At 38.8% G+C, this 288,358-nt stretch overlaps 1 protein-coding gene, 2 long non-coding RNA genes and 1 pseudogene across 3 annotated transcripts; 2 read left to right on the top strand and 2 right to left on the bottom strand.

Moving 5' to 3' along the window:
• Positions 1 to 27,587: 27,587 nt before the first annotated feature.
• LOC135231541 (uncharacterized) lies at positions 27,588 to 48,180 on the bottom strand. Its single transcript, XR_010322291.1, has 2 exons — positions 43,025 to 48,180; positions 27,588 to 42,882 (listed from the first exon to the last, which is right to left on the bottom strand). It is a non-coding gene; the product is annotated as an uncharacterized LOC135231541 (long non-coding RNA).
• LOC111749440 (uncharacterized) lies at positions 30,298 to 39,940 on the top strand. Its single transcript, XR_002784578.2, has 2 exons — positions 30,298 to 35,710; positions 36,411 to 39,940. It is a non-coding gene; the product is annotated as an uncharacterized LOC111749440 (long non-coding RNA).
• Positions 48,181 to 72,977: 24,797 nt separating the features above from the next.
• On the bottom strand, positions 72,978 to 261,561 carry OLA1 (Obg like ATPase 1). The gene is made up of 11 exons (XM_003406217.3): positions 261,423 to 261,561; positions 259,972 to 260,072; positions 231,905 to 232,048; positions 230,743 to 230,870; positions 153,007 to 153,182; positions 130,217 to 130,297; positions 129,819 to 129,916; positions 79,771 to 79,911; positions 78,985 to 79,081; positions 76,786 to 76,908; positions 72,978 to 73,495 (listed from the first exon to the last, which is right to left on the bottom strand). The coding sequence occupies exons 2-11, from the start codon at positions 260,070 to 260,072 to the stop codon at positions 73,394 to 73,396; spliced, it is 1,191 nt and encodes a 396-aa protein (XP_003406265.1). The 5' UTR covers positions 261,423 to 261,561; the 3' UTR covers positions 72,978 to 73,393.
• LOC135231560 (mitochondrial inner membrane protease subunit 1-like) lies at positions 165,346 to 225,895 on the top strand (annotated as a pseudogene).
• Positions 261,562 to 288,358: the final 26,797 nt, after the last annotated feature.

Here is a 288,358-nt window from a genome sequence, read left to right as displayed (position 1 = left end):
TAATTTTTCTTTAAGCATCTACAAGGTTTTGCATTACTATCAAAATATTTTTGGAGATTCTGTAATTTTTCTCCTTTTCCCTTGCCTTCTTATTTCTGGCAAGGCCTAAACCCCAAAATATCTTTCCTCTGGGATACTGAAATATCCCAAAGCAGCTGCCAGAGATATAGCTACTCAAAGATTTGGGACAGATTTCCAAAGAAGGCCACTTGCAATTTCACTCCTTTGAGTCAAAAGGAGTTAACCTTCTGAGTTGTTCAAAGAACAGGTGTGCGGGTGTTTTTAATCTTCTTGGATTCTCTAATCTTCTTTCTTGATTCTATCTGTTTCACTTCCCTGTCTTCCCTCCTTTTGTCTTTGCCCCACCCCTGCTCTGGGTTTTATTTTAGAAGTAAAGAAAAAAAATCAACCCACCACTCCCCCTCCCCCTGGTGCTTTGAAGTTGTATTTCTCCTCTGCTGAGTTTCAGGATCCCATCTCCCAGACTTGGAACAAGCTGGAGGGCGTGTCTGGTAGTTAAAGAGAGGAAGAATGAGGTCTCTACCAACAGGCACAACTGCTTGACCAGCCCAAGACGGAAGAGACTTCTCGCAAAGTAGTTAGCCCCTGTTATGCAACACAGAAGGTTTTTCTCTGTGTTCACGCCCAGGCTCCTCCTCTTCACATTGGTGGTTCTCGGTCTTGATTGCGTCTCAGAATCGGTTGGGAAATGTTAAAGAATACCTTAGTCCGGGTCAGTTGAACTGAGTCCCTGGACCTGGGTGTCCCTATTCTATTGTGCAGCGGGGTTAAAAGCCACTGGTTTTGAATCCGCTCGCTGGTGGAAGTTATCCAACCCTGAGCTTACTCTCTTCCTTCTAAATTCACCCCAGGAGATTCCTCTGCCAGTTCTCACACCAGATATTTCTGGGAGTCAGGAAATAAAGGAAGGAGACTCAGGGAATGCAGTTTAGTTTTAGAAGCCAAGAGGATTGACAAGAGGAGATGCTGAGGCAACGCGGGGGGCGGCTAGCGTTTATGGGTCTCCCTCCACTCTCCTGGGCAAGAGGACTGCGCACAGCTGTTGGACATAAAGCCATCTCTTCTTAGAGGGCCTGATATTCCTACAACTTGTGGGGTGATATACTTTAAGTGGACCGATGCTCACTCTTTCAGCCAAACTTCTGAGAATGGGCTGCTGGGGTGGGTTGTTGTTGAGTGCCTTGGAGTCCATTCTGACTAATGGCGACCCCATAGGACAAAGTAGAACTGTTCAACAGGGTTTCCAAGGCTATAATCTTTTCGGGAGGCAGATTGCCAGGTCTTTTCTCCCGTGGAGCCTCTGGTGAGTTCAAACCACAGACCTTTTGGTTAGCGGCCCAGCGCTTAACCACTGTGCCATCACGGAGCCTTGCGGGGTAGGGGGGAGTGGTTGGGGGTGGGAGGAGAGAGGAAATAACTACTGGAGACTCTGGGGAGAAGAGCACAGTTCCAGCCAGGAAAGTACAATTTAAAAATTAAGCAAGAGCTATACTGAAAGGTTTAGATTCCAATACCAAATATGATTTCACTTGCAGATCAGAGCTTGAGAAGCACGCAGCTGCTGCTGTGATGAGACACAGTACATTTCTACTTATATGAAGTCCCCAGACTGCTGGCCCCAGGGGAAAAGAGGTCATGAAGCCTCAAGCCACCACAGCCCTTGTGAACCCTCAACCTGCTCACCTCACAGGAAAGAATATGGAGGACCCTCCTTGAAGCCCAGAGCTCAAACCGACTCTGTACACCTCCTTGTTGCTCAAGCAACTGGTGGGCACCATTGAACACTTCTGGGCGGGTGACTCTGCTGGGACAGGGGACTGCTCCTGCTTTTTAGCTTTTGCTCAAGGATTCTTGGCTATTTGCCTGCCTTCCTCTGGCACATTGTTTACTGCTGATGTTATACTCTTGGCTTCTTCTGCCGAGTTCTTCCTGCCTCACCCGTCTTTCTTTCTCTCTCTCCCCAGATGTCTCAGAGTTTATGTGGGTAAGCATTTCTTGCAGCCTATTAAAGAGACTTTCAAACTCAGGCCTTGCCCTGCGGCCCTCGGAGTCCATCATATCTAGGCGGTGTGTAGAGGGGAGAACAGGACACTGGGACTACTTTGCATTCTCTGAGTTGCTAGATGGCCCTGGGTTTCCCCTGGCACATTTCTCTGAATTATGGGCATCCAAAAACGAGTTTTTTTTTTTTTTTTTTAAAAACGAAGTCCTTGCTCTCAGAAACAACTGTGAAAAGTCTCCTTAGCAGAATTATTGCAGATGTGAAGGATGGGTTCATTCCAGCTATGAAGAGTCCAAGGGTTTTACATTGCCTTATGCAATTAAAACCCTCCGCATTCACAGAACCTTGGCGGTTCCAATTTAATGACGTTCCATTCCAGGAATTTTTTTTTTCTTTTTTTTTTTCCCCCAAAAGGATTTCAAGTAAAGACAAAATGTGTGTGAATAATCTCTCTTTCAGACAATGAAGTGCCAGGACTCCGGCTTTATTGTGCCCCTCCCCCACAAACCAGCGCGTGTCAGCCTGTGCTGCTCACCCATGCTCCTGACTCAACACATCCAGCCCAACACCCCGGGGCCTGGGAGCATCCCTTCCTAAAGCAGCAGCATAATCTTGGCAAAATGTGCACTTTTCAACTTTAAGAAAACTTTTGAAAACGAAATGAGTCCCTGTCACCTATTGCATTTGCACACTGATCCAGTAGTCAGACCGGGCAGGATGTGTGCGAAATACCGAATGTGATACATTTTAACAATTCTCAGAGTGATCAGAAACCAAGGAAAGGGAGTTAGAATGCCCTGAAGGCAGACCCACCCGTGGGAGGAGCCACAGAGAACACCCTGCCTGGAACAGGCATTCCTGCTGCAGGGGTTTCTTGCCATTTTCATTTTTAGAAACCAGAAAAACATGAAATGTGAAAAGGGCTCCAGTTCTAACCATCCCATGCAGGCCTGGCCACAGGCAAAAGGAGGCAGTGGGCCAGAAGGGCAAGGTCAGGCTTCCGGCCCTTTCTGCCCCTGTTAAAGTCAAGCACCCAGCCAGGGACACCCTACTCCTTCAGCCCGGAGTCGTCGGCTAAAGCAGCTCAGGGGCACATGCATTCCAGAAATCTTTGTGTACAGGACAGAAGAGCAGAAAAACCAGAGAAATATGTCAAGGAGTCAATATAATAATCACCATGATAGTAATAATAACAAAAATAATCATGGCTATTAGGATTTTTGTCCTAAGTCTGCTACTAACAGGCTTTGTGACCTTGGGCAAGTCATTTAACCTCTCTCTTCAGCTGTAAAATGGAGATAATTATCTACCCTGCCTTTTTCCCAGGGTTTTTGTAAGAATATGAGATCATAAGTAAACTATAAAATTAATTCGTAACCTATTGAGAATATTCATTCTTTTTAGGACTCCTTAACACCGTGTGTTGTAACATCAAATAGGTATTTAAAAACTGATACACCTAAATATTATACCTAGTAGACAATATTTGAGTTAAATAGATGGCTAAATATGCAGGCTTTTGGTGGATGTGTCTGTCATATTGAATTTTTCTTACGATATTCCAAATTGTTACTAAAACAAAACCAAGGCTGTAATCTTTACAGAGGAGCCCTGGTGGTGTGGTAGTTAAGCGCTCAGCTGGTAACCAAACGTCGGCAGTTCAAATCCACCAACTGCTCCTTGGAAACCCTATGGGGCAGTTCTACTCTGTCCTATAGGGTCGATATGAGTCGGAATCGACTGGATTGCAACAGGTTTGGCTTTTTTTTTTTAGATCTTTACAGAAGCAGACTGCCATATCTTTCTTCCGAGGAGCAGCTGGTGGGTTTGAATCACCCTACCCTTCAGTTAGCAGCTGAGCGCTTAATCACTACACCACCAGGGCTCCTTATGTAAATAACCTTGTTGCACAAAATCAATCCTTAACACGGTATGGCATTTGTTAAAGTGGGCTTCTACCTAGCAATGTGATTTAGCTTTGAGGGTCCCTAAGGGGTGCTCTGCACAACTCTTAGTGGGTGGAGCAAGTCTTCAGCCAGACCACATAAAAATTATATATATTCTTATTGAATATAGTTATCTCTATGATTTGTGAGTAGGGTGCTGAATGAATTCAGAAAACATTTCCCTCCAGCTCCAGCTGGCAAAATGTCAAGATTGAAAAATACATTTTCTGGTTCTCCTTCTTGCCCCAGTTGGGATGGATGACCCTAATTCTCACCACCCCATTTCCTCAAGCCATTAGCTGTGATTGAATCTCTGCTCATCCCAATGAGCCTCACACAGACGATTTTAATGCACAGCAGCACCCGTAATAGAGAGAACAATGTTGTGAAACTTCAAATTTACTTTTAATTCTATCTTTGACAGACCAAATTGAAGCCATGGGTTATCTTTGCTATGGCCACTTAACTGCTAGCTGGAAATTCAGGCACCTGCCAGTTTGTGAAAGTTTCCCTCCCTTACTAGCAACAGATCAGATAGAGGCATCTCCATTCCTATCTTGATGGCTTTCAGTCCACAGAACGGGTTCTTCTTTCTGGGAGGTGATATAGAAAAGACAGCCAGAAGCCAGTGTTCCTGAGGAAATGAGGGTCCAATAGGAGAGGGACGATGAGACAGCCAAGTGTCCTCTTACTGTGTGCGTACATTCACTGATGGTTTGTTAAGAATTGCTGAGTTCAGAGGAAGGAAGGGGTTTCATGAAACAAACAAAAAACATTACAAGAAATACTCATTCTTGAGTGGCCAGGAATCATTTATCCTTTTTTTTTTTCAATTGTGCTTTCGGTGAAAGTTTACAGTTCAAGTTACTTTCTCATTAAAAAATTTATACACGAATTGTTCTGTGACATTGGATGCAATCCCCGCAATGTGATGGCACGCTCCCCCTTCCCACCCCAGGTTCCCTGTGTCCATTCATCCACTTCCTGTCTCTTCCTGCCTTCTGGTCCTGCTTTTGGACAGGAGCTGCCCATCTGATCTCACATATATGATTGGACTAAGAAGTGTGTTCCTCATCTGTGTTATTTTTTTGTTTTATAGGCCTGTCTAATTTTTGTCTGAAAAGTAGGCTTCGGGAGTGGTTTCAGTTCTGGGTTAGCAGAGTGTCTAGGGGCCATAGTTTCAGAGGTCACTCCAGTCTCTGTCAGACAAGGAAGTCTGGCCTTTTTTCATGAATTTGAATTCTGTTCTACGTTTTTTTCCCACTCTGTCTGGGACTGTCTGTTGTGATCCCTGTCAGAGCCGTAGCCGAGCACCAACTAGTTCTTCTGGTCTCAGGCTGGTAGAGTCTCTGGTTCATGTGGTCTTTTAGTCCTTTGGGCTAATATTTTCCGTGTTTTTTGTTTTTTTCTTTGGTCGACATCATTTATTCAGAGAAGAAAAAATAATAACAGCAACATCACCACTGATTTTGAATTTCTCTTCATCCTCACAAGGAACCTATGAGTAACTATGATCCTCATTTTTTAGATGAGGTAACGGAGGCTTAGAATGGCTGGATAAGTTGCCCAACATTTCACAGGTATTTGGGCCAAAGCAAAAATTCCAACCCAGATTTATCTGATTTCCTAGCTCTGCTCTCAACCATTGCATTCGTCTGCCTTCCATTGCCCGGAGGAATCAGTCAGGGAAACCTTTGAGAAGGTGAGATTTAAACTGGTTCTTAAAGACAGTGTATAATTTCTATTGCCTTGGATTGAGGAAAGAGAGAGGGCATAATCCCGTTTGCCAAATTTGTATCCCCAGGACCAAAAATGCTGCCTAGTACATAGTACAAATTTGATGAATGGATGGGTGAATGAGAAACAGTATAAACAAAGGCTTGGAAATGGGTACAAGCATGGAGATCAAGGCTGGGAAGGGGCAAGTAAGAAAGTGGAAAGGGGAAGAACAGCAAAGATCACATTGGAGCAGAGTGTTCATTCTGACATAGAGTAGGAGCTGAGGTCGTCTAAACCAGGTGGGACAATTTGATGGGAGGCTTAGAATTCCAGGTTTAGAATTCTGTCTAGAACCCAGACAAGAATGGGCAAGAGGAACCTCGACATTAATCCACTAAATTGGAGAAATTTGGATTTAGTTCTACAAATTATAGGATTGATTCCTAAAGAGGGGTCCGATGAGGTGAAAGTCATGATTTGTGAAGACTAACCTGTCTCTGTTGTGCAGAAAGGGCTGGAGGCGGGAGGACTAGAGACAGTGAGATCAGTGAGGACTGCATCAATCAGGCAGGAACACCGGGGAACAGCTGTGGGAAGGCCTGTGGGCTCTGACTGGTGATCCAGGCCTTAGTTAAATAGATAAGAGAGCTGAGCATCCCATCAGGTCTGAATCGTTTACACCAAGCAGAGGACCACAGGGAAACACACAACAGCACCCGGATATAGAGTTGCTTTGAAAATACTCAGTCCAGCCTCACTGTACCAACAACTGCTTTTAAAAATCTTTAGCCGCCAGACCAAAAGAATTAGCTACTGGTCTGAGAAAGTGGTTGTAAGTACTTTAAATGATCTTTGTTGTCATGAGAGAATCAAACTTACATGGGTCCTCTTGATAATAAGAGTCGTGAACCATAGGAAGCTATTACTAAAGAAACTTCTCTAGCCAGATGGCAACCTTGTTGAGAACAAGGGCAGGGCCTTTTCCTTCGGGGGAAGTCCCACAGTGGGTTCAGCACTGGGTACACAGAAATGAGTGCTTTACAAATACACGCCAACTTGCCTTTCTACTAAGAGAGCTTTCTCCTTCTGTCCTTCACAGAGTTGACACTGGTAAGTGTTCACATAGTGACTGAAGTTCCAAACATTTGTGAGCTAACATCAATACTTTGGCTAAACTTTGATCACATACTCCCACAGAAGTTTTTCCTTCAAGAAACGCACCTTGGAGTTCTTAGATGTTGGTAGTAGTCTATGAACAGAAAGGATTTGAAGCTGCAAATATATAGATGCCCATTCAATCATTCCACAAATATTTACTGTGTGCCTACTATAAACCAGGCACTGTTCACGGTACTAAAGATTCAGTGAACAGCACAAGACAGTCCTGCCTTTGCTGAGGTTGTCCTCTAGTAGAGGGAGACAGTTTTAATAAGCAATAAACCTAATAAATAATAAGTAAATTATATTATAGATTGGAAAGTGACCATTGCTATGGAGAAAAGAAATAGTGTGGGGCTGGGGGAGGTATCATGATTTTAAATAAAGTGGTCAAAGTAGGTCTCATTGAGAAGATGACATTTGTTCAGAGACCTGAAGGAGATAATTGTCTGTGCTGCCCCTTACTTATAATACTTATATTTAAAGCCTTCCTTAAAACATCAAGCCTAAGATAAAAACGAAGCATCAACTAATATCTGATATAAGCAGACTTGGGGACTTATGAAACTAATCAGGCCCATATTTTGTACATTTGCTTTTAATAACAAAAACAATCAGAAAATTTCATTTCCTGAAGCAGAATGTGTTAAAATACTGTAAAAATGGCATGGCAGGGGTGTCTGACCTCCTAGTCTAACTTCACAAGGAGGAAGGAGAATCAAGATCAACAGCCGAAGGCCAATTCCTATGAGGCAGAAGTCAGACATGCCTCCTCTCTCTGCCATCTTTACCAATTCTTACACCAACCGCCCCTCCCAAACCACTCTCTATTTCTCTGCTGAATTCATCAGTTCGTTGCAATGGCCACACAGTACTCACAGACAATATTCACGATTATGGGGTTTATTAGGGAAGCGGTTATGATTCAGGTTCAGGAGTGTTCAGGATACAATTCTTGGATCAGGACAGCCTCTTCTCAGCCTCATCCGCAGGCAGGTCTCTCTCTGGCCCTCAGTCCCTCAGTCTGGCCTCTGCCCTGCTCGGGCAAGAGCTACAAAGCTCTTTTAGCTCTGCTGATAAGTACCCAGAGGCACGCCACTCCACCAGTAAGCTTCGGCCTGAGGGTGCTCAGCTCTAGCTCCATGGGCTGGCAAACCTAGCTCCACCAAATGCTGGAGGCACTGTACTCCACCAGCGAGCCTCCTGCTGAAGGTACCCAACCTTCTCACTGCATGGGCTGAGAAACCCAGCACACTGTCACCCGCTGGTCTCCCACCTCTATGGGCACAGTTTCTCTGCTCTGGCCTCTCGCCATCTTTGGTGTTACAGCTCTTTCTTTCAGTCTCCTGATTCCAGGAGCTTCTCTGTGGAAAGGACATGCCCTACTCCTGGCTCTTCTTTCTTGGTGGTGGTGAGATCTTCCCTTCCTACCTCTGGGATGGCTCATTTTAAGCCCAGCAAAATGGCAAAATTTACCAATGTCCTCATTAAGTCCCACCCCTGCAAGGGTGCCATTACCATGTTTACATTACTAGCAAGCTATCCAATCCTCCTGGTGGGCCACAAGCACCTCATTTGCATAGCCCCACCCAGTCATTTGGTGGGGGTCACAAACACTATGGCTAGAAGGGCCATATCATAAGTAATTCACTGCACCACAAATACTATCTCCAAAATCCTTGTTGTATAACAAAGCTCCCCTTGTTAAAACTCTGGCTCTACTTGTCAGGGCCACTCTCAAGTAGCATTCTCTCTTAGAAGACTGCAATGACAACTGCTCCCTTACCGAGATTAAAAACAGAATCCAGATTTTTGTAGGGGGTAATTAATAACCAAAGCAAGTCTTATCATTTATTCAGTGGTATATGAATAAGTTATGAACCTTCCCTTTGCCAGGGAAACAATTAGCTATCCCATCAGGCTTTGTTTCCCACTTGGTACTATATTTATGGCTTTTTATGGGGGAAAAAGCAAACTGGGAATTATGAGTTGGATAAATCTGATATTTGCCTAACTGATGACAATTCAAGTTTAAGTGCATATTGTTAGAACTGTAATCTCTGTTCCAGATTCTAAACTGATTTAACAATGCTTATTTCCAAGAGTTTCAGATTCCAACTGTCTCCCAAATACAGAAAATTATCTTACTGGTCAGCCGGTCTGAAGTTTGATCTTGAACAGAACCAGTTTAGAGAAAGTTCCCACAGAGAATATTCAAGAAGATTCCCAAAATACAACAAGTGCTGAAAATTAGAAAGTTCACAACATGTTTCTGTTACATGGATTATAATTGGATTTGTGAGTGGCGTCCATTGCTGCTGAGTGGCTCTGCTCAGAGACTCATCCCCAACACCACCTCCATGTGTCTACCCTCTGCCTTCATTCCTCTGGCTGTTCATGTATCTTCACCTCTGCCTTTGCCCAACGCTGCTCAGGCTTTCCCCAATTCCAAGCTGCCAACACAAGACCAGAGTATGGGACTGAAACACTTTTCAGCACTCGTGTGAAAGGAACTTAACTTCTGCTTTTGGGTAATTTACTGACAGTTCCTCTATTTCTTTTTCTTTCATTAAGCAATTCTACCTGCACAGAGAAATGTAACCAGCAAGTGACTTTTTTTTTTTTACCAAGTCATAAAAGCTATAATAATAAATGAAACTATACCAGACATTTACATAACCTGCTCCATGCTCACCTGACACATCTGGCAATGTGTTGTGAGCCTTTTCAGAGGGGAAGTAACAGAGAATGTAAGTGACAAAAACTGTCTCTATGGAATGGAGAAAAAGAAGCATGATTTAATTGTGATTTAAACTGTCAAGAAATACTTCCTGGGTGCTCCATCCCTGGGGCAGGGACTGGAAGGCAGGAGGGAACAGGAAATCTGGTAATAGGGAACCCAGGGTTGAGAAGAGAGAGTGTTGACATGCCGTGTGTGGGGTTGTTAACCAATGTCATACAACGATGTGTGTACTAACTGTTTGATGAGAAACTAGTTTGTTCTGTAAACCTTCACCTAAAGTTCAATTAAAAAAAAAAGAAAAGAAATACTTCCTGCTTCAAGCAAAAATATTTCAGTGATCACATCAGGTATTGAAATATCAGGTTAATGTTGAATACACCTCTTTATTTTCTCCATCTCTAGCCAAATGTTCAATTCCAATGATTGATCTAGAACTAATATATTCTGCTAAAGCATGGCAAGAAAATGGATGCTTTCTTCTACTCAACATATAAACGCTTTGCTTTTTGACCCATCCATTCTCAAGGCTCCATTCACAACTTTCTGTATCCACCAACCAACACCATAGCTTACTGTAACTTTGCCTAACCCCTGATCTTCTAGATGAATTAACTGTGACAAGACGAAGTGATTTGCCCAAGATGCAAGCACAGGTGTCAACTCCAGAACTAAAAACGCAGACCTCCTGACTCCCAGGCCAGTGTTCTTTTGCCCAAGTTTACATAAGTAATTAACAAAAGATGAAATAATTTTCCCAGCTTCCTAGCTTCCAACAACGCCCAGCTTCCCCACTTTCTCTCACCTCCCTCAGCACACTCAGCCTGTACCTCACACTCAGGGAGAATGTCACAGCTGTAGCACACATTTGTATCCAGCACCTCTTCTCTGTCACTGGGTTGAGCGCCACCTGTTTTATGTAGGGCTGATATTCAAAATATTTAACAACTTGAACATAGAACTACCATGTTGTTACTGTTGTTAGTTGCCATCAAGCTAACTCCAACTCATGGCGACCCCGTCTGTGTCAGAATAGAACTGTACTCCATAGGGTTTTCAAGGCTGTGGCCTTTTGGAAGCAGATGGCCAAGCCTGTCTTCCAAGCTGTCTCTTAGTAGGTTCAAACCACCAACCTTTCAGCTAGTAGTTGAGCGCTTAACCGTTTGGATCACCCAGGGACTTCTAGAACAGGGTAGAACTGTCCCTTAGTGTTAAAACTACTATAATATGACCCAGCAGTTCCACTCCTAGGTATATACCCAAGAGACTTGAAAGCAGCAACATGAACACGTGTACACTAATGTTCATTGCAGCACTATTTACAATAGCCAAAAGGTGGAAACAACCTAAATGTCCATCAGCAGGTGAATGGATAAGCAAAATGTGGTGAATACATATGATGGAAAATTTACCGAGCCATAAAGAGAAACAAAGTCCTGATACATGTCACAACATGGATGAACTTTGAAAACATTATGCTGAGTGAAGAAAGTCAATCACAAAAAGACAAATATTGTATGATCCCACTTACATAAAATATCTAAAATAGGCAAATGTGTACAGACCAAAGTTTATTAGTGGTTACCAGGGGCAGGAAGAAGTGGGTAAGGAGGAGTCGTTATTTAGGAAGCCATACCTGTTTATGGTGATGGAAAACTTGGCAAAGGATACTGGCGATGGTTGAACAACATAATAAATGTAATTGGTGTCACTGAACTGTACATGTAAAAAATGTAGAATTGGCAAATGTTGTGTAATATATATTTTTTTACCCCAAAAAGTATTTAACAACTATATGGCCTCTGCACTGACCAGTTGGAAAGGATACTGGTTTACTGCTGAATTAAAGCCCCAGAGCCTTCCTCCCCTCCATGTCCCAGTAGCAACAGGTTAGTTGGTACAGTGTTGGGAGGTCAGAGGGATTCCAGGGCAGCCCTGCTTAGAGACAGCTTCTGAAGAGAAAGTTAGAAACGGCCTAGTCTTCTGTAATTTGTGTACCATGTGTACAATGTTTCTGTTTTATTATTCATTCAACCAGTGTAAGTACGTATAATGTGCAGAACCTTATGGAAACACAGAGGTCATCAGACACACCCTCATGTCCTATCTTAATCCTGGTAGAAGAGATAAGAAAGGAGCATCAATTGTTAGGATAGAAACTGAAAGGTGGTTTGTGTTTAAAGATAGGTCAAGAAAAATGGTTATGGCAGTTGAAAAAAAGGAGGGATTTTTTCTGGTTGTAGATCATAAAGGAATCCTGGTGGCACAGTGCTTAAGTGCCCAGCTGCTAATTGAAGAGAAAGGTCGGTGGTTCGAATCCACTAGCTGCTCCATGGGAGAAAGATGTGGCAGTCTGCTTCTGTAAAGATTTACAGCCTTGGAAACTCTATGGGGCATTTCCACTCTGTAGTATAGGGTTGCTATAAGTTGAAATTGTCTCGACGGCAATGGGTTTAGCTTGGTGAATCACAGAAAGATTCCTGGAGGGAACATTTCAGCTATGGTTCTTGAAGGGTGGGGAGGATTTGGTAAGGAGGAACTAAAACAGCTGCAGGAAGAACATAAAAGGCACATACAGATGGGAGAGTATAGAGTGGAGAAAGATTCTACCTTAAAAATACCTCCTGCATCCAACCACCTCTCGTTATCTCTGCTGCTACCACCCTATTGCCATTTCTTATCTGGATTTCTGCAGTTACCTCCTCACAGGTCTCCCTGGGTTGGCTGGACTTCATGGTGCATGAGATCCCCGGGGGCACATGCACAAGGATCAGCATGGCTGGGTATGGCAGATGAGGTAAGGGAGGAGTCCACAAGGACCTAGCACTCCTGAGCCAGTGCTGATTGGGGTTGAAGGGTGCTCTCTGGGAGCCCTCTCATTCTCAGACGGGCCAGGCACCAGAGGGTTCTGACCATCCTAGAGAACAAGCAAGCATTTGCCAAGTGGCCTAAGGGATTACATGCATTTTTCCAGGTTTTGGGGGTCCAGGGAAGAATGGGCAATTGAATGCTGCCCTTGGAATTGCTGTCTGGGAACAGGAGGTATTCTCAGCTTGCTTGGAGGCAGCCCACCACCAAGTCTGGCTCTAGTACAGTCCAGATGCTGAGCCAGGAGGGAATACATGGCAATGGGATGTGGGTGCTCCCTAGTTCCTAGCACTGACTCAAAATGAGGCTGGAGTACTAAAGGGAGGGCTGGTTAAAGGCATATCAAAAAAAGGAGTAGACAGAGAACACTGAGAGAAGGAAGACATTTGAGAAGAATGATTGAATGATTCTGAGTTGGCTGTAGACAAAATTGGGAAATAGATAAAAAATTGCTTTCACTATCTCCATATAGTATGTAGGGATCTCTCATAACTTTAGTTCAATAACAGAAACTAACAATGTGGTGGAGTCCCTGGGTGATACAAATGTTTAAGTATTTGACTACTAGCTGAAAGGTTGGCGGTTCAAATCCACCCAGAAGCACCTCAGAAGACAGGCCTGGCAATCTGCTTCTAAAATGTCACTGCCCTGAAAACTGTATGGAGCGGTTCTACTCCAAGGGGTTGCCATGACTCAGAATCAACTCGATGGTAACTAACAACAACAGCATCAACATGGTAAGTAGAAAGAGCATAGGCTCTGGAGTTCCAAGCCCCTTCCTTGCACAATCCTATTTACCTAGAAATGACGTATTGGTAGGAAGGGCTCACAGATTCAAAATGAAGTCTAGGAAAAGGGAAGTTAGTAATAATTTGTTGATGTTTCCCTATGTAAGGCAAGAAAGGTGGTGCTCTGTTCTCCATGACTGGTAGAGTCTTAAACAGAAATATCTGTAGAGCAGACACAGACAGGATAACCAGCCTCACTTGCCTGAGTGCTGTATTCCCTGAGAACAGTCAACTCCCTCTGTTCTTAACCTAACACCCACCCATCTGCCTTCTGATCTGCAGTCTGGATTCCTGAGTAGACTTGTGCTAGAGCATCCTGTATACATAACAGGCCCTGGTTTTCAAACAAAGCCTATCTCCTATTGCATTGTTCTTGAAACTGGGATCTTTAATAATATTCTCAGAGGTCCATAAATCCTTTAGAAGTATCTTTTAACTTTTATTGTGTTTTTATTTTAATGATAATATAAAAATTTTAACACCAGCATTATCTTTATACAGAGTATTGTCACATAAAATATCAACACCCAGGTTGGATTTGTATTTGTGACTGACTGTTTTGGTCAACCAGTCATCTAAAATCTGATAATGTAAGTTTGAGTGCAATGTTTTTCAAACCAGGATGTATTCAAGAGTCTACAAATTTCATGTCCTTTTATCAGTGATCTGACCAGCTGGTTTATATATCAGATTTATAAGTTTGGCTACGATGAATTGACCCTTTTGAATCTAATCACTCTGAATGAAGGTGCCCAGTAGTTATTGGATTTGTAAAGCTGAGGAATAGATCTATGGTATCTGTACCAATATATTGTCAATCAGTGAAGCAGCCGGTCAGATGGTCTCCTCTGGCAAAACTCTATTCTCTAGTATGTGATGAATGGATTGTGATTAGTTTTTAACCAGGCAAACTAATCTAGGATTTTAACTGAAAGACTTTTCTGATCCTGGGTAAATTGCTTAATTTCAGCTTTCTTTGTAAATATAGGCCATAATACTATTACCTACCTTACAGGGATGTTGTGCTAATATCCTGACATGCCAATAATTTCAGGCTTTCTGCCATGCTGGATCAGTCTGGCCCAACTCCTGACACGGTGCTCTAAGGGGTTTGCAGTTTGCTAAGAGACCAATTCAATGAGATGGAACCAACCTGAGAAAGAATAAAGGGCTGGGAAAGCTGTCCTTGAGGCCTATAGACTAGCTCTGGTAGGGCTGTGAGCAGATTCTGCAGGCAAATTGTTCATCTGAGGACTTCTCAAAGAGTACGGATCAGGGAGGCTGTAAGCATGCTTTTGGATACAATAATAGAAAATAACAAAAGAGATTTATTGACCTGTGTAACTGAAAGTACAGAGGTAGGTCAGGCTTCAGCTTGACCAGTGGCTCAGCACTGCCTTCAGGACCAGTTTCTTTCTGTCACTCTGCCCCACCAAACACAGAGTTGGCTCCATCCTCAGGCTGGCTCTCCTGGTAGGATGTCAAGAATGTGGGGGCCACATGCATCCTCCTTTTTGGGTGCTTTTCCTCAGCATTCCAAGCAAGATTTCCAAGAATTATTCTGATTAGAGTCTTCTTTAACTTCTCTCTTCTCCCATATTCCACATCCAATCTGTCAGAAAATTGCATCAGATTTACCTTCAAAATATATCCTATTACTGCTCTGACAGGAATAACAATAGAGGATCCCGGACAGAACCGGAGAAAAATGTAGAACAAAATTCTAACTCACAAAAAAAGACCAGACTTATTGACCTCAGACTGGAGAAACCCTGAGAGTGTGTACCCCAGATACCCTTTTAGCTCAGTACTGAAGTCACTCCTGAGGTTCACCCTTCAGCCAAAGATTAGACAGGCCCATAAAACAAAATGAGACTAAAGGGGCACCTCAGCCCAGGGGCAAGGACGAGAAGGTAGGAGGGGACAGGAAAGCTGGTGATAGGGAATCCAAGGTCAAGAAGAGGAAGTGTTGACATGTTGTGGGGTTGTTAACCAACGTCATAAAACAACTGTTTAATGAGAAGCTAGATGTTCTGTAAACCTTCATCTAAAGTACAACAACAAAGGAAAAAAAAATATATATATATATATATCCTGCATCCACATCTCTGCTGCTACCGCTCTGTTGCCAGCCATTATCATTTCTTGTTGCCTCCTAACTGGTCTCCCTGCTTCTACTCCTGTCTTCCCTACAATAGACTGAGTGATACTTTAAAAATATGAGTCAGATCATGTCACTGCTTGAAATCTTCCTATGACTCCCCATCTCACTCAGAGTAAAAGCAATGCCCTTGCAATGCCCTATAAGGCCTGGCATCATCTGGCCACCTGTAACTTGTCTGATCTCAGCTCCTGCCACTCCCTCCCTCTCTCACTCCACTCCAGCCACATTGTTCTTCTGTTTCTGGAAACACGCCAGGTATGCTCCAGGCTCTGATTGGGATTTTATACTGGCAGTTACCTCTGCCTGAAACATTCTTCTTCCAGATAGTCTTCACTCAAATGTCACTTTGTCAGTAAAGCCTACCTATAAGACCTCATTGAAAATTGCAACGCCCCTAGCACTCCGCACTCAGGATTAACCTACCCTGCTTATTTTTTCCATAGTACTGATCACCTTCTAAACCAGAAGCCCCAAACCCATTGCTGTCTTATCAGTTCTAACTCATAGTGACCCTATAGGGCAGAGTAGAACTGCCTCATAGGATTTCCAAGGCAATAAATCTTTACGGAAGTAGACTGCCATGTCTTTCTCCCATGGAGTGGCTGGTGGGTTAGAACCACCAACCCTTCAGTTAGCAGCTGAGTGCTTTAACCACTGTGCCACCAGGGCTCCTGAGCACCTTCTAGTACATTTATTTATTGATGGTTCCCTCACAGTTAGAATGTAAGGGATTTTTGTCTGTTTGTTTTACTGAGGTATTCCCAAACCCTAGAATAATACCTGGCTCATAGCACGTGCTCAAAAACTTTTGTTAAATGCATGAATGAATTGGGCTATCTCAGGACACTCATTCAACTTCTGGACTCTTAGGGCAGCAAAAATACCTAGATCCTAAACGTGGGAGTATTACCCAAGTGGGACCAAGCTAGGTGTCTCCAGAGCTCACAATTTAGATTATGCTGTAAGAAAGAAAGAGTGAGAATCAATAGATTAACGTCACCTGTGGTGCCCATTTTAAATGATTATTCTTGTATCCCACTATAGACTTACATAGCAAAATCTCTGGGGCAGGGTAATAAGTCTGCATTAAAAACAAACAAACAAACAGCCACCCTCAGCGATTCTTCTACTCACTAAAATAGAGAAGCACAGTGCTATGGATTGAATTGTGTTCCCCCAATATATGTGTTGTAAATCCTAACCCCTATAACTGTGGAGGAAACCCTGGTGGCGTAGTGGTTAAGTACTATGGCTGCTAACCAAGAGGTCAGCAGTTCGAATCCGCCAGGCGCTCCTTGGAAACTCTATCGGGCAGTTCTACTCTGTCGTATAGGGTCGCTATGAGTCGGAATCTACTCGACGGCAGTGGGTTTTGGTTTTATACCTGTGGAGGAAACCCTGGTGGCACAGTGGTTAAAAGCTTGGCTGCTAACAAAAAAGGCCGGCAGTTCAAATCTACCAGGTGCTCCTCGGAAACTCCATGGGGAAGTTCTACTCTGTCCTATAGGGTCGCTATGAGTCTGAACACACTGGACAGCAACAGATTTGGTTTTTTGTTTTTAAATGCCTGTGGATGTAATCTCATCTGCAAATAGGGTTTTCTTTGTTATGTTAATGAGGCCATGTTAGTGTAGTGTCGGATGTATTGTAAGCCAATCACTCTTGAGATAGGAAAAGAGCAGATTAGGCACAGAAGCAAGGAAGCACAGATGGGGGAAGATAGACGCCATGCCACATGAAGATCAACAAGGAATGGAAGAATAGCTGAAAAGAGAAAAAGACGTTCCCCTAGAGCTGTCAGGGAGAATAAGCCTTCTATAGAGCTGGTGCCCTAAATTTGAACTTCTGGCCTCCTGAACTGTGAGAAAATAAATTTCTGTTCATTAAAGCCACCCACCTGTGGCATTTGTGTTACAGCAGCACTGAGAAACTAAGACACACAGTCTGGGCACTGTGTGTAAATGCCAAGGAGCAGCACAGGTGTACTGTGAGATATAACTAAGGGAGCTGACATAAGACAAATGGTATTAACACATCAGAAGAAAACATGTATAAACAGAAGAAAGATCTTGGATCAGGGAAAGGAAACTCAAAGACCAAAATGTGGGGAATGTTTTTCCAGTATTGTCCAAGGACAAAGAACTAGATCTAAGGATTACAAATAGTTTGGTCATCAGATGGTTATGAGACAGCTCATCAAGCTCCACAGTATGAAACAATCCCCAAGACCATCCATTTTTCTTTTGTGATTTAGAGATCACCAAACAATTTTTGGGTTATTAGTATGGTTCCCCAGCACCCAGGATTTAGAAGTGAGGGTCTGGAGAACATACATGAGTCTTTTGGTCACTGGAGATGAATATTCCCTACTGTGAGTCTCGGTGAGTCTGGCTTGCTTGAATCAGTCCCTAAGAGCCTTGTCCCCTCTGGTTGCACTGAGGGGACAATTAATCCCCTTGTACTATCTGTAGAAAAGATATAATCAAATGACCTTAAAATGGCTCATTAGGGTTGGTTAAACACGTAACGAACTCTGTGGGCCTTTAGCATTGACTCTAAGCTTGAGAGCTTTGGATTCAGGCCAGGTTTCTTTAAAACTCAGACTACTACAGTCGAAACTTCAGTGCAATGAGATTTTCAAACCCCTGTGGTTGACCCAGAAATTTGATCCAACTAAATTTTAATACAGTAGAAGCTCTCTTAATGGAACACTGCTTAACCAATTCACTCGATTAACTGACACTTCTATTTCTCTCTAGCACCCACTGATACCAGGGTGTACTGAACGTAGGAGGCTACTCTTTAACACAATACTTTTCAAACTGCAGGTCTTCAAATCAATTTACTGGGTTGAAATAAATACACTGGGTTATAATCAGCATTTTAAAAGTGAAACAGTACAAAATAGCTGAGTTGTATGCTCAAATCAGTTATTTGTTCTAAAACTTGTTCACTACATAAAATAATGAAGTATGAGTACAAACAAACAAAAAAGACTGAAAACTAAGTTGAATACTTTGAAAAGACTCTGTGATGGCAAAATCAAAAAAACCCAAACCCATTGCCATCGAGTCGATTCCGACTCATAGTGACCCTATAGGACAGGGTAGAACTGCCCCGTAGAGTTTCCAAGGAGCACCTGCAGGGTTTGAACTGCTGACCTTTAGGGTAGCAGCCGTAGCACTTAACCACTACGTCACCAGGGTTTCCCTCTGACGGCAGGCCACTAAAAATTAAACAATAAAAACTGCTGTCAAATTAGTCGAAGGCAGGAAAACTGTAAAAGATTTTTTTTTAATTATAAAATGCAAAAGAACTCTGCACTCATTGCTTTACAAGTGTCTTTAAGCTCTCCACTATAAATAAAAAAAAGTCTGGAAATCATAAACCCAATGTATCAAAACCAAAAATCCACTGCTGTTGAGTTGATTCTGACTCATAGCAAACCTACAGGACAGAGTAGAAGGGCCCCATAGAGTTTCCAAGGCTGTAAATCTTTATGGAAGCAGACAGCCACATCTTTCTACTGAGGAGCAGCTGGTGGGCTCAAACTGCTGACCTTTGGTTAGCAGCCAAGCCCTTTAACCACTTTGCCACCAGGGCTCCCAGTGTATCAAGGGCGGGGTTAAGGCAAGAAAAACAATGGGTAATTTCAATCAGAGGACACACACACTGAGCCAGACATAAAAAGATTGGGGAATGAATATAAACTATATGCTATAAGTAAAAATAAAAAGTTTAAGGTATATGTGTTTCATAAGTTTTTAATCATACGTGATAAAAGGACTAATATATATTTTTAAAAGTGTGGTCAGTCTTTGGAATATGATGGAATAGAATCTGAACAATATACATAAACTCATTGCACTTTTCATCTAAGGCAGGAATCAAGAAGCATACCCTTAATGTATCGGAGAATGTAATTAGACGGCTAGGGTATAACAATATGATTAGGGCGAAGGACAGAAAAAAATTTTTAAAAGTCTCACCTTAAGAAGGACTGACCATAACAGAGTTTATAAGGAAAATGTCCTACTTTGGTAAGTAGCATCTAGGGTCTTAAAAGCCTGTAAGCGGCCATATAGGACACTCCATTGGTCTCACCCCTTTGGGAGCAAGGAAGAATGAAGAAAACAAAAGACACAAAGGAAAGATTAGTCCAAAGGACTAATGAACCACATCTACCACGGCCTCCACCAGACTGAGTCTACTACAAGAAGATGGTGCCAGGCTACCACCACTGCCGCTCTGACAGGGATCACAATAGAGGGTTGTAGACAGAGCTGGACAAAAACACAGAACAAAATTCTAATTCAAAAAGACAAACCAGCCTTGCTGGTCTGACAAAGGCGGGAGAAACCCTGAGAGTATGGACCGCATACAACCTTTCAGCTCAGTAATGAGGCCACTCCTGAGGTTCACCCTTAAGCCAAAGATTGAACGGGCCCATGGAACAAAACAAGACTGTAGAGGTGCACCAGCCCTGGGGCTGGGACTGGAAAGTAGGAGGTAACAGGAAAGCTGGTAATAGGGGACCCAGGGTTGAGAAGGGAGAGTGCTGACATGCCGTGGGGTTGTTAACCAATGTCATACAACAATGTGTGTACTAACTGTTTAATGAGAAACTAGTTTGTTCTGTAAGCCTTCATCTAAAGTTCAATTTAAAAAAATAAAGGAAAAAGGACTTCCCACGTACAAACTAAAGATTCCTGATCAGCCCAGATGACTACTTTTTTATGAAGCTTATCTTGCCTCTTCTTTCTCCCTTCTCCTGTCCTAGTAGAACTGACTACTTCGTACTCCATTGAATGCTGTATGTCTGTCTATCCAGGGATCTATCAAAGCCCCCTAGATAATTCTCCGTTAAGTCTATTTTACATATGAGTATCCATTCAACTCCTGAAAGATAAAGACCAGGTCTTGCTTGCTATTCCTAGCACCAGCATGAGGCCTGTCACTTGGTGGGTGCTTAGTAATTTTTGTTGAATTTTGCACAGCTGGAATTGACTCAACGGCAGTAGGTCTTTTTGGGTTTGCACAGATAAATCAATGTGCTGCCTTAATATTCCATGAAAAATGAAAGGTAACTTCTGGTTGAACTGACTTGTAAACTCAAAAAAATAATTTTAGTTATATAAGCAGAAGGGTGCTGGTATAGCTTGGAGTCTAAAAAGAAAATCAGTGGAAAAGTGAAAGTTCATTAGACTGTTACAACTTGCTTGAGATAACTATTAAAACCACAAAGTTCACTTTGCCTTGATTCTGGATTTAGTATGAACCCCTCTGATTTTGGTTCCCTCCCTGGGATTCTGGTAAGGTGTCTATACAATTTTTTAGGATGCTCAGAACTTCCAACTCTAGGGCAATGAGACTGCATATCAGAACACTGGGCTTCCCTGGGGACCATATGACTTTTTGAACTCGGACAAGTTGTCCCCCTTTCATGTAGCCCTGATCCTTTGCCGGACCACTCGCTGGAGGTTTGCTGAGGGGTTCCTTAACTGGGCATGTTCACACCTGGGCACAGGCTCGCATTCACATGGACCTTCGGCCAGTAGAGAGTGAGCCCCCCGCCCCAAGTTACCAATTTAGGGCCCACAGAATTGAAGGCCCCATTTTCAGAACCGGGAGCCCCTTGGAGGAGTTGGCTGAAGAATCTGGCATCAACCGCACTGACTCCCTGACCATCAGTCTCCCGCCTTCAGTTCTGAGCCAAAACCGAGATACACTCTTGGCCACTGCTTACTGCAGAAAGCACAGCTTGGCCATACTCGGTGGTCTTATATCTACTCTCCAGAGGCAAGCACAAATCTGAACTGGATTCAGTAGACTGGAGCGCCTTCCTCAGCCAGCCCCTCCTTCGGCCCTTTCAGGTCTGACTTCCGTTTACCTCCCCGGACCAAGAACGCCTGGGCTCCGTCCCCCCAACTCCACCCCGGCCCAGGTTCGCCTGCCTCTGCCCACCCCCACGCCGGCACGGACAGCGCGGGAAACGAAAGTTGACGCTGCCCTTCAACGTTAGAATCTACCACCCAGCCCCTGCTGTGTGACTTCCGAGAGCGCCGGCCCACCTGCCTAGCGCCGGCCCACCTGCCTGGCGCCGGTTCTAGGCGGTAAGTGCCTGTTATGGCAAAGGCCTGCGGACGGCGGGGGGCTGGTCGGACTCCGCCCACAGCACCGCCCGGCCCCGCCCCTCGGGGCTCGGGGGCCAAAGGCCGTCCGCCTGCGCACACACACACACACAGAGGCACACACACAGACAAGCACGCACACACACAGAGACACACAGACAAGCACGCACACACACATAGGCACACACACAGACAGGCACACACACAGACAAGCACGCACACACACAGACACACAGACAAGCACGCACACACGCATAGACAGGCACACACACACACAGACAAGCGCGCGCGCACACACACACACACACAAACACACACACACACCCCTCCGTCCAGGTTTTTCTCCTCCCCCTCTCGTTTCCCCTTCTTCCTTTCTCCCAGCCCACCTTTCAGTCCTCTTCACTCGGTCTTCTCGCTTCTCACCCATCTCTACTCCTGTCACTCCCTCCCTCTTCCGCCCACTCCCTCTGTGCCCCTGGCCTCCTCCCCTCCGCCCCCCATCCTCCCACCCCGCGCCCGGTTGCAGGGGCCATCCGCCAAGAGTTGAAGGACTGTTTTGTTTTCCTTAAGTGCTACGGCTGCTAACTAAGAGTTTGGTGGGTAGTTCGAATCCACCAGGCGTTCCTTGGAAACTTTATGGGGCGGTTCTACTCTGTCCTATAAGGTCGCTATGAGTCAGAATTGACCGTAATGTTTTTTTCTTTTTTTTCGTTCTGTTAGAGAGCTGAGAGCTGTGGAAACTCGAGGCTGTAACAGTGCTGCCCGCATGGTGTCCCGGCTCTTCCGGACCCAGAATCTGTAAAAGCTAAGCAAATGGCACTCACCAAGCAGATTAAAAGCGTAGAAGAGGAGGCTTTTTGGACAAATGAAACTTTTCATGCGACTGTGTCCTACAGCACAGGGTGAATGAGAGGCAAGATTACAGTTCCTCCTTGTAGAGCAAATGGACACAGACGGGGCCTGTGGCCCTGAGTACGGTGGAGAGTGGGAAAGATTTGGGTGAAGGAGCAAAAGGCCCAGATCAGACATAGCTGGCCTGTGTCCTTGAGTCTCTTCTAGGAAATCTGAGCCGGCTGCTGTGCCCTCCAGGTGTGAGAAGCATCTTAAGCGCCTTCCCCGGTGGTCTTCAACGCCTCATTAGAGAACAGTGGAGCAGGTATTTAAGGTTGGAGTAGGAGATTAAGATCCCGAATCATAGGAATTTAGAGCCAATTCTTATTTGACTAAAGAGCTAAATAACATTTTCAAGAAACAAATCCGTTGGAGGCAGGAGGACTAGTTTAAATCTCAGCATTGCCTTGAGCAAATTACGGAAGCTCTTTGAACCCATTTCTTCAACTATAACCCACCCACTGTGTTCAAGCGGATTCCGGCTCATAATGAAGCGGATTCCGGCTCATAGCGACCCTATGTTGTTATTGACAGGTGCCCTCCCGTGGGTTTCGACTCATAGCGACCCTATGTACAACAGAGCGAAAAACTGCATGGTCTGCGCCATTCTCACAGTTCTTATGCTTGAGCCCATTGTTGCAGCCACTGGGTCAGCCCATCTTGTTGATGGTCTTCCACTTTTTCACTGACTCTAGCTAGCAAGCATGATGTCCTTCTCTAGGGACTGATCCCTCCTGATAACATGTCCAAAATATGTGAGACGAAATCTCACCATCCTTGTTTCTAAAGAGCATTCTGGTTGTACTTTTTCAAAGACAGATTTGTTCATTCTTTTGGTAGTCCAAGGTATATTCAATATTCTTCACCAACACCATAATTCAAAGACGTCAATTCTTCTTAGGTCTTCCTTATTCATTATCCAGCTTTTGCATGCATACGAGGCAAGTGAAAACACCGCGGCTTGGGTCAGGTGCACCTTAGTCTTCGAGGCGACATCTTTGCTTTTTAAAGGACAGAGTAAAATTGCCCCATAGGTTTTCCAAGGCTGTAGTCTTTACGGACGGACATAAACTGCCATGGAGCAGGTGGTGGGTTCCAACTGTCTACCTTTTGGTTAGCAGTTAAGTGCTTTAACCACTGTGTCACCAGGGCTCCGTACTCCTTCCTACAGTCCTAATATTAGAGTTGTTCCTCCTCCTAACAGCAATCTCAACAAGGCTTATTTTGGTAGTTCTCAGCCCTGAGTGTCACCTTCACCTGGAGACAGCTTAAAAAACCCAGATGCTTGGATCCCACCCCCAGGGATTTAGATTGGATTGTTCCAGGGTGGAATCCCCAAGTGATTCTATTGTGTACACCAGATCTTTTCATTAGTTATTTCTTGCTGCCAGTGAGGTCATCTTATTTTGGAGAAAACTGTCTTCAGAACAGAGAGCTGCTTTTATCCTCTAGGCCCTTGTCCTTTGATCTGTTCTTGTTCCCAGACAGGTCATAGAGGATTTTTCCTTGTAGAGCAGGGAGTTCCTACCCAGCCATTGGCCTGAGGTCAACTGACATTTCTCAATGTCTTCAGAGCCCTCTGGTTCCATAGAAGTTGTTGGTTAAAATGAGGTAAAATTGGGTATTCACGTTTTTCAAAAGTGAGTTTATTGAAAGAAACATTAAATAAAGAATAACCCATATGTTTTGTGGATAAGGCAATATCCTGAAGGTTGTTCACAAATGACTGCAGTTGGGGGAACATTTATCCCATGAACATCTCAAGCCAGCTTCACTGAGGGTGCCGTGAGGATGAGAGGATGAGATGAGTGAGAAGAAGGGGAAGGGAATCCTAGCTGGACCTCCTGGAGTCCTTCCCTCAGGTTGCTACATCTCTACACTCTTCCCTGAGTGTAGCTTTGGCTGCATTTTAATAGTAAGAAAATCCCAACTGAAGGCCAGTTCTTGATGAGAAAACTAATTGGGTTTTCAGTAGGAGGGAAGTTTTCATGACACTCTGTCTTACGGTTAAGACAAGGCAGGAATCACCTTTGGATGTTTGGCTCTGTGCACAGAGGAGAGGGGCACAACCATCACTCTGCAGCAATAAATTGCCGATTTAATTATCTACTAATGTCCTGCAAGGAAACCCTGGTGGCGTAGTGGTTAAGTGCTACAGCTGCTAACCAAAGGGTCGGCAGTTCGAATCCGCCAGGCACTTCTTGGAAACTCTGTGGGGCAGTTCTACTCCGTCCTTTTGGGTTACTATTGAGTCAGAATCGACTTGATGGCACTGGGTTTGGTTTTTTTTTAATGTCCTGCAAACAGTAAGTCATTTGATATTTTCTTCAAGAAAACATCTCCAAATTGCCAACAGTCTCCCCTGAGTCCTACTTATTATAACTCTGTTGCTTGCATTTCTTTTTTTCCACAAAATGGGTCCCAGCGTTGGCTGGTCATAGTTATCATTTTTTAATGGCCAAATTTGATGGATTTACAAAGAGTTTCCCCAAAGCCGATGGCCATTTGGGCCTCATGTATCAGTGCGAGACAAATGTGAATTGAGTAATTCCATCTCAGCCATTTGTCAACACCTCAGAGGAGGAAATGTCAGCGGCACAGGATGGTGATCAAACTAGTGTGAGTTTGAGTTTGGCTGTTCTCCTTTCCTCTGTGGATTACAACTGCATGGTGTTACCCATCTACTAACTTCAAATTTCATAATTTTTTAGAAATCTAAGTGGTTTAATTTTTCCGCCATAATGCTTGGCCTACCAGTCAAAGGTAGCATAACACCAAAGGAGCCAAAGATTTAGTTAGCCTTTGACAATAATAATTACAATAGTCATATAAAGCCAAAAACCAAACCCAGTGCCGTCAAGCCGATTCCGACTTGTAGTGACCCTATAGGACAGAGTAGAACTGCCCCATAGAGTCTCCAAGGAGCACCTGGCGGATTCGAACTGCCGACCCTTTGGTTAGCAGCTGTAGTGCTTAATCACTACGCAACCAGGGTTTCCAGTAGTCATATAGCTAACACTTAAGTGCTTACTATGTGCTAGGTCCTGTTCTGAGTGCTTTACATATACTGACTCATGTATCTTCCAACAACTCTATGAGATAGGTATTGTTATTATCCCCATTTTACAGATGAGAAACTGAGACACAGTTTTACTAAGGTCACGTAGCTAGGCAGTCTGCCTCCATGTCTGGATTCCATGACCTTAAGAACAATCACCACCACCAAAAACAGCAGCATCTTAATTGTTATCAACAAATACCTGTTGAATCCTTATGACAGGCACGTGAACTGCTTCACATGTGTTTTCTCATTTAATTCTCGGAACAACCCCATAAAGAAGTGTGATTATTATTCCCCATTTTACAGAGAACACAGAGGCTTAGAGAGGATAACTAGCCCAGAGTAGCATTATTACTAAGTTCCGGGGAGGGCCAGTGAATCTGTCTGACACTTTAACACTGTGAGAGTTGCCTTTAAGGAAAGGATTCTGACAGGGCAGCAGACCCTAAGCTAAGTGGACCCTCCCTCAGGCCACTAGCCTATCAGCAGGAGAATTAAAAATGCCCTGGGAGGCTCCCTGGAGTAAAGGTAAATACTAGGGCTGGGGCAGGGAAAATACAAGGTGAGTCTGGGCCTCTTATAGTGATGGAAAGTAAGGAAGTGCTCAAACGGAACCAAACAAAAAGGATGAGAATATGCCAGAGGACATAGGAGCCATCCTGAAAGAGCTCCCAATGGCCAAGCTGGAACAATTTGTGCAACATCGATCAATTTTGTTCATTCTAATGTTGTTGTTGTTAGGTGCCGTCGAGTATATTTGGACTCTTAGTGACCCATAGGGTTTCCTAGGTTGTGGTGGCACAGTGGTTAAGAGCTCGGCTGGTAACCAAAATGTCGGCAGTTCGAATCCACCAGTCGTTCTTTGGAAACCCCATGGGGCAGTTCTACTCTGTCCTATAGGGTCACTATGAGTCAGAATCTACTCCATGGCAACGGGTTTGATTTGGTTTAATCTTTACCAAAACAGATCACCAGGCAATACCCTGCTCTGGGGTGACTCTTGGGGTCAGTGATCTTGAGGAACACTTAATGCTAAACCAGAACTGACTATAAACGTAACCTCTGACATTAGGATCTTGCAGTGCATTAGGACTGTCATGCTGGAAACATTATGTTTAATACGACGCAGCCTGTATTGTACTGAGTCCTGTTTAGAAACCTAGGTGGGTAGCCCATCATTTATAACTGGGAGACTCCAAGCAAGTTACGTAAGAGCTTGGTGCTTCAGCTTCTTGATTTAAAAAATCAGACAAATAATGCCAATAGTAGGTAGCCCATCTCCTACAGAGCCTATGGGGTGGGTTTGAACCACCAACCTCTTGGTTAGCTGCTGAGCACTTTATTATTTTGTCTTATTAGTGCACCATAGTTTATTTAAACATTCTGGTATTGATTTGTAATTTTTTTTTTTTTTTAACTATGACAAATCTCATTGCTATTGAAAGTCCTAGTTCCTTATAACAGTATCCAGCCATACCCTAGACCTCCCACCCCCAGTACCACCCTAGCCTCAGCCTGTCAACACAGCTTGGGTGATTAGTCTTATAGGTGGTTAGATTTGAGACTGAGAAGGATGCTTTCAGTGCTGGGCATTTCTGATTTCACCTCCAGATACATTTGCCATTCTTCCCTTCTAAGAACTGCCACTTAAGACACAAGATATTCCACATAATTCCCTGAATATGGCTGCAACTTTAAAACATGCATGCTGGTTTATTCTTTTCCCTTTGTCTAGACTACATTTAGCCTTATCTTTATAAGTTAGGTTCTCACATGACAATTTCCACACAAATTGTTCAGTGACATCAGTTATATTTATCACAATGTGTCAACATTCTCTTTGTGTTCTATTTGTTCCCTTTCCAGTACTCTAGTTTCCCCACCCCTTTATTTTCTCACCTTTGCCTTTGAGTAATTGTTGACCTTTTGGTCTTATATTGATGGTTTTCAAGTAGGGCACTGCACTTACAGGTAATATCCTTTATTTTGTGTGTCACTTGGCTATTTTACTAAAAGGTAATCTGAGGGGATAGGCATGGTTCTAGGTTTCAAGAGTGTCTCAGGGCAATAGTCTCAGGGAGTCCTCTGTTCTCTACTGTTCCAGTTTGCCTGGCTTTTTTTTTTTTTTAATGAGAATTTGAGTTCTTCCCCATGTTTTTCTTCCATTCTTTTCAGGACCACTGTTGTGACCCTGGTCAGAATGGTCAGTGGTGGTAGTTCTTCTGGCCTCAGACTAGATGAGGTTGCGATTCGTGTAGACTTGTGTCTTCTCTGTGCTTTTGGTTACCTTCTTACTGTTTTGCTCCTAGCAAGTAGAGACCTGTAGCTGTGTCTTAGATGGCTGCTCGAAAACTTTTAAGACCCCAGACGCTACTTACTTCATTAGGATGCAGATCATGATTTTTGTGAACTATGGGATGTTATGCCAATTGACTGAGTTGTCCCATAAGCCTGTGGTCCTACACTTTCAAACCCAGAAAACCTATCTTGGAAGGTGTTTGGTTACTATGTCTGAGGAATCTCTCTATTGGAGTCTTCAATGGATATATGTGCCTGCACCCACATATTTGTATTTACACATACCTATTTTTTTTTTATAGATACTTCTATCTGTTCTCACCTGTGCATATACCTGTACCTACCCATATACCAATTTGCATATACCCTAGCCTTATCTTTGCTTGTTAAAACCCAACCCATTCTTTGAGATTGAGCCCAAATGACACACCAGAGGTAAAACTTTTCTTTATCGCTTCAGCTAAAAAAAAAGATTCCTCCCTATCTACTCCTTTATCACTTAATTTATGCCAGTCACACGACTCTTACCTTATACTACCCTATATTGGATATTTTTGTATTTTACATTCCTTACTAGATTTTAAGCATATTGTGGAGAGGCATTGTATCTTATTTCATGTTGAATTATCAGTACCTAGTACAGAAAAAAAAAAAATTTTTTTTTTTTTTTTTTAGTACAGTGCCTAACACATAATAAGGAACTCTGTAGATATTTATTACCCGGTAAAATTGCCCCACCTGATGGTGGGAGCGAGGTTTCTCGCTGTTGGAATGGGAGGCTACAGACAAGCAAGGGGAGAAGGCTAGAATAATCCATATGGTAATGGATTAGAATTGGGGATGTCAGTAGGAACTCATGTTTAGATTAATAGTGATACAAATGATTATATACGTAGAAATATTTATAGATATGTGAATATACATGGCTTAGCATGCTGTTGTTTTTGTCTTATGGTATCCAGTGATTCTGACTCCTGTATATGTTTTCTTTCCGTCAAGCTGAGAGAGTCTAGAAGCAACAACACCCCAGTAACAACAAGCATAACTAATGTCCAGATTTTGGTTTCTAATATCATTCACCAGTAAAAGGGCTCCTTGGAGAAATGTCTTCTTCTAGGTCTGGGGCAGGAATATACACAATGAGCCTGGAGCACTTTATTGTGGCAGAAAGTAAGGAAATACAGGGAGAAATATCCCACAATGATGGGGGTATGTCAGAGGGACAAAAGAGCCAACTGAAAGAGCTCCCAGTGGCCAAAACTGGGGCAATTTGAGCAATATAATTGAGTAGAATTGGATTATAACCCAAAGTGTTAAGTAAGTATTCATAAGTCCATATGATGTAAATTATTGAATGAATAAATGGAGAAAAGTCTCTCCTATAGAATTCCAAATAATTTATGTAGATACTCCGCCCTTATACTCTGCTACACGTAGTACCTTCCTTCTACAGACCACTGCATAGAAAGGGTTTTTTTTTTAAAAAAGTAACTTTACAGTGGAGAAACACGTCAAATACCACCTCGTCCAGATGATACTACAGAACTTTATAACATGCATGCTAGTTCATTCTTTTCCCTTTTCCTAGAATACATCTAGTCTTAACCTTTACTAGTTGATAGTATGTACCCTTGGCATGGTGTGATGAAAATGGCACTTTACCTCTGTAGTCTTCCTCCCCAAAACTCATAACCCCAGTCTAATCACGAGAAAAACATCAGACAAATTCCAATAGAGGGACATTCTATCATATAATCAGAACTCCTCAAAATTGTCAAGGTCATCAAAAACAAAACAAAACAAAGTATCAGAAACTGTCACAGACAAGAGGAGTCGAAGGAGACATGATGACTAAAATGTGATGTGGTCCCAGATGGGATCCTGGAACAGAAAAAGACATTAGGTTCAAACTAAGGAAATCTGGATAAAGGATGGACTTTAGTTAACAATAATGTAACAATAATGTCAATATTGGTTTGTTAGTTGTAACAAATGTACCATGCTAATTAGTGTAAGACATTAATAATAGGGGAGACTAGATGCCAGGTATATGGGAACTCTATATTTCTGTGAAATTCAAACTTCTTAAAAAATAAAGCCTATTTAAAATTAAAAATAAAAACTTGCCCTACCTGTACTCCTGAGGTAACCAGACCACGGAGACTAACTTAGGGGTAAGCAGAGCTACACTGGTTTGGCTCCAAGAGACTTGTGAGGGTGTCCAGAGAGAAAGAGGAGGTGACACGTGGCAGGAGAGTCACAGAGACAGAGGGGGAGCTGGGCATGGGTGAGGGGACACCATTAGTCGTAGCAAAACAGGAGAAGGGTGGAGTGGGAAGGCAAATGAAAGAGAAAAATTTGTTTTACTTGGCTGCCCTCCCCTCCAGTTCCCCTGCCCTGTGCTTCTTGTCCCTGTTTTCCTGTTTTTTATCCAGCTGTATCTTCCTCCTAGCATCTATTGCCTTCTAATATACTGTATAATTATGCTAGATACTTCCCACCCCCACCCCATTCACTCTCCTCTCTTTTCAACCTTGCTCTGGGCCCCAGGGGACTGAGCTGTAGGGCTTACATCAACAGACTCCTGGCCTCTGGCTTCCTTGGCAGGAGCTCTGAGAGGGGAAGAGATTGGGGTCAGAGTAAATACTTAGGATCCTTCCCCCCAGTTTACCCTGTGTAGGCCATGTCTCTCAGGCAGAAGCCACAGCTCCTGTCCGGCAACCCCCTCCCTGCAGATCTTCTCACTGGGTTTTGGTAATTGCCCCCTTATTATGCTCCTTCAGAGTCTCTGGGTGGTTAATATGGTTAACGTGTTTGGCTGCTAACAGAAATGTTGGAAGTTTGAGTCCTTTCAAGAGCATCTAGGAAGAAAGCCCTGGCAGTTTACTTCCAAAAATCAGCCATTGAAAACCCCACTGAGTGCAGTTCTACTCTGACACACATGAAGTCACCATGAGTTGGAGCCAAGTCCATGGCAACTGGTTACTGCTTTCATGCCCCATCATGCTTAGGAGTGGGTAATGGTTCTCCACAGCAGGAAACCCTGAGACACTGCACCATCCTTGCTGGTTTCCCTGAACTCGGCCCACATCTTGGTAAATCCTCCCTTTATGAAACTCTTCTCAGTTACCCAGTTAGGTGTGCCATCTGTTTCCTGCCAGGACTGAGACTGATAGAAATATTTACTTACTCACCATGTTTATTGTCTATTGTTTATCTTCTCCTTTAGAATGTAAGTTCCATGAGGGCAGATATTTTGTATGTTTTCTTCAATGCTGCAGCACGCAATTAATATTTGTTGAATAAATAAGTCAATATTCATTTTATTTGTACTAATATGGTAACCAAAAAAACAACCTGGGACCCTGGCGGCGCAGTAGTTGAGAGCTGCAGCATGCTATGGCTGCTAACCAAAAGGTTGGCAGTTCAAATCCACCAGCCACTCCTTGGAAACCCTATGGGGGCAGTTCTACTCTGTCCTATAGGGTCGCTATGAGCGGGAACTGACAGCAATGAGTTTGGTTTTTTTAATATGGTAACGACTAGCTGCATGTAGCTATTGAGCACTTGAAATGAGGCTAGTGTGATTGAAGACTGGAATTTTTAACTTTATAAAACTTTAACTAATTTTAATTTAAATAGTCACATGTGGTAAGTGGCTACAGTGCAGGGGCAAGGGGATTTCCGGGGCTTAAGCAATTCTCTAGCTACTAAAGTCCACTCTGCCCCAAGAGGGGTTAAGAGAGTTGCTCAAGGCTGAGGCAGCAAAAACAATGTTTTTGGCTGTTCCCCTTGCCCTGGGGAACTGTGATGCTGGTCTTTCTGGCATTCTCTCTAGGCAGGCACACTGGGGAATGTATGCCTTCCTTTTATACATTTACATCTTAATTTCCCTGCAAACTTTCTGTTTCTTGGATAACAGAGTTACAATGTGCTCAGTTAGAAACGTGGACCAGGCCCTTAAAAACTTGTAAAAGCTTATGAGAGAGCTCTGGCCCCTAGCCAAGGGAGTCTCCAGCTGCTGACTGACCCTGCCTGGAAAGTCAACTTGGGAGATATGCAAATGTCCTAATCCTCTTCCAAACTGCTCTAAGTAGGATTTATCCAGTGACCTGTAAAACCAAATTAGTAAAGCGACACTTTAATTCCAGCTTGTTAGAGAGCTTCTAAAATTGTTGAGAAAGCCAACACAGCAAATTCTGTGCTGGGGGGCTGAGAAATGCATCCTTATTTTCAAAAGTAAAATGTCCTCACTTTTTGATGGTTTCTCTTGCTCACATTAATTCCACACACACAAGACATATCCTAAGTCTTGCACAGGATTCCCCGGCGAAGGTGGGAAGCAATTTTTGAGAAAAACAGAAATATGGTGGCCCGGAGAGGTCAAGTGATTTTCATCAGGTTCTGCAAAGTCCCGGGCCAGCTCTGGTCTCCTGACTCTAGTACAGAGAACATTTGCACTGTTCTTATTACTTACCCCAGGAGCTGGCTTATTGCACAATATCAGGAAATCGTTCATATGAAAGCCTGGCCCACAGAGCATACATGTTCTGTTTTTTATTCTGCCGCTTTTTTATAAAGTGTGTTTCCCTTTCCCATAATGTCATCTGGAAGCAATTCCTCCCAACAGCTGGATTTGCTTTTACAATTGGTAAACATGTAAAATGGAAGGCAGAGGAAGATGCAGCGACTCACCAGAGCAGGCTTTTTTCCCACCCGCTTTGCTCATGTTCTGAGGCTTATCTTGGGTCTCTGCATAAGCCTCATCAAAACTGAGAATGTCTTCAAACATCCTCACATTGCATTCCCTCCTTCAGAAGGTCAACGTGTCTTTGGGGGAGAAATTTTCTGAATATTTTGCAGATAGAACTGATCAGATATACACCAGATTGCCAGCTGCCAAGATGTTGTGCTCCATGTGGAGGCCAACAGCCTCTTCCCAAAGTTCTGCTGCTCTCAGTACAGTCAGAACTCAAGGGACTGGCGGGAAGCCTCTCGGAGTGAAGCCTTCGCAGCACGACTGCCACCAAAGCTAGTAAAGAGAGGATAAGAACCCCCAGGGCACTAACTGGGTCATCGAGAAAGATGCACACTCCCCAAACGCACTCCGTGAAGGACAGGCAGGCCTTCCTCAGGAACAAGTATTCACAAACAGAAATGCTGGCCAGCCCTCTGGAGTGGCCAAGGCCAAAGCACAGCTGTCTTCTGGCTGTTGGCTCACACAGTCTCCACTCGTCTCCAGGGGCTATGAAGGCCCCTCCTCTAGGTTAGTTCCGGGCTCTTGTGTTTCTGGAATCAAGAGGTTCAGGGGCACAGTTGAAGCTGGAATACAGTACCAGGGAGAGGAGTCAGCCTCTAGGCACTCCCCCTCCCACGTAAGAAATGCTGCTCTTTTGATTAAAGTTTCTAATATGGCGAAATCAGCCCAGCACGTGGCTCAGCGCTCGGAGGGAGCGTGGGAGTATGTCAGTGAACAGACGGCCCCAGGAAGATGTAGGAGAAGGGCATATGCCACCCGGCGCAGCTGCCTCGATGATCACAATGTGGTGTGGGCCAGGCTGGGGTGGGGGACGGGGAGGGGGCGCACTTTCTTCCAAGCATCACCAGCCTTCTGGGTAGCCAGGACCCCACTCTCCGTGTCCTGGGCCTTTGACTGAACAGTTCTCCAGGCATTTATGGGTGTCCCTCCCACAGGACAAACAAAAGGAAACTTGCCTGCTGCTGTTAGAGGACCCCAAAGAAGGCGACTCCCACAGCTCCACAGCACTAGCCACAGATGTGCTTCCTCAAATGGAGCCCACTTGCCTGAGCCCAGAGGAAGTGGAGTGCTCTCTCTCTGGGTTCTGCTTCTATCCTGCGGTCTCTCTTCTCTCACTCTCCCCCAGCCTGGTGTATGCTTCACCTTGTCTGGGACCAGGGGGTAGAAACTGCATCATATGTCTTTCCAAATTTCATGGTCTCACCCCTGGAATTTTGAAAATCCACAAGTCCTGGTTGCATGCTGCAGTTCATTCCTTCAAGCCCTAGTGACTCTGGTCTCGCTGCCAGGGCTGTTCAAGTGAGGCCTCTGAGCACACCTGGAGAGATTCATTAATGCTTCTGACAGGGGGAGGGTGGGTTAGAGGAACCCATTGGTGGTGGTGGTGGTGGTGGCGGCAGTGGCGGTGGTTAGTTGCGTTAAGTCGGTTCCTGCTGGTAGGAACACTGCCCGGTCCTGTGCCTTCCTCGCGATCATTGTAATGCTGGTTAATACTTCAAAATGATCCTCTAGGTTAAAGAAACTGAAGAGACACACAACCAAATGCAGTGTATGGACCTTATCTGAATTCAAACAAACTAACTGGAAAAACACATTTTTGGATAATGAGGATAATCAGGAAGATTTTAATTTTGACTGATATTATAAAATATTAAAGAATTATTGTTAATTTTGATATATGTGATGTGGTGCTATAGTTATGTATGAAAATGCCATCTTTCAAAGGTGATATTGAGGTATTTAGGGGTGACATATGATGGCTAGGATTTGTTTTAAGATACTTTGGAAAAAAATGACAGAAATATAATGTATTAGTGGTTAAATCCAGATGATGGGTGTATGGAATTCTTTATATTATTTTCTGTACTTTTATGTTTGAAAATTTCGTAATAAAATAAAAAAATAATTTTTTTTTTTTAAGATGCTATTCCATCACAGAAACTCACAGGGGAGAACCAAATATACACCCACTTACCGGCCTCAATGTTGACTGAATTCTGTTCTTAACCCTTCTGATGGTCAGACCCAGGGGTCAGTTATGGGATACAGGAGGGAGGTGACAGAGAGGGATCAGTCAAAGATGATACCTAGAAGCTTTGACCAGGGGTCGTGGTACCACCCTCAGCTCATTTGCCTGGCAAGGAGAGAGAAGGGAGCTTCTCTCCTAGAATGAAGGCAGCCTTCTGCTCCCCAGCTTGCGCTGGCTGTCTGGGCTATGGTTTCCTCCTGGGCATGCTGCATTGCTGCCTGAGCAGAGGCCACTGCATGAGGGAAAGTAGGACACAGACCATATGCCACTACTAAATGAAGTTCCTGTTATTAAAACTTTGGAATTCTCTTGCTGCCCTTAGCCACCAAGCTTCTACACACCCTCCTCAGGGTGCTGGCCATCATCTTCCACTGGCTTAATCACAGACTTGTGTTAGGGAATAACCCTACGCCAGGCCTATGCTAGGCACTCGGTGCAGACGTGGGCAGGCCCAGGAGGGTCCTTTAGTTAAGGGTGATCGTGTAATTTGGGAGCTGGTAAGAGTGATGGTTGAACAGCATGATAACATAATGACAATGATAACATAATGTCAAGGCAACGAAGAAGACCTCTTGTTAGAAGAGTTAAAGCAGGGACTGGCATACACATGTCGTCTTCCCAGCAATGGCTACCTTCTCTTTATAGCTTGATCTACCATCTTTAGCCTTGACCTGATTTGGGGAGATTCTTTACTTCAGGATAAGATTCTTTGCTATTTTCTTACCTCCTTTCTTTGGTCTGTGACATAGGCTTTCCTAGAGAATCATTTTTTTCCCTTCTGCATTTGTGATGGTTAATTTTATGTGTCACCTTGGCTAGGCTATGATTCTCAGTGGTTTGAAAAGGTGGTCTGGTTGCTGTTCTAGAATATAACTTAATGCAATGCAATGTAATGACCTTCCATGATGCGATCGATGTGATCAACCAGTTGAAAAGGGAGTTTCTTTGGGGGTGTGGTCTGCCTGTAGAATATAAATGGATATTTTGGCAGAGCTTACTCTCTTTTGACAGGGCCCCCTTCTCCTTGCCTGACCTATGGATCTTGGGATGTAAGCTTGCAGAAGTCTCTGGCCTGCCACCTGACTATGGATTTTGAAACTGCCAGTCCCAGAACTACAGGAACCAATTCATTGAAGTAAATCTCTCTTTTCTCTCTATGTGTATGTATGTTTCATTGGTTTTACTACTCTAGAGAACCAAAACTAAGAAAGCATTGAAACTTGCTAAGTATTCTATTTTCTTTTATGTCCCTGAGCCTGAAGGGCTGGGCCATGTCTTGGTCCCTTCTTGGTACTGACCATAACACTTAGCCCTTCTAAGTGAGAAGAAGGTATTCCTATGCAGAGGCAGTGCCTATTTTTTTTTTTTTTTTAAACCTGTCTGAGCTATCACCACAGAAAAGACGGCCTACAGAGAGCTGAAAAATAAATATAAAAATCCTAATTACACCTTAACTGTCAGACTCAGTATTTGATGTTTCTCTAGAATTTTAGGAAACCTTGGTGGTGTAGTGGTTAAGTGCTACAGCTGCTAACCAAAAGGTCAGCAGTTCGAATCCAGCAGGAGCTCCTTGGAAACTCTATGGGGCAGTTCTACTCTGTCCTATAGGGTTGCTATGAGTCAGAATCAACTCGACAGCAACAGGTTTTTTTTTTAATAGGATTTTAAATAGGTTCTTAATTTTACCTTTTTCTTCCTAAAGCTTTCCACCTTTGTCTCAATTAAAAGTTTATAAGAACTCTAGTTTTTTTTTTTTTAGGTCTTACCAATAGTATCTCAGTTTCATTTTTTTATTTTCTGCTCCTAATATATTTTTTTTAATATTGAATAATAAGGGCGCCAACACTGCAGAACAGAGAAGAAGGGTGACATTGCACAAAGGGAGACCCACTGCAGTGACATCATGCAAGAGCTCAAATGCTTTATTTGCCAGTGGGGTCATGAAAAGTCTAAAATCAGGCTACAAAAAGTGATTGAAAAAGGCCAATGTAAACCAGAACACGATTAAAGAGAATGCTGACACCTTGTGAAAAGTGTAACTAATGTCACTGAATAATTGTGTAGAAATTGTCAAATGGGAACCTAATTTGCTGTGTAAACTTTCACCAAAAACATAATAAAATATTATTAAAAAAAAAGAAAGAGTTACTGTAGAAGGTGTGAGAGTGTAATTTTTCAAAAGCCAAATACACAAAAGTTGAAAATGTTGTCACATCCCAATTAGAATGTAAGCACGTTAGGGGCAGGAGTGTTGTCCTTTTTGTATATTGCTGTATCCCAGAACCTAGAGCAGGGTCTGGCACATGGTGGGTGCTCATTGCTTCCTGAATGCATAAACTGCCTATGCATTGGAATTCTTGTAGCCACGTGTCACATTCTATCATGTATTAGCATTAATTGCATTTTATTTGAGACTGAAAGTTTCTTGAAAGCAGAAATAAACCTTCTTTCTCATGTGCCTCAATCATAGCTGAGATCCAATAAATGTATATCGAACAGATAGAAATACATTCTAGTTGGAACCAATGATGATGAAATAATTTTAAAACAAAGTCCTAATTAGGTCACGAGAAAAGCCACGGTCCATGCTGTGGAAGTAGATGATTGTGAGAGAGCCCAGAAGTTTTAAGCTCTTGTCTAAAGTACTGTATGGCAAGGAAATAAATTTCCTGCCCCAGAAATCTGGAGAAAGAATTCTCTTGTGGATTTAAGTCTCAGAAAAAAAAGAGCCAAGCAAGGAGGCAGAGAAAGGAAGGTCTTTTCCAGGGCCTATAGATTAAGGGTATTTAGATACCACTTAAGAAAGGAACCAGACGCCAGCCAGGTTTGTGCTTTGGTTTAACCATGTTCCCTGCAAAACTTGCTAATGGGAAGATCAGAAGATCTGACGATCATTACTGAAGACGATTCAGAAAAATTAGCACCTACTCCCTGGTTGAATGGAGAACAAGCCCAGTCTTTTTTTGGTGTCAACCTCTACTGAAATGTGCTGTTGTCAAATCAAAAAGGGGACAGATCTAGAATTTTATAACTCTGATGAAAGTGAAATAAAAGGAAATCTGTATCATTTTAATCAAAGCTTGTGCTACCTGAGTCGGCTCCCTGTCTTGTCCCTTGGCCTTGGTGATCTTGTGTGCTGGAGGTTAAGGGTTTGTTAAAGAAGAGGGGTTTTGATTAAGTGTCACATTTAGCGTGATGTGACACGCTCTTTATCATTGTAAGGGAAGATTGTGGGCCAGGGGAGCTTTATAGCTAGTTCCCAATATAAATTAGGAGTCTTGGGGAATTAGGTGCTTTGCAGTTGGCCTTGATCTTTCAAGGACCCAATGAATGTGTGTATGTGAGAGTGTGCGCGTGTGTGTGTACGCGCGCGCGCATGCCTTTGGAGAGGTGGCAGAAAAGACAATTTCCAGGTTCCTGTGCTAATGGGCTGGTTACCCCTATTGGAGTTTGACTTGCAATTGTAACATAAGGTTCCCATTCTAAATTTGCCTGTGTTCTTGATGTACCAGGCAAAGGTCTCCATGCCTTTTACTCCTTTGGAATTTCAGTGATGCTAAGGGAAATCTCAAAGCATTCATTCATCCCTCCTGGGGGTCACTGCGTGAATTTGAGGGTAGAGAAGCAAGAGGAAGGCTTCCAAGTGCCAAACACCATTTCTAACTGGAGGCCATGGGGAATGCCTGCCCTGACTTCACCTAGAGAAAGGAGTGCAGGCAGAGCCAGAGCCTCCTCCCTCCAAATCTAAGAGTCTGATTATGGCCTCATTTGCAGCGGTGGGAGCACAGAGAGAACAGGGGCACAGAAGAGCCCTGGGGTGCTCAAGCAGAAGGCAAAGATGGGGGCAGGGATCATGGAAAACACCCTGGAAGGGCCACTCCCACCCAACAGGCACCCCACCCCCAGATTAATCTTCCAAAAATATCACTTGCATCAAGTTCCTCTTCTGTTCAAAACTCTTCAATAACCTTTCCTCCCCTCCTATTGCCCACAAAAGACAACCTGAACTCTCTGCCCCGGCATTCATTGACACACAGCATCTGGCCCCTGCCAAATCCATCTATTCACCACCCCCAAATGACTTTTTCCTATCCTTAAGCATTTGTTCATGCTGCTGCCCTGCTTAGAATTCCTTCCCTGTTTCTCTCTCCCATGGAAAGGCTATTCATCTTCCAAGGGGTGGCTGAAGCCCTTCTTCATGAAGGAGTCCCAACCCACTTGAGATAACTTGTTTTATTTATTCCAAAAGTAGGAACTGAGAACCTACGAAGTGCCCAGCCCCGTACTGTTCTAGGTACCTAGGATCGATTAGAGAACAAAATAGATAAAGATGCCTGCCTTCAAGTAGCTTATATTACAGTGGGGGATTTCTGACAGTAAACATTAAATATAATACACAAGTAAATTAGAGTGTGTTAGTAGTTGATAGTTGCTATGGACAAAAGAACAAAATAGGTCAGGGAAAGGGAGATCAGGAGATTCCGAGGTCTGGGGGAAAGGAGCAAGTTCAGTATTAATAAAGACGGTCAGTATTAATTGAGATGATGTAAGACTTAAGAAGGGTGAGGAAGTTAGCCAAGTAGATAACTGGGGGAAGAAAGTTCTAGGCAGAGGAAACATCTAGAGCAAGGCCTCAGGCAGAAGCGTGCCTGTTTTGTTCAAGCTGATACAAAGAGGTTATTGTGGGTAGAGGGGAGTGAGCTGAGCGAGAGGGTTCAGAGTAGAAAAGGTAGGCAGAGGTGATGGGGTTTCTGTAGGACTGGTACTTTGAACTCTGAGCAAGACAGGAGCCATTGCAGGGTGTGAGCAGAGGAGGGACATGACTGGTGGACTGGGCAACATATTTCACAACTACTCCTGGAGTGCTTTGAGAACTTCATGAAGTTTCATTTTCGGTAACTTCATGAATTGCTTGTGAAGAGTTCCATATCTCGTATTTCCTGAGTTTAAATCTTGCCTTCACCAGATACAGAAATGTTACCTCGGGTAATCCAGTAAACACTGATGAAACATCTATTTTCACAGTGCCCAGTTCTAGAGAAATACAGATGAATAAGACATGTCAGCTGGCCTTAGGGAATTCACAGTCTGAGACTCATTTATAGAAAGAATCATGCCAGCTATATCTCAGAGATGTTTGAAGACTAGATTGCTTCATGTAGTGAAAACATCTAGCATATCTTTCTCAGATTGGAATAGAGCTTTTTTTAAAATAACCAAGTAGGTATTTATACCGGTTAAGATACTCTTGATTACATGAAATAGAAAAACCCATTCAGATTGGTTTAAACAGTAAGAGGAATTTGTCGGCTCATCTCTCTGCAATGTCCAAAGGTAGTTTCAGACAGGATTTGATCCAGCAACAGCTCAGCAATGGAACCAACCATCTAGTTGCACTCTGCCTTCCTCTCTATCAGTTGAATCCTAAAGCTGACTTTCCTGGTTTAAAGGTCTGCCAGCATGTCCTGAGATGTAGCTTTCCTGTTCAAATCTAGTAGGAGAGAAGCTCTTTGTTCCAGAATTACCAGCATAAATCTGAGCATCTCTCTAATGGGAGTGCCTTGGGTCACATATGCCCAATACAGGACAGGTTTCCCTAAAGAGCGCTCAGGAAGCAATGCAAGATGCCAAACAGGGGCTGACCTGAGTAAATTTGGATTTTGGAACTTGGCAAAGGGAGAGATGAGAGGTCTTTCAATTGGCTATTTTGTTGCCTCAGGAAAGAAATAAGATGGCTTGCTTATAAAATCTCCAGGCCTAGCCACTCTTCCTTGGACAACCCAGCCCACCTTGAAATAGGATTAAATGCACACCTATCCACATTAAACATAATTATATCGCTGTTTCTGAGAGATCTTTTATGATTTTGCTTTTTTAAAAATTATTCAGCTGCAAAAATGATCGGCTACGATTTCTCTCAAAGCCATGAATAATCAGAAACTCTTTTCCATGAGACAAGTCTAACCTATAAGTTGTTTTCAAATGTAATACAGTTTTTATAATAAAAATATTATAAAATACAGTTTTTATAATATAAATTAACAATTAAAGGAGTTAAATATAATTTACATCTTTTTAGTCATTGAAATAAAAATGTGTTAATTTTAAATTTTGCATGTTTCTTGGCATATTTTGGAACCAATGCTTTCTCCCCCCCCCCCCCCATTTCAAGGGACCTTGAGAAGTTTGTACCACTGGTGCTGAGCTTAAGGGAACTTACTGGATAACTGGGCCATCACAACCGAGCCTGCATTAGTGAGGATGGAGAGGACAGATTGGATTAAAGAGAAGTTTAGGAGGTAGAATTGATAGGACTTGGTGAAAGATCAAAAGTTATGTAGAGGGAGGGCTCCGGGTGACTTCTGGTTTTCTAGTTTAAGAGGCTGGGTGGCTGGTGGAGCCATTTCCCAGTACAGACGTAATGACAGAGAACTAAATTGAGGGGGACGGGAAAAGTTTTGTTTGGGGCGCAGGAACTCAAAGGCACCTGAAAGATTCCCAAGTGGAATCCAGGAGACTGTTAGATGTATGGATTGATATATGGGCTTGGGGATAAGAAGAGATCTAGGCTGACAGATATTGAATACACCTCACTTCAATATGCTCTCCCTGAGAGGTGACAGTTTTCAATGAGCCCTGCAGAAACAAGGAAGAAGGGGTAGTCAGCTTGCTCCTAAATCATACTGGTTCCATTCAGCCCCAAATGGTGACATTAGGCCCCAAAGCATAGACCACGAAAGGCATAGGGGACCTGGGACCACCAGAAGGCAGCTCCTTCTGAAACTGAACCAGGAAGGCACTTCTGATGTTCATGAACAAGACTGACTCTAAAAATTCTATCCTTTACAGGCTCTTTAAGAAATTTAGAAAATTCATGGGGAAGTACATTTAAAAAAGATCACCAGTAGTTATGTCATCCAAACACAAACATTCTTCACTTTTTTATCTTCTGCTGAGTCTTAATCTATGTAGGGTTGCCCCCTTCTTTATTTTATTTTTTTAAATGTAGTTGTAATCATGTCTACAATTTCATACACTACTTTTCCTACTTACTCTATTCTTCTGTCATTACTCAGTTTAGTTTATGGTAATGAGTGTGTAAAATGTCATCATGTGGATTTATCAAAGTTTACTTAACTGTTGTCCTATAGTTGCCCATTTATATTGCTTTCAGCATTTTGCTGTTATAATTTTTGCTATCATAAATAATATTATATATATATATAATATATGTATTGCCAACTTACTCCCCAAAGAAGGCTGTGTTTAATATACATTGTGACCAGCAATATGTGAAAATTTCAGCTCCACGATGGTTTCACCAGCACTGGCTATTATCACTAAAGCAAATTATTATCATTATTTATTTACTTTTGCTAATTTAATAGGTAGAACAAGGCGAGCTTATTTTTTAATTTCAACTTATAGTGAAGATTATCATGCATTCAGAAAAGTATCTAAATCATAAGTGAATAAAAAAATAGCTCCATGAATTTCACAAAGTGAACACCCCCTGAATAACCAGCACCAGATGAAGAAACAGACCACCACCAGAACCCAGAAGCCCCTGTCATGCCCCTTTCCGCTCACCTCCACTCCACCCAAATGTATGTGTAACACAGAGGCATCAGAAGTCCTCTAACTTCAGGAGAAGAGAGGAGAACCACCATCAGCCCAAAGCTGATTCCTGCAAGTAGTCAGACATACCTCCACTCTCCAAACTTTTTGCTAATTCTGACACCGGCTGTCCCTCCCACAGCACTCTCTACTTCTCTGCTAGGCTTGATATTTCATTGCAATGGCCACACGGGACTCACAGACCATACTCACAATTATGTGGTTTAGTAGGTAAGTAACAGGCTACAATGCAGAATTGGGATCAACTTGGAAGCAATAGGAACAACTCAGAATACAGTTTTTCAGTCAGAACAGCTTCCAACAAAGACAGCTCTCAGCTTCTTCTCCGCCGTGCCCGCAGGCAGGCCTTAGTCTCAGGTTCTGCCACTAGGCCCTGCTTGGGCAAGTGTTATAGCTCTTTGGCTCCCCTGTCAAGTGCCCGGAGGCACCCTACTCCACCAGCAAGCTTTTTGCCCAAAGGTGCTCAGCTCTCTCCCTCTGTGGGTCAGTGAGCCCACTGCAGCCGTCTTGTGCCGTCTTCTGCCATCTCCAGTGTTACAGATCTCTCTCTTTCCTAGATCTAGGAGGTTCTCAGCACAGTGATCCCAATCCAAAGGATAAGCTTTGCCCCCGATTCTTCTTGATGGTAGTGAGGTCCCCCTCAGCCTCTGTGGGATTTGCCTCTTTAACCTATAGGGAAGGCAAAGCTGACCAATCCTGTAGGTAGGCCACATCCACCTAGTTTGCACAGGAATCAACCAATCCCCCGTAAGAATTTTACGCACTTTATTTGCACAGTAAACTATCCAGTCCCTGTAAGAGTTTTACGCACCTTATTTGCATTGTAAACTGTCCAATCCCTTTGCAAGATTGTGGCCTAGCAAATCATCTTGGCAGAATTACAAACCCAGGGTCAGAAAGGCCATATACAAAGAGAAACTCATTGCACTGGAGTATCACTATCCTGACTTCTCACACCATAGATTTGTTTTGGAAAGTGACATTGCTGTAATTTTTATTTTCTTGATTGCTAATGGAGTTAACTATTTTTCTACACATTAGTCCATGAGTTGTAGTTCCTCTTTTGTGAATTGTGTTTTCAAGTTCTTTGTCCAGGAAATGGTTGGTTTTTGGGCAATCTCCTAATGTGAGAAATTGCCTAATATTGGACTATAGTCATCATGACATTGTTCAGAAATGGAGAAGAGTGTGTGTCTGTGTGAGTATGTGTGCACGCACCCATGTCCCCATCCCGACACTGCTCCTTTACTTGTTTATGCTCCTTGACTGCAAAGCAAGATGGTGGGCACCTTTCTAGGCAACACCTGGCAGGGGTAACTTTTTAGTGACTGAATTGAGCCTATTAGATTCTGCTGTTCTTTCAGTGTCTATAAGAATTACAGAAATAGGTCACGGAACCTTTTCAGAAGTAGGACTGACACATTTGGGGAAAGCATTTTTTTTCTACTGAAATAGCATACAGTACAAGATGAAATGATCTCTAGAGAGTAAATGAATTTAGACATTTGCATTAAAAATAAATATACTTAAGGATAATAACTTGCAGAAAATAGTGTTTTTTATAAGAAAAAATTTTCCATTTTAGTTTTTTTTTCCATTTTAGTTTTAATGTGGTTTTTTTCTGAAGTACAAGCAACAGTAACCGCTGCCCAGCAACACCTGGTAACAGCTTTTGATGGAATGAGAAGGGCCACATCATTGATCACGGTCAGGATTTGTTCTTTCACTAAAGCCAACGTCTTCTGTCTCCCTGGGTTTGCTTTCTCCCCTCTGGTTATCATATAGCCTGTCTGCTCACTCTGGGAAAGTTATCCATGGCTATGTGACAGGCAGGGGCAAGGTTATCTCACTACCTGCAAGCTGCTCATTTCAGCTCTTAAAAGGACTTGACTGGTTTGTAGCAGGCCAGGCTCAGCTCTTTGCCCAGGAGCTCTCTGGGGCCCCCAGGTCTGCTCTGTGGGAGGCCCTTTTCAGCCTGTTCCTCAGACATCAACAGGAAGCTCTCCCTGGCTGTTGCACCCAGCTTCTCCTCAAATACATGCCCTAACATGCTGCCTTGAGAAGCTCCAAGAACCTCAGGGACAGGTGCTTGTATCTTCTCAAGGGATCCCCAAGGAACTGCTGGACTGCTTGGGCAACACGTCCATGCCTGGTCTGCTGGTCAGGAAAGCAGGGCCCTGGGTTACTGCAGGGGAGACCCTTGGACTTAGCCCCAAGAATGGAGGGAACAGGCACATGAGGTGCTTGGTCAGTCCCAGGAGTCGTGGGTGAATGGGGGAGCAAGGGGAAAATGCAGAGCCCATAAAGGGCCTTTGCCCTGAAGGTACTGGGGAGAGCAGAAACCTGTGTTTTAGGAGGATCTGAAGGTAGGGAGGAATCCCTGGGTGGCACAAACTATTAAGCGCTCAACTATTAACAGAAAGATTGATGGTTCACTCACTCAGGTGCCTCAGAATAAAGGCCTTGTGATCTGCTTCTGGAGGATCACAGCCTTAAAAGCCCTATGGAGCACATTTCTGTTCTATAATACATGAGATTGTCATGAATGGAATTCGACTCTATGGTGACTGGTTTTGTTTGTTTGCTTTTTGGTTTTGGAGACAGGGAGAAAAGTATAGGGCTGTTAGAAGGTGAGAGGCGATGAGGTTCTGAACTGAGCAGTGACTGTGGGGGGTGAGGAGCAGGAGTGGAGAGAGGAATAGATGTGAGAGACTTTTCAGAAGTGGAACACACAGGATTTGACAGCTTAGACATTGGCACTGAAGGAGACAGAAGAGTCAAAGATGCTGACAAGAACACACTACCTTTTATGCTGCACACATCCATTCAACAAGCCTGTGTAGAGGGCCCACCATGTCGGGTACTGTTATAGGCGCTGGGAATAAGGTCGAGATGAAGAGGCAAGGTCTTGCCCAAGGATGTTTTTATTCTGTTGGGGGATGGGGGCCAGGAAGACAACCAACAGGTAAACCAATAAAAAGATGATTTCTCATGGTAATAAGTGCTATGGGAAGATAATCACGCTGGGGGTGAACTTTTCTGAGGAGATGACATTCGAGCCGACATTTGAGACCAGAGAAGAGTCAGGGCAAGAACATACTAGGAAAATGAAAGACACTCTGCAAAAAGCCCTAAGGTAGGAATGCCCTTGGCACAATTGAGAAACAGAAAGAAGACCACTATGACGTGAGAAAAAGAGTTTTGCAAGACTAATTGTTTTCTGATCTATTTGCTGAGCTGCTGCTGGAGCCATACTTCCTTAGTTTCATCTTTAATTTCTAGGCACTACAAGCCCTTCCCACATCTCATTTCTTCTTCTCTTCATACCAGCTAACCTTAGACAGCAAGAAGTGACCATAGCAGCCATAAGACCCTGGTGCCCAGGCCCAGGCCCAGGTCCATCTAATAGTCAGAGAGGGGCTAGAACCAGTTCGGTTCTTTCAGGAGCCAAGTGGGGAGGGGACTCTGGGCCACCCTTGCTCCTTCATCTAAGATTGTGATTTGTAACCACTTTTGAACCTCAAATCACTTTAGCAATCTGATATAAGCAAAAGACCTGTTGCCGTGGAGTAGATTCCGACTCATAGCGACCCCATGTGTTACAGAGTAGAACTGCTCCATTGGGTTTCCTGGGCCGTCATCTTTACTGAAGCAGATTGCAAGGCCTTTCTTTCGTGGCACCGCTGGGTGGGTCGGAACCTCCAACCCTTGTATTGGTAGTCAAATGCAAACCACTTGCGGCATCCAGGGGCCTTGCAATCTGATATGAACTGTGGAAAATACATACATATGTAATTTTGTACACAATTTCAGAGGATTTGGTGACCTGTATAAAAGCTCTCAGAGGTCCCCTCCTAGGTTCTCTACTTTGTTGTTAGTTGCCATTAAATCGATTTCAACTTACAGCGATTCCATGTGTGCAGAGTAGAACTGCTTCATAGGGGTTTTTGTTTTGTTTTGTTTTTAATAATATTTTACTGAGTTTTTGGTGAAAGTTTCCACAACAGATTAGGTTCCCACTTAGCAATTTCCACACAAACTGTTTGGTGACATTAATCACATTTTTCACAATGTGTCACCATTCTCTTTAATTGTGTTCTGGTTGTTCCGTTTCAGGGACTCTAGTTTCCCTGCCCTCTTGTTTTCTCATCTTTGCTTTAGAGTAAATGTTGACCTTTTGGCTTCATACAGATGGTTTTTTAGTAGAGCATGGCACTTATGGATAATATTCTTTATTTTGTGTTCCAATCCATTATTTCACTAAAAGGTGACCTGATGGGATAGTTTCAGTTCAAGGTTTAAGGAGTATCTCGGGATGATAGTCTCAGGGAGTCTTCTGGTCTCGACTGGTCCAGTTAGCCTGGTTCCACAGGGTTTTCAAGGCTGCAACCTTTCAGAAGCAGATCACCAGGCCTGTCTTCTGAGGCACCTCTGGGTAGATTCAAACCACCAACCTTTCTGTTAGTAGTTGAGCTCTTAACCAGAGACTCCTTTGTGTCTCTACTTAGGCAGTCTTTTTTAAATTAGCCCATTTTCTTATTAAGGCTGTGTCCCTTCCACAAAAAAGAGGGTACATGGAAAAACTACCTTATAAACAACCAGTCTATAAATACATATTCTTATGACTATTATATTTTCCAAAGAGATACAGCCCATATAAAATAAAACATAATCATAATAATGGTTAAAAAAAAAACAAATTTGTACAGTGTCTTCTATTTTGCAGCACATATTTTTATTTATTACACCATTTATTCCATTGATATCCTTGACACATAGGCAGGGAAGGTATTGTCCCATTTCACTTACGATGAGACAGAGGAATAGAAGGGTAAGTGGCACACCCGCAATAATGGCCAGTTGACAGCAGCATTGGGTCAGGATGGCCATCACCCCCAGGCCCAGGCTCCCGAAGAAGTGCAAATCAGGGCAGTGGCCATCTTGGCTTTTCTTGACTTCTCTCCCCAGTGCCTGGAGACCCTGCAAAGGCAATATTTGCACACACATCCCCTCAGCCTACATCAGCCTCCTGGTGAGAAACAGAGACGCAGGGTTGTGATATTTTCTAACACATGAAAAGAAGCACAGAGCCTGCCTACAGAAGTCCAGGTTTTATGGATGGACAGGCACTTCACACTAGGGCTTCCTCTTGGCCAATTAAACCTAACTAGTCATTTCCTTTTTCATCAGAAGGCTTACAGCATTTCCTCCTACAATCCCAAAGAAATGAACCTGAGGGGATGCCACCTAGTGGCCAGACCATAAGGATGGCAGTTCGTTTTCCCTACAACACCCCAGCCCCACTCCATGGAGCCATTCAAAACTTGGACTTTGGGAAAATTGGACCCATACCTCTTATCACTGACCAGAATAAACTCCAAATAGATCAAAAATTTAAGTGTAAAAAATGAAACCACACATGTATTAGAAGAAAACATGGGGAGATTTATTTATAACCTGGGTGTAGAGAAAGTCCTTAAACTCCAGAAGCAAGCCAAGGGTAGCTCTGAGTACCTGCTTCTCCAGCTAAGAGGGATATGGGACAGCTTTCTCCCCCATGTGGTACCAACTCTCCAATGAGACCTAAGTGACCGTCCCCATCTAGGACTCCTTGGGACAGGAAACTCCTGGAAGGGAAACAGATGAAAATGGATTGGACTGGTTGGGCCCCTTGCCCCACCATCTTCTTGGAAGAAGAGAAAAGAGGTCACTTTACTTGTACCTCACAAAAGGGAGATACCGAAGACATCAAGGATATTGTTGGGTGCTAAAATCATTGGGTGCAAGAATTAGAGCAGAGTATTCCCAGGATCTCGGAGGTAATAAATGACTCATTAATTACAAAAGGGAAAAATTACCTTTACAATGAAGAAATCTGGTAAACCATATGTATTAGTTATCTATTGCTGTGTAACAAATAACCCTGAAAGTTAATGGCTTAAAATAACAAGTATTTGTTATCTCACAGTTTCTGTGGATCAGGAATCCAAGGGCAGCTTAGTTGGGTGCCCCTGGCAGAATATCTCTCAAGAGGCTGCAATCAAGGCATCAAGCCACATGAGCTGCTTCCAACATTGCTCATGTGGCTGTTGCCAGGCCTCAGGGGATTCGCTTGCAAGATCACTCTGGGCCTCCATAGGAATGGTTCGCAAGAGGGCAGGTGGCTTCCCCCAAAGCAAGTGATCCAAGAGAAGATGAAAGAGAGCTTCCAAAATGAAAGCCGCTGTTTTTTTATAACCTAATATCAGAAGTTACATTCCATCATTTCTGCTGTATTCCATTTTTTAGAAGAGTCGATAAATCCAGCCCACGTTCAAGGGGAGGAGGCACGTGAGAGTGCAAATACCAGGAGGTAGAGATTACTGGGGGGCACCCTAGAGGCTGACCAACACACTAAGTAATAAACAGAGTAACATCACCAGGAATGGGACAAACTGACATTATGTGCCTCCTGATACAACGCAAAGGAAATACACAATGTCACTTATATAGTAGCCTTGAAAGCAAAAATGAGGAAACAAATGACAAATCCAGAATGTAGGATATTCTACAAGAAAATTAGTCTGGGTTTTTAAAAATGTCAACATCATGAAAAACGAACAAAAAAATTTGAACCGTTTTAGATTATAGGACACTGAAGAGACATAACTCAATAAAATCAGCGATCCTCAATTGGATCTGGATCAAAAAACAAAAACAGCTATAAAGGACATTCCTGAAACAATTAGGGAATTTTAATTTAAACTATTAAAAAAAAAAAATTTGCCATAGAGTTGACCCTGATTCACTATGACCCCATGTGTATCAGAGTAGAACTGTGCTCCATGAGGCAGGCAGGCTTTCTTTCTCTCTTTCTTTCTTGTACTGTAAAAATATATGTGACACAACATCTGCCAATTAACATTTTTTGGGTATACAATTCAGTGATATCAATTACATTAATCATGTTGTGCAACCATCACCCAAGATCATTGCGGAATTTCCTATCACCATAACAAAAACTCACTGCTTCCTAAACAATGGCTTCCCCCCGTCCCCCCTCCCCCCCAGCTGTCACAGGGTTTTCAACGGCTGATTTTTCAGAAGTAGATTATAAAGCACCTCTGGGTGGACTCAAACCGCCAACCTTTTGGTTAGCAGCAAGCCTCTTAACTGTTAGCTCCACCCAGGGACTCCATAAACTACCAAAAAAAACCCAAATCTGTTGCTCTTGAGTTGATTCCACCTCATAGCAACCCTATATGACAGAGTAGAACTGCCCCATAAGGTATCCAATGAGTGACTGGTGGATTTGAACTGCTAACCGTTTGGTTAGCAGCCGAACTCTACCACTACGCCACCAGGACTCCTAACCAAACCAAACCAAACCCAGTGCCGTCAAGTCGATTCCGACTCATAGCGACCCTATAGGACAGCGTAGAACTGCCCCGTAGAGTTTTCCAAGGAGCACCTGGCAGATTTGAACTGCCAACGTTTTGGTTAGCAGCCGTAGCACTTAACCACTACGCCACCAGGGTTTCCAACCAGGGCTCCTAATATTCATTAACTATATGTTAGCTATGTATTTATACGTTAAATTTGTCGGGTGATACTGCTATTGTAATTAAAGAGAACTCCTTTTCCTAAAAGAAACATGCTGAAATTATTAAAGGGTTAAATGTCATGATATCTGCGAGTTATTTTCAAGTAGTTTGGAAAAACAAAAACAAAAAACTCAGCAAATTACAACTACATAAGTGTGTATACATATATTTGCAAATGTGGCAAAATGTTAACAATTGTAAATCTAGGTGAAGGGATAAATGCATGTTTGTTGTCCTGCTCTTTCACCTTTTCTCTACTATGAAATTTTTCAAATAAAAGATTGCGGAAGTTGAGGAGTGGTGGCTCAGTGAAGATCTCCACAAGGAAGACCTTTGGTATTTGTGGGACAGTCCTGAAGATTCCAGGGAACCCATAAATGGTCTCATAGTGATGCTCAGTGTACATGCTGGGGATTCTCTGAGCCAGTCCTGACTCCATCTTGTAGGGTAAAAAAGCTCCTAACTTGGGGGGCCAGACAGACCTGGATTCTAATCCTGGCTCTGACCCTTCCTGGCTGTGTGACTTTGTGCAAGTTACCTTCAGTTTCCTCATCTGTAAAATGAGAGCGATCATGCCTATCCTACAGGGCTGTTGTAATGTGTCATAATGTGTCCTGCTCTCCCAAACCCACCTTCTAAAACCCCAAATCATTCATTCATTCAATAACCATTTATTGCGTTTATTGATATTTCCTGCATTGGGCAGAGAATAGAAATATGAATCAAGTTTATTCAGGGAACTCATGATCACATGGGGGAAATACAGTGCAGTAAATGCTAAAAGGTAAGTGCTGGGTGTTATGGGAGCACAGGGTCAGGGTGGGGCAAGGAGATGTCCCAGGAGGTTTCAAAGAGTCTATGCAGTGGGCAGAATCTGGAATGGTGAGCTTGGTCACCTACAGGGGTGACAAAGAAGGACAGTGACCTGCACTAAGGGCCATCAGGAGCAAAGGAGAGGAAAGGAGGCCAGGCAGTTCAAGGGTCATGAAGGTGGCTGGACTCAGGGGAAGAGAAGTTGGCAGAGTGGACAGGGTCAGGTCTGGAGATGGGTTGGGGGCCACATGAGCAGTATGGGCCTGGTTTAGGGTAAGGGGTGCACTTCCAAAGATCATTTGTAACTGATCACAGCAGGCCTTGATATTAGCCTCAGAAAATATAGTCAGTGGAGTGCAGCTATATTACACTGGTTTTAAAAACAATTGAACTGATAAGTAAGTAGAAGGAAGCTAGTCTCTGGGTGGTATAGCTAACATGCTCAGTTGCTAACTGAAAGGAGCTTTGAATCCACCCAGGGACATCTCAGCAGAAAGGCCTGTTGACCTGCTTCAGAAAAATCAGCCATTGAAAACCCTGTGGAGCACAGTTCTGCTCTGACACACATGGGGTCGCCATGAGTTGGAATCAACTCTATGGCAAATGGTTTACTGGATGAACACCTAGCATTTTTCCTTTCTCCCTTCTTCCAGCCAGCCTCCCAGAATGGGAGAAGAGGGGCTGGGGTACCAGGCTTGGCAAAAAGACAGGGGGCCATCAGGCTTGCCTCCGAGAAGGGAGATATTGATTGCAAAAAAGTAAAGCTTGTCTGTCACCCATTGCCACCATCTCCTCGCCCAGACTCTGTTCCAAGCACCTGGAACCCCTACCACCACCCCAGACTACAAAAACTACCCTTTCTAAGTCACACATTTCTGTAACGCATTAACTTTCTTTTTACCACAAGTATAAATTGCTTTTGTAACAACAACAACAAAAAGACTAAAAAAAGAGATAACTGTCCAAGTACCCACCTCCCTCATTCTAGGTTTATCTTCCTAAACAGATAAGTTTCTTCCTGGTTTTAGTTCCTCTATAGCCCTTCCATACAGCCCTTCTATTCTCTAAGTCTTCTGCCTTGACCCCAATCTTAGATTGTCAGGAATTAAGAAAGACACCACAGTTGCCTGGTCCTGAACTCTCCCTGGTGGAAGACCGACCCCACGCCAGAACTCCCTGCCTCCCGAGCCCCACGGGCACCTGGGGCTCGGCTGCTGACAGGTGCCAGGCCAGGGACGCTCAGCCCCCGCCTGCCCGGCGCGCACGCAGAAGGCCGCCTCTTGCCTAATTCCAAATCTTTTTTCTAAGAACAAAAACTATGTACAAATGAATATTTCCATCTTTATTTCAAATTCTAGGTTTCAACTGCAATATTAATACTACTCCACAGTGTAATTTACTTGTAATAATATATCATTATTTCCATTTTACAGTCCTTTTTTTTTTTTTTTTCTTAAAGTAGTGAAGCAAATGTTTAAAACAGCACAAATCGCAGCCCCACAAATCTCCATTCAGGCTCGGAATTTGTGCTCTCCTTTCAGAATTGCACATAATTGAAAACAATGAAAACCCCCAATGTGCTAAATACTCTAGTCATTAAAGCATTTTTTTTTTTTTTAACTTGAGAATAAAAGACCGGGCTTGTGGTTTTGTTATTATTATTTATTTATTTCGAGGAACCCCAAACAAGCTCGCTTCTCATTTCCAGACTGACATCTGCTGGGGACGTGCGGCTGAAAGGTTTGCTCAGCGGGTCCGCAGCCGGCTGCCACTCCTTGGCCCGGGAGCGGCCGAGCCACGCCAGCCAGGCCCGCACCACCTAGCCGCGCGGCGGGGCCTCTGCGCAAGGCCCCTCTCCCCACAGCTAGCAGCCAGGTTGAGCAACCGGTCCGCGGAGTCCTCCCATTTGAGTTAGGCCCCCAAAATGGCACTGGCTTGGCACAGGGTCTCCAGTGTGGGTGGCTCAGGCGAGGGGCAGATGGCCGGGCAAGAGTCTGGGGGTGAAAGCAGGCGCACTGGTAGGATGGGTGTCCCCAGCGAGTCCATTGCTCAACCACAACCAGTGCTGCCGACCAGGGCAGAGGCTCGTCAGAGGCAAGCCCAGCTTGTTTTCTCCAGGGTGTCTCCATGCGTGTCTTTCCTATTTTCTGTATTGGTTCCTTGGCCTTTGGAGAACAGCTGCCTGCTAAGGCAGCCTGGGCATCGGGTCCTCCAGAGGAGGGTCTCCGTCAGTGGCAGATTAGATCCCATTTCCACTGTCTTCACGTTTAAGGACTAGGAGCCAAGCTCCTTTCCAGCCTAGAACGAGGGCCTTTCTCTTTCATAGTTGTTGGGAAGCCACTGTCTGGCTGGGATTTAAACTGTGGGGCGAGGGCGTGAGGGGGTGGGGACATGCAAAGGCTTGGAGAGGATAACCAGCACGCAGGGGCAATCTCTGTTTGCGCCCCGCCCTCTCTGCTGGCCTCGTCCACTAGGGTAGGGTAGGGGGACGATTCCCTTCCAGGGCCCCGCCTTGGACTTGCACCCTAGGGCAAATATCCCCCTATAAAGCCCCCTCACTACGTCTCTGGACATGAGGGTGTTCCTTTCCTCTCTTTCCTGGGGTGTCCTCTAGCTCTAAAAAGCCAGTTGCCATCAAGTGGACTCCAACTCATGGCGACCCCATGCGTGTCTGAGTAGAACTGTGCTCCCTAGGGTTTTCAACGGCTGATTTTTCGGAAGTAGATCGCTGGGCCCACAGCCCTTTGTACTGTAATCTGTATTTACAATTTTGGCCTCTCCCTCTGAACTCAGCAGAAAGAAATGTGCCGGATCACATTCATCTTTCATTTAGCATAGCAGCCGCTCCTGTTTGCGTCAGCCCCCCCAGCTTTAGGGCCTCTATTACTATCTGCAAAAGAATGGCATCCAAACCTGTGTCTCTGGCGCTGAGCTCTGGACTCCCCGTTCCAGTCCCGTGCAGGACGCGTCCCGTAAGATGCCCTTGGCCCCTTCAAAGTCAGCATCCTGCCACAGCCAGCCAGGTCCCCTTGCACACTCTCCTACACACCCAGCCCTGCCTGAGCAGCTTGAGAACGCCTGGATTCCTGCCACTCCCAACCCTCCCTCCAGGGCAACTCAGGACCCTCCTGCATCTATCCGTTTCTCCCCATCGGCCTCACCACCCTGACCAGCAACCCTTTCCGCCTTTGCTCTCCAACCTTTCCTCTGTCGGACCAAACTGCTCTCCTGTCACCCCCTGACAAATCCCTCTAAGGCACCCCAGGCCCACTGAAACACCTTTAGTGAAACCCCATTGCCCACCGAAGCTCAGAGGCAGCCAGGGTCTGAGAAAGCAGGAACTCTGCGCTGAGGAGAGAGTCCCCGAGAAGATTTTAGGCCAGAAGAGGAGGAAGCGTTAAAAAATTAAATCACTGAATTTTAGAAAATGATTCTGCTTCCTATTCTTTCAGTTCTCAAACCCAAGGAGAAAGTCTGGTTTGGTTCTAGTTGGCTTTTTTTTTTCCAATAAACTTTTAATTTTAGAATAGTAAAAAAATTTTTTTTTTTTTTTTTTTTTAGATTTACAGAAAAGTTGAAAGAGGGTCACATGGAGTTCCAGTATACTCCATAGGAGCTTCTCGCAGTGTTACCGTTGCTAGTGAAGGCTTTGAACGATTCTTTTAGGCTTGTGAATCCCGTTTTCAGCAATGACAGTGGGGAGGGTGTGCTGGATGCTAACAAATTTGCTTGTTTGCAATAAATTTATGTTATTTTCTGTTACCTCCTCTTTCCAACAAGAGATACTACTCATCCATGTTCTAAAATCCAAAAAGCTCTGAAAAAAATGAAAGTTTTTTTAGTAAGTTTGAAGCCAATGCTCATTTGAGGATAGCTATATAGTCATTTTTTTTTTTTTTTCTTATCCTACCTGATGTAAATGGTTCTACAATTCTCTGCAGAAATATTCATTGGCTCTTTTGCCCTCTGGGGGTGTTAAGTAGTGCAGTATTCACTATATCACCTTTTAAAAATCAGAAAAAAATTCTGAATTCGAAAACACAGCTAGCCCTGAAAGATTTCCACTTCAGGTTGTGATAAAAGTTTCTTATCCAGATAAATTTAAGTAAAACGAGCAAGAAAGAAAAACACTAACTACATTATAAGTACAGATGATGTGCAGAAACTGATCTATATTTTTAGATTTCTCTTTCTTTTTTCTACCTTTAATTCTATTGCTAGAGATCCTTCTTTAAAAAAAAAAAAACATTTTCCTTTAAAAAAAAAAAAAAACACTGCAAACAAAAACAAAATGAAGGCTCTGTATTGCCTTCAGGATCCAGTTCAAACTCCTCAGCTGGTGTTCTTCTGCGCTCTAGCCCACTCACACAGCCGCACAGCCACGACTTGTCCTCCCGGCGCTCCAGGTTTGCCCATGCCTCCTGGCCTTTGCACGTCCTGATCCTTCTCCTTGAAATACCACCCTCCCTCTTTTTTTTCCCTGGCAAACTCCTGGCACTTCTTCCAAACTCAGCTCAGATGTCACCAGGACCCCAGACATGACTTATTCACCTCTGAGGAGGTTCAGCCCAAGGACCTGGAAGCCCTTGTACCCTTCTGCTTCCCAGTACTTGATCATTTCCTCTTTGGAAGCTTCCTGCTCAGCCCTAGTCTAGTGGGGCCTCCTTACCACCCTTTATACTATAATCGGTATGTAAAATTTTGGCGTTTCCCTCCGAGCTCAGCAGAAAGAAATGTGCCTGATCACAATCGTCTTTCGTTTAGCACCATGCATGTGCAAGGTCTGAACCAAAGAAGCTTGGTAAACATGAGATGGATAAATGATGACGTAAATGGATGGATGGATGGAAAGGAATGGACACATTATTGCCCGTAGAATTTCTCACCCATTTGAAATACCATGACTAAAGCAGGATGAAAAATAACACTGTCCAGATAACAGTCTTCTGACCGGACGTGCGGAGACTGAAGAAGGAATGAAAGAAAACAACGCTTCATGTTGCGTGGAACCCTATGTATGCATTCCTAATAAAATAATGTTGCAGTCACACCCATCCCTTACTGTCCTCATTTGAGGTGGGGAGCTGGGAAGGGAACAGCTGGCACTCATGATACAGTTAAAATACATTAAATGGCATTGGAAAAGTTTGATGATATAACATTTATAAGTGAATCACGAGGCAAGATTCTCAATGACAGCGAACAGCTGCCACGAGTGAGCAGGCGTTGAAAGGTGCCTGGCTACAGGATTCCTGGTATTATGATCACCACACTTCAGCATTCACAAAGTAGCTCTTTATGGAAAAAGCACATAGATGACCAAGTAATGATCCAAGATAGAAAGTCTGTGTTTCAATGACGACAGAAGGATGAAATGTCGTTGGCATTCAGTTTCTTGGAATACTATCCCCTTTACTTTTTTTTTTTCCTTCTAAATTTCGCAGTAGAAGTATAACATATTCATTAATGTGTAAAGTTTTAAAGGTAAAATGTCTAATTATAGGCTATGAGGAAATTATTTTGCCGGAGAGTACAGAACAGCCCAGGAGTCTGGGACTGGTATGCTCAGGCACAGCTGTTTAATTTATATCTCACCTATACCCAGTAGAAATAATTAAACAAACAAACAAACCCACTGCTGTAGAGTCGATTCTGACTCATAGGACCTTATATGGCAGAGTAGAACTGCCCCATAGGGTTTCCAAGGAACAACTGGATTCAAACTGCCAACCTTTTGGGAACAAATGGATTCAGACTGCCAAGCTTTTGGTTAGTAGCCACAGAGCTTAACCAATGTGCCACCCAGGGCTCCAGCCACCCTATTAAAAAGCACTTGCTAATTTTTTTTTTAATTTGTTTTTATTTTATTGTACTTTAAATGAAGGTTTACAGAACAAACCAGTTTCTCATCAAGGAGTTAGTACACACATTGTTGTATGACATTGGTTAACAACCTCACCACATGTCAACACTCTCCCTTCTCAATCCTGAGTTCCCTATCACTGGCTTTCCTGTTCCCTCCTGCCTTCCAGCACTTGGTAATTTGTTGACTTTTTTTTTTTTTTTATCCAGGATCTGTTATTGTATTTGCCATCAATATAATGCTACACAAAATCAGCAATTTAGAAATGGCTTACTATTAAATCATCCCCTTTTAACTGGGTTTTACTTTATTTTACTCTGGTGGAATCTTCACAAGGAACCCTGGTGGTGCAGTGGTTAAAGTGTTCGTCTGCAAAGCGAAAGGTCTGTGGTTGGAACCCACCAGCAGCTCCGAGGGAGAAAGATGTGGCAGTGTAAAGATTTAAAGCCTTGGAAACCCTGTGGGGCTGTTCTACTCTGTCCTATAGAGTCACTATGAACCAGAATCGACTTGTCGGCAGTGGGTTTTTGGTGGGTTTGGAGTGTTCACATAAACCATTTTGATGTCACTTCTAAATCAGTGCATTAATTTTCCAAGGAACTTTAAGATGCTTTCAAAGTCTTACTATCACAGCGGGGATCAGGATCCTTTTTAAAAGTGACATCAGTCCCCTCAGAAAGCAGTACCTGTGGAAACGTTAAGTGCAACAGCCGAAATGATACAATCTTGAAAGAAAATTTTCAGAGGCTCACCAGGAACAGCAAACCCCAGTCTGGCCTCAGGCACTATAGGTTACCTGGGATTCCCCTGGTCCTACACACACCCCTTTTGCACCTACCCTGTAGGAGGGCGGACAGCACTTCCTCTGGAACGGACCACCTGTCACCAGACTTTGAGCCCTGAGCCTGGGTGGGCCTGTGGCTCCCCTAGTCCCCCAGCTGTCTGTCAATAGGCCACTTGGGAAGCCATTTGCAGAGTTTCTCAAACCGTGCTCCACAAAACTGTTCCAAAGTCAAATAAGTGTGAGGGAATGAAAGGCAATTTCAGATATTTGACTCATTCCCCCTCTTTCCCAATTTCACACCTTCTATCCCCATTTTTTTTTTTTTATCCGCATTTAAGCTTACAGGGGCACAATGCTCACTGCCTTAGGCGAGGCTTCTGGTAGGACTGAAAACAAAAACAACCAGCCTTTCTGGCTTTTGTTACTCAAACCCTAAGTCCTGAAATAAATCCATCTGATTCTCCACACAGACTGTACAGGAGAGGGATTTACTGAAGCCAGCAAAGACTCTGGGAGCCCTACTGGCACAGTGGTTAAACGCTAGGCTGCTAACTGAAAGGTCTGCAGTTTCAACCCACCAGTGGCTCCGTGGGAGAAAGATGTGACAGTCGGTTTCCTACACTGTCCTACCGGGTCACTATGAGTCAGAATCAACCTGATGGCAACTGATTTGGTTTAGAAAGAATCTGGGAGGAGGCCAAGAAGGAAAGGAGAAGGACAGGAAGAGCAGAGGGGAAGGAGAGAGGAGAGAAGGGGAGAAGGAGGAAGGAAAAGGGGAGACGGGAAAGGATGGAGGAATCTAGAACAGCAGTGGGGGAGGGGACAGTAACTCTACCGTGGTTCAGCAGAGCCCAGCCTTTAAGCAGAGCCCAAGGAAGTGGCAAAGATGAAACGGTGGGCAAGGGGAGTGATGATGGTATGGAATGCTGGCTAGGAAAGTATCCTGCTATCTTTTCATTCCAAGATATTGGTTTCAAAATGGTATTGGGATGCTTGCTTAAATCAAATAGAAAGTTAAAACATTTAAGTAAGCAGTTTGTAGAAAATGTTCTATCAAGTACATGTATAAATATATATTTAAAAAGATGCTCAACCTCACCAATCGTTAAAGAAGGCAATCTAAACTACAAAGAGATGCGATTTTTAAAAACCTATCAGATTGGTCGAAATTATTACCAGAGTTTGATAATACTCAGTTATTGGAAGGAAGGAGACTCAGGCATACGGTCGGCTAGGCTTGGGAATGTGAATTCGTACTGTTAACCTGACTATATACTAGGCCCAAGATGGACTCACCTGTCATCCCACGTCAGCAAACCGAAATCTAACTAAGTTTCTATTTCCTGTACATGCCTGACCTTCCCAGAAGCCCAAACCTAAGTCAGCTGATCCCCAATTGCCCAGAAGAAAACGCCCACCACCGATCCAAAATTGCCCAGTATAACTTCCATGTTTCTGTTGCCTATAAACCCTCCTGCTCTGTACCACTCTTTCCAGCTCTTTTAGAAAGTAGGCTGCCCAATTCCTGAATTGCTAATTAAAGCTGATGAGTTTGTACAAAATTTAAACCTCGTTGAAATTTTAACAGTACAAACATCTTAGCAATTTGACACCGTTTAAAAAAAAAAATTTTTTTTTTTTTTTTAGTAAAACGTTAAGCGCACATACCCTTTCACCTCCCACAGGACTGTCAGCTTGTCGTACTGGGGTGGCTTGCGTGTTGCTGTGATAGTGGTAGCTATGCCACAGGTAGTTCAAATACCAGCACGGTCACCCATGGTGGACAGTTTTCAGCTGAGCATCCGGACTAAGACAGACTACTTAGATCCACAATCAACGTCCACGGAAGTGGCAGTCAAGAAATCAAGCGATGTATTGCATTGGGCAAATCTGAAGCAAAAGACCTCTTCAAAGTGTTAAAAAGCAAAGATGTCACTTTGAGGATTAAGGTACGCCGGATGCAAACCATGGTGTTTTCAACTGCCTCATACATATGTGAAAGCTTGACAATGAATAGAGAAGACTAAAGAAGATTTCATGCCTCTGAATTATGGTGTTGGTGAAGAATATTGACTATACCATGGACTGCCAGAAGAATGAATAAATCTGTCTTGGAAGACAGATTGCTCCTTAGAAGCTAGGATGGTGAGACTTTGTCTCATGTACTTTGGACAAGTTATCAGATCGGGCCAGTCCCTGGAGAAGGACATCATGCTTGGTAAATTGGAGGGTAAGTGGAAAAGAGGAACAACCTCAATGAGATGGATTGACACAGTAGCTGCAACAATGGGCTCAAGCATAACAACAATTGTGAGGAAGGCATGGGACCATGCAGTATTTCCTTCTGTTGTACAGAGGGCTGTTGTGAGTTGGAATCTACTGATGGCACCAAACAACAACAACAACAACCCTTTCACCCAGCAATTCCATTCCTAGGAATTTATCCTAGATGTGAATGCGTCAGTACAAGCACAAAGGTATTCATTGCAGCCTTGTTGGAAATAATGGAAAAAGGACAATTATCAAGGTACACAAGAGAAAGGGCTGGCTAAAGTGATAACAAAGCCGGGTAGTGCTTATTTTGTGCCAGCGCTGTTCTAAGAGCTCTACGTATATGAAATTAGGTGAACCCACAAGCACCACAGATACAGCTCTCTTCTCATGAAGGTGCACCTGTACAACCAGACATCATTCAGCGAGCTCACAGCATGAAACAGTAGTGACAGAAGCAAGTTGCTGAGCAGCCTACAAGGCACGACCTCATTTGTGATGATATAATAAAAAAAGTGTGTGTGCATGCTTACATTTGTGCAGAACATGTTTGGAGAAATAAGCCAGAGAGAAAGAGTTTACAGCAGGAACTTCTGAAAGAATTGGGACTGGTAAAGCCAGGGAACAAAGGAGAACTTTCCATGGTTTACTTAATACCTTTTTTTGATTTTTTTTTTTTTACAGTGCACATGTATGTATACTTTTACAGTTAAAACCTGGGGTAGCTATGTGGTTAGTTGTTTTTGCACATGCTTCGTGGCATATGGTGCAATTTCAGAGTAGTGTTTTTATGTAAGAGAATTGGTCTGCACTGAAACTCTGATCATCAGACTTTGAAATCCCTTCTCCAAGGACCTGGGTTCAAGAGGGTGCTATCCTCACTGTCTGGCATGGGGCCTAGGCTCATACTTGTTGGTTGAATTTAACTGAACAAGTTCTTACACTACCAGTTTTTGTTCCAGTGCTGCAGGAGATAAATTATTCACTTTGCTTAATGCAATCAGTGCTCTACCTGGAATCTGAAAATATGTTCAATAAACCACTTCCAGAAATGTTCATCATCTGCAAATTCTGCATTGGTGGAATTTACTGAAAGTACTTCTGTCCTGACTTGGTCAGTGCTCCTTTGTCACCTTCTCCTCTTCTCTCCCCTCCTCAATTCATTTAGTTAAGCAAATAAGCTCAGTTTACTGTCAAATAGGAGTCCCTGGTGGTACAGTTAATGTGTTCTGCTGCTAACCTAAAGGTTGGAGGTTCGAGTCCACACAGAGGCACCTTAGAAGAAGGCCTGGTGATCTACTTCCAAAAAAACCAGCCATTGAAAACTCTGTGGAGCACAGGTCTACTCTGACACACAGGGGATCATCATGAGTCAGAAGAGACGACTCAGTGGCTACTGCCACGGATATTGCCAAATAACTTGGCCACCTACAATAAAAACTAAAATCTAGAATGAAGGAAAAGCTGTGCTTATTTCATTTAGGCTTGTTGCCTGGTTTATTTAGGCTCTGAGCAAGTGTTAGTTTAACTGTTTTCGCTTATTACGAAACGTCCAGCGATTTCCTGAAGGTGTTTTTAACCCAAACACCTTAACTGTACTCTCAGGCAAAGATATGACAAGCAGAAAATCTGGTCAACTGGAGATGAACGCGTGATCATTGATTCTATAAATCTCCACCGTCCTGTCTTCTGCCAGTTTGACCCAGCAGTCCCCAAATGAGGCTTGGCCATATTCCCACATTTTCAGGGACACATGGTGTAAAGGTAGGAATGGATTGGAAAGGAGAAAAACTGTGATAAAAATATTAAATACAGAACAAATTTAAGCCTGTAATTTTAAAAATGGGTTAAGTGCTGCAGTTAAGGCAAGTAAGGTTAACAAATGCCAAGCCATAATGAATAAGGAATATTTGAGGTTTTAATAATGCAGGTGAGCTTTGGCAGCAATGAAAGAACAAGGTGACTGCCTCAGGCAGTAGGAGAGGTGTTTATGGCTGGTTTCCAATAACTGCCAAAGGCTGACCCAATTAAGAACTCAAATTCTGAACTAAAAAGGTAAAAACATTTTAAAGAGAAAACTCAAAAACAGCTATTTAAGGAACACTGACATTCACTTTTCTATAGGTCAGTTATTGAAAAATGATCTTATTTATAACATTCTTCTTAACCAAAGCACACTACAGAACCAAAGGAATTAAAATACTTTGCTTTTTTAAGGCCCTTGGCTATTTAACAGTATTTAATAAGCTATTAAGGAACCATGGCTTAACAGTCAAGCAGGGAGACAGGGAATTGCTTTCGTTGAGCCAGGATGAAGAGTGTTGGTCACAAATGCTCTTGAACACAGTAAGTTCTGTCAAGTCAGGTGTATCTGGAGGCTTTCAGCTGCAGGTAACAGAATACTCAACTAAAAGTGGCTTAAATAATAAGGGCATTTAATTTTCACACAAAACAAGACGTTTGGAGGGAAGCTGTTCCAGGACTGGTTGACAGCAGTGTACGGGCTGCTTCTCTGCCCATCTCTTGGCTTTCTCCTTCCATAACGCCAAGCATCAAGACCTCACAGCTGGGAGGAAAAGGAGAGTGACTGTCTCTTCTGTCTCCCTCTTTTTATCAGGGAGAAAAATCTTGCCCCAAAGCTCTGCCCGCCCCCTCGCCATTTCACCTCCTTACATTTCACTAGCCAGAACTGGGTCATCCGTCTATCCCTATCACTCGCAAAGGAGAAGGTGTTATTATAGGATGCATTTAGACCAATAACGATTCATCTCCTGGAGCTGGGCACACTGTCACTCTCTGTTGAACAAACCTGGGGTTTTGTCAGCAAGGAAAAGGGGTGGTGGATGATAAAAAGATAATGGGTAAATAATCAACAGAGTATGTGACATTCGGAGGCAATAGCAGGGGACAGGTAAGATATTGATACCAATGCCTGAGTTGGCCATCACCATTAAAAGGGAACATAAGGAGAAAATACATTGTTCATTTGTTAGATTGTTTTAATTGGGTAAAGATCTGGTCAAACCAGACATCTTCATAAGAATTAAGTAATGGGATAGGCTTCTTCCTGGGAAATAAAAAAACTTGGCTAAGTTGGTTCCTTCCACATACACTCCTTCTTTCAATCCGTTTTCAAATAGAAAAGGAATGATGTCTAGGAATCCCTGGAATTCACCACAAAATGACACAATACAATAAGCCAAACAGCCTAAATCACTTACACACAAAATTTGACCAAAGCAAATAAGCTTGCTCTCACACTGTGATCAGAAGAGCAGCCAACTGGAGGCTTTGTTGGAAGCAAAGAGAGCACTGAATCCCAGAGACGAGGGCCCTCAGGGGGCAGAGAGATACTAGTAAACAGGGTTAGTTAATCCACTCAGACAGGAGCCTCAAAGTTCAAGATGTGCCCTCTTGTCTGCACTTTCATAGGATTTCAAAGGATTGAAATGAAGGGCTATGACTGTACGCCTCATTTTTCCCCCCCTATTTATATCACTGATATCAACAGCATGGTTGCTATACTTTACTGAGAGGAAACTTTTTAGAAGAAATGTACTTGCCCTAAACAGAAACTGCTCAGATTCGGCAGACCTCACAAGAGCGAGAACTGAGGAGTCTCAGCCGCAAAAACAGAAAGATAAAAGCGCGTTGGTACTACTATGACTTAGTCTCCCTCCGGCCCCTCTATAGTGAGCCAGAAATGAGTATTCATCAAACCTGTTTTACACTCAGCCTCAACTGAAAACACAACCACTTTGAGCAAAATGTCTTTTCATGTGTTCGAATCAGATCAGAATAAGGGTTCAGCCACACGTACCTACTATTTCAAATGTGGCTACTTTAAATTGAGAGGCGCTGTAAGTGTAAAATGCATTCCAGATACTGAACTTAGTGAGAGGAAAGAATCTAAAATATCTTATTAATATTTTGTGTTGATCACATGTTAAAATGATAAAAACTTGGATATACTGGATATATTTATAATAAAAAAATTCATTACTAAAATGAATTTTAGTCATTTTTTAAAATGTGGATGCTTAATTTTTAAAAGTTACATATGTGGCTCTATTATATTTTTATTGGCCGATGTGTCCCCAGGCAGTACTGTGCACCCATGGTAGTTCTCCGGCCTCTGACACGTCCCCTGGTCCCCAGATCTCTGCTCCATCTCTGCTGGCACTTGAGCGGGCACGTTTGCTTGTTCCTCCTCGGTGTCTGTCGTAACTGGGAGGACTGGGCACAATGGCAGATGGGTCAAGATGCCAGGTGACCTTCAAAAACATAAATCAGATTGTATGACTCTTGTTTAAGTAAAGGCTTCTAATGGCTACCCATTGGAGTTAGCGTGAAATCCAAGTTCGTTGTCATGCGTGCGAGTCCTTGCATAATCTAGAAGCGGACTCCTTTACTCATTACACTTGAGCTACCCCAGCCTCCTCTCTGTCCCGACAGGCTCCTTTCTGCCTCACAGCCTCTGCATCTGCTGTTCCCTGCCTGGAGTGCTGGTAGTCCACCTGTTCCGATGGCTGGATCCTCTTCATTCCTCAAGTCTTGGCTTAAATGAATAAATGAAAGCTGTCTCAAGACATTATGTAATTCTGGATGCATTTTTACATTGTCTTCAAGTCGTTAATTCTTTACATGAAAAAAAATTTCGTAAGTATAGGATGATCTCATTTATGTAAAAATACATGTAGATGTGCACATACATGTAAATACACAGGTAACTATTTGGAAAGATATGGATCAGTTAACTGAGGTTACCTCCAGGACCACACTATACATATTTGTTCTGCAACTTTTTCATAAAGCAATATGAGTAAGAAATCTTTTTTGTGTCAGCTCATATAGACGTATTTTATTCTTTTTAATGGCTGGCTGGTATTCTTTTGTATAGAGGTACTAGAATTCATTTCACCATTTTCCTATATTGATGGATATTTAAATTGTTTCCAATTGTTTTTACTATTACAATTGAATCTTATTACAGCTGATAACGATTTCCATCTTTGGATCATAGAAAATAATTTACCTTCTCATCTACGGAAACTGGTCTTTTATCATAGTCTCTAAAATAATACAATCTGTTCAGTTGTGAAATGTGGCCATCTGTAGTATTAACAAATTTTTTATATGCAGTTTATATGTTGATATCACCTCTAACTCATATCTTTAAAATTTTAAAGTACATAAGCATTTTAAGGAGACTCAATACGTCTAGCAATGGCATGCATATTAAAAAAAAAAAGTTTTTTTTTTACCACCATTTGAGATGCACTTTTTTCCTTTTTTAAAAACTGAAGTATAATTTATATACAGTAGAATGCACAAACCTTGATTATATAGCTTGATGAAATTTTTACTTGTGAATACATCTGAGTAACTGCTACCTAGACAGAAAAATACATTTCCGATACCTTGGCAGGCTGAGGGACAGCACCTTTTCATTGAGTAGGACACTTTCTAAGTTTTTTTTTTTTTTTTCCAATTTCCACAATTCTCATTTCTTTAGGGTAAATAGTCCTTTATGATTCCTGTGGTACTAACTGATACTAACCTGGAGAATAGACAGTGAGGTGAATAGAGGAATCATGAGGGTCCTGTTTTAGTCTTTTCTCATCTCTACTCATCCCTAACCAGGTTATTATTATCATTTTTAGAAACTTTCACAGATATTCTAGACTGGGTCAAAGGGGGAAATTGTGGGTTGCTGAAACGTTTCAAGTTTATTTGATCCAGGCTGACAGGGATTTTCATACTACCCTCTACCAAACTTGTTTAGATTTATTAAAACCAATATGGGTCATTCAATGCAAATCATGCTATAGTGTATTGATTTTTAAATTAAAGACAAAAAATGTTTTTTTTTTTTGGTGGGGGAAATAAACTGAGCTGTTCTATGTTGGTTAATGAATTTAATTTCTCTGTGTCTTTATAAGAAAAGCAATGAGTTGAGTAGAATTTTATTGGCTAAGCTGAAAGTGTAATCGCGATTTTCTGAGAAAATTAATTCCAGCTTCCAGATAACTAGTTTATAAATTTTTGGAATATAGTTTGTTACTTTATGACTCATCATTTCACTAGCATTATTTAATCTAGTTGTGGGATCTCAGATATGCCCCTTAATCCTTCTGATCCTCACTAATTTCTGATTTACAGAATAGATGAGTCCGAAAACTCAATGATTTACATGAACTCCTGGCATGATGTTAGCAAAACGTCACATTTATCATTCTATCCAGCAGTTTTCTCTTCCAGAATATTCTTTAACAACATTAAAAAATTCATATTTCTTCTCAAGATAGGTATTTAAGTAACCATAGGAAAACATGCTTCATATTTTTCTTGTGTGTAGTACCCAAGGATTGGGTCTGTTAATAGTGCTTATTTTAGGTGATATTGAAAGAAATTATATAGGAATTGACATTTACTGATTTTCTATTATGTATCTGGAATGCTCCTCAGTTTTTATTACTAGGCCATTTAACCCATACATTTGTATTATCTTCATTATACATATGAAGATTCTAAGGCTGGACAAGTCAATAGTACAAGGTGCTACCTAAGTGGTGGAAGTGGAATCTGAACCCAGATCTGATTACAAAGCCTTCTCTACCCTATAACGCTGTGTTAATAACACAAATCAGAAGTTATGAACTTCACTTAAGGTACAGTGGAGACAAATATGCTGCAACAGAAATATAGTAGCTAAAAGTACACTGAAGTTTATTTCTCTCTCATGTTCCAGTCTGAAGGCCAGGAGCCAGGTTTTGGGTAGCTCTGATCACCCGTCATTCTGCGATGCAGGTCTGTGCCATCCCTTATGCCTTAGGGTGTTATCCTTGCCTGCATTAAGTAAGAGTTCTCTGGAAAGAATGGTGCATGATGGGAGCACACACCCAAGGTTTTAGGGCCTGTATCTAGAAGCAGTCCCATCACTCATTCATATTCCAGTGATGAGCACTTAGTCACTGGGCCGACACCTGGTTGCAAGGAAGGCTGGGAAATAATCTATAGCTGAATAGCCAAGTACTCAGCTATACTCTATTATCATGAAGAAGAATGCATTCTGTAGACAACTTGCATACCCCCATACATCATTTTCTTGGAGTAAAATCAATGTAGAAAGGACAAATAATAATCTGCAAATAATCTCCTTCAAAAGATAGTTTACAGTTATGATTCTGAATAGACTGTTTTGTAAATCTGCAAGGACTGGAAAACATGATTGAAATATAATTAATTGAGGATGGACCTGTTCCTGGTACTCTAAGACAACCAAGATGGTTTATTTCCCAAGAAAAATGGTGATTTGCATGGAGAACAGAAAAAGGCATCAAAGGATAGGACTTATCACTATTTGTCTGTCTTTCCCATATTCCTGTGGCAAGAGAATGCATCAACTTTATTGGATGGGCTCTCTGGGCCTTCAAGTGCAGGCCACAAACACAGCCATCTCATGGAGGTTTCTTCCCTTGAGGCAGATACAGAAATGGTCTCCTGCAGTGGCATCAAAATAAGCCATTCCCTGGTTTGGGAAGCATAAATTCAGGGTAAAAGAAAGAATTGAATCTGAGAACCCTGACTCATGTGACTTGAGTTTCTGTAAAAATGACTCGGGAGCGGTGTCTGACCTTCTCTAACTTCACAAGGGGAGGGAGGATCAAGATCAACAGCCCAAGCCTGATTCCTATGAGGCAGAGATCAAGCTTGTGTCCTCTCTCTGCCATCTTTACCAATTCTGACACCAACTGTCCCTCCCACAGCACTCTCTAATTCTCTGCTGGGTTGATAATTCATTGCAATGGCAACATAGAACTCAGAGACAATAGTCACAATTATGGGGTTTATTAGGGAAGTAGCAGTTACAATTCAGGCACGGGAACACTCAGGATACAGTTCTTCCATCAGGGCAGCCTCTTCCCAGCTGTGCTCACAGGCATGCCTCTCCCTGGCCCTTGGCCTCTACCCAAAGGCACTTAGCTTTCCCTCTCTTTGGGCCAGGAGGCCCACCACGCTGTCTCCTGCTGTCGGGTCTCTGCCACCTCTTCTCACTGCCTTCAGTGTTACAGTGCTCTCTGTCTCCTGGTTCCAGGAGCTCCTCAGCACAGGGATCCTGGGTCCAAAGGATGTGCTGGCTCCTGGATGTTATTTGATGGTGGTGGGATCTTCTCTTTCTTGCCTCTGGGGTAGCTCATTTCAAGCCCAGAGGGGTGGCAAAACTAATCAACCCCTTTGGCGGGCCAGGATTACCCTATGACACAGTCCCACCCAATCACTTGGAAGTTATAAGACCATTGCAAGAAAGACCACACAAAAACGATCCATCGCACTGCAGTTCTTTTCATGTTGCATTGAAAAGTCTGTTGCGAGTACCAGAGCTGGGAAGACTGTGAGGCTGAATAGGCAAATTCCCCTATTAGGTCCTATTCTGTTGTTAGGTGTTGTTAACTTTGACTCATAGCGTCCCATGTGACAAGAGCAGAACTGCCCTATAGGGCTATTGGCTGTAATTTTTACCGGAGGAGATCACTAGGCCTGGGTGGGTTCAAACTGCCAACCTTTCAGTTAGCAGCTGAGTGCTTAACCATTGTGCCACCAGGTCTCCTTATCTTCCATTCTTATGTGTCCTTAATTATCTGTGTCCACCTTTTCACTGTGACCCTACAGAGGCAGGACTAATAATTGCTTTGTTGATCAATTAGAACTATTCTAAGCTGGAGGCATCCACTAGTGGTTCCGTGAGTGATGAGTGATTTCTTGGAGATTCATGTTTCTCTCTTCTAATTTTACTCTCACCAAACAACTTTCTGTTCTATGATTTTGTCTCTTGAGTGGAACAGGCACTAGAAAAACACTCCAAACACAAGTTTTAAGAATTGCTAACATTTAATAATTAGACAAATCCAAAAGCTAAGAAGTTTTCTGAATACAACCAAACACTTCAAGGGACAGAGTAGCAGGGGCTGGGGTCTGGGGACCAGGGTTTCAGGGAACATCTAAGTCAGTTGGTATAACAAAGTGTATTAAGAAAATGTTCAGCATCCCACTTTGGTGAGTGGTGTCTGGGGTCTTAAAAGCTGGCAAGTGGCATCTAAGATGCATCAGTTGGTCTCAACCCACCTGGAACAAAGGAGAATGAAGAACGCCAAAGACACAAGAAAAGTATGAGTCCAAGAGAAAGAAAGGACCACATAAACCAGAGACTCCATCAGCCTGAGACCAGAAGAACTAGATGGTGCCCAGCTACCACTAATAACTGCCCTGACAGGGAACACAACAGAGTAGTCCTGATGGAGCAGGAGAAAAGTAGGATGCAGACCTTAAATTCTAGTAAAAAGACCAGACTTAATGGCCATGGCCCTCGGACTCTCTATTAGCCCCAAACTAAAACCATTCCTGAAGCCAACTCTTCGGACAAAGATCAGACTGGATTATAAGACATAAAATAATACTTGGGAGGGGTGTGCTTCTTAGCGCAAGTAGATACATAAGACTATGTGGGCAGCTCCTGTCTGGAGGTGAGAAGACAGAGGAGGACAGGAGCTGGTTGAATGGACACTGGAAATACAGGGTGGAGAAGAGTGTGCTGTCACAATGCAGGGAGAGCAACTAGGGTCATATAACGACGTGTGTATAAGTTTTTGTATTAGAAACTGACGAATTGTAAACTTTCACTTAAAGCATAATAAAAAAATAATTGCTAACTGTTATTTAGCACTTACATGCTAAGCAGTTTTTTAGCATTTTACATATATAAATTCATTTTGAGTCTGGCAGTACGCCGGCCACATTGAATAAACAAGTGGCTGTGCCAAGAGGCCACGCCTACCATTTTCAGCAACATATCTAACTCCCAGCGGAAGCTATCCCCTTATTAGGCAAAACAGGAACTAACCTCTGCAATTAGAGCATCTCCTTATTTAGGTGTACTTCCGGTTCCCACTCAGTTAAAGAAAACAAGAGACTGGGGTCTACAGTCCAGCTAAAACCGGTCTTGGATCAGAGCTCAGGCCCTCCTGAACTGCGCAATACTGATGACCTTGCTCCTCAGACGTCTTATTGACGTCAGACACCGAAAAACACGCCCCGTCTATGCCCTGGATGTGGGCAAAATGCCATCTTTATGGTCCCCTGTGAGACTGGACAGGCGTGTAAGACCGGACCGCTGGAGAATGCCCTCTCATGTCAAACCAATCAGCAAGCTGGCCCTACCCTGGGGTGCTCCTGGGACCCCCCAGACCCGATTTACTTTATCCATATAAACCCCTCGGGCTATTGTTTGGGGAGACACCTTGGCAACCCAAGCACCGGTGCGCTCCTTTACTTGGCCAACTAAATAAAGCTTCTTTCGCTTTCATTCGCTCTCTCAGTGAGTCTTAACAGCTGCGCTGAAAAAAGGCCTTGGAGTGTCAGGTGACAATTTAATCCTCACAAACAACCCCATGAGGGAGGTGCTGTTATTCCCATTTTACAGAAGAGGAAATAGCCTCAGAGTGGTTAAGTAATTTGCCTACAGAAGGTCACACAAGTAACAAAAAAACCCAGTGCCTGGAGTCAATTGACTCATAGCGACCCTATAGGACAGAGTAGAACTGCCCCACAGAGTTTCCAAGGAGCGCCTGGTGGATTCGAACTGCCGACCCTTTGATTAGCAGCTGTAGCACTTAACCACTAAGCACACAAGTAGGAGGTGGTAAAAGTCTGAATTCAAAGTCTGGAGCCTCCTGACTCCTGAGTATGGGCCTTAACCATCATGTTATTTATATGTCAGGAACATCTACTGTAAATGAACAACTTGGCATTCTAGTTTACAAATTAGATTCTTAGACGTCTGGACAGTGTTACACACACACACATAGCAGCAGCTGAGGTGAAAAAGTCAAGAACCTGGATGGGCAGAGCCAAGGACCAGATCAGACCTTTGGCTTGACAGGTCTGTGAACTGCCTCCTGGCTGGTCAAGTGAGTTCCTTCTTTCTTATGTTTTTACATTGCAACACAGGCTCTTCATTGGGATACTAATTTACCAATGACTCAGGATATTCACAGACTTTGAAGGAAATTTGGGAACTGTCAATTTTTATGAGAGGTCCCAAACTGGTTAGAAGGAGACAAAAAAGTCACTCAAAAGTCAAACCTACACCTTTAATTTCATCATATTTTTACAAACTTAAAATAAGTTGAGATCAATTTTCCCAGCTAAGGCAACTTGCCATTAGAAACAATATTTCTGAAGTCTCTGGCAAAATAAAAAGAGCATGGCATTAAGTGAATTTAAGACTAATCAGAAAAATATAAGAGGCAGGAAAAGAAGGGATTTTCTCTCTTTCAATGAGAAGAGCCAGGGTTTTTACAAAGTAGTGTGTATATACGTGTATATGTGTATACACACACACATGCAAATTTATATACAAATAAATAATTCTTTGTATGTATTTATACAAAGAATATAAATATAACACAAGCAGACAACTAGAGGGAAAACAATCTGGAATTCTAATGAAGGAAAGGTGATTAATCCTGAGAAAGAATACTTATTCCACAAATGGAGCTGGCAAATTTTAAGAGAACAGACATTTCACTCCTAACTAAGGTAATGATGGACGAAAAGTATTTGTGCTTCTTTGGGAGATCTGGTTCTGATCTGAGCCATGCCAAAAGGGCAAGGTATGATGGTAATGTGATAGAACTAAACTAAATGCTATCACAAACTTTTTTTCACTCTTTCGGTAATCATCAAATCTCTTTTAACTACAGAATTAGGTACAAAAATGACATTTACATATAATCTTAAAAATACACTCTATCAATATTAAAGGAGAAAACATTAAGATATAGGCATATTACCTGTATATATGTGAAAGTTCTTAGAATCCTCAGCTTTTGTAGAAATAGCCTCAATACAATTTTGTACATGTATATAGAATGCTGCAGAACTTCTAACCAAATTAAGTATTTTTAACATTTAATTTTAGCCCCTAAAGAATGCAGTTACCTCAAAATTAACTTCTCTCCTTTATTAATGGTTCTGTTCTGCAACATGCAATTATCACATTAGAAGTTAAAGTAAAATTACACAGTCGTAAGGGCTTTTAATGAGATTTCAAACTTTTCTTCTTTAAGAAGTCTATGCAATATCTCAAAGCCAAGCTATCTGATTTCCTCTTATACTGCTGAAATCCCCTAACAATCCACTTATCTATACATTATTCCAATACAGAAACACAACAAGAATTTTTCTCAGTAAACTCAGTCAACTCTACCTATCTCTGAGCTTCATCTATGATTTACTTGGCTCTTTTTTAACTTTTGAGTTAGTTTTATCCTTATTTCTCTGCTGCAGTTTACTCATTTCTTATGCTAGCAAAAGATCACTTGATTTCAGACTCAAGAAGACCATACTCACTACAGAGCTTCCAAATTCATTTACTGCTCAACTGAATCCTCTTAAATATCCTTTTCCATGCACAGACAAATGCTTAAAATCACCCCTTTTATTGCCTTTGGTGCTACATTAGGTAACTTTCAACAGTAAGTTTTTGTGTTTCTTTAATACTTCCTCATCTTCAATGTAAACTGAATATGACAAAGTAATACAGCAGAGGTGGGCCTAAGTGTGAATCTGTATTCCACTGAAACGGTCCTATAGCCACAGAGGGGCACAAAAGGGCTGTGGACTGGGACAAGTGAGGTCTTGCAGGGCTGTTCACATGGGAGAGAAGGGTGGGCACAGGGATGAGAATGAGAGAACTCTAAGACTATCATACAAGAAGGCTAAGTGGCAAATGGTCTCCAAATAGCTAGCTTGTCATTATTGTTTCTTTTAAAAATTTCTGCTACGATTAGAAAAAGTACTTAATTATACACACTACAATTTCAACTGGCCCAAAATATTTCAATAACAAGTTATCAAGGAAGCTTTAAAAATTTTAAGTCTAATCTTTTTAGTGATTTCAGAGTTAGTGTGTGAGATTTTTGTACCAACTATTGATTGAAACAAAAATATAACCGATGAGACATGAATGGGTCAATTGCCACAATTTAATCATTTCAAAAGAAGAATTAAAAATGAACACTCTCTTCGATATGGTCAGAACAACATCAACAAACCAAAAGTCCCTTAATTTTTGGAGCAGAATTTCTTCCTCGAATTTTTTTCTTTTTGGTCATAGTCACCTATGTTATATCCTTCATAACATCACTGCTATCATCTTTCAATAAATGTCCATCTACAAATTAATTAATTTTGAGACAAATCCCTGGTACACTATTCTTCTGATTCCCATGAAAGACTCACTTTTAAGATACAATTGCAGCTGCCCCACACTGCCAGTTACTGTTTCATACACACGCCTTAAAATTCTGTAATCAGCAACCACCAGGTGCCGTATCGCATTCAGCACACCACAGTCAGTCAATACAGACATCCCCAAACACACCAAGGCTGGTTTTGTCAAATGTTTTATTGAGTGTAGACATCTGGAGTACTGTAAAACATGCATTATCTGTAGATTCAAAAAGGGGCAAGCCACATTGTCCTCACTGTCAAATGTGTCAGGCTTGGCATACATGATGGAGATTAATGAAGTATCATGAGAGTAATATGGTTCCTAAAAGCTTCTACAATTTGGAGTAGGGTCTTAATCACGTGAAAAGGAAAGCTGTTCACATTGAGTGAACTTGCATTTCATTGGAGGTACACGGTATTTTAATTTTAAAACAAATAAAAATAATTTTGTTTGTAGAAGATTCCCATCCCCCAACTTTTATTTGTCCCTCTAGTTTTCAGAAAATTTACTTAAAAAAAAAAAAAAAGATAAGCCTTTTGGAAACTGTGTGTTTATCTGAGCAATAACAAAATTCATTTCTTCTTCGGTTGCTGAGGCGTATTGAATTTGAAGAAGATAATATCTCCATCTTCAACGATATAATTTCTGCCTTGTTGTCTGTACTTTCCAGCAGCCTGCAAACAGGAAATATGGAGAAAATGGTTATTATTTTACAACTAAATACATAAGGTAAATGGTAGGAGCAGATGCAGAAAGTATTATACTTCTTGGGCTACATTAAAAATAAAAAAGAAAGCAAAATATAGGAAGGCATAGGAACTCAAAACCAGACTTGAAGAGAAACGAAAAGTGTTCCTGATTTGGGTAGAACTAGACTTTACATACATACATAATCATAATGTATTCTCCACTAAACTCTTGGTACATAAATGTAATTATACCAATATCATTAAGTTTCATTACACGCTGTTTATGGTACATTTCTGATGTGTCTGCAAACATCCAGCAAGTCACTGTAACAAAACAGATCAAACCAGGCAGAAAAAGATTATCTAACTAGTTTAAAGCTGCTTTATTTGCTTAAATTCTTTGGTGACACTGGTGATGGCAAAAACATAGTTTGCTATGAGGAAAACTATTACCAATTATAGTGTGCAGATTCTGAACTATTTCTTTTTAGAGTTTTTTATGTAGTCTTGACAATGACCATACACCATGGTGTGTACTAGAATTCATCGTGAAGAAGTTTACTAATGGCCCAAGTTACCAGCAGAATCTAACAGGTTGAAATTGTAGATTTTTTTTTTTCACTTGTAAATTAGCAGGCAAAGCAACTGATTCCACCTGCTGGTATGTAGAGCTCCAGATGTGCACTGTGCTGATAATTCTAATACAAACAAGCCGCAGCTCCAGAAACCCAGATTGACCCTGTGCACAGCACACATACTCTACTCTAAGCAGATAGGCTATTTAGCTCCCACCCGGTAACACCACACACACCCAACCTGGTGCCACATGGTCCCATCGCTGGCTACTCAAAAATGAGGACTTGAGGATCGATCTTTTGGAATAAGTTCACGTAAATATTTTTCTTCTGTTAGAATTTATTGAGAACATGAAAACTTTGCCCAATAAGATTAGTACTTCTCTTTGAAGATACTGACAAGAATGTGCTAAGTAAAATTATACTAACCAGTAAGGGAAACACTAACAAAGATCATGCATCCTAAGTTAAAATCAGTGAACAAGATCACAGAGCCCTAGTGATTTCTACACTACGTATTATCTAGACTTCATATACAATGAAGCTGATTTTAAAAAAGTCAACGTACCTAAACATTCTATAAGGCATATGTATATTTTTTTCACACGATTTTTGTAAAGAAATGGAATGTATTGAAGGCCATGTACTATTTATTTCTAGAATTAAGCCCACTGTTAAAAACTATATAGTAATCTAAATCAAATACATATTGACATGACATATTAATGTAAGTTTATATACTTTGTTACCACTCAAGTTTACTATTAATTAAAAGTGACAGTGTTCCTTTAAATTCTCGAGAGACCATTTAATCCATTTCCACTGCTATCAGAAACACTGGTTGAAAAAAAAATCAATACCCATTTGTGAATCTTGAGTATGTATTAAACAAGACACGTCTAACCAGTTCATTTGCACTTGAAAGCAGCCATCTGTAGAAGGCAGCTTTGCCTAAGCAGATATGATTGCTAATAATGTGATATCCCTGTAGACTACAAAGCCCACACAGAGCTATTCAGTATATAGTTCACAGCACTGGCATTAAATTAGCTATGCTGCACTGGTGTTAGAAATATACACACATACATACACACATACACAGTCTTGCTCTCAAACCTAAACTACTTGATGATAATATGTAAGGAAATATTTGCTGAATAAAGAAGCATAAGGCAATTCATAAATGCTTTATTTTACTTGGAGTTCAAATTTTGAAATGCTCGTTCTGGAGGTTAAAAACCACGTAAAATACTTAATAGTATTCTAGGCTGAAAAGCCAGAGGTTAACCTTTTGCGATTTATAGTATAAAAGCTCCCAGTTAGTGTTAAATATTTCTATAAGCAGGAGAAATTATTTTACTGTATAGTATAAGGTTTCTCTGTATTATTAAAGGAGTATTCACAATTTATATATATCTTTCACATTTATTAAAACAAACATCCATTAAGGACTGGTAAAACCATGTGAGAGTATAAAAAAAAAGAAGCATCTGATTTCTGAATTCTATTAGCAGAAAATATTCCCATTTTTATCATCCTTACTCTAAAATACATATATATGCCAATATGACGCATCAAGTTGAAAAATAACCTTAGATTTTTCAAGTGTAATTAGTATAACTAATTAAAGTTCACTCTGAATTTCTGCATACCTATCTATCAATACAGATGAAACCATTGAAAAATTAATGACTTTGTTTAACTGTAAAGTAACTTCTTTCTCTTTTTAAAAAACATAATGGCTCTCATTCCACACTAAACCAATTACACCAAGATTTCTTCCCTCCTCTTCCTGGGGCTCCAAGAGTCCTATTAGAGTCCTGCTGTTCAGTATGATCTTTCCAACGACACCAGTGAGAATAACTAAACCCGAAATAAACTTTTTTGCATTCCTTTCAAATTATGAAAGAATAAAGGCAAGGGTACACTCTTTAAATTCTTCAACATTTTCTATGGTAGTTTCCCAATATCAAATTAAATTAAAGATAAAGAAGCCTTCCTACAATGTCAGTTTAATCAACTGTCCTATCTGCCCACTAGAGATGACATAAGCATTATGTTTCTCTAAGTAAAAACTCAGTCAAGCAAAATTAATTTTGCAACAAAATCAAAATCATTTATTACTACTGTATCATGTTGCTTCACTATTGGTGGCTGCAAATCAAATTATACTTATTAGCTAAAATAAAGCACAATTTTGGACCTGCCCTCTAGTGTCGAGAAAGCAAATCAAATTACTAAGGATCTTAAAAAAAAAAGTATAACAGTAATCATGAAGTTTCAACAAGACAGGTTTTATTTAACTAGTTCTGTCCCTTTCCTTGAATTAATCCTAATCATATACTTCTACTTCAGATATTTAAAGTAAGTATAATTTTTCATTAGCCGTAAGTGAACAGAAATTCTTTGAACTTATTTATAGTTAGTTGCCGTTTGTTGTTTGGTTTGTTATAGTTACTTAAAACTGGTTTTCAGTTATAGAAAAAATGCACATTACTGATAACAATTTACACATTTTTTCGATTATCTAAAAACGTGAATATCTACAGCTTTTCAATCGGTTAACAGTAACACTAAACTCCTGATAATTTTACTATTTTAGACTACACGGCTTAAAGGACAATTGCCATTTGTTTTTATCCTAAGTATCCTCCTATCAGTGGAAAACTGTAAAATACGAAATAGAAAATGATTCCTTACCTTCACCGCATTTTCAGAACCTTCTTCTTTAAAATCTTCGTATTTCATTACTTCAGCCATAATGAATCCCTTTTCAAAATCTGTGTGAATCTTTCCTGCAGCCTGAGGAGCCTTCGTCCCTTTCTTTGAAGCGAAAGACCAGAGAGAACTAATTGCATTTAAGATGACTGATTCTAAGTGTAGAGAGTCCCTTCTCTGATCTATAGTTGGGCTCACCTTAACTTTAGTTTTAGTATCTGTTAAAATGTCAGGTGTACAATTAGTACATTTTCAACACGGAGGCATTATCTGTGTCACAGATAAATCAATAGATATTAAAGAAACACAGCCTTGTTTTTCCTAACAGTCATCTACAGCTTTATTGATTTAGATGCAGTGGTCTGGTTTTGGTGTAGTTTTCATTTCAATTTTCTATTCTCCACAGCAGAAAAAACAATAATAGTAAAGATTTTAAAGCAACTTTCAAGCTGAATTATCAAAGGTTTTAAAAAGATGAAAAGCCCTCAAAATTTCAGCTCATCTAGCACATAAAAATCAATACATAAAGGGACTTTTTTTTTTTAAGCATTTCCAACAAGTAATATAATCTATGTTCTGCAAATCATTTTTACATTCTCACAAAAATAAAATTCAAATAAAAAATTTCCCAAACACATTGCATAATACACCTTTCCTCTAACCATCAGGAAAGAAAATTCAGGTTGATACAGAAAGAAAAATGTCTTGTAATTATCCCATATGTTAAATTACAAGGACATACATTCCAGACATAAGAAACCATGGAAAAAAATCTGATAAATAATGGTGACTTAAAGGCTGCTTAATAAAGCATGTTCAAGTGATAAAAAGTCTAACACTATAAAGCACAGTTTTTACAATAAAAGATGTATTGGGTTAATATGGCTACTCACTGATGCTTACCTGACTAAATATCTTAGCACATTAAATCATGGATACTTACAATCAGTCTTAAGATAAACCAGCTTTCACATTTTCAAGCCTAAGAGCATGTCATCTTTCCTGCCGCATATATGTAAGTTGGGAAGTTTTAAGGTTTTAAAATATGTCTTTAAAATGTATAGTAAAAAATAAACTCTGGCAATTTCTTTACCAACTCGGATTTGCTCTGACATTATAAGTCTATATAAAAGGACCTTGGTTAGAAGTCAATTAAACCTTTTCTTTTTTTTTTTTTTTTACAAAGGGGAGAGGAGATAAAAGAAAAGTGAAGCTCACATTCACACAACACATTTAACATTATGTTGAGCTGCCTCCGTATTTCTATCCATTCTAAATCAAAATAAATGTAACAGAATAAATTACAGTAGTCACTGAAAACAGAAATCAAAGCAGCACTAAAATGTATTATGTAGTACATATTTAAAAAGCCTAATAAAAGACTGAATAAGACACTGAGTATTTCTAAAAGTTCTGGCATTATTGTTCTCTAACACACTATTTAGGACTACATATATTTCAAAATATATTTTAATAGTTACTACCATATTACAGCATATTTACATTTAAAAGCAACCCATTATAGTTCAGTTTCTATTGTCCTCTGGGGATAAATTAGTCATTCTCTCTGATCATAATCAGTCAATATTTAAAATACATATCACATTCTTAAGAAACAAGATTGAATATACAACACTGTAAAAAATAAATACTACTGCTATGAATTCAAATAGAAAAGCATGAATTATTACACATTGAGTTTAGCTTTTTGAGCCCAACTGTGCATCTATGAAGAGCATAATGATGTCATATTGCTTTTATTGCTGAAAATGTAATCCGAGCAAAGCAAAGGAGGAAAGAACCACCCGCAACCCAAACAAACTTAGCGAATACAAAATGAAAAGCAACATCAATTTCACTGCAGACAAACCCAGTCACACAGATTAAGCAAGCACAATACTGGTGCGTCTTATCTCTGACCACAGGAGGAGGGTAGACAGATTCTACAGGATGAAGAAATTCAGACTATGTAATAGGCAGAATCAATTGTTACCTGCCTCAATCAATGCCGCTCCACTTTCACTGTTCAGCAGCTCACAAATAATTAAAGTTATCCTGGACAAAAACCTCATCTGTAATGACTAGCTAACCGCCACCATGACAAACTTCAAAGTCAGTGATATCAATCTGAATTCAATAGTGTGGAACTGGATATAGCTGATGAATAAGTATGAATCTTACCCTGATGGTCCATGCACGCACTTCATCTGGGCCTGCAGTGAAAAAGTATTCTAGTTGGAGTGCTGCAAACCCAGCCTTAATGATCTTTGGCAAAGCGCTGGAATAAAATGAAACAAATTCACTTGACATACAACTTGATTGTGCTAGAGATGGGTATAGAGCTAAAATTACTCATTTCGAGAAGAAATGTTAAAAATATCGGTAAGTGCCACAATCTTTTATAATACACTGGAAGAGACCAGAAAGCATATGACTATTTCTAAAAACAGCCCTTCTAAAAGGTTTTAATTGTGTTAGTCTGAAGATATCATTTTGAATTGTTTACTACCAAAAAAAAAAAGAAAAAAAAAATAGATCTGCCCATGCTATGACTATTTTTGTCCAGTATTAATTATTTCCAGGACATGGGTCATAGAAGCAAAATTATTTGAAATTCAATGTTTAAACAATATATTATTGCTACTCAGAAAAAATTATGGCAACTGATTCACCCTTTCCCCTCCCCCTCCAAACATGACGAAAGAGTTTTGGCGATCATTCCTTCTCAAAAATATACATAACTAATACCTATGTTATAATTAAAACACTGTACAGAGATGACAGATGACAGTTAAAAACTTAATTTAAAATAAATCTTTTCACTCTGTCTCATGGTAAAGAAAGGAGAAGATTCCCTCTTTATAATGGTAATTACTCTGTCATTTATTATTCTATCAGCGCAAGCAATTAAATTACTGCAAGGAAATAGTTGATAATAAAGTGTGGGGAAAATGAATGCTAATTAACCTTTGTGTCATGTTCGCTTCCAGATACTTCTGTCTCTCCTCAGCACTCAATTCTTGCAACTTGAGTTCCAAGGCGCCACTAAAAGGAATGACCAAGGCACCTGGGTCATACTTGTCCACCCACTCTTTAATTTTTATCAACCTGTAGACAAAAAAGGGCACAACATTATCTTGTAGTTGCATGCATGACTGTACCACATTCATTATTATCAAGTAGCACATACATATTCATAAGAATTGCACGGTTTTATGATGCCATCTTTTTGTGTATAGCTTTCCAAGGTCAAGGCATTAACAGGCAGCAATTGCTTCAGGTATTCGCCATAATATTTTACTGCAATCCAGTTTTACTGTAGCACGTTATAAGAACTATTATACAAATATTTTAAAACTGTCTTATTTACACTTAATTTTTTCAGCATTAACACCTGTGCCCTTGAATAAAACCTCAATTTTATGATTTCTTATTCTTTTCCTTACTTTACAAAGTTAATTTTTAAAGGGAAAAATAAAATTCTGTTTGCAAAGTAATCACACCTAAAAGAGCCAGCTAATTTTGAAGAGTCCTTGGCAAACAAATAATTTGTTTCACAAGATGCCTGGTTCAGTTCCTTCTTGGACTAATAGAACTTAAAGCTGTCTTTGGTTTGGAGGGAAATTTTTACTACCCAAAGCAATCACGTCCAGAAACTCAGATTTACAAATCTAGCTGATTGTGTCCACACTGTTCTTGTGAACCTGAATTTTGTAAGGATCATGAATGATTAGAACTGCAGAGGAAATAAATTCCTTTAATCACAAAGGGGAAACCCTGGTGGCTTGGAGGTTAAGTGCTAGGGCTGCTAACCAAAGCATCAGCAGTTGGAATCTACCAGGTGCTCCTCGTGGGGGAAGTTCTATTCTATCCTATAGGGTTGCTATGAATCAGAATCGACTGGACAGCAACAGGTTTGTTTTGTTTTGTTTTTAAATCACAAAGGGTTTGGAAAGCCAAATCAGTTAGGAAATTGATACTAGTTGTTACCTGAAAAGACAGTATTGGGTGACTTTTTTTTTTTTCTTCCAAAGCATAAAGTATTATGGCAAAGTAGTAATTAAAACACAAATGAAAAGTTTAAGTGTAGTGAACAGACTAACCAGGTTCCAATCCTACCACTGTACTAGCTTTTTATTCCTGGGCAGCTTATTGAAATTTTCTAAACCTCCGTTTTCTCATCTGTAAAAACAGAGATAATAGTACATATTGTATTGTAAAGAACCTGGAAAAATAATGCCTGGCAAAATAGTAAGCCAACAACAGTAGTTATTACTACTAATTTTCATTCTCAGTATATATTCTTATGATTCTGGAACTGCGTTTAGTATAGGATTGACTACGGATTCCACAGAAATTTATACTTAAAAATGTAATACGTATCACAGTCTTACAGTTTCACTTTTTTCCCATATTTAAGCCAAGGTTTTAGTAATTATTATTGCAAAAAGCTGCCATAGAAATCCTTTAAATAATCAATATGAATGTTACTTTAGGGGAAAAGAAAAACAAGAACTAAGCCATAAACTCATCAACATTCACCTATAAAGAAAATGGCAGGTAATCAGAGGATTTAGGATGAGGTAAAGAAAAGTTCATACAACAGTTGATACATGTTTGCTATAAAAGGATGCCATATTTCTTACGTATTAACATGTTATTGGTGGTTTTTTATCTTCAAAATAATGTATTTTTTCCCTTTTGGTCACACCCTAAAAAAAAAAAAAGTGGGCCAAACCCTAAGATTCATTTTGGAATAAAGTATGCGGCCTTTAAAATATGAAATCCAACCAGATATCTTCATATCCAAAATTATGATGGGCAGGTAAAGAAAAAAGGCAAAATTTAAATGGTATTTATGCCTACAATAACACTATGGAATTCTATGGAATTCTAAGTTACTTCATAGGCTTCCGCTATTTAAATAAAAGTTTTTATTAAAATGTCATTATCAATGGTTTGGCAACATACTTTTATTATACAAGTCAGGATCAAATATGTCATTTTAAAAAAGCAGATCACATACCAAAACAGATTCAATGAAAGTATAATAAAACAAGCCCACGTAAAAGGATACTATAAAAATATCATACACATTTTGTTTCATGAATATGGTCAACATAACTAATAAACTAGAACTGTTATGAAACAAGTTAAGAAATAATTACTTTGGCTAAACATGAATTCAGAATAGCAATAGTTGTATCCTGTCCTTTTAGCAGGCTTTCCTACCGAGTCCTCAGAGGGACTGTTTGCATTCCTCAGGTGTTCCACTGTACAATTCAGATGAATAAAGACTGACAAATCACTCCTCTACCACCAGTGTGAGACTCTGATCTGGTGAATACACCATTGTACCTTAACTATAATTGGCAAAAAACCTGACAGTGTAGAGCATCACAAGCTTAATAACAAAGGAGAATATCTCAAAGTGTTGACAGATGATCTTCATAATGCAGAAGCAGAGCTGGTACATTTTAGCAATAAATGAGCACTGAGGTCTAGAGGTCTGTAAAGTGACTGACATCAGACCTGCTACAGCCAGCCTCACTCAAAGAAAAAGGTACCGTAGCACTCTCCATCAAGTAAGTTAGGCTCTTTGCCTGCAAGCTTCACTTTTGTGACTTTCACTGTCATAGATGAAAAGTGAGTTAGGTTCTTTGGCTGTCTGCTTTACTTTTGTGACTTTGACTATCAAACAAAAGTGGGAAATGTCCAAAAGCAATTTTTAATTACACATTTGAAATAAGCCTTGAGTAATTAAAAACTATGACTCGATTTCAAGATTACAGACTGAAATATATATAATATTTCTGTTAGGTCTGATGGTTACAATAGTGTGATAATGAGGCCAAGATCACAAGTTTGAACCCCACAGGGACCAGTTACCTTTGGCAGAAAAATGTCTATTCTATTGCCACAAACCATACCCCAAACTATAGCTAGTCATCTCAAAAAAAAAAAAAGCGAGTGGCCATCTAAGATGCATCAATTGGTCCCAATCCACCTGGAGCAAAGGAGAATGAAGAACACCAAAGACACAAGGAAAATATTAGCCCAAGAGACAAAAGGGGCCACAAAAACCAGAGACTTCATCAGCCTGAGACCAGAAGAACTAGATGGTCCCTGTCTGCGACCAATGACCACCCTGACAGGGAACAGAAACACAACAGATAGTCCGTGACAGCGCAGGAGAAAGTGGGGTGCAGAACTCAAATTCTCATAAAAAGCCCAGACTTAATGTTCTGACTGAGACTGGAGGAACCCCAGGAGACATGGCCCCCGGACTCTCTGTTAACGCAGAGCTAAAACTATTCCCAAAGCCAACTCTTCAAAGAATAGACTGGACTATAAGACATAAAATGATACTTGTGAAGAGTGTGCTTCCTAGTTCAAGTATATACATGAGACTAAATGGGCAGCTCCTGTCTGGAGGTGAGATGAGAAAGCAGAAAGGAATAGGAGTTGGTTGAACAGACATGGGAAATCTGGGGTGGAAAGGAGATGTGCGGTCACATTATAGGGATAGCAATTACGGTCACATAACAATGTGTGGATAAATTTTTGTATGAGAAACTAACTTGAGCTGTAAACTTTCAAGCACAGTTAAAAAAAAAATTGGCTTAAAAAAAAAGTATGCTACTAGCACATTAAAAAACCAAACCAAACCCAGTGCCATCGAGTCAATTCTGACACATAGCGACCCTATGGGACAGAGCAGAACTGTCCCATGGGGTTTCCAAGGGGCGGCTGGTGGATTTGAACTGTCAATGTTTTGGCTAGCGGCTGTGGCACTTAACCACTACACCACCAGGGCTTCCGTGGCACATTAGGGATATGGAAAATTAAAGTTGAACTCAATATCAGAAAAACAATTTCAGGCACATTCTGTAAAAGTAACAGAATATTAATCTCCAAATATAAATGTTAGCAAATGTCTAAAGAAAACTATCCAGTTGTTACTGACCATAATAATAATAATGAGGATGTTATTTACAAAATATCAAATTATAAGGAGGGGGGAAGAAACACTAAAGTCAATGACTCTCAAAGAGTTAAATTATATAAAGACTTTCACGGTATTCATTTTGCGAATTTATATGAACAGATTATTGCTAGGGGCTCCTTCCTTCTCTTGATAAGGAGACGGAGGCCCTTTTGATTTCCCCAAAGTCTTATGAGTGACAACTGGAGAGAACTGCCATTAGTTGTCTCCCTGACAGAGATCCCACAAGCCAGGATATAAAGCAGGGACAATCAGTTTTAAAACTGGTGCTTTGAGATACATTGGCCGGCTGTGATCTGTTAGCTAGTATCTTTGGTGGATGAGATTTTTAATATTAAACAGTCCCAGTATTAAATTTCCAAAAGTTCACATCTCAAGTTTACATTTAATTTTATGATAATCTGACCTTCTTAGCCAGTCTGAAATTCCTGATTCCATAATTTGATTTTCACAGGATTAGTTTATATTGTTTATCTTTTCCCAGTTACTAATTTTATTTCTAAACATTCTATTTGTTTCTTTAAATCTCCCTGATCTTATGTGGTGATGTTTTACTCCTGTTTAATAGATTCTTTGTCCCTTTCAGCATTTTAAACAGATTAATTTAAGAGTTTATTTCAGACTGATCAATTTGTCACCTGCTAACGGACGACTTCTCTCATGGTAATTGGGTCCCGTGTATGTGTTGTATTTTTTCTGTGTGGTCATTTTGGCAGTAGCAGTTATCTTCTAAGAGAGTTCTTCGGTCCCCTCAGTTACTGAGGCAGCTCTATGGTTAGTTTTGTGGTTGGTTCTTCTCGGGAGAGACTGACAGAGTGTCCCAGGCTCTGGGTCAGTTTATATGATTCTTGGTTTAGGTTTTCTCAGCAGGCTACATGTAACGCAAATTAAGGCTCTGTGGTGTGGTTAATTACTACTGTGTGTGGCCTTTCTGGAAACCCTGGTGGTGTAGTGCTTAAGTGCTACAGCTGCTAACCAAAGGGTTAGCAGAATCTGCCAGGTGCTCCTTGGAAACTCTCATGGGGCAGTTCTACTCTGTCCTACAGGGTCACTATGAGTTGGAATCGACCCAGCGGCACTGGGTTTGGTTTTTGGTTTTGGTGGGTTTTCTAGCCGTGGTCTTGTAACTCCCACCCAGGTGATTGTGTGATAAGGTAATTGTGGCCTACCAAGCGGATTGGTCAGTTTTGTCTTAAAAGACAGCCAATTCCAGAGCACGGAGGAGGATCCTACCATCACCAAGGAAGAATAATCAGGAGCATGAAGAGTGCGTCCTTTGGACCTGAGATCCCTATACTAAGAAGCTCCTGGAAGCAGGAGAGAAAGAGAGAGCAAGCTATAACCCTGAAGATGATGAAAACCAGAAGCAGGAGAGACCCGGCAGGAGGTGACACGGAGGTGGGCTTCCTGGCTCAGAGAGAAAGCTGAGTGCTTTTGGGGAGAGCCCTAGTGCCAGGGAGAGCTGTGTCTGAGCAGGATTGGGAAGAGGCTGTTCTAACGGAAGAACTGTATCCTGAGCTTTCCTGAGCCTGAATTGTAACTGCTACTTCCCTAATAAACCCCAAAATCGTGAGTATGGTCTGTTAGTTCTCTGTGGCCACTGTAATGAATTATCAAACCCAGCAGAGAAGTAGAGAATGCTGTGCGAGGGACGGCTGGTGTCAGAGTTGGTAAAAATGGCAGAGAAAAGAGGCGTGTCTGACCTCCACCTCATAGGAATCAGCCTTGAGTCTCCTTTCCCCTTGTGAAGTCAGAGATCAGACACTGCCCCCAAAGCCATTTTTACAGGTTCCCTATTTCTTATAGGGAGCCCTGGTGGCGCAGTAGTTAAGAGCTCGGCTGCTAATCAAAAGGTCGGTACTTTGAATCCACCAGCTGCTCCTTGGAAACCCTATGGGGCAGTTCTACTCTGTCCTATAGGTTGGCTATGAGTTGGAGTCAACTCAATGGCAGTGAACTTCTTAAAGTGCAGGCCCAGTTTCTAATTTTCTGAGAATAACAGCTTCCTCCCTTATCTGGAGGAGGGGCGAGTACTTTTCTAGTACCTGATGATGAAACATAGCTTTTTTCTAGGCTTTATGAGTGAGCCTAGTTCCAACACCTGTTGTGCTAGGCATATAGCCTTGACTTATTCCTATATGGGCAATAAGACCTCTAAGCCATGTATATTTTCTTGAAGGCTATACGATGCACTGTCATTTTCATTCCACTGTCAACTGAATTTTCTGTTTTTGGCACCTGCTGCGTGTTCAAAAAATACCACACCACCACCCTTTTCAAGTTATTTTATCTGGTATTTCTGTATTTTAGGAGAAAGAAAAGAGCTTTCTATATTGGCTCAGTCTACCATCTTAACTGGAACCTCTCCACACTAGTTAAAGCTATTTTATTGTGTTCTAGCGCAATAGCTTTCAAACTTTTATTGACCACCACTCACAGTAAGAAATAGATTTTACACTATGACCCAAACATATGGAACACAGACAAATTTTCACACACATATCCATCTGAAAAAGGTTTCGCATAACAATACTCACCTTTATAATGGGAAATGGAACAATCCCAACAGTGCTATTTGATATTTTGCATAAAATCAAAAAAATTTTACAACTTAATAAATCTTTGAAATAGTTTTCTCTAGCATGATTTCATATGAATTTTAACTTTTTTTAAATCTCACGCCTTTCAACTACCCCAGCCATTCAAGTTATATTTTCTAAAAATTATTAAAAGGTGGCTCAATCTAGCATGGAAGTCCAGTTATATTACCATTTAAGCTATCTTTGTTGAACATTAGATGCTCTCAAATCTGCAGCTAACTCTACTTTATCACATCAAAGTTAATTTAAAATCTTTAAAAATATTAAATATGGGATCAAAGACCTAAATATAAAATCTAAAATGATAAAGATAGTGGAAGAAAAAATAGGGACAACACTAGGAGCCCTAATACATGGCATAAACAGTATACGAAACATTACTAACAATGCATAAACACCAGAAGAGAAACTAGATAACTGTGAGCTCCTAAAAATCAAACACCTATGCTCATCCAAAGACTTCACCAAAAGAGTAAAAAGATTACCCACAGACTGGGAAAAAGTTTTTAGTTATGACATTTCTGATCAGCATCTGATCTCTAAAATCTACTTGATACTGCAAAAACTCAACCACAAAAAGACAAATAACCCAATTGAAAAATGGGCAAGGGATATGAACAGGCACTTCACTGAAGAAGAGATTCAGGTAGTTAACAGATACATGAGGAAATGCTCAAGATCATTAGCCATTAGAGAAATGCAAATCAGAACTACAATGCGATTCCATCTCCCTCCAATAAGACTGGCATTAATCCAAAAAACACAAAATAATATATGTTGGAGAGGTTGTGGAGAGACTGAATCACTTATACACTGCTGGTGGGAAAGTAAAGTGCCACAACCACTTTGGAAATCAATTTGGCACTTCCTTAAAAAGCTAAATGATCCAGCAATCCTACTTCTTGGAATATACCCTAGAGAAATACGAGCATTTACATGAACAGATATATGCACGTTCATATTCACTGCAGCACTGTTTACAGTAGCAAAAAGATGGAAGCAACCAAGATGCCCATCAACAGATGAATGGATAAATAAATTATGGTGTATTCACACAATGGAATACTACCCATCGATAAACAACAATGATGAATCTGTGAAACATTTCATAACACGGAAGGAATCTGGAAGGCATTATGCTGAGTGAAATCAGTCGGTTGCAGAATGACAAATATTGTATGAGAAACCACTATTATGAGAATTCAAGAAATAGTTTAGACAGAGAAGAAAATACTCTTTGATGGTTATGAGAGTGGGAAGGGAAGAAGGGAGAGGGATATTCACTAATAAGATGGTACACAAGAAATATTTTAGGTGAAGGGAAAGACAACACACAATGCAGGAGAGGTCAGCACAACTGGACTAAACCAAAAGCAAAGAAGTTTCCTGAATAAAATGAACACTTAGAAGGCCAGCATTGCAGGGGTAGGGGTTTGAGGACCATGGTTTCAGGGGACACATAGGTCAACTGGCATAATAAAATCTATTAAGAAAACATTCTGCATCCCACTTTGGAGAGTGGTGTCTGGGGTCTTAAACTCTAGCAAGTGGCCATCTAAGACGCATCAGTTGGTCTCAACCCACCTGGAGCAAAGGAGAATGAAGAACACCAAAGACACAAGGTAATTATGAGCCCAAGAGACAGAAAGGGCCACATGAACCATAGACTACATCAGCCTGAGACCAGACGAACTAGATGGTGCCTGGCTACCACCAATGACTGCCCTGACAGGGAACACAACAGAGAATTACTGAAGGGGCAGAAGAGCAGTGGGATGCAGACCTCAAATTCTCATAAAAAGATCAGACTTAATGGTCTGAGACTAGAAGGACCCCAGAGGTCATGGTCCCCAGACCTTTTGTTAGCCCAAGACAGGAACCATTCCCAAAGCTAAGTCTTCAGATAGGGATTGGACTGGACTATAAGACAGAAAATGATACTGGTGAGGAGTGAGCTTTTTGGATCAAGTAGACACAAGAGACAATGTGTGCAGCTCCTGTCTGGAGGGGAGATGAGAAGGCAGAGGTGGACAGAAGCTGGCTGAATGGACATAGAAATACAGGGTGGAGAGAAGGAGTGTGCTGTCTCATTAGGGGGAGAAAAACTAGGAGTATATAGCAAGGTGTATATAAATTTTTGTATGAGACTGACTTGATTTGTAAACTTCCACTTAAAGCACAATGAAAATTAAAAAAAAAAAAAAAAAAAAGATACATGGTATTGCTAGACCCTTAACACACAACTTGCATAGTTCCCTGTGTGAGCTAATGTCTTCACTTTTTTTTTTTAAATCAGTGGTGACATTTTGCTTCTGACTATATAACTGGTAGCAAGAACTGTATGTCAATATTCATAAAATGATGTAGCTTACACAAAGGAGGCCCCAGAGCTGTGACTTAATGTCACCCAGTCAAGCTGTTGATGGTAGGGATGTACCACTGATCCAGGTTGTTGTTGTTGTTAGGTGCCTTCGAGTCAGTTCCAACTCATAGCAACCCTATGTACCACAGAATGAAACACTGCCCAGTCCTGCGCCATGCTCACAATTGTTATGCTTGAGCCCACTGTTGCAGCCACTGTGTCAATCCATCTTGTTGAGGGTCTTCCTCTTTTCCACTGACCTTGTATTTCATGGATTGAATTATGCTCCCCAAAAAGGTGTGTATCAACTTGGTTAGGCCATGTGTGGTTGTCCTCCATTTTGTGATTTAATTTTATGTTAATGGGATTAGGGACACAAACAATATACAAACTAAAATATATACCATAAATAATATTCTTTCACGGTAAAAAAATCTAGAAAATCCAAATTCCTAACTTCGAAATTCTTTGATTATTAAAATACATCTCAAATTTTGTGTTATTTCTTCTTCTAAACATTCTCTGAATGAGAGTTATTAAGAAAGTCAGTGGGAAGAAAAGAGGGAGAAAGAAGAAACAGCAAGAAAGTAAACTCTAGGCTAACTGACTAGTACCTGGAAATGCAATCCTTCTTCTCAAAGAGATCCCCTCTTCGATGTAGAAAAGAGACTCAAGTTTCAGTGTTCTTGCCTGACTTACATCCTGGTGTTGTATAGAACAAAAAATCACAACTTTGCTACTCAAAGTGTGGTCTCTGGGCCAATAGCACTACATTACTGAGGAGCTTGGTAGAAATGAAGAATCTTAGCCCCATCGCAGATCAGAATCTGCATTTTAACAAGATCCCCCAGTAATTCATACCATATTAAACTTTCAGGAGCACTGCATATGAAACTTTTCAGAAGGACTTTGAAAATAAAATCATATTAACTAAACACATGAAAATCTGAAATGACTATGCAGACCAACTGATAATTAAGCAGATGTTGACTGCGTAATGGATTGAATTGTGTCCCCCGCAAAAATGTATGTATTAACTTGGTTAGGCCATGATTCCCAGTGTTCTGTGGTTGTCTTCCATTCTGTGATTGTAATTTTATGTTAAGAGGATTAGGGTGGGATTGTAACTCCACCCTTACTCAGGTCACCTCCCTGATCCAATGTAAAGGGAGTTTCTGTGGGATGTGGCCTGTACCACCTTTTACCTCTCAAGAGATAAAACGGAAGCAAGCAGAGAGTTGGGGACCTCTTACCACCAAGAAAGCAGCACCAGGAGCAAAGCATGTCCTTTGGACCTGAGGTTCCTGTGCTGAGATGTTCCCAGACCAAGAGAAGATGGGTGACAAGGACTTTCCCCTAGAGCTGACAGAGAGAGAAAGCCTTCCTCTGGAGCTGATGTCTTGACTTTGGACTTCTGGCCTACTAGACTGTAAGAAAATAAATTTCTCTTTGTTAAAGCCATCCACCTGTGGTATTTCTGTTATAGCAGCACTAGATGACTAACACAACTACCTATACCACTGGTACAGAAGAGGGAGAAAAGATAGAAAAATTGCTGCTTACACTTCCCAGGTTCAAAACTCAAAGAAGAAAGTCACCAGACTTTCAGGAAATGTAAGCGAAATGTTTGCTCTGAATCAATCCCCTACAATGTCAAAAAAGAAGTTTCAGGAAAAATAATGATGAACTAGTTTAGGCAGAATTACTACCATCAACAGTTTCTTACTTTATGCCTCTAAAAAAAACCAAACCAAATCCACTATCACTGAGTCAATTTTGACTCATAGAGACCCTATAGGCTAAGAAGCTTCAATTCTTGGAAATCATTACTAACTTACTACAAGTTAGCTTTGCAGTGTAGATTCAGAATATAAGAACTGATTCCAGCAGAGAGGATTTTGTGAAATCTGAATTTATATCAAGTGAAAGAAATACTGCCATGAAATGTTTCCTATGAAGACCTCATAGAGCCACTGTCTGAAAAACCCCATTCATTTTGAAGTCACTATAATAAAGCAGCATGTATACACACACATGCCATATACATATATATATATACGTATAATTAATTCTGGAGAAATGCGCATTCAGGCAGCAAATAGAAATCGGACTTCAGGCCTTTTGTCTCAAGGATCAACAAGCTTTCTGACTCTAGTGATAACTGGTCGCCTATGAGGAAACTAGATCAAGAGGCGGTTGTTCGGACAGAACAAGGGGATACTGATTGGTTTAAAGTCAGGAAAGCTGTGCGTCAGGGTTGTATCCTTTCACCATACCTATTCAAGCTGTATGCTGAGCAAAAATCCGAGAAGCTGGACTATATGAAGAAGAAGAGGGCATCAAGATTGGACGAAGATTCATTAACAACCTGCATTATGCAGGTGACACAACCTTGCTTGCTGAAAAGTGAAGAGGACTTGAAGCACTTACTAATGAAGATCAAAGACCACAGCCTTCAGTATGGATTGCACCTCAACATAAAGAAAACAAAAATCCTCACAACTGGACCAATGAGCAACATCATGATAATCGGAGAAAAGATTGAAGTTGTCAAGGATTTCATTTTACTTGGATCCATGATCAACAGCCATGGAAGCAGCAGTCAAGAAATCTAAAGATGCATTGCATTAGGTAAATCTGCTGCAAAGGATCTCTTCAAAGTGTTGAAGAGCAAAGATGTCACCCTGAAGACTAAGGTGCGCCTGACCCAAGCCATGGTATTTTCAGTCGCATCATATGCATGTGAAAGCTGGACAATGAATAAGGAAGACCGAAGAAGAACTGACGCCTTTGAATTGTGGTGTTGGCAAAGAATATCGAATATACCACGGACTGCCAAAAGGATGAACAAATCTGTTTTAGAAGTACAGCCAGAATGCTCCTTAGAGGCAAGGATGGCAACACTGCATCTTACATACTTTGGACATGTTGTCAGGAGGGATAAATCCCTGGAGGACATCATGTTTTGCAGAGTACAGGGTCAGTGGAAAAGAAGAAGACCCGCAACGAGGTGGACTGACACAGCGGCTGCAACAATGAGTTCAAACATAACAACGATTGTATGGATGGCTCAGGACCGGGCAGTGTTTTGTTTTGTTGTGCATAGGGTCGCTATGAGTCGGAACTGACTCGAGGGCACCTAACAACAACAACAATGAGGAAACTGAAATAATAGTTGTTTAACAGGCAGGCATCCCTAAACTCAAATCAGAAAAGCTGGAACATACTTATCCCAACACTTTGGGCTCACTATTATGCTGGGATGTCTTTAAGCCTCTGTATGCTTAAAAAAAGACTGTGAGGCCAATGGCTGCCCTGACAGGGAACACAACAGAGCCCACGACAAAGTGGAAGAAAAGTGGGGTGCAGAACTCAAATTCTAGTAAAAAGATCAGACTTAGTGGTCTGACTGAGACTGGGGGGACCCCAGAGGACATGGCCCTGGACTCTCTCTTAGCCCAAAACTAAAACCATTCCTGAAGCCACTCTTCAGACAAAAATTAGACTGGACTATAAGATATAAGATGATACTGGTGAGAAGTGTGCTTCTTAGCTCAAGTAGACACATGAGTACGTGGGCAGCTCCTATCTGGAGATGAGATAGCAGAAAGGGACAGGAGCTGGTTGAATTGGCACAGGAAATACAAGGTGGAGAGGAGGAATGTGATGTCACATTACAGGGAGAGCAACTAGGGTCATATAACAACGTGTGTAAGTTTTTGTATGAGAAACTAACTTGCAGTGTAAACCTTCACTTAAACCACAATAAGAAAAAAAAAAAGTGAGGATGGTGCAGGGCTGGGCAGTGTTTCATTCTGTTGTACATAGGGTTGCTGTGAGTCAACAGCACCGACTCAACAGCACCTAACAACAGAATGCTTAAAAAAAAAATAATACTGCAATTTATATTTGAGGAACATGTAAGAACTGTATGGAAATATGTTATATATTCGGCAAAAAGGGTCCATTTAAAAAAGTTCTTTGCAATGAAGAAACAGGAAGAATTATCATGGTAAATCCTAATTAGTTTGATTCAACCACAGTTATCCCATTTTCCAGAGGGCAACTGGTTTGGAGTGAGCATGTGAACCAGTTGCGGTCAGTGGGGCCAATGGACATAAGGGGAAGAAGCCTGGTGGGGGGCTTCAGGGGAAGGTTCTAAAAGATTCACCTGTTTCTTAAAAAGAGAAAGGAGGAGAGTCTCTGCTGCTGTTATCCCTGGAACTCTAGCAGCCATCTTGTGACCATGAGAATGACAGTGGGAAAACCCTTGCCCTTGGTAATATCACAGGAGCACTGAATTAACCAACTCTGCGATAAGCTACCTTGGATCTTGTTATTATGTTTTGGGATCGTCTCTGTTATCTGTAGTGGAAAGCACTCTGATACGGATAATGACCACATTTTGGGGTTATCCCCTTGACTGATCTAATTCCACTTTGTTCTTTAAGGCACCAGCTCTTCCAGAAAGCTTTCCCTGAGCTCCCAAAATGTGGTTAGGCATATAATGAGTTGACATGACCATGACATTCTACCCTACAACTTAAATTGCTTATTTTCTTGTTTCTCTCCTCTCACGGTAGTGAAAACTTCTTAAGGTCAGGGACTTTGTCTTTGTTACTGCTTTATCTATAGAACCCTCCTAACACAGTGCCTGGCCCATAGTGGATGCTCAAATATTTTCTGTGTGGGTAACAGCATAGAAAGAGCTTTAGCTACCAACTAGCTGAGTGACTCCAGGCAGGTTATTTAACTTGTCTTGGCTTTAATTTTTCTCACCTGCAAACTGGTTATAGTCATTGTTTTCAATCTGCCCTGGGTTCCCTAAAGGAGCTCCCAAGGTGCTAGGAGGAAAAACGGTGGGAAGAGGAAGGAACAGTGAAATTTTGGACCCTCTACTTTTTTTTTTTTAATTGTGCTTTAGGTGAAAGTTTACCAAGCAAATTAGCTTCCTATGCAATAATTTATACAGTGTTCCATGACACTGGTTGCAATCTCCATAATGTGTTAGCATTTCCCTCCTTTCCACCCTGAGTTCTCAGTTCCCATTCTTCTGGTTTTCCTGCCCCTTCCTGCCTTCTCATCTTTGCTTTTGGGTAAATGTTCCCCTTCCCTCACGGATGCCATTATTTTATAGGCCTGATATTTGGCTAAAAGGAGATCACCAGGAATGGCTTCAGATCTAAGAACGGTGACTAAGGACCATGGCCTCAGGGGTTTCCCCAGTCTCTATTCTATTAGACCAGTAAGTTTGGTCTTTTTTATGAATTTGGATTGTGTTCTACATTTGTCTTACCCTCTGTCCAGGACCCTCTGTTTTGATCCTGGTCAGAGGGATAGGTAGTGGTCGCCAGGCACCATCTAGTTCTTCTTGTCTGAAGCTAGTGGAGGCTGTGGTTCATGTTGGCCATTTATCCTTTGGACTAGTTGCTTCCTTGAGTCTTTTGTTTTCTTCACTCTTCTTTGCTCCGGATGGGAAAAGACAAATAGTTGTATCTTAGATGGCCACTCACAAGCTTTTAAGACCCTAGACACTACTCACCACAGTGGATGTAGAGCACTGACTTTATGAGCTACGTTATGCCAATTGTCTCAGGTACCCCCCGAAAACATGGTCTCCAGCCCTCAAGCTCAGCTACTCAGTCCGGTGAAGTGTTTGGTTATGTCTAAGAAGTTTCTCTGACTGTGCTCCTTGTGGGCTGTATTGTATATATGATTACACATGCAGCACATACAAACGTATGTAGAAATATCCACAACTTAGACTATACATGCACATGTATGTACCCCCATATGACTTCCCATACTTATTCAGCATATGTATCTGCTGATGGATCCACTCGCATCGTTATTACTGTTATTGTAGGGTTGTATATGCTGTAGTATTTATTCTTTTATTAGTATTTATGTCTTTTATTCTTGAATACCTCTGTGTTTTTCTTTGCCTTGGTCATGTTGTGCTGACTTCCCCAATATTGTGTACTGCCTTTCCCTTCATCAAAGTTAACATGTGTCTCCTATCTAGTTGGCGGTTTTCCCTCTCCTCCCCTCCCATCCCTGGTAACCATCAAAGAATGTTAACTTTCTGTATGTAAACATTTTTTTAACTCCTTTTAATAGTGGTCTTATACAACATTTATCCTATTGTGATTGACTTGTTTCACTCAACAGAATGTCCTCCAGATTCATCCATGTTACGAGGTATTTCACAGATAACTCATTATTCTTTATCACTGCATAGTATTCCATTGTGTGTATGTACCACACTTTTTTTATCCATTCATCCATTGCTACTGTGAATAATGCTGCAGTGAACACAGGTGTGCATATGTCTATTCTTATCACGGCTCTTATTTCTCTAGGTTATATAGTGAGGAGTGGGACTGCTGGATCATATGCTATTTCTATTTCTAGCTTTTTAAGGAAGTGCCATACCATTTTCCATAGTGGTTGCACCATTTTACATTCCCACCAGCAGTGTATAAGCGTTTTAGTCTACCCATAACCCTGCCAGCATTTGTTGTTGTTGTTTTTAAATTAGTGTCACTGATGTCAAGGTGAGATGGTATCTCATTGTAGTTTAAATCTGCATCTCTCTTATGGCTAATGATCATGAGCATTTCTCAAACACAGCAACAATTGTGAAGATGGCACAGGGCCCCGTAGTGTCTTGCTCTGTTGCACATAAGGTTGCTATGAGTCTGAACTGACTAGATGGCACCTAACAACAACATGAAGTATTATGAAGGAGCCCTGGCAACACAGTGGTTAAAGCATTTGGCTGCTAACGAAAGGTCAGCGGTTCAAACCTACCAGCTGCTCTGAGGGGAAAAGATGTAGCAGTTTGCTTCGGTAAAGATTTACAGCCTTGGAAACCCTACAGGGCAGTTCTACTCTGTCCTATAGGGTTGCTATAAATCAGAGCTGACTCAACAGCAATGGTTTTCTTTGGATTTGGTACCATGGTAATGCAAGATGTTAACACAGTAGGCTGACCAACCATCCTGGGTTTGCCTGGTCAGCCGAACATTAGGAGAGACTGGGTTAGAGGTAAATGAGTCAGAACTGACTCAACGGCACCTAACAGTCTTGTTGATTCTTTCGAATGTTTTATTTATTTCTGCTCTAATCTTTATTATTCCCTTTCTTCTGGTGGCCATGGGCTTATTTTGCTGCTCCTTTTCTATTTGCTTGAGTTGTAGGGTTAGGATATTGATTTTGGCCCTTTCTTCTTTTTTGATGTTTGTTTATTGCTCTAAGCTGACCTCTGAGCACTTCCTTTGCTGTGTCCCCAAAGGTTCTGGTATGCTGTGCTTTCATTTTCGTTTCATTCTATGAGTTTTTTTTTTTTTCATTTTTAATTTTTTCTATGACCCTAGTGATTTTTAAGCAAGGTGTTATTCAGTTTCCATGTATTTGATTTTTTCCTTGTTCTTCCTGTTAATGATTTCTAATTTTATTGCACTGTGATCAGAGAATATGCTTTATATTATTTTGATATTTTTTAATTTATTGGGGCTTGCTTTGTGGTCTAAAATACGGTCTATTCTGGAGAATGATCCAAGTGCGCTGGAGAAGAATATGTACTGTGCTGCTCTTCGGTGGACTGCTCTGTATGTCTGTTGGCTCTAGTTGGCTGATTGCACTGTTTAGGTCTTCTGTATCTTTGTTGAATTTCTTTCTTGTTCTGTCCTTCATCAAAAGTTACGTGTTAAAGTCTCCTACCACTACTGTGGAATTGTCTATTTTTTCTTTTCAATGCTGTTAGGGTTTGTTTTATGTATTTTGGAGCTCTGTTGTTAGGTGTGTAAATATTTATTATGGTTATGTCCTTTTGGTGGATTGACTCTTCAATCATTATGTAGTGCCTTTCCTTGTCTCTTATGCTGGATTTTGCCTTAAAGTCTATTTTATCAGAGATTAATACTGCCACTCCTGCTCTTTTTTGGTTACTGCTTACATGATACATTTTTTCCATCCTTTGATTTCCAGCTTATTTTGATCTTTGTGTCTAAGGTGTGTCTCTTGTAGGTAACATAGCTGGTGGGTCATATTTTTTGTTTGTCTGTTTTGTCTTTTTAATGGATAAACTTTTATTTTTTAATCCAGTTTCAATGGAACCAGGGGGTCTGTACTGTTCTTCCCTTACATTTAGAAGAAGCTAAGTTGCCATGCTACATTTTAAGAAAGCTTTGAAAAGGAAACATATTACATAGGACCCCTGCCTAACATAAGTGACATATCATCAAATACTGCATACTTGAAAGGACTGTAAGTTATTTAAGAGTTTAGAAAATTTGATTCTTAAATAATTTACAGTCTTTTTAAGTATGATTTTTTTTTTTTTTTAAATCCATTCTGCCACTCTCCTTGACTGGTACATTTAAACCATTTATATTCAGTGCAATTATTGATAGGTATGAAGTTACTGACGTCATTTTGTTTTGTTTTTGGTGGTGTTGACGGTTTCTTTGTTCGGCTTACGTCTGTCCCAAGTTTTCTTTGTTTATGGATTTTCATTTCCTTCATTGTTGCCGATTTTGTTTTTACTGAGTCTTTATGATTTTCTTCATTTTTATTTTAGTGAGTCGGTTTATTAGTTTTCTCTCTGGCTACCCTGAAATTTACCTTTATCTTCCTAAGTTTAAAACAGTCTGTTATATCTTATTATTGCCTTTACTTACTCTTGTGAAATTTCTGTACTACACTACTGATACCCCCTTTTTGTTCTGAAGCTGTCATCACTTACAGATTGATGTCTCTGGTTCCCTGTTTTCAGTCTTGCAGCTTTCTTTTGTTTTTGAGAATTATTTATCTGGGTTGGTATCTGCATGATACTATCACGTGTCTTGATATCAGGCTGTTGCCTGATATCGGTTCTCTGTCCGAAGGTCTCCCTTTAACATTTCTGGTAATGTTGGTTTGGTTTTTACAATATTCCCTTAATTTCTGTTCATCTTGGAATGTCCTAGTTTTGCAATTGTATTTGAGAGACAGTTTCGCTGGATATGTAATTCTTTGTTGACAATTCTTTTCTTTCAGGGCTTTATATACATAGTCCTGGTGGTACAGTAGTTAAGAGGCAGGCTGCTAACCAAAAGGAAAAGGTTGGCAATTTGAATCCACCAGCCACTCCTTGGAAACCCCATGGGTCAGTTCTACTTTATCCTATAGGGTCACTATGAGTCAGGATTGACTTGACGGCAACAGGTTTTTTTTTTTTTAATCTCACTGTCTTCTTTGCCAGCATGGTTTCTGCCAAGAAATCGGAGCTCACTCTTATTGGTTCCCTTTGTAGGTGAGTGTTGGTTTTTCCCACACTGCTCCCAGGATTTTTTTCTTTGTCTTCTGTTTTGGAAAGTTTGGTTATGATGTCTTGGTGACTTTCTTTTGGGTTCTATTTTGTACGGGGTTCACTGAGTTTCTTCAATGGATATCTTCTCTTCTTTCATGATATTAGAGAAGTTTTCTGCCAGCAAATCTTCAAAAACTGATATATTTTTTTTTCTCTTCCTGACCTGGAATTTCAATCACATGTAAATTAAAAACCAAACCCGTTGCCATCGAGTTGATTCCGACTCATAGTGACCCTATAGGACAGAGTAGAACTAACTGCCCCACAGGGTTCCAAGGAGCAGTCGATAGATTTGAACTGCTGACCTTGTGATTGGCAGCCATAGTTCTTAACCACTGTGCCACCAGGGCTCTATTCCTCTTGTGTTCCACATAACTCTTAGGTTTTCTTCATTCTTTTTTTCTGACTGTTCCTCAAACAAATTAGTGTCAAGGGAATTGTCCTCTATTCCATTCCAGTGACCCCACCTGCCTGAGGGAAGTGGAAGAAAGTGTGCTCCTGCACCCCCACTCCCCCACCACATCTGCCACCCTGCCCACTCGGTGAATGCCATCACCCGCCCCCATGCTACTGGACTGACGACAGCCAGGGCTAATGCCCGCCCAGCCTGTCCTTAGCCATCCCTCATAACCAGCAAACAGAGACCCAAGCCCACACTGCCAGCTGCTGCCCCACCCATCCGGACTAGCAACCAGCCTAGCACTTCTGCCCGCCCACCTGGATACATCACAGCAAAACTAAAAAAAAACTCCCGTCACAGCAAACATATTAGCAATCAATAAATGTAACAACACTTCAATGCCTTGAAGACAACAGAAAATATCAAATCACATAAAGAAATAGGACAAGCTGCCTCAAGCAAGTAATCAAAGGGCCAGAAAACCTTCCTGAGGAAGAAATGGTTATGGAACTACCTGATAAGGAATTCAAAAAACTTATATATAGGATCCTCCAAGAGATAAAGAGAGCAAGGAAAACACAGATAAAAATCAAGGAGAACACAGATAAAACTCTAAAAGAACTTAGGAACATAACACAAGAACAAAATGACAAAATAGACAATTAGAAACCATACAAAAATAGCAACTAGAAATTCAGAAGATTAACTATAAAATTTCAGAAATAGATAACTCAGTGGAGGACACAGGAGTAGAATTAAATCAATGGACCTTTGTATTTCAACCAGAGCTGCTTCATTTTTATATGTTGGACTTCTGCATAAATTTCATCCAAAGAAAGGGCACATATGCTGCAATGCATGCTCCAACTCCCTGTGTATACTAACTCACTCTTATTCTCAGCATCCTTCCTTCTATCTCTTCCAGGACACCAAAGGTAATCTTTTGACTTTCTTTATCACCATGAAGAGTCTGGACACGGAAGTCCTATTGCTGATACCATTTACACTCTTAGAAAATTGTATCTGTGACACCAAGATTTGTGGCTCTCCTTATACATCTGTATGTTGATTATAGGCAGGGCTTCGAACTGGTTCATCCTGGTTTGAACTCCATCACTTGGGGGTCTTGTTAAAATGCAGACTCTGATTCAGTATATCTGGGGGTGGAAATGCAAATTCTCAGGAGGAATTCAAAGCCCTGATTATAGACCACCCTAGCCTGGTGTTTTCCTCTTTGTACATTTGGAAATTGTTAAGTCTGATATGGTTCTGGTATCCAGAATATGTGAAGAACTCTTACACGTTAACAATACAAATAACCCAATTTAAAAATGGGCACAGGATTTGCATACACACATTTCTACAAAGAAGATATACAATTGGCAGTAAGCACATAAAAAGATACTCAATATCATTAGTCATTAACCAGTTGCTGTCAGTCAATTCTGAAATCATGGCCACCCCACGTGTTGCAGAGTAAGCAATGCTCCATAGGGTTTTCAAGGCTGTAACCTTTCTGAAGCAGACTGCCAAGCCTTTCTTCTGAGGTGCCCCAGGTGGGTTCAAACTGCCAATCTTTCAACAGTAGCCAAAAAGGGAAACAACTCAAATAGATATTGATACTAATACTGATAAATGGATAAACAAAATTTGATATAGCCATACAATGGAACATTACTTAGTCATAAAAAGGAATGAACTGATACATGCTATGACATGGATGAACCTTAATAATATGCTTCAAAGCCATACACAAAAGGCCACATATTATATTATTACATTTATATGAAATGCTCTCAAGAGACAAATCCAGAGACAGAAAGCAGATTAGTTGTTGCCAGGGGGTGGGGTGGGGTGGGGTGGGGGAGGGTGGGAGAAGGTGAAGAGTGACTCACTAGGTATGGGATTTCTTTTTTGGAATGATGAAAATTTTCTGAAATTAGACAGTGGTGATGGTGACACAACTTGATGACTATACTAAATTTATACATTTTAAAAGGTGAAATTTTATGGCATGTGAATTATGTTTAAAAACAAAACAAAACCCAAAACTAATGTAAAGATAAAAAATAAAAATGCCAACATTCCATACACTATGCCCTTATAATGTCTGACCTTCCTGTGGAGACAGCTGTGGAGACAGTATGAGCCAACAGAAAAAGCAGAGATCTTAGTGTAGGCAATCATCATTCACATTCCAGCTCCACTACTTACTAGCTATAAGATCCTGGGAAAGCCATTTAAACTTCCTGAGCATCAGTTTTATCATCTCTAACAAAAAGTAATAATAATACCGACCCTTACAGGTTGATGTTAGGATTAAAGTGCCTAGAACACAGGCCTTGCAAAGGTTAGTCTCCAATCTTAGCTTTCTACTAGAAGTGAGTGGGTCATTCTTAATAGTTATTATAGAGTGAAAAATACCGTTAAGACTGCCTGCTAGTAAAGAATGGGAGCTCTTTTTAAAAATCAGGTCTCTATTTCTGGGAAGAAGTGTTTTCTAACTGAATCTTTATAGATAGGGAGTTAACTGGAAGGGAAAGAATTCAAGCACAATGACTATAAAACTACAATTTGGCAATTACATGTAGAAGCATTATGCTAGACCTTGGGGATGCAACTTTGAAAAAGGGGTGCGGCGGGGCGGGGGGGGGGAGGGACAAATAATTCTAAGAGCCAGGATTTTGGGGAAAAGAAATCAATACATTTAATAGTCTTTTCAGTCATACACTCAAAACATTTTTTTCAGGTTAATGAAGCTATCCTACGGCAAGTGGAAGAGGATTTTGTTCATGATAGAGCTGAAATTTTGCGGAGCCAGTAAGAAACCCCCCAAAGAAAGATAAACACGGGTGTGTGTGTCAGAACTCGTTTGCACAGACATCCTTTCCCAAACAGATCTTTCTTCCTGAAGTTGTTCTTAATTCAACCTCTGGAGAATGCTTCCATATTCTAACAAAGCAGTCTGTTCCTTCATGATTCCATTTATCCAAATCCTCTCACTATTTACCCTGTGGGATACATGTGAAATTTCATAAAGGAGTGGACATCGGAGGACACAAAGCCAAGGCAAGTGTAAAAAGGAGAAAAGCCACTTTTTTTTTTTTTTTTTTTAACTTTGGACGATAATGAGAAAAGGGATTTCAGGGCAAAGAAGAGACAAAAAGCACTGAAAAAGAGAAGTGGGTATCCCTTACCCAAACTTCAGTAGTTGCAAACAGTTACATGCCAACCAGTCCTATTAACATATGTTTTCAGATGAACTAAATGGAACCACATTCAATGAGAAATTAAGTGGCTTGAAAAAACACTCTATTATCCTTTTCCCTATCAGTGGTGTGCAATCTGTGGCAAAATCATAGCTGCTTCTGAAAGACTTACTCTGCTATAGGAATGTTTATTTTAACACAAGTTGATTTGCAACATCTTATACAAAGTGCCAACTGGCTTAATGGAATTTTTTGATACAAGAAAAGAAATAATTGGAAAACATGTGGGAGTAGAATCATATCTACCAAAATTTGTAGTTGGTTTCATTGGTTGTTACTTTGTCCAAGCAATCAACAAGCTAGAGGCCATGTTTTGCTGCAAAGCCACTGTATGCAAAATGGACTTTCATAAACAAAATACAAAAGCTCATTTACTTTAATTAAAGGGATCCTATAATTCAAGGACCCCAAAAGATAACACCTTTGCAAAGAATATGGTTACAGAACACTAGGGTCAGACACAGGAGGGATCCTAGCTACCTATGGAACCTTTTCTAAAAAGTCTCAGTTTTCTCAACTGTAAATGAATATAATAATAGTTTCTGCCTCACAAGGCTGTTGTGAAGATACAGTAAGAAAGAATATATAAAATGTTTAGCATGGCATCTGATTCAAGGTAAGTCTTCAATGTACATTAGCTACAATTAATATTATTTATGAAGTGAAGAAATCCTAAAGTCTTTTCTGAACACTTTGATGTTCAGACCATGATTTCTTATTAAACAGAATTGTGTTGTTATTCACCTGTAACGTGGCTGTTACGTTTAGCTGAGAAGGCAGGTCTAAGCACTAACCATTTCAAAACTTATGTAAAGGCATTTCTTTTCCCCCTTATACTGTTCTGTCTGTTGTATAGAAAATGAGCTCATTAAAATCAGTGCTGAGTGATATTCTTACAGCTTCTAAAAAGGGCCAAAAAAAAAAAACAAAACTATTTAGGGTTGAAATATCAAACCAGAAATAGATTTGAGGTAAATCAGTAGGAAGCATATTTATTCTACTATATTATAAACTAATATTACTCAAAATAGCCATTCTAGGAGCCACTTGTTATTTGGCAATGTGTCTGAAGAGTGGCTTGTCATACCCACTTTCCCTGGCTAGATACAGAAACAAAACCGAAGCGCCATTTATTCCTTTGTTCCCACTCCCAGTGCAAAGGTTTCTCTCCACCATCCTGACTCAATGCCTAATACACTTATCTGCTGCTTTCAAATAAATTAATTCGCTTGAAAAGAAATTGCCAAAAAAAATTTATTAATGACATATTAGAATTAAATGGATATTCTTGAGTGGTTTTTCTTACTTTACTATAAGATTTCTAGTTTTAGTATACATCAGAATCATCATTATAAATGAAAAATCAAGTACTATGCAATTGACTTAAGCCCATTTTAAATTTTATTCCCAGTAGAGGCACAGAACAGGTTTCCAGCTTCTAAAAATTATTCTCATTATTAATCAATTAATCAATAAATGTACCTTGTCTTTCCATTGTAATGACAACAAAAAAAAATCAAATATACTATTTTCTACTTATTAATTTAGTAAAGATTAAAACAATACCACCACCCAGTGTTAGCTGGGGTTAAGGAAAACGTACACTGTTTTCAATGGCTACATGGATGTTCACCATACTTTTAAAAATGTCAATAACCTAAATATAAAACACTGGGGTACCTGGATAAATTAAATACAGTAAAGTGGTATAATAACATATGTAATTAGAAATCATATTATAAAACACATGGATTCATGGTGCATTGAGAATATTCATTCACACAAGAAGTATATATTATGTGTCAAGCATTGTGCTAGCTAGGGGCTGGGTCTGTAGGAATAAAAACACATTGCCCTCGTCTACAGTGAGCTTATCAAGTCTGCCTCTTGATCTTTCTAGGTATTTTATATGTGTATTTACACACATCTGATAGGAAATATGAAGTATTTTTAAAGCATTATTTTTTATTGAACTATAATTAAACAATAAAATGCACAGATCTTAGATGTTTAATTTGATGACTTCTGAAATTTTAAAATACCCATGTAACCACCTCTCCAAAAAAGACATAGAACATTTCCATTTTCCCAAAAAGTTCCGTTACGCTCTTTCCACCTCAATACCTGCTGTGTATTTTACTGGTGAGGTGTTTGTATTCTATAGTACGAATACACCACAATTGGTTTATCTGCTCTGCTACTGACAGACAATTGAGTTATTCCCAGTGAGGCTACTATGAATAAGGCTGCTGTAAATATTTTTGTGTAACAAAAACATGTGTAACATATAAACATTTTACTGCCTTTTTTTTTAGGTGAGATAATACTGAAAGTTGGAATTACTAGATCTCAGGGACAATGTATACTTAACTTAGAAGAAACCACCAGTCTTCCAAAATGGTTGTTGTCATTTTACATTCTTATAAGCAATGCACGACAGTTTTGGCAACTTCTACTTTTTTGTCCACATTCAGTGTTGTTAATTATTTTGATTTTAGCCATTCTAATAAATACGAAATGGTATCTCATTGTAGTTTTAATTTGCCTTTCCCTGATACCTAAAGATGCTGAATATCTTTTCATGTTTATTGAAATATCTTCTTTTGTGAAGTGTATGTTCAAGTTCTTTGCCCATTTAAGAAACTGGGTTGTTAGTTTTCATATTGTTCATTTGCAGGAATTTAAAAAATATAAAAATATATACTGGATACAAGTTCTTTGTTGCGAATATATTTTCCTAGTCTGTGGCTAGGCTATTCATTTTCTTCATGGTGTCTGTAGATAAGCATACGTATTTAATTATGACAAAGTCAATTTTTTTTCTTTTATGGTTAGTACTTTTTGTGTCCCATCCAAGAGATCTTTGCCTACCCCAAGGTTGTGCAGACACTCTTCTATGTTTCAATGAAGAATCGTGTACAGAGGAAAATGTTTAAGGCAAATTAGGAAGCCCTACAGATGAAAAGGAACTACAGAGTCAAAGATGATAAGCCAGGAGGCTGCTGTTGTTCTTAGGTGCCGCTGAGTCAATTTCAACTCACAGCGACCCCATGTGACAGAGTACAACTGCCCCATAGGGTTTTCTAGGCTGTAATCTTTACAGGAGCAGATCACAGGTCATTCTTCTGTGGACCCGATGGGTGGGTTCAAACCATCAACCGAAAGACTCCTTAGAAGGCTGTTATTTAACCCACAAAGCAACGAGGTTTTATTTTTAGCTGATAAGCAGTGTGACTGAAGAAGAAAGGATGAAGAAGGGCCAGATTTAGAAGAAAAAAAAGAAACAACTTGGTGATTAACTGAATATGGTGTATGAAAAAAGGTACATTAAAATGATTTGAGCTTAAATGATTCAGAGAATGGTGAAAGTAGATTCCACTGTGGGTGGGAATATAGGAAATAAGGAGATGACTTTTATACATACTAGTTTAATGTGATAATGGAATATCCAAGTGGAGAGTTCTTGCTGACAGACAGAAATAATCAAACTTGAGAAGGGCTAAGAGGAGGACCTAAAGCTGCAGATTTGAAAATCAGCACAGATATCCACGCACCAGCAGCATCAGCATCATCTGGGAACTTGGTGGAAATGACAATCCTCAGGTCTCATCCCAGACCTACTTAATCAAAATGGAGGTGGGGCCCAGCAATGTGTGTTTTATTAAACCCTCCAGGTGATTCTGATACACACTGAAGTTTGAGATCTACCAGTATATAGGTTATAGAGTTGAAGGGATAAGCTCAAGGGGCGAGTGAAAAAAGAGTCACTCAATTACGGATCCCGAGGGAAGAGTCATGGCAGAGATCGAGAAAACCTGTGAAGGGGAAGAGAATGTTATCAAGTTTCTAAGCTAAGTTTATTTTGAGAGACAGAGAAAGAGAGAACAGGTAGTATGGAAGTCTTCTTTCATCCATTACAGACCTTTCTTCCCAAAAAACTACAGGGGTTATATATTTTTTGAAGCATATTATCTGTGATATATTTTCCAGAACAGCTTTCCTTTAAATAAGAGAAATGCAAACAAAGTAATAAAATATTCCTATATTATGACGTTTCTTTTAAAGGGGAAGGAGACATTGACAGGCATTTTACATATATAATTTCCTTGAATACTTAAAATAATGCTTTGGGATAGATATTACTTGTCTACACAGTGATGGACACAGGATTCAAAAACCCCCTTGGCTCCAAAGTCCCTGCTTTTTCCACTATACTAAGTTGCCATCTATTTTTAAAAACTTAAGTTGTGGCTGAGCTATATTTTTCAAATGATATTTATTCTTTATATGTACACAGAAGATGGCTGAACTTTTCTGGTGTTAAGTGACAATGAATATATACATATATAACTGGTTCAAGGAGAAAGGAGAGAAATGGGCTGTAGTGTGAGAGGCAAATGAGTCAAAGTAAGTTATTATTATTTTAAAGCTTGGAGAAAAAAAGTATTAGGGGAGGAAAAACTGATGATGCAGGAGAGATGCAGGGAAAAGCTGCTAGAGCACATCCTTCAGTAGCTGAATGGGGATATAATCACGTACAAAAGTGGAGAGCCACCGCTGGCAAAGGGCATAGACCAGGGGTCAGCAGCATATTTTGGCTGTACCTCTTTCTGTATGGTCAGGAAAGAAAGAATGACTTTTACATTTTCTGAGTGATCACAAAAAAACCAAAAGAATAAAATTTTGTGACACATGAAAATTATATGAAATTCAAATTTCAGTGGCCATGATAACATTTTATGCCCCTTCGTTTACGTATTGTCTATGCCTGCTTTCACACTACAACAGCAAAGTTGAATCCTCAAAGCTGAAAATATTTACTATCTGATCCTTTACAGAAAATGTCTGCTGACCCCTGGCACAGATAGTTCATAGGTCTGTGCTCTAAACCCTAGATGTATCTAACGAGAACAGTGACTATAAATGGTCTAGACATTTCTATTAATGAACACTAAAAGTCAGTGTTGAAACTTAGTGGATAAATTCAACTGGTTTCATCCATCCAGCCATTCAACCAACAATACTTAGTGGAAATATAAAACAAACAAGACCTGTGTGGTCCTTGTTCTCATGGAATTTAAATTCTTATGAGACAGAAAGACAAGAAACAAATAATCAAGTTTATATAGCTTTTCGTAAGTGCTCTGAAGGAAATAAACAAGATGTTGTGATAGAGAACAAAAAGAAGTCTGGGGGATTACTTTAGACGAGGTAGTCCAGCAAGGAGTGTCTGAAGGCCACAAGGAGCCAACTTTGGTAAGAGAAATGGGTGTGGGTGAACAGGCTACAGACAATGAAATGTTCTTCAATTTCCACAGATATAAAAACAGATCAGGATGGAGAAATTTATACACTGTGAATAGCACATGCATGGAACACTTTCCCTGATGAATTCTCCAATGGTATTTTTACTACAAAGTACACACAGTGTAATTATATAATGGGTCCAAATGGTTCAGGAACAAAATACAAATTAAAACAAAACAAACAAACACTGTATAATTACTTAATTACCCTAGAGATAAGAATAGTTTCAGGAAACTATTTCCGCCTATCAGGTACATACAGTAACTTTTTTCTTTTAAATGGGGAAAAACATTCCATACAATGTAAGTTTTACAGGATACTAGCAAATGTAAACATGACAGGTAGGCACTTCTTAATTACTTAAAATAAAATTAAGCTTTTCCTACTTTAATCTACAAATACATCACAACAATTAAATATCAAAAATGATCTTAAAAGGATAAACAGTATTAGAAACCACAGAATGTTCTTTGGTTGTAATTCACACATAGCTAATTTGGTATAACATACCAGTTGAATAGTGACAAATAATAAATTATGAACTTTGGGAAAGAGTTGGTGTCATTTTGGTTCTTAACTCTAAATTTGTTTTTTGGCATATACCAACGTAACTATTTAAAATACAACTTGTCCAGACTGTGGGTTGGCTATGCTGTTTGTTCCATGTCTTAAATAATTCTTTCATTATCTTATTTCTAGGGTTTAATAACATTCTACTTAAAATTTAAGCAGGTTGAAACAGTTCAAAATAAAACGTTCAGTAATCTTTTCAGATGTTTATAAAACAATTATGTAATTTTAGTTTACTTCTCCTTATGAAAAACAATAAAACATAGGCTTTTAAACCATTTGAAAAGCCAGACACAGGTCTAAAGAAATGTAAGGTACAATTCAATGTAATGATTCATAGTGTCTCTAATAGAAAGATTCAGCATTTCTCAATCGAGACCTTTATTCCTTCTCTGAATAAATGATGCCTGAAATTTTTATTCTTGTTCTAATGGAATTTCAATGGCCTTCACTGCAAATCTACTGGAAATTTTTGCATATTAAGTGGAAAAAATTAAATGATGTTAACCACATTTTAATGTGATTAAGCCTGACAGGGTCATTATTTCTGCTAATCACTCAGTTTAAAAAGCTCAAACAAAACTTTATAACAGACAAGGTTTTTAATTTTCTGTATCTCTTGTTGGGGGGGAAAAAAAACTATAGAAGAATGGAATACTATCTCTCTATGTACAGTCCCTGACAAAAACCAATGAGTAGTTCTACAATTTGCAGATGGGTTTCATTATACTTAATCTGGTGATGTAAAAACAAAAATGCAAAACAATCTTATACTGCACATGCTCCTCTGGTTTCTTTCCTTTTAAACACAAGAGGGTAAGGGAATATACTTTGTAGAAATTGAGTTCTGTGTTTCCTATTTGCTGCTAAATGGAAACAAATACAGTTTTTTCTTTAGATCTTACAGCAAACTAAAAACAGAATTAATGCATAATACTGCCTCAAGCAATTCTTCGATGTTCTGTTTTTTACATTAATCTATGACAAGCAACTATGAATATTTCAAATATATCAGGGTAAACTAGAAATTTTCACTGATAAAAATCTCCAAAAAAGGATAACACTAATTGCTGTTAGAAGAATAAGGATTCTAACGATTAGCAGTATTTAGGGGTAATTTGTCTTTGTAACCCATACTGTCTTCTGATAAGAAATTTACTTTGTTTCACTGGTAAATCTCTACTAGAAGCTTAATATTAATTACTTAAGATTGCAGGTATATTTGATATAATTTTGGTGCTCTATTTGCAAAGAATTGTTTTTTTAAAGCAAACCATTATAATCTTGAAGCAAAAATCAGTAGGAACCTAGTCAAAAAGTCTTAACCAGCATCTTCTCTAATTTTCTGAACATTTCAATACTTCCCCAAAAAAGACAATCTAGGTACATAATACAACTATATACGAATGAATCAAACAAATACGTCTCCAGCTCTTTTTGTAGGCTGTCAACTACTTTACCAATACTGGTTGTTGAAAATTATCTCTATTTCTAGTTATTAAAACAATAATTTCTAAACATGACTTGAGAACTGTAACTCGACTTTGACATATGACTATTCCTAATCTAGTAGTTATAGTTTTTACAGAGACAAAAATAAGCTTTAAGACAAATGTGAGAAGAAAATGATTTTTTCAAAAGAAACACACACCTGAAGTTCAGGGAGCCTAATTCATATTGATTCACCCCAATCTTATAAATTTAAACCAAATTCAACGACTAAAAACAAAGACTTCTTACATAAAAAAATTAAGTAAATATTTTTTACACTGTAGTTTTCTAAGGCTGTATGAAACGATGATCATTGCAAACAACAGTCTAACAATTACAAAACTTAAGCTACAGATGCAATACCTTTATCCAAAGAGTGATCATCCTTTTCATGGTAAATTACTCAATTGCGTGCAAATAAGTAAATGAGTTTACCTCAATGATCACAATCTGAGCAGCTAACAAAAGCAGAGCACCTGGTCATAAACAAATCCTTTGAAATGCAATTTAGTACTAAAGTTTGAGAAATTGCTTTTCCACTTGCATATTAAAAATCATAACCAAACTACTTTTCAGCAACAAGCTCAGCCTTTTGTGAAAAGAAATTACAGCCTGTAGTAGATGATATAAATATCAAGAAGAGAAGTTCAATATTAATGCTGCATTGTACACACAGTCTTTGGATGTCTGTAGAAAGAAGAATTAATATCGTTGAGCTTTTTTTTAAATTTTAGTGTGATGCTATGCACTGGTGCATCAACTAATAACCCTCCAGAATTTCTGTGCTCATCTAAAAAGAGTCCCTGCTGAATGTTCTAATGCATCTTATTGTGAATCTTCAGCAAATAAAACTTCATGTATGAGCTCATGATGTGCTTTGCTGCCGGAAAGTCACAGACTCTGTGGGAAGCTCTTTATCTTCCCAGCAGTCAGTTCTCTGAGAACATCAGTGCAGCTACTGTAGTTACCTATAGATTACTTGTATTTTCTCACATCTGGGTCCAGCAATCTAAACCATGATGATAAAGGGTCATTAGGTTTTGAGTGAGGAAGGGGATGGACTAGACAATTTGCTCTGATAAGCTCCTTGTTGGGAGCTCCAGTTTAGAACGTGAAATGTCGGATATGTACAGTTTTACACTAAAAGGAAAAAGGAATTTCACTTTTCTGCAATAACAATGAAAAAATGATGTGGTTGTGTAATGTCTCACAATAGCCTATTGATTCACATCTTATTTGGGGAATTTATAATTAAAAGTATTTAAGAGAAATAATTTTCTATTTGTAAAATGGACATCCACGCTCTATTAGCTACAAGGAATTCAGGTACAATTACTAAGATAACTGCTGTTTGGAGCCAGGCAAAGCAATTTCCCGCAGTGGGACTTACAGTTCAATTTACCAGTTGGGCAAACATTTTGTGCTCTGTAGTGGCCTAGAGAGTTAAAAGCTATAGGTAACATTTGAGCAGTGTTATACTTGGAGAAAGTTTCTTTGACTCAAATAGGTGGTTTAGATTTCAAAGTAAAGATAGTATTCTAAAAACATCCCCCCAAATTAACATTATATAATTTTAAAAACTAACACAAAATACAGTCGTAACAGAAACCCCAAATGACCTCTTGTCCCCCCAAAGTAAAAAGCCTCATAATTTGGAATTCAACACTGTAGTTTATTTTCACATTTATGTTAGGTCCCAAGTCATTCTGATACTTAATCACATTTTCCCAGTAATCAGCTGATAGTGTATGTTATATTCTGATTATAGAATGGGAATACTAGTTAATTTCAAATAGCTTAGTATAATTGTGTTGTTACAGAAACATTAAAAAGAAAAAAATTTCTTTTTTTGCAACCTTCAGATATTATGTGGCACACCATACAGATAGGATAAAAAGAAGTATTTTAGTTAGTGAAAACCAGAAAGGCTTAAAAAATGCTCTCTAAATTTGCATTGATAATTTACCTCTTTATTTAGGAATGTTTATTCTAATGCAGTATTATGTCTTTTTAAATTATCCACCTACCTTCTTCCAAAAGAAAATTTAAGAGGCAAGAGTGACTGTAACAAGTAAAATATTGCCCTGCCTCAAGGAACTATACCAAAATAGTAAAAGTATGTGAATAAAAGCATGTAATATTTTAAAATGAAACATCAAGTAGTGATTTGTTTTTTTGAGAAATAGTTTTAAAATGATATTCATTTAGAATGTCTGAAGGCTTTCCAATGTTGCTAGAGAAGAATAAAAATACTAATATTCAAAGTTGTTTGCTAGCACTAAACACAAGCAAGCAATGTTTTCCAACAGATTAAAGATAAAGTAAGCATTTTAAAACTCCTGATCTTCCTTTCAAATACATGAATTGTTCAAAATTCTTTTACGGAAGTCTGTAAAATGGAAAATATGCCACTGTAACCAATGTAGAGACATATCTTAAAATGATCGTAAAATGTAACATTTTGGTAACTAACATTAACATCCTACAGCAACATGAGATCACAAATCCATAATAATTTTTCATACACCAGCCCTGTAAACCTAAATCATTTCTGAAGACCTGAATGTGTCAAGAACTTTGACAATTATGACTGGAGCCAGGAAAGTGTAGCAGTGCAGAATTTCTTATGAATTTCTCTAGTTACTTTTTATAAATGCTGTCTTGGATGACAGCTTAATGTGTACCACATGCAATATTTATTCTTCTTCAGTGTCAGACTGTCTAGCCATCCAAGGGAATACAAAGAATGTCACTTATTAGGATAAAAGCACAAGGAAGGTAATCAAGGACATATGTAACATCAGCCAATCATGCCCTATTTCAACATCTTATTCCATTCATAACAGTTCAACAATTATTTGCTTACTGATAACTTGCTTTCAGGCTGTTTGTGTTCACCATAATGGTGGTTTGCATTTATTTTGCTCTTTAGAATTGGACACTTGCTGTGCTATACGTGTTTGTCAAAACTTTATATCTTCTGTCAGAAATGGCTTAGCATATCAAATAATTTCTATTTGTCAGGAACTACTAATACAGCAATCAGTAACCCTTGATGTCAACAGGGCACTGAAATAACTATAAAGCAGCAAATGCTCAACTATTAAATACTTCATAGCAAAAAATTCTATAAGTGATACATAGTAAGAAAGCAGCTATTATTAACTAACCCACATTCACATACCTCCCCCTGCATATGGCAAAGAATGATAGGCACTGTTTTTCTTTTGTTTCAGTTTTCCAAGATTATGAAAGTAACAGAATTTTCCAATCTAATCTGATGGTCTTCAAACCATATAGCCAAAATGAACAAGTGATAGCAGGTAAGAGAAAGTATATTAAAACACATACCTGGTCACCCATACAAATTTCACATAATAATAGATTTAAAATAATGTCCCATAACATACCATGATCAGGAACTGTGCAACTGCAGAAACATAATTACTTAATCATACTTAATCAGAAAACTTGAGCCAGATATGCCTTTAACAATGTATTCTGGTAACATTTAAGATCACTGACTAATTTCAAGAGGGCCAGACAAGTAAAATGTTTAACTCAGAACGTTTAGCTGTTTTCTGAAAGGAAACAAATGGCTGATTCTCTCTCTCTCTTGGTCTTTTTTTCCCCTCTTCTGTCTTTGTCTCGGATTTGGCCTGAAGTAGATGTTAAGTTCTATGATGTAAGAAATATGCCAAATAAAATATTCTACATAATTTCTCAAAATAAGTCTCAGGAAAAACAACTTTTTAAAAATAGAAGCATTATCACAGATTTTTTTCCAGTCTGTACCTAAGAACCATCCTGTAAACCACTGATGTTCTTAGTTATATGGCTAAGTATTAAAATGCAGATGCTGATTTTAAAAACAAGCATATAGGATTGGGGAAAAATTTCCAGTTGGAGAGATGTAAGGACACTAGTCTTAATTAATGAAAAGAGAAACAGATTTTCTAAATGGTGCTATTCCTAGGACACTAGTCTTAATTAATGACAAGAGAAACAGGTTTTCTACATAATGCTATTCCTTTTGAAAGTCTTGACCATCCACAAAATAAGTAAAATCTCCAAATCTGAAGTCTGGGACTCACATTTCTAAACAAATTTCTAATTAGGTCCCCAATCAAAAACATTTTCGGGGGGCTGGGAGAAGGGGAGAGGAAACAAAAATGTAATGAAAAGCAGGGAAAATGCATACACAGTGGCCTGACCCTTGTAAATATCAGAAGACAGAACATTATAATATTATAAAAAACAAAAAGAACATGTATATTTAGGAGAAATGGAAGAAAGTAGCTATTCTTTACTTCTTGAGAATTAAAAGGTTAAAATGTTTTAAGAACAACTTCATATGGAAGGGAAAGAGGCCCCAGATATGTAAACCATTACCGGAAAAGAAGAACAAAGTGGGAGACCTCGCTCTACCTGATTTTAGAACCTATTATACTGCCAAAGTAGTCAAAACAGCCTGGTACTGGTACAGGAACAGATACAAAGACCAATGGAACAGAACTGAGAATCCAGACATAAATTTATCCACATATGAGTAGCTGATATTTGACAAAGGCCTCAAATCAGTTAAATGGGGAAAAGACAGTCTGTTTAACAAATGGTGCTGGCATAACTGGATATCCATCTGTAAAAAAAAGAAACACGACCCATACCTCACACCATGCACAAAAATGAACTCAAAATGGATCAAAGACCTAAATATAAAATCTAAAACGATAAAGATCGTGGAAGAAAAAATAAGGACACTGTTAGGAGCCCTAATAAATACATGGCATAAACAATATACAAAACATTATTAAGAATGCAGAAGAAAAACTAGATAACTGGGAGCTCCTAAAAATCAAACACCTATGCTATCCAAACACTTCACCAAAAGAGTAAAAAGATTACCTACGGATTGGGAAAAAGTTTTTAGTTATGACATTTCCGGTCAGTGCCTGATCTCTACAATCTACTTCATACTGCAAAAACTCAACTACAAAGAGACAAATAATCCAATTAAAAAATGGCCAAAGGATATGAACAGGCACTTCACTAAAGAAGACATTCCAGTAGCTAACAGACACAGGAAGAAATGCTCACGATCATCAGCCATTAAAACCAGTGGGAAATGCAAATCAAAACTACAATGAGATTCCATCTCACTGGAACAAGGCTGGAATTAATCCAAAAAACACAAAATAATAAATGTTGGAGAAGTTGTAGAGAGGCTGGAACACTTAGACACTGCTAGTGGGAATGTAAAATGGTACAACCACTTTGGAAATTGATTTGGCGCTTCCTCAAAAACCTAGAAATAGAACTACCATATGATCCAGCAATCCCACTCCTTGGAATCTATCCTAGAGAAATAAGAGCCTCTACACGAACAGATATATGCCCACCCATGTTCACTGCAGCACTGCTTACAATAGCAAAAAGATGGAAGCAGCCAAGGTGCCCATTGACGGATGAATGGATAAATTATGGTACATTCGCACACTGGAATATTACGCATCCATAAACAACAATGATGAATCTGTGAAACATTTCATAACATGGAGGAATCTGGAAGGCATTATGCTGAGTGAAATTAGTCGGTTGCAGAAGGACAAATATTGTATGAGAAACCACTACTATGAGAATTCAAGAAATAGTTTAAACAGAGAAGAAAATACTCTTTGATGGTTATGAGAGTGGGAAGGGAAGAAGGGAGAGGGATATTCACTAAATAAGATAAAAAAAAAATTTTTTTTTTTTTAGTAGACAAGAAATATTTTAGGTGAAGGGAAAGACAACACACAATGCAGGAGAGGTCAGCACAACTGGACTAAACCAAAAGCAAAGAAGTATCCTGAATAAACTGAACACTTAGAAGGCCAGCATAGCAGGGGTAGGGGGTTTGAGGACCATGGTTTCAGGGGACACATAGGTCAATTGGCATAATAAAATCTATTCAGAAAACATTCTGCATCCTACTTTGAAGAGTGGCATCTGGGGTCTTAAACGCTAACAAGTGGCCATCTAAAATGCATCAATTGGTCTCAACCCACCAGAAGCAAAGGAGAATGAAGAACACTAAGGACGCAAGGTAATTATGAGCCCAAGAGACAGAAAGGGCCACATAAACCATAGACTACATCAGCCTGAGACCAGAAGAACTAGATAGTGCCCGGCTACAACCAATGACTGCCCTGATAGGAAACACAACAGAGAACCCCTGAGGGAACCGGAGAGCAGTGGGATGCAGACCCCAAATTCTCGTAAAAAGACGAGACTTAATGGTCTGACTGAGACCAGAGGGATTCTGGACATCATGGCTCCCAGACCTTCTGTTAGCCCAAGACAGGAACCATTCTCAAAGCCAACTCTTCAGACAGGGATTGGACCAGACAATGGGATAGGAAAAGGCGCTGGTGAAGAACAAGCTTCTTGGATCAAGTGTTGGCATCTCCTATCTGAAGGGGAGATGAGGGGGTAGAGGAAGTCAGAAGCTGGCAGAATGGACACGCAAAGAGAGAGTGGAGGGAAGGAATGGGCTGTCTCATTAAGGGGAGAGCAATTAGGAGTATATAGCAAGGTGTATATAAATTTTTGTATGAAGAGACCGACTTAATTTGTAAACTTTCACTTAAAGCACAATAAAAATTTAAAAAAATGTTTTAAATACTTCTTTCAGCTCAAATTCATGAGAAAAAGTATATATTTTATTGCATTTATAGCATGCTTTTCATGCAACAAAAAGTGCATAAAGAATTTTCTGTGTTGGTTGCATCCTAGCGATGATTACACAAAAACCCATACTTGCTGGAGAACAAACATATTTGCAATGTTTTATATAAGCAGGACTCAAGACAGTTAAGAGAATTTATTGAATAATTATAATTGCCAGGCACTAATTAACTATAGATCTATCTGTGCATACTCAAGCCGCAATGGCGGTTCAGTGATAGAATTCTCATCTTCGATATTTGGGTTGACTCCCACCCAATGCGTCTCATGTGCAGCCACCACCTGTCCCTCAGTGGAGGCTTGTGTGTGCTATGATGCTAAACAGGTTTCAGAGGAGATTCCAGACTAAGGCAGACTAGGAAAAAAGGCCTGGCCACCCCCCTTGTGAAAATCTACCAATGAAAACCTATGGATCACAAGGGTCTGATCTGCAACCAACTATGGGGATAGTGTAGGACCAGGCAGCGTTTCATTAAGCTGTGCATGGGGTATCCATGAATGACTGTATGGCAGCTAACAACAACATTTACACATACACATTTCTCATACAATTAGGAGAATTAAATAAAACTATATTTCAACCCAAATGGCTTTATTTCTATCACAGGATAATTTTACTTAATATATGTAAAATACTTTATTTAATTCTCATAATTTTATAAGAAAAGTATTACTTGACAGGTAAGGAAACCAAAGGCTATAAGGAAACCAAAGCTATAATCAGGATTTTTTACTTTACTTCTCTCAGCCTTAGACTCTGTTCAATAAACCTGCCTCCCAAGATTGTGATGAGGATTAAACAAAATAAAAAAACATATTTAAATGCTCCAAATCAAGCCCAGCATATAACGGGCATTCAACAAATGGTAGTCATTCTTTCTGATCTGAATGTATATGTTCATATATGTCCAGTGACCAGATGCCATCCAGTCAGCTCTAACTATGACCCCATGTGTTGCAGAGACTAGCACTACACTCCAGAAAGTTTTCAATGGCTGCAATCTTTCAGAAGTAAATCGCTAGGCCTTTCTTCCAAGGAGCCTCTGGGTGAGTTCAAACTCCCAAACTTCAGTTTAGGTAGCCAACTGCTTAACCAATTGTGCTATCCAAGGATTCCACAGCGATACATATGTATATGTATGCATGTATATAAAATATTCTTTTCATTACATTGGTACACATTGATGAAATATTTAACCAGAAAACCATATAAATAACCCATTTGTACTTCAGCTAATAAAGGAGACCCCCCCCCCCACCCCGCCACATACACTTCTCCCAAAGTAGCTCTCAAAACCAAATCCAGGTTACTGAAAATGGAAGGAAATAGAACAAATTACTGGGTGGTTAAAAAGAAAGAAACAAAACAACCAAGTGGTTAAAGGAAGTTCTTATCTTGAAAAAATGATTGATAACATGTATCTTCTATGTAAAAATACATAAACTATTTTAACTGTTGTCCCTGCAATGGGCTATTAAATTAGTACAAGTTTGGAAAATAATTTTCAGAGTTAAGTTCACGAAAATAAAGATACAATACTAAATACAATTTTTATATTACTTTTAGTTGGAATTCTCTAATAAGGTTATAGTGACATTTTAGTCTTAAATTTTATAGTGCACGAACTGTTTAACAACAACAAAACCATATCTAAATGAAATTTATGGTGATAGGAAACGTGGCTAGTATTTGGCGTATTTCTCAGTCCTTGCCTACCTTTTACGTATCAACAATGTCCCAACGGTGAGACAGTAAAGAATATGAGCTCTGGAGATAGATATACTACTTAGGTTCAAATCTTAGCATTACTAACTGGCTATGTAACCTTGGCCAAGTTCCTTAATGTCTCCATATTGCTTTCCCTTCGTTAAAATGAGCATAATATGGTACCTACTTTTTAAGGAAGTCGGGAGTCATAAACGCAACTGGCATATAATTGTTAACTGTTGACTAAAGATGACTACTGATAACACATCAACGATTTAGGTATTCAGAATTGTCTGCTATTGTTCTATTTCATGATATTCTCTCATTTGCCTGTTCATTTACACAGCAACTCTCTCATGCTGGCAGTAAAGAATTATTCTTGGCAGGCTACTAAAAAACAAAAAACCTGATTTGTGTTTGTAATTGTCTTCTGGGGTCTATTTTGTAGTACTACTTTAAACTTGGCAGCTTGATACAATTTTTAGTTTTGGTTTCAACAAGGGCCAGGGTACACGCTGTTTTCTTTACCAGAATTTACGTATAAGGTATAATCTTAAAAATGGATGTTAAAGTGGGTGCTAAAATATATTGCTGTTGTCTCTTAATGGTAAGACACATAACACATAGTTAATAAAATTATGAGGCAAGGCAAAAAGAGCAGCAGCAAAAGCCTATCCTAAGGAAAGTATACATTTATCTTGAGAACTGCTTCTTTTTATTAACTAAAGCTCTAAACAATTTGATGGAGATAAAATTTTCTGAGCTAAAAGGTAGAAAGATGCTAAATTTACTGAGCAATATTTTCAAAGATTTCTGGAGATTCATGAATATACTTTATACTGTTCCCTGGCCATCAGTCATCGAATGTGAAACTGGCACATTCACGTCAAGCCTCTACAAGAACTCATGCACGTTCTGTATCACTCCACCTCTCTCTGTACAGTTGGCATGATAATACCTATGTTTCATAAATACAAAATTTTAATATAAGTTTCATCTATTCTTCTATTAACTGTTCACCAATTTCTAAGCTCAGAAGAGTTCCTGCTACATAGCAGGAGCTCAATAATGAATGATGGTTTGCTGTATGTATCTTTTGGCTTGGTATAGGAAACACTAAGTCAGTGTCATTAAATGAGCGGGAGGGGAGGGAGACAGAGGCAGGACAAAGGAAAAATGGAACAATTTAAAAAGTAACAATTTTAAATATAAATTATGAATGAAAAGTACTAGTGAACTTCATGATTCAAATAATTGTCCTTTGGGAAAAATCTTTTAAGACATCATGAAAAGAAGCTAAAAACGACTACTAATGGCCAGATACTATTAGATATTTTTCCTTTTAAATTTCAAAATGGACTAAACTCAAAGATGTTTCCCACAGACCACACTGCTCTTTTTAAAGAATTTCTAAGGGAAATGCTAACTATTACCCAGGGATATTGATGATTATCCCTGTTTTTATCGATTTTGAGGGTGGCACAGGGCTGGACAGTGTTTCGTTCTCTTGTACATACAGTTGCTATGAGTTAGAACCAACTTGATGGCACCTACCACCACCACCACCCCTCGATTTTAATGACTAACATTTAGAGTACTGAAAAGGCACCTCTGAGTATTTACTAATGAAAACACAAATCTTATTTCTCTCTGCTAGCTTAATCTATTTCTAAAATAAAATGCAAAACTCTTAATCCAACAATGAAAATGTTTCATTTTAGTAAAAATTCAGACGAGGATAATATAGTATAATGACAGCCATCTTGGGGTCTGTCTGAGGGTCAACTGAAGCAATGTAAGTTGAAACACTGTAAAGTTGTAGACAAATGTAGGTTGTTATTCTTTGTTGATAAAGTTCAATCTATTTCTCTGAGGTCATACACATTGAGAGATTTTTAAACAGTGCTTGATGAATGGTAATGTGGGCCAATAAAGCTACTAGTCAAGCATGAAAAAGGAAAGATAAAATTTAAATAAATGTGACATAACTGGAAATATTACTTTAAAGGTTGCTTAAAACACCAATCGAAAATATTTCTGGAGTATAAGGAAATCAACTAGAACAAACTAGAAAATAAATGATGGTCTTTCAAAAAAATTTTTTTACTATACTTTACTTTAAAAGAATTTTTTTAATTGTACTTTAGATGAACGTTTACAGAACTAACTAGTTTCTCATTAAACAGTCAGTATACACATTGTTCTGTGACAGTGGTTAGCAACCCCCATGACATCTCAACATTCTCCCTTCTCAACTTTGGGTTCCCTATTACCAGCTTTCCTGTCCCCTCCTGCCTTCTGGTCCTTGCCTCTAGGCTGGTGCACCCCTTTAGTCTTGTTTTGTTTTATGGGCCTGTCCAATCTTTGGTTGAAGGGTGAACCTCACAAGTGACTCCATTACTGAGCAGAAGGGGTATCCGGGAGCCGTACTCTCAGGGTTTCTCCAGTTTCTGTCCGGCCAGCAAGTCTGGTCTTCCTTTCGGAGTCAGAATTTTGTTCTACATTTTTCTTCAGCTCTGTCCGGGACCCACTATGGTGATCCCTGTCAGAGCAGTCAGTGGTGGTAGCCACTGGACTAGTTGTATTGGACTCAGTCTGGTGGAGGCCATGGTAGATGTGGTCCATTAGTCCTCTGGACCAATCTTTCCGTTGTAACTTTAGTTTTCGTTTTTCTTCCTTGCTCCCAAAGGGGTGAGACCAGTGGAGTATCTTTGATGGCCACTCACGGGCTTTTAAGACCCCAGGTGCTACTTACCAAAGTAGAATGTAGAACATTTTCTTTATAAACTGTGTTATGCCAACTGAGCTAGTTGTTCCCTGAGACCATAGTCCCCCCAGGCCTCAGCTCAGTGATTCAGTCACTCAGGATGTGTCTGAGGAGCTTGCATGACCTTGCTTTGTACAAGCTGTGGTGGTTTCCTCAGTATTGTGTACTATCTTACCCTTCACCAAAGTTAAACCCATCAAGTTAATTCGGGTTCATGGCGACCCTATAGGACAGAGTAGAACTTCCCCATAGAGTTTCCAAGGAGCACCTGGTGGATCTGAACTGCTGACCTTCGGTTAGCTGCCGTAGCTCTTAACCACTATGCCACCAGGGTTTCCTCACCAAAGTTACCACTTATCTATTGTCTATTTAGTGTTTTTCCATAAATGATTGTTATTTTGAAAACCCCAAATTAATATCTATTTAAATACAATGTATCTGAATAAGAATATGTAAATTATCTTCAAGGGGTTGTCTCCACATTTTATTCTTTTTAAATGCTTCATCACACTCAGAATAAAATCTGAGGGCCTCACCTGAACTCTACACAAACTGGCCTGCCTCCCTCTCTAATCTTTTTCTGTAACCCGTTTCCTCATTTACTCCATCCAGTCACCTCAGAACCTTTGCACTTCCTGTCCCCTCTCCTGCCCTATGCAATCCCTCGTTTCATAAAGGCTTTTCCTGATCACCCTAACTGAAACAGAATCCCCTTACCTGATGTAGGTCTCTCTGGGTGGTACAAGTGGTTTATGCATAGATTCTGTTCCCTAACCCATATAATGAAAAGAAAAAGCAAGGGAACACATCCAGAAGATGCATACAGAAAACCAAAGAAGTTCCTTTTCTATTACTGTTTTTTTTTTTTTTTTAATAATTCTTACTGTGCTTTAAGTGAATATTGTGTTCTTTTTGAGCTATGATAGTGAACATTCTGGATGAACTGTCTTCTACTACATGAGAAGGCTAAATAATTTGCCCCAAGATTAAAAGCTAGTTAGCAGCAAATAAGGATCACGACACCAATATTTCAAATTCTAAAGTAGTAGTCTTCTTAATACAGGTAGACCCCTGACCTACGATGTATTCAAATTATGACAAACTGTACTTTACAATCGTCTGGATTTTTTTTTTTTTTTGGTACATCTTATCATTAGTAATATGTACTACAAAGTTGCAGTGTAGAATTTCAACCCCTAAAGACAGATAAAGATTGGATTTAAAAAGGTATTGATAATAAAAGGCAATAATAATAAAAACTTAAAAGTATTTGACTTACGTCAGAAATGATTTATGACAGAGCTATCAGAACAGAACTCCATCGTAAGCTGGGGACTAACCTATACACCAAACTTCCTGATATATATAGTCCCTAATGTACAAATAGAACATATTCTCAATGTTTTCTTAAAATTCATTTTCCTTAAAGAAACAGTGTTGTAAGTGGTACCTAGCATTCCATTCTGCTGTTGTTCTTGGGTGCCACTGAGTCAATTCCAACTCTTAACTCTGTGTGACAGAGTAGAACTGCCCCATAGGGTTTTCTTGGCTGTGATCTTTTTTTTTATTATTATTATTTTATTTTTATTGTGTTTTAAGTGAAAGTTTACAAATCAAGTCAGTCTCTAATACAAACCCTTATATATACCTTGCTATATACTCGTAGTTGCTCTCCCCCTAATGAGACAGCACATTTTTTCTCTCCACCCTGTTTCCATGTCCATTCAGCCAACTTCTGTCTCCCTCGACCTTCACATCTCCCCTCCAGACAGTAGCTGCCCAGATAGTCTCATGTGTCTACTTGATCCAAGAAGCCCACTCCTCACCAGTATCATTTTCTATGTTGTTGTCCAGTCCAATCCCGGTCTGACGAGTTAGCTTCGGGAATGGTTCCTGTCTTGAGCTAACAGAAGGTCTGGGGACCATGACCTCCGGAATCCCCCTGGTCTCAGTCAGACCATTAAGTCTGGTCTTTTTATGAGAATTTGAAGTCTGCAACCCACTGCTCTCCTGCTCCCTCAGGGGTTCTCTGTTGTGCTCCCTGTCATGGCAGTTATTGGTTGAAGTTGGGCACCATCTAGTTCTTCTGGTCTCAGGCTGATGTAGTCTCTGGTTTATGTGGCCCATTCTGACTCTTGGGCTCACACTTACCTTGTGTCTCTGGTGTTCTTCACTCTCCTTTGCTCCAGGTGGGTTGACATTAATTGGTGCATCTTAGATGGCCGTTCGCTAACATTTAAGACCCAGACACCACTCTCCAAAATGGGATGCAGAATGCTTTCTTAATAGTTTGTATTATGCCAATTGACCTAGATGTCCCCTGAAACCATGGTCCCCAAACCCCTGCCACACTGCCCTGTGAAGCGTTCGGTTTATTCAGGTAACTTCTTTGCTTTTGGTATAGACCAGTTGTGCTGACCTCTCCTGTATTGTGTGTTGTCCATCCCTTCACCTAAATTATTCTTGTCTACTATCTAATTAGTGAATACTCCTCTCCCTTCCTCTCTCCCTCCCCACTCTCATAACCATCAAAGAATTTTCTTCTCTGCTTAGACTATTCCCTGAGTTCTTATAATAGCAGTCTTATACAATATTTGTCCTTTTGCAACTGACTAATTTCACTCAGCATAATGCCGTCCAGGTTCCTCCATGTGATGAAATGTTTCACAGATTCATCATTCTTCTTTATGGATGCACAGTATTCCATTGTGTGAATATACCATGATTTATTTATCCATTCATCCATTGATGGGCACCTTGGTTGCTTGCACCTTTTTGCTATCGTAAACAGTGCTGCAATGAACATGGGTGTGCACGTATCTGTTCACATGATGGCTCTTATTTCTCTAGGATATATTCCAAGGAGTGGGATTGCTGGATCGTGTTGTAGTTCTATTTCTAACTTCTTGAGGAAGTGCCAAATCGATTTCCAAAGTGGTTGTACCATTTTACATTCCCACCAGCAAAGTCTAAGTGTTCCAGTCTCTCCACAACCTCTCCAACATTTATTACTCTGTGTTTTTTGGATTAATACCAGTCTTGTTAGAGTGAGATGCAATCTTATTGTAGTTTTGATTTGCCTTTCCCTAATGGCTAATGATCATGAGCATTTCCTCACGTATCTGTTAGCTACCTGAACGTCTTCTTTAGTGAAGTGCCTGTTCATATCCTTTGCCCATTTTTTAACTGGATTGTCTTTTTGTTGTTGAGTTTTCACAGTAACATGTAGACTTTTAGAGATCATTAGCTGTAACCTTTATGGAAATAGATTTCCAGGTCTTTCTCCCGCAGAGTAAGTGGGTGGGTTCAAACACCAATGGGTCAGTTAGCTGTCAAGTGCTTAATTAGTGTACCATCAGCCAAAAAAGCCAAAGCCATGGCTGTCAAGTCAATTCTGACTCCGGGCTACAAAAATCTTACTTAACTCATAAAGTAGGTGAACTGTAATATTAATTCCAAAGTTAGATCTTCTGAGTGGGGAAAACATGGCGCAGGGGAGAAGGGCAGAGAAAATTATACTCCTCTTTAATATCTTGTAAAAGCAGAAAATATTAGACAAAATACTGAAATCACCCCAACTGGCTCTTTTCTCTTTTCTTTTTCTATAGCCTTCTCTCAGGAAACACTGTTATTCAGTGTCTACACACTGCTAGAGGCTCCATTCTAAAACCTGCACAAGGTTTTATCTCCCAAAAGTCCTAAGAGCTCCAGACTTCAAAATTCTCCTCTACTTCTACCAACTACTAGTCAAAACTCCCATTCTATGAGTGTAGCTTATCTGAACTCAATTTTAGAGAACAAAATCTGACTCAAAGGTCCTGAATCTCTGGGATATAGATTTTTAATAAGGTAGTCCCTGAATCATTTACCCAAGTTAGTGGGGTAGAGAGTCAGGACAATTCTTTGTGTACATGGATCATTCATGATTTGGAGAACACTGAATGGCTATAAACGAAACTCTGTCTTTCGTTTCCTAGAATATACATGTGCATGTATGGGGGGTATACCCTTCAATTTCACATGAGATAATCCTGAGGAACATTTATTTTTTAAAAGAGCTTAAACCTTTTAGTCTCTTGAAGCTAGAAAAGACATATATAAAATGTTTCCCTATTACATGGAGCAAAATTCTTTAGCTAGCTTAAAAAGATGAGAGTTCTGACATATTTGATAAATTATATCCTGCACAAATTATGAGTCAGCAGATTGTGCTAATGAAGATTACAACTACTCTTCCAAATGTATTACTTTCCTAAATTCAGTGAACCATTTTGTAAATAGAAATCATTAGTTATAAATAATACTGGGCATAAACTCAAACGGGCCTGGATAAATACCTAATACACATTTATTGTGGGTCAATAGGAGTATGTTCATATAAAAAAGATGTGCTTCCTACTAGAATCACCTTTTTCATTAGAAGGACCAGAAGTGTGGTTTTGTTTCATTATGACTAAGCAATCTAGGGCACTAGTACCTCTTGATAAATTAATATGAAATTGCTGGAGGAGTAGGCAAAAGTCATTTAATGAAAACCAGAAACTCCCAATTATTATTACATGTACAAATATATTCAAATGCAAAAAGCACGTGTGAAGAAAAAAAGATCCCTGAGTGGGCAAAGAAAATGCTCCCCCCACTTCTTTCAGCTTTCTATCTCTTACAATAAAAAGATCATTTTTCCTTAGTATATTTAGTTTTTTACTCTAAGATTCTGACCAGAGAAAGTAAGAAATAATCGATTCAACAAAGTTCATTAGCTGACCATTATTTGAAACCCTAATTCATAGTGTATAGACACTGTTTTGAAACCTTGTCAAAATATAAACAAAAAAAGCAAATAATTGAGAAATCATTCAGTAGCAGAAACAAGAACTATAAAATGGGGAAGGGGTCTTAAAATATTTTTTTGAATTCATTTATAATTTAGTTCAGTGAAATCAAGAATAAATCAGCTCACTGATTTAATCGATCCTACGTTTAGATCTCCAGAAACCCTTGACCTGTCCTATCACTCTTTCCCATCCATCAAAAGGGCAAATAAGCAAGCACCAGCCCTCGTAAAGGTACCACCATTAAAAAGTCTTTAATCTATGAAAAGCATTTCAAATTATAACTTGTAAAAATTAATTTAGCTAAAAAAGTCTCATATGTTAAACATACCAACATCACACTTTGATTTCAAGTAGGTAGGAGCACACTCAGAAAAATGTATTCTAATAACCATCATAATGCTAGGTACTTCAGGATGAAGCTAAAACAATAACCCTCCCAAGCTATATGAACCACAAGTGATAAAAATAGAAGATGAAAATGGAAAAGCATAACCCCAAAGAAAACTTGAATGAATATTGTGGGGCTTTCACTTGACCAGGCTAGTAAAAAAAAAGTGGATGATAAAAATGAAACATTAAAAAAAAAAATCTTATGCATGTGGATCTCACTTTACATAATAGGGTATGTTCCTGAACAGTGTTTATATAAATTGAACCTAATTTCAAATGTAGCTGGGAAGCCTCTTGAACTAAAATGAATAATTTATTTAAGAATAATTAATCATTCCCATTTTATTTGTTTCATGTAAATCAAATGTTTAGCAATTTGGTATTTCCAAAACAGCAGATCTGTGGTAAAATTTCTAACTTAAATGTATCATCTTGTCAGAAGACGATGATCTCTTAAAACAGTTTATATGTATAGATACATGTGTATGTTTGCATGTATATACACACAGACATACAAAATTGTATGTCAAAAACGAACATACTTCGCCTTATATGTACAGTTGTTGAGAAACAGTAGCTGTAGTTGTTAATAGGCAGTTCAAGAGATCCAAGAAAATACTGGATGTATTCCATGATTCTCTCCCTAGCCAAGTATATAATGTACAGTATCCCCAGACTAGTTTTAGTTGTGAAAAACTATGTGAAAAACTAACAAAAGCAGAAAGAATAAAAAAAAAATTTTCTATTTAAAGTTCATTTGGTGAACTTGACATACTGCCTGCCTTTGATTATACAATAGCTTAAAAGACTTTCCACATATTTGTCTACCAATCTTGAATCAGCTTCACCACTCACATTAATTGACTCTTACATAATATTAGCCAAAAGATGATGTCAAGTGACTACAAGCCCACCAGGGAATATGTAAATGTGTGTGTCTGTTTGTGTGTGTGTACAGATAAGCCTGAATATTTTAAATTTTAGTTATATTTCCCAGTTGAATGTAGACATGTAGAATAATAAATAATAAAATATAATTATCTTTCATCGACAGTTTTAGGAAAGGTAGGGACAAGAGAGCACAAAAATGAAACATAATTGGTAGCTATGTACATGTAAGAAATATCTAAAATTAGTTTGTTCCCGATAGCATAATTGGATGGCATGTACTACTAACAGAGCAGCAAAGGTGCAAAGATTGAAATTTAAACCCCTAATTAAGCAATGGTTTGACAGTTCTAATGTCCTGTACCTGCTTGACACCATGACTCAGTAGGCGATCTCAAATGAAGATTAATATTGCATATAGTATAATCTTAGTTATAAGTAGCAACTAATCAGTTTTAGAAAATGAAATCCTCAAGTGTTCAAAAATCATTAGCACCTACAAATAAACAAACAACTTCTAAATAGTTTTATTAATTTAAGGAACAGCAATTTGTAATAATAATTTAAAGAAAAGGTTTCTGTGGCTTCTCCTTACAATACCTTGATTACTGTCACCTGATCACAGCACAACTCTAACACACAGCTGCCATGTCAGCTTCTCTTCAGGGGCTAGGTCTTAATCATAAATCAACCAAATGACTATTTCAACATGGTTAAAACCAGTCAGTAGATGCTTGGAGCCATTCCAGTGATTACATCTTTCAGAAGGTCAATATACCTATATTCAATAACACAATACATGTATCTTTCAAAATATTTCCTTCTTTTCCACAGTTGAAAAATAACATGTTAGCATTTAAGTTTAAAGTGAACTTTAACTAATAATTAAAATGTCTGTTACTTCTGAAATGGTGACCCACTAAAATAAAGATAGTTTCAGGCTTTCTCTTGTGGCCAAAATCAGAAGCCTCTCTTCCTCTTTTCTGGCCATTTAAAATAGTTTTCTAGATCTAAGAGACATAAAAATATTTATTACTTCTTCCTGCATGAGTCTTAATTTGCTACAGTAACATTACATGCTAACCTTAAAAAAACAAAAACTTTTTCTTTTGGGAAAGAAGCAACTAGTGCAAATAGAACTTAGATTTTAAAACATTACACCCTCCTCCCCCCAAAAAGCTTACACAAATTAAAAAGATTTAGTAGTTAAATGTATTTAAACTATTTACATCTGCTTGCAGTATTATAAATGATAAAACCTAGTGTTCCTATCCTTCATAATGAAAATTTATCCTGTACTTTGATACAAAGGCTATGTTGCATAAACTGAGGTTTTAAAGCTGTAGCAGAGTGGCTGACTGAAACGAAAACGGCAATCTTTCTGGCTCCAGTAGATGCCATTCCGTATCACGCAATGTTTCCCACTCATAAATACATGACAAATACTTCCTCAATCATTTTTTATGAGCAGGGATGCACGGGGGGTAGTCAATGGCTAGCTTGAGGGAAAATAGGAACAGCAGGCGGCAGAAACTGTACAGAAAATGGCTATGTGGTAAATTCTCTTCTGGAACATCACTCAGTTACCCAGTCTTTGATCTTTCAGTTACAATTACACTAACTTCCACAAGATCTAGATACCTCCCCCTGCCCAGCCAAAAAAAAAAAACAAAACACAAACACATATACCAACCCCAAACCAGATTATTAGCCATACATAAAATCTATTAAAACTTAGTTTTATAAAATGGGATCACATCATACCTCTACACTTTTATAAATTAAAATTTGCTATTTAGGCAAGAGTTTACTTTCAATTGGCTATAACCATATCATCATCTCAACTGGTCTCACAAAAAACATGGGGTGTCTGGCGACAGCTAAATCACAGACTGGCGTCTCCCAAGCAGTTTGTCTACCATTAGGGCCTGGGAAATGGTATTTACTATACAATTAGAGCCAGGGAGTTCTACCTGTAATCATCCAAATACAGGTGTGAGAAGCCCCTTTGGGCAAGGAAACTGACTCATCTCTTTTCATGTAAACTTTGATGTCTGTATTATTTCATGGAGCCTTAGGAAATCTCACCATTCATACTACAATGAGATTTATTAGCTGAAGTCAAATAATAAAATTTTAAATTCCTTCTGAAAGGTAACAATTTTTAACATATTTATCATCAAATTTATAAGAATTTGAAACATGACAGAACTGACTGTTTTAAAGTTAATTACCTGCTGGAGGATACTGACCAGTCTGAACTAAATTTTTATGTTAAGTTTATGCTTTCTAGAACATTAGCAATAAAGAGGCTAAATTCAGCTTCTCATCAGGAACACAAAATGTCTTATAGTAATATCAACAGGGCAGTTTTAGATGTAGTAATTTCACAGAATTTATTCTAATGATTTATTGGAGTTAACCATCTGACATTAATTATTGTTTTGGCTTCCAGTCTATGAATGTTTATTTTTCAGTTTAAAGCCTTCTCACTCTTTGATATCATATGGAAATGAGAATTTTTAATGGAAAATTGAAACCATGTGCATCTAAGTACTTAATGAAGTACAGGGAGAAACCGACAATATATTTTCGGAGAATTCAGATATTTTGCTTTGGATAGTTTTGATTTGTTCGTACGGCTAAATAGTATAAAATATTGAGAGATCAGTGATGCAAGTTAAAGTGAGTACTATGCCAAATGTGTACCTGCCCACACATACAGGGATATATGATTTTTTTGAAGTTACTAATGAAAGAAAGCAAACCATGTACATTTTTGTTACATGTCAAAAATGACAATCAATACATGAATGCATAGTTATTTCCTTTGCACATTTTTAATGGACTTGAAACAGATACCTAGTCTTTATTCTTCACAGGTTTTTTTTTTTAAGCATTCAATCTGGATTTTAACATTTATATCCAGATACAATCAAGCATATACTTTAAAAATCACATGTAATATAAACACTGCTAGAAATTCCTAGCTTAAAAAGTTTTACAGCTCCAATTAGGCTTATCCTCATTTTGCAAAAGAAATAAACGATAACGTCTAATAAACCTAAATTTGAAAAGTAAATATGTACGATTCAATAAGCCATATTACCTAATGTAATTAAGCTTTTTTTTCTTTTTTTTTAGTTCTCTCAATGTAAATCAATTAGGAGATTCATCTTTGAATGTAAACACCAGGCAACGTTCGTTTTCTTATCCATTTTAAACTTTTTAATAATGTGGAAAAAAATGTTAAAATCAAACAGCATTAACTACATATGTGTGTGTGTACGTGTGTGTATACATATGATGTGTCTGGGTACATCTGGGGAAGAAAAACTTACCATTTGTTTTTCTTTCTAATGTAGTCTTTTTCAGAGAGATTAACTAAGTAGACCATTGGTTTTGAAGTCAGAAATAAGTGTTTATTCAACACTTCAATCTAAAGTGAAAGATAGAGACAGAATCCTTTTTAAAAGTTGAGTAAACTGTTGAATAATTTGAAAGTAAACTTTTTTAAGCAAGAAGGCATTTTCAAAATTCTTGTTTTCAAGAAGGTTAGTTGTTATTAAATATCAGGAGTAAGGGAGAAAAGGAAAAAAAAATCAAACCTGGGAATAAGCAATCATTGACAGAAATAAAGTTTAACAAGATAGAATGATAAGTGTAAAATAATGACAACTCTATTTTGTTCTCTAAGAAATCAAAGGCAATAATACATGGCACGATATTTATAACTTACCTCTTTGTCATTCCAATCATGATAGAAGCGAACAGGTTTCTTTTGATCTACAACCCAGGATTTGACTTTGCACATTATGTCCTACACAATTGAGAAAAAAATAAATACAAGATGACGAACACTAAGCATTTAAATACTAAAATTAAAAGTTCTCGAATCCTCAAAATAAAGTCAATATTTGTAATGAAAAGGGAACTAAGTCACACAGATTACTACTTTCAATATCTTATTAAAAAGCAAATATAAGTGAAACATTATTGTGGCATTAAAATTTTAACATATAAGATAACGATACTAGCAAATTCAGTAAGGCTTTTAAAAATCTGAAGATAATTCAATCACACCAAAGACTAAATACAAGAGTTAATAATATTTCAATGTGATCCAGTTAGCAATGACACATTTAAGATAAACATGCTATTATAAAATGGGAAAAGAGATAGTGGAAAGAGACTGAATTACATTTTTTTCCTTAAAAACAAAAACAAACTAGATGAAATGGAGCCTATTATTGATGATCTACACTTCAAAATATTAAATCAACTGGCCCAAACCCTTTTTATTCTAAATTAATTTTTTGCCAACACCTTCTCCCTGCCCACTTCTACCAATCCCCCCTCAACCTGCCAAAGCCTCCATTACACAATGGCAAGAGCCCTGCACTGGTGACCTCCAACCAGCTGCATTCACTTTCAGAACATCTCTCTCTGCTGGAAATCTAAAGGCCTTTTAGTTAGCAAGCTAGTGTGCATTCAGAAGGAGTAACCGCAGGAAGAGCCCAATGCGCTTTGTTTCTCTGGCCTTTCTTCACAGAAAGATTAATCATCTGTGAAATGGAAACGGCAAACAGCAAGTGACACAAACTGAACCCTTCAAGCCTGTCCTCATCAGTTTTGTGGTTCTGAATCTAAAAGCTGCCTGTGGCAAGGTTCTCCTTACAGGCAGGTGTTAATAAAAGGCTCTAGGGTCTGAAAGGTCAAATTTAGCTCTTCCAGAAGAAGTGCATTTGAGAGTCATCTGTTTTTTTGTTAAAGATAATTTATGGATATGTTTTAAATATGCATTTCTCAAAATTTATTGCAGTATACAATTAGTGATTTCTTAGATTTTCATCCATGTATTTTCCTTTACCATAAATCAGTTATTCTTCTATGAACATCCACTTGTATAAACTACCTCAATATTTAGTATACCTTCCTTCCAAATCTTGCCATTACCAAAAGGAAAAATAAGGAAAAAGCCCTATATCCTTAGGTCCTGATTTGGAACCCTCTAGGAAAAGGACTTCCCACAGATCTTAACAAGGAAGGGGCAAGCTGAAAACTTTTAATGAAATCTAACATATTCTGCTTAAGAATAATCACTTTTACTCTTCTATAACTGAATTTCACTCATAAATGTTTAAAAGTGGCTAATGTAACACCATTTCCTACAAGGAGAAGATCAAAGTGCTATATTACAAATGCATTATGATTAAAAAAGCCCTGTGCAGCCTTGCTATTAACTGTTCTTTAAACCCTAAAAGGCTTCCCATAGATCTCACTTGGCACTGCATATACAACCTTTGACAAGTAATGTAGACCATTTTTATTCATTGCCTAAAATTGTAGGCAATTATGTGCGTCACACTGGCCACCTGCAAATTCTGAATGCCTGCTCCAGTTGTCAGTGCAAAAAACTAATGTCGGAGGGGATTAATCTAGGGGGAGAGAGTCCTCTTTAATGGCTCCAGCAGGTGAAATGGCCCAGCTGGTTACTATGATGAGTGGCCAGAACAGCTTATGTGGAAACACGCAACAAGATTACACAAAAGGAGGAGAAAACAGTGGTACCATCTTACATTTGGTTCCGTTAGTTTTTTCAATTAAAGAAAGAAAAGACAAAAGAAAGCCAAACCAAAAATAAGAAAGAGAATTAAATTTTAATCCTATAAAAAGTATAAAACACTTCTGTAACTATAAATATTTTTACAAAACCAAAGGGACTCAAAAAATACTGATCACTAGTGAAGGAATTTTTATATTTTTCTTTCATTTTAAATTAACTACACCATTACTTCAGACATAGGAATCCTATAATAGAAGCTCTTTGACATTGCATTTTTTTTCTTATATCAATATGTTACATTACAAATTAGGAGCACTCAAATTTTAGTTAAATAGAATTGGCTCATAATTAAAGTTCTCAAGCAATATATTCCTTAAAGCCACATTCAAGTCTTTATAACCAAGTTTTTGAACAATTAAAAGTAAAAATATTTCAAAGCTTAAAATACTGTATTTTCACTCAAAGCTCTCTTAGTTATTCCACAGAAGATTTCATGGCCAAGAAAAGACACCTTAGTTTTATAAAACATGTCAGTTTTACTGCCCTCAGGTAAGATTTTATATAAATGATCACTATACGGTATAGCTGTAATGTGCTCTTTTAAATATTAATTTTAATTTTACCAAAAAATTAAAAGATCATGGTTTATTCCTTTATTCCTTACTCTGATAAACTTCTAAACAGTTAAAAGAAAACATCTGAACTTATTTGTGTATAATACTTCATGGGTTGACCACATTTCTTTTTCTTATGCTTCTATGTGTAAACACATATATTAATGGTTAGAATAATAAAAGGTTCCAGTTCACTGAATCTGGATAACTAAAAAATAATCTAATACAAGACAGTAGATAAGAACTACTTTAGGTGAAGGGAAGGACAATACTCAATACAGGGAAGGTCAGCTCAACTGGACTGGACCAAAAGCAAAGAAGTTTTCTGGATAAACTGAATGCTTTGAAGGTCAGCGGAGCAAGGGCGGGGGTTTGGGGACTATGGCTTCAGGGGACATCTAAGTCAATTGGCAAAATAAATTCTATTAAGAAAACATTCTGCATCCCACTTTGAAGAGTGGCATCTGGGGTCTTAAATGCTAACAAGCGGCCATCTAAGATGCATCAATTGGTCTCAACCCACCTGGAGCAAAGGAGAATGAAGAACACCAAGGTCACAAGATAATTATGAGCCCAAGAGACAGAAAGGGCCACATGAACTAGAGACTTACATCATCCTGAGACCAGAAGAACTAGATGGTGCCTGGCCACAACCGATGACTGCCCTGACAGGGAGCACAACAGAGAACCCCTGAGGGAGCAGGTGAACAGTGGGATGCAGACCCCAAATTGTCATAAAAAGACCAGACTTAATGGTCTGACTAAGACTAGAAGAATCCCGGCGGTCATGGTCCCCAAACCTTCTGTTGGCCCAAGATAGGAACCATTCCCGAAGACAACTCATCAGACATGGAATGGACTGGACAATGGGCTGGAGAGAGATGCTGATGAGGAGTGAGCTACTTGTATCAGGTGGACACTTGAGACTGTGTTGGAATCTCCTGTCTGGAGGGGAGATGGGAGGGTAGAGAGGGTTAGAAACTGGCAAAACGGTCACGAAAGGAGAGACTGGAAGGAGGGCGCGGGCTGCTTCATTAGGGGGAGAGTAAATGGGAGTATGTAGTAAAGTGTATATAAGTTTACATGTGAGAGACTGACTTGATTTGTAAGCTTTCACTTAAAGCACAATAAAAATTATTAAAAAAAAATAATACATATACACTTTTAACAAATTAGAATACAAAAAAAAACCCAAATAATTCTTGATGTATCATAACTTACTTCAGGATTTTATATTTCTTAACTATCATTATATAAAAGTACAGATGTAGGAGTAGTATTAAACTGATAAGTTGAATTCCTCCTTTTCAAAATAAATCTCTGTGTATGACAGAGATCGTGCAAAAATTCCTGGTCATTTGAACTTTTTGGTTAAACTGCAGTGATATGAGTTGACTAAATCCAGGGAGAAGAGCTTAATATTTAAATGTGGGAATACATCCTAGGTCTACTACTTAACAGGTCTGTGGCTTATTCATTGATAAAATGCAGATGATGGTGTTATCTACCTCCTGAAAGTTGTGAAGATCAAAGAGATAATGCATATAAAATGTTTAGCACAGTTCTTGACACACAGTAAGTTCTCAGTAAATGTGAGTTGTTGCCATTGTTAGTTATTGTTATTGTTGTAAGGTTAAATACCAGTGATATTACAAAACAGCAATAATTCTCTTGGGTGCTTTAAATCTCCTGAAAGCACATATACATCTTCTCCAATTTGAATAACTGTTCAATAGTGCTTTTTTTCAAATTTTTGAAGGTTATCATCAACAATGGCTTTCTTAGTGAAATATCAACTCAGGCGTCTGGTCTTAGTATTCTACAAGAACTAGATTTTGCTGAACAACTGCTGTTTAACTGCAAATAAACTTGATCCAAACTTACCTTGAATACATGTCTTCTGCTTTGACTCTTAATGATGGCTCACACTTAACTTTAGAAATGTTCTCTTTTCTTTATGTATTTCATTATTATTGTCATTGTTAATAGCAAGTTATCATATATTCAGACTCAGGGAGATTGTGTGACTAGCCTATAAGTGGCAGAGCTGAGATTCAAATGCAGGTTTAAGTGACTTGAAAGTTCATGCTTAGCCCGATCACCCTGGCCTGTTTGTCTTCTTTACTGCCTTTCTAACAGCTACTTGTTTAGCCTAAAAAAACCCCAGAGCCTAGACAATCTTAAATCCTTATTATCATTCCAAGGTCATCAGAAAAAATCAATATTCTTATTTTTGTTATGAGTATAACAACGTATCATCAACCCATGTATCACGAATATATTTTTCTTTGCATACAATAACATGATAATCCAGTATAAATTTTGTTTCCTAGACTGCTTAGTAGAGTTTTCTATTTTGGTATTCTTTGGTTCCCACAGCAGGGTTCCCTAACACACCTGAAATTTGAGTCTTTTGGGGATGATGGCACATATCTTTCAACATGCTTTTCAAATGGATCCATGACCCAAAATTCCAAGAACTATAGTTCTATAGTGAATGACTCTGTGTCAATACTTAGATGCCTCAACAACAGCCAATTAGGTAACTGTTCTGGGTTCATGGACTCCCAGACCAGAGGTCCAGAGACACTGACCCAAAACTTACTTCAGTCAGACTGCACTCAAAGTTCATCTATCCTGATCAAATACTGTGCTACTACAAATTCTACTCATTATAATATGCATCTAATACAATTTCAGTCAAAATCATAACAGGGACATTGGGGAACATAATTGAATATATCGTTATTCTAAAAGAATGAACTGTTTGAGAATTTAAAAAGTTTAAAGAGAAAAATATGTACATGCCTTACTACATAACAAAATAAACCATAAAACTACAGTAATTAGAACAGTGTGACACTGGCACAAGAAGAGAGGTATAGATTAGAGACAACCTAACAAGCCACTAACTAGGGATTTACTAATGTATTATGGGACGTTTGTACAACAGGACACTTTCTATCCATCAAGACAAGATAGATCTGGGCACACATTTGCATGGAAAAATGGCCAAAATGCATTGCTAAGTAAAAAAAAGTAGGTTCAGAACAATGTAATAAGGTTTTGAATATGGATTTTGGTGTCAAATAAATTTGAGTTCAAGTCCTAGCTCTGCCAATTTCTAGTTGTGTAACTTAGGGAAAGTTACTTAACCTCCCTAAGTTTGTTTCTGTAAAATGGGGATAATAATAATACCAATTTGGCATGTGATGATTAAATGAGAAAATACACGTACAACAACTGGAAAGTTCCAGGCACACAGTAAATACTCGACAGATATTAACTATAATTATTTATAGTAAAATGCACAATCCATTTGTGGTTTTGAAATTACATAAAATAGATACACTCAAAATAATGAAACCGGATAGATACCTCACCAAAATGTTAGTAATAAAATCTTTAGATTCCAGACTTTTCCTTTATGCTTAAAAATATATACATGTATAATTTTTTAACAAATAAATATCACTTTTATAATAAGGAAAAAGAAAAGGTATATTCATGAAGTGAGTGGGAGAACAAAGAGACTTCATCTATTCTCTGTCCACCATCTGTAATTCTAAAATTTGATGGCTAAATGGATAAATTTGTCAATTTATCAAGGTGACTCACTTGTATTCTATAATTATAGCTTCCAAGCTTGATGTTTTTCCCTCTAGCTGAATCAGCTACCCTAAGGCCTGATGCTGACACTTACCCAGATGAGGTGACCTATGCTTGCTGGGTGGCTTTAACAGACAGCCAACAATTCACTTAGACCAAGAGAATGATGGGCAAGGCCTCTAGCTAGAAGTTCACTAATACAGCTTCATCCAACTCCCCCAGCTCAGAACACCCCTTTTAAATACTCAAAATCAAAGAAAAACTAGGCTTTCTCTCATGGAATAGACCCCCACTGTAATATTCTAATTACTATCTTTCTACGTGCATCAGTGACTGAAGCTCCCTGAAAAGAATCAGGCAGTAAGGGAGAGAACTAAGACAGCTTGTAACAACGTTCGGCAGGCTCTGTGTTGTCCCAAGATTTAAGACAACAGGTTAACTCTAGCAATGACCAGGGCAGAACGTATGTTGGGGTTGTGAGTTTTCAGTCATGTGATTCCCTGAAGCAGGTAGTGAGAACATTTTAATAACTGCAATGCTCCTGGCCCCTGCCTGCTATAAAGAGGCAACTGTAAAGGGCAATCTATTATTGAAGCTTAGATCTGGGCAGAGAAAGAGACCATTACTAAAGAAAAGAAGGCAATTGTCCCTGATTCCTGAAAGTTAAGTGTGAATGGATTTCACCATGTTCAAGGAAGGACTAAGGGAGAAAAGAAAAGCCCACAAATCAATCTGATTTTAATTAAAAAGTTACTAAATAAGGAGAGTTATAAAGGAAGATAACATCTTAAAAAAACGATCTAGAAAAGAGAAGAATTACTTGGTATACTTGGTAAAATGAAAAAGCAGCATCTATCAAACAGGAGCATACAGCAGTTAGAAAAAAAAAATGGATGAGACGTCAAGAGAGCTGATGAACTAAGAAAGATTTTTTTTAAGAAAACCAAATTCAAAGTGGGAAAATAAAAATCCAAACTGGAGACACAAAGTAGGAAAATAAAAACCCTAACTGGAGACATACCAGCTTATGGCAAAAGATGATCCCACGTAGTGCCCAGTGCCGTCGAGTCGATTCCGACTCATAGCTTTGCCAGTTAATAAAACTTACAGAAATGGAATCACAGAATCTATACTACTTTGTTTCTGGCTTCTTTTGCTCACCATTGATTTTGAACTTCATCCATGTTATTACATGCAGTAGTAGTGTGTATGTGTGTTTATGGTTTTATCTTTGGCTGTATAATATTCCATTTTAGGAATTTCCCACAATTTATCCATTATACTGTTGATAGAAGTTTAGGTTGTTTATACTTTAAGGTTATTACAAACAAAGCTGTAATAAACATTCTTGTCCATGTCTTTTGGTAAATTCACACATACATTTCTTGAGTGTACAGTTAAGACTGGCATTGCTCGGTCACAGGTCATGCATATACCAAAACTCAGTATATACTGCCTATCAGTCTTCAAAAGTATATGTACTAGTTTACATCCTATTAGCACTGTATGAGAATTCCATTTGCTACACATTCTTCCCAACACTTGGTATTGTCATTTTTAATTTTATTCATTATGATGTGTGGTATCTCACTGTAGTTTGAATTTGTATTTCCTTAAATAATTAATGAGGGATTTCTTCTTTTGTAAAGTGCCTCTTCAAGTCTTTTGCCCATTTTTCTACTTGGTTGTCTTTTTCTGATTTATTTATAGAAGTTTACATATTCTGAACACAAGTTTTTTGTCAGATATTGCAAATATCTTCTCTTACTCTGTGGCTTATCTTTGCTCTCAGTTAACAGAAGTCCTAATTTTATTACAGTCCAATCTTAAAATCTTTTCCTTCATGATTACTGTTTTTTGTATCCTATTTATTTGTCCATTCCAAAGTCATGAAGATATTCTCCTATGTTATCTTACAGAAGTTTTATTCTGTAACAGCTTCACTTCATTTTTTATTCTATATAAACTTTATTTTTGTGTACAGTGTGAGGTGGATCAGGATTCACTTTCTCTTCCATAAAGATATCAAATTGATCTAGCACTAATTTTTGAAAACAGCATTCCTTTCCCTGTTGTTCTGCAGCGCCATTTTTACCACAAATCAAACTGTATATGTATTCTATTCCATTAGTCAATTTGTCTATCCTTGCTGTCTATTCTTGACTATCTTAATCTCTGCAGCTTTATAAAATCATTACATTATACACACATGTATATGCACAGGTATACCTGTAGGCATATGCATATGCGCGTTTGTGTGTGCTGCACATACATTCAAATATATAATAAAGCACACAGGGTGCCCAGTCACGGATACCTCCCAGACATAACCAAACACCTCATGGGATTGGTTTACTGGGTTTGAAGGCTTAGGACCACAGTCTCATGGAACAACTAGGTCAACTGGCACAACATACTCCAAAAAGTTTATGTTCTACATCCTAGTTTGGTAAGTAGCATCTAAGGTCTTACAAGCTTGCGAGCAGCCACCTAAGATACAACTACAGGTCTCTAGAACTTGTCTGGTGCAAAAGAGAACGAAGGAAACCAAAGACTCAAAGAAGAAACTAGTCTACAGGACTAACTGCCTACATGAACCACGGCCTCATCTATTCCAAGACCAGTAAAACTACATGGTGCCCAGTTACCACTACTAACCATTCTGACCAGGAACACAACAGATGATCCCGGATAGACTGGGAGAGAAGTATAGAGCAAAACTCAAATTCTTAAAAAATGGTCAGATTTACTAGACCAGTAGAGACTAGAGGAACCCCCAAGACTACCACCCACTACTAAATTCAGATTTTTTATTTCTTTTTATATTACTTTTGTTAAATGGTCTTCAGAAATGTGTCCATTTCAAACAGTTTTTAAAACTATTGCCATAAATTGTGTATAATATCCTCTTTAAAGAAAAAACAAACCCAGTTGCCAATGAGTCGACTCTGATCCCATGTGTGCTAGAACAGAACTGTGCTCCTGGGGTTTTCAAGGCTGACTTTTCAGAATTAGATTGCCAGGCCTTTCTTCTGAGGTACCACAAGGTGAACTGAAACCTCCAAGCTGTCAGTTAGCAGCAGAGCGCGTCAACCACTTGCCCCACACAGGAAATCCATGAACCTCTTTTTACCTATTAATGTCTGTAGGGTCTGTAGTAATACTCCTTTTTTCATTCCTGATGTAGGTTTTATGCTTCTCTCTTTTTTTCTTCACCAGCCTTGCTAAGAATTTATCAATTTTTATTGCTTTTTCCAAGAATCAAATTCTGGCCTTTTTGGCCCTTTTATAACATTTCTTCTTTGTGAATTTCTCCTCTTATCTTTATTATTTTCTTGTATTTACTTACTCTGGGTTCTTATTACTTTTCTTCTTTTTAACTTCTTCAGATGGATACTATGAGATCTTTGATTTTACCTTTTCTTATTTTCAGATTTATACATTTAAGGTCATACATTTACAGAACTTAAGTGTATACATCAGAAAAGACAACAACAAATTTTGATATCTTGTATTTTCATAACCATTGGATTAAAAATATTTTTTATCATTTCTTCTTTGAAACACGAGATCTTTTAGAAGTATACCACTTAATATCCAAACATTTAGAAATTTTCTAGTAATCTTTTCATTGCTGATTCTGAATTTTAATTCCACAGTGGTCAGACAGCATATTCTTTACAACATTAATCATTTGAAATTTGTTCATTTGCTTTATGGTAAACCGTATTGGTCAATTTTTGTAAACATTCCATTTGAGCTTGAAAAGAACGTATGTTCTGTAGTTGTTGGGTGCAGCGTTCTATCTTTATGTCAATAAGGTCAAGTTCTTTAACTGAGTTGTTTAAATCTTCTATATTTTTACTAAAATTGAGCTAAGATCTTCTACCATGATTGTAAACTTGTTTTCTTTCCTTTTAGTTCTGTTTTTGATTTATATATTTTGAGATTGTTTTATTAGACACATACTATTAGACAAAACTATTCTATCCTCCCAAGAGACTGACATTTTAACATTACAAAATATCACCCCTTTTCAACTTCTTTAAAATCAACTTTGATGGTAGTATACTATGTCAACTTTTGTGTGTGTGTTAGGGTTTGCACCATCTATTCATAGTGGTTAAGTGCTACGGCTGCTAACCAAAAGGTCGGTAGTTCAAATCTACCAGGTGCTCCTTGGAAACCCTGTGGGGCAGTTTTACTCTGTCCTGTAGGGTCGCTATGAGTCGGAATCGACTCGATGGCAATGAGTTACTTCTCCATCATTTTCAACTCAATTTTCCTGTATACTTATATTTACATTCTGTGAGTCATTCTAGTGAATTACTGAACCCAAGGGAGTAGTGTCAGGAGTGAAGAGGCTGGGGACCCTTGAGCTTACAGTTGGCATCCAAATTTGTAGCCCGCAGGTCAGAAGTGAGGGTATCATGTGGACTCGCCAGCTTGTGGCTGAGGTCTTGGACTGATCTGGCGAGTTGGAGGGCTGTGTCCACTAACTTGTGAGATCTGACCTGGCTCCAAGGAGTTATGCTCAGAGGAAGAAGTGCTGCATGTGCAGCTGGTGTCATAACATAAGTGGCAAAGAAGTAAAAAGTGGGGATTTGAGATTTTCTCTACAGCAAAAAAAAAAAAAGGTATGCTATTATACTGTCAGCCCTCCGAATCTGCAGGTTCTGATTCCATGGATTCAACCAATCACAGATCAAAACATTCTGGGGAAAAAGAAAAAACAAAAAGTGACATGTAGGCATACCCTGAATCCTCTCACAATCTCATAGATCCTCAGCCTCTCTCCAGCACTCGTTGTTTGAGCATTGTTCACCTCATGTCTGATGTATACTACGTAGTTAGGCCTATGATAGTTTTATCTGTACTGAATATGTACAGACTTTTATTTCTTGTCATTATTCCCTAAATAACACAGTATAACAACTATTTACATAGTATTAGGTATTATGAGTAATCTAGAGATGATTTAAAGCATACAGGAGGATGTGCGTATAAAAATAGTACTGTCATTTTATATAAGGGACTTGAGCATCTAAAGATTTTGATATCTGTGGGGGCTCCTGGGACCAATCCCCTGCAGATATAAGGGGTGACTGTACACTTATATGCAGATATTGACAAAACTCAGTGATGGACTAGACATGAGAAATGAAAGCGGGTCAAAGTTTCCTTGCCTCATACTTGAACAGAAAGTGGTACATTTCACTGAGCTATGAACACTAAAAGAGAACCAGGTTTGCGGGGGGAATACTCTGAGTTTGGTTTTAGATGTGTTAACTTTCATGTTTTTGAGAAACCCAAGAGATGTCAAGTCAGAAATTAAACATACTGGTCTGGAGCACAGAAGACAGATCAAGCTAGACTTACAAATCTGGGAGTCATTTATATTTAGATAGGAATTATAACTGTGGACATGGATGAGATTACATAGGGAGAGACTTTAGAGTGAGAACAGAAGAGGGCCCAAGACTCAACTTTAAGTATTGCCAATATTTAATAGTACAAGAGGACGAGTCTGCAAAAGAGACTAAGGAGTTGATAGAGGAGTGGCAAGTAAACCAGGGGAGTTTAGTCACAGAGTCCAAGGGAAGAGCATTTCAAGCGATGATTCAACAGAGTTCAACATTGCTGACAAATCGAGATGTCTGAAAACGTCCTCTGGAATTTACAATGTAAGAGTCACTGATATGTTGGTGAAGCTTTTTGGGTGTGATGCACATACAAACCATACAAGACTAGAACAGACTGAGTTATTAAGGAGGTGGAAAAAAATGGAGACAATAAATATAATAATTCTTTTAAGAGGAAAGAGAAAATATGGTAGTTTTTATGAAAGTAGAAAGAGAAAATATGGTAGTTTTTATGAAAGTAGAAAGAGAAAATATGGTAGTTGAAGGGGGAGGGGTGCGGTATTTAGGAAGAGTTTTTTTTTTTTTTTTTAAGATAAAAAAGCCATCTTTAAATGATAAAAACAATATAGTTTGAGAGGTACAAGTTGAATAAACAAGAAAGCAGGGATTAATGGTGCTGGAAACAAAACTTTGTGAATATACTAAAACCCACTGAATTGTATACTTTAAAATGGTACACTTTATAGTATATAAATTGTATCTCGATACAGCTATTAAGAAAAAAAAAATGACTAACAGTGTAAGGTTTCTGAAGAGTAAGGGAGATAAGATCCAAAGAATCTGTGCAACAACTGGCCACAGAAAGGAGGAGTAAAGCGGTATTAGTAGACTTAGATTTGGCAAGTGGAAAATTAAGAGAACTCCTATGTCCAATGGCATCCATGTATGTATGTATTTATTTATGTATGTATGTATGCATGCATGTATGTATGAAGTGGAAACCCTGGTGGTGTAGTGGTTAAGAGTTTGGCTACTAACCAAAAGGTTGGCAGTTCAAATCTACCAGGCACTCCTTGGAAACCCTATGGAGCAGTTATACTCTGTCCTATAGGGTCGCTAGGAGTCAGAATCAACTCAATGGCAAATGGATTCAGTTTTTTGGTATGTATGAAGTAGGAGGCAAGGTCATTTGCTGGGGGTAAGGATGGATGAAAGTATGGAATGGGCAAAAATTAGAGGTTTCAAGACAGTAGGGAAGAACTGAAGCAGTTGTAGCAAAGACTAAAAGGACAAATAAGAAAGCTGGATACTGTTGAGGGCCTATTTGAGGCTGGTAATAATGAGTTTATGGGGATACTAACTCAACCAAATTAAACCAAAAAGTGATCTGAAAAAACAACTAAAAATAAATGGAAAGATTAAAACAAAAATTTTAAATGTATACTGGATGAACAGATACACAGTGCAGCAGAGGCTACTGGTTTCCTGCCCACATACCCTTCATGCTCATCCATCCAGTACTTCCTGATGGCTTCTTACTGTAAGTATATATAACTTTGCCTAAGAGCTGTGCTCAGTCCACAGAGACATCATGTGCCAGGGAGCAAACATCGCTAGGAGCAACCCTCAACCAATGACCGATGGAAATTAGTTGACAATTACCACAGCTTTCTCATTTTTCCAGCAGGAATACTCCAGTGCATGTCCTACACTGTTTTACAGGGGTCCCCGGCAGAAATGAATCTGCTCATTTACACACTTCGTATTGGTTTCTTTCCTTTCCCTGTCAGTTCTGCACTCCTTAATGTGTGCCTCCTGAGATCACCTCTCAAAGAAACTACTAGTACTCTAATCCTTGCCTCAGGGTTTGCTTGAGGGAATCCAGCCTAAGATATGGTTTAGATTAAAAGGCAAATGGTACATACACTCTTCAGAAAACTCATAGGAGTTTCTTTTTAACCTTCATTTAAAAATTACATTGCCTCTTCAATTTTTTCAAGGAGCACTGATGGCAACAATGTTAAGAGTTTGGCTGCTACTGAAAGGTCGGTGGTTCAAATCCAACAGTCACTCTGCTGGAGAAAGATGTGCAAATGTTTCCGTGAAGATTAGTCTTAGAAACCTATAGTGCAGTTCTGCTCCGTCCTATGGGGTCACTATGAGTTGGAATCAACTTGACAACAACGGGTTATACTATTTTTCAGGTTAGCAAAACTAACCTGTTCCTAGTTTATACAGAAACTTCTAAAATCTTCCTCTAGCAGTGACTCTAAAATTACAGTTTGATGAAAAAAGGCCAGAAACATCTAAGGACAATGTATATGTATTTAACTTTTTTTCTGGTGGCTACCAAAAGGAAATACTTTCCTTAGACCATTTTCCCTAAATAAAAAAATATTTAATATAAAAATAATGTACTGCTATTAAAAAAAGTCAAATAACAGAGGTATAGAGGTAAAAAAAAAAAAAAAAGCCCAATCATTCTCCCACACCCACCTTTCTTTGCAGATATAACTACTGTTTAAAACATTATGAAGTGTGTCTCCAGACCCCTTTTTTCCACACTCCAGTTTTATTTATAGATTTCAATGTCCATGCCAATTTTTCATCTATTATTTTTATCTTTTTTACTTTACTGTAGATTTTTTGTTTGTGCTTACTTTATTATCTTAAAATTTTTTAATTTATTGTGGTAAAATATATGTAACATACAATTGGCCTTTTTAACCATTTTTAAGTGTACAATTCATTGGCATTAATTACTTTCACAATGTTGTGCAACCATCACTGCCAGACCTCTTTTGATGTATTTATAAGAATAAAGTTATATTTTTTACATAAGCAGGATTATACTATATTGCTGTGTAACTTGCTTAAGGCAAAGTAGTCATAATATAAAAATATTCACTTATAAACTGACTAGTTATAAAATTAACTCACCCTCAAGCACCTTTCTTTGGTTAAGGTTGGTTTCTATTCTGACCAACTGCCGTAGTGTTAAATTATGATAACGGACAATTGTTGGAGCCACCACTTCCAATAATGATAGAATAAGTGGTTCAGGGTACCCCCTCTCTAAAGCCAACAATAACAAGAAGACAGGTCTAAATACAGAAAATATCTTCTTAATAGTACCAAGGACCTGATAAGATAATGAAGCATTTACCAGCCCAAGAACAGGGGGTGGGGGTAGGGAGATCTAAGCCACTTCTACTCCCTGGGTGGTTGGCTGGCCTGGAGCAGTGACTCCCAAACTTTAGCATGTATAAGAATCACTTACAGAGCTTGATAAAACACAGATTCTTGCTCCCATTTCAAGAGATTCTGATTTAGTAGAGCTTTAGCTTGTATTTCTCCCAAGATCCCAGGTGATGGTAATAGTGACAGTGCTGATCCCAGGAGCAGACTGTAAGTGTCCTTTATCCAAATGAGAGAATGGTGACAGCAGGGAATGAAGGAACTATAGGAAAAAGGTAGGGAACAAATCTGAAGCCAGAGATTTTGTAGGACATAAACCCCTCACTCCATCTTCCCCTCCTCACACTAACCTGCAGCAGGTCTGGGACCTCACTGTTGCTTTTACCTGGAGCCATTCACCAGTCCTCAGGAAAAAGCAAAAATGCCAGCAGCTCTTTGATTTATGACAGAGGTGGCACTTCATTGGAGTAAAGAAAGGACAGTCTTTTTAATAAATGGTACTAGAACTACTGGCTTTCCACATGAAAAAAAAAAAAAAAACATAAAATTGAACATCTACCTCGCACCGTTCCAAAAAAAAAATTCTGGGTGGCTTAATGACCTAAATGTGAAAGGTAAAACAATAAAGCTTTTAGAAAACAAGATAGGTGATCGCCTTGATGACAGTAAGGTAGGAAAGAGTTCTTAGGCAAGACACAAAAAGCACTAATGTTAAAATTAAGACCTGCTTATCAAAAGATACCATAAAAAGAACAAAAAGAAAAGCCATGGAGTAAAAGACATTTGCAATCCATTTACAACAAGAAATAGTGTTCAAAATACATAAATAACTTAAACAAATTAATTAAAAGACATTAATCCAATAGAAAAATGAACAAAAGAAAACAGGCACTTCACAAAAAAGTAAAACCTGAAAGGCCAATAAACATAAAAAAGCGCTCAACTTTTGAAATAGGCAATTTCAAATTAAACTCACAACCAAATACCATTAGACAGATAACAAAACGCAAAAATGAAAAATATCTAACAATACAAAGTGCTGGCAACAGGATGAAAACTCTCATACGCTAAGAAAACTGTCATATTACCTAGTAAAGTTGAAAATATACATAGACTATTGCCATTTATAGGGTTGCCATGAGTCAGAATTGACTCGAAGGCAATGGGCTTGTTTTTTGGTTTTTTATTATCATTTCTAGGTGTACGCCCTGTTGTTGCTGTTGTTAGGTGCTGTGGAGTCAGTTCTGATTCATAGCAACCCTATGTACAAAAGAACGAAACACTGCCCAGTCCCGCGCCATCCTCACAATTGCTTCTATATTCGAGCCCATTGTTGCTGCCAATGGATCAATCCATCTAGTCCAGGTTCTTCCTCTTTTCCACTGGCCCTCTACTTTACCAAGCATGATGTCCCTCTGTAGGGACTGGTACCTCCTGATAATATGTCCAAAGTACGTGAGACAAAGTCTCACCAACCATGCTTCTAAGGAGCATCCTGGCCGTACTTCTTTCAAGATAGATTTGTTCATTCTTTTGGCAGTCCATGGTATATTCAATATTCTTCACAAACACCATAATTCGAAGGCACCAATTCTTCTTTGGTCTTCGTTATTCATCATCCAGCTTTCATATGCATATGAGCCAACTGAAAAGACCATGGCTTGGGTCAGGCTCACCTTAGTCCCCGAAGTGATACCTTTGCTTTTCAACACTTTAAAGAGGTCTTTTGCAGCACATCTGCCCAATGCAATATGTTGCTTAATTTCTTGACTGCTGCTTCTATGGGTGTTGACTGTGGATCCAAGTAAAACGAAATCCTTGACAACATCAATCTTTTCTTTTATCATGATGTTGCTTATTGGTCCAGTTGTGAGGATTTTTGTTTTCTCCAGGTTGAGGTGTAATCCACACTGAAGACTGTAGTCTTTGATCTTGATCATCAGTAAGTGCTTCAAGCTCTCTTCACTTTCAGCAAGCACGGCTGTGTCCTCTGCATACTGCAAGTTGTTAATGAGTCTTCCTCTAATCCTGATGCCATGTTCTTCTTCACACAGTCCAGCTTCTCAGATTATTTTCTCAGCATACAGACTGAATAAGTATGATGAAAGGATACAACCCTGACACACACCTTTCCTGATTTTGAGCTACACAGTATCTCCTTGTTCTGTTTGAAGGCCTGTCTCTTGGTCTATGTACAGGTTCCGCATGAGTCCAATTAAGTGTTCCGGAATTCCCTTCTTCACAATGTTATCCATAATTTGTTATGATCTACACAGTCAAATGCTTTTGCATAGTCAATAACACACAGGTAAACATGTTTCTGGTATTCTCTGCTTTTAGCCATGATACATCTAACATCAGCAATGATATCCCTTGTTCCACATCCTCTTCTGAATCTGGCTTGAATTTCTGGCAATTTCCTGTGGACACTGCAACTGTTTTTTAATTATCTTCAGCAATATTTTACTTGTGTGTGACATTACTAATATTGTTCGATAACTTCCATATTCTGTTGGATCACTTTTCTTTGGAATGGGCAAAAATATGGATCTCTTCTAGTCGGTTGGCCAGGTAGCTGTCTTCCAAATCTCTTGGCATAACATGTGAGTGCCTCCAGCGCTGCATCAGTTTGTTGAAACATCTCAACCGATATTCTGTCAATTCCTGGAGCCTTGTTTTTTGCTTATGTCTTCAGTACAGCTTGGACTTCCTTCTGTACTATCAGTTCTTGATCATATGCTACCTCCTGACATAGTTGAATGCGGCCCAATTCTTTTTGGTACAGTGACTCTGTGTACTCCTCCCATCTTCTTTGGATGCTTCCTCTGTTGTTCAATATTTTGCCCACAGAATCCTTCAGTATTGCAACTCAAAGTCTAAATCTTTTCTTCAGTTCTTTCAGCTTAAGAAATGCTTAGTATGTTCCCCCCCGCTTTGGTTTTCTAACTCCAGGTGTTTGCATATTTCATTATAATACTTTACTTTGTCTTCTCAAGCTGCCCTTTGAAATCTTCTGTTCAGCTCTTCATCATTTCTTCCATTCCATTTAGCTACTCTATGTACAAGAGCAAGTTTGAGTCTCTTCTGACATCCATTTTGGTCTTTTCTTTCTTTCTTTTTAATAAACTTTGTTTTTTTTTCATGTATGATGTTCCTGATGTCATCCCACAACTCACCCAGTCTTAGGTCATTACTGTTCAATGCATGAAATCAAGGGTGTCTAAACGTAGGTGGGATATACTCAAGGCTGTACTTTGGCTCTTATGGACATGTTTTAATTTTCTTCAGCTTCAACTTCAACTTACACATGAGCAATTGATGGTCTGTTTCGTAGTCAGCCCATGGCCTTGTTCTAACTGATGATATTGAGCTTCTCTATCATCTCTTTCCACAGATGTAGTTGATCTGTTTCCTGTGTATTCCATCTGGCAAGGCCTACGTGTACGGACATCACTTATGATGTGGAAAAAAAGTATTTCTAACGAATAGGTCACTGGTCTTATAAAATCTATCATCCAGCCTCCAGTGTGTTTCTATCACAAAGGCCACATTTGTAAGCATTGATCCTTTTTCTGTTTCCAACTTTTGCATTCCAATTGCCAGTAATCATCAATGCATTCTGACTGAACGATGAATTTCAGACTGCAGAAGCTGGTAGCAGTCTTCAATTTCCTCATCTTTGGCATTAGTGGTTAGTGTGTAAATTTGAATAATAGTCATATTAACTGGTCTTCCTTGTAGGTGTATGGATATTATCCTATAACTGACGGTGTTGTACTTCAGGATAGGCTACCCTTAAATGCGGAGGCGTGGGAGGAATGGTGGTTCAGTGGTAGAACTCTCACTTCTATGTGAGACCTAGGTTTGATTCCTGGCCAATGCACTCATACACAGCTACCACCCATCTGTCAGTATTGCTATGCAGCAGCAGTGTGATGAATTACTTAGTATGGCCTTTCTTGCCATGGCCTTGTAACTCCCACCCAGGTGATTGGGCAGGGCTGTGAAAATAAGATATCTGGCCCACCAAGGGGACTGGTCAGTTTTCCCTTAAAAGAGCAAATTTCAGAGCAGAAGTAAGGACCCACTACCACCAAGGAAGGAGATTGGCAGGAAAGACCCACAGGAGACGGCGCAGTGGGCTTCCCAGCCCACGGTGTAAGAAAGCTGACTGCCTTTGGGCAGAGACTGAGGGTCAGGGAGAAGCCAACACCTGACCCACAAATTTGGGACTTGCCAGCCTCCTCCACAACCACGTTAGCCATTTCTTTTATATGATTTGTGAGTTCTGTGAGAAGTTGCAGTGAATTAGGGAACCCAAAGACCGAAGGGAGAGGGAAAAGTTGATGTTAGAGAAGATGGAGTAGTACAACAGCTCGGAAAAGTCGAGCATTTGGGACATCTTTAACCTGCTCCTCACAGGAACCAGCTTTTGTGCTGATCCTTATAAAATGAATTATTCATTTAGATGTGGAACAGGTTTCTGCACAGCTTCCAGGCTAAGATAGGCTAAGAAGAAAGGCCTGACAATCTACTTCTGAAAACCAGCCAATAAAGAAACCTACAGATCACAATGGTCCTGTCTGCAACTGATTGGGGGGATGATTCCCGACTGGGTACTGTTTCCTTCTGCTATGATGGAGTTGCCGTGAGTCGGGGACCAGCTCAAGGACAGCTAACAACAACAGTACCCTGTGTACACCAGAATGCAAAACAATGTTCATGGCAGCATTGTTCGCAACTATCAAAAACGGGTGGTGGGGGAGGATTCAAATGCCCATCCACAGAATAGATTTAAAACTTATGGTATATTCTTTCAATAGAACAGTTTACAGAAAGGAAAATAAACTAATTAAAAGATAAATTCAACATGGATAAACTATACAAACAATGTTAAGTAAAAAATGCTCACACAAATACATGCACTATGATATTATTTATATAAAGTTCAAAATCAGGCTAAACTAATACATATTGTTTAGGGGGCACATACACTGGTAGCAGCATAAGAAATGCAAGGATATTTCTATAAAAGTCACAATAGTGGTTAGCTATGAGAGGATAGAAGAAGTTAAACTGTTATGGCATGGGAGAATTTTGGGGTTCTAGTAATGTTGGAAACCCTGGTGGCGTAGTGGTTAAGTGCTACAGCTGCTAACCAAGAGGTCAGCAGTTTGAATCCGCCAGGCGCTCCATGGAAACTCTATCAGGCAGTTCCACTCTGTTCTATATAGGGTCGCTATGAGTCGGGATCGACTTGATGGCAGTGGGTTTGGTTTTGGTTAGTAATGTACATTTCTTGACATGTGAGGGTGGCTTTACTAGAGTTTAAACTATACACATGAGGTTAATATATTTTTTCCATGTCATATTTTAGAAAGAAAATGTTGAGAGAAAAAAAAAACGAGACAGACTCTGGAGCAGCTGATCTGGTTGAAAAAAACTTGATCCACGATTTACTGAGTGTGAAAACTTGGATAGTGGATAAAACCTCTTGAAATCTTAGTTTCCTCAGTTGTAACATGGGAATAATAATAATAATATATACCTTTCAGGTTATTGTGAAGTTTAAATAAGATCACATGTAAAGTGTCCAACAGTGCGTGGCTCAATAAATAAAAATATATAATTTAATTATTCCTTAGATGAGGTGATAATGAAGAAAAAGTTGAGGAACACTAACCTGTAGTTTATTCTGAAGAGCTAAATCTAATCTGAGGAAAAGATGAGATGGGAAACTTAGGCTATAATGCTTTCTATCTATCCAGAAGAGCTTGACAGTAAAGGGAAAAATGGGAGAAGGTGTTTAGATTTCTTTGTAAGCACAAATCCGTACTATGCTTTCAAATCTTACACAGAATTTCTAGGAAAATGGGGACAATTAAGAAGAAAATGTTCTTACAGTAAAGTAATAGCATTAAACATTCAGGTTGTCTTTGAGAGGAAAAGACAGGAAATGGTAGCTCAAGAATTTCAGAACAGTCTGAGTCCCCTTTTCTCCCACAGTAAGTAAAACAGGATGGGTAAGTTTATTTTTAAGACAGTTAATGTTTCTAAAAGACTTACAGATGCTAGTTATGTCTCAATTAACTAAAGGATGACTGCCTAAGGATTCATACTAATTAATAAACACAATGTTTAAGGCAAATAAATCACTTTTAATCCCAAGAACTCTTTCTCACAATTCTTTTTCTCCTTTTCAAAGGGGAATAGTTTTCATACCCATGCATTTGACACCCCTTTTCCTTAAATCTTGTACAGTTTCCTCAGACAAATCTCCTTCTTTTCCCCAGTCTATTTGAATAGGAAATAACCATGAGGTTAAAAGAAGTAAAGTTCTTTGGGCTTGTTCCAAACTATCTAGGATATTGGTAGCACAATATGGGTCTCTGTTGTTTCAAGTTCAGGGCATTTTCAACCAGTGGCACCACTAGGATTGGTGTCACCTAGTGCAGTAACTCATGGTGTCACCCCCTCCACGCACCTCCTCCTGTACCAGACCACACAAAATTCTTAGTAATTTTTTTGTACTAACGTTACTCATAAAATCGTAATTCCCGTACATCACTCCTTCTTTTCCTTTAATTACTACTTCATTTTCAAAAAAGTTATTGATACAGGGTCACAAATACTAATTATCACAATATTGAAGCTAAAACACCAGAAAATCTGACAAAAATCAGCAACTATAAAAACAACGGCAGCAACAAAAACAACAGTGTGTGCTTGTAGCATGTGCAGATGAAACCAGGCAATTTGAAATATCATTGAATTGGGTGGGTAATAATGACAGCTCCAACTGGAGCATGTTAGAAGGTTCAAAAAGTAAATTAGCATAGAGTTTTAGCCTTGTAGGTATATTGATACATGTAAGCTGGGCTTATAAAAGATGTTTTTGTTGTTATAACGAACTACTGGGATATTTTTATAAAAGATAATAAATTTCTGCTGACATACCGCACAAAAATTTTACAGACAGTCATTTTGGTGTCACCCCCACTGACCATATCGCCCAGTGCAGTCCACATCCCCTCAGTGATGCCACTGCTTTCAATCACAATTTACTGAGAGTACACCTAAGTTTAAAGGTTGATCCTATAACTGATTTCTTCTTTAATAATGTGGAGCTCCTTACTCAACTGTGAGTTTTTCAAACTTATTAAATATAATTCATGAAGGAAAAAGATGCAATAATCAGTTTCTGTAATGAGAATATTAAAAATAAATACAAAATTTTAAAAGAAAGTAAAGCTAATCAATCATGCCTACATAATACGACTCCAGTAAAAGCTCTGGACACTGAATCCCCATGAGCTTCCTGGTTGGTGAAAAACATCAATGCTTGGGAGAGTGATGCATCTTTTTTTGGGAGATATGAAGCATCACACTGGAGACCCTCCCAGCCATCTCCCTTTGCATTTCTTCATTAGTATCTTTTTTTTTTCCCTATAATAAAACTGTAATTGTTTTTTTAAAAAAAAAAAAGGAAGGAAAAGAATCTTTTCTATGGCAAAGGAATAAAAAAAGCAAAATAGTTTATAGAAGATTTTGATAAGTGAGAAAATGTGCAGTTACGGTAGTGCTTTTTTATGTAAAATACAATTTGATCATATTTAAATTAAAAGCTTCAAAATTGACTTTCAAACATTTATTATATTGTTGCTAATAATTATTCACTAAAAATGTGATAGAAAACACATTTCAATTTAGGACAGTGATTTGTGTTTTCACTCCATAAAAGATTAAAACCATCTATCTACTTTTAATAGTACGTTCAGTCAGGCACACCCCATGAAAGACCAATTCCTTGTATTACTCACTTCTTCAAAACCATGGAACTCATACATTCAGTCACTTCTCTAAACCCAGTTGTTTTTTTCCTACCATAAAACTACACTTCTCTTAACACTAACACCTAAGGGTCTACCTGGTAACTATATAAAACACTCAAGAGATCACTCGTAAATATGGCTTCCTTAAGAAGACCTTAAGTAGCCTGTCACTATGACCCTTGGCTGCCCCCAAAAATAGTTTTTTTTAGCAATTTTTTAAGCAGTAATGACCCTGGGATTTTGAAATTCCATAAGAATATTAGATTTTTATGTGCTTTATTTAAAAAACAGTTTTTAATGAAGAAAATGAACTTAGGTATCTAAAGAAGCTGTAAATTTTTACTTACATATTCAGGTTTTAGTTTTTTATCTCCTCCTCTCACAGCCACTTTTTCTAGTTTATCTATAATGGGCCCAAACATTTCCTCATCTTTAAGCTGAAGCTCTTCATGTATTATTTCTATATCTCGAATAGGATCTACACTTCCTTCAACATGCGTGATATCATCATCTTCAAAAGCACCTAAAATGAATTAAAGGGAAGGAATTTCAATAAACAAACAATATGTAGGGTCATTATAATTAGAGTGAGTAGGAGTAAAAGAATCCTAGAAGGTTAAAAAATAACTATAGTCAATAAATTATTCTAAATTCTATGCATGTAGGACATAGTATCCGCCCCCCCCCCCCCGCCTTTTAGCAATATTTAGGGCACTAAAAACAAAATGGTAGTTTAAGAGTCTCAACATTTTGAAAACTGATGCAAATAAATAAAATTATGGTCTTTACAGAAAGAAAATTATGTTCCCAAACTACTGGCATTTCCAAGTTTGGTACATTAAAAGACATTGAATTCCAGGCATGAAAGCGTGAAGTTCTAAACGGTACTATTAGGGTTTCCAAGGGAAACCAGATTTGGGGGGTGTGAGGAGGGAAGAAGGCCTGAAATCATCTGGCAGACCTCTTCCCTGCTTCAATTTACTTTATCACTGTGGTTCTGACGGTGATTAGATAATGAACCACTCAGACACACAATTTACACAGCAGCTAATTTCATCGGCCTGATTTGAGGGTATGGTTTTTAGGGGGCTATCAAAGAAGCAGATGAAGGTGCATTTGTCATATATGAGTGACAACCATTCACACTATCTGAACAAAATGGTGCTGGCCCTTATTAGAAACACATGCTATTATCACGTATTTAAAGTGCAGTTGAAGCCATAATTTCAAATTGCCAACTGGAAACATAAGGGTAAAACAACCAGATATTACTGAAGCATGTGTACTGACTTTATGCCCTTTTGAAGACATAATGTGGCAACATAATTCAACTGGGATTTACTCAAATTACCAGATAAAGAACAGTATCACAAAAATGAACAAATACAAGAAATATTGTAAATAGAAAGCAAGGACATACTGACAAAAAAACACTTATGAACAAATTAAATAAAAATAAACATATATTTATATATAACAAATTAAGTTCATTAAAATTACCAATTAGATTATACTCCCCAAATGTGAGCTTTTCAAACATAAAATGTCAATTCATTTAGATAGAGGTACCATAGAAACCATGAGAGACCGTCTGATTGAGAGTAATAAAGAAACTGTGCACATAGCTCATTCTTAGATACCAAAGACCAAGATATTCTCATTAGAGTCTACAAAGAGTTTTTAATATAATTTCCCAGAATTAAAAACAAGTTGTTTGTGTCTTAAATGATAATAATAAAGATAAGTATGTCACTGCAATTAAAATATAAGTCATTAAAGTAATATTTAAGTATTCTTTGCATACAACTAATGTATTATATAATATCAAATTCATACAAACAAAACTAGCAAGAAACAAGGAGGTACCTCTGATTTTACTAATAAACACATCAGACAGATAGTGATTTAGGTAAATTTTTGAATCTTTGAAAAGTACAAAAAAGTCTCCCTGGACACTCAGCAGTGTTTACTCCTTGTCATGATTTGAGGCATCTTACACAAATGGTGCAGTGGAATAAAACATAAATAAATAAAAGTTAGCTTCCTGGCAGCCAAAGCAAAAAAACGAAACAAAAAAAGAGAAACATGGTTAGATATAAAAATAACTAAGCTTTTTCTGACACTCAGGACAAAAAATACCTTATATGGTAGTCTTTCTGTAAGGACCAATGCGTTAACTATAGTAAGTGATGTTCTCAACAACATCCCTATAGCAAACCCATTGTTGTTGTTATTGTTAGGTGCCGTTGAGTCAATTCTGATTCATAGCAATCCTATATGAGAGAACAGAACTGCCCCATAGGGTTTCCTAGGCTGTAATCTTTATGGGAGCAGATTGCCAGGTCTTTTCTCCTGTAGAACTGCTTGACTGTTTTAAACCACCAACTTTTCGGTTAGCAGCCAAGTGCTTAACCACTGAGCCACCAGGGCTCCTTAACAGACACATTAAGAGGTTTTAAATGGCAATTCCAAAATTACCCATTGTTGTTGAGTCGATTCCGACTCAGGGCGACCCCACGTGTTACAGCGTAGAAATGCTCCATAGGGTCTTCTTAGCTGTAATCGTCATAGAATCAGACTGCCAGGCCTTTCTTCCATGGCACCACTTGGTGAGCTCAAACTGCCAACCGTTAGGTTAGTAGTAGAGCGTAAACCACTTATGCCATCCAGTGGATAATAGGGAGGAACTTAGTAGCTGCAATTCTTCTGGGAGCAAAGAAAACAAAATTCTCTGATAATGTGCACTAATCCAAAGAGAAAATCTAGACTAAAAAGGGGGCGGGGGATTACTTGTATATTTTATAAACTTCAAATTATTTGCTGGAAAGTACCTTGCCTAGAGTCTGCCAAGGAATGGGCAGGGAAAAGGGTTATGAATGGATCATTACTAATCCATTTCCCCTATTACAAGAAACCACTACCTATCTGTCAGTTCGTCGTACTGTGTAGGCTTGCATGTTGCTATGATGCTGGGAACTATGCCACTGATAATTCAAATACCAGCAGGGTTACCCATGGTTGACAGGTTTCCGCAGAGCTTCCAAACTAAGACTAGGAAGAAAGGCCAATGAAAATCTATGGATCACAGTAGTATACTATCCAATGTAGTGTAGTGCTGGAAAATGAGCTCCCTAAATTGAAAAGCACTGGTGGTGCAGTGGTTAAGAGCTCAGCTGCTAACCAAAAAAGTTCTACTCTGTCCTCTAGGGCTGATGAGTCAAAATCCACATGATGGCAATGGTTTTGGGTTTTTTTTTTTTTTTTTTAGCCCTGGTAGCGCAATGGTTAAATGCTCAGCTGCTAACCAAAAGGTCAGCAGTTTGAACCCACCCAGTAGCTCCATGGGAGAAAGACCTGGAGACCCGTTCCCATAAATATCACAGCCAAGAAATCCCTATGGGGCAGTTACTCTATCACTTCAGGTTGCTGAGTCGGTATTGATTTCACGGCACACAACAACAAATTAAAAGGCATTCAAAATACACAATGGTCACAACAATGAACTTGAGCACACCAACAATCATCAAGATGGTATAGGACCGGGTAACATTTCATTCTGTTGTACATGGGGTCGCCATGAGTTCGAGCTGACTTGGCAGCAACTAACAACAACTGTAACGAAAAAATTTAAACCAGACCCCATATACTCTGGATTACATTGTTGTTCTCATGCCCCAAGCTTATATACCATAACTTGCAAAGGATCAGTATTATATTCATTCATATATGAGATGGTAACATGCTATGGCAAGAACTTAAATCTATTTTTTGCAAATAAATACTGTCAAAAATTAAGATAAAAATTAAGTGAAGGGAACACTGGAGCTATACTTTAAAACTGAATAGCTTGTGATGAAATGAGGCCTAGAATAGCTGTTTTAGGTTCCATACATTTGGTGGCCATTTGGGCAACTTTCAATGTCTTAGAGCTGAAATATTAGGGATTACTTTCCAAAGACATGCCCCTGGGTCAATAGACTTCACCCTAGATTTATGTTACAGCATTCCTTTACATCTTATCCTTTTTAGTACATTTAGTGGTTAAGAATCATTTTAACAGGATCCACCATCACCACCCATGGAAGCAGTAGGCAAGAAATCAAATGACATATTGCATCGGGCAAATCTGCTGCAAAAGACCTCTTTAAAAAGTGTTAGATATCACTTTGAGGATTAAAGTGCACCTGATCCAAGGCATGGTATTCTCAATCACCTCATATGCATGGGAAAGCTGGACAATAAGGAAGATCAAACATGAATTGATGAAACTGAATTATGGTATTGGCGAAGAATAATGAATATACCACGGACTGCCAGAAAGAACGAAAAAATCTGTTTTGGAAGGAGGAGAGCCAGAATGCTCCTTAGAAGCAAGGATGGTGAGACTGTGTCTCACATACTTTGGACATGTTATCAGGAGGTACCAGTCCCTGAAGGCAAATATCACACTTGGAAAAGTAGAGGGTCAGCGAAAAACAGGAAGACCTTCAGCAAAATGGACTGACACAGTAGCTGCAACAAAAGGCTCCAACACAGTAACGATTGTGAGGATGGCAGAGGACCCGGCAATGTTTCTTTCTGTTGTGCACAGGGTCGCTATGAGACAGAACCGACCTGATGGCATCAAACAGCAACAACAGTGGTTAAGACTATGGGCTTTGAAACCAGACAGATTTACTGGTCATAGAATCTTACACAAATTACTTAACCTCTCTAGATTTGATTTTCCCATCTTTAAAATAAAGATACTTCTCTCAGAGCATAGGTATGATTAAATCAGATAATATATGCAAAATGCTTAGCAGAATGTAAGGCACACAGAACTCTCTCAGTAATTGAGGCATGTATTTGTTTATTTTTTTATGATGCAGGAATTAGTAATTTAGAAGAATTCCATAGCATTATACACAAAACATTAATTTTTAACAATATACTTTCATGTTACTAAGCTCACCTTGGGATAGATTAAAATAAATTTTGAGGGTTTACAAGTTTTCTCCACTAATTCTTACTAGTTCATCAGCACGTTTTTACTCTAGTCCATGGCCAAAGTTACTTATTTCAACCTCACATTAACGAAAACAATGTTTACCCCAGACAGAACACTGCACTGGTACAGAAGATGGCATTAAACATCTTTAAAAAAACTACACTAAATTATACTGAATCAATCACTTTGTGAGAAACTTATTTCCATTTCAATTCCCTTTCAATCATTCTGTTTATGTCAAGGAGAAAGTCTCAGTTTGATGCTGTTGGTGTTTAATGTCTAACATTTACTAATCTACTTTTTTGCTAACAGAGCAAGCCTCAGCCTCAGAGCTTCTAAAGATGAAAACATTTAATAAAACTGTTATTTTCCTTGTATTTATTTTTATTACCATCTTCGATTTTTCCAAGTGATACTAATTTCCCACTTACATTAATCACAAAGTTTCCTGTTTAAATAAATTTAGCCCAAAAGTATTAAATGTGAATCAAGATGTATAAAATGATGACTTTTTTTCTGGTAAGGTTACATTTAGCAAAACTAATGTCTGAAAATATTAACTATGGTCATTATGATGGTGTTGGGATAGTACCCGATTTTTTTAAACTTTAATTTTGGCACTTAAAAACCCCCAAAACCAAACCTGTTGCCGTCAATTTTGACTCATAGTGACCCTATCAGACAGAGTAGAACTGCCCCATAGGGTTTCCAAGGAGCGCCTGGTGGATCGAACTGCCAACCTTTTGGTTAGTAGCCAAGCTTTTAACCACTGCACTATGAAGGCTCCAATATTGGTACTATTCTGTACAAATTAGAATAATGTGTTAGAACGACTGTATGAGTGCTGCGGGACACGAGTGGGTGGGGGGTGGTTACCGTGAAGTACTTTAGCTAGGATAGCGAGGGAGATCTCTCTGAGGAGATAACACTAGAGCTGAGACCAGACTGGCCAGAATGAAGCAGTAATGTGACCATCTGGGAGAAGATCAAAGAAGAAGGTATTATCTGTTATTGGTGAGTCGATTCCAACTCATAGCGACCCTACAGGACTGAGTAGAACTGCCCCATAGGGTTTCCAAGGCTGTAATCTTTATGGAAGCAGACTGCCACACCTTTCTCCTATGGAGCAGCTAGTGGGTTCGAACTCCCGACCTTGTTTAGATTTGTAGAAAGATGAGCACAGAAAACTGACCACTGGCTTTGGCAAAAAAATAGTTCTTTGAGAAATACTTTAGTTGCTATATCTCTTCTAATTCTATTTCTTCCATATATCAGATGAGACTCAGGAAGTAAACACGGACCTAATCTCTTATTTCTTGTAACTCAAGAGTACAAAAGAACTAAATTTTAGCATTTCTAAATTCATTCAGTTTTGAGAACATTCCTTCCTCTATACTCTAAATGAGCTAATTATATAAGGGAAAACACCATAAGTAAGAGCTCTCACAGTCTGTGAAAGAGATCCTACCAGTTAAGGTGGCCCACTTAGAAATCCCAGCCACTTTCAAAGTTTAACTTTCCAAGTGAGCTGGCACAAACAAACATTGAAACAAAAATTAAACTTTATCAACTGCTGTTTGGTCAACCAACCAATACAGAATCGATGCCATACAAATCACCAAGAACAAAAGAATAATACTATGGACATATAAGCAGTAAAATAAAGTTACACATAAGGATTCAAAATTCTCCAAAGTAACTAGCTCCATACCAAAAGGTAATAGAATGATGTCTTCAGAGTTCTAAGAGAAAGAAAAAGTGACTCAAAAACTTTACATCTAGCCAAGCTGTTTTGCATTGTCAGGAACAGATACAGACTGCAGACCATTCATTTAATATACTCTAATATGGAAGTGAGACCAGACAACCACAGGAATTATCTGAAATTTAGTAACTTCTTCTATATCACTTCAGTTTCTCATTCATTTACACAATAAGATATAATTTAGTATTCTATTTAAAATAGTATGTGGCATAGTGCTTAAGTGCTACGGTGGCTAACCAAAGGGTGAGCAGTTTAAATCCACCAGGCACTCCTTGGAAACCATGGGGCAGTTCTACTCTGTCCTATAGGGTCGCTATGAGTCGGAATTGACTCGACAGCACTGGGTTTGGTTTTTTTGTTTGTTTGTTTATATAATCACATTTATATAAAATTCTTCGTCTCTCTTAATGACACTGACCAAGTGCTAAGAAAAATAATTTCTGGATAGTGACCCATTGAGCAATTTTTTATCTTCTTTATCAATTTTGCATCACTTAAACCTTTTATAATGAACACGCATTGCTTTTATAAAAACAAGTCATAGGTTTAAAAATATAATTAAAAAGTTTAACTTGCAGAAAAATTTGCACAATTTTTAGCCAAAATTTTGGTTTTGCAGTGAGCCACAGGAAAAAAACCATTATTACCATAAAAAGTATTTTATGCCTATACATTTCTATATATATAGCGGGTAGCTAAAAATAATCCTAATTGTAGTAAACTCTCATTTAAAAATTATTTGTGATAAGAGAAAATTAACCACAAGCTAGGTTTGGACTGGATTCCATCACAGATTTCTTACCCAGCAATCCTAAAATGCTTCCTTTCACAACAAGGCACTCTTTTCTAACCTTCATGGCTTGTTTCACATTCCCAACTCTTTCCTCAGCGGATGACCTAACTTTTCTGCTTCATAAGGAAAATGCATGTCATCTCTACAGAACCAAGCCCCTTTGTGTTTTTATCCAACCTTTCCCTCTTTTCAGCAGTAAAAAAGAAAACGTCACCTTCTACTATTTATGGCCACCAGCTCTGCTCTGCATCCCACCCTCTCCCAAGTAGTAGGTTTGCTCCATAGATTGTTCTGTTTTCTGAGATTTCAGTCTATCAGGCCTCTCTCTCCTATATTTGTATCACCTCCATTCTCGACAATACTTTCCTATTAATATTTTAATACACTTAAGATTCTACATTAAATCAATCATTTCTGTTACCCCTGGAATCTTGACATTAATTCTCACTCCAGTTACTGCTTTCTCTCCTTCACTTCAGAGCCAAACTTCTTGAAAGAGCTGTTTGTATCTGCTCCCTATATCTTACCTCCTATTTATAACTCAACCCACTGCAATCTGGAATCTGTCTCCAACATGCTATCAGGAACTGATCTCAAAAAACACCAATGATCTACCTTCATGATGCTAATAGCCATTCTCCAGGAATCTTGACTGATCTCTCAGTAGCATCTAACTTAAGCGTATTGAAGTAGTATCTTTCATTGATTCTTTCTAACCACATTCCTCCTGATCTTCTTCTATTTTCACTAGCCATTCCTTCTCAAACCATTCCTTTTCTTTTTTTTTTGCGCCAGCTATCTACAGATGTTGATATGTCCAAGGCTTTGTCCTAAACCCTCTCCTCTTACCTGTCTATTACATACTCACAGACAGAATTTCCAGCCCAGAACTCTCCTGAGTGGCTCCAGTAAGCTTGGAGGTAAAATAAAATAAACAATTTTTTTCTAGTTATATAAACCATTTCTAATATAAAATATATGTACCAAGTGAATAAATGCAATGCCTACACTGAAGTTGTGACTTTTATAATTTGTACACCCCCTTTACTGAGGGCCAGTCAAAACATATAAACAGCATCTGACTTGGTGAGCTATGTTCGAATATCCACATGGTAATAGATATTCTGTATAAAATTTATTTCTTAATATGATGTGGAAGAAATGATGAGTGATTGATTCACTCACCTTTTCACTCATTCATTCATTCAAAGTCTGTCATATTATGTAAAGATTTTAGTAAGAAGGGTAAGTCTATACTCTTTAGGATGCTAAATCTAACTATGAAAGGCTTTTAGAAATAAAAATATACTTTGGAAGTAGGATTTCACTGAACTGCTTTGTTACATTACTACTTAGTTTGGACTGTACTCAGTTTTCAAAAGCAAAGCATCCCTAGCTAGATGTAGAAACAGATTTTTAAAACACATGATAAACTGAAGTCTGCAGGCTTCACAGCAGTGCTTTATAAATTATCTGTCACAGAAACTTTGAATTCCAATTAGCATATGTAGAGCTTTCCTGGGAGTAAAAGGGTATGTGGTCAAGGTAGATCTACCTGACTTATGTTTTTTTCATCTTCTACTACTACACAATGCAGTGATAATGAATTCCTTGGCATATAAATCAATGCATAAACTGCCATCCCCTGAACATACATGCAAACTATAATGTCTCACTAAATATGAGTTCCCCAAATGAAGAAAGCTTGCTTATATATCTAACAATGTGCTAAGTCTTGTGAGAATTAAAAACAAAAAGTCAAAATATCAATACCCAGTCATTGAGACCAAGGTCCAAACTACTGGACCTTGGTTTCAATGACTGGACCATCTGGCTGGGAAAACAAGCCTAAGTATTCAAAAGGCAGAATACTCAATAGCAAGGGCTTTAAATAAACGTAAGTACAATTAATAATAGGTCGTCAGCCTGGCCTTTAAATATAGAAAAAAATAGCATAGGTGAAGTAGATGAAACACATGGCCAGTAACAGGGAAAAGCATCAGAAAAAATACAAAGGTTGAAATGAAAAAGGATTACCAGAGAGCTGATCATACTGAGAAGTTGTATTGGATAGCAGTAGAAGATAAAAATGTATAACATCAGGTATGGGTAGAGGTAGAGGATAGAGAAAGTAAATATCAGGTAAGTCTGGTTCTCAATTAAAATATATTGTAATTTTAATCCCACTTCTAAAAATATATCCTAGAGAAATAAGGGCCGTCACACAAATAGATGTATGCACACCCATGTTCACTGTCCATTATTCACAATAGCAGAAAGATGGAAACAACGTAAGTGTCCAAAAACAGATGAATGGATAAAGAAATTATGGTACACATACACAATAGAATACTATGTAATGATAAAGAACAACGACGAATCCGTGAAACACCTCACAACATGGATGAATCTGGAGGACATTATGCTGAGTTAAATAAATCAATCACAAAAGAATAAACACTGTATGAAACCACTATTATAAAAATCCAAGAAAAGGTTTACATTGCACACAGAAAAAACCAACCTTTGAAGGAGGTGAGGGGTTACAAGGGGAGGGGAAATTACTAACTAGATAGTAGACAAGTGTTAACTTTGGTGAAGGGAAAGACAACATGCAAGGTAGGGGACGTCAGCATAACTTGACCAAGGCAAAGTCAGAGAGGCTTCCTAGACACATCCAAACACCTTGAAGACTGAGTTACTGGGGCTGAGGGCTGAGGACCATGGTCTCAGGGGACATTTAGGTCAACTGGCATAACATAGTTCGTAAAGAAAATATTCCACATCCTATTAATGAGTAGTGTCCGGGGTCTTAAAAGCTTACAAGTGGCCATCTAAGATACAATTATTGGTCCCATCCCGTCTGGAGCAAAGGAGAATGAAGAGAACAAAAGAAACACGGAAAATACCAGTCCAAAGGACTAAGGGGCCACATGAACCATAGCCTCCACCAGCCTGAGCCCAGAAACTAGATGGTGCCCAGGTATCACCACTGACAGCTCTGACAGGGATCACAATAGAGGGTCCCAGACAGACTGGGAGAAAAATGTAGAACAAAATTCAAATTCACAAAAAAAGACCAGACTTACTGGTCTGACAGAGACTAAAGGAATACCCAAAAGTATGGTCCCTGGATACCCGAACTCAGAAATGAAGTCACTCCTGAAGTCCATCTTTCAGCCAAACACTAGACAGGCCTATAAAACAAATAATAGCACATTTGAAGAACGTGTTTCTTAGTTCAATCAAGTATACAAGACCAAATGGGCAACAACTGCTCAAAGGCAAAGACAGAAGGCAGGAAGGGACAGGAAAAGTGGATGAATGGACATGGGGAACCCGGAGTAAAGAGAAAGGGAGAGAGTGCTGATACATTGCAGAGATTGCAACCAATGTCACAAAACAATTTGTGCATAAACTTTTGAATGAGAAACTAATTTGTACTGTAAACTTTCACCTAAAGCACAATAAAATTAAATATATCTATATACACACATATATATATTATATATAGTAGTTCTAAATCATGGCACCAAAATGCACTATGTGCTGGATTATTTTACATTACTTTCTAGTTTTGTCCTATGTGGCAAACAGTAAATGTTTTGAACACCCAGAGTCCCACCAAAATCACTAAAAGGTTAGGGACCACATTCATAAACCAGCCTAAGAAGATGAACCAGTAGAAGAAGATAAATACAATAGTAGAAGTCAAGACAAAGATTTCCTGCTCAAAAAGATCTTGTATGTTTTCAAATTTCTTATCCATTTTTCAAAGCAAAGTCTTATCTTATGTCAGAACTCCAGTTCCCAACTTCCTTATAATTTCATACCTCATTAATATTTAAAGAGAGAGTAAGGAGCTAAACTTGCATTACTAATTCACTTAACATCTATAGCTTTATTCATAAATACTGGGAAAATGCCAGTTCCTACTTACCTCCCATAAATGATATGACAAAAAAAAAAAAAGAATTTAACTCACAGCTAGACTTCAGGCTTATAATATTTCTATATCTCTGCATTAAATAAAATGCGTAGTTTTACTTTCCCTGAGTTAGAAAGTGGCAGAAGGGCATCTCAATTCATATTTAGTTCAAAAATCAATTTGCCATCCTCAGAGATAGCAAAAGAGAAAGGTTGTGTCAGATTTAAATTACATTTAGTATAACTTATGGATTTTCAGAGAATCAAAATACATACGAAAATGGAAATAGTTGGTCTAGTAATGTAAACTGTTAATTACTTGATATAAAAGTGAAAATGGAATAGTGTAACTGGACTTGGTAGGTTGTACTTATTTACAATAACAAATCAATCAAAAGTAGCCTTTAAAGTCTCAGAAAAACTGAGACATAGGAAAGGTCCTAAAATAATCTAATCTATGCTATTGGCTAATAGTTTAATGTTGGAAAAGAATGAAACTATGAGTAGCCAGAAGAATTTGCATTCACTTTGTTTCTCTCCCCTCGCCTCTGCACTCCTTCTCTCTCATTGTAGGGAAACTATTACCCCTTTGACAGATTCAAAAATTGATCAAGGTTTTCAAAAAGCTTAGTTAAATAAAATCTGCACGTGGGTGACACTGAAGGGCCAATCTAAAACTAAAGAAACTATAAACGATTCATTCAGGACTTCTACACAAAGTAGGTAACATATATGAAAGCAATCAAGCAATACTAAAAGTAAAAATCATTCCCAATCTTGAAACAAATAGATATTTAGTACAGGAGAAAACAAGGTTTGACAGACCTTAAAAATTTTTGTTCATCATTCTCTCCTACTTTTAAGAGTTCATTTAAATTAAAAATAACACTTTTAAGCAGTGACTCAAAAACAAAACATTGCACCTCCACCAGACTGAATCCTGTACAGCTAGATGGTGCCCGACTACCACCACTGACTGACCTGACAGGGATCACAATAGAGGGTACCAGACAGAGCTGGAGAAAAATGTAGGACAAAATTCTAACTCAAAAAGAAAGACCAGAGGTGGAGCCAAGATGGGGGAATAGACAGACGCTTCCGTCGAGCCCTCTTTACAACAAAGATCCGAGAAAACAAGTGAAACAAGTACATTTGTGACAAGCTGGGAGTCCTGGGCATCAAAGGCAAGCTTAGACAATGAACTGAGGGGCATGAGGAGGAAGAAGGCCCTTCAGAAGTGGAGAGTAGTTACCGGACCTGAATCATGGGGAGCCCTCACGCACCATTCCCGGAGCAGTGGTAGCAGTGGTAGCAGTGGCGGCGGCAGCGGCAGCGGCAACGGGTTGGTGCTGGCGTTCAGCCGCAGTCTCCTCAGGGAGAAGCAGCCAGCCACACACCCCACTCACACCTCGGGAACCTGAGGAGAACGGCGCTCTTGGCAAAAGCTACGTACCTGCATGTATTTTACCACGCCCCCACCCCCACCCCTACCCCCAAGCTGGCATCAGCGGCTGAATCCCTGGGCCTGAGATAGACCCTGGTGAGCACCTAGAGCCACCCTCCTGGCCTTGGGGAAGGAAAAAATTTTGCAACCTGGGTGGGAAAGATAATTTGCTAGCTCCATTAACTGGGGGAGCTCAGGACAGAAGCGGCTCCTGCCCAGGCATAAACCATCCGTTGACCTTGAGCACCTTTCCCTCCTGCATGGACCTGTGTGGGCCTATTTCGGGAGAATAGGCCCTTGTTGGCAAACTCCAACCATTTCAGCTGTGCGGTGGAGAGGTGGGTGTTTGACATTTGACATTGCTTTGCCTATTAAACAAGGTCCTCACCTACCCACATCAGGGACCTAAGGACTGGCAGCTCCACTCAGTTCACCCAGCCACCCGTGACAGGGGTCCAAAGATAACTGGTACCTCCAAGTACTTACAACCAAAAACTTTGGGTGCCCATGGTCCCTCTGCAGAACCCACCCACCAGCACGCTCTAAGGAACAGAGACACGTTTTCCTCAGAGACACTTGGGGGTTGGTTCTCAGCCCCCTGCCTTATTCAGAGCATGACCCCCCTGCTGTAATCAGATACTAGTATATACGCCAATCACACCTGCCCCTCTAAGACTGTAGGACAGAGCCTGTACCACACACTTGATATCAGCTACCTGGAAACCTGAGCTGAATTCATACAAGAAAACTGAATGGACTCCTAGACTGATATACATGATAACAGCTTTAGCCAGCTGGGGACAGGACACCAGAGCTCCAAAGGCGAAAATAATCAAGCTAGCGCACTCAAGCAACCCATAAGGGCATACCAAAACAAAGCAAGCAGCTACAACACAGTAAGCAAGCATAAACTAATACAATAACTTATAGATGGCTCAGAGACATCAGTCAATATCAAGTCACACGAAGAAACAGACCATAATCACCTCAACAGGCTCTCAAAACAAAGAATCCAGGGATCTTCTCGATGAAAGTGCATTCCTGGAATTACCAGATGCAGAATACAAAAGTTTACTATACAGAACACATCAAGACATCAGGAAGAAAATGAGGCAATACGAAGAACAAGCCAAGGAACACACAGATAAAGCAACTGAAGAAATTAGAAAGATTATTCAGGAACATAATGAAAAGTTTAATAAGCTGAAAAACTCCACAGCCAGACAGAAATCGGAAATTCAGAAGATTAACAATAAAATGACAGAATTAGATAACTCAACAGAAAGTCAGAGGAGCAGAACTGAGCAAGTAGAAGCTAGAATTTCTGAACTCGAAGATAAATCACTTGGCACTAATATATTTGAAGAAAAATCAGATAAAAGAATTAAAAAAAATGAAGAAACCTTAAGAATCATGTGGGACTCTATCAAGAGAAATAACCTACGAGTGACTGGAGTACCAGAACAGGGAGGGAGAACAGAAAATACAGAGAAAACTGTTGAAGGTTGGTTGGCAGAAAACTTCCCTGATATTGTGAAAGATGAGAAAATATCTATCCAAGATGCTCAGCAAACTCCACATCAGGTAGATCTTAAAAGAAAGTCACCAAGACATATTATAATAAAGCCTGACAAAACCAAAGATACAGAGAGAATTATAAGAGCAGTGAGGGAAAAACGAAAAGTCACCTACAAAGGAGAGCCAATAAGAAAAGAACTCGGACTACTTGGCAGAAACCATGCAGGCAAGAAGGCAATGGGATGACGTATTTAAAAAATTGAAGGAAAAAAATTGCCTGCCAAGAATCATATATCCAGCAAAACTGTCTCTTAAATATGAAGGTGAAATTAAGATATTTCCAGATAAACACAAGTTGAGGGAATTTGTAAAAATCAAACCAAAACTACAAGAAACACTAAAGGAAGTTCTTTGGTTAGAAAATCAGTAATATCAGGTACCAACCCAAGACTAGAACACTGGGCAGAGCAACCAGAACTCAACCCACACAGGGAAATCCAAAAAAACAAAGCAAGATTATATATATACATAAAAAAAAAAAAAAGCCCAAAACAGGGTAACAGCGATGTTATTATATAAAAGAAGACAACATTAAAATAATAAACAGGGACTAAGAAATGTAATCATACACCTTCCATATGGAGAGGAAGATACGGCAATACAAAGAAAAAAAAGTTAGGTTTAAATTTAGAAAAAAATTTAGAAAAACAGGGGTAAATAATAAGGTAACCACAAAGGAGACAAACTATCCTACTCATCACAATAAAATACAAGGGAAAAATACAGACTCAGCAGAAACAAAATCTACAACAACAAATATGAGGAAAGAACAATTATTAAAGATAATCTCAGCACATAAAATCAAGTGGGAAAAAGAAACTGTCAACACACAAAAAAAGACATCAAAATGATAGCACTAAATTCATACCTATCCATAATTACCCTGAATGTAAATGGACTAAATGCACCAATAAAGAGACAGAGAGTGGCAGAACGGATTAAAAAACAAGATCCATCTATATGCTGCCTACAAGAGACACAAACAAACTAAAACTCAAAGGATGGGAAAAAATGTATCAAGCAAAGAACAATAAAAAAAGAGGAGTGCGATATTAATTTCTGACAAAACAGACTTTAAAGTTAAATCCATCAGAAAGGATAAGGAAGGACACTATATAATGATTAAAGGGACAATACACCAAGAAGATATAACCATATTAAATATTTATGCACCCAATGACAGGGCTGCAAGATACATAAAACAAACTCTATGAGCGTTGAAAAGTGAGATAGACAGCTCCACAATAATAGTAGTGGACTTCAACACACCACTTTTGGTGAAGGGCAGGACATACAGAAAGAAGCTCAATAAAGACACGGAAGATCTAAATGCCACAATCAACCAACTTGACCTCGTAGACATATACAGAACGCTCCACCCAACAGAAACCACGTATACTTTCTTTTCTACTACACGTGGACCATTCTCTAGAATGGACCACATATTAGGTCATAAAGCAAGCATTAGCAGAATCCAAAACACTGAAATATTACAAAGCATCTTCTCGGACCATAAGGGCCATAAAAGTGGAAATCAATAACAGGAAAAGCAGGGAAAAGAAATCAAACACTTGGAAACTGAACAATACCCTGCTCAAAAAAGACTGGATTATAGAAGACATTAAGGATGGAATAAAGAAATTCATAGACTCCCAAGAGAATGAAAACACTTCCTATCAGAACCTTTGGCACACAACAAAAGTGGTGCTCAGGGGCCAATTTATATCAATAAATGCACACTTACAAAAAGAAGAAAGGGCCAAAATCAAAGAATTATCCCTACAACTTGAACAAATAGAAAGAGAGCAACGAAAGAAACCCACAGGCACCAGAAGAAAACAAATGATAAAAATTAGGGCTGAACTAAATGAAATAGGAAACAAAAACAATTGAAAGAATTAACAAGACCAAAAGCTGGTTTTTTGAAAAATTCAACAAAATTGATAAACCACTGGCCAAACTGACCAAAGAAAAACAGGAGAGGAAGCAAATAACCCGAATAAAAAATGAGAGGGGCGTTATTACAACAGACCCAAAGGAAATTAAAAGACTCATATTAGATTACTATGAAAAACTGTACTCAAATTTGAAAACCTAGAAGAAATGGATGAATTCCTAGAAACACACTATCTACCTAAACTAAAACAAACACAGGTAGAACAACTAAATAGACCCATAACAAAAGAAGAGATTGAAAAGGTAATCAAAAAACTCCCAACAGAGGTCAGCACAATTGGACTAAACCAAAAGCAAAGAAGTTTCCTGAATAAACTGAATGCTTCAAAGGCCAGCGTAGCAGGGCAGGGGTCTGTGGACCATGATTTCAGCGAACATCTAAGTCAACTGGCATAATAAAATCTATTAAGAAAACATTCTGCATCCCACTTTGAAGAGTGGTGTCTGCGGTCTTAAACGCTAGCAAGCAGCCATCAAAGATGCATCAATTGGTCTCAACCCATCTCAATCAAAGGAGAATGAAGAACACCAAGGACACAAGGTGACTACGAGCCCAAGAGACAGAAAGGGCCACATGAACCAGTGACTACATCATCCTGAGACCAGAACTAGATGGTGCCCGGCTACAACCAATGACTGCCCTGACAGGGAACACAACAGAGAACCCCTGAGGGAGCAGAAGAGCAGTGGGATGCAGACCCCAAATTCTCATAAGACCAGACTTAATGGTCTGAGACTGGAAGGTCCCCGGTGGTCACGACCCCCAGACTTTCTGTTGCCCCAGGACAGGAACCATTCCCGAAGCCAACTCTTCAGACATGGATTGGACTGGACAATGGGCTGGAGACGGATGCTGGTGAGGAGTGAGCTTCTTATGTTGGCATCTCCTGCTGGGAGGGTAGATGGGAGGGTAGAGGGGTTAGAAGCTGGCGAAATGGACATGAAAAGAGTGAGGGGAGGGAGAGAGCGGGGTGTCTCATCAGGGGGAGAGTAATTGGGAACATGTAGCAAGGCGTAGATTAGTTTTTGTGGGAGAGACTGACTTGATTTGTAAACTTTCACTTAAAGCACAATAAAAAGTATAAAAAAAGAAGAAGAAATGCATGGCTTAACTTCCCCTCATCTATAAGGCAATTCCAGAAAAATACAGCTCTAAAAAGATCTCTACCAGCCCTGATTGATAGAGGGGTTGTAGAGACTTGTTTGGAAAAACATACAGGGCCACTATGAGTTGGAATCGACAGGAATGGTTTTTGTTTGGAAAAAAGTACAGCAAAGTTGATGATTAAATGTATGACTCCAAATATGCTTCTGAGAAAATTAATTTTTATACCTTTCCAAGGAGTAGAGGAATGCTGTAAAGCAGAAAAATGCAAAGAGAGAAATGAACAAAATCTAGAATTCTGTCTTTACTATCAATGCTGTAAGTAATGATTAAAGGGGTCAGGTGAACTCTTTGCCATTCAAGACATAAACTAAACCTTTTATAAGGCAAATTAGAGCTTTAACTTTTCTAGCATTGGTGCCTACAAATATACTCACCCCTTTCAGTCAAACTGAACCACTCTCAATGCTTTCATTTTTCATCTTCCATGCTGTCGCTCATTTCCTTTTCTCTGCTCAGAATATCCCTACTTCTGCCCTTCAAAGTTACCTATCCTTCATGGCCTCAATGTACGTCACTGAAATGATTTCACTGGCATCTCTAAGCCTACTCCCTATCTCCAAACTGCGGCGATCATCTGTCCCTTCTGTTCATGTGGCTGGTAGCATGCATCTCTTGCATTAGAATATGTGCTTCTATCTCCTAGTTACCTAAGCTCAGAAACTCCATCTTCAATGTTTTTCTAGTTCCCCTCAGTGCCTTTATCAGAGATGATACACAATCAGGTATACAGTGAAATGATGAACAAAGGAACCAATGAAAGAATGAATGCCTCAAACACTTACTAGCTCTCAAAATGAAGAACTGTAAGAGGGACTATAGTCTAGATGAAGCCGGATATGCAGCACAACAGCAGAGGACCAATTTCATGGCACACAATAAAATATTTAGTAAGCATTTCAAAGAAACCAGTGCTAAGCATGTGAATCACATAAATAAAGAAAAGCACGAACCATGGCAAACTGTAAACTGTAATAATAAACATAAGGAGTTTCTTGCATTTTACCTTTTCACCTCTGAATTGCTTAAATTACTGGTGATAGATATTCACTTTTTTTCTGAAGATTTCTTGGGTATGTTGCATTGGATTACACATTATGGTAAATAAAAGAATTCTTAAAATTTATAAATCAAATTAAGAAGTGGAAAGACACACTGATATAGTATAACTAAGACCAATAAACGTTGCACAAAAAAACAATAACAAAGGGGGAGAGACTATTTCTAAAAGATGAAGTCTTTCAGGGACAGACAGTAGCAAGGGGAAGCAGAGAGTCAAGATGACATTCTAGCTAGGATGGAAGTATAAGTATAGCAAACGTGCTTAAGGGCACAGATTCTGAAATCAAAATAATCTGAATTCAAATCTGGATTTTAGCCTGTGTGTCTGATTTATTAGTAGTGTGATAATTAACTTCTCTATGCCTTAGTTCCCTTGTCTATAAAATGGAAATGTAACAGTACCTGCCCTCATAAGATTGTTCTAAAGAATAGAGATAATATATGGGAAGATCTTAGAATAATGCCTGCACAGAGTAAGCACTCACCCCAAATATTCTGACTATATTTATCAAGTGCATTGGTGGTTCAGTGGTAGAATTTGCACCTTCCAGACAAGACCCAGGTTTGATTCCTGGCCAATATACCTCATTCAAAGCCACCACTGTCTGTCACTGGAGGCTTGCGTGTTACCACGATGCTGAACACGTTTCAGTGAAGCTTCCAGACTAACGTGGACTCAGGGGAAAGGTCTGGTGATCTACTTCCAAAAATTAGCCAGTGAAAACCCTATGGGTCACAACAGTCTGATCTGCAACTGATCTTGGGGATGGTGTAGGACCAGGTAGTGTTTTTTTCCATTGTGCATGGGGCCATATGAGATGGGAGCCAACTCAATGACAGCTACCCACAGCTAAAAAAAAAAAAAAAATAGCTAGCAACAATATATTTGTAAGTGAAAAGCTAAACACAAGGTGAATTCTAGGGTTTCTCAGCATTGGCACTACTAACATTTTGGACCAGATGAGTCTTTATTGAGGGGGACTGACCTATGCACTGTAAGATGTTTAGCAGCCCCTGTGGCCTCTATAAAATAGATGCCAGTAACACACACACACACACCAGTAAAGATAGTAAAAAATGTCTCCAGACCTTGCCAACCCTCAGTTGAGAACCACAGGTATGGTACAATAAAAGACAAAGGTTTTGCTATATAGTAACCAAAAGATGTTACCATAGGTTCAAATGCGCAGATGTTAATTGATACAAAGGTTATAACACTGAGCTAAGGAGCTGAAGTTTAATTTTTTAGATTAAAAATTCCTATGTAGATTTTTAAGCAGAAAATGTCACCGCTTAAAAAATTCACTCACACTCTTTAAATGATTCTGTCGGTTATGTACAGGATCTAAGAGCTGGGAGAGAAAGTGATGGTCTCAAAACAAAGCAGCTGACTTTTTAGGTACTAGCTGCAGAAATAACATAAAAAAAGGTGGGATCAAATCCCCAAAAATATTAAGGAAAACAAAGTGGAATTTACAAAGATTTTTTTGTGTAGTGGGTAGGAAAAATGGTACCAAACTAAAAGATACAGAGAGTGGCAGGTCAACCAGTTTAAGGTACATATTTTAAGAGGCATATTTAGCAAATTGTTACTGAATAATAATCATGAAGAGAATTGTGCCAGGAGCTGTTAGGCAAACTTCAGAGATGAGAAAAAGCAGAATGAGATACCGTTTGGGCACTTTTCAAACAATCTACCAGGAGAGATAGATCTGTGCATAATAAATATGTAAAGTAAACACAAGAAGAAGGGGAGGAAGGAGTCAGTACTGAGTATGAACTGATGGAAAAAAGGTGGCCTCAAGGTTTCAAACTGAAACGCTGGTGTTATATAGATGCCATTTTAAAATTCAGATTAAGATTCATGTATAGTTTTTGAAGAAAAAACAAAAATTTAAGTGTATTGATGCTATGGTAAGAGAGAATATTGTATCTACTACAGTTTCAAACTGGTGTTTAAATGCTTGGAAAATGTAAATATGTGACAGGTATTAATCAGTCAAGTAAGAAGCTGGCTACTAATTTTAAAAGTAACTATCTTATAGCCTTTATCCATGATATCAATGAACTCTGACTTTTACTTAGTTTTCCAAAGACACAGAAGAGAGAATAGAAGAATGTAAAGGGAGGACTTACCAAGAACATATGGTGTTAGAAAAGATGATGGTTTGACTAAATCCACACTATACAACAGTGATCCCATTCTTGGGTTCAAATGAAAAGTACTGTGAAGGCAGATAATCCTAAAACCAGGTAACATACATCACAGAATAATTACACCCTGAAATGCAATAACCCTCAGTTCTAAAATGGAAGCAGAGATATGGATGGAGGGGTAAGGCCTCGAGGGATTAAGGATAGGCAAGCAACCACACCTTTGGGAGCAGGTTGTGTAAGGTAGGTAGGTTATCACATTCCCAGAAGTCTCCCAACTCAATCCACCCTAAATGGCCCAGCAAAGTGGGCACCAACTATCTTAAAGATTTCTCCAATTTCAACTTTTGTCCTAGAGTCCTTACCAACCATTACAGCTAGTCATGACCATCAGTAATTAAGCCGGAAAAAAACAACCACCACCAGGTGGTGCTAAATCAAAGCCAGTACTACAATGGATGTGGATGGGCCTGGACCATGGGCCATCCCCTCTCTTCCCTCCTGCACCTAGCTAGCTGTGCAGGTTCACCCCAGTCATTTCATTAATCTAGCAATAACATGACCCCATAACTTACAGACTGAAACTTTTCGACCCACGTAGCACATTATGGAAGAGGCGGACAGTTACCGTATTACGTTCCATGAAGGTGAGGACAATTGGGTTTATTTAAGAAGACATGTTGTAGATAAATAAATTAAAAAAAAAATTTTTTTTTGCTTTATTCCATTCTTCATTAATATTAATTCAGATACAGTCTTCAAAATAACCAGTAAATCATAAATACGAATGCAGTAGACAAAAAGTTCTAACATAATCAAGACCTTAAACAGTTAAATATGAACACAATTAATGCTTCAAGGCTTTCCCACATGGCTCTACTAATGAACCACGATCTTCAACAGAAGTGAAAGGATATAATATCACTGGTCCCCATTAAGAAAGTTAAGTGATTCTATTAGTGCTATCTTGCTTTTAGAGCATAAAACATGGGGACTACAATAATAAAAGTAAGACAAATCCCACCACCGACACTCCCTAGTGTAAAATCAAAACAAAAAATATTCTTTAAGAATCACCACAAAATTTTCAGTAAAGCACTTTATGGCAAGCTTTTATTCCCCTCAGTCTTTCCCACCCCTACCCAATTTTAGTACTTTTTTTTTTATATGTTATACCTGTCAAGATCTGATGACTGTATGTTATGTATTCATCTGAACAGAACCACTACACTTAGTTACAGGCTATCATCAACCAATTCATTCTCTTGCTAAAAATCAAGTCATCCAATTACTCCTTGACTAATCAAGGCTGTTTTGGCTTTTTCTTTTTTCAAAAGGTACTCAACAGCATAAACAGTTCACTTACAAGAAATGGAAAGGGGCTAATCAGCAGAATTATTGTTTTGCTGCTACAATTTGCAGTATTTAAATTTAGTTGCTGATTGGACTGAAAGTTTTATGATATAGCATATGAAACTAGTTTAATACAACTGTGAAGCTGTGTAGCTGTATTGTCTTGCCATGCCTATATTGGTCTACTTTGTCGGCTAGATAATTGACTATTTTCTTTAAAATAAGGGCATGTTAAAATACTGAGTTTCAGTGTACTTTCCGACATACACTGGTTTTGTAAACAAAAATAAATACACAAGCTATTAATTTCTAAGCCTTTTTTTAAAGTTAACTGTGCACAGAATCGACTTGACGGCACTGGGGTTTTTTTTTGGGGGGGGCGCACACACACAGTTTGTTACATGTATATATAAAAACCACAATCACTTGGGTACTTCACCTACATTTATTGTGACTTCTAAGCAAAAAATAAACTACGGAGACAGGGCATCATTTCAGAAAATAAGGCTTATCTAAAACAACGACATGTTTTAAATAAGTACACATTACTTCTCATATAAGAAAAACAGTGGACATTACATTTCTAAAAAGTATGTCAATTACAAGAACAATTCTGGGTGCCCATAAACTATATTTAAAATGAAATTATTATCTACCAGTATTGTTACTCTTGTTTATACAGAATTTTGAGAGAATATTCAACAGAATGACTAAAGTCTAAGCCCTAAATTAAAGCCTTGGATTTTATTTATTCTCTAGACAAATAAACCATTTAAAGAAAAGATTTTCAAATGTCAAAATCCTGACAAAAATCTTCAGAAAATTTTGATAAGATATGGGATAAAGTCTTTAAACTGAGCTATACCATGTTAAATACAGAGCTATGTTAACCAAAATGATAAATTCTACTTTGCTGGAGGACATATGCTTTAATACTAAAATGAACAGTTTATCTTTTTTTTTCTAAACCTTAAAATATAAACAAGTTCTTTCTACTTTACAATAGTACTGTGTACTAACTACTGGGAAAAACTTGCATCATAGAAATGAAAACATAACACATAAATAGGAATAAAACAATTTCTGAATCTTTAATATACGTGCACATGAAAGTAATCTTACATATAAGCAATACTTCATGGCTTATATTTTGCACACTAAGACCCACCTAGAAATAGAATTCTATGCAGAATTGTAAATTTATACTTTCATCAAATGTCTGACAGAATCATTCAACAAATACATAAATATTTCAGAAAAGTCTTAATTTCACAAAAGCATTGACAAGTTATATGAAATGGTAGTATATTTCAAACCAACTATACTTAACTGCCAGAAAACATGCTGACATATTAATAATTAAAAAAAAATCCAAACTGTGTATTTATGCTGAAATAAATGAAAAATCAAAATACATTAACAAGAGAGAACTAATATTCTTTAAAGATGAGTATTTCTCAGAGTAGGCACACCTGCCAATATATTAAAAATAAGTAAAATCAACTACAAAAGTGATAAATCAAATGCCATGCTAGACCTGACTTCTCGAGACAGCATTTTCAGCCGTCTTTTGTGGCTTTGTTTGGCGCCATAGTCCTTTAAGTTTTGTCTTCATAAAGCCCTAACTAGTTGTAATCATTTGCAGCCTAATTGTGGACATTTATCTGCTTTTCTTATGCATAGAACATAGCTATTAAAGCTGAATGGTGATGGTGTGAAGTATAGGTTAAATTGGGTGAAATTAAAGCAAATTACTCCGGGATGTGGAAATCTGAAAATAGAAACCACCAATGATTTGCAACCCTCTTGATGATCAGCTTCACAGAACCCTAAACGACAAGAAAACTTACATATTTTAAAGTTAACAAGGTTTTTTAAAATAATATGTATAAATGTATTTTTAACTACATGCACCTCTTAGTAATGGTAAAAAGATTATTTGTTTTACTCAGCTGCAATGATAAAAGGATCTCAGGCTTCTATTTTAAACAGTGCAGTACATTTTAAAAAGATTTCCTTTCCTTTACGTAAATTTTACTTATAAGGATTTGTTCAGCTATATCAAAAACAATAGTTAAACAAAAGATCATATATATTATTTTGCTAGGTAAGTTTTAACCCTGAATAATACTAGAGACAATATAATACTGAAGCTATAGTAACAAAAGCCAATCAACTATGTAAACCTAACAAGGTAAACATAAATGTATTTGTAGGCCTTTTTATACATATGCCATATATAAAACTGCGTGTGTGACTAGCAGAAAGAAAAAACTATAAAGAGGCCTAGCAATAAATGTAAGACATGAAAATACAAAACTTTTATTTTCATTTATCTAAAATCTTACTGCTCAGTTCAAAGATTTGGGTAAAAACATATATCCATTTTGCACCTTGCATATTTTCTTAGGCAACCGAGCAAAGTAGTATAAAAAATTTACCAGCCCACAATTTAGATCAGCTTATTCTAAAACTGGAAGAAACTTCTGGCAATGGAACTTACATTATTCATTCCTCCCGTTTATTGTGTATTTTTGGCATGTGGGAAGATTCAAAACTACATGGCATGTCCCATACTTTCAAGGGGTTTACAGTCTAGTTAGAGAAATAAGATAAGCATATGTAACTAAACCATGGCTGCATGAAATGGTACCTACATAATCAGACTCCTGATCTCAGAAGAAGGAAAGAAAGGATTGGGGGGGGGGGGGGCGGGGGTGCCGCCCCATAGAGGGTTTAAAAAAAAAAAAACAGCTTTTAATAAAGTTTTGGATTTATACTATGCCTTTTTTCCATACAGGCAAGCTTAGAATTGGTACTAACCAATACAAAAAACTACGAGGAAGCTCAAAGACCATTTTGCTTCATGTTTGGTGATTCTACAAAGTAATATATCAGTCTCATTTTTAAGAACAATAAACTTCAGCACATATTTAATGACGATGAAACACTTTTATCACAATAATGAAAAGTCATCAGAATTATACTGCTTTAACTCTTTAATGTGATGCTTTAAACCAATATTACAAGGTATAATAATGAAAAAAATAAAGCTGGTATTTACCAATCAAGAGTCAATTAAATTAGTTGCTAAACATTTTTAAACTTAAAATTTAGCAAGCATTTTCTCCCTCCTCCAAAAAAACAGAATTGCAAACAACGTTCAAGTATGACATTAATATGCACACACTTGTCGTGGCCTTTCCAATATCTATCTATATACTCTTTTTCTAGTCCCTAGTTACTTCTCAAGGATCCAGGTCGTTTCAGGTTAGATGACTCCAGCTGCCCACAGTTTATCGGGCATGTGACCTAAGCTGGTCCAAGTAGAGTAAATCTCAAAACTTTTTATTGAACAGCTGGGACAAAAAGTCACTCTTTCTTCCCTATTGGAAGTGAACTACAAACCAGGTGGCCGATGAAATGCTGAAAGCCAGCTTGGCACGGTAAGAATAACCAGCCATAGGACAAAGCTAGTCAAGGCAGAGGCAAAGCAGAAAAAGAAATTAAGTTTGAGGGACATTTTTAAGTCAGTGGATCAAGTACTGTCTGAAACCATACATCTTCTCAGCAATGCAAGCCAATAGATTACCCTTATTTTTAAGCAAGTATGAACTAGAATTCTATTTTAACTTAAAGTATCACAACTCAGACATTATGCTGACAATAATCAAACATTGTAATAATGACTTTCTATTATTCTGTACTTTAAAATTAACACATCCAACAGGTGCAATGTGTGATGGAAAGGGTATGAATCTTTGGGCCAACAGTCCTGGCTTCAGAAATTGTCCAAGGTCATGGAGCTAACAACATATTGCTAATGCCTATTATCTTCATCTCTAAACAGAGATAAGACCTACTTGGAAAAAAAAAAATGTGTATCAAAATCTCCGACACAAGGAAGGTGCAGAACAAATGTTGGTCCTATCTCCCTTTTTGCTAAATACCCCATACTAAGGAAATTGTTGCTCTCTTTCATCTAACCAAAGTCTATTCAGTTTGAGTTTTGTTTCTTCCTTAAACCTTTTCTAGATCACTGACACAGTGATAAACCGACTTAAATGATGTTTAAGCCCTTATTTAATGCAAGAATACCACCTAGCAAAGGAATTCGATTAGCATGTTAAATTAAATAATTTTGGTAAGAGACAAAAAGAAATGCACCTCATAAGATACTGAGAATGTCTTTGCCCTTTTCATCATCTATAAATGATTTATCATCCATAGCTCAAATGTCACTTCCTATTATTTATAAGAAGATTATATCTGATGAGTTTTTTTTTTCTTAACAGGTCTGATAAACACTTATTTTAGACACAATTTAGGGGATTTCAATGTATACACTAAAAATACGCCAATTTACTCACAAGGAGAATCTAAATTTTCCTCCCGCAGAGCAGGAAGATATAATAAAGCTGCCGAGAGGCAGTTTCCCAGGCACACTGAGCACAGCTATCACTATCAGTTATGAGCATGCAGACACAACAGGAATAGGAAGCTCTCTCAGAGACCCAACTGCAGGAGCGGCAGCACCAGTTCACATACTTGAGAAACATGATCTGAACATGAACTAAAAACTTTCAAAAATCACAAGGGCTAACATGTCAAATTGTGTGGGGATATCCAGACGAGCTGTGGGATGACACCAAGGACATCATACACAAAGAAAGCAAAAGGTCATTAAAAAGACAGGAAAGAGAGAAAAGACCAAAATGGATGTCAGAAGAGACTCTGAAACTTGCTCTTGAACATACAGTAGCTAAAGTGAATGGAAGAAATTATAAAGACGTAAACAGAAGATTTCAAACAGCAGCTCAAAAAGACGAAGTAAAGTATTTTAATGAAATGTGGGCAGGCCTGGAGTTAGAAAACCAAAATTGAAGAACACGCTCAGCATTTCTCAAGCTGAAAAAACCGAAGAAAAAATTCAAGCCTCGAGTTGCAACACTGAAGGATTCCCTCGGCAAAATATTGACTGATGAAGGGAACATCAAAAGAAGATGGAAGGAATACACAGAGTCACTGCACCAAAAAGAATTGGTCAACATTCAATCATTTCAGAAAGCTGCATATGATCAAGAACCAAGGGTACTGAAGGAAGAAGTACAAGCTGCACTGAAGGTACTGGAGAAAAAAGGCTCCAGGAACTGATGGAATGACTACTATCATGGATTGAATTGTGTCTCCCAAAAATGTGTGTATCAATTTGGCTAGGCCATGATTCCCAGTATTGTGTGATTGTCCACCATTTTGTCATCTGATGTGATTTTCCTACATGGTATAAATTCTATCTCTATGATGTTGATGAGATGAAATTAGCGGCAATTATATTAATGAGGCAGGACTCGAATCTTCAAGATCGGATTGTGTCTTGAGCTAATCTCTTTTGAGATATAAAACAGAGAAGTGAGCAGAGAGACATGGGGACCTCACACCTCCAAGAAAGCAGCACCGGTAGCAGAGTGCATCCTTTGGAGTTGGGGTTCCTGCACGGAGAAGCTCCTAGAGCAAGGGAAGACTGATGACAAGGACCTTCCTCCAGAGCTAACACCAAGAGAAAGCCTTTCTCTGCAGCTGGTACCCCGAATTTGGACTTCAAGCCTACTAGACTTTGAGGAAATAGATTTCTCTTCCTTAAAGCCATCCACTTGTGGTATTTCTGTTATAGCAACACTAAATGACTAAGACAAATACCAATCGAGATGTTTCAAGAAATGGATGCAACACAGGAAGCACTCACTCACTGATACCAAGAAATTTGGAAGGCAGCTATCTATCTGGTCAACGAACTGGAAGAGATCCATATTTATGCCCATTCCAAAGAAAGGTGATCCAGTAGAACGCGCAAATGATCAAACAATATCATTAATATCACATGCAAGTAAAAGTTTGGTGAAGATAATTCAAAAACAGTTGCAACTGTACATCAACAGGGAATTGCCAGAAATTCAAGCCAGATTCACAAGAGGATGTGGACAAGGGATATCATTGACGATATCTGATAGATCTTGGTTGAAAGCAGAGAAAACCAGAGAGATGTTTACCTGTGTTTTATAGACTGCGCAAAGGCATTCAATTATGTGGATCATAATAAATTATGGATAACATTGCTAAGAATGGGAATTCCAGAACACTTAATTGTGCTCACGTGGAACCTGTACTTAGACCAACAGGCAGGCATGTGAAGAGAACAAGGGGATACTCTGTGGTTTAAAATCAGGAAAGGTGTGTGTCAGGTTTGTATCCTTTCACCATATTTATTCAATCTGTATGCTGAGCAAATAATCCAAGAAGCTGGACTATATGAAGAACAAGGCAACAGGACTGGAGGAAGGCTCATTAACAACCTGCGACATACAGATGACAAAACCTTGCCTGCTGGAAGCAAAGAGGACTTGAAGTACTTATGCTAAGGATCAAAGACTACAGCCTTCGGAAAGGATTACACCTCAACATAAACAAAACAAAAATCCTCACAAATGGACCAATAAGCAACATCATGATAAATGGAGAAAATATCAAAGTTGTCAAGAATTTCATTTTACTTGTATCCAGTCAACACTCATGGAAGCGGCAAATGACATATTGCATTGGGCAAATCTGCTGCAAAAGACCTTTTTAAAGTTTTAAAAAGCAAAGATGTCACTTAGAGGACTAAGGTGCTCCTAACCCAAGCCACAGTATTTTTAATTGCTTCATATGCATGCGAAAGCTGAACAATGAATAAGGAAGACTGAAGAATTGATGCCTTTGAATTACGGTACAGGCGAAGAGCACCATGGGCTGTTAGGAGAATGAGTAAGTCTGTATTGGAAGAAGGAAAGCCAGAATGCTCCTTAGAAGCAAGGATGGCAAGACTTTGTCTCATGTACTTTGGACACGTTATCAGGAGGGACCAGTCCCTGGAGAAGGACATTATGCCTGGTAAAGTGGAAGATCAGAGAAAATGAGGAAGATCTTAGGGAGATGGACTGGCACAGTGGGTGCAACAATAGGCTCAAATATAACAACGATTTTGAGCACAGGATCAGGAATGTTTCTTTCTGTTGTACACAGGATCGCTATGAGTCAGAACCGACTTGATGGCTCCTAACAATAACAAAGTATCCTAACTATATAATTTTAAGTATCTGCAAAGTTTTGTTCTATGGTAATACAAATTACTGTAAAATTTTTGTTAGTAACAATCATCAGTAGTATTTTAATAGGGTATAAACAGGTGGTAAAATATATTTCTTGTTGTACTGCTTAGTTTCCCACCGATTCACTTCAATTTACGCCCCCGAGTTACTCTGCTAAAAGATCTCATTAACTTAGACTTTCTTGAAAGGAAAAATATTTTAAAGTTTCCTTTCCTTCTCCTTTTATGAGTATTTATTTAAAAATTCACTTAATATCTTTTTCTATAATATTGTCATAATTGTTATGCAAGATAAAAATGAACTTACATTAAAAGGTATCAACAATCATGTTTTAAATAAATCTTGAGTAACTTGAAAAAGAATGGGAAAGAACCCAGAAATCAATACAACATTTAGCCTATGCCCAGCAAAATATGTTCCCCTATTAGAAACCAGTAAATATAAACTAGTTACAATTTAGTTGCTAACATACTAGCTTGAATCTTTTAAGTCTTCTTCAATTCACCTCCAAAGGCTGTATGAGAGATAACAATCCAGTACAAGTAAATTCAGAATCTTTTTTTAAAGTAATCCTTATACTTATCAAGTATTTGTTCAATTATTATATAACAATCAATACATCATGATAATAAAGCATTAATAGGATGAAATATATAATAAACAAAGTATGATTATGATCACCTTTTGGTAATAAGTTCAATTTAACTATAAATCTCAAAAAACTTCTTATGGTTCAATACCCACTGCCTTACTACACATGCTATCACTATAGAAAGCAATATACTGGTGCACAGATCTGCTAAGAATTCCAATTTTGGTTTGCCACTGACTTATTAGGTAGCCTAAAAATCTACCCAAGGACTTCCACTTTCAATAATGGCACAGTATAACCCCACTGGAACTGCCCCCACCCACCAGCTCCAGGGAAAAACACCACAAAACATAGACAAGATACATGGACAAACATAGCTACCTAAAAGCACTTGAGAGCAAAAGGAAGCAGACAAGGCTGGTTGGGAGTACATGGTCAGAGGAGGGGAGGTATATAAGGTGTGTTCTCCTTTTAAAGATTTCCACCCTGGGGTCAACTGTAGACAGTATAGTGCATGAAGCAGTGAGAGCAGTGGTGGATAAACCATAGTCTTTCTGGCTTGGGGAACCAGAAAACTAAAATTAGGAAAACCATGGCCATAAAGACAGTGAAGAAAAGGGAAAAGAGCTAGAGAAGGAATCCCTAAATTCAGTACACATACTGTCATGGATTGAACTGTGTCCCCAAAAAATATCTGTCAATTTGGCTAGGCCATGATTTTCAACATTGTGTGACTGTCCATCATTTTGTCATCTGGTGTGATTTTCCTACATGTTGTACATTCTCTCTCTATGATCTTAATGAGGTGGATGAGTGGCAGTAATATTAATGGGGGAGGACTCAATCTACAAGATTAAGTTGTGTATTAAGCCAATCTCCTTTGAGATATAAAAGAGAGACGCAAGCAAAGAGACAGGGGGACCTCTTACCACAAAAAAGAAGCACCAGGAGCATAGTGCATCCTTTTGACCCGGGGTCCCTGTACTAAAAAGCTCCTCAACCAGGGAAGACTGATAACAAGGACCTTCTCCTAAAGCTGACAAGAAGAAGTCCTCCCCTGGAGCTGGCACCTTGAATTTGGACTTCCAGCCTCCTAGACTGTGAGAATAAATTTCTCTTTGGTAAAGCCATCCACTTGTAGTATTTCTCTTGCAGCAGCACTAGATAACTAAAACACACACCTCTTTGACTGACACCAGACTCATGCATGGCAGGGCAGACTCAAAACAGACAAGCTAAAGACAAAATATCTGAAGTGAAACTGGAGCTGCTGCCTAAAAAATCGAGTTTTCAGTTCAAGTTCAACTGCCTACTAAAACAAAAGAAGCAATACATAGAAGAGAAAAACAATGGAATCCAGAATTTCAAGGCAACATTCATAATGCCCAGGATACAACCCAAAATTACCGAAGGAAAATTAAGCACACTGTTAAGAGAAAATAAAACAAGTGAGACTGAACTCAGCATGACTTTGAAGTTAAAAATAACTGAGGATTTTAAAGTGCCTATAAAAAAAAAAAAAAAAAATTTTTATAAGTGGGTATTAAAATTATCTTCAATAAGTAAAAACAAACTATACACACAATGAACAAAAAGTTAAGCATTCTCAGCAGAGAAACAGAAATGGTTTAAAAAAAAAAGTTTAGAAGTGATACAATACCTTAAAAGAAAATGGATGGACTTAACAGATAAATTGACAGACAAATTTAGGTAACTGAGGAAAGATTAAGTGAACTGGAAAATAAACAAGTTATCTAATCTCAACAACACAGAGAAATAAGTTTGAACAAAAGTGAACAGAGCCTTGAGGACCTATAAGATACTATGGAATGGTCCAACATACATGTAATTGGAGTCACAGAAGGGGGGTGGAGAGAGGGCAGAGAAAAATATAAAAAATTAATGACTGAATATTTACCATATTAATTGAAGATAAAATTTACAGATTAAAGAAGTTTAAACACCAAAGAGAATAAACTCAAAAACTGAGACACATCCAATGACAGACAGTATAACAGAGGTGTTATGACACAAATACCAAAGGTAAAGAGCAAATCTTGGAAAACAGCAAAATGAAAATGTTTCAATTAATGGCTGACTTCTCACTGTGAACTAAAAAGGCCAGAAGAGAGTATAACATTTTTAAAGTGCAGAAAGAAAAGCAAACAAAACTGTCAATCAATAATATTATATACAGTAAAATATATTTCAAGAATGAATTTGAAATAAAGATATTTTCAGACAAAAGAATACTAAATTCATTGCCAACAGTGCTATACTGTAATTGATACTAAGGAAAGTTCAAGTTGAAGTGAAATGATATCAGATGGAAACTTGGATTCTCAGAAAGAAAGATCACTGGCAACAGTAAATATCTGAGTAAATGTAAAAGGCTATATTTTGTTTGTTCTCCTTTTATACTACAAATATAACAAAATTGTGGAATGTACTAAATACCACTGAAATTTATACCTTAAAATGGTTAGTTTTATGTTAAATTAATTTCATCTCAATTAAAAAAATTAAATTAGGATATTACATACAACAACTATAACATAAAGTACTAGGAAGGATTTATATACTTCCAAGTTTTCCATTATTTTCATGAAGAGAGTCAATATAAAGTATACATAAACTATAAAACATTAAGGACATCTATTCGTAGACCATGAAAAGTTAAGGATGTATATTGTAATCACTAATCTAGGTAAAATGCCATCATGGATATTAAAATAAGATCCTAATATTCCCACAAAAAAAAAAAATGCAGAGAATGAGAAACAGCAACAAAACACAGAGGCAACAAATAGAACACAAATCAAAACCTATAAATAAGTACTTCAGATAACAATGGACTAAGATGATTGTCAGAATGGATAACAGGACTTAACTGTATGCTATGTGGAGCACAGGCAGTACGGTGGTTAAGAGTTTGGCTGCTAATCAAAAGGCTGGCAGTTCAAATCCACCAGGTGCTCCTTGGAAACCTTATGGAACAGTTCTACTCCATTCCATATGGTCACTATGAGTCGGAGTCAACTTGATGGCAACGGGTTTCTATGCTATGGACAAGAGACACAGCTTAAATATAAAGACATAGACATTCAGAAAGTAAATAGATGGAAAAAATAAGTATATAGCAGTTACATTAATACCAGATAAAACTGATTTCAAAACAGAAAGCATTACCAGAGACAGAGGATATGTTATAATGAAAACAAAGTAAATTCACCAGCAAGATATAATATTCATAAATGTGTATGTGCCTAACAGCAGAGCTTCAAAATACAGGAAGCCAAAATTGACATAATTAAATAAGAAATATAATACTGTAATCAGAGTTGGGAGATTTAAAACTCCTCTCTTAGCAACTGATAGCAACTAGACAAAAACAAAAAAATCAATAAAGACTTAGAAGATATTAACAATACTATCAACCATCTTGACTTAAACGATAATTTATAGAACACTACCCAATATCAATATATGTATTCAAGAACACATGGTTCCTTTACAAAATATTAGGCCCCATAGTTTTCTCCCAGGAATTTTATAGTTTTAGGTTTAACATTTAGGTCTTTGATCATTTTGAGTTAGTTTTTGTGTGTGGTGGGAGATAATGGGTCCTGTTTCATTTTTTTCCAAGTGGATATCCAGTTTTGCTAACACCATGTATTAAAAAGACTGTTTCTGATTACCACCACCAATCAATCTGACAGGGATCACAATAGAGGGTCCCAGACAGAGTAAGAGAAAAATGTAGAACAAATTTCTAATTTGCAAAAAAAGATCAGACTTTGGCCCCCAGATACCCTGTAACTCAGAGCTGAAGCCATTCTGAAAGTCCACCTTTCAGCCAAAGATTAGACAGGCCTATAAAACATAACACACGTGATGAACATGATTCTTAGTTCAATCAAGTACCCGAGACCAAACGGGAAACACCTACCCAAAAACAAAGACAAGAAGGCAGGAAGGGACAAGAAAACTGGACGAATAGTCATGGGGAATCCGGGGTGGAAATGGAAAGGCGGAGAGTGCTGACACATTGCAAGGATTGCAACCAATGTCACAAAACAATCTGTATATAATTTTTGAATGAGAAACTAATTCATCCTGTAAACTTTCACCTAAAGCACAATAAAAATTTTTAAAATTTTAAGAATATGAAGCAAAAAAAAAAATTGTTTCTGCCTCACTGGACTTTGACCCCTTGTCAAAAATCAGCTGTCCATAGCTGAGTAGATTTATCTATGGGTTCTCAATTCAATTCCACTGGTCTATGTGTCTATCTTCGAACCAGTGCCAGGCTGCTTTGATTACAGTGGCTGTATAATATGTTTTGATATCAGGGAGTGTGAGGTCTCCCGTTTTGTTCTTCTTCAGCACTGCTTTGGCTATTTGGGGTTTCTTTCCTTCCCATATGAAGCTGATCATTACTTTTTCAATTTCAGTAAAGAACGTTACTGTGATTTGTATCAGAACTGCACTGTAGCTGAAAGCTTAGGACCACAGTCTCATGGGACAACTCAGTCAATTGGCATAATATAGTTCACAAAGCTCATGTTCTGAATCTTGGTGGAGTGAGCAGCGTCTGGAGTATTAAAAGCTTGCGAGTGACCATCTAAAATACAACTGTTGGTCTCTATTCATCAGAAGCAAAAGAGTAAAAAGGTAACAAAATTTCAGAGAAGAAACAAGCCTACAAGGCCGATAGCTTACATGAGCCACGAACTCATCTACCCTGAGACCGGAAGAACTAGATGATGTCTGGCTACCACCACTGACCATTCTGACCAGGGTCACAATAAATGGTCTTGGATAGAATGGGAGAAAAATATAGAACAAAACTCATATTCTTAAAAAAAAAAAAAAAAAAAAGGGCCAGATTAACCGAACCAGTTGAGACAGAGGACTCCTTGAGACTATCACCCTAAGATACTCTTTAAACCCTGAACCAAAACTATCCCAAGACCACCTTTTCGAGAAATAGCAGAGTGGCACACAAGATAATGAATACTACCCTCAAGAACAGTGATTTACTAAAAAAATCATTTGTATGAGACCAAAAGGTCAACATTTACCTTAGAGCAGAGATGAGAAGATAAGGGGGCAGGGAAAACTAGAGCACTGGAAATGGAACAACCAGAACACAATTAAAGAGAATGTTGACACCTTGTGAAAAATATAATGAATATCAATGAACAATTTGTGTGGAAACAGTCAAATGGGAAGCTAGCTTGCTGTGTAAACTTGCACCAATAACACAACAAAATATTACTAAAAAAAAAAAAAAAAGAACACATAGTTCATTTAATAGGACAGACTATACACGAGTGGCTTATTATCAGAGAATCATTTATGAAATTCATCATATTAATAGAATCAAGAAAAAAAACCTAAATGATCATTTCAATAGGTTTAAAACCATTTAACAAAATCCAACACCCATCCATGATAAAAACTAGGACTAGAAGAGAAATTCAACTTGATTAAGGACATCTATAAATAACCTATAACCCAGTGCAGTCGATAATAGCAGAAAAAATATGAAATACTTAGGGATGAATTTAACAAAATATGTACAAGAACTCCACACCGTAACTTACGAAGTACTGTTGAAAAACGATCTAAGTAAATTGAGAAATTTACCACGTTCGTGAATTGGTAGTCTCAATTGGTAGTTTCAGTCCAATGTCAATTCTTCCCAAATTGATATCTAAATTCAATAAAACCCTGTTGTTGTTGGGTGCTGTCAAATCAAAATAGCGACTCATTGTGACCCATGAGTTACAGGAAGAACTGCCCCAAAGGGTTTTCTTGGCTGTAATCTCAACAGAAACAGATCATCAGGTCTTTCTTCCGTGGAGCGGTGGGGTAGGTTCAAACTGCCAACCTTTCAATTAGCAGCTGAGCATTTAACTGTTGCACCACCAGGGCCCCTAATAAAATCCTACCAGGTTTTTCTGGTAGACAATGACAAGCTGATTCTAAAATTTATAAAGAAATGCAAAAAACCTAGAGAAGAACAAAGTTGGAAGATTTACACTACCTGATTTAAAGACTTAGTATAAAGCTACAGTAGTCAAAAGAAAGTGTGAAACTGGTAAAAAAAAAAAAAAAAAAAGACAGACCAATGGAACAGAATTGAGCAGAGAAACAGACCCATATTTGACACCTGTCTTCATTATCTAGGGCTGCTATAACAGAAATACCACAAGTCGATGGCTTCAACAAACAGAAGTTTATTCTCTCATAGTCTAGTAGGCTAGAAGTCCAAATTCAGGGCATCAGCTCCAAGGGAAGGCTTTATCTCTTTGTCAGCTCTTGGGAAGGTCCTTGTCATCAATCTTCCCCTGGTTGAGAAGCTTCTCAGTGCAGGGACCCCAGGTCCAAAGGGTGCACTATGTTCCTGGTGCTTCTTTCTTGGTGGTATGACGTCCTCGTCTCTCTGCTTGCTTCTCTCTTTTATATCTCAAAAGAGATTGGCTTAAAGCACAATTTAATCTTATAGATTGCGTCCTGCCTCATTAACATACTGCCACTAATCCTACGTCATTAACATTACATATACGGGATTTACAACACATAGGAAAATCACACCAGATGACAAAATGTTAGACAATCACACCGAGAATCATGGCCTAGCCAAGCTGACAGATTTTTTAGGGAGGCACAATTCAATCCATGACAACCCCTAAATGTGGTCAACCTGTGTTTGATGAGGAGTCAAAGTTAATTCAATGGGGGAAAATACATTCTTTCCAACAAATGGTGCTGGAACTGTGTATCTATATGGAAGAAAATCAACTTTAACCTCATACCATACACAAAAATTAACTAGAGGGCCACTCTGACAGGAATCACAATAGAGTGTCCTGGACAGAGAGGGAGAAAAACAGAGAACATATTCAAATTCACACACGCACAAAAAAAGACCAGACTTCCTTGTCTGACAGAGACTGGCAGAACCTTGAAAACTATGGCCCCCAGACACCCATTTAACTCTGAACTGAAGTCACTCCCAAAGTTCATCCTTCAACCACAGACAGGTCTATAAAACAAACGATAACACAAGAGAGGAACGTGCTTCGTAGTCTAATCATGTATACGAGACTAGATGGGACACCTGTTCAAAAGCAAAGGCAAGAAGGCAGGAAGGGACAGGAAACCAGAAGGAACAGAAAGGGGAAACCCAGGGTAGAGAGGGGGAGAGTGTTGACAAATCGTGGGGACTGCAACCAATGCCACAAAACAATTTGCGTATTAATTATTGAATGAGACTAATTTGCTCTGTAAACTTTCATCTAAAGCACAATAAGAAGAAAAAAAATAACTAGAAATAGGTCACAGACCTAAACTTAAGAGTTAAAGTTATTAAATTTAAATAAAAGAAAATCTTTGTGACATTGGATTGAGTAAAGATTTCTTAAATTGGACATGAAAAGCACGAATCATCAGAGAAAAAAATCATAAAATGAACAGCATGATAATCAATAACTTCTGACCTTTGAAAGACACAATCAAGAAAACAAAAAGGCAAGCCACAAACTCGGAGAAAATTTTGCAAAACATATACTTGACAAAGAGTGGTATCCGGAACATACAAAGAACTCTTTAAGCTTAACAAGAAGACAAACAATCTAATTAAAAAAAAGACAAAAGATCTGGACTGCCACTTCATCAAAAAAAAAAAAAAAAAGATGCATGAATGGCACATAAGCAAATAAAAAGATGTTCATTAACCATCTAGAAAACAGAAATTAAAGTCACAATGATATACCCTCTAAAATACCCTCTAGAACGTCTAAATTTAAACAACCGACAGTATCAGGTGTTGGTGAAAATGTGGAGGATCTGGAACCCTGATATGTTGCTGATGAGAAACCAAAATGTTACAATCACTGTGGAAAAGAATATAGCAGAATCTTATAAAGTTAAATGCACATTTACCATACACCTTAACAATCCTACTCTTCTAGGTTTTTACTCTCCCTAAAATAGAAACATCTGTCTACACAAAGATGTGAACACATTCACAAAACTAAAAACTGGAAACAACTCCAATGTCTGTCAACTGGTAAACGGATCAACAACTGTGATATATGCATACTATCGAAGGCTATACAGCAATAAAAAGGAATAAAATATTAATATAAACAATAACACTGATAAATCTCAAAAACATTATGCTAGACAAAAAAGTCAAACAGAAGACTATACACTATATGATTCTATTTACATAAATTCTAAAAATAGCAAAACTATAACGATAGAAGGATCAAAGGATGCTTGAGGATAAGGGCTGGTGTAGATCTATTGCAAAAGGATATGAGGAAACATTTTAGGATGAAGGAAACGTTCCATATGTTGATTGTGATAGTGGATACATAACTGTATTTCGATATAAATTTTGATGCAAAATTCATCAAACTGTACGCTAAGAGTGGGTGGTTTTTATTATACGCAAATTATACCTCAATAATGTTTCAGAGGACTCTATACAGAGAAACTTGATATCTATATATATAAAATGTTATATATATATTTATAAGGTTCATACTTGATTACTGAAACGCTACATTACAGTCACTTATGAAATTAAATAAGACTGAATTTGACCTATCTTTAAATCTTAATATGTGTAGTTTAGAATGATTTGTTTACAATGAAAACAGTAGTTTACAATGATTTGCTGTCAAATAAATTTCAAAAATTATTCAGGTCTCAGGTTTCAGAAAATAAAGTGAAAGCCGATTTTTAAATTTTTAAGTTAGTAAAGACTAGTAGAAGGAAATATTTGAAAAAAAATCAATTTAAAGTACATGTCACTTTATGAATATGAACAATATGAAACAGTGTGAAGGTTATAATTTGCTATAGGGGGATTAATTACATTCTACTACTAATGATTTGGGGACTTTTCCTGGATTCATTCTCCTGGGACCCTGTGGCAAGAAGACTCTTGACATAGGTACATAGGACTTTAAAAGTTAAAAATTTCTCCATGGTAAGACCTTGGAACTAGAGAGGTAGTAATCCTATATTTTATTATTCCTTCCTTTTATGACTTAAAGAGCTTATCACAAAAGTCTGGGAGTGTGAGTTGTGGATTAAAATAAAGAAAACAAAGCAAGTTTCTGCAAAAGCTTTATTTTCACAGGACCATTTTATTTTAGATGTCAAACTCATCACAATGCAAAATTCTGTTTTCAAGACTTCCTCCATGAAGCAGTTTATTTGTCTTCTATTTAGTTTTGCTGTATTTTTACAAGCACCAGGCTGAGCAAACCATGATTGAGAGAAGCCATCTTATGCACATTGCTGTTGTCCCACATCATTCAGAGCAAACCTTTTTAGATCGTTAACTACCACAGGAGTGCTGATTACACAGGCACCAGCAATTTCCTAACCAATGACCACCTGAACAATGATGTGTTCAGCTTCTCAGACCCTGCAGCCTTTCAAAGGTGAATCATTTCACAGTTTGGAACTAGATCTCCATAGCAACTTCCCTTTGAGGGTTTTAGAATCACCATCCAGTAATTCTATGATCATCAAGCTCAACCATTCCCAATGGTTCTTTTCACAGCAGATGGAAAAGGAAGCCTTGAAATTTTACAGTCTATTTCAAGCAATTCATCTGGCAGCCTATTAGAATTCAAAATATTTCGACCTTCAATCACAAAGCATGTTATCTGAAGCTGTGGTGATCTCAAGTCAAGACAAGCAGACGTTTTAGTCTAATCATCCATGATGAGAAGAGACTGACAAAAACTCTTAATTCAACCACCATCAAAATGCTTATTTTAACTGCATGAAAGTCTTTCAACAGGCAATGAAAACACACCATGTACCATTTTATCACAACCTTCTGCTCAAGGAAAATATGAATTCTGAATATTGACATGGATCTCTGCACTTCTCAGGCTGCTTGGGACAAATATGCTTCTTAAAAGTCAGAATAAATCCAATTTAAGAACACTATTATTCTCCACTGCAAAAGCTGGAAACTATAAGCAAATGACCACGGACTTTTGATAAAGTCAGTTGGTTTAATAAAATCAAGAACATTTAGATGGATTAAATTCTTTTTCAGCAAATCCTAAGGTGTTCAATCAAAATACTAACATCAATTACTTAGGAGGCTAATATCAATTAAAAGTGAAAGTCAGATTTAAGGAAAAATCTTAATTTACAAAAAGTTGTTGACCTTTCCCCAGTTTAACTAATTCTCCAATGGTTTCAAAACACACTAACTCCCCTTTATAATACTGGTTTCTACCACATTAAAAAAAAAACATTATTTCAAATTGCTACTAAACTGCAGTCAGTTATTATTTATCTAAATCCTTTCATACTTGAAGGTGCAACCTTATGTGATAATTTCATTCAAGAAATAATTTTCAGTATTTATTACAAGTATTAACCGAGGTGTTTAGTGGCATCTTAAAAATCTATACAAAAGCAAAAAATATCTATTTTCCAACTGCTAATCTTACAAAACATAGTCCTCTAAGAACTAAACCAACTTCAAGAATAAATTAAAATAAGCATTGGTAAAACAAGGCAACTACAATCTATAAATCACTGATTAATTCAAAGCAGATCATAATTTTTATAGTATCACAACATAAATATTACCTACTTTTGCATAACCTTAACTGTAAAATAGAATATGGAAATATATGTGTTTTCTAAACTACTACCTGGAGCCTACATATACTGAATGACTACTGAACTAAACTGTTTTTAATTTATGAATGCACCTCCTTCCACAAAGGAACACTGTAAGTAAACACCAGTTCCAAAGCCTCAGTGCGTTAGAAAAATAAGATCTAAATTTAAATTATTTAATAAGCAAGAAAAAATTTAATAGACTTATACTCTACTTCCTTAAGCGGGCATCACAGATACACATATATATGCTCCACATGATCAAACTGTAATTACTTTCTATATAAACTCTGTCAGCTAATTTACATCATCTTTATATGCGCCTACAAAATACCTTTCACATCAAGTACAAATATGTTTTATTTTCTGCTCGATATCTTTTACGTAAACTTTATGCTTATTTTAAATTTCTAAGTCACAACTTAGCAATATTTCAGTGACAGCAACATTAAATTTTGTTTCTAAGTAGTAGTATCTCTTGTTTCAAAAAGAAGGAATGAGTATGGTAAGAAAAATCTGAAAACATTTTGCCTTACTCGCCTTAGTATATTTTGGGTTTGTTTATAATATAAGCTCTCTATAAAAAAGCTCTATAACTTCTACTAAAATTGTTTTAGATATAAAAAGAGCCTTGGTGGCACAGTGGTTAAAGCATTTGACTGCTAATCGTAAAGGCAGCAGTTCAAACCAACCAAAAAGATACGGCAGTCAGCTTCTGGAAAGAGTACAGCCTTGGAAACCCTATGGGGCACCTCCACTCTGTCCTGTAGGTTTGCAGTGAGTCAAATCCACTTGTCGGCAGTGGGTATATTATAAAAAGAAAAGTAAATGTGATCAAAAGAAATGTAAATGTGACTAGAAATTTAGCTCGAGGAAAATGCTTAAGTAAAAACGATAATGAACAGAAATTATATATACATGTGTGCATGCACTTTTTAACTGTGAGCAGTTTATTTTACTCATATCCATGAGTAAAACACAACCAAGGAAATCACAAAAAAAACACCTTACTAATAAAATTCTCACTGTATCAAATAACCAACATTTATCAAAGTACAATTTTATGAATACAGTATGACAACAATATGAGTAATTATTGGCTTTAAGTACCACACATCAAAGTTTTAAGTAAACAGAAACTTCTCAAAATATCTGAGTTCAGTTTATTAAATATTCCCAATTTCATATCCATTCACTAGATATTCAAATCCATATCTTTGGTGGCCTATAATCATGTTGTCTTAATTCTCCCATTTGACTATGAACTTTTCAAAGACAGACATACTATGCATTTTACTAACCCAGCCCATAGGCTTTATACCTCACAATGTAGGTAGTTAATAAATGTTTACTATCAATTATTAGATAACAGTTATGATTTAAAAACTTCATGTTCCTGAAACATTCTAACTAAACTTATCTTTCAACTGCCAATCATATTACAAGAACCAAAAATATCAATTTAATGAGAAAGCTTAATATAAAATCTTGATATATCTTCATTTTTTACTTTTATCTCCTCCTCCATTCCCAAATTTATAAGAAACCTGCTCCTAACAGTAAACTAACAACTACTTAACAGCCTAGGGTAACCTAAAGTTTATTTTATAACATATAATCAAGCAACATACTGTAATTGAGGCACATTGAAAACAGCAGTTACTAGCTAATTAACATTAGCAGAAACACTCCTCTCAATGAAACAAAACCCTAAAGATTCCATAATAAAATAGTTTGTTATAAATATCATATTTAAGTTATGTAGAAAACAAATAATTTTAGTCTAAGAAAATTATAAAACGAATGTATCAAGTTTTATTCTTATCAATAGCTAAATATACATTTTGACTACAAAATAACGGGAACATGTCAATGACAGCAGATTACTCAGCTTTAAGTCCACCACCAGAAATCAGTCATATAATCAAGAGTACAAATTTGTTGTGTATGTATGTGTGTTAGTGTTCTATTTCTTCAATCAATACAGCAAGAGTGCAGTTACCAGAGTACTTGACCTCTGAGTGGGGCAGCAAGCTAAAGGAAAGCACCTCTAGCAAATATGTTATTCCTCAGAAAAGACAGCAGATGCAGTACAATGGCTAAAACCTTTTTCCTAAAGATAGTCATAGTGCTTCAATGATGTTCTAAGTCTCTCTTGTGGACACAAAACTTCAGGAGGATCCTTTTCCATTAAACTACCTAGCCCAAACAAAATATTAAAGTATGAAATTGCAAGTTATGCTAGAATTTTGGCATGAAATATTTGATATGGTCATCAATCTAAAATAAAACAGTAAAAGTACTGAAGGGGTGTTTGTAATAAATGCCAAAGCCTTAAAAACAAAAACTAACAGCATGTTTTGGTTCAAGAGGCAGCTTACTAACAAGTAAGGAAAGCTTTTATAATGTGCACACCATTTGACTCAGAAATTTCGATTTTTTAGAAATTTATCCTAGAAAAAAAAATCTGGAAAGTGGACAAAGGTACAGATAAGGTACATATTCAACAAATACTGAACATCTATGTGCCAAACGCTGTTCTAGAGCTGACGCTGTTTTCAACAAAGTGGCTGCAATCATAGAACTAGCATTCTCGTAGAGAAAAACAGACAGATAATTCAGGGCAGTGTTAAGTGCTATGGAACAAAGCACAGCTCAGGGCTAGAGTGACTGAAGGATGTACAATATTTTTAAATAACATAGTAGTGAGGGAAGGCGTTTTTAAAAAGCTTATATGTAATCAGAGACTTTAATGATGAAAACAGATCGTTTGGCAATATGGAGGCCATTGGAGCCTTGGTGGCACACTGGTTAAGAGCTATGGCTGCTAACCAAAAGTAAGCAGTTCAAATCCACCAGCCACTCATTGGAAATCCTTTGGGACAGTTCTACGCTGTCCTATAGGGTTGCTATGAGTCGGAATTGACCTAACAGCAACTGGTTTTTCGGTTTCGGTGATCTAAACAAGAATACTTTTAAAGCTTTTGTTGGGGCAAAGACTCACTGGAGTATATTTAAAAAAAAAAAAAGGAATCTGAAAAGTGCAGACAGTGAATATAAACAACCTATTTTCGAAAGGGGAACAGAGAAATAAAGCAATAGCTAGAGGAGGGTACGAGGGCCAAGGGAGTTTTTTGTTGGAATTTTTTTTTTTGCTTTCTTTTCTTTTGAGATGGGTGATATTACAGCATGATTCCATGTTCAGAGGAACAAACCAATAGAGAGGAAACATGACAGAGAAAAAGAGAGCGTGACTACAGGTTCACAATTCAACATGAGAGAAGGAAGCAGGTTTAACGTATAAGCAGAGGGAATGGCCTTGGCAGGGACGATTCACCTGCTAAAACAAGAAAGGTAGAATACAGCTAGTCCCCAAACATATGACGGTGTTCCATTCTGACAACTCCATCATAAGTCAGTTCTGACATGTTTTTTGTTTTCGTTATTACTGCCTTTTAATACAGTATCTTTATAAATCTGATCTTGAATAGTAAATCACAACACTGAACATTTGCCAGTGAACACCTGAGAATAACATCAACAAATTACGTGCTGCAACGCTGTACATAGTACATGTTACTAACAATAAACTGCACAAAAATAAATAAATAAAGCAGACAATGGTAAGTGCTGTCAGTGGAAAATGGTTTTCGTCATAGCTAGAATTTGTCTTTAAGTTGGGGACTACCTCTATACGATGCAGGTGAATGTAGGATGACAGACTCATACCAGGCCCCATCCTGTCTCAGGGTCTTTGCATTTGCTATTGCCTCTGTGCCCAAATATCTACATGGCTTGCTCCCTTACTTCCTACAGTACTTTACTCAAATGTCAACTTCTTACTAAGGTCCCCCTTGTATTCTTTAAACCTACAAACCCCACCCCAAAACTTAGTATCATTCTTCCCTACTTTACCTTTCTCCTGAGAATTTATCACCAGCTACTATGTACTTTACTTTCTAAATATCATGTCTGTTTCCCGCTTTCAGGGCACAGATTTACGTCTGTCTGTTATCATATCCCTGAGTGAATGAATTGTGGAAAAAAGGGAAATAATTCTTTTCTGACTGCTTCTATTTCTTTCAGTAAAATAAGGGCAGGGAGGAGAAGATGGTAAAAATTTGAAGTGAACACTAGAAATAAAACTTCCATTATTTAAATAAACTATCATGTGATTTAAAAGAATAAGAATGATCTACATGTATTACATGCGAAGTCATGAAACTATTAAATTTTTTTAATTACCAAAAAATATATATATATAAGAAGTTATCTTTCTCCTGAATAAACCAAACGCTCCAAAGGCCAGTGTAGCAGGGGCAGGGGTTTGGGGACCATGGTTTCAGGGGACATCTAAGTCAATTGTCATAATAAAATCTATTAGGAAAATAACCTGCATTCCATTGCGGAGAGTGGCATCTGGGGTCTTAAATGCCAGCAAAAGGCCATCTAAGATGCAACAACTGGTCTCAACCCGCATGGAGCAAAGGAGAATGAAGAACACCAGAGACACAAGGTAAGTATGAGCCCAAGAGTCAGAATGGGCCACATAAATGATGGATTACATCAGCCTGAGACCAGAAGAACTAGATGGTGCCCGGCTACAACCGATGACTGCCATGAAAGGGAACACAACGGAGAATCCCTGAAGGAGCAGGAAAACAGTGGGATGCAGACCCCAAATTCTCGTAAAAAGACCAGACTTAAGGTCTGACTGAGACTGGAGAGACACCAGAGGTCATAGTCCCCAGACCTTCTGTTAGTCCAAGACAGGAACCATTCCCAAAGCTAACTCTTCACACAGGGATTAGACTGGACTCCAAGACAGAAAATGATACCGGTAAGGAGTGGGCTTCTTAGATCAAGTAGACACATGAGACTGTGTGTGCAGCTCCTGTCTGGAGGGAGATGTGAAGGCTCAGGGGGACAGAAACTGGCTGAATGGACACAGAAATACAGGGTAGAGAGAAGGAGTCTGCTGTCTCATGAGTGGGAGAGCAACTAGGAGTATATAACAAGGTGTATATAAGGTTTTGTATGAGAGACTGACTTGATTCGTATACTTCCACTTAAAGCACAATAAAAATATATATAAAAAAAGAAGTTATCTTTCATTGTTTAAAATGTTAAAGTAACATCTGAATGCTTACTACGTGCCAAGCAACACTCTAAGGGCTTTGTCTTTAATCTTATTAACAACCTATGATTATCTCCTTTTCACTGTTAGAGGAAACATGACAGCAGAGATTAATTTCTTATTTTTATGTGTAGGTATTTGCAGGTATGGATATATATACAACACATAAATTAAAAGTGTGAAAGGCTACCCGCCAAACCGTTAAGAGTCTTTCTATCTCTGTGAAGAGATACTCACACAGGGCAGAGGTAGTTCACTTTGCCTATAAATCAAAAAACCTATTGCCATCAAGTCAATTCAACTCATAGCGACCCTACAGGACAGAAAAGAACTGCCCCATAGAGTTTTCAAGGCTGTTATTATTACAGAAGCAGACTGCCACATCTTTCTCCCACAGAGTGGCTGGTGGCTTCAAAATGCCAACTATTCAGTTAGCAGCCGAATGCTTAACCACTGCACCACCAGGGCTCCTTTAATTTGTCTATAGTACAAATTTGTTATGATCATATTATCAGAAACAAAATAAATGTATTTCTCTTAAAAACAAATAAATTTCATTTTTAACCCTCAATTCAACATGTTGTTAACAACCTTCCTAAGCAGGTTTCCCCAGGAATGGGGTGTACCTATCTTATTTATAAGAAGCCATGCACTATGTAAGATGTTTCAACTTACTTGATGGTGACAACAAAACCATCTGCTCCTCCATCCCCAGTTACTTTATCTAATTCCAACGGTGGGGGGTTAGCTAAAAGTTTTCTAAAAAGGCTGGAATCTTAATGTCAAACAATTCAATAGAATGCAGGCGTGTACTACCTACCTCAGCTACTGAAATTTTACAGATAGTTTCACCCGTAATGGCTTCTTACATACACGAATTTCTAAAGATACCATTAAAGAAAATCCCCGCATCTCTTTAACAAAAAAGGATGCTACTTCAACAAAAAGAAAAAGGGTCAATCTTTGCAAATCTGACTACTATGCTTGCCCATAAACTTGTTACAATTTTTCTGGGAGCAAGTTATTTCACTGTCATTAGTTCTGAGGGAGGAATTAGTTACAGTGCATTAGAATGCCAAGACTCCAAGTTAGCAGACAGTAGGCCACTGGCATCAGAATGAACTGCCAACAGCAAAGTCAGACTTACATCCAAACCTCAGCTGTTCAACAGCAGCCAGAACTGAGACCAAGAGAGACCAGTCTCTCAAGGATTATCTTCAGGTACTTCTGGAAGTACACACCAGGGCAGAGAAAATGAGGAAGAAATGAGGGGATACAACATCTAGGTTGTTGCTGCTATTGTTAGTTGCTGTCGAGTAGGCTCCAACTCATGGTGACCCTGTGAACAGAACATTGCCCAGTCCTGCTCCTGTGCCATCTTCACAATCATTGGTATGCTTGAGCCCATTGTTGAGGTCACTGTATATTTTAATCGCCTTCAACCTAGAGGGCTCAATTTCCAGCACTAAATCAGACAATACTCTGTTGTGATCCATAGGGTTTTCACTGGCTAATTTTCAGAAGTAGATTGCCTGAAAAAAAACAACCCGTCTTAATCTGTAAGCTCTGCCGAAATCTGTCAACCATGGACGGCCCTCCTGGTATCTGAAATACTGGTGGCATAGCTTCCAGTATCTAGGTTGGGGAAGAGAGAATCCTAGCCTGGAAATCTAATTTCAACATACAGAATTTATGGTCTATCTCTCCATGCTGTTAAGCACGCCCAAAAGCTACCATAACCCTCCATTTAAGGTTAATTCTAAAGTAGTACTAATTATAACTACGTTCTCACTGATATTTAAGACAAAAGAACTAGAAACATTGTGGTAGAGAAGACCAAAAAAACAAAAAAAAGGTGGGGGGGGTTTGATATGGATGCTACCACTTACAAGTTGGAATGATACTAGGCAAGTGGCAATCTAAGTCTGTTTCCTTGTTTGTAAAATATAGATAATAGTGGTAGCTTCCTCTTAGGATTATTATAAAGATTAAATGAGATGACTCACATAAAAGGCTTGGCAAAGTCCTAACCCCAAATAGAACTGAATAAATTATACTCAATAAACCTTTCTCCATTAATACTACCAGTTCACGATTCCACAACAAAACCAAAAGTTGGTTCTTTGAAAGGATCAACAAAATCAGCAAACTACTAGCCAAACTGATAAAAGAAAAACAGGAGAGGACAAAAATAACCCAAATAAGAAATGAAATGGGGGACACTACAACAGACACAACTAGGATCGTAACAGAGTATTATGAAAAACTATACTCCAACAAATTTTAAAATCTAGAAGAAATGGACAAATTTCTAGAAACACACTGCCTACACAAACTAACACAAAATGATATTGAAAATCTGAATAGATCCATAACAAGAGAAGAGACTGAAAAGGTAATAATAAAAAAAAAAAAACCCAAACAAAAAAAAAGCCCTGGCCCAGATGGCTTCACTGGAGAATTCTACCAAACATTCAGAGAACAGCTTACGCCAGTACTACTCAAACTATTTCAGAACATAGAAAAGGAAGCGATACTTCCAAATTCCTTCTATGAAGCCAGCATAACCCGGATACCAAAACCAGGGAAAAGACACCACAAAAAAAGAAAATTACAGACCAATATCTCTCATGAATATAGATTTAAAAATTCAACAAAATTCTAGCCAATAGAATTCAGCATCATATCAAAAAAACAATACACCACAATCAAGTAGGATTCATACCAGGTATGCAAGATGATTCAACATTAGGAAATCAATCAACATAATCCATATGTAAACAAAAGGAAAGAAAATCACACGATCATCTCAGTCAACACAGAAAAGGAATTTGACAAAGCCCAACACCCATTCCTGATAAAAACTCTCAATAAAATAGGTATAGAAGGGACATTTCTCAACCTAAGAAACGGCAGCTATGCAAAATCAATGACCAACATCATTCTTAAAGGAGAGAGGCTGAAAACATTCCCCTTGAGAACAGGAACAAGACAAGGATGCCCTTTAACACAAGAGCAAAAAGACGGAAACAACCTAGATGTCCATCAACAGACAAATTGATAAGCAAACTGTGGTATATACACACAATGGAGTATTACAAAATGATAAAGAACACTGATGAATCTGTGAAGCATCTCACAAAATGGATGAATCTGAAGGGCATTATGCTGAGTGAAATAAGTCAATCACAAAGGGACAGATATTGTTTGAGACCACTATTGTAAAAACTCAAGAAAAGGTTTACACACAAAAAGAAACAATCTTTGATGGTTATGAGGGAGGGGAGGGATGGGGATAGAAAAACACTAAATAAGCAAGTGGTAACTGTGGTGAAGGGTAAGACAGTACACAATACTAGGGACGCCAGTACAACAAGGCAAGGTCATGGAAGCGGCACAGACACATCCAAACTCCCTGAGGAACCAAATTGCTGGGCTAAGGGCTGTGGAGACCATGGTCTCAGGGAACATCTAGCTCAATTGGCATAACATAGTTTATAAAGAAAATGTTCCACATTCTACTTTGGTGAATAGTGTCTGGGGTCTTAAAAGCCCAGCTATCTAAGATACTCTACTGGTCTCACCCCTTCAGGAACAAAGAAGAATGAAGAAAACTAAAGATACAAGAGAAAGATTAGTCCAAAGGACTAATGGACCACATCTACCATGGCCTCCACCAGACTGAGTCCAGTGTAAGTAGATGGTGCCTGGCTACCACCACTGAGTGCTCTGACAGAGATCACAATAGAGGCTCCCTGACAGAGCTGGAGAAAAATGTAGAACAAAATTCTAACTCGCAAAAAGAGACCAGACTTACTGGACTGACAGAGAGTGGAGAAACCCTGAGAGTATGTCCTCCGGACACCCTTTTAGCTCTATAATGAAGTCAATCCCGAAGTTCGCCTTTCAGCCAAAGATTAGACAGGCCCATAAAACAAAATGAGACTAAATGGCACACCAGCCCAGGGGCAAGGACTAGAAGGCAGGAGGGGACAGGAAAGCTGGTAATACGGAACCCAAGGTTGAGAAGGGAGAGTGTTGATATGTCGTGGGGTTGTTAAGCACTGTCATAAAACAATACGCGTACTGTTTAATAACAAACTAGTTCGTTTTGTAAACCTTCATCTAACATACCAAAAAAAAAAAGGTGGAATGAGCAAAAAAAAAAAAAGAAATGTTCAGTATTCCAAAGACCGGGAATTTAACTTTGATTTCCAGATCAAGACGACCAACAGAAAAAATAGGTGTTTGGAGAGGGACATGGGTATATTTACTGATTCCATTTCCTCCTGTCTTGTTCCCAACTAGCAGGCCATTATCATGGATTGAACTGCATCAACTTGGCTAGGTCATGATTCCCTTGTGTGACTGTATAATTGTCTACCATTTTATCTTCTGATGTGATTTCCCTATATGTTGTAAATCCTATCACTATGATGTAATAAGATGGATTAGCAGCAATTACACTGATGAGGTCTACAAGATTAGGTAGTATTTTAAGTCAATCTCTTTTGAGACATAAAAGAGAGAAGTGAACAGAGAGACATGGGGACCTCATGCCACCAAGAAAGCAGTGCCAGGAGAACACATCCTTTGGACTCAAAGTTCCTGTGCTGAGATGCTCCCAGACCAAGGGAAGATTGATGACAAGGACCTTCCTCCCGAGCCGACAGAGAGAGAAAGCCTTCCCCTGAAGCTGGCCCCTTGAATTTGGATGTCTAGCCTACTGGTCTATGAGATAACAAATTCTTTGTTAAAGTCATCCACTTGTGATACTTCTGATATAGCAGCACTAGATGACTAAGACAGAATTTGGTACCCGGAGTGGGGTGCTGCTCTAACAGATACCTAAAATGTGAAAGTGGTTTTGAAACTGAATGGATAGAGGCCCAGTCACAGCAAAGGACAGGCTGCAGCAGAGAAGCAGGTATTCCCCCCTTCGAGTATGGGCTGGGTTATACTTGCTTCCAAAGAACAGAATATTGATGGAAAAAATATATAGCAACTTTACAGTGGAGAAACCTAACAAACACTACCTCACTACCTTAACCAAGTGATGAAGGTTAACATTATCACTGATGTCATGTAAATATCATGCACCCCGGAATGTATGATGAGAGTGCACTTCACCTCTGTGGTATTCTTTCCAGAACCCCCACCTCTAAATCATGAGAAAAACATCAGACAAATCCAATTTGAGGGAGATTCTACAAGATATCTGACTAGTAAAAAATGTCAAGGTCATGAAAAACAAGGAAAGATTGAGAAATTGTCAGAAGAGACCAGAGGAGCCTAATAAATATGCTAAGTAAATGTGATGTGGTATCCTAGACTGGATCCTGGAACAGAAAAAGGACAGAAGTGGAAAAATTGGTGAAATCCAAATAAAGTACAGTTAATAATAATGTACCAATGTTGGTTTCTTAGTTTTGAAAAATATATCATGGTAAATGATAACATTAAATGAGTAAATGATAAACATTACACAGGGTGACGAGTATTTGGGAACTACCTTTGAAACATGTTATCAGGAGGGATCAAGTCTCTGGAGACGGACATCATGCTTGGTAAATCACAGGGTCAGTGAAAAAGAGGAAGACCCTCAATGAGATAGACTGACAAAGTGGCTGCAACAATGGGCTCAAGCATAACAACGACTGTGAGGAGGTGCAGGACCAGACAGTGTTTCATTCTCTTGTACATAGCGTCGCTATGAGTCGGAATGGACTCGACGGCACCTAACAACAACAATATCTTCCAAACTATTTTGTAAAGCTAAAATCTTGAAATGAAAGGTCCAGCTTGGTAAAGTAACACATGGATCCAGGTTCCTTCCAAATCATAGCTCTGCCATCCTATAAGTCAATGTCATCATCTGCATGGTCTAAGCACTTTCAATTAAACCAGAAAAAAGGAAATGAACAACTACTAGAAGTAGCACAGCCAATGTCTTAAGATTTTGTCTAAGAAGTGGCACATAACACTTTCTTTCATTGCTAAAAATATAGATACATGGCTATTCCCAAGGTAGTCTGGCAAATATAGTGAAAAAAAGTAGTAAAGATAGTGACAAAGAGAAGGGGAGTATGGATTTTGGTGGACAACTAATAATCTCCACCAAAGCAGTAGGCAAAAAGTAGGAATAACCACCGAAAAACATCAGAGTACATATTTTCTTTGGGAGATTTTTCCTAGAGGGCTTTTTTTAAAAAAACAAAATGAGAATAATTCTATATACTGTTTTGTATAGCCTGCTTTTACACTAAAATGTCAAACATTTGCTGACTTTTTTAAGTTGCATAGTATTCCGCTGAATGAATGCACTGTATCTAATTTCCTCTAATCTGTACCTTAGCCATCCTTCAAGTCGTTTTTTAAAACCTACCTCATCCAGGAAGTCTTCCCCTATCTCAAGTTTATAAATTTATTCTGCTGATGCTGAGTTATCATCACCTCTCAGTTATATTCTGAAATACATAATCTAAATGTGAATGTATTCTGAGTATTTCAGATACAGAAATCTTATGTACTCAACTTATGTATCAGTCACTCAGGAACACAATTTTTCACTTTCTTAGGGTAGTCCCTACAGTATCTAACAAATAATTGAGCAAACAGATGGATCTTTAAAAGTATTTTTTATATACAAACAATAATCAGAAAATATAATGGAAGAGAAGCTACACTGATAATACCAACAAAAGAAAAGATACCCTAGAAATAAATTTTAGAAGAAATGTGTAAAACCAGGATTCAAACCCAAAACCAAACCTACTGCTGTCAATTCTGACTTATAGCGACCCTATAAGACAGAGAAGAACTGCCCCATAGGGTTTCCAAGACTGTAACCTTTTTGAAAACAGGACTGCCACATCTTTCTCCTGTGGATCAGCTGGTGGGTTCAAACCATCAACCTTTCAGTTAACCATCAAGTACTTTAACCACTGTGCCACCAGGTCTCCTTAAAGCAGTATTAAGGAAACTTTCAACACATTTCCAAAATTTCCGAAACTAAACTTGACCACATAAAAGAACATACCATGTTTACAATATATTATAAATTCTTTCTAAATTTCCTTATAAATTTGTGCCATCATCATAATTCTAACAAGTTTTTTTTTTTTTTTTCAGGGATGAGGAAAGATGATTCTCAAGTTTATATGGAAAAAAATGGACAAAGCTAGCCAGGTGGGACTGTAAAATAGCACGGGTGCTGTGGAAAACGGTCTGGCAGTTCCTCAAAAACTTAAACATAGAACTACCATATGACCCAGCAATTCTACTCCTAGGTATATACCCAAAAGAACTGAAAGCAGGAATGCAAGGAAATACATGTATACCAATATTCACTGCAACACTATTCATAATAACCAAAAGGTAGAATCAGCCTAATTGTCCATCAACAGATGAATGGATAAACAAAATGTATGGTATATACAACACACAATGGAATATTACTCAGCAATAAAGAAAAATGAAGTCCTGACACATGCTGCAACACAGATAAACTTTGAAAACTTTTTGCTAAGGGAGACAAGTCAGTCACAAAAGGACAAATATGATATGATCCCAGTTATATTAAAAATCTAGAGCAGGCAAATATATAGAGACCCAAGTTCATTAGTGTTTACCAGGGGCAGGAGGCAGGGAACAACAGGTAGTCTTAAGGGGGCACTGAGTTTCAGCTAAAGATGATGGAAAAATCTGGAAATAGATAGTGGTGATGGTTGTACAATGTGAACATAATTAATGTCACTGAATTGTACACACAAAAAATGTTGAAATGGCAAATGTTTTGTTGTATGTATTTTCACCACAATTAAACAAAAACAAAAAACCTAGCCAGGAACAACACACTGAAAATGAAAGCGAACATGCCCTACCAGATTACCAGATATTACAATATATATAATAGCTTCAATGCTGTAAAGTGTGGTATTAGCAAATGAATAAGCTGACAGGTCAATGAAACAATAGAAAGATCCAAATAGACCCAAATATTTACTGGAATTTAGCATATGATAAGGACAGCGTCTCAAGTTGGTAAAGACAGACTTTTGAATAAATATTATTGGGACAATCAAACAGCCATTCACAAAAAAAAAGTAGGATCCACGTCTCACAATGTATACAAAGATAAATTCTAAAGTACTGAAAGCAAATACATGTGAATTATTATCATCATCTGGTATTCTACAATAATATGCTTTCGGTTAGGAGTTTTTACTATGTATGTGTGTGAGCATGCACGCACGCACACATGCACTCACACGCACACGCACACAAACACACACGAATGCACTCTTTCTCTGATGGCAACTTTATAATAACAGGAACGTCCCAGCGCAGCAGGGCCCGCGACGCACTCCCCTGTCTCAGTTAAACAGCCCACCTGAATCCTGCTGTGCTTCAGCCTTCGCCTGGGGTTCCCTCATGTTGTAATACCATTATTTGCAAGAAAATCTCTTCTTGTAAACATCTATGGGTCTTTAATGTAAAATTCTGACATAAATAACCATTTTAAGGCATTAAAATTTAAGTAATACATTTACTGCTATTTCTACTATTCTCAAAAAAATATCAGCCCTACAATTTTTTTATTCATATATCACAGGCACAAATTTTCTAGTTGCGTGCATGGAAAAAAAATTTTTTAATATGCTGTCTTCATATAGTAACTACTCCAAAATAGAAAACTATCCTTGCACCAATCGATGTCTCAGGGACAGATGCACTGATTACAGACTTCAACAACATAACTCCTACTGTCTGAAAGGCCTTCTGAAACAGATGTTCCATCTTATGACTCATCTGATCATTTACTTATATACTAATGTCCACTGTATTATACCATGCACATCGAAGTCACCAGGAATTGAAAAAGAAACCCAAAACTTAGCTCCTACAAATATAAGGTTTCCATTTAGATTCAGATAGTCTTATTTGTAAGTAGTTTTCTGTCTTTTAATCACCACATACGTGTAGGGCTTCTGTATACAAACTATTGTCAAGATTTAGCAAGCCAATTACATTGCAAAGACGTTATACCAGTGGCTACCCTGGAAAACATACTTATATTGTACTTTACCTTTTACCTATTATTAAAATAAAAACTGAGTAGTGACATTCCTAAAGACTTTCACAAAGTACAAGATAAATGTGCTTTAAATGAATAAGTGTATTCCCTTAGTTCTGAAACCTATTCACTGAAAAAATTATCTAAAGAAAATACATGCCAATTTAAAGAACATCAATGTATCAGTGCTGTTAACTTATTTAAATAAATTATAACCAGGATTATTTAACAAGACATCAAAGGAAAAAATAAGATTACTTAGAATCCGTTGGTAAGGTTCTCTAAGCACCTAGATGGCTGTGTAGAATTAATGCTAGCATAAGTATAAAAGAAGTTATCTAACAGTCTAAATATTTATTTCAAAATCAATCTTAAGTCTTAATCCAACAGTTATACTTTGTTCCTTTTTAACAGAAAATGAAGAAATGGGACTGCAAAATGCTTTTAACTGGGAATTTTTTAAAATTAGAACAATACTATTAAAGTGATTATGAATGTATCATATTAAGAGTTTTAAACATCATTTGAAAATTAAATCACATAATTGAAATATTTTCCACATTTGTGGTTTCCTACATTTACCTCTTGATTTAATATTTATTGAAGGTATATTTTAAAAATTGAGAAAAACCTTTAATAACAACCACATTCTTACTTGCGACCAAAATACGGGGGGAAATTTTATGAAACTGTCATGTTATACAGTAGTCAATAGCTGCATACAATCAGTAAACAAATTCAGTTTAAGGCAAGAAGAACTACCTTACCATTTAGTGGCTGCAATTTAGATTATTCTAGCATGTAATACTTTAATTGTATAAAATAAAGCTGATGTCACAAATACAAAAGAACTTCTTGCAAAGCAAGTACCATGAGTAATTTTTGTGCTGCCACTGATGGCTGACAAGTGATGAGCACTTTGTTCAAATGTACACACTATGCACATATGACAACAGGTGGTTTATAAAAAGAAAATAATAAAGAGGTGCTTTTAAATTCTTCACAATCAATATTTTTATAACATGCTTTGTCAGAATATCTGCTATACTCTTTGAATACCTTAAAGATTTCTTGTACAGGAAAACACAGCATCCTCAACGTACTAAAGGAGAAGATGAAACAGACAAGCTAGGATTAATACTGAGCTAAAAATGTTTTTATGAGACAATGTATTGGTATACTGCCAGTGCATTCTATAGTTTAATAATTTAGTTTGCAATATTTTCAAACATTAAAAAAAAAAAATCCATCCTTATTAACTGATATCTGGGTATTGCTATTCAATGTCAGAGAAAAATCTTCCAAAAAGCACACAAAGAAACACCCAAGCTCTTTAGGCCTAATTAAGCACTGGTGTTAGAGGTGTTTTCTAAAGATGGCAATGGCTAAAATGACTAGCATTCCTCACTACCCCTACCACTACCACCCAACAAAACCTAAGGCTCTATCCTTTTAATATAGCCTTGGAAGCTATGTTGTTGGTTTGTCTTCTTTTTTTAAGAGAATAACTGCATAGTCAGAATGAAATAAAACTTCGAAAGTTTGAGACATAGCTATTCACTACCCTATCCCTTTCCCCAACAAACTAATCTTAGAAAAAAATTTTGATGTGGAATGGATTACACTGTAAAGTGTTCTTTACACTCGCCCACCTCCAAATATACTTAGACACAACAGAACACAGTTTCTCTCAAATGATTTTAGCATTCTAGTTCAGAGGGAATAACATGGGGATGGAGTCACTAAAAAATAAGGGAAAATTAAATGGGCAAGCATGATCTTCAACTTCCCTTGAAGTCACATCAATACAACTAAGGAATATTCAGTTATCTTGAAAACTCATATTACAACTGTTTAATTCTGGGATATATATTTATATAAAAACTCACTGCCGTCAATTCTGACTCATAGTGACCCTATAGGACAGAGTAGAGCTACCCCATAGAGTTTCCAAGGAGCACCTGGTGGATTCAAACTGCCAACCTTTTGGTTAGCAGCCGTAGCTCTTAACCACAACACCACCAGGGTTTCCCATATGTATGTGTGTGTGTGTGTGTGTATATACATATACATATATATGTATTATAGAAATACAAAGCCCGTTGCCTCATTGCTGTCGAGTGGATTCCGACTCACAGCGACTCTATAGGACAGAGTAAAACTGGCCCCCATTGGGTTTCCAAGGACCAGCTGAAGGATTCGAATTGCTGACCTGCTAGTTAGCAACCAAGCTGTTAACCACTGTGCCCAAAGCACCCAATTGATTTAAACACTTTAGCCTGATATTTATTTGTAAGCAAGGGGCTTGAAACATGTAGTATCTATTCAAAGTCTTTTAAAACAACCATTTACCTGAAAGCTCTGCACATTTGCAGGAAAATTTTGTATGCAATGCTTGTAAAACAGAGTAATAAATTAGTTTTATTTACCTGGAATAGCAGAACTTGAAAAAAATCCAGGTTATATTAATAGTTATATAATCCAGGTTATATAAAGCAGGCAGACTTATAAAGACTAATAAAAGACTTGTGCGCATTTTCAAAGAATTCAGAGCAGTGGTTCTTAAAGCATGGTCCACGCACCCCTAGGGGTCTGCAAGGTCAAAACATTATTTCATAATAATACTAAGTTGTTATTTGCTCTTTGGCCATTTTCACTGTGTAAACATTTATACCCATGGTACAAAAGCATGGTGGGAAAAACTACTAGCATCTTCTCATGAATGAACCAAGGTAGTGGCAATTAATTATACTAGTAGTCATTGTATTCTTCACAGTTTAAGAAAAAAACAGTTTTACTTAAGACTTCCTTGATGAAGAAGTAAAAATTATTAATTTAATTAAATCTCAACTCTTAGGTACACATCTTTTTAATATGCTGGACAAGGAGACAGACGTACGCATAAAACACTTCTGCATGTTGAAGTATAATGCCTGTTTCAAGGAAAAGCACTTGAGATGCAGGCTAAACTAGCCACTATTGGTAGAACACCATTTTTACTTGAAAGAATGGCTGACATTCAAACCATGGCTATTTAATCTTCAGTATCTGGCAGCCATTTTATTGCAAATGATAAAATTCAGGCTTCCAAGTGAAAAGTAAAGTTTTGGAAAACTTGTTACCTGCCACCATGAGAGACTGACAACTTCCCAATATTTAAAGACTGTTTTTGATGAGATCTATGGTGATATGAACAGATGTGACGTTGATATTGTGATAATGAAATATGTCAAGATTTGCAAAATCTGTAACACAGAGACCAGTATTTTCCAAATGACCAATGTATACACACGGATAAAAAAGCCTTTCAAAGTACAAGACAGACAAATGGATTTTAATGTAATAAAACAGGAAACATCATTGCTATGGTTGCAGAGTTCACAATCCAATTAACTTTTAAGAAATTACTACTGTCAAGTTTTAATGTAATATCAAAGAAGGATATCCACAGTTATTTGAAAAGGTTATTAAAATACTCCTTCCTTTTCTAACCACATATCAGTGTGAGGCCATATTTTCTTAATACACCTCAACAAAAACAACATATTGTAATAGATTAAATACAGAAGTAGATATGAGAATCTAGCTGTCTTCTACTATGCCAGACAGTAGATAGATTTCCAAAAATAAAAAAATCTCACTTTTCTCATTAAATATTTTTGTTTTAGAAAATACAGCTATTTTTCAAAAAAATACATTTTGTTTATAATGGGTTTATCATTATTTTAAATGAATGCTTTTTTAAAAACCTTTTTAATTTCTAATATAATAAATATCAATGGATATTAATGTACATAAACACAAGTTTTGGGGGCCCTTCATAATTCTAAGAGTTTAAAGAGGTTCAAAGACAGAAAAGTTTAAGAAACTCTGCTTTAACCAAAAACAAACCAAACCCAGTGCCGTTGAGTCGATTCCGACTCATAGCAACCCTACAGGACAGAGCAGAACTGCCCCATAGAGTTTCCAAGGAGCGCCTGGAGGGTTCAAACTGCTGACCCTCTGGTTAGCAGCTGTAGCACTTAACCACTATGCCACCAGGGTTAACTCTGCTTTAGAGGTTATTAATCTCATGGGAGATTAATACTTATTCACAAGAGGATGGAGAGCTGAAGAGTTGCCATCTCCTTATAAAAATAAACTTCTCTTGGGGCTATAAAGAGAGGTAGTTGAATGAGAAAGACTGACTGCAGTACTTAGAAAAAGGAGCTAAGGTTCCTTGGATACTCAGCTATTTCCCTACTTGGGGCAAGATATGGACAAGATAAGCCTGGAACACCCTTTTTGTCATACCAGATAGCAAAGAAGCTATTTAGCTTCGAAAGGGCTCAGGAGGTTCCCCTGGCTAAAGATGGAACAACCTTAGTATCAATCAGCATAATAACTATAATGGACCAAAACATAACAAATGTTTAAATCCAGGAGTTTATAATGATTCAAATAAATATATCAATATTCACCTTTGGAGGATATTAGTGAACCAATTCATTATTTGACAACTTCATCCTCGAAAAATGTCAATATAATCCCAAAGGGATAAAGCCTAAGAGCACAGCATTTCTATGGATTCCTTATTTGGTAAAATAGGATCTTTTAACATTTAAATACAATTTTTTTTAAACAGATAAAATATAGGGATACTGATGCTAATTAACGATAAGCTGTCACTTCCTAAAGTAAGTTGTATTTTCCTTGCTGTTGTTGTTGTGTTGTTGTTGTTAGGTGCTGTCAAATTGGTTCCAACTCAAAGCAACCATATCTACAACAAAACGAAACACTGTGCCATCCTCACAATCATTGCTATGTTTGAGCACACTGTTGCAGCTACTGTATCAATCCATCTTGTCAAGGGTCTCCCTCTTTCTTGCTGACCTTCTACTTTACCAAGCACGAGTATTTCTCTTACCATATATAAATTGCCTTCAAAGAAACCTCTACAAAACAACTATCTTTAAAAACCAAAAAAAAAATTACAACTTCTCTGACTAAAGGTGGTCTCTCTGCCCTCTCTATCCCTAGAACTGCTTGTCAACATGAAAGTAATTACTAAGTATGAGTACTTTAAGTTCAAAAGGAGAATGTAAAGATTTTCTCCAAGTGACTAGGTTGTAAGAAATAGACTAAAGACTTAAGACATGTGAATATGAACATTATAAACAACTAACTAAAAATATGCACATCATTTAATATGAGAGCCGGGGTTTAAAAGGATGGGCTTTAGGGTCAAGGAGCCAGATTCTGCCATTTACTAACTTGAACAATTTACTTAGCCTATTTGTTTCTCTCATAATGGTGAGAACAGTGCCAACTTCATGTGAATATTGTGAAAGATTAAAGGAGGTAACAGATGTAATAGCAAAGCCCTTGGTATAGTGCCGGTAACAAATTAATCCTCAATAAATAAATCTTCTGCTAATAGTACACTGTTATTATTCATGTCATGTAAAAGGAAAGAAAAAACAGACAAAATGTTGGGTAAAACAGTTCCTTTTACTATGAAGAGAGTATCTATCATCCATCATCTGTCCAGCAACGGTTAGCTACCATTTTTCCTTTAGTTGGTATGGAACAGTTACCAAAAGTGGTATGGAGTAAAATACATAAATGTGTACACATTTTCATAGACATCAGGTGGAAATCTGAAATTACACTTTGTGTTTTTTACATTTTCTAATAAAATATTATCCACCAAATCATATAAAAGAACATAGCGATGTTTACAATAATCCTTCTAGGAAAATATTTATTATAAACCTTTTATTTGCAAGTGAAATAGGTGTCTCCTAATCCTTCTCAAATCCAATCCAGCAAACTTTTAAATTTCATCTACGAATTCCAACGCTAGCAAAGAAAAACTAGAGAACAAAAAAGGGATTAAAGCAAAGAGATTAAGATTCAAATTCAAATTACAATCAGTCTCAATTTATATCAAATTCAATTTATAAAGATTAACTACAATGCCCTGCCAATTATAGCAAACCAGGCACACACCATCACTCTACTTAAGTTCCAGGATATTCTGGCTTCTCCATGCTCTCCCATCAGCTGTCTAGGCTTCAGGAGCTGTTCCATTCTCAGGGATTCTTCAGCTGTTTTATTAAATGGTCCCTCAGCTCCTCCCTTTTACTCCCAATAGGTAGCTACTACGTTATTTTATTTAACTGGCTTAAGTACACTATAAGTTGTTCCCAGTGTATACTGTACACTTTATATTAACAGTTGATTAAATGGGGTTGCTATGAGTCAGAACAAACTTGATGGCACCTAACAACGACAATAATTTCTACAAAAAACAAATACAAGAAAACTTTTTTGGAAATCAATATGGCAATGTGTAGTAAGAGCAGATAAGAGAAGTATATGCATAGATTTATTACCTCTTCGCCAATACAGGCAGTCCCTGGGTTACAAACCTCTGACTTAAGGACAACTCTGCTTATGGATAACTCACACTTGCACTTTCATGTTTTGTAAATTTGCCCTCACTTTGAAACCACTGAACCAACCCCTACTAGCAACAAACTCTTCAACACAATAACCTTCACTTGCCCTGCGTGAAGCTTTTAAATCAGTGAAAAGGCTTTGAGCTTTTTCTGGCACTAACCAAAAACCCAACCAAACCCATTGCCACGGAGTTGATTCCAACTCATAGCGACCCTATAGGACAGAGTAGAGCTGCCCCATGGGGTTTCCAAGGAGCAGCTGGTGGATATGAACTGCCGATACTTTGGTTAAAACCCAGTGCCATCGAGTCGATTCCAACTCATAGCGACCCTATAGGACAGAGTAGAACTGCCCCATAGTTTCCAGGGAGCGCCTGGTGGATTTGAATTGCCAACCTCTTGGTTATCAGCCATAGATACTTTGGTTAGCAGCCAAATACTTAACCACTGCACCACCAGGGCTCCTTTACTTGCACAAAAGTAATGCTAAATAAGAACTGTATGCACCTATTCCGACTTACAGACAAATTTGACTTAAAGACACAGTTAGGAACAGATCTCGTTTGTAAACCAGGGACTGCTTGTAAATATTCTTTAAGGAAATACAGTAATTCAAAAGAGGCAAAAATATACATGGATAAAGTTATCTAATGAAGAGTTATCTATAATAGCAAAATAACACAAAATACCTAGCTGTCAAATAATTAAGGAATGACAAACTGTGGCTCACTGACACAATGAAATATTATTCCCTCCTTAAAAATTATTACTAATATTAAGGCTATGTAAACAAAAATGTCTTATGATATAATATTAAGTAACAAAAAAATGCCTTCAGGAATTAAACATAAGGAAGCAGGAAGAGTATGGCTTTTGCCAAAATTCCTGATTCTGCTGCTTAGTAGCTGTGTGATTTTGGACAAGTTCTTAAAACTTTTCAGACTCAGTTTCCTCATCTCTAAAATACCTAACTTACAGAGTTCCTAGGAGAATCAAATGAATACACTGTAAAGTATCTAGCCCCTAACTAAATAAATTCTCTTCCCTATTACTCAATTAATTCCCTTCCTATTACTGCAACCATGAGTATACATAAACAGCAGGTCTTACCTAAAATTCTGTTAGCGTGAGAAGATTATGGTTTTGTATTTAAAATTATCACCTGTAATAAATTTCTCTTACATTGGTTATATTTTTTTCCTCAGTTGTTTAAAAATAAGACATCAACTGCTGGTGTGACTGTAGCCCCTAAAATTGTTTCAATTGTTTTTAAAAATCATATTCAAAATAATTTCAATGTAAAATTCTTTATCAAACATGTTACCCACCATACATAAATCAGAATTCAGCCTGTATGTACAAAGATGGAGAAAAAACAAGTTAGGAAAATGGGTAAAATAAATGTAGTCTCCTGCACTTCCATAGCTAATGCTTCATTAAAATTTGAACAATAAATTTAACAAGAGGAAACACTACTCCTAGAAAGATATAAGGTAATGTATAACTGTAGTTTTGGCTCTATTCATCCGGCAATCTGACATGCAAGAAAAGACCTTAACAACTGCCCTGAACAACAGGAGGTCAGAGCTATCTATCCCTTTCACCCCAAGGACTAGAGAAGAGGAAAAAACTACCTTCTCCTGACCCAATCCCTTACCTGGGGAAAGCGCAAATTATCTAAAGCCCTAAGAGTGGAACGGGGTCTTCCTCAGGGCCCGTGGCTACAGTTGAATCAGTCAAGTCTTGGGTACCCAGGTAACACTCCTTCCTTCCCACAGAAGGAGTGAGGACAGAAAAGACAGAGTTGTGGTGAAAGGAGAAGATGAACCAGGCAAGGAGACATCATGTCCCAAGATAAGCAAACTCCAAGCCTATGGTCAGTCTGGGTGTTTGGAAGGAACACCATGAGCTTACTAATGGAGAGGAGAGGGAACTTCACGTTCTGAAGAACAAGCACTGCTAAACAGCCTATAGCCCTTAGAGGAAGCCCTGCCTTTTCTTCAAATGCAAAGGATGGCAAGTGGCACTATAAAGCCATAAACTCAAAATTCTAAGTCACTGATGTATGAAAACTGTTTCTGGCATACAAAGGGTGGTTTAAGGATGTCAATGTATACTGTAATTTACAGAAGGACAGGTTATTTAAAAAACTGAAGACACGCTGTAATAAAACACAAGTGCTCATCTGATTTCATTCATGCAAACGTAATAATGAATGCAACTGGTTTTCAAAACGAAATTAGTCTCAGTACATTTTTTACTCGCCATAATTTTTTTTTTTATAATGATAGTGACCTGGTAACTAAAAAAAATGCAGTTCAAAACTTGATGCTTAAAGATCAAGAGACTCTTGAAGATCTCAGAAGTTGCCCTCACATCTCTGAGTAACTTCACCTCGTTACTGACAGAAGACTTCTGAAAGGAATCCACACAGTTGGCTATTTTGGGCCAAGAAGACAGAAAATGGGACCTCTAAAAAAAGTCAGAAAAGACATTTCATGAGAAAAATGAGAACGCCTCAAGCACCTAAAGTAGATATAAGACCACCATGAATATGAGGATGTGTTCAAGCAATTAAATCGTAAATAACTAATAGATTAAAAAGCTTCATAAAGTATTACAATGTAAAGTAGAAGGAACTATTTCCTACTGCTACAATATGTTCCACAGGACACAGAAGTTGGTTATTAGAATGCATTGTATATGTAGATGAGAACAAGAGCATAATTACTTAACCCATTGAATTTGTTCTGAAGAAACAAAGAAAACATACGGTTTTTGGTTGACTGTTTACTGCAATCCAATACTAGATTAATTTAATAAATACTGCTGAAAAAGAAAATTACAGGACCCAAGGAAAAAAGCTCCATTATTTTAGGATACAATCAAAGACAACTTTTATATTGGCAATTTGTGACTAGGCAAAAATGTGCAACTCATTTTAAACTTAAAAATGATGTGCTTATGTGAGGACTCTTGAAAACAGAAAATTTATGTTCACGGTAATTAAAGGTGATCCACAAAACATATAAACACCTAACCTAACCCTAAAGGGGGGAGGGGCACCTAAATGGGAACCATTTTTACCTCACTTAGCAGTTCAATAAAGTTGCAGCCCTTGAGGGTTACAATTCCATATAAATCAGAAAGGTAACTTTAAAAACTGTTTCTTTCATCAGAGCTGCCTTCATCTCCTTTTAACAAACACAGGCAACAAAACTAAAGGAGCTCTCTTATATGAAACTCAAACAGATACAGAGAAACAGTAATATAAAACAGAAAGAAGACACATCTGTCATTAATAACAAAGGACAAGGGCTTTTTATTTTTCCTAGGCAAAAATTTTAACCATCTGCACAGAAATCATCTACATAAATTGATCTTAGTTCTATCTCCATAAGAACTCGACTGCCCAGCTACAGAGGAGTGAAGGCCAAGAGAGAAGTGAAATTGGTCACTGGCTTAAAACATATGGGGGTGGGGGGTGTTTTCTAAGAAAGAACTGTAAAACTGCACAGGTCTTTCAAAATAAAAATAACATCAAAATCAAGCAGTAAAATTAGAAGTTATTCCAAAACCTGAAATGCTCTATTCATTAGACTCCTTTTCAAAGAAAATAAACATTAAAAAATAAATTCAAATAGAAACTAAATTTTTGGCTACAAAGGACACCCTTAAGTTTAATACTACAAACACCATTACAAGAGAAAACAGGTAATACATTTCTATGTTCTAAAACTGACATGGTTTGGATTTGTAAAACCAAAACAAAACAAAAACCAAACTCACTGCCATGGAGTGACCCTACAGGACAGAGTAGAACTGCCTCACAGGGTTTCCTAGAAGCACCTGGTAGATTTGAACTGCCAACCTTTTGGTTAGCACCCAAACTCTTGACTACTGTGCCAACAGGGCAAATCATAAATACCTGGAAGTCCTAGCCAGAGCAATTAGGCAGGAAAAAGAAATAAAATGTATCAGGAAGGAAGAGATAAAACTATCCCTTTTCACAGATGACATGATCACAAGAACTGTATACACCTGTTCTGACTTACCGACAAATTTGACTTAAAGACACAGTTAGGAACAGATCTCGTTTGTAAACCAGGGACTGCTTGTAAATATTCTTTAAGGAAATACAGTAATTCAAAAGAGGCAAAAATATACATGGATAAAGTTATCTAATGAAGAGTTATCAATAATAGCAAAATAACACAAAATACCTAGCTGTCAAATAATTAAGGAATGACAAACTGTGGCTCACTGACACAATGAAATATTATTCCCTCCTTAAAAATTATTACTAATATTAAGGAAACTATTAGAGCTAATAAATGAATTGAGCAGTAAGGCAGGGTATAAGGTCAACACTTAAAAAGCTGTTGGGTTCCTATACATCAGCAATGAGCAAGATGAAAAGGAAATTAAGGAAACTGTTCCATTTACAATAGCACCTAAAAGAATAAAGTAGCTAGGAATAAATTTAACCAGGAAAGACAAAGGCTTGTACACTGAAGGTTATAAAACATTACTAAAGGAAAATTTAAAAGATCTAAATAAATGGAAGGATATTCTGTGCTCACGGATTGGAAGGCTTAATTTTGTTAAGATGTCAGTAGTACCCAAAGCAATCTATAAATTCAATACAATCCTCATCAAAGTTCCAACAGCCTTATTTGCAGAAATGGAAAAGCCAATCTTCAAATTTTTATGGAACTGCAAGGGTCCCTAAATATCCATAGCAGTCTTGAAAAAAAGAAGAACAATGTAGGAGGACTGACAATTCTTCATTTCAAACATACTATAAAGCTACAGTAATCAAAGCAGCCTGGTACCGGTACAATGACAGATATATAAATCAGGGGAATAAAATCAAGAGTCCAGAAATAAAACGACACAATTACGATCAACTGATTTTCAACAAGGGCACTAAGTCCATTCAATGAGGAAAGAAGAGTCTCTTTAATAAATGGTGCTGGGAAAACTTTGTTTCCACATGCAAAAGAAGGAAGCTGGATCCATGCCTCACTTCATATGCAAAAGCTAATTCAAAATGAATCAAGGACGTAGATGTGAGAACTAAAACCATAAAACTCTTAGAAGAAAACATAGGGGTACTGTTTTGGGACATAGTTTTTAACAATGGATTCTTAGGTATGACATGAAAGCACAAGCAACAAAACGCAAAATAGATAAATGGGATTTCATAAAAAATTTTTAAGCTTTTGTTCATCAAAGGGCTTTATCAACAAAGTGAAAGACAACCTAAAGATTGGGAGAAATTTTTTGGGCATCCATAAATCTGATAAGGGTTTAATATCTAGAATATATCCAGAGCTCAAAGACAAACAACTCAACCAAAAATGGGCAAAGAACGTGAATAAATATTTCACCAAAGAAAAAATACAAATGGTCAACAAGCACATGAAAAGATGCTATATGTCATTAGTCATTAGGAAATGCAAATCAAAACACAATAAAATACCGCTTCACTCCAATTAGAATGGCTATGATTTAAAAAAGAAAATAACATGTGTTGGTGAGGATGTAGAGACACTGGAACCCTAGTCCACTGCTGGTAGGAATTCAAAACAGTACAGCCACTGTGGAAAACACTTCAGAAGTTCCTCAAAAAGTTAAACATAGCACTACTATGAAACCAAAAACCAAACCCACTGCCATCAAGTCGATTCCAACTCATAGCGACTACTATATGACCAGCAATTCCAATCCCAGGTATATGCCCCAAAGAAATGAAAGCAAGAATGCAAACAGAAACCTGTATATCAAGTTCACTGTAGCATTATTCACAATAGCCCAAATGTGGAAACAACCTAAAGTCCATCAAGAGATGAAAAAGTAAACACAAGGAGATATATACATATAATGGAATATTAATTAGGCATAAAGAGAAATGAAGTCCTGATACATGCTACAATACAGGTGAGCCTTGAAAACCGTATGCTGAGCAAAATAAATCAGTCATGAAAGGACAAATATTACATGATTCCACTTATATGAAACAGGCAAATGTACAGAGATCAAAGTTTATTGGTGATTATCAGGAGTAGAAAGGAGGGGTAAAGGAGGAATCTATATTTAGGAAGCAGTATGTAAGGATACTGGTGATGGTTGTTTATATTGTATCTTAAAAAAATTTTTTTTTTTTTTTTAAGTAATGGCATCTGTTTAGCCATTTATAATCTGAAGGAAAAACACAACACCAAAGCTGTCTATGGGAGAAAGTGCTCATTATGTTCCAAGAATTCATAAGCTGTAAGGGGAGAATGTAAACACATAATTAAATTACAATTTTATATGCATTATGGAATGATAGTCATTTTTTCTAAAGTAAAAGTTTTGTACCTAAATTGTATATAGTTCAATCTATTACAAGGGAACAAGATTTGTTATCAAGTAGACGGCTACTGATTATATCTCAAACAGCAGTAGGCTGGCACAATGAATAAGTGTTTCCCTTTGCTTTGACAAATCAACAAAGAAATTTTGTTTAGGTGACTCTGCACTGTGCATATTAAATGACTGTTGTAAAAACAATAAAATTGATAAAAAAAATCTATTTAAAAAAAAGGCTGTGCTTCTTTTCCTATCATTCTTACTCTTGAAAAAAAGAGCCAAATGAAATAAAATACTGAATTAGCTCAATGATGTTCCTCCAAGTTTTGCTTCTTTCAAAGCCCAGCTTAGGTGAGGTGTACACTTCTGAGTCTACCTGGCAAGGATAGGGCTCCCTCAGACTCTCAGGGTGGAAGGAAAAAGCTGGATAATACCCCCTCACCTAGTATACACAAAATGAGAAAGAGATAATCCCACACAAAGAAATTACTGTGCTATTAGGACAAAGTATATTAGGGGATATAAGGATAGCTCTCACCACTCCACTTGCCACTCCTCTAATGTTCACTACACTAAAGTTTCTTAGAAATGCAAGTATTGCTTTATGGTAGATTAGACCATACAAACAATGTTATGGGAGCAATCAAGGAAGTAACTTCTCTAATAACAGAGCCCAATAATCTAATTATCTGAGAATAAACTCCTTAACTAAATCACCCTGGCAGAACCAGTCTGATTAAAAAAAAAAAAAAATTTTTTTTAAGCCTTGCTTAAAACCAAACATTTTACAGGCATAGATCACTGATAATTCCTGACATCACAACATTCTAAGCCAAAGTCACCTTCTCATGCAAAACTCTTGAGACGTATCTGAATCATCTGTGCAGATCTAAAACTTGTGAAATTCCTCATGTTGTGAGAATCAGAATAATACATGCTCACTTAAAAAAAATCTAAGGTTCTAAAACAAAAAATAAAAATCCCCCACCTCTTTCTCCATTCCAATTCTCTGGAAACTTACCAATGGATTGACTTATCTTCTTCAATTTTTTTTTTGATGTATATAGTATAGAATTGGGCTGTCCAATACTGCAGTCACAAGCCACATGCAGCTATTAAGCACTTGAAATGTGACTAGCCCAAAAGGAAATGTGCTATAAGCGTAAAATACAGACTATCAGATTTCAAAGACACAATACCAAAAAAAGGTAACATACCAAGATTTTTTTTTGTATTTACTACATGTTGAAATAATAAAATTTTCTACACACTGGGTTAAATGAAATATATTTTTAAAAACACTATAGCTGTTCCTTTTTTTTTTTTTTTTAAACTGTGGCTACCAGAAAATCTAAAATAGCCCTGTAGCTCACATTCATGGCTCATGTTCTATTTCTACTGGTCAGCAAAGCCTACAAGTATTGGAGTCAAACTTGCCTAGTCAGTCTATTCCCAACTATATCATCTACCAGCTGTGTAACTTGTCCAAGTTTCTTAACCTCTCTGTATTCACTTCTTCTGAGAATGAAATGAAATTCCTAAAGTAAAGCACTTCACACTTCACGCAGAGCCTGGAACATACATGAACAAAAGCTATAACCTAATTATTTAAAAATCACTATACAGCACCTGTCTCTTCAGTCAAGTTTCCTGATACTCCTGTAGGTCACTACTGTGCAGAGCACACCAAGTATTCGAATTTTCACACACACACACACAAATACGTGGATGGAATCTTAAACATTCAGACCTAAAATAGATGAAAACAGTGTAATACAGTGGAAAGACCAGAAAAAGGGCTTTAAAGAAGAAAGACAGACTCTATGCCCAATTTACCAGCTAGGAAAACCGCTTAACGTCCCACTCTCAATTTTCTCATCTGTACAACTGGGATAACACCAGTCCTGAAGAACTGTTAAGATTAAATAGAATAATATATTACAAAGAGCCCATGATACTACCTAACATGTACTAAGTGCTTAATAATAATTTTCTTTCTTCCAGCAATCAATATAAAATGCAACAATTCAGAAACACACTAATGATCTTAATATTGAATTGCCTGCTCTACCACAACTGCCAAAGCCTGTTAATACCCTGAATGGGTATTTTAAAAAATGCTAACTCTATTGTTCTCTAGATTCCCTACATTTTATGCCTTGTATGAATTGGAGCTACAGTATACATAAATACTTGAGTAAAGAAAAATCTAACTGTATCCCCTCTGTTTTTAATCAAGAGTTATGAGGACTAGAAGACTGCTTCCAAATTACTGCCCTTTATGCAACCTAATCGAAGACACTATACACCAGACTGTTCATTAAGTCTCTCCCACAAAGATGCAATAAATTTCAACTAAGAGCTAGAAAACTGTATCTCTACTGATATATATCAGATATATATGAAGTCAAATAATCTATAATTTTTCCTCTTTGCCTTGGCTGCCATGAACCTTAGTGGTAAGACTTAGACTCAATTTCAGTATTCTACTTGGTATGGGTTATGTGTTACTGTGTACTTAGCTTCTTAACTATGCATCCACCCCTTCCCGTTTAATCTTTACTCTTCATAAATTTGTTCTCATCATTTTCCTGTTGTTTTAATCTGTTTGTCTTTTACAGTTAAAATTCCCTTTAGAAGTCAGCAAAGTAAAACAATAAATACAATTCAAGTTCATGGAACAAGCTCACAGAAAATTTAACTATAACAAGCTGTATACTACCAAAGGCAGCTATACAATACTATACACTGCCATAGGCAGAAAATTTAACAAACAACTGGTATATAGAACTCAGGACAGAACAGGGTAGTATATCCATAAACCCCACTGCCATCGAGTCAATTCTGCCACATAGTGACCCACAGGACAGAGTAGAACTGCACCATAGAGTTTCCAAGGAGCACCTGGTGGATTTGAACTGCCGACCTCTTGGTTAGCAGCCACAGCACTTAACTACTACGCCACCAGGGTTTCCAGTATATCCATACTCCCACCATTACCAACACACACACATACATACACATACACACCAACTTAGCTGAAAATAATCAAACTATATCTGAAGCTCTGTTTTCTTCAACTGTAACTGGTTATATACCTTATAATTAATAATTCTGCAAATCAAGAATTCCTGTATATGTTTCTAAGCTGGGAACAAAACAGTCTCATAGCTCTGAAAGCAGAACTCTTGTTTCTAGCATATCTCTAAGTACCTGTTAAAAAACTTGAACAAGCTTTAACTATAAATAGCTTGACAGTAGGTGCAGCTATGCGGCCAAAGGTAATGTCCTTCAGATAACAAACACCTTAGCTTCCCGTTGAAATACAACTTCAAAACTTCTAACGCCAGCTTTAAAAAGCTAAGGATTCAGTGAAATCAATAGCCTCGTCATGTTCTTTAAAAAATAGGAAGATATACTACTTCTAAAAATTGGTGAAAACAAGTCACTTTGGCTCACTAAACCCTAGAGACAAAAATTAATCATCTTTCTAAATAAGGTACCTGTTATCAGATAAGTTATTCAATGTCTGAATTAAGAAAGAATTTGTCTCCCATAATATGGGTGCTGTTTCCCTAGTTCGTATTGAATCTTTGATAAACATCTTATTGGAAGAGAATTTTGTTTACAGATGAAAGAAAAGCCTCTCATTAAGCCTGATTCCTTCTTCACAAAGTCCCTCCAATTTGCTTTTTCCCTTCATTGCCACTGACAGTTTTTTGAAATCCAGCCCTCATTACTTTCTCCTCAAACACTACCAGAGCTTCCTGGATGTCCTCTCTGCCCTGAACACCTCTCCAGTCCAATCCATTCAGTGAATTGGTATGTAGTTGCTAGAATACCAACTTTGTTAACCAAGTGACATAATCCTGCAAAGCCTCGAAGTAGACAAAATTTAAATTTCTGCCTTAATAAAATTACAAATTATCCATACTGATATATACAAAAATAGAGATCAATCTCACCAACCTTATGTTCAGAGAAAGGAAGACACATAAGAATACAGACTATATGACTATATTTATATGAAATTCAAGAACAAGCAAAACTAATCCATGATGATGGAAGTCAGAATAGTGATTACCCTGAGTGGGGGACTGACTAGGAAGGGTGACAGAAATGTTCTGTATCTTGACATACCTGGTGTTTATACAAATGTATACACGTGTATGAATATATCCAGCTGTGCAATTCAGATCTCTGCATTTTTTGTACCTTACTGTATATATTTTATATCTCAGGAAAAAACTAGAAGAAAATAGATGTAAATATTCACCAGATCTTGAAGAGGATAGGCATTTTCTATGTATAAAACTAGTAGAAGAAACCAAGGGAAAAGACTAATAAAAATATTTTCAACAAAGATGACATATATAATTAATATATTCCTGTGTGCCCGTATTACAGGAAGAAATTCTAGAACAGACACAGCAAATTGAGGCTTTGGCCTGCTTTTGTATGATCCTCAAGCTAATAAGAATGACTTTTACACTTGTTAAGGTTTGTAAACACACACACAAAGAACACACGAGAACAAAGTAGTTAACTATCTGGCCCATTAGAAAAAGTTTGCCAATCTGCTCTAAAACAAAAAATAAAAAACAAATGTGTCATTACTTACGAAGAAGGCAAAGTAGAGGAATCAGAATTGGGTATGGGCAAGATTTCTCAATGTACGCCTAATACTGTATCAATTTTCTTTTTGAACCATGTAAATGTTTATCTATTTTAGTGTATGGGCTATCTAACATTATTCAAAAAATAAAATTGAGTTTTAAAAAGCTAATACCCGACCTGGGTCTTCTGTGAGAGTTGTTGGGCTTCTTTGGGGCCAGAGGAATCCTGAGACCATGGATCTCCCACATATGCTTTGAGACATGCTTTAGATGTTTTTTCTGGAGGCCTTCCAACTACCTTAGAAATTGAAAGTATTGTAGAACAAACCTATGGCCAATGGTGGCAGACTCTGCATAGAACTACGCTCCGTGGTGTTCTGGGAAAAACCTTTCGACTTACTGGCTATACTATTCAGTGTGGCTGTATAGCTCATTGTGCATTTGAATACGTTGGCGGTGTTGCCATGTGTTCTGGACCATCAACGGAGCCTACAACTCAAAATTCAGATATTGTCTTTGCAGAAAATCTTAGTTGACATTTTTATGGTATCCAAAGTGGTGATTGCAAAAAGCCCGAGTGATCCAAAATCAAATATTTGTGAAAGAGTTATTGGTTTGGAAGGAGACAAAATCCTCACCAATAGTTCATCAGATTTCTTTAAAAGTCACAGTAATGGGCCAATGGGTCATGTTTGGTTAGAAGGTGATAATCTACAGAATTCTACAGATTCCAGGTACTATGGACCTATTCTATATGGATTAATAAGAGGACATATCTTCTTTAAGATTTGGTCTCTGAGTGATTTTGGATTTCTACATGACAGCCTCAATGGCCACAGATTTTCTGATGATTAGCAAGCATTTATTCTTTTGACTTACTGTCTCCTGTTTAAGTGAATTTATTATTGTCATTGAAACCATGTATTTACAATAAACTATTTGCTATTCAGTTTTAGCTATTTTTGCTAAGTATAAGGAATAAGGAACACACATTCTGCAAGCTACATTAAATATAGGTTGCAAAATATATGCATATATAGATCAAAATATAAACCAAAATAAGTTATCTAAATTTTATGACAGATATAAAAATATTTTTAGGGGAAAAACCTGGAAGACTACCTCACTTGTACAACGTTTGGTGTTACTGGTATAATTAAAGTAATCTACTCTTCTTGACCATGCCTTATACTTCAATCACATTTGAGAGTGAAAGTAGTTAACCACTCTTGTTTACAAGTCCAAACTGACAATACCAAGAGTTTCACATAAAAATCTTCCACGTCATATGCTTGGCCGACTCATATGAAGTTAAATTAAAAAGTTTAAGTGATCCCTTAAAGGATTCCTTAAGGTTCTTTAAATGCTGACTTATATTGTACACAGAACATTATATATGAATAAAAATAGACATTAAAGAGTTATGACATCTACAGCCCACTGTAATAAAAAATACATAATAAAAAAGACTATTTCATTAAAAAAAAAAAAAAAAGAAGCTAATACCCCCATGGGGATAGAGGCAGAGGATTTGAGTATATTTAATAAAATTTTAAATGTATATACCCCTTGGCCTAGTAATTTTACCTCTAGGCATCAAAACCCATATTTGTTTCATTTTGTTTTGTTTATTATGCTTTAAGTGAAAGTTTACATAGTAAATTAGTTTCCCATGCAATAATTCATACACAAAGCGTTCCCTGATATTGGTTACAATCCCTGCAATGTGTCAGCACTCTCCCCATTTCCACACTGAGTTTCCCGTTCCCACTCATCCGGTTTTCCGGCCCCTTCTTGCCTTCTCATCTTTGCTTTCGAGCAAACATTGCCCTTTTGGTCTTGTATAGTTGATTGTTCTAAGGAGCACTTTCGTCATGGGTGTTACTGTTTATTTTATAGGCCTGTCTACCATATGGCTCAAGGGTGATCTCCAGAAGTGGCTTCAGATCCAAGTTAGAAGGGTGACGAAGGGCCATAGTCTCGAAAGAAAACTCATGTTTTTAAAGAATATTCATGAATAGGTAGATATTATGTTTTTACATTTTCCTATGTTTTTATAAGAAGCCTTGGTGTCATACTGGTTAAGGGCTTGGCTGCCAACTGTAAGTTCAGCAGTTCAAATCGACCAGCCGCTTCATGGGAGAAAGATGTGGCAGTCTATTTCCGTAACCTTGGAAAACCTATGGGGCAGTTCTACTCTGTCCTACAGGGTCGCTATGAGTCGGAATTGACTCAATGGCAACAGGTATGTTTCTATAATGAGTATATTTTACTTTAGATCTAGAGCTATTTTGCCAAAGAAAAAATAACTATTTATGCATATATTTTTCACTTATTTAAATAGCAATACTGCAGTACTATTATCAGCTTCTAGAAGCTTAAAAAATTAAAGTTATGTATTAATTTTAAAATTAGAAGACCAAACCAAAACCTGTTGCCGTTGAGTTGATTCTGACTCGTAGTGACCCTACAGGACAGAGTAGAACTGCCCCCTGTAGAGTTCCCAAGGAGCGCCTGGTGGATTTGAACTGCAGACCTTTGGTCAGCAGCTGTAGCACTTAGCCACTACGCCACCAGGGTTTCCAAAATTAGAAGAACCTTGAAAAAATTATGTAAGTTTAAAAAAAAGAGAATTCTGTCAGATAAAGGTTAAATCAAGTGACAGCTCAGAAGCAAAGAAAAAGATGGAAAGAAAAATAATCTTTACTTCTAATAATGGGTAGATTAAAAAAAAAAAAAAACTCGTTGCCATCAAGGCGATTCCAACTCATTGTGAACCTACAGGGAACTTACAGGACAGAGCAGAACTGCCCCATAGGGCTTTCAAGGACCTTTTGGTTAGCAGCCGAGCTCTTAACCACTGTGCCACGAGGGCACAGAGGGCTAAATAATTCAGACCAACCCTATCACAGAAGTCAACTTTAGTATACTGTATAAAATACAGCCAGTCAATCAGCGCTCAAAGATTTCTAGGAATTACCTACCAGGCCAAAATCTAGAAGAAAGCAAGAACCCAGACGAAACAGCTACAAATCTAAACTGCTCTCAGGGCAAGCTCAAGACCCGAAGGGCACAGGGCCCACCAAGAGCAGAAACTGACCAAACATTTTGGTATTGAAAGATACCTACAAGATCCATAAGACCAAATGGGCAACTCTAGCCCAAAAGCAAGACGATAAGGCAAGAAGGGACAGGAAAACTAGATGTACGGACACGGGAATCTTGGGTGGAAAGGGGGAGAGTGCTGTCACATTGTAGGGATTGCAACCAATGTCACAAAATAATTTGTATATGAATTTTTTAGTAAGAAACTAATTTTCGCTGTATACTTTCACCTAAAGGACAATAAAGTTTAAATAAATAAATAAGCAAGCCAAAAAATAATACAATAAAAGAAAACTGAGAAACTAAAGAAAAAAATATAAAGGAAACCAACCCCCTTTGTAATATCCTCTCCTCCTGCTAGGTTCCAGAGGCATGTCTGATGGATGGGCCTAGAGGATCTGCTAGTAAAGACCACTAACTTTAACCTGTAATCATCTGTTCAAAACATAACAAAGCAGACAATGCTCCCCAGAACTTCTGATGGCACAGGACAGGAACCAACCCCGAAGACAAATCATCAGGCATGAAAAGGACTGGTCAGTGGGGGGGAGAGAGATACTGATGAAGAGCGAGCTAATTAAATCAGGTGGACACGGGAGAGTGTGTTGGCAACTCTTGACTGGAGGGGGGATGGGAAGATAGAGAGAGATGGAAGAAGGTAAAATTGGCACGAAACGAGAGACTGTAAGGGCTGACTCAATAGGGGGAGAGCAAGTGGGAGAAGGGAGTAAGATGTATGTAAACCTACATGTGACAGACTGATTGGAATGGTAAATGTTCACTTGAAGCTTAATAAAAATTTAAAAAAAAAAAAAAAAAACATAACAAAGCAAAAAAGCACATTCTCATGATTTCATCAGTAAGGCAGTTGCCAGGGTTAGGGGTGGAGAGAGTGTAAATACAAAGGGATAGCGGAACAGAGTGTTTTGGAGCGATGGACGTGTTCTGTGTCCTGACTGTGGTGGTCAATACATGACTCTACATACACATCAAAATTCACAGAACTAAAAACAAAAAACAGTTAATTTTACTGTATGGTAATTTCACAAACAAAATATGCACATTCCTTAGGGAAAAATTCGTTTTGTTAGGAGTATACATACTTTATTGTACTTCATTCAATCTACGATACAACTGTTAAAAAAGGAAAAAAAATTCAATTAAACTTGTTAGTTCTTGTCGAGTCAATTCCAACTCATAGTGACCCAATGCCATGTGTACAGAGCAGAACTGCTCCATGGAGTCTTCCTGGCTGTGATCTTTCAGAAGCAGATTACCAGCCCTGTCTTCCAAGGAGCCTCTGGGTGAGTTTGAACCACAAACTTTTTGGCTAGTAGTCGAGCATTTAACCATTTGCACCACCCAATAACTCTGCCAATTAAATTAGACACTCCCAAACCTTCAGCAGTTCCCTGATGCCAGCCTTCTGTCACACTTGCCCTGTAATTTCTAGTTCCTGATAGTTATCCTGATAGTTATCTCCTACCTGGATGTTCCAGGTACACAAATCCGTAAAAATGTCCAAAATGTAACTCCTCATCTCTTCCCCAAGACTTCCCTCTCTATTAGCATTTCAGTGAATGGCACTTCAACTAATCCAGTCTAGACACCAGGAGTGACGCTTGACTTCATCGTCTCTTTTAAACCCTCACATCAGCCACCAGAACAATGGAGAAGAAATTGTCAGAAAACAGAGGGTTTCACCAGTGTACAGGCTCTAGGTAACACTTTTCGACATGACTGAATTCCCCCTCTGATGACCTTATTCTCTGCCTGCACCACAGATCACTCCAGAAGGTCTTTCCAAACCTTCACCAAAGGTGAAGCTTACTGTTATCAGTGCTTCTCAAACTATCTGTGATGGGCTTTTGTATTGTGCTAGGCTTTTGTAAAAAAAATGCAATAAAAATGAATTACTAAGCAAATGAATTCTTTAAAAGATATGCAAAAAATACCAGGAAATTTTTTTGTTAGATTCAAATGACAAAAAAAAATTCCTCAAGTTGCTATCAAATCTCTTTAAACGTTCACGCTTAATGACCAGTAACAAACAAAGCACTGAACCAGACTATGGGTGGCCCTCACCTCTACCTTGTGTTTCCTTCATTTGCATTAATTTGCTCATTATAATACTGTTATCATAACGTACAATCTTGAACTGAGCCTTTACCTAAATTCTTCTAATTGGTCAGAGGATTATTATGTTCTTGCCTCACTTTTGTGGTCAAAAGAACAAAACCCAACCCAACAGTTCTACCTGTTTTCCTCTCTCCATAAGGGCTAGCTGACCTATGGTTTTTCCTTAATACATTCATTTCTAATTGATAAACTGGATGCCTTTCTCTCCCCCGAAATAATGGAAGGGCCACCTCTATCAATTTTGCCTTCTCAACACATGGCATAAGCAAAAATGTAGAAAAGCTCTACAACTTAAGAAAATATCAAAACATCTTTACAATCAACAAAATTACTTTCACACTGAAACACTTCTAAATGCATCTAATCCAGAACAGCAGATAAAATTCAGTAAGAATATACTATCAATAAGGCATTTACTTGCTATGGAATAAGCCTTCACATATGGAGGTGATGTTAAATAGCATTATTCACGATTAACAGATAAAACCATGATTCATCTTGTGAAGCAAAGAAAACCTTCTTTTAATCAGTCATTTCTCATTTTATTTGAGACAATGGAGAGAAAACACTGATCTTAATGAAATTAATTAAATAAGCAACTGTACTCACGTGTTAGATGAAAAATTCCATCACAGGCACTAATATGAGATAAAAAGGCATTTCCCAGCCCCTGCCCATTGTGAGCTCCTTTTACAAGGCCAGCAATATCTACTACATTTAGAAAGGCAGGAATTTTGCTGGAAAAGAAAGGATGGTTTTATTACAAAATAATACTAAGAATCTGTTTATTAACCAAATGAATTCCTCAAAAACATTTTATAGAAATTCTTTCCTCTCTAGAAAAATGCTTAGGAGCCACTCATTGATTTGATAAATTAATTTTAATATGTCCTGATGGTGCAGTGGTTAAGAACGCAGGCTGCTAATTACAAAGGTTCGCAGTTCGAATCCACCAGCCACTCCCTGGAAATCCCATGGAGCAGTTCTACCCTGTCTTATAGGGTTGCGTTGAGTTGGAATTGACCTGAAAGCAACAGGTTTGGTTTTTTGGTTTTTATCAAGTCTCTCTTTATACATTTCCTATTGTCTGAACTTCTCACAATGAACCTGTATTACCTTATGTTTTTTCTAATGTAACAGTTTTACTTATTTTTACTAATTTTTAAAGATATAATACACGATTACTGTAAAAAACTCAAGCAATATAGACGGGTATAAGAAACAAAGTAAAAATCATCTAAAAATTTCACTACCTAGAGATAACCACCAACTAGTCTATAATCTTCATTACATATATTTTCCTATGTATAAAAAAAAATTGTATACACACATCAAAATAACCTGTTGCCATCAAGTCGATTCCAACTTATAGCAACCCTATAGGACAGAGCAGAACTGTGATCTTTACGGAAGCAGACTGCCACATATTCTTCCTGCAAAGCCAAGGAAGCCAAGCGCTTCACCAATGCATCACCAGGGCTCCTTGCATACACACATAATTTTACATACCCAAAAAAATACACAGGATCATATAATACAGACTACTCCCTCTATTTAACACCCCTCACAGAAGATAACCGTAAAAACAGCAGATATATCCCTCCTCACCCTTTTCCATGTTCCACATTACTTTTAAAATAAACTAAAACAATAATGCTACATTAATTCTAAAAGAAAAACTCTTCTATATAATTTTAAACATATCACTTACATTTATTTATTCAGTCTATACAGAGCCACCAAATAAACAATGCCATAAAGGTTTTCTTACCTTGCTGGTTTGTGGTACTGACAAAGAAAATCAAACCTCTCATCTGGCACAGGTACTCTGCTCTCATTAGGATCAATAGTGCAGAATGGGAAGTTTTCTGCTGAAGCCTGACTATTGGTTAACACATTGAAGAAGGTGGATTTTCTAGAAGAAGTAAAAACAATTTCAATCAATTCTTTGGTTAACATTGAGAAAAATTTATCTCCCTCCAATTTCAATGCTCAAATAAGAAGACTGAGGAGCAAAAAAAAAAATTGGAAGGGGAAAAAAAGAAATACATTTTTAATGACAGAAATGAATGAAAGTTTCAGTACTGTAGCACATGACTTATAATTATGTTTCTCTCTCAGTCTATTTGGAACTTGAAAAGTACTTTCTCAACAAATGTTTGTTATAAATGATAGCTAGAATCTCAATACCACAGTCTATTTTATTCGTAAAGCACATGACAGAACCAATATGACTTCATCTGTATCTAACAGAACCTTTTCTAATACAAATGTAGAAAGGTGCGTATCTGTTTAGTTCAATCGCTTCCTCAGCATTCTGAAATGGGGAATACACACTGTCTTCATTGGAAATGGGAAGTAGAAGCTCAGACTTCCTTATAATTGAACTGCTCAAACTATAAATTTTTTTCAATAATTCTGAATCATTGTTTAAATCAAGAAGAAAAATCTATAAAAAATAATTCAGCAATAATTTTCATTACATCATCCATCTATCAGTTTGTCATAACTGTGGTGGCTTGCCTGTTGCTGTGATGCTGGAAGCTAGACCACAAGTATTTCAAATTCAGCAGGGTCACCCATAGTGGACAGGTTTCAGCAAAGCTTCCAGGCTAAGACAGGCTAGGAAGAAAGGACTGCAATCAATTTCCAAAAATTAACCAATGAAAACTTTATGGATCATGGGACACAGGGCCAAGACAGCAGAGCAGTCAGGCACCTCCTGTGGGCCCTCTTACAAAAAAAGACTAGAAAAAACAAGTGAATCAATTATACATGACAATCTAGGAGCCCCGAACATCAAAGATCTGCTGGCATAAGCACAGTAAGACAAGCAGTGGCGTTCAGGGCACAATTTTCCACATCGGGAGAGGCCAAGAGGCAGAGAGTCCACTCACACCTCCAGAATCAGCGAAAAGCAGTGAGCAATCAGAAAAAGATAAGTACTTGTGTCTAATCTACCATGTGGAGCAAAAAACACTCCTTTGGGAAAAAACTCTCTCCCATTTACCTGACTCCTCCCTGCTCTGCACAGGTCCAGAGTCAGCTTCAGTGACAGAGCTTTCCCTGGGCCTTAAGTAGGACCTGTTGCACACTCTGAACCATTCTCCCAGCCTTGGAGAAGGAACAAATTAACAAACAGGGAAAAAACAATCTGCCAGCTTCCCTAAGCCAAGAACTCAAAGCAAAAACAGTTCCTTTGCCTAGGCACAGGCATGAGGCGTCCACGGACTTTGAATGCCTTTCACTGCTGCATAGGCCTGTGTGGGCCCATTTCAACTGCATAGGCCCTCATTAGCTCATATATCTGAAGCCTAACTTCAACAGTTTCAGCTATGTGGTGGAGAAGCAGGTTCATGACATTTGACACCACTCTAATTATTAAGCAGGGTCCTCACCTACCCACATCAGGGGCCTGAGGACTAGTGGCTCCACCCATACCACCTAGCCACCCACAATAGGGGTCTGAGGATAAGTGGTGTCTCCCAGTCCTTACTGCCAATAGGATTGGGTGCCCATAATCCAGCTGCAAAATCCACCCACGTATACACTCTAAGGAAGAGGGACACGCTTTCCTCACATACTCTCAGTGGCAGTTGTCAGCCCCCTGCCTTGCTCAGCGCATGACCCCCTACTGCAGCCAGATACCTGTGCCTACACCAATCACCCCTGCTCATCTAACACTGTAGGTGAGAGCCCGCACCACACACTTGGTGACCAACTACCTGGACACCTGAGACGAATCCATAAAGAAAAGTAAATGGACTCCTGGGTTCATACGCCTAGTAGCAGCTCTAACCACTGGGTGACATAACGTTAGAGCTTCAAAGGTGCCATAATCAAACTAGCTCACTTCAACAGCCTATTTGGGTATATCAAAACAAAACAAGAAGCTGGGACACAACAAGCAAACATAAAAAAAATACACTAACTTACTGATGGCTCGGAGACAATAGTCAATATCAAATCACATAAAGAGGCAGACCATGATGGCTTCAGCAAGCTCCCAGAACAAAGAATCAAGAAATCTTCCAGATGAATAGAACTTCCTGGAATTACCAGAGGTAGACTACAAAAGATTAATATATAGAACTCTTCGGGAGATCAGGAAGATCAGGCAAAACGCAGAACAAGCCAAGCAGTACAGACATAAAGCATTAGAGAAACTTAAGCAGATTAGAGACGAACATAATGACAAATTTAATAGGCTGCAAGAATCCAAGAGAGATAGCAAACAGAAATCCAGAAAATTAACAACAAAATTTCAGTTAGACAACTCAACAGAAAGTCATAGGAACAGAATTGATGAAATGAAGTCAGAATTAGTGAGATTGAAAATAAACCACTTGACACCAACATATCTGAGGAAAAATCAGATAAAAGAATTTTTAAAAAATAAAGAAACTCTAACAATTATGTGGGATTCTATCAAGAGGAATAACCTACAAGTGATTGGAGTACCAGAAGGAGGGGGGGAATAACACAAAATACAGAGAGAATTGTCAAAGATTTGTTGGCAGGAAACCTCTCTGATATCATTAAAGAGAAGACAATATCTACCCAAGATGCTTATCGAACTCCACACAAGGTAGATCCCAAAAGAAAGTCACCAAGACATATTATAATCAAACTTGCCAAAACCAAAGATAAAGAGAGAATTTTAAGAGTGGCTAGGGATAAACAAAAAGTCACCTACAAAGGAAGAGTCCATAAGACTAAACTTGGACTATTCAGCAGAACCATGCAGGCAAGAAGGCAATGGGATGACATAAATAAAACCTTGACGGAAAAAAATTGCCAGCTGAGAATTATATATCCAGCAAAACTGTCTCTCAAATATGAAGCCAAAATTAGGACATTTCCAGATAAAGAGGAAAGGAAATATGCAAAAACCAAACCAAAATTACAAGAAATACTAAAGGGAGTCCTACGGTTAGAAAAACTTTACAGATCACAAGAGAACACTATCCTACTCGCTTGCTTAGGAAACTTCTTCAGAAAGGATCAATCTCTGGAGGAGGATGTCATGTTTGGTGAAGCAGATGGCCAATGAGGACTTGGGAGACCCTCAGAGAGATGGAGGGGCACAACAGCCATAAACGATGGACTCTACCATGTCGGCGACTGTAAGGCTAATACAGGAATGGGCAATGTTGCACTCTGCTACACATAAAGTCACAGTAAGGCAGATTCAATGTGATAGCAACTAACTACACGACAATTTTCACTATCTGCATCTTGTCAGGTGAGGTATGCTCAGAGAATGCCAACTCATGTTAAGATCAGGAACATTTTTTTAAATATGATAATTCAGTGTTAAACATCAGAGTAAAATCCAAAATAAAATGGGATTTTTAAAGATTGATTTGTTTTGTACTACTTTTCAATTCTATCACTAAAACAATCAGTAGAGCGACTGTCCTTGCTCCAGAAATAAGACTGCAACACTCATGAGAACTCAAAACGAGAAACGGTTACAAAATCTTTTTTTTTTTTTTTAACGAGAGGAATTGAGGAAGCAGCTAAGGGTCATGTGGGAATTGTGAGATGAGTGTTCCTAACTCTGGCTAGACATGATTATGTAAAAATTTTTGCATACGGACTGAATTTGATAACAAAAGAATACGCAAAAAGTATAATGTGTTAGGATGATGGGATTATAGATCATTATTTTTCTCTTTTCCAAGTATTTTATGAAGTAAAAATATCTATAAAGATGAGATCTAATTAGCTTATATCATCGGAAGAAATTTATACTTACTACTTAGCTCAAGGAGCCCTGCTTACACTCACATGGTTGGTTAAGTGCTCAGCTGCGAACTGAAAGTTCCACAGTCTGAACCCACCAGCCACTCCTTGGGAGAAAGATGTGGCAGTCTGCTTCCTTAAAGATCACAGCCTTGGAAACCCTATAGGGCCATTCTACTTTTTCCCCCGATAGGGTCATTATGAGTCAGAATTGACTCAACTGCAAGGGGTTTGGTTTGTATTTATAGTTAGCTCATCTGATAAAACTTTTAAAACAAAGAACCAGTTCCCTTATAAGTGTCATGAACAAAAAGCAACAATCAAGGTTTACCTAAGTACTACTGGTAAGCAACAACTTTTAGCAACAAGACACTTAACTTGTACCTACAGGTCTTTAAATACTGCTTTTATATCACATTCAAACTAAACATTTCACACTAGAAATGTCTGCTAAAATAGCCACATAAATCACTACTGGTTACACAAAGCATCACTGGTCAAATCAGTAGCTTTCGAACGCCTGTCTAAAGAAGAGCAATGAATGTGTAAAGGCATATGCTTTGTGTGTGTGTGTGCACGCATGCGTGCCGTAAATTCTGACTCACAGCAACCCTACAGGACAGAGTAGAACTGTTCCACAGGGTTTCCGTGGCCCTAATCTTTAGGGAAACAGATTGCCAGATCTTTCCTCCTACAGAGCCACTGGTGGGTTCAAAGTGCCTACATTTTAGTAGTCAAGTACTTAACCATTATGCCACCAGAGCTCCTTAAGGCATACATTACCAGGCCCCTTTCCAGGCCTACTGATATGGACCCCAGTATTACAAAAAACATCTCATTTGAGTCAGATGTCACGTCAGATTTTGGAGCCAACAGGCTATGTTCAGACTCCACTAACAACCCATAGAATTAACACTGCCGTAGAATGTGTACTGGCAGCCCCTAAGAGCCTGCTAACAATCCCAGAACTCTAGGAATTATGATTATGGGGAAATCACTGGTTTCTATAAAGTTATCTTTTCAATACTGTTAAGATAAATGTCATGGTACTTAATTTAAAATAATCTCTATATATTTGTAAATTATAGTCCATATATTTCCAAAAAGACTCTGAAGCTTAATACAATCTAAAACACTAACATATATAGTAGGGCAGATAGCTTTTTAAAAAAAGGACTCACATTCAGAATAAAATCCATTGCTGTCAAGTCGATTCCGACTCAGAGCAACCCGACAGCACAGAATAGAAATGTCCCATAGGGTTTTCAAGGCTGTTTAAGTCTTTACAGAAACAAACTGCCACGTCTTTCTCCGACAGACCAGCCAGGGGTTCAAACTGCCGACCTTTCGGTTAGCAGCTGAGCACCTAACCACTACATCACCAGGGCTCCCTACGTTCAAACTAAACCAGAAACCCAAACCCATTGCCATCGAGTTGATTCCAACTCATAGCAACCCTACAGGACAGAAGAGAACTGCCCCATAGGGTTTCCAAGGAGGAGGTGGTGGAGTCGAACTGCCGACCTTCTGGTTAGCAGCCAAGCTTTTAACCACGACATTTGGACTATGATCTTTAAATACCATGTCCACTAAAAATAACCAGGACTTCTTAGGGAAATAACTAGTTCCAAGTCTGGGACAAGAAATATACAGGATGAGTCACTGAACAAATAACTTCAAATGTAACAATCAGTACAAAGCCAATTCCTATGAAGCAGAGGTCAAATACATCCCGGATTTCCACATTCTTCAAGTTGCTGTATTACCCCATCTCTGACACAGGCCACTCTTCCACCCCTCAGCGCTCTTCCCCCCTGCCCCCATTTGGGTTCGGTGATTCCCTGCAACGTCTCACAGGACTCACCATCTGTACTTACAATTAAGTGTCTTATTAAGGAACAGGGTACATCTGGGGATCAGGATCAACAGGCTCAACTCAGGATCTAGATCAGGAAGCATGTAGGCAAAATCTCCCTTCTTTAGTACAGGACAGCTCTCTCAGCTCCTCTTGGCACTGCAGGACTCCTCTCTGCCCCATGAGGATCGGCTCTTCTCAGATCCCTCAGCACAGGCTCTTCTCAGACCCCTCAGGACAGGCTCACTCTCTGCCCCCTAAGGATAGGCTCCTCTCAGACCCCTGAGGACAAGCTCCTCTCAGACCCCTCAGGACAGGCTCCTCTCGGACTCCGTGAGGACAGGCTCCTCTTAGCCCCACTCAGGATGGGCTCCTCTCAGACCCCCTCAAGACAGGCTCCTCTCAGACCCCTCAGGACAGGTTCTTCTTAGATCCCTCAGGACAGGCTCCTGTTGGCTCCCCTCAGGACAGGTTCTTCTTAGACCCCTCAAGACAGACACCTCTCAGACCCCATAGGACAGGCTCCTCTCAGACTCCTGAAGACAGGCTTCTCTTGGGCCCCTGAGGACAGGCTCCTCTAAGCCTTGCCATTCATCACCACCAGCTTTGCCACTGGGCCCATTTCATGCCTGTCACTGCCAGCTCTGTCACTGGGCCCCTTCCAGAGCTTTCTCTGTCTTCAGTGTTATAGCCCTTGACTATATTTCAGCTCTCTTAGGTTTCTTGCCTCCTCTCTTTCACTCCTTCTCTCTTCCTTCTGCTTGTTCCTGCAGTTTCTTCCTGCTTCTTTCTGATATAACCTCTGTAGGGGTGACTGCTACACACACACCCCCCTCCTTGTCAATATGAAGGCATGGCCTCTCACAGCGGGGACACAACCTGACCAGTCCCCACTAGGTAGGCCACAGGCATTTCATTTGCATAGGAGAATATAGTCACCTTATTTGAACAGTCCACAATCACTTCATTTGCATGGGTATATTCACTCTGTCCTATATAGTCACTGTGAGTTGGAATCAACTCAACAGCAATGGGTTTGTTTTTTGTTTTTGTTTTGTTTTTAATTCATCAATCCAAGGAGCACTAGTGGTATGGTGGTTAAAGTGCTTGGCTGCTAACCAAAAGGTTAGTGGTTTGAAGTTACCAGCCACAGTAGAAAGATATGGCAGTCTGCTCCTATAAAGATTTACAGCCTTGGAAATCCTATGGGCCTGTTCTATCCTGTCCTATAGGGTCACTATGAGTTGGAATCAACTCAACAACAGTGGGTTTAGTTTTTGATTATTGACCAATCCCTGCAAGGTACATATCAATCACAGGGCAGCCTGCAGCCCAGGGCCAGACAAAAAATCAAGCTGTTTAAAGCTCACCTAGGAAATGTCGATCAACCTGGACAAAAGTAATAAACGCTCTGGGGTACAAACTAGGGGAAAGGCCACTCCTCAGGTCTAATGGGAAAAATCTCTCAAGCTGTTTTTCCAAATAATCAAGGCAAAAGGCCACATACAGGAACTCATTTCACCACAGTCACAAACAACTTTTCCCAAGAAAACTATTAAAGACCTCTAGAGTCCTACCAAAAGCACTCTGGATCCAATTTGAAGAAGCCCACTGGCCAAAAATGGGCCAATTCGAACATCAATAAGAATAACAGCTACAGTGGATTGAAACATATCAGATAACTTTATATACATGAGTTGCTAATAATTATCGGCAAAACAAAAAAACTCTCTGGCAACCTTTTAAGGATCCTAGATAATTAACTAATTCTTTTGAGAACTGGTAAATAAAGCATTTATTGAATCTTTCCTATACATAGGCATACCTCATTTTATCGCGCTTCACGGACACTGCATTTTTTACAAATTGAAGCTTTGTGGCAATCCTGTCGAGCAAGTCTATCGATGTCATTTTTCCAGCAGCATGTGCTCATTTTGTGTCTGTGTCATATTTTGGTAATTCTCACAATATTCCCAACTTTTTCATTATTATTATATCTGTAATGGTGATCTGTGATCAGTCATCTTTGATGTTACTATTGTAACTGTTTTGGGGCACCATGAACCACGCCCATATAAGACAGTGAGCTTAATCAGTAAACGTGTGTGTTCTGACTACTCCACCGACTGGTCGTTTCCCCGTCTCGCTCCCTCTCCTTGGGCCTCTGTATTTCGAGACATGATAACATTGAAATTAGGTCAATCAATAACCCTACAGCAGGCCTCTACGTGTTCAAATGAAAGGAAGAGTCGCACATCTCTCCTTTTAAATCAAAAGCTAGAAATGATTAAGCTTTGTGAGGAAAGTATGCTGAAAGCCAAAATAGGCCAAAAAGCTAGGCCTCTTGCACAAAAGTTAGCCAAGTCATGAATGCAAAGGGAAAGTTCTTGAAGGAAATTAAAAGTACTACTCCAGTGAAAACACAAATGATAAGCAAAACAGCCTTATTGCTGATGTGAAGAAAGTTTTAGTCTAGACAGAAGATCAAACCAGCCACAATATTCCCTTAAGCCAAAGTCTAATCCAGAGCAAGACCTTAACTCTCTTCAATTCTATGAAGGCTGAGAGAGGTGAGGGAGCTGCAGAAGAAAGTGTGAAGCTAGCAGAGGTTGGTTCACGAGGTTTCAGGAAAGAAGCCATCTCCGTAACATGAAAGTGCGAGGCGAAGCAGCAGGTGCTGATGGAGAAGCTGCAGCGAGCTGTCCAGAAGATCTAAGGTAACTGATGAAGGGGCTGCACTAAGCAACAGATTTTCAATGCAGACAAAACAGCCTTATGTTGGAAGAAGATGCTGTCTGGGACTCTCACAGAGGAGGGGTCAATGCCTGGCCTCAAAACTCCAAAGGACAGGCTGACTCTCTTGTTAGGGGCTAATGCAGCTGGTGACTTTAAGTTGAAGCCAATGTTCATTTACCATTCCAAAAATCCCAGGTCCCTTTAGAATTATGCTAAATCTCCTCTGCCTGTGCTCTACAAATGGAACAACAAAGGCTGGATGACAGCACATCTGCTTACACCATGGTTTACTGAATATTTCAAGCCCACTGTTGAGACCTACTGCTCAGAAAAAAAAGATTCCTTTCAAAATGTTACTGCTCATTGACAATGCATCTAGTCACCCAAGGGCTCTGATGGAGAGGAACAAACAGATTAATCTTGTTTTCATGCCTGCTAACACAACATCCACTCTACAGCCCATGGATCAAGGAGTAATGTTGACTTTTAAGTCTTATTATTTAAGAAATACATTTCATAAGTCTATAGCTGCCACAGTGATTTCTCTGATGGATCTGGGCAAAGTAAACTGAAAACCTTCTGGAAAGAATTTGCCATCCTAGATGCCATTAAGAGCATTCATGGTTCATGGGAGGACGTCAAAATATCAACATTAACAGGAGTTTGGAAGAAGTTGATGCCAACCCTCATGAATGACTTTGAGGGATTCAAGACTTTAGTGAAGGAAGTGACTGCAGATATGGTGGAAATAGTGAGAAAACTAGAATTCGAAGTGGAGCCTGAACATGTGGCTGAATTGCTGCGATCTCATGATAAAACTTTAATGGTTGAGGAGTTCTTCTTATGGATGAGCAAAGAAAGTGGTTTCTTGAAAGGGAGTCTACTCCTGGTGAAGATGCTGTGAACATTATTGAAATAACAACAAAAGATTTAGAATATTACATAAACTTAGTTGATCAAGCAACAGCAGGGTTTGAGAGGATTGACTCCAATTTTGAAAGAAGTTCCACTATGGGTGAAATGCTATCAAACAGCATTGCATGCTACAGAGAAATCTTTCATGAAAGGAAGAGTCAATCAATGCAGCAAACTTCACTGTTGTCTTATTTTAAGAAACTGCCACAGCCACTCCAACCTTTAGCAACCACCACCCTGATCAATCAGCAGCCATCAACATCAAGACAGACCCACCACAAGCAAAAATCTTATGACTCATTGAAGGCTCAGATAATGTTTAGCATTTGTTAGCAATAAGGTATTTTTTAATTAAGGTGTATACATTGTTTTTTTTTAGACATAATGCTATTATATACCTAACAGACTACTGTATAGTGTAAACATAACTTTCACATGCACTGGGAAACCAAAAAATTTGTGATGCGCTTTATTACAATATTCACTTCATTGCAGTGACCTGGAACCAAACCCACACTATCTCCAAGGTGTGCCTGTGTACTTTCAGAGTAAGCAGAGAATCAATGAAGATAAGATTGTTTTATATAACATTCTGCATCCCACTTTGGAGAGTGGCGTCTGGGGTCTTAAACACTAGCAAGCAGCCATCTAAGATGCATCAATTGGTCTCAACTCACCTGGAGCAAAGAGGAATGAAGAACACCGAAGACGCAAGGTAATTATGAGCCCAAGAGACAGAAAGGGCCACATAAACCAGAGACTACATCAGCCTGAAACAAGAAGAACTAGGTGGTGCGCGGCTACAACTGATGACTGCCCTGACGGGGAACACAACAGAGAACCTCTTGAGGGAGCAGGAGAGCAGTGGGTTGCAGAGACCCCAAATTCTCATAAAAAGACCAGACTTAATGGTCTGAGACTAGAAGGACCCTGGTGGTCATGGTCCCCAGACTTTCTGTTAGCCCAAGTCAGGAACCATTCCCAAAGCCAACTCATCAGACAGGGATTAGGCTGGACAATGGGATAGAAAATGCTGCTGGTGAAGAATCTTTGATCAAGTAGATACATGAGACTATGTTGGCATCTCCTGTCCGTGGGGGAGATGAGAGGGCAGAAGGGGTCAGAAGCTGGCCGAATGGACACTAAAAGAGAGAGTGGAGGGAAGGAGTGTGTGCTGTCTCATTAGGGGAAGAGCAATTAGGAGTATACAGCAAAGTGTATGAGAGACTGACTTGATTTGTAAAATTTCTCTTAAAGCACAATAAAAAAAAATTGTTTTATAGATATATTACAGCCAATAAACGAAGAAGGAATAAAGGATTAGAATTGGACAATTTTGCAACCCCTAATGAATTAACGGATCTGGGTAATGATCACCAGTGACAGTTAATACCACAAAAAAAGTGGGGGGGGAAAATAGCACCTCCTGACAGAAGTATATACATCATCTTTCAAGTATTCTTGACCTAAAATTAAACCTTAATCTGGTCAAGGCTTCAGTTATTAATACCAGTTTACAGAAAATACAGAAGACAGAGGAACATATTAAGTAGCACTTCAGGAACGTAATCCATAAAATCCAGACTATGGAAAATTCTGTAGGATAAAGAACCAGATTTCCTCAAGCCAAGGGAGTGGGGTGGGGGAGAATTTCTGCTTCTGAGTGAGGCGCAGAAGCTAACAACGGATAAGAGCTTCCACCAGAATACAGTAATCATCTGTTGGAAGGCAGAAGACAGCAAATGAGACAATAAAAAGTGGAGGGCCTAGGACTCTGGACACAGGAGAAAACCTCAAACAATCGGTCTGACCTCTGCAACCACTTTTATCTAGGCAGAGGAAAAAAATGAGAACCCAGGCTTCACCCCTACTGAAGGTGCTACTGGGGGACAGAGAAACCAGCAGAGCATCTAGAGGAGGCTTGAAAGACACTAAGCACACGCCCACTTTTCCTCTCAGGGTTATTTCCCCCAAGAGGGAAAACTATACAAGTGTGCTGACGTAAGTAGTGACACAGATTGGTCCACTCTCCACATCTTTTCCCCCGCCTATAAAAAAATAAAATGATAGGCTACCACAACAGTCCCCAAGCCCTTACTTATCTAAATTTAACTAAAATATTGTACACTTGTAATGAAAATATTACAAAATAACAGTGCAATAAAACCAAAACACTAAAACCGCTGCCATCAAGTGGATTCCAACTCATAGCAATCCTACAGGACAGAGGAGAACTGCCACATAGAGTTCCCAAGGAGCACCTGGTGGATTCCAACTGCTGACCTTTTGGCTAGCAGGCATAGCCCTTAACCACTAGGCCACCAGGGTTTCCAACAGTGCAGTGGCAGCAGTTAAAACAAAAATTATATATTCATTAATTTAAAAATTTATGGAACACTTGTGGGGACAAAATAAAGTGCTATTGCACTTTTGTACACTGTAGTTTAAAAAACAGCTCATTGTTATTACCACAGTCACATTACCCGTAATAGTGAAAAGGCCATAGAGAGTTTGTGGAGATTTTTTTCAAATTTATGGCTATTATTAATTATATCTGCACAAAATTAAGTATACTATATATAAGAAAAGAAGTTTATACCTTAAACTATATCATAAAGCAAAATATAACAAAAGGAAGTCCCATAATCTCTTAGGAAAAATTCTTACATACAGTCAAACTCAACTTGGAAGATAAATCTCCATTTTCTCTGGTCGTCTCATCTCAGACATGTATTTTAAAGCCTAAGTTATCTTTACCTTCCAACAGTTTCATAGACATAAAAAAGTAAAAAGAAGTAAGGAAGAAGAAAAAAAAAATTCTAAGGATTATTACTATAGGCTTCAGTGTCAAGTTAAAACATTTTGATCTATTCAAATCTATTACAGAAATGTCTTGCAAAAGCAAAGAATTTGAAAGTTTTGGCATAAGCCTGGAGTGTTTAAATTAAAGCACATAGATTTTTGTGAAAAGAGGACTTTCCGTACACACGAACACACACATACGCACATATTTAGATCCTTAAGGTTATTATTAAAGCTTAAAAGTAGGCAAAAGAATTCAAAATTTGTAGGAATTTCTCTCATGCAAGAATAGGTTTTCAAAAATATTATTTCATCAATGACAGCATTTAAAAAAAAAAAAAAAGAACATTCAGGCAGCTAACAGACACATGAGGAAATACTCATGATCATTAGCCATTAGAGAAATGCAAATCCAAACTACAATGAGATATCATCTCACTCTGACATTACTGGCACTGATCAAAAAACAAAATAACAAATGTAGGAGTGGTTGCGGGGAGACTGGAATTCTTATGCACTGCCGTAGGAATGTAAAACAGCACAACCACTATGGAAAACGATATGGCATCTCCTTAAAAAGCTAGAGAAAGAAATACCATACGACCCTGCAATCCCACTGCTAGGAATATATCCTAGACAAATAAAAACCATCACATGAACAGATGTATGCATACCTACGTTCATCGCAGCATCATTCACGATAGCAAAAGGATGTGAACAACCTAAGTGCTCATCAACAGATGAATGGGTAAACTATGGTACACATACACAGTGGAATGCTATGCAACAATGAAGAACAATGATGAATCTGCAAAACATTTCAGAACATGGATGAATCTGGAGGGCAATATGCTGAATGAAATAAGTCAATCACAAGAAGACAAATATTGTAATGAGACTACCATTATAAAAATTCCAGAAAAGGTTTACACACAGAAAAAAGCAACCTCTGATGGTTATGAGGGGTGGGGAGGAGAAATCGCTAACTAGATAGTAGACAAGTATTAACTTTGGTGAAAGGAAGGACAACATACAATAGAGGGGAAGTCAGAACTTGACCAAGGCAAAGTCATAAAAGCATCCTAGACACATCTGAACATCTTGTGGGACTGAGTTACAGGGGCTGAGGGCTGGAGACCATGCTCTTGGGGGACATCTAGGTCAACTGGCATAACATAGTTCATAAAGTAAATGTTCTACGTCCTACTTTGGTGAGTAGCATCTGGGGTCTTAAAAACTTGAGAGCAGCAATCTAAAATACACCTATTGGTCCCACCACATTCAGAGCAAGGACAATGATGAAGACCAAAGACACAAGGAAAATATCAGTCCAAAGGACTAACAGACCACATGAGCCACCGCCTCCACCGGCCTCAGGCCAGAAGAACTAGATGGTACCCAGCTACCACCTCCAACCACTCTGAGAGGGATCACAATAGAGGGTTCCGGACAGAGCAAGAGTAAAATGTAGAAAATTCTACTTCACAAAAAAAGATGAGGCTTACTGGTGTGACAGAGACTGGAGGAACCTCTAAGAGTATGGCCCCCTGACATCCTGCTAGCTCAGAAATGAAGCCACTCCCAAAGTCCACCTTTCAGCCAAAGATTAGACAAGTCTATAAAACAAATAATAACACACGTGAAGAATGTGCTTCTTAGTTCAATCAAGTATGTGAGACCAAATCAGCAACACCTGTCCAAAAGCAAAGATGAAAAGGCAGGAGAGGACAGGAAACCTGGACGAATGGACACAGGGAACCCATGGTGTAAGGGGAAAGGGATAGAGTGCTGACACATTGAGGAGATAGCAACTAATGTCACAAAACAATTAGTGTATAAATTTTTGAAGGAGAAACTAATTTGTGCTGTAAATTTTCACCTAAAACACAACTTAGAAAAAAAAAAGTGGCTAGATTTAATGTATGCCCCCCCCCAACTTGAAACCTAACCATTTTTTCTGGAAATTACATAATTTGCTATAACAACTAAACGTCATTGATAGATATTTTACCTAAAACCTTATACAAAATTACTATGTCTTGGGGAGTTGGGCTACCACAGCATTTTTAATTAACCATTTATATAACACACATCCAAAATATGAGAAAAAAACTAGAATGTCTTTTCAAAACTTTTTGAATTTAGATATAACTAAACCGTTCAAGTATCTGACAGGTACAGAAATAAATACAGATGACAGAAATAAACACGGAAGTGTATGTACATGGATTAGTATGACTACATATATTTTCTAGCTCTGACACCTAAGAATGCCTAAAAGCTGGGCCAACCAACAGTAATGAGCACATCTATGGCCCAGATCTTGGTTTCCAAACACCACTCTCCAATAAAAGGAACCAGGGATCCCTGGAGAAATGGCTGATTCTGGGCTGGCACAAAAAAATGCAATACAGTCGTGTGCCGTATAATGTCGGTTCAGGTAAAGTCTGACCGCATATACATCCATGGTTCAATTTTTTAAATCTTCGTATTGGTAACACACATTCAGTTAACCAGAAACGCAGCCATGGATTTTGTGCTTAGAAAGAATTTTCTCTGTTCTGTTTAGATCCACAGACTAATTAGTTTAAGTTCCTGGTGTGACCCAACAGTTTGAATTATTTGCACCAGAGAATCCTGAAAAACAAATAAAAATGAAATCTTTGCAGCAGCCAGGGGCCAAAGCAGACAGGTGTAGGGTGCCTCCTACCATTTTAGCAACCTTCTGGCTCACCCTGGGTTCCCCCGCTGCCCAAACCTCTGACTTTTTTCAGATGTTTGCTGCAATATTTCATTCAAATTCTTACAAGCCAAACCAAGTGCAGAACTGAGTTCTGCTGTTGAAAAGGAAGCAGAGGTAGGGAGAGGAGGGAGCTGGGAAAGTGGTGGGCTACGTGCCAAACAGTAAAAGAGGGGCAAATGACTGACTTAAATTTGTCAATCCAATTTCCCACCCCTCTCACCCCAACCACAGTGTCCTTTTTTCTTCTTCTCCTCTAAAGCTTACTGAATCTTGCAATATTTTATAAAGTACTCAGGTTTTCCTTATCAATGCAAATATATGTCCGTGGTCCCATAAGGTTATAATAGAGTTCAGAAATCCCAACACGACAATGAGACGTAGCTTTACCAAGTATATAATATGGTGTTCGCACAACATCCAAATCACATAATGTCCTATTGCCCAGACCATATAGTGGATGTTAAGTGACACGTGACTGTATTAGCCTTAAACATCTTGTGGTGTTAAAAAGTAAGGAGGAGGAGGGGAAGGGAAGAGAGGGAAGGAAAAAAGGAGGGGCACGTTCAAAGGATATAGGAGCCAACCTGAAAGAGCTCCCACAGGCCAAAGTTGAGACAATTTGAGCATCAAAATAAATAACAATAATATTGGATTAGGGCATAATAATAATAATACTGGGTTAAGGTGTCTGGGTGGCACAAACGGTTAAGTGCTTGACTACTAGCCAAAAGACTGGCAGTTCAAACCCACCCAGAGGAACCTCGGAAGACAGGTCTAGAGATCTCCTTCCGAAAGGTCACAGCCTTGAAAATCCTATGGAATTCCTGCACACATGGGGTCACCATGAGTCAGAATCGACTTGACAGCAACTAACAACAATATCAAATTATAACCCAAAGAATAAAATAAATTTCAATGAGTCCAAATTGATCTATATAAATAAATGAATAACAAAAGAGGCAAATTTTCTTTACAGAAGAATTACAAATGATAACTGTAGAAGGGATGAGGAAATTAAAAAAAAAAAAAATCACCATTAGAACACCCCAGGAATAAAAAAATGAAAAAGAGTAATCTTACAGTGGAGAAATCGGGCAGAACCCACATTGACCAAGTAAGTAAGCAATGTTAATGCCACCTGTAATAAATTGTGTTATGCAATTAGAAGGGTACATCGCCTCCATGGTATCCTTCCCAAAAAGTCCACATTATGAGGAAACGTCGGACAAACTCAAATTAGAGACATTCTACAAAATATCTGACTTACCACTCCCTTTTGACTGTTCAACAGTGAATGACACTCCTCAAAAACTTGAATACAGAACAACCATATGACCCAGCAATCCCAATCCTAGGTATATACCCAGAAGTGAAGGCAGGAACACGAACAGGAATCTGTACACCAATGTTCACTGCTGCAATTTTCACAACAGCCAAAAGGTAGAAACAACCAAAATGTCCATCAACAGATGAATGAACAAACAAAATGTGGTATATACACACACAATGGAATATTACTCATCAATAAAGAGAAATGAAGTCTTGATGCATACCACAACATGCGTAAACCTTGAAAACAGAAACTTTGAGCAACATAAATCAGTCTCAAAAGGACACATGCTGTATGATCTCACTTACATGAAATAAGCAAATATATAGAAACCAAAGATTATTAGTGGTTACCAAGGGTGGGAGGGAGAGAAAGGCAAGTTTTTGATCTCACTTACATGAAATAAGCAAATATATAGAAACCAAAGATTATTAGGGGTTACCAAGCGTAGGAGGGAGGGGAAGCCAAGTTTTTGCTCAGGGGGCATTGAATTTATGTTGATGGTGGTAAATGATTTAGAGAAAGGATAGCAAGAAAGGCTGCACAACTTGAAGAATGTAATGAATGTTACTGAATTGTATGTGTAGAAATTGTTGAGTTGTTGAGTTCTGTTATATTTTCACCACAATTAAAAAAAGTGAAAGACACTGGACTCTACATGTGAAGATTGTTCAAACAGCAAATATTCTGTTACCTGTATATTCACCACAATTAAATTTTATAAAACTACCCATCACTGCAATCAGCAAAATAAAAATTAAAAAAGTGAATGAAATTTTCATGACCTTCAAGTTCACGAAAAACAAAAAAGACTGAGAAACTGGCACAGACTGGAGAAGACTTAGGTGACACGAGGACTAAAAGCGACATAGTATTCCATACTGGAAAAGAAAAAAGACGTTAGTGGAAAAAACAGGTGAAACCCAAATAAAGTCCATAGTTCAGTTAGCAGTAAAAAAGTAAGTAACCAGAAAAAAATACATGAAATAACAATTTTCAGACAGGGGGCAACATGCAGCATGAGATAAGAACAAATGAGCTAAGCTCTGCAATTGCCTCAGCTTACTGCATAAAAGTGGTCTCAAAGTCGCAGCACAGGGAGGGGTAAACCAAACAGATCTTTCCATCACACTAGGTTAAGGAGACGGATGAGAGTTACAGGAGGCCAAAACAGCCAGAATTCACAGGGTAGGATACTGGAGAGGGGAGCCCTGGTGGCACAGTGGTTAAGAGCTATGGCTGCTAACCAAAAGGTTGGCAGTTTGAATCCACCCCACTGTGTGACAGTTCTACTCTGCCCTATAGGGTCACTATGAGTGAACGGACAGCAACGGGTATTGTGACTTTATGTTTAACTATTTGTGGAACTGCCAAACTGTTTTCTAAAACTGCAGCACCATTTACCTTCCTACAAGCAGTATATCTGGGTTTCAATTTCTCCATACCCTTGTCAACACTTGGTACCAGTCTTTTTGTTTATAGCACCCTAGTCAATGTGAAGTGGTATGTTGTGGTTTTGATTTACATCTCCTTGATGGCTAATGACGTTGAACATCTTTTCTTATGCTTATTTCACCTTCATTTCTGAAAGATAATTTCACTCTATATAGAATTCTATGTTGAGAGTCTCCCCCTCCCCCCACCCCAGTACTTTGAAGGTATATTTCATTTTCTTCTAGGTTTCTAATGAGAAGTTTGCTGTCATTCTTATCTTGGTTCCTCTGTACATTATGCATTTTTCCTTTGGCTTCCTTTAACATTTTCTCTTTATTACTGGTTTTCAGCAATTTGACTCTGATGTACTTCGGTATGGTTTTCCTTATTCATCTTTTGCTTAGAGTCCATTGATATTATAGATTTGTAAGTTTAATGTTTTCATCAAATTTGTAAAATAGTTGGCCAGTATTTTTTCCATATACTTTTTTTTGTCTCTCCTTGCCCTTCCTCTTCTTCTGACAGAGTAGAACCACCCCATAGGATTTCCAAGGAGTGGCCGGTGGTTAGCAGCCAAATGCTTAACCACTGCACCACCAGGGTCCCAAAGTCACCATATGACCCAGCAATTTCATTCTTAAGTATATGTCCAAGAGAAATGAAAACATATGTAAACACAAAAACCACAATTATGATTAACAGAACGAAACACCTGCCATTTTCACAGTCATGGGTTATGTTTAAGTCCATTGCTGTGGCTATTGTGCCAATGCATCTCATTGAAGGTTTCCCTCATTTTCACTGACAATTTACTTTACCAAACATGATATCCTTTTCTAGCAATTGGTCTTTCCTGATGATGTGTCCATACTAAGCGAGTCGAAGTCTCACCATCCCTGCTTCTAAGGAACATTCTGGTTGTATAGCTTCAAAGGCTGATTTGTTTGTTCTTTGGGTATATTCAGTGTTTTTCCCCAGCTCCACAGTTCAAACATATCAATTCTTCTTCTGTCGTACTTTTTCGTTGTCCAACTTTCACATGCATGTATTATGAACATACAGTGGAATATTATTCAGCCATAAAAAGGAATGAAGTTCTAGTACCTGCTACAACATAAAAAAAACAAAAAACAAAACCCATTGCCATCGAGTCAATTCTGACAAATAGTGACCTATAGAACAGAGTACAACTGCCCCATAGAATTTCCAAGGAGCACCTGGTGAATTTGAACTGCTGACATTTTGGTTAGCAGCCATAGCACTTAACCTCTATACTGCCAGGGTTTCCCTCCAATACAGGTAAGCCTTGAAAACATTAAGCTAAGGGAAATAAGCCATACACAAAAGGACAAACACTGCATGATTCCACTTGTATGAAATATCTACAATAGGCAAATTCACAGAGACAGAAAGTAGATTAATGGTTACAGAATTGGGAGGAAAAAGATGAAGAGTTTTTGATTAATGGGTACAAAGTTTCTATTTTGGGTGAGTAAAAGGTTTTGGCAATAGTGGTGATGGTTGCACAACATGTGAATGTATAATGCCACTGAATTATACACCTAAAATGGTTAAAATGGCAAATTTTATGTTGTATATATTTTACCACAACTTAAAAAAAAAAAGGAATATGAGCTAACATGAAGGCTGCTAATGGCCAGATTTGGGACAATTTGAGCAATAAAATAAATAGCAATATTAATGGACTATAACCCACATAATAAAATAAAAATCCATAAAAATATAAATAAATAACCAAGTACATGAATAAATCCGGGGGAGCTCTTCCTTACAATAGAATTCCATACAATAGAATTCCCACTGATCCTTATATGGAACAATAGGCATTTTTTAAATCACCATTTGCTAACCACCACAATAATAATTACTTCAAGCATCTCTGCAATAACTCAAGTAAGAAATGAATGGAAATGGAGCTACAGAGAAAACACATCAGAGAGATATTTAAGCCCTACTTGAAAAATACAGTCGAGGGAAAAGGAGTCTTTGACTTAAACACCTAGGTCAAAAGTAGCATTGTTGAGAGGAGAGAGGGTTAGAAACTGGCAAAATTGTCATGAAAGGAGAGACTGGAAGGGCTGACTCGGGGGGGAGAGTGAGTGGGAGTATAGAGTAAGGTATATATGGGCTTATATGTGTCAGACTGACTTGATTTGTAAACGTTCACTTAAAGCTCAATAAAAATTATTAAAAAAAAAAAAAAAAAGTAGCATTGCTGCCCAAGATAAGGAATATAAGAGGAACTGAACTCAGTTTTGAACATGGTGAGTGGACACAGTTAACTAAGATAATCAGGGCAGTAAGATATATGAACCTGGAACTCAAAGCAGAGGTCTGGGCAGGATGTATAAATTCAGAAAATAGAAGCCAATGAATGATTAAAATCAGGAGAGGATCAGCCTGCCCAGATAAAAAGACTATGTAAAAAGAAAAGGCAGCCAAGGACAGCATCCTAATATTAGGGAGCAAACATAGGAAGTTCAGCAAGCATAAGACTGAAGGAATAGTAAGAATGGTGGAGAGTTATTAACAGGGTCAAGAAGGGCAAAAAGGTTAAATAAGTTAAAGACAAAAATGAGTACCAGCTTTGGCAATCAGATCACTATTGTCTTTTGCTATAGTTTCTATCAAATGCAAATGTTTTAAAAGGGCCTTAAATGACATAAAAAAATTGTTAAAATACACAATTTGTACCACCCCATAGCTTCACTTCCATATCAAGTTCAAACTAGTTCATATAAGCATTCTTTTCAAAAAACTAAAATTAATTTTAATAGTCATAAGCAAATTACATTAATGTTAAGAATTTATAACTATAAAAAGAAAATATAATTTACCCCAGGGATATAATAAACACAATTGTCTATTATACACAAAAAATTATTTTATTATATATTAAATTATTTTTCTGTGTCTGCAATTTTTTATAACAAAGTATTGGGAAAAATCTGGTCAGCATAATAAATAATTAAAATAGGCATAAAAATAATCAAATTACTTATTGAGCCCCTAATATACATTCAAAAAAAGGTGCTTAAAACTCATGCTAACCTGTCCACTCAGCAAACCTGAGAGTTTCTGACTCTTCAGTTTTACTTTATCAGCAGTCTAGAGAATAATTCTTCCTACAGTGAGTTTCTTTAAGCAATCAAGAATGGAGCCTCTCAAGTAAGAATAATAAGTGAGCTAAGAATCTGCCAGGAAGACTTCTTCATAAAACACATAGGCATCATACAAACCATACTAAGAGCTGACTATACTGTATCAGGAGCCCTGGTGGCACAGTGGTTAAGTGCTCAGCTGCTAACCAAAAGGTCAGCGATTTGAACCTACCAGCCACTCCACAGGAGAAAGATGTGGCAGTCTGCTTCCATAAAGATTTACAATCTTGGAAACCCTATGGGACAGTACTACTCTGCCCTACAGGGTCACTATGAGTTGAAAGTGGCTTGACGGCAGTGGGTTTGGTTTGGTTTTGGTAAAGGATTAAAGGTGGACACACATTCTTTGCCGCTCCTCCCATCAAGCCTGGAGTCCCTATTTCCCCTCCCTCCTGTCTTTGGGCTGGTATCACAATTTACATTGACCACAAGAATGTGGCAGAAGTGATGCTGTGCCATTTCCACACTTCTACTTTACTCTGTTGGGCACCTGCTATCATGCTGTAAAGAAACTTGGGCTACCAACCACATGGAGAGAAAAAGAGGCCACATAAAGGAGAACAGACATGCCCCACATTTCCGATAAGGCCCAAGCTGTGGGTATGTTCATCTTGGACCTTCCGGTCCTAACTAGTCACCAGCTGAATACAGTCATATGACCTACCCAGGAGAAGACCCATCTAACTAACCTATGGAGTGATGAGAAATAATAAATTTTATCATTTTAACAAATGAATTTTGAGCGGTTTCCTATACAGTAACTAAAACATCCATCATTAGTTATCTTGTGATTTTTTTTTAGCATTTCCTACAACCTTTTCTGTCCTCAGTAATAAGCTTTTAAAGACTGTCATTGGTCTCTGGCAAATTGGGAGAAGGCAAGTTGTGGAAATAACCAAAGCATACTCCAACAGGAAATCAGCTAAGCAACACAATTACTTTCATGGGCAGCTCCTGAGTGTTTAAAGCAGACTATACTTAGTTGTCCCCCAATATGCATTCTCACCTTCTTCCATGGTCATAGATATAACTGAACATAAGACCATCAAAATAAAGAACACATTTCCTAGCTTCCTTACATCTAAATTCTTACAAGTAAATTCTAGATAAAGGGATGTAAGCCATAGTATGTTGTGGCAAAATCCCTAAAAGACTGCTTCTGAAGTCTTTTCGCTCTCTGACCTTTCAGATAACCAGCTGCCTGGAATTCACCTGACACCCTGGACCTAAGAATGAGGACCACAACCCAGGGATCACAGAACTGTTATCTGGAAGGAACTTGAGTCCCTGAGGACGTCACAAAGCAGAGCCACTATACCAATTGACTGCAAAATTCACTTTTACATGAAAAAGAAACATCAGTTTAAGCCATGGTGTTCTCTAACACTCTTCCACCTAATACCAACTATCACGATAAAAGCTATCCAATGACAGAAGTAAAGTCTGGCACATTAAAAAGTACTTTCTCTAACAACCTCCAAGCCTCACACTGATAATACCACACTTTGACCCAAGAGAAGCTAATTCCTAAAGGGTCTTTTAGGTAAGAAAAGTTAGAACAGAACTAGAAACTAAATCTTTATCCTCCTAGTTTGGTACACTTTCTACGGCATTAAAAGTGGTCACTGACAAAGGAGAATGAAGAACACCAAAGACACAAGGAAAATATGAGCCCAAGAGACTCCATCAGCCTGAGACCGAAGAACCAGATGGTGCCCGGCTACCACCAATGACCACCCTGACAGGGAACACAACAGAGAGCCCCTGACAGAGCATGAGAAGTGTGGTGCAGAACTCAAACTCTACTGAAAAGAACAGACTTAATGGTCTGACTGAAACTGGGGGACCCTAGAAGACATGGCCCCCAGACTCACTGTTAGCCCAAAACTAAAACCACGCCCGAAGCCAACTCTTCAGAAAAAGATCAGACTGGACTATAAGATATTAAATGATATTAGTGAAGAGTGTGCTTCTTAGCTCAAGTGTATACATGAGGCTAAATGGGCAGCTCCTGTCCAGAGGTGAGAAGGCAGAAAGGGACAGAAGCTGGTTTAATGGACACGGGAAATACAGGGTGGAAAGGAGGAGTGTGCTGTCACATTATAGGGATAGCAACTAGGGTCACATAACAACGTGTATGTAAGTTTTTGTATAAGAAACTAACTTGAACTGTAAACTTTCACTTAAAGCACAATAAAAATAAATAAAGTCGTCACTGAAACTTGTCTCCTTATGATTAAACCTATGCACGCATCAAACGGGAAAAAAACTATCCCACTGATTCCTCCCATAATTACTGAGTGCCTAATATTTTCCAAACACTAGTCTAGGTGCTAAAACTGTAACAATAAACAAGAACAACAAAATCCTTACCTAAATGAAATTTAAATTCTATTGTGGGGAATGTTGAACAGTTGATTAGATAACACAGTTAAAGTGCTAAGAATAGTAACCAGCACATAATAAGTGTTCAATAAATATCAGTTTTTATTAGCTATAAATATTCTAAGTTTCTAGAAAATCAGTCTTATACATACTAAAAAGCAAACCTTATTTGCTCAGCTCCCTAAAAATCAAGAGATTTCGACGGGTGTTTCTGAATGTCCTTACTTTTGATTATCAGGCTATCCTTTAGAGAACTGCCTCTCTATTTTTTGTGGACCTATTCAGAGATAGACATGTCCAATAGGTTCTCCCATCCAAGGATTTGAATCATAGAGCAGGCAGCAGGAGATGACAAACATTCAGAAGTTCAGCCATTTGTGTGGCTGGGCGCCACATGGACTCATCTCTGCTAGCACCACCTTGGCTCCAGCCCTTCCTAAGACCTGGTTGTTCAGCTCCTCCTTCAGTTCTATTCTTCCAGTAAACCCCGTTTTCATGTTAAAATAGCCAGAATTTGTGTTGCTTACAAAGAACCCTACTTGATACAGTTGAGTAAAGTAACATCATTTTACAAAAAGGAGTATTCACCATTAAACACGATTGCCAGAACTCATCAAACTGTACCCCTAAAAGAAGTGAATTCTTTTGTTTGCAAATTATACCTCAGTAAAATTGTGGGAGAGGATATTTAATTTTAAAGCAAAAATAGCATATTTATGCTGGATAATCAAATATTTTCAGATATTTTCATAAACAATGACTTTATTATGTTCTATTGCTAAAAAGCTCAAATAGGAAATGCTTCTTAACATGGCCATTTTAAAGTAGCCCATTTAAAGTCAAGTTGCATTGACTGCAGTGGTTCTAGAATAAGAGAAATATGTTAATATCTAAAAACTATGTCATGTTTACTTGTGCAATAAAGCTTACAACATACATAATGATCAAATCTTGCTTTCAAGTGTACTGACAGCACCTTACAGTACTTTGCTTAATTATTTGTTTTGCTTATATTTCTACTCCCTACTTCCTATGCAAGCAGCCTGTATCACAGCAGGAAACTCCTTCAAAACGCAAACCTCTCCAGCTCCAGGAAAGGCTGTGTGGTGCAATAAATTGCTTTTATATGGCCTTTCTAGCCATGGTCTTCTAACTCTCCCAGAATGACTGGCTAGGCCACAATCTTACAAAGAACTGGTCAGTTTACTACGCAAATTGAGTGACTTATGCTCTACAGAGGGGATCGGTCAGTTTGTGGGCCTGCTGGAAAGACCACACCTTAAAATTGACAAGCAGTAGGCTTAAAAAAGGGCCAATCCCTCAGAGGTTCAGAGGGACCTCACTATCATCAAGAAGAGTCTGGAGTGCAGCACGTCCTTTGGACCCGAGGTCCCTGTGCTGAATATCTCTTAGATCAAGAAGACAGAGCTGTAACACTGAAGATAGCATAAGACAGTGAAACACAGCAGCAGTAAAACTGCCAGTCCACAGAGCAAGGCAGCTGCAGTGGGCTTGCCAGTCAACAGAGCAAGAGCTGAGTGCCTTCAAGCAGGAGGCTTGCCTGTAGAGCTAAAACAACTGTAACACTTGCCCATGCAGGGTAGAGACCTGAATGCACCCCGTCCAAGGGTTGCCTTGGTGGACCCTGTGCAAGGATCTTCCTACAGCAGGGTAGAACTGGACTCCTTTGGGTAGGAGGCTTGCCAATAGAGCTAAAAGAGCTGTAAAACTTGCTTGTGCAGGGGAGAGGCCTGAGTGTGCCCTATGCAAGGGGCTGCACACCTCACCGCCCTGGGCAGCATGGGCCCAAGTAGCGTGATGGCAAGAGCCTCGCAGGCCCGGGTAGTGTGAAAGGAGCCAGTAGCAGAGGCCAGGGATGCCCAGTGGCAGAGCAGAAGCCTCGAGAGCGGGTGCAGGCCCCCCGAGCAATGTCGTGGTAGCTGGAGGCAGTGGTAACACGAATACAGCATCTGACCTGAACCATGGGGGCACCTGCCCAGCAACAAAAGAATGAACATGGATAATTTGGAGAACGGTAAGCATTTCCCCTTTGGGAATCTGTTATTGTTTACTGTTTGCTTTCTATAAACAATAATCATGGCTTTCACTTTGCCAACACTGTGTAAGTATCTCATGTGTCTGACTCAATCACAAATGAACACAAATGGTTGATGCCAGTGGGTGTATGTATCTCATTCTTACGGCTGCCTGGAAATTTGAGGCATAGCCTGTCTGCATGTACAATGCAGATAAACAGACAAAGCATACAGATTAAAATTAGGACAGCACACTTATTCATGTTTTACATTACAGGAATTTAAGAACTGCCTTAGTCATATCATGCTTCATTCACTGAGGACCTTCTACGATAGGGGCTCCAAGAAACACATGGCAAAATATGGCTGTCCTACTTGCCACTAATCTAAAAGCCCAAAGCTACATCCCAAAATTTGTTCAGTCACCTTAATAAACCCATATCGGATCTGGGACCCATTAATAAACCCTAATCACTTTTGGAAACCCTGATGGCGTAGTGGTTAAGAGCTACAGCTGCTAACTGAAAGGTCAGCAGTTTGAATCCACCAGGTGCTACTTGGAAATATGGGGCAGTTTCACTCTGTCCTACAGGGTAACTACGAGTCAGAATCAACTCAACGGCAATGGGTTTTTAATCACTTTTGAGACATTTTATATTTTAGTAAATGAGAATTTACTAATACACCCCCTCTTTACCTATTGATGTGGTTAGTTTCCAAAGACTAGGTCGTTAGACAAAAATCAGCATTTTGAGAAGATTAGGGTAGCCTAGGCTTAACCAAGACTGTGTCTGAGAGTTTACTTTAGCCTACCACACTCAATCCACATGAGATGATTTGAAACAAAGGAAATCACCTTAATCTTATGATTCCTGACTGACTCTTGACTTAGGCTTAATACTGTACATTTCAAGGTTCAGTGGAAACTCAGTGTATTAAATGTTGCTTTACTGTGTACAAAAATATAAATGAAATAAGGTACAAAATAGAGGATGACCATATCAGATCACAAAATGGAGGATGACTACATCATTACATAGCTGCCAAATTACAACATTATGTAACTGCCAAACCACTGAGAATCATGGTCCAGCCAACTTGACACATAGCCTTAATTGTTACAGCCAAAGTTACTCTCGCCTCACACCTCAGCATTCGTAACTGCCAGACATACACTGTTAATGCACAAATAGTCAGACAGTAGATTTTTTACTATTGTCATAAAATGTGAAATGTTGGATAACAAGACATTTGATAAATGAGGGTTAGGTGTAAATGATAGTTTAAAAAAAGCATAATAAGATTAAACAGTAAAAAAAAAAAAAAGCAGACTTGGAACATTTAAGTTACAGATGTATAGATTTATATGATAAACTCTACAGAAATTTCCTATCAGTGTTTTATTAGCAAATAAATGATCGTTTAATTTTAAAAATACTACAAAATAAAATTTGTCACTTCCAAAACTTTCAGATTTTGTCACTTTACAAAAGATACTCTTTTGCCTACCGAGTTCCAATATTAATTTTAAAATTGTCACTTCCTTCTCCAGTGAAATTCAGTCATCTGACCCCTGATCTCCTAAGAATAGAATCAAGTTTATAACAGGGCTTTTAAAACTATTTCCTAAAATATCCTACTGCATGGCCTCGGGTAGTTAGCCTAGGTAGAAACTGTAGACAGCCAACTGGCACTGAAATCAATTTTGCTGCTGTTGTTGTTAAGTGCCTTCAAGTTAATTCTGACTCACACCAACCTGGTATGACAGAGTAGAACTTCCCCGTAGGGTTTTCATGGCTGTACTCTTTACAGCAGCAGGCTGCCAGGTCTTTCTTCCGCAGAGCCACTAGGTGGGTTCGAAGTGTCAAGCTTTTGGTTAGCAGCCAACCACTTAACTGTTGCACCACCAAGACTCCTTGAAATCAATTCCAATTCAATTAAATACCATATGTCTCCCAACAGTACTTCAAGCAAATATAGCTCTGGTCCTGTTCAACTTAATATTTTAACTCTCATTGCTTCTTCCTGAGTTTAGCAAAACAAATACAACTAATCTGTTTCAACACAATATCTGTGTGGCCAAACCCAAACCAAACACACTGCCATCAAGTCAATTTCAACTCAGAGCAACCTTACAGGACAGAGTATAACTGCCCCACAGGGTTTCCAAGGCTGTAATCTTTATAGAAACAGACTGTTAACATCTTTCTCCCGCAGAGCAGCTGGAGGGTTTGAACTGCCGACCTTACAGTTAGCAGCCAATCACTTTAACCACTGTGCCACCAGGGCTTCTCAATATCTGCATAGAAAACAAAACAAAAAAAAAATCTAAACTAAATCTAGTTTTATAAAATATTAATATTCCAGCTTCCTAGCTTCTTTTCCTCTATTTAAATTTTAATTACCTCACGATTTCCCATTTCTACAAAACCAAACAAACCAAACCCACTGCCATCAAGTCAATTCTGACTCAAGGCAACCTCTTGTGTGTCAGAATAAACTGATTACCATACAGTCTTCAACGGCTGTAATCTTAGGGAAGTAGATCACCAGGCCTTTCTCCCATGGAGCTGCTGGGTGCATCTGCACCACCAACCTCTTGGTTAGCAGCCCAGCATAAACCATTTGCGCCACCCAGACATGAAAATGAAAAAAGTCCAAGGTTCACCTACCCAACATTTGGTAATCCAACAATACCAATTTTCAGGGAGGTTCCAAATCTTCCAATGATTGGGGGTGGCTTAATTCCATCACCTCCCTTTTTGGGGGGCATCTGAAATATCAAAACAAGTATATGAACAAAACTTTAATATCTCCACTGACCAAAAACATGTTTGATCACATAAAATGCTTTAGTGGGGGGGCCCCTACTAACAGTGAAAAATAGATCAAGGATAAAATATACCGTATATACGTAAATCCAACACTGACACAGCACTAAATCCATTTTATTTTTTAACAAAAATAAAAACAAAAAAGTTCTGTAAACAAATCTGATTCTAATGGTTGTCAAAATAGTCACTCCAGGGAAGTCCTGGAAAGACTGATCTAAAAATAAGTACAGGACTCAAAGATAAACTTAAAATTTAGCTACCAATCTTCCACCCAGAGTATTTACAAAACATTTATTTCTGGTGGCTCTAGAGTAAAAAAAAAAAAGTATGACATACGCTTACATTAATGAAAGCATTGAGAAACGGGCACAGTTAAGAGTGTCAAAAGAAAAACTCATTCTAGCACCACCAGCAATCAAGTCACCTCCCACCAAACCATTATGACCCTGAACCTATTATCCCTCCTTTCCTTCACAACCCCAAATTTTCACACAGATGAAAGCACGACAGGTATCAGGTCCTTGTAACCAACTCCCTTCCACCTTTGGCACTGGAGGTACTACTTATGAGTCCTCATAAGCAACCTCTGGAATCTACACTCTGGTGAGGTACAGTCATAAATGAAACCATTAACCCTTTTTAGTTAAAAGTCAAAACTTTCTCAATCCTTTGCTATTTCTGGCTCCAAGTTCCTCCCTGCATAATTAACCTTGTTTTACTACTCTAAACTAAACTCAAAAGGACTGCTAACCTCATGTCTTAGAACTAAAGCTGTCCCTGTCTTCTGGCTCAAGCTGTACCTACAGAGGTCACGCTGGGACCCAGCTCATGAGGTGATACTTCAGCCTCTGATCCCTGACCCCGAGTGTCCTGCTACTCCCCATCCCGGGTTCCCTTCTCCCAACTGTGCCCCCGGTCAAACCCCTGCCTCCGAAGCACGGATGCATAAGTAGAGCCTCTCCAGTCGTTTGGCCTCTTACCAAGGGGTGGACAGCAGCCCAGCCAAAGCGGGCCCCCACCCAACACCTTCCCCCTCTGGACAGGGCCACTGGCCGTCCGGGCCTCCGGAGAAGGCTTTCCCTCTACGCGTGCCCGGGTGAGGCGTGGGCCGCTCCCGACACGCGCGGCCTAGTCCGAGAGCGCCTCATTCATCCACATATCCCATGCCACCCGCTTCCCTCGCCCCATCCCGGTCACCCGTCCCAGGCCTGCCGCCGGCCTCCAGGCAACGGGCCCGGGCGCCGAAGACGCGGCGGAGAGCGCGCCTGCTTGCTCCCAGAGGGCCTCACCGTGCTCGGGACGGGCGAAAACTTGAGGTCCCAGCAACAGCGGGAGACTAGGACCGCCGGCACCTGGAGGCCGGGCGGAAGGAGGAGAGAGCACAGGCCAGGCCCCTCCGCCGAGCTGCACGCACGACGGCGGCGGCGGCGGCGGCGGCGGCGGCGGAACAGGCGGGCCGGGCGGTGGGCACCACCTGCGCGTCGGCCGCGTGCCCCGCCCCGCGCGCCCTTCCGCCCCGCCCATTGGCCCGACAGGCCGGGGGAGGTGGGAGCTGGGTAGGAGGAGCTTCGGGGCGCTGGTGCTGCCTTGGATCAGCGGCCGGCTGTAGCCCTCCCTGTAGGGTGCGTCTGTGGCATCTCTTCGCACGCGGTGCTTCTCGGCCTCAGATCTCCGCTTCCGTCTCGCTGCGCGCCCCATGTCCCTGGCACACGTGCACCTGCCAGCCTGCAGCCCCACACTCGCCTCCTCTGGACTCGTAAGCCCCCTCTGGACCGCCAGCCTGGGCCCAGCGCGCCTTCGGTTCCCTAAAACTATTTCTTTAATCAATCCAGACCATTAAGAATGTGTTAAATAAACTTTCTTAAATGAAAAGGGATTAAGGAAAGGGAAGCTTACGTTTTAAGGGTCTTTTTAGTCACCTTTCCATTCAGGCATGTCTCACAGGGACTGGGTTCCAGAATTCCTTTTAACAGAGTTTTTCCGCTTTTCCTGTGGGTAATTAAGAGCTGGGGTCTTCCGAATGTGGGAAACGCAGGTTACAGTCTGGACTCAATCACACTAGCTATGTTACCCTGTACGAAATCACCTCTCTGGTCTGCAATTTCCACCTCGGTAAAATGAAGCTTTTGAGACCCACCTCACAAGGTTATCGTGAGGATAAAATGAGATAATGTGCTTAAAGCTTGTAGCAACATATAGCAAAGGCTCATAAATAGTAGCTGCTGTTAATATTAGGGTTTCATCCCATCTCATCCACACCTACTGACTACACCATGAGCTCCATCGTAGAAAAAATTATGTTCTGGTCCTGGCCCACGTTTGGCATTGGAGTATATGTTTCAATGAATATAATACTTGGCCCTAAAAAATGTAACATTAGAAGCTTCTTCCAAAGAGACTAGTTGCTAATTAAGGAAAGGATATGAGTTGGTTGCTATTCCCATTTTAGAAATAAGGAAACAATTTCAGAAGGGTTAAGTAATTTCGATGAAGTCTCACACCTGATAAATGGTAGAAGCTAGATCTGAAACCCCAGTTTAACTGAAAAATCTGCTGTTCCTTTTTCTTTCAGTCACAATTCGAATAGGGATTCCTTATGAGCAGCGATTGAGCCACTATTCATAATAAAATTGCCTTAAGGTTTTTCCTTAGTCCTATGAGATGATACACTAGGTAAGTTAAAGAGCTTTTTCTGTCATTTTGGAAATTCTCAAGAACACAGGCAACTCGATGTGCTTTTGATTTTGTACTATTTTTTTCTTAATACCATTCACAAATATTTACTAATAATATTCTCTCAATCTAGCACCTTTGTCACCAAAACTATGTTCTTATAAAACAGATGTCTGGGTGTACTCTAGGTACAAAACCAGAGTTTGCTGTCGAGTCTATTGCAACTCATAGTGGCCCTACAGGACAGAGTAGAAGTGCCCCATAGGGTTTCCAAGGAGTAGCTGATGCATTCAAACTGCACACCTCTTGGTTAGCAGCTGTAGCTCTTAACCACTGTGCCACCAGGGCTCCAGCTATAAAACAGAGGAAAGCTAACTAGCCCGTATTTTGTGCCCAACATCAATATAACTCTCACGAATAGCCCTAACAAAGTAATTTCTAAATAGTTTACTGCAGTTTTAGTAAAGTTCTATAGTTGGGTTCACACTGCTGCTTATAGAAAGAGAGAGGAACTATGACTTTAAAAACTCAAGAATCCTGAAGAGCCCTCTCTGCTTAGCAACCAGCCACTCCAGTACTAATTGAAAACATTCCCCAGTTGTGGAGTAGTAGAATCATCTTCAATTTATCACTGTCTTTTGGGCAAATCTAGCTACTTCTTCAATCTCAGTATCTCTCAGATCTACCCATTCCCTTAAATTCAGACTATCATGCCCTTGAGTCAATTACCAGTTTCTGTATTTGCAGCTTTATCTTTCTTACCTGCACTTTCGACCACCTTTAAAGTGCCTTGACAAAGCAGGTCATGTGGATCTAGTGAGCCACAAAGAGCTTCAGGAATAGCCAATTGCTGCTGCTAACAGTTGCCTGATGTTGTTGTTGTTGTTAGGTGCCCTCGAGTCGATTCTGACTCATAGCGACTCTATGCACAACAGAACAAAACACTGCCTGGTCCTGAGCCATCCTTACAGTCGTTGTTATGCTTGAGCTCATTGTGGCAGCCACTGTGTCAATCCACCTCGTTGAGGGTCTTCCTCTTTTCCACTTACCCTGTACTCTGCCAAGCATGATGTCCTTCTCCAGGGACTGATCCCTCCTGACAACATGTCCAAAGCATGTAAGACCCAGTCTCGCCATCTGTGCTTCTAAGGAGCATTCTGATTGTACTTCTTCCAAGAGATTTCTTCGTTCTTCTGGCAGTCCATGGTATAGTCAATATTCTTCACCAACACCGCAATTCAAAGGCGTCAGTTCTTCTTCAGTCTTCCTTATTCATTGTCCAGCTTTCACATGCATATGATGCGATTGAAAATACCATGGCTTGGATCAGGCGCACCTTAGTCTTCAAGGTGACATCTTTGCTCTTCAACACTTTCAAGAGGTCCTTTGCAGCAGATTTGCCCAATGCAATGCATCTTTTGACTTCTTGACTGATGCTTCTATGGCTGTTGACTGTGGATCCAAGTAAGAAGAAATCTTTGACAACTTCAATCTTTTCTCTGTTAATCATGATGTTGCTCGTTGGTCCAGTTGTGAGGATTTTTGTTTTCTTTATGTTGAGGTGCAATCTATACTGACGGCTGTGGTGTTTGATCTTCATTAGTAAGTGCTTCAAGTCCTCTTCATTTTCAGCAAGCAAGGTTGTGTCATCTGCATAATGCAGGCTGTTAATGAGTCTTCCTCCAATCCTGATGCCCCGTTCTTCTTCATATAGTTCAGCTTCTTGGATCATTTGCTCAGCATACAGATCAAATAGGTATGGTGAAAGAATACAACCCTGATGCACACCTTTCCTGACTTAAAACCAATCAGTATCCCCTTGTTCTGTCCAAACAACTGCCTCTTGATCTATGTGAAGGTTCCTTATGAGCACAATTAAGTGTTCTGGAATTCCCGTTCTTCACAGTGTTATCCATAGTTTGTTATGATCCACACAGTCGAATCCCTTTGCATAGCCAATAAAACACAGGTAAACATCCTTCTGGTATTCTCTGCTTTCAGCCAGGATCCATCTGACATAAGCAGTGATATCCCTGGTTTCCATGTCCTCTTCTGAAACCGGCCTGAATTTCTGGCAGTTCCCTGTTGATATACTGCTGCAGCCGTTTTTGAATGATCTTCAGCAAAATTTTCCTTGCGTCTGATATTAATGATATTGTTCTGTAATTTCCACATTCAGTTGGCCCACCTTCCTTGAGAATAGGCATAAATATGGATCTCTTCCAGTCAGTTGGCCGGGAAGCTGTCTTCCATGTTTCTTGGCATAGACAAGTGAGCACCTCCAGCGCTGCATCTGTTTGTTGAAACATATCAGTTGATATTCCATCAATTCCTGGAGACTTGTTTTTCACCAGTGCCTTCAGAGCAGCTTGGACCTCTTCCTTCAGTACCATCGGTTCTTGATCATATTCCACCCCTTGAAATGGTTGAGCATCGACTAATTCTTTTTGGTATAATGACTCTGTATTCCTTCCATCTTCTTTTGATGCTTCCTGAGTCATTTAATATTTTCCCCATAGGATCCTTCGCTATTGCAACTCGAGGCTTGAATTTTTTCTTCAGTTCTTTCAACTTGAGAAACAGCAAGCGTGTTCTTCCCTTTTGGTTTTCCATCTCCAGCTCTCTGCACATGTCATTATAACACTTTGTGTTCTCGAGCTGCCCTTTGAAATCTTCTGTTCAGTTCTATTACTTCATCAGTTCTTCCTTTTGCTCAAGAGCAAGTTTCAGAGTCTCCTCTGACATCCATCTTGGTCTTCTCTTTCTTTCCTGTCTTCAATGACCTCTTGCTTTCTTCATGGATGATGTCCTTGATGTCATTCCACAATTCGTCTGGTCTTTGGTCACTAGTGTTCAGTGCATCAAATCTATTCTTCAGATGGTTTCTAAATTCAGGTGGGATATACTTAAGGTCATATTTTGGCTCTCGTGGACTTGCTCTGATTTTCTTCTATTTCAGCTTGAACTTGCATATGAGCAAATGATGGTCTGTTCCACAGTTGGGCCCGGCCTTGTTCTAACTGATGATATTGAGCTTTTCCATTATCTCTTTCCACAGTTATAGTCAATTTGATTTCCGTTTGTTCTGTCTGGTGAGGTCTGTGTGTATAGTCGCCATTTATGTTGGTCAAAGAAGGTATTTGCAATGACGAAGTCGTTGGTCTTGCAAAATTCTATCATTCGATTTCCGGCAGTGTTTCTATCACCAAGGCCATATTTTCCAACTACTGATCCTTCTTCTTTGTTTCTAACTTTTCGCATTCCAATTGCCAATAATTATCAATGCATCTTGATTGCATGTTCGATCAATTTCAGACTACAGCAGCTGATAAAAATCTTCTATTTCTTCATCTTTGGCCCTAGTGGTTGGTATGTAAATTTGAATAATAGTCATATTAACTGGTCTTCCTTGTAAGGGTATGGATATTATCCTATCACTGACAGCGTTGCAATTCAGGATAGATCTTGAAACATTCTTTTTGACAGTGAATGCAACACCATTCCTCTTCAAGTTGTCATTCCCAGCATAGTAGACTATATGATTGTCTGATTCAAAATGGCCAATACCAGTCCATTTCGGCTCACTAACACCTAGGATATCGATGTTTATGCGTTCCATTTCATTTTTGACAGTTTCCAATTTTTCTGGATTCATACTTTGTACATTCCAGGTTCCAATTATTAATGGATGTTTGCAGCTGTTTCTTCTTATTTTGAATCATGCCACATCAGCGAATGAAGGTCCCAAAAGCTTTACCCTGTCCACGTCATTAAGGTCAACTCTACTTTGAGGAGGTAGCTCTTCCCTGGTCATCTTTTGAGTGCCTTCCAACCTGGGGGGCTCATCTTCCAGCACTATCTCAGTGTTCCACTGCTATTCATAAGGTTTTCACTGGCTAATGCTTTTCGGAAGTAGACTGCCAGGTTCTTCTTCCTAGTCTGTCTTAGTCTGGAAGCTCAGCTGAAACCTGTCCTCCATGGGTGACCCTGCTGGTATCTGAATACCGGTGGCATGGCTTCCAGCATCACAGCAACACACAAGCCCCCACAGTACGACAAACTGACAGACACATGGGGGTGTGGCCTGATAACAGTCCAGTTGCCAATAACAGAACTTTATTCCCCACTCAACAGTCAATTCATATTCACTGGGGATCAATTCAAGGAGCCCTGGTGGTGCGGTGGTTAAGCAATTGGCTACTAACCAAAAGATTGGCGATTCGAACCCACCAGATGCTCTGTGGGAAAAAGATGTGGCAGTGTGCTTCTGTAAAGATTTACAGCCTTGGAAACCCTATGGGGCAGCTCTACTTTGTCCTATAGTGTCACTATGAGTTGCAGTTGACTCAATGGCAGTGGGTTTGGCTTGGGGATAACCAGAAAGAGGATCTACCAAGTCTAGGTAAAGTTCTACCAGGGGTTCAATTAGTCATGGTCGGCAAGTAGCTGTCACCTGCTCCTACTAATGAGGCAGATAATTTTCAGAGAAGACAGTAGTATCTACTATTACTATTTTGCATGGTAAAGAAAGACTCAGTAAGACACATAGGATATTAAGAATTAACACTAATAAAATGCCTTGGAATATAGGAAAACTTGCCCTTGGGCCTTTTGTACAAAGTGAAATCTGTTTACTACCTGTTGGGCCCAGTGATTAAGTGAAGCATAGAGAAAAGATTCAGGAGTGGACTAGAATGGAAATTGAAAGGTTTCTATCAGAGGGGGAATGAAAGTAGACCATCTGATCAGCGCAACAGAAGGCTGCCACTGAGGAAAAATCAAAGGAGTGGGGGAAAAAAAAAAAAAAGACAGCCAGAGCCCACGTTTTCACTCTTTACTATCATTAACCTCTCTGAATTTTTCTTTCCTTCCTAGGTTTCAGCCAATGACTGGAGATCAAGTGAGTTGACCAAAGGTCACAAAGGATCTAGGGAGTGGTGTGTGGCCAGTAATTTATCCTGTAGTAAATAGTATCCCCATTGGAAATCCAGGAATTTACTGATCCTGGATAGAAAGCTAAGGGATTGGAGATAAGAAAACTGTCCAGAAAGACAGAGAATCAGAAGGAAAGGAAGAAAATAGAAGCTATGATGTGTTCACCATGGGTTTGCAGCGTTTGACTATATCTTCTGGTCAGAATCATCCACATCAATTATAGGCGCAAATGATAATAAAATACAGTAATAGTAATTACTACCCCCCAAAGGGAAATTGAGTCCTGATAGTAATTTTACAGGGGAAGGGGAGTATGTAAAAAAATAAGTACCCTTTATGGAATTATTAAAGGAGCCCTGGTGTCACAATGGTTAAGCACTTGGCTGCTAACAAAGAAGGTTGGCGGTTCAAGCCCACATGACTGCTCTGTGGGAGAAAAACCTGGTGATCTGCTCCTATAAAGGTTAAAAAAAAAAAACCTAGAAAATTCTACGAGGCAGTTCTGCTCTGTCACATGGGGTCGCTATGAGCAGAAATCTACTCAATGACACCTGAAAACAACGACAACATGGAATTACTAAATAGCATTTTTCTGTCTGTTACCTGTATTGGATTTTTCTCTCTCTCTAAGCTTTCTATCGTGTTACATCCTACCAAAAAACCAAACCCATTGCTGTCAAGTTGATTCCAACTCATAGGGACCCTATAGGACAGAGTAGAACTACCCCGTAGGGTTTCCAAGGAGCGACTGGTGGATTCGAACTGCCATCCTTTTGGTTAGCAGTTGAACTCTTAACCACTGTACCACCAGGGCTCCCATGTTATATCCAGTGTCTAGAAAATAATCCCATATGTTTAGAGTATCCTACTCTTCACATTTTTTTTTTTTTTTTTTTTTTTTTTGCTGATTAACCATGTATAGCTATTTATTGGTCTCTTATCAATTAACGAAAAATTAGTCCAGGAATTCCTAAACTGCTTTACATATTGAATAAAGTAAGAAGAGCTCAATAAAATTTTAAAAATCTATAAATGCTCCTCAGATTTTCCAAAGAGTACCTTCAGCCTCTTAGCCATCACTCATCTGTCACAGCTCTGCAATTTTTTTGTACCTCCAAGGGGCAGGTCATTTCAAGACTCTTCATACTTTTTTGTTCATATAAAATTATTTTCTTGAGCCACCTATTCTATGCCAGGTATTGCTCTGGGCATAGAGTTTGCTCTGGGCAAATATTGTTCTTGCCCTCAGACAGCTTGCAATATAGTGGGGTAGACAGACAAGTAACAACAAATAACTATGTAATTACCTAGTAAAATCTAAAGAAGGACACCTGTGTACTTTGATTACAATTTGGAAGTTTCAGGTGTTCTGAGATTACATACCAGGCGGTGCTTAACCATCATGCCCTTTCCCTGTTACATTACCAGCAGCACTGTAGACCTTGTTAGGCGTCAGCAAAGAAGCAGATTTTCAATTTTTATTCTTCTACTTGACAGACCATAATTTTGAAATTTGACCCTAAATTACCTATGAAGTAAAATCTGTTTAATCATCTGTTCCCTATTCTGAAATTACTCATGCCATTTCAAGGAATGCTGATTAAAGAGTTCAGCTATCATCCCAGGAACTCCTAGAGTTTTGTTACCTAATTTCTATTGTAATTCATGAATGATTTAGAATTTAAAAAAATTACATACTATGATCCCAGAGAAAACATAAAAAAGGCATATACTGGCCTAGCATCTATTAGCTATGGTGCTTTTAGATGCAAGTAACAGAAACAGTTCAACAGAATGTTATCCTGTATAACAGGAAGTCCAGAGAGAGAGAACTTCAGAGTTGGTAGATTCAGTAGCTTAACATTATCTTCAGCAATCCAACTTCTTTTCATATCACTGCTCTGCCTTCCCAGGCTCCACTGGCTTCATCCCCAGGCTAACACAAGAAGACTGCTGTAGCAGTTCTAAGCAACACATCCAGAGATGATGATATTCAGAGAAGAGAAAAGAAAAGAAGCCATCATTTCCTATAGCTCTCTTTTAGGAATAAGGAAACATGCCTCAGAAGCCCTCCAGCAGACTTCTCCCATTTTACTGGCCAAAAATTGAGTCTTATGATGGTATCTGAACCAAACACTGGCAGGGAAAATAAGGTTACTCATGGACCATTGAGCCCGCCCTTGGGCCTGGAGGAGAGGTCAACTTTCCCTGAGGCACATGGCTGTATGGGATGTGGATAGATTTAAAAAAAAAAAAAAATCGGTGAGAAAAATCAAGGTTGTATAAGAAAAACAGCAGTGTCCACTATACTTCCTGAGCCATTTTTTCAAGGCAACAGCTTGAGCAGAGTGTGGTAATTTGAAAGGAGTCAGTGGCATTGGTAGCCACCTGATTAAAATGTAATAAAATTGACACATCTAGGTTACTGGAAAAATACTGAAGAAAGTTGCTCATCTTTTGGCAACACTTAATGGTGCTATAAGGTGACAGTTTATGAAAATAACATTATTACTAACTTACATAAGATACTTAAATTTCCAAAAATAAAGTCATTTATAGTCAAATTTATTCCAAACGGCAGTGCTGGTTTATACATATGTTAGCTCTATTTTATATATGAAAAAAAACGAGTCATGGAAAGAGAAAGTTACCAAAATGTGTCACAAAGTTCCCATGAATTGAACTGGAAATTGGGGAAATACTGAGCATAGGCCTAGTGCCTCACATTTATGGCTTTTCAAGTTAACATCAGCTCACCATAACACACATCTTCATTACAGTTTTGAAACTATGTTGTTCATTTTGAACAATATTTGTACTGGTCAGGATTGGCTAGGTTTTAACATAATAACAGAGAACTGCAAAATCTCAGAAACATAACAGAAAAGAAGTATACTTCTCAAACGAAGCCCACTAGAGAACCGCCAAATATTGATGAGGTGGCTTGACATTTTCAGGTTACTTCAGTTTCAAAATCTTTTTATTGGCTAGCCCCAAAGTGACATTTTATTGGCTGAGGCAAGTCACGTGGCCACATCTAATTTCAAGGGTCAGGAAATCCTCCTTGTACCCAGAAATAGAAGAGAATTAGATAGTGATATAATTCCTAACACAATATTCATTCACAAAAAGATTCTGTGAAGGGCATTCTTTCTCAATCAGTTCGCTATTGTCAGTATATGAAATACTACGATTAAGGCTGCCCTTCTCTCTAAGACAATTTTTATAAAGAAGCCGTGACTGACTAATGTTTATTGGTGGTACCTGCTTATCCTACGGCCCCTTCGCTTTAGGAACAGTCTATTCCCCTTACCCTACTGAAGGGATAGACCTAAGCATGCCTGCTTGTAGCACAAGAACTCTGAACTCTGCAGTTACAGCAGATTTGATGAGGGATTAAAATGATCTAATTTGGGCAAATCAAGACTGTCTTTTACTCTAGAACTTGGACTTGGGACATAGCAATAAATACCTTTGACTGCTTGAAGGAGAACGTATAGTCAGAGCTATGTCAGACACTCTCTTAACAGGTCCAGAGAAAGCTGTTCTAAAGAGAAGAACAAAACAGGCAGGCATACAGGAAACAGAAGTAATCAACCATATAAAAACCCATTTTCTTCTAGTCAATTCCGACTCTTAGCAACCTGGGGAGATTGAGAGAGAAGAGAGCAATCACAAATTCTGATTTTCCAGTTCTGGATTCTAGACTTCCTAAAGACCTGGATGTTTTCTGCCCTTGATCTCCATGAGATAACCCTGTGTTCTACCAACTTCCATTTTCTGTTTTAATTGGTTAGCAATCATTTCTTTCTTACAGCAAAACAATGGTTGCAATGGCATAAGCAAATAAGCACTTGTACTGGCCTGAAAATCATTACATATGTTAGGGGCACTTTGATCCGATGTTCCTCTTTCCTGTGGTTTTAAATTATAAGACACTTTCTTGAAGTGTGTTCTGTGGACCAGTGATCCTCCAAGCTGCTGTGTGGAACTAGGGATCTAGGATCAGGTAAGTTTAGGAAATGCTGCATTCTGCATCCCACTGTGGGAAACTTAATATATATTAGTATACTTAAGGTTCCGAGAGGTTCTGCAATGAAGAGACTCATTGATTTTCGTTAGTCGAGCGTTACCAAATGTCTGTATACTTTCTCAGGTAATACACATTGAAATCTCTTGGAATGTTTGCTCTATGGAACATGCTTTGAGAGCTGCTCTTAAAATGTAGTGACCTAGGAGTGCTTTTTGTGCCAGTAAAAAACTGAAGAGTGCTCTCTTCCCTTCTGTTCTTAACAACTACCAAATGACAAAAATGATTACTCAACAAGGAAAAAGAAAAAAACAAACCCTTAGTATCAACCCTAAGGAAAGCATTGCTCTCACAAGATGTCTCATTATGAAGAAGAAAATTAGAATTAAGTCTTGTGCTTCATTTTACTCTGAACGAAAAAATGGCTTTTCAAGTAGAGGCCTCCAAAGAGTGGGGTGAAACTTGGACTTTTCTTGAATGACTCATGTAAGTTATGTAGGGATCTCCCTCTAGAAACCTTTTTTTTTTTTTTTTTTTTACCTGATAGCCAACAGGAGAATCCCTAATTAGGATGGCCACTTTTTGCATTACGTCTGTGCCCTATATAACTAGCAGAACTAAAAAGACTACTTAATACATTGGCTTCCCGGCCAACTGAAACAATAAGAGCTCAGGCTGTTACTCCCTTTAAAGTAGAGCTGAATTACGAAAAAATAACCTAAGAATCAATTTAGAGAGGAAGTAGAACTATATTTACAGTCATGTTCGCCTTGGCACTATCCACCATGAAAACTCCCAAAAAGGAAAAATCAGTGGTAAATTCTGCAAGATCATGCTATTCTGTTTCTGTTTGTCTTAAGAGATTTTGGGGTTGAGTACCAGATACAGTGCTAGCCATTTTACATTTGGGACCAAATTTATTGGTCAGGATAACTCTCTGTAAGTATGTATTACTACACCCCACTTAACCGCCAAGGACACCAAGTCTGTAAAAGGTTCCAAAACCAAAACCAAACCCAGTGCTGTCGAGTCGATTCCTACTCATAGTGACAGAGTAGAACTGCCCCATTGAGTTTCCAAGGAGCACCTGGTGGATTTGAACTGCCAACCCTTTGGTTAGCAGCCGTAGCACTTAGCCACTACGCCTTCCCTATAAAGGGTTAGGGAATTTTATTAGAGTTTCATTGTTAGTAACTGTTACCCGTTGCCTTCCAGTCAATGCCAACTTACAGCAACCCTCTAAAACCAGTTTTATTTGACGATGGAGTTCTTATACTTTCTATTTAAACATGCTTGTCCTATAATAGCCAAATGATATTTTAAACATCATAAATGTTGCAGTCTGGCTAACAGTACAAAGAAGAAAAAAATGTGTCATTTTCTTTTTTCTGGAGCAAAAGATTAATTAAAATACTTCATGTAAATTTTTTACTTCACGGAAACTGCTGGTTAGGATCTCTCTTTTAATCATGAATGTTTTATTCAGTAAATATGACCATTAACAGAATTAGAAGACATATTCATATTAGTAGGCTTTGGTATTCAAGGACAGATTAAAGAGCCTGAAAACAAGGCTTCAATTTTCGTGACGTAACCAGAATTATCTCAATTGAGGCAATGATGAAAATGTTTTATCAAGGAACAGTTTGTTCAAGGAATCCTGGATGAAATTCTGTGAAATCATTGGTGAACTATTAAATGATGCATATAACTAGGAAGATAAGGTCCCAGCACTATTTCTTTGCAGCTCTTCCTGTCATTTAACCTCAATTCTCATTACAGCTTGAAGAAAACTATTTTTTTAATGATGCTTATAAAATAAAACAAAGAACATTGCCTGACAAAGTACCAAAGACTGTTCTAAAACAAATGAACTTAATAGTATATCAAGTTTATGACATAACCACACAAAGAACTCTTTCAAGTATTTTTAAAACACAACTTTGTGTATTCTTAGAAATATATATTCCAAGGACAAAAAGAAAGGCAAATTTTAAACATCATTCAGTGGTCTTATAATTAGTAAAAACATTGGTATCATTTTGAAACTATTTTATGGGTATTGTAGGGCAAGTGGTTATGTCAGTGTGTTAAAATTCAAAATTTTCCATGTAAGAGTTGAAAATACAAATAGAAAAATAAAGAAGTAAAAGCCCTGTAATGTTTTATTTCCTGAAAAAGCTTAAAAGCCGTGATAACCCAGTAGCCATGAACAGCCTAAATGCCCAGATTTTACCATTTATAAAAACAGCTAATTCCAGGTCTGATGCAGAAAATGTACAACGTGAGCCTGGGACATCTTGAACCTGAAAGCACAGAACTTACCAAAGACAACTTTCATATCAAAAAGACATAAAAGCCAACTTACCTCTAGCCAAATATGGAACAATTTAAATGTCGAAAAGAAAAATAACTACAAATGATTTTTTTTAATTGAATTATAAAATCCATGAGTTCATTATGGTATGAAAAAGAGAAAGAAATTAATTAAACACAAAGTCACTGATCATCATTAGAAGTACCTAGGGCACCAAGTCCTTACTCTGAAATTTAGAAATTAAAGAAGAAGGAAAAAAAAAAAAAGAATTTATCCTGCCTGTCCTGTACAAGGGAAACCCTGGTGGCGTAGTGGTTAAGTGCTACGGCTGTTAACCAAGAGATCGACAGTTGGAATCCACCAGGAGCTCCTTGGAAACTCTACAGGGCAGTTCTCCTCTGTTCTGTAGGGTTGCTATGAGTCAGAATCCACTTGATGGCACTGGGTTTGAGTTTGGGTTGGGTTTGGGCTTGGGTTTGGTCCTGTACAAGGAAACCCTGGTGGTGTAGTGGTTAAGTGCTACGGCTGTTAACCAAGAGGTCAACAGTTCGAATCCACCAGGCACTGCTTGGAAATTCTATGGGGCAGTTCTGCTCTGTCCTATAGGGTCACTATGAGTCGGAATCAACTTAATGGCAGTGGATTTTTTTTTCTTTTTTTGCCTGTACAAATTATATTTTTGAATGTGGATGTTGTTGTTAGGTACCTTTGAGTTAGTTCCGATTCATAGCAACCCTGCGTACAACAGAACAAAATGCTGCCCAGTCCTGCACCATCCTCACAATCTTTGCTATGTTTGAACCCATTGTTTCAGCCACTGTGTCAATCCATCTCATTGAGGGTCTTCCTCTTCTTTTTCTGAACCTCTACTTTACCAACCCTGATGTGCTTGTCTAGGAATTGGTCCCTACTGATAACATGTCGAAAGTACTTGAGACAAAGCCTCACCATCATCACTTCCAAGGAGCATTCTGGTTGTACTTCCTCCAAGACAGATTTGTTCATTCTTTTGGCAGCCGATGGTATATTCAATATTCTTTGCCAGCACCACAATTCATACGCATCAATTCTTCTTCTGTCTTCCTTATTCATTGCCCAGCTTTCACATGCATATGAGGCAATTGAAAACACCGTGGCTTGGGTCAGGCACATTTTAGTCTTCCAGGTGACATTTTCACTTTTTAACACTTTAAAAAGGTCTTTTGCAGTAGATTTGCCCAATGCAATGAGTCTTCTGATTTCTTGTCTGCTGCTTCCATAGGTGTTGATTGTGGGTCCAAGTAAAATGAAATTCTTGACAATTTCAATCTTTTCTCCATTTGTCATGATGTTGCTTATCGGTCTAGTTGCGAGGATTTTGGTTTTCTTTATGTTGAGGTGCAATCCATACTGAAGGCTGTGGTCTTTGATCTTCATTAGTAAGTGCTTCAAGTCCTTTTCACTTTCAGCAAGCAAAGTTGTGTCATCTGCATAACGCAGGTTGTTAACGAGTCTTCCTCCAAACCTGAAGCCCCGTTCTTCTTCATATAGTCCAGCTTCTCGGATTATTTGCTCAGCATACAGATTGAACAGGTATGGTGAAAGAATACAACACTGACACACACCTTTCCTGACTTTAAACCACGCAGTATCCCCTTGTTCTGTTTGAACGACTGCCTCCTTCCTGGTCTATGTACAGGTTCCACATGAGCACAATTAAGTGTCCTGGAATTCCCATTCTTTGCAATGCCACCCATAATTTGTTATAATCCACACAGTCAGAGCCTTTACATTGTCAATAAAACACAGGTAAACATTTTTCTGGTATCCTCTGCTTTCAACCAGGATCCATCTGACATCAGCAATGATATCCCTAGTTCCACATCCTCTTCTGAATCTGGCTTAAATTTCTGGGAGTTCCCTGTCGATATACTGCTGCAGCCACTTTTGAATGACCTTCAGCAAAATTTTACTTGTATGCAATATTAATGATATTGTTCAATAATTTCCACATTTGGTTGAATCACCTTTCTTGGGACTAGGCATAAATATGGATGACTTCCAGTTGGTTGGCCAGGTAGCTGTCTTCCAAGTTTCTTGGCATAGAAAAGTGAGCACCTCTAGTGCTGTATCTGGTTGTTGAAATATCTCAATTGGTATTCCGTCAATTCCTGGAGTCTTGTTTTTTGCCAATGTCTTCAGTGCAGCTTGGACTTCTTCCTTCAGTACCAGCAGTTCCTGATCATACGCTATTTACTGAAATGGTTGAATATCGACCAGTTCTTTTTGGTATAGTGACTCTGTGTATCCCTTCCATCTTCTTTTGGTGCTTCCTGTGTCATTTAATATTTTCCCCATAGAATCCTTCACTATTGCAACTCAAGGCTTGAATTTTTTATTCAGTTCTTTCAGCTTGAGAAATGCTGAGTATGTTCTTCCCTTTTGGTTTTCTATCTCCAGGTCTTTACACATGTCATTATTACACTTTACTTTGTCTTCTTAAGCCACTCTTTGAAATCTTCTGTCCAGCTTTTTAACTTCATCATTTCTTCCTTTCGCTTTAGCTACTCAACATTCAAGAACAAGTTTCAGAGTCTTCTGACATCCATTTTGGTCTTTTCTTTCTTTCCTGTCTTTTTAACAACCTCTTGTTTTCTTTATGTATGATGTTCTTGACGTCATTCCCTCTGGTCTTCGGTCATTAATGTCCAATGCATCAAATCTATTATTTTTCTCTTTTGTACTTTATATGAAGGTTTACAGAACAAGCTAGTTTCTCATTAAACTGTTAGTACACATATTGTTTTATGACACTGGTTACTAACCCCATGACATGTCAACACTCTCCCTTCTCAACCTTGGGTTTCCTATTACCAGCTTTCCTGTCCCCTCCTGCCTTCTAGTCCTTGCCCCTGGGCTGGTGTGCCCTTTAGTCTCATTTTGTTTTATGGGCCTGTCTAATCTTTGTCTGAAAGGCGAACCTCAGGAGTGACTTCATTACAGAGCTAAAAGGGTGTCCGGGGGACATACTCTCAGCGTTTCTTCAGTCTCTGTCAGGCCAATAAGCCTGGTCTTTTTGTGTGAGTTAGAATTTTGTTCTGCATTTTTCTCCAGCTCTGTCCAGGATCCTCTATTGTGATCCCTGTCAGAGCACTCAGTGGTGGTAGCTGGCACCATCTAGCTATACTGGACTCAGTCTGGTGGAGGCCATGGTAGATGTGTTCCACTAGCCCTTTGGACTAATCTTTCCCTTGTATGTTTAGCTTTCTTCATTCTTCCTTGTTCCCAAAGGGGTGAGACCAGTGGCATATCTTAGATGGCCGCTCACAGGCTTTTAAGACCCCAGGCGCTGCTCATCAAAGTTGAATGTAGAACATTTTCTTTATAAACTATGTTATGCCAATGAGCTAGATGTTCCCCAAGACCACAGTCACACAGCCCTCAGCCCAGCAATTCAGTTCTCAGGGAGTTTGGATGTGTCCATGGAGCTTCCATGACCTTGCCTTTTACATGTTGTACTGGCTTCCCCAGTATTGTGTACTGTCTTATCCTTCACCAGAGTTATCACTTATCTATTGTCTATTTAGTGTTTTTCCATCCCCACCCCTCCCCTCCCTCATAACCATCAAAGATTGTTTCTTTTTGTGTGTAAACCTTTTCATGAGCTTTCACAGTAATGGTCTCATATAATATTTGTCTTTTTGTGATTGACTTATCTCACTCAGCATAACGCCCTCCAGATTCATCCATGTTGTGAGATTCTTCGCAGATTCATCAGTGTTCTTTATCATTGCATAATACTCCATTGTGTGTATGTACCATAGTTTGTTTATCCGTTCCTCTGTTGGTGGGCATCTAGGTTGTTTCCATCTTTTTGCTATTGTGAACAATGCTGCAATTAACATGAGCGTGCATGTCTATTCGTGTGACGACTCTTATTTCTCTAGGATATATTCCTAGGAGTGGGATCATGTGATATTTCTATTTCTAGCTTTCTAAAATTTTTAAAGAAGCACCACATCATTTTCCAAAATGGTTGTATCATTTTGCATTCCTACCAGCAGTGCATAAGGGTTCCAGTCTCCCCACAGCCTCTCCAACATTTGTTATTTCCTGGTTTTTTTTTTTTTTTTTTATTCAGTCCACAAATGCTGGGGTGAGATGGTATCTCATTGTGGTTTTGATTTGCATTTTTCTAATGGCTAGTGATTGTGAGCATTTCCTCCTGTCTGTTGGCCACATTAATGTCTTCTTTGGTGAAGTGTCTGTTCATTTCCTTATGCTCATTTTTTAATTGGTTATTTGGCTTTTTGTTGTAGAGGTGTTGGATTTCCTGTAGAATTTAGAGATTAGACCTTTGTCTGATTTTTAATAGCCAAAATTTTTTTCCCCATTTGTAGGTCCTCTTTTTACTATTTTGATAAAGTCTTTTGGTGAGCATAAGTGTTTAATTTTTCGAAGATCCCAGCTAGCTAGCTTATCTTCTGGAGTTTGTGTGTTGCTGGTTATGGTCTGTATCCTGTTAATACCATGTATTAGGGCCTCTAATGTTGATCCTATTTTTTCTTCTACGAACTTTATAGTTTTTGGCTTTATATTTAGGTCTTTGATCTATTTTGAGTTAGTTTTTGTGTATGGTGTGAGGTATGGGTCTTGTTTCATTTTTTTGCAGATGGACATCCAGTTTTGCCAGCACTGTTTGTTAAAAAGACTGTCTTTTCCCCATTTGATGAAATTTGGGAGCTTGGCGAAGATCAGGTGACTGTAGGTGGATGGATTTATATCTGGGTTCTCAATTCTGTTCCATTGGTCAATGTATCTGTCGTTGTACCAGTACCAGACTGTTTTGACTACCGTAGCTATACGGTAGATTCTGAGGTTAGGTAGTGCGAGTCCTCCTACTTTATTCTTCTTCTTTGATAGAGCTTTACTTATCCAGGGCTTCTTCCCTTTCCGTGTAAAGTTAATGATTAATTTTTCCATTTCTTCAAAGAATGTTGTTGGTATTTGGTGTTAAATCTTTTCTTGAGATGGTTTCTAAATTCAGGTGGGATATACTCAAGGTCGTACTTTGGCCCTCATGGACTTATTCTAATTTTCTTCAGTTTCAGCTTAAACTTGCATATGAGCGATTGATGGTCTGTTCCGCAATTGTCTCCTGGCCTTGTTCTGATGGATGACATAGAGCTTTTCCGTCATCTCTTTCCACAGATGTAGTAATTTGATTCCTATGTATTCCATCTGGCGAGGTCCATGCGTATAGTTACCATTTATGTTGGTGAAAAAAGGTATTTGCAGCGAAGAAGTCATTGGTTTTGCAAAATTGTATCATGCAATCTCCAGTATAATTTCTATCACCAAGGCCATAGTTTCCAACTACAGATCCTTCGTCTTTGTTTCCAACTTTCCTATTCCAATCACCAGTAATTATCAATGCATCTTTATTGCATGTTCAGTCAATTTCGGACTCTGGAAGTTGGTAAAAATCTTCAGTTTCTTCATCTTTGGCCTTAGTGGTTGATGTGTAAATTTGAATAGTCGCATTAACTGGTCTTGTAGGCATATGGATATTTTTCTATCACTGACAGTACTGTACTTCAGGATAGATCTTGAAATGTTCTTTTTGATGATGAATGCAACACCATTCCTCTTCAAGTTGTCATTCCCGTCATTGTAGACCATATGATTTTCTAATTCTGTATGGCCAGTGCCAGTCCATTTCAGCTCACTAATGCTTAGAACATCAATGTTTGTGCATTCCATTTCATTTTTGATGATTTCCAATTTTCCTAGATTCATACTTTGTACATTCCAAGTTCTGATTATTAATGGATGTCTGTAGCTGTTTCTTCTCATTTTGAGTCATGCCACATCAACAAATGAAGGTCTCGAAAGCTTGACTCCATATACATCATTAAGGTCAACTCTACTTTGAGGAGGCCCTCTTCTCCTGTTGTCTTTTGAGTGCCTTCTAACCTGAGAGGTTCATCTTCTGGCACTATATCAGACAATGTTTCACTGTTATTCATCAGGTTTTCACTAGCTAATTCTTTTCAAAAGTAGACCACCGGGTCCTTCTTCCTAGTCTGTTTTAGTCTGGAAGTTCAGCTGAAACCTGTCTGCCATGGGTGACCCTGCTGGTATTTGAGTACCAGTGGCATAGCTTCCAGCATCACGGCAACATGCAAGCTCCCACAGTATGACAAAGGGACAGACACGTGGGTATGATGTAGATACACACAGATATTTACTGGAGATTCTGTGAGTGAATTGCATTCTGGCATTTCTCTGAGACTTGCTCCCTAGTTCATTCAACTTCTATCCTAGGCTTTACGATTCAGCACAAGTGTCCCCCACTTCAAGAAGCCCTCCAGTTATTTTCGGTCTCATGCCACATTGCATCTTAAAAAAAAAAAAAAACTCGTAGCAGTGGAGTGAATTCCAACTCATAACAACCCTATAGGACAGAGTAGAACTGTCCCATAGGGTTTGAAGGCGTGGCTGGTAGATTCAAACTGCTGACCTTTTGGTTAACAGCCAAGCTCTTAAACACTATGTCACCAGAGGTCCACATTGCATCTTACCCCCAATATATTTTTTCCCCAGTTGCTGTCCAATCAGTTCTGACTCATAAAGATCCCACCTGTTGCAGAGTAGAACTGTGTTCCATAGGGTTTTCACGGCAGTGACCTTTCAGAAGTAGATGCTAAGCTTTTCTTCTGAGGTGCCTCTGGGTTCAAACTGCCAACCTTTTGGTTAATAGCCAATTGCTTCACTGCGCCACCCAAGAACTCTGCATCCCTAATGTAGACCTCACTTATCACATTGATTCCTTGGTCCTTTTCCCCAGTAGGCTATGTGACCCTTGAGGGAAGTAACTGTATTTTATCCATCTTTATCCCCCAGCCCTCAGCACAGCACCCAGGTCCAATAAATGCTTATTAAAAGAGAGAGAGAATGAATTGGAAGCTTCTCTGTCTAAAAATCAAGTCTTGGAAAGGCACCTTCATTTAGAACTGCAGAAAAACATCATCTCCCTTACTTTTTAAAAGAGCTTTATTGAGCCAGAATTCACATACCACATAATTCATTTCTCAGGGTTATTTATGTTGATGTGATGATCCCCAGGGATTAATTAAAATTTATACTCTTCCAGGCTGTCACGCATGCCACAAATAATAATTATTTTTTAAACATTTTTTCAAAAGGGTGGTTTTCAATCATACTAAAAATTTTCAACAACCTTAAAATTCTCAGAAGCCCTTTTGTTTAGCACAGTGGCTCTGAGACTTTAGCTGCATAGGAATCACCTGGGGGGTTTGTTAAAACACAGGTTGTTGGTTCGTACTCTTAATTTCTGATCCAGTAGGCCTGATTTTTTTTTTTAGGCCTGGGTATGTTCAAGAATTAGCATTTCTAAAACAAGTGCTTATGTGATGCTGAAGCTGCTGGCTGGGGGACCACATTTTGAGAACCACTGGTCTAGCAGTTTGACAAGTTGTCAACACTTTGCCATATCTATCTTTTATTCCTTCTTTCCTTCCTTCCACCTTCTCCTCTGTGCTTTTTAAAAACAAATCTCTAACATTTCCCCATCATGTTATTCCCAAACACTCCCAAATGTATGTTAAAAGAAGGGACTTTCTTTGTATGTTGTTGTTAGGTGCCGTCGAGTTGGTTCCGACTCATAGCAACCCTATGCACAACAGAATGAAACACTGCCCGGTCCTGCGCCATCCTTACAATCGTTGTTATGCTTGAGCTCATTCTTGCAGCCACTGTGTCAATCCACCTCGTTGAGGGTCTTCCTCTTTTCTGCTGATCCTGTGCTCTGCCAAGCATGATGTCCTTCTCCAGAGACTGATCCCTCCTGACAACATGTCCAAAGTATGTAAGATGCAGTCTCGCCATTACTTATTTGTATATAACATAATATTATCATGCATGAAAATTAGTAACACTTAATAATCATCAAAATTTTCTGGTTATCTCAAATTTTTTTTAATGATCGATTTATTCAAATCAGGATTCAAACAAAGTCAAGACATTCCATTTTGTTGTTGGGGCTCTTAAGCCTCACGGCATTGACATGAAGAAATCAGATCAGGTATCCTGTAGAATACCTTGCAGTCTAGATTTAGATAATTGCTTTCTTGTAGTGTCATTTAACTTGTCCTTCTACCAAATGTTTTTCCTGTAAACTGGAAGTTAGAGCTAAAGGTTCAATTAGATTTAGCTTTAACTTGTTTAGCAAAAATATCTCATAGGTGATTCAGTGTACTTTATATTGTATCACATCAGGAAGCACATGATGTCTGGTCCTCCCACTTTTAGTGGTGCTGATTCATTGGAAACCCTGGTGGCTTAGTGGTTAAGTGCTGTGGCTGCTAAGCAAAAGGTTGGCAGTTCAAATCTACCAGGTGCTCCTTGGAAACTCTATGGGGCAGTTCTGTTCCATCCTACAGGGTTGATATTAGTCGGAATTAACTCGATGGCAATGGTTTTGGTTTTTGGAATTGATCAATGGATTCAAATGGTAACAGCCTGTTGTGATCTATCAATCTTTCTCCTAATGGTTTTATTATCATCCATTGAAGAGTGCTGAAGAAACCAATCACACAATGGTGATTTTCTAATCCTATCATTCCTTCTATATTTATTAACTGGACTTCTTCTGTAAAGAACCTTATCTCTTCAATTAAAAACCTGTTGCCCTTGAGTCGATTCCGACTCATAGTGACCCTATAGGACAGAGTAGAACTGCTTCATAGGGTTTCCAAGGCTGTAATCTTTATAGAAGCAGACTGCCACATCTTTCTCCCACAGAGCAACTGGTAGGTTTAAACCACCGACCTTTCAGTTAGCAGCTGAATGGTTAACCACCATGCAACTGAGCTACTTCTTTCTTCAATTAGGGCTACTTATTCAAATATGTCAGTGCCAAAGATGAGGAAATTGAAGAATTTTTATCAATTTCTGCAGTCTGAAATTGATCAAACATGCAATTAAGATGCATTAATAATGACTGATTTGAATGTGAAAATTGAAAACAGTGAAGAAGTATCTGTAGTTTGAAAATATGGCATTAGTGAGACAGAACCCTCACAGTGCTGTATTCTTTACCTGGCTTCCTCCCCTTCAGTGTTGTACTGCAAAATAGTTTCCTTTGCTGGGCTCCCACCTCCTCAGCTTTGCATTTGAACCCTGCTTTTGATTGGAGGTTATATGTAAACCCCATTATTCCTGCGTAGTATGATTAAGAATGTTGCTGACATAATGTGTATGAACTCCCTACTTATAAACCCCTTTAAAAGTAACTTGCCTGGTGCCCATCAAAGGATGAATGGATAACAAAATTATGGTATAGTTACACAATGGAATACAGTGCATCGATAAAGAACAGCGATGAATCTGTGAAATGTTTCATAACGTGGAGGAATCTGGACGGCATTATGCTGAGTGAAATTAGTCAGTTGCAAAAGGACAAATATTGTATAAGGTCACTATTATAAGAACTCGAGAAATAGTTTAAACAGAGAAGAAAATATTCCTTGATGGTTATGAGAGGGGGGAGGGAGGGAGGGGGAGTTCACTAATTTGATAGTAGATAAGAACTATTTTAGGTGAAGGGAAAGACAATACACAGTACAGGAGAGGTCAGCACAACTGGACTAAACCAAAAACAAAAAAGTTTCCTGAAGAAACTGAATGCTTCAAAGGCCAGCGTAGCAGGGGCAGGGATTTGGGGACCATGGTTTCAGGGGACATCTAAGTCAATTGGCATAAGAAAATCTATTAAGAAAACATTCTGCATTCCACTTTGGAGAGTGGCACCTGGGGTCTTAAATGCTAGTAAGCAGCCATCTAAGATGCATCAATTGGTCTCAACCCACTTGGAACAAAGGAGAATGAAGAACACCGAAGACACAAGGTAATTATGAGCCCAAGAGACAGAATGGGCCACATAAACCAGAGACTACATCATCCTGAGACCAGAAGAACTAGATGATGCCCGGCTACAACCGATGACTGCCCTGACAGGGAACACAACAGAGAACTCCTGAGAGTGCAGGAGAGCAGTCAGATGCAGACCCCAAATTCTCATAAAAAGATCAGACTTAATGGTCTGACTGAGACTAGACGGACCCTGGTGGTCATTGTCCCCAGATCTTCTGTTAGCCCAAGAGAGGAACCATTCCCAAAGCCAACTCTTCAGACAGGGAATGGACTGGACAATGGGATAGAAAATGATATTGGTGAAGAACGAGCATCTTGGATCAAGTAGACACATGAGACTATGTGTGTATCTCCTGTCTGGAGGGGAGATGAGAGGGTAGAGGAGGTCAGAACAGATTTGACACATTGAACACTAATGACCAAAGACCAGACAACTTGTGAGATGACATCAAGGACATCATACATGAAGAAAGCAAAAGGTCATTAAAAAGACAGGAAAGAAAGAAAAGACCGAAATGGATGTCAGAAGAGACTCTGAAACTTGCTCTTGAATGTCAAGTAGCTAAAGCAAAAGGAAGAAATGATGAAGTAAAACAGCTGAACAGAAGATTTCAAAGGGCGGCCTGAGAAGACAAAGTATTATAATGAAATGTGCAAAGACCTGGAGTCAGGAAAGCAAAAGGAAGGAATATGCCTGGCATTTCTCAAGTTGAAAAAACTGAAGAAAAAATTCAAGCCTTGAGTTGCAATACTGAAGGATTCTATAGGCAAAATTTTGAACAATGCAGCAAGCATCAAAAGATGGAAGGAATACACAGCGTCACTGCACCAAAAAAGAATTTGTCAACCTTCAACCATTTCATCAGGTAGAATATGATCAAGAGCTGAAGATATTGAAAGAAGTCCAAGCTGCACTGAAGGCACTGATGAAAAGCAAGGCTGTAGGAATTGACAGAGTATCAACTGAGATGATTCAACAACCAGATGCAGAGCTGGAGGTGCTCATTCCTCTATGCTAAAAAATTTAGAAGACAGCTACTTGGCCAACTGATTGGAAGAGACCCATGTTTGCCCTCATTGCAAAGAAAGGTGATCCAACAGAATATGGAAATTATCACACAATATTATTAACATCACACACAAGTAAAATTTTGCTGAAGGTAATTCAAAACCAGTTGCAGCAGTACATCCACAGGGAACTGTCAGGAAGTCAAGCCAGATTCAGAAGAGGATGTGGAACAAGGGCTATCATTGCTGATGTCAGATGGATCTTGGCTAGAAGCAGAGAATACCAGAAAGATGTTTTATAGACTATACAAAGGCATTCAACTGTGTGGATCGTAACAAATTATGGATAACATTGTGAAGAATGGGAACACTTAATTGTGCTCACGCAAAACCTGTACTTAGACCAAGAGGCAGGCACTCGAAGAGAACAAGGTGATACTGTGTGGTTTAAAGTCAGGAAAGGTGTGTGTAAGGACTGTATCCTTTCACCATAATTATTCAAACTGTATGCTGAGCAAATAATCCAAAAAGCTGGACTATATGAAGAACAGGGCATCGGGATTGGAGGAAGACTTATTAACAACCTGCAATGTACAGAGGATACAACCTTGCTTGCTGAAAGCAAACAGGACTTGAAAAAGTTACTGATGAAGATCAAAGACCACAGTCTTCAGTACGGATTACACCTCAACATAACATAAAGGAAACAAAAATCCTCACAAGTGGACCAATAAGCAACATCACGATAAACAGAAAATATTGAAATTGTGAAGGATTTCATTTTACTTCAATCCACAATCAACAGCCATGGAAGCAGCAGTCATGAAATCAAATGACATATTGCATTGGGCAAATCTGCCACAAGAGACCTCTTTAAAGTGTTGAACAGTAGAGATGTCATTTTGAGGACTAAGGTGTGCCTGGCCTAAGCCACGGTGTTTTCAATTACCACATATGCATGCATGTGAAAACTGGATAATGAATAAGGATAAGGAACGAGATGGACTGATACAATGGCTGCAACAATGGGCTGAAGCGTAAAAACAGTTGTGAGAATGGCACAGGACCAGACAGTGTTTCATTCTGTTGTACATAGGGTTGCTATGACAAAAACAACAATCTAGGCCTGAGAGCATGGGTGCATGGTGGCAAAGGACAGAGGCAAGATCCTGAAAGGACTTGTCTGACAGACCCTTCTCGCCCCTGAAGTCTCCACGATATTCCTGTTAATGTACACAATTAAAATACAGTGAAGTCTCTACCAACTGGGAAAAAAGAAAATAACCCTAAAAAGAGCCAGATTATGAAATTATGAAAGTCTACAGCAAGCAAATAAAAAGAAAAAATTTGGCCTAAAACCATTGCTCGCATTTATATAAAATGTACTGCTAAAGAGAGTGCTAAGAGACTCTTTTCTATGGACTTGTTAGCTAAATATAATTGCCCGATCATTTGTGAATAAATTGAAATGAGCCATCTTGGGGAAGTACACAAATATCACTATTCTTTAAAAACACATTCCATCATAGATATTGGGCTTTCAAGCAGACATTTTATGCTGTTTGAAGTTTTTTTTTTTTTTTTTTTTTAATGTTAGCCTTCTAATCCATGTTATTATTTTCGTAAGTCTAAATCTCAGGAATATTGTATCTATCAAATGCATTTGTCTTCTGTCTCATATAGGTCTATCACAAATATGAACTTTAAAAAAAATATAATGTCATGAATAGATTTTTATCAGGTTGTCTGAGAGCGTGAAACCAACCAAAGAATTTCGTAAGTAAAAAGAACAAAAGATTTTTCTAAATAATAGGAATGCATTACCAAAATAAGCAACAAATATATTTTCTTGTTATTTGAACAACACCTGCTAAAAAAAGAAATTAAGTTGTACGTTAATTTAGGCTATGATAAAACAAGGATTTAGCTATATCAACAAACACAATATTAGCACTGTGTATAAAATGAGTTTGGTGGTATTTAATAATATAAGCTAAATTTAAAATCATAAGTCATCTTTTTCTCTATGTTAAACTTGAAGTTTTTCTATACCCAATTGTTTTCAACACCTAATTGTTTTCTCCTTTGAATTTTTTGTTGATACTTGTGTTTTCATTAATGGAATGCATATGGAATCATTGAGTGTGTCTGAATTTTTGTAGGTATTATGGATTTTTTTTCTTGCTTTATCCCACCAATCCTAACCTCAGAGTTCAGATGTACATACGCGTACCACAAACACTGCCCCCTCAAGAGTTCAGCGGTATATTTGTGTACCAAAAAACATTTGATTAAAATACACGTTCTTTATACCAAAAACACTGATTCAGCACCACCTCATACAATATCCTGTAAAAAAACTAATCTGAAGCCGGTGCCAATTTATTGCATTTGGAACAGGTTATACAGCTCCGCCACTCGCAGCTGCATGCGCTGTAAGTGAGAACGCAGCTCCTCAATAAACTCCAAAAACCAGAAAAATACTCAAACCTGTTGCCGTCGAAATAGCCGGAAAATGTCGGTGGCCGCTGTATTTACACACAAGTCATGAAAAAAAAAACAAAAAACCTGTCGCCGTTGAGTTGATTCCAACTCTTAGTGACCCTATAGGACAGAGTAGAACTACCCCATAGAGTTTCCAAGGAGTGCTTGTGGATTTGAACTGCCAACCTCTTGGTTAGCAAACGTAGCACTTAACCACTACCCCACCAGGGTTTCCATGGTCATGAAAGAGATAATTGTAAAACATAGGTGAGTGTCATGGTGTAGGAGAGAGAACATAGGCAATCTAGATTTGAATTCTGGTAACACTGCTTACTAGCTCTGTCACTTTGGTCAATTTACTTAATTTGTCTCAGCCTCAGTTTCCTGATCTTACCACCATCTTCACAAAGACTTCGCGAGGGCTAACTAAAATGGTGTGTACAGGGGCAAGCAGGATACCTTGCACAAGACGAGAGCATTCTACAGGTATTTGTTCCCTTCCCCTTCCCTTCCCTTACAATCTTCTATACAATCAAAACTTGTTGTTGTTGTTGTTAGGTGCCGTCGAGTCAGTTCCGACTCATAGCAACACTATGCACAACAGAACAAAATACTGCCTGGTCTGGTGCCATCCTTACAATCGTTGTTATCCTTGAGCTCATTCTTGCAGCCACTGTGTCAATCCACCTCTTTGAGGGTCTTCCTCTTTTCCACTTACCCTGTACTCTGCCAAGCATGATGTCCTTCTCCAGGGACTGATCCCTCCTGACAACATGTCCAAAGTATGTAAGACGCAGTCTCCCCATCCTTGCCTCTGAGGAGCATTCTGGCCGCACTTCCTC

Source organism: Loxodonta africana, chromosome 6, assembly GCF_030014295.1.
Source record: "Loxodonta africana isolate mLoxAfr1 chromosome 6, mLoxAfr1.hap2, whole genome shotgun sequence".
Classification (NCBI taxonomy): domain Eukaryota; kingdom Metazoa; phylum Chordata; class Mammalia; order Proboscidea; family Elephantidae; genus Loxodonta; species Loxodonta africana.
This window is presented reverse-complemented; position numbering and strand designations above follow the sequence as displayed.

Excerpts from the sequence above, each read along its gene's own strand:
- OLA1 (XM_003406217.3), bottom strand. The coding sequence starts at position 260,072 with ATGCCCCCCAAAAAGGGAGGTGATGGAATTAAGCCACCCCCAATCATT. Across the intron at positions 230,871-231,904 it reads CAGTACCACAAACCAGCAAG|CAAAATTCCTGCCTTTCTAA; the intron begins GTAAGAAAACCT and ends TTTCTTTTCCAG. Across the intron at positions 73,496-76,785 it reads GTTCTGAAAATGCGGTGAAG|GCTGCTGGAAAGTACAGACA; the intron begins GTAAGGAATCAT and ends TCCTGTTTGCAG.